Source organism: Natator depressus, chromosome 24 (genome assembly GCF_965152275.1).
Source record: "Natator depressus isolate rNatDep1 chromosome 24, rNatDep2.hap1, whole genome shotgun sequence".
Lineage (NCBI taxonomy): Eukaryota > Metazoa > Chordata > Testudines > Cheloniidae > Natator > Natator depressus.
The window spans coordinates 11,789,291-12,077,648 of NC_134257.1; the positions used below are offsets into that span (position 1 = coordinate 11,789,291).

A 288,358-nucleotide genomic window follows, 5' to 3' on the forward strand; every position below is an offset into this window, starting at 1 on the left:
TGCTCCCTTACATACAGTGCTACTCCCCCACCTTTTCTGCCCTGCCTGTCCTTCCTGAACAGTTTATACCCATCCATAACAGTACTCCAGTCATGTGAGTTATCCCACCAAGTCTCTGTTATTCCAATCACGTCATAATTCCTTGACATCACCAGGACCTCCAGTTCTCCCTGCTTGTTTCCAAGGCTTTGTGCATTTGTATATAGGCACTTGAGATAACCTGCTGATCGCCCCCCATTCTCAGTATGAGGTAGGAGCCCTCCCCTCACAGACGTTCCTGCCTGTGCTTCCTCCCAGTATCCTGCTTTCCCACTTACCTCAGAGATTTGGTCTCCTTCCCCCAGTGAACCTAGTTTAAAGCCCTCCTCACTAGGTTAGCCAGCCTGCTCGCAAAGATGCTCTTCCCTCTCTTTGTTAGGTGGAACCCGTCTCTGCCCAGCACTCCTCTTCATGGAACACCATCCCATGGTCAAAGAATCCAAAGCCTTCTCTCTGACACCACCTGCGTAGCCATTCATTGACTTCCACAATTCGACGGTCCCTACCCCGGCCTTTTCCTTCCACGGGGAGGATGGACGAGAACACCACTTGCGCCTCAAACTCCTTGATCCTTCTTCCCAGAGCCACGTAGTCCGCAGTGATCCGCTCAAGGTCATTCTTGGCAGTATCATCGGTGCCCACGTGGAGAAGCAGGAAGGGGTAGCGATCCGAGGGCTTGATGAGTCTCGGCAGTCTCTCCGTCACATCGCGAATCTTAGCTCCTGGCAAGCAGCAGACTTCTCTGTTTTCCCGGTCAGGGTGACAGATAGATGACTCAGTCCCCCTGAGGAGAGAGTCCCCGACCACCACCACCCGCCTCTCTTGGGAGTAGTGGTCGTGGAACCCCCAACCTCAGGACAGCGCATCTCATGCCTTCCAACCAGCGGAGTCTCCTTCTCTTTCTCCCCCCAGACGTATCATCTGGTCCACTCTCCGCAATGGTACCTGTGGAGAGAACATGAAAACGGTTACTTACCTGTGTCCGCGTTGCTGGTACCCGGACACTCCCCCTTCTTCTTCTGGAGGTCACATGTTGCTAAGCTTCCTCACTGGCCTCTTGGCTCCGCTGTGCAACCTGCTCTAAATCTTTAGAGCTTTCTGCCTGTAGAAGCATATCCTGACTTTTATGCAGAAAATCCTCAGATTCTCGTATGCAACGCAGGGTCGATATCTGTAGCTCCAGACCTTCGATCTTCTCTTCCAGTATGGATACTAGCTTGCACTTTGTACAGACAAAGTCGCTTCTGTCCTGTGGAAGAAAGACAAACGTGGCACATCCAGTGCAGGTCACAATAGCTGAACCCCCCTCTTCCATATCACCTTCCTACTATGAGCTTCCTCAGAGAAGTTGGCAAGATGTAAGCCTCACTGGGCTCACTCCAGGCGAACTCCCAGGCAAACTCCTGCTGTATGCTGCTCTGCTGTTCCCTGCTGCTCTGCTGTTCCCCGCAGAACAGAAATAGTCACAGAACAGAAATAGTCACGGAGCTCTGACTATTTTTAAACAGCCAGGCTTCCCTGAAACAAACAAACAGACAGCCCCAATACCTGCCCCCTGCAGGCTACCACCCAATCAGGCACTCACTCAGGCTTTCAAACTGCCCTCCCAGCAAACACACACTCGGATACTCACCAATCCCAGGCAAACTCCTGCTGTGTGCTGCTCAGCTGGTTCCCCGCTGCTCAGCTGGTTCGCCGCCGCTCAGCTGGTTCACGGAGCGTGAGTCAGCGTGTCTCAGCGTGTGTGTGTGTGTGTGTGTGTCTGGCTGGGATCATACATCTCAGCTAATCCATGCTCTGCCAGGGTAGGTGCCTTGGGCACCGCTGGTGCCTCGGTCCCTCCTGGCGTCTGCCTGTGAAATGCTTTGGCCTAGGTCTGTTTACTGGGCGTGGTGTGTGGGTGCTGTTCAATGAGCAGTTCTGCAGCAGGGCACACTGGGTAATTTGGGGGTCCCTTCTGGCCTTAAGCTCTATGGCTCTATACAACCCACAGTTGGCTCACCACCCAAGATGTGCCTGAAGTGGCCGGAGGTTTCTGCTCCAACGATCAGCAGGAGAAGCTGCAGTTTAAATGGCAATCATTAGGCTTCAGAGTGCACACAGCATTGAGAGAGGCCGTTCCCAGCTGCCTGGCTGCACCAGGATGACACTGAATCTCTATCACCCTCAGGAGCTTTTGTTTGCAAACATAAAGGTTTCAAAGGTATTAACAGGAAAATAGAAGCTCTGCCTGGCCTAGCAGCCCCCAGAGACAAGCAGACAGCCTGGCCAACACCAGCGCTGCCAAGGGACTTGGGAGCGAAGGTGTCCTGAGCAGGGCCGGGGGATTGACAGATGATTTTTAAATTTTTATTCCTATTTATTTCCTTTCCTTTTTCGAACAAGCCCCTCCCACCTCCCTACAGCAGGTGCCTCCAGCACAGCGGGCCAGGGGAACGCCAGCCTGGGCTAGAACCCGCTCTGGCTGCAGCCACAGATCTGCCTTTATGCTAACCCAGGAGCCTGGCTTGCCACATAGGCCTGGGCTCCCAGCAGGGCAACCCAATAACAGCCTTGAAGCTGCCCAAGAGCCCCTGTGATTGATGCTCCCAGAGGAGCCAGCGAGCACCAGAAACCTGCGCTCAGGCTGGAGAGGTAAAAAGTGCTACGGGAATTCACAGGATAAATAGCAGTAATAATGACAGCGGATGCTCAAGAGCCACTGAGGAATGCTCCTTGCTGGGACAGGCTGCAGCTGCCAGCACTGCCAGCAGCAGCAAAGCTGCCTCCAGCAGGCATGCAGAGCTGGTTCCCAAGCTCCTGTTCTCTGGGAAGAACCCTCCACTCAGGGTCAAGTGGGGCTTCGCCCTGACCAGATGGCAAGTGGGATGCCCAGGGTCAGCCGGTGGGGGGCTGCCTGCCTCTGTTTGCAGGATTCCTGAGAGGAATGGGACAGGGTGCCCAGTTAAAACTCTAATCCTGCTAAAAGCCTGGACCCTTCTGGGGCTTTTCTTCATGACCCTGCAGATTAAGAAGTCCCTTCAGTGTGGTGTGACTGCCCATCACTCACTGGCCTCAGAACCCAACCTCCCCTGGCCTGCAGGGGACAAGCCGTCACCCTGCTACTAGACCAGAACCGGGAGTTTAATAACAGAATCAACAGGAGCCGAGCTCTCAGGAAAGATGCAATAACTGTCATTCCAGACAATAACTAGCAGAGGATGGCTGTGGAGACCCCAGAGCAGGCCTGCGGGCACTAGGGCAGTACTCAGTGGGGATGCCACAGGGGTGGAGCCATGGGACATGTCCGTCCCTCCAAATGGTGAGGCAGATGAAATACATGGGTTAAGGTAACAGTGGTGCTAGCTCTGCATTATGACACACGCACACGCACACAGGGGGACACACACCTATTCGCACTCATGCACACAGAGTCACACGCACACATGCATGCACAGGGCACGTGCAGGGAATGACACACATACCCATGCAGAGACACACTTGCACACAATCACAGATGCACCCGTGCACAAGCTGGGACACCAGCACACACACATGCATACGTACATGGAGAGACATGTGAGCAGACATGTAATGAGCCCACCCAGGTTATCAGCCAGGTTTAAGTCTGGGACTTCAGCACCAGCCTCGCCCACTGGGAGTGCAGGTGTGACTAGCCTGTTCTCCATGCAGGCTAATCACTAGAGGAGGAGGACGCACACTTTACAAGTGTGGGACAAGTGGCGTTCAGCCACCCGAGACTGAGCACTTTACAAGTGTGTTTCACAAGAGCATATGTAAGTGCATGCACAGGGAGATGCACACAGAGCCCTTCACATACATGTGCAAACGCACAGCTACATGCAGCTCAGTTCCATAGCAGCTCCCTGGCCGAAGATGCTCCACAGTGTCCCAGCGAACAATGGGGCCGGCCCCTGCAGCCTACAGGGGAGGGGGCGAGATGTCCCGGGGTGGGCTTTGTGGGGCGGGGGCTGCTCTGTGGGGTGAGACCATCTCTGCCCCTCCCCCCAACTCCCCTTGCTGCAGTGCTGAGAGGGGACCTCGCTCTGTCTTGCACTGCCTCGGGTGTCTTGACCCGTCTCCTCTGCCCCCTGCGTCGCAGTGGCTCCTCTCGAGGTTTGGCCTGTGCTCTGTGGCTCCCTTTTCTCAGCTCTCACTGGTGTCCCTGGTGCTAGCTGGAGAGAGTTGGCCTTAGCTGGGCACACGTCCCTGCAGTGCAGGGCTGTGAGTGGCATCGCTGGGCAGGGCGCTGCAGGCCTGGGGCTTGCTGGGATGGGGGTGGGAGTGACTCATCCGCTGGGGAGATGCTGGGCTGGCACCCTGAGCAGTTAGGGGTCACGGCCCTGCCGGCTGGGAGGTGTCAGCGGGTGAGTGGGGAGCTGTGGGAGTGGCAGAGTTTGCTCTGGAGTTTTGATAAACTAGTGTCTATCCCCCTCCGCCCCAGCCTCCCCCCCCCAGCCTACCCCTCTCCGACCCCCAACCCCAGCTGAGCCCTCTCTGACCCCCACAACTTACCCCTCTACAATTCCCCGCCCCAGTCTACACATCTCCAACCCTCCTGTCCCAACCTACCCCTCCCCAACCCCCCAAACTCAACCTACCCCTCTCCAACCCCCCACCCCAGCCTATCCCCCCAGCCTACCCCTCTCTGACCCCCCGCCCCAATCTACCCCTCTCTGACCCCTGCCCCAGCCCACCCCTCTCCAACCCCCCAGCCCGAGCCTACCCCTCTCCAACCCCAGCCTACTCCTCTCCAACCCCCCTACATCAGTCTACCCTTCCATGACCCCCAGCCTGAGCCTATTCCTCTCCGACCTCCTCATAGACTCATAGACTTTAAGGTCAGAAGGGACCATTATGATCATCTAGTCTGACCTCCTGCACAATGCAGGCCACCGAATCTCACCCACCCACTCCTGCAATAAACCTCCCACCTATGTCTGAGCTATTGAAGTCCTCAAATCATGGTTTAAAGACTTCAAGGTGCAAAGAATCTTCCAGCAAGTGACCCATGACCCACGCTGCAGGGGAAGGTGAAAAATCCCCAGGCCTCTGCCAATCTGCCCTGGAGGAAAATTCCTTCCTGACCCCAAATATGGCGATCAGCTAAACCTGAGCATGTGTGCAAGACTCACCAGCCAGATACCCAGGAAAGAATTCTCTGTAGTAACTCAGATCCCACCCCATCTAACATCCCATCACAGGCCATTGGGCCTATTTACCACTAATAGTCAAAGATCAATTAATTGCCAAAATCATGTTATCCCATCATACCATCTCCTCCATAAACTTATCAAGCTTAATCTTGAAGCCAGATAGGACTCCTGCTCCAGTCTACCCCTTTCCAAACCCCCGCCCAGCCTACCCCTCTGTGACTCCCCACCCCAATTTACCCCTCTCCAACCCTCCTGCCCCAACCTACCCCTCTCTGACCCCCCACCCCGGCCTATCCCCCCAGCCTACCCCTCTCCAACCCCCAGCCTACCCCTCCACGACCTCCCACCTGAGCCTACCCCTCTCTGATCCCTGCCAACTCATCTCCAACCCCCAGCTCCAGTCCACCCCTCTACGACCCACCTCCCCAGCCTCCTCTCCACCCCCCCACCCCAACCTACCCCTCCATGACCCCCTTCCCTAGCCTACCCATCTCTGACCCCCTGCTCCTTTCTGATCCCCAGCCTACCTCCCCAACCCCCCCACCTCAGTCTACCCCTCTCTGACCCCCCACCCCAGCCTACCCCTCCACAACCCACTTCCCCAGCCTCTGGCCTCTCCAACACCCCACCTCCAACCCTGCTGGGAACCACCCGAAGGGGTGACACCCAGTGGTTATCGCACTGTCAGGGGCAGGTAAGAGCCAGGCATACATTGCAAAGCCCGGGCAAAGGCTGCTTTCTCCCTGGGAGCTTTAAATAAAGCGGGGTCTGAAAAGGAACCAGCTGTCAGAAGGGGGAGGGTCTAACCCAGCTCTCTCAGGGGGGAGGGAATCACCTAGCGGGGGCGGGGGGAGAAAGATTCTCACCCAGCTGCCAGAGGGGGGAGGAGCTAACCAGGGTACTAGAATCAAGGCGGGGGGGCTGAGCCTGGCCCCTCTCCTTTGCGCTGACGATCCCAGCCCCGCCTCCCTGCCTGGCTGGAGCCAGCGCGTCCCCAGCGCAGGCCGGTGGGCGGGAGGAGCAGCGCCGCTGGAGCATGGCGCTACCCCCGCCCCCCAGAAGCCGCTGCTGAGCCCCGCACGGCGAGCCCCCGCACCCCGTTGCGCATATCGCTGCAAACCTGCCCTGCAGCGCCCCCTGCTGCACTCCCGGGTCCCTTCGGCCCACAGCCCCGCTGCTCCAGGAAATGGGGGGGAGGAGGCCGGCACCCGCCCAAGCCGCACTCTCTACTGCCTGCAAGGTGCTTGGAGATCGGTGGCTGCTAGGTGGGCCCCGCTGGTGCAGGTATGGTTATAAGGCCAGAAGGGACTGGTGTGATCAGCTGATCTGAGCCCCTGTACAGCACAGGCCGCAGGGCTTCCCGGAGTTAATTCCCATTTGAACTGGAGCGTAGTGTTTAGTAAAACGTCCAGTCTTGATGTTCAGTGATGGAGAATCCACCGTGACCCACAGTGGTTCTTAAAAACCATGGTTAAGTCGCCTTAGCCTTCTCTCAGTTACGCTAAAGAGACTCAGTGTCTGGAGTCTGTCACTAGCAGGCAGGTTTTCCAACCCCTTATTCATTCTCCTAGCCAGGGTCGGCTCTACCTATTTTGCTGCCCCAAGTAGCAGCCGCCAAATTGCCACCGCCGCGACAGTGGCCGAGCTGCAGCTGAATTGCCGCTGCGGAACACGGACTGCCGCCCCATTCTCATTGCCGCCCCAAGGAACCTTCTCCAGTTTATCAACATCCCTCTTGTATTGTGGACACCAGAACTGGCCACGGTGTTCCAGCAGCAGTCGCACAGGCGCCAAATGTAGATGTAAAATAACCTCTCTGCTCCCATTCGATATTCCCCTGCTTACACAGCCAAGGGTCGCATTAGCCCTGTGACACTGCACTCTGTATGATTTTATGAAAGTATGCTGATGTGAATATAATATAACTAAAATATGTTTCATGCAAAAGGTCTCTTGTCAGGTATCATTACAAGGTTTATACACCTGTGAGCTGGCAAATGAGTAATGAAGTCTTACAGTGACGTGATCATGTCACCTGAACTGGAATCCATCTTTAACCTGAGAAGGAGGGGTGGGAACCCAGAGTGACAAAGGATTCCCACCTTATGCAAAAGATATATAAGTGGGTGGAACAGAACAAAGGAGGCAGCCATCATGAGAAATCCCCTAGCTACCACCTGAGCTGGAACAAGGGCTGTACCAGGGGGAAGGATTTTGCCCAGACTAGGAAGGTGTCCGGTCTGTGAAAGAAACTTATTGAAACATCTCTAAGGGTGAGATTTTTATCTGTATTCAGTTTTTATTACTGTACTAGACTTAGACTTGCATGTTTTATTTGATTTTGCTTGGTAATTCACTTTGTTCTGGCTGTTACTACTTGGAACCACTTACATCCTACTTCCTGTATTTAATAAAATCACTTCTTACTTATTAATTAACCCAGAGTATGCATTAATACCTGGGGGGGGAGCAGCTGTGCATACCTCTCTATCAGTGTTATAGAGGGTGAACAATTTATAAGCTTTATACAGGGTAAAACAGATTTATTTAGGGTTTGGACCCCACTGGGAGTTGGGTATCTGAGTGTTAAAGACAGGAACACTTCTGTAAGGTGCTTTCAGTTAAGCCTACAGCTGTTAGGGCACGTGGTTCAGACCCTGATTCTGGGTTTGAAGCAGGCTAGAGGGTCTGGCTCAAACCAGGCAGGGCACTGAAGTCCTAAGCTGACAGGGCAGGAAAGCAGGAGCAGAAGTAGTCTTGGCACATCAGATGGCAGCTCCCAGGGGGTTTCTGTGATCCAACCTGTCACAAGCCCTTTTGGCCACAGTATCACACTGGGAGCTCGTGTTCGGCTGATTATTCACTAGCACCTCCAAATCCTTTTCAGAGTCACTGCTTCCCAGGATTGAGCCCCCCTCCCATTGTGTAAGCATGGCTGACATTCTTCAGTCCTAGATGGATGCATTTACATTTTGCCATCTTAAAGCACATATTGTTTACTTGCACCCCAGACAGAAGGGTTGGGCTGGCTGATCTGGCAGAGGGCTGAAAGAGGATGGATGAGAAGCCTAGGTGTGATGGAAGATGTGGGGTACAGTGAGAACAAGGACTACGCACTGGGGTTATATGGACTATGTTTTGGGACTTTTGTTATAGACTATTTGCACAGGGTTTTTGTAATAAACTGCCCCCCAGGTGGGGTATTGTAAGTAAGAGTCTGAAGTGGAGTCCTTTCGGTTGCTAAAGAGGGAAACTGAGGCGAGAGTCCACATGTAGGGCTCCCTATGGCCATGAGGGGGCGCCCAGGAGGATGCCACTCATTTACAATCAGTGACCTGTCCTCTTCATTGCTTACTATGCCCCCAATCTTTCTTTCATCTGCAGACGTTATCAGTGATAACTTTATGTTTTCTTCCAGGTCATTGATGATAAATCATGTATGGGTAAGAACTGATCCCAACAGAAACCCAATAGAAACACAGCTGCTAGATGATGATTCCCTGTTTACAGTTACATTTTTAGAACTGTCATTTAGCCAGGTTTTAATCCATTTAATGTATGCTGTGTTAATTTTGCATCAGTCTAGTTTTTAATCAAAATATTGTGCAGAATGCTTTACGGAAGAGTAAGTGTTTTACATTAATGCTATTATTACTTTTATAATCAAATATAAAATCTCATCAAAAATTGATATCAAGTTAGTTTGACAGAATCAATTTTACATTATCCCATGTTGATGTGCATTAATTATTATTAATTTATTATTTTATTTATTTTATTATTTTATTAATTAAGTACTGTGTAAACCATTCCATTATTTTGTAAACCATTCCATAATTTTATTATTTTATGGAATGTGTTTATGGAATGTGTTTATTATTTTATGGAATGTGTAAACCATTCCATAATTTTATTATTTTATTAAGTCCTGTGTAAACCATTCCATTATTTTGCTTGGGATCGACATCTGGCTGAGAGGCCTATAATTAACTAGGTTAACCCCATTTACCCTTTTAAAATAGTGGCACATTAGCTTTCTTCCAGTCTTCTGGAACTTCCTGACTGTTTTAAGAGTTATTGAAAATCAACATTAATGGTCCTGTGAGCTCCTCAGTCAGCTCTTTTAAAACTCTTGGGTGCAGGTTATCTGGATCTCCTGAGATCCCTTCCAACCCTGATATTCTATGATATTCTATTCTATGATTTTAAAATGTCTAGCTTTAAAAGCTACTGTTTAACATTGTCCTGAGTTACTGTTGGAATGGAATGGGTTTCACTGATCTATGATATATCTGCACCACCTATTTTTTGTTCCCAAATATGGAACAGAAATATTTATTGAACACTTCCATCTTTTCTGCATTATTGATAATTCTACCGTTTCCATTTAGTAATGGACCAATACCATAGTTAGAATTCTTTTTGTTCTTAATATACTTAAAAACCCTTTCTTATTGTCCATAACTTTGCTGACCATAGAGGGCTCCTGCTGTCCTTTTACTCCCCTTATCAATTTTCTACAATTTCTAGCTTCTGATTTATATTCATTACTAATAACTTCCCCTTTTTTCTTTTTGTTATATATTGTTTTATTTCAATTGTAATTAATTAATTTCATTGACTTCCTACTTATCTTCCAAGCCAGTTTTTTTTTTAAATGAGTGTGGGCTTTTTTCTCAGTTCGGGGATTTGAGCATCTAGTAAAATAATCTTCAAAAGTTCCCACTTATCATTCACATTTTTCAGTTAAATTCTTTCTCCCAATTGATTTGGCTCATAATTGTTTTCAGTTTTGTGAAACTGGCCCTTTAAAGCACCAAGAATATATATATATCCCTGGTCTGAACTTATTCTGTTTGCACATAACAGTCAAACCATGATCCCTTAAACCTAAGCTACTACTAATTTTTAGTTCTGTGATCAGTGTAATGTAGTGCCCATCTTTAAAAAAGGGAAGAAGGAGGATCCTGGGAACTACAGGCCAGTCAGCCTCACCTCAGTCCCTGGAAAAATCATGGAGCAGGTCCTCAAGGAATCAATTCTGAAGCACTTAGAGGAGAGGAAAGTGATCAGGAACAGTCAGCATGGATTCACCAAGGGAAGGTCATGTCTGACTAATCTAATTGCCTTCTATGACGAGATAACTGGCTCTGTGGATGAGGGGAAAGTGGTGGACGTGTTGTTCCTTCACTTTAGCAAAGCTTTTGACACTGTCTCCCACAGTATTCTTGCCAGCAAGTTAAAGAAGTATGGGCTGGATGAATGGACTGTAAGGAGGATAGAAAGTTGGCTAGATTGTCAGGCTCAACGGGTTGTGATCAATGGCTCCATGTCTAGTTGGGAGCCGGTATCAAGTGGAGTGCCCCAAGGGTTGGTACTCGGGCCGGTTTTGTTCAATATCTTCATTAATGATCTGGAGGATGGTGTGGATTGCACCCTCAGCAAGTTTGCAGATGACACTAAACTGGGAGGAGAGGTAGATACGCTGGAGGGTAGGGATAGGATACAGAGGGACCTAGACAAATTAGAGGATTGGGCCAAAAGAAATCTGATGAGGTTCAACAAGGACAAGTGCAGAGTCCTGCACTTAGGACGGAAGAATCCCATGCACCGCTACAGACTAGGAACCGAATGGCTAGGCAGCAGTTCTGCAGAAAAGGACCTAGGGGTCACAGTGGACGAGAAGCTTGATATGAGTCAACAGTGTGCCCTTGTTGCCAAGAAGGCCAATGGCATTTTGGGATGTATACGTAGGGGCATAGCCAGCAGATTGAGGGACGTGATCGTTCCCCTCTATTCGACATTGGTGAGGCCTCATTTGGAGCACTGTGTCCAGTTTTGGGCCCCACACTACAAGAAGGATGTGGAAAAATTGGAAAGAGTCCAGCGGAGGGCAACAAAAATGATTAGGGGACTGGAACACATGAGTTATGAGGAGAGGCTGAGGGAACTGGTATTGTTTAGTCTGCGGAAGAGAAGAATGAGGGGGGATTTGATAGCTGCTTTCAACTACCTGAAAGGGGGTTCCAAAGAGGATGGCTCTAGACGGTTCTCAGTGGTAGCAGATGACAGAATGAGGAGTAATGGTCTCAAGTTGCAGTGGGGGAGGTTTAGGTTGGATATTAGGAAAAACTTTTTCACTAGGAGGGTGGTGAAACACTGGAATGTGTTACCTAGGGAGGTGGTAGAATCTCCTTCCTTAGAAGTTTTTAAGGTCAGGCTTGACAAAGCCCTGGCTGGGATGATTTAGTTGGGGATTGGTCCTGCTTTGAGCAGGGGGTTGGACTAGATGACCTCCTGAGGTCCCTTCCAACCTTGATATTCTATGATTCTATGATCAGTTCTTCTTCATCTGTCAAGATGAGGTCTAATAAAGAATTCCCCCAAGTTGGATGCAACACTTTCTGAGTTGGGAAATTGTCATCTATAATATTTAGAAATTCCGAGGATGTTTTAGCAGCAGCAGCATGAGACCTCCAGCTTATGTCACTCAAACTGAAGTCCCGCATGATCACACAGCCTTTTCCCCTATATATTATAGACAGGCACTTAAGGAACCTGCACATCTCCTCCAGCACACTGTGCTCTGAAACTCTCCATTGATGCACAAAGAGGTGCACACTGCCTGGTGCTGCCTGCAGAATTGTCCTAGAGATTCATGGATTCTCAGGATTGAGCCAGATCTGGGATCTTCACTACATGATGCCTTGTGTGACGCCATCAATGCCTGGTTTCAGAGTAGCAGCCGTGTTAGTCTGTATCCGCAAAAAGAACAGAAGTACTTGTGGCACCTTAGCCCTGGTCTACACTAGGACTTTAGGTCGAATTTAGCAGCGTTAAATCAATGTAAACCTGCACCCGTCCACACGATGAAGCCCTTTATTTCGACTTAAAGGGCTCTTAAAATCGATTTCCTTACTCCACCCCTGACAAGTGGATTAGCTCTTAAATCGGCCTTGCCGGGCCGAATTTGGGGTACTGTGGACACAGTTCAACGGTATTGGCCTCCAGGAGCTATCCCAGAGTGCTCCATTGTGACCGCTCTGGACAGCACTCTCAACTCAGATGCACGATTGTTTGCCGATGCTCTGACGCAGGGAGGGGCGACTGACGACACGGCTTACAGGGTTGGCTTACAGGGAGTTAAAATCAACAAAGGGGGTGGCTTTACATCAAGGAGTATTTCAGGCAGGACTTCATGGAGGGTTCCAATAAGAAATGGTGCGCCTAAGTTATTGTTCTTATTGGAACAAGGAGGTTAGTCTGGCCTCTGATTGATACATGGCTAGATTTACCTCGCTGCACCTTCTCTGTGAGTGACTGCAATGTGACCTAGAGGAATGAGTCCCTTAGATGGGGGGCGGGGTGTGTGTGTTTGCAAATGAGTACAAAACAAATCTGGTCTATTTCTTGTTTTGATACACTCCATCTATCTTTTACATCTTTGGCTGGCAGCAGACGGTGCAGAAGGACTGCATGCCATCCACATCTCATGGCTGCTCGGCAGAAGATGGTACAATAGGACTGCTAGCCATCCTCATCTCTTGCCTGCCCAGCAGAAGATGATGCAATAGGACTGCTAGCAATCCATATAACCTGCCTGCTCACCATAAGATGGTTCAATAGGATTGACTGCAGGACTAAAGAGAATGATCTGATCAAGTCACTCCAAATTTTAGTCCCTGCGCCCATGTCTGCCCAGGCGCTCCTGATCGACCTCACACAGGCAACCAGGAGCACCTCGGACATGACGATGACGGCTACCAGTCCTACTGTACCGTCTGCTGCCACAAGGCAATGGGTTGCTGCTGCTGTGTAGCAATGCAGTAGCGCGTCTGCCAGCACCCAGGAGACATACGGTGACAGTGAGCTGAGCGGGCTCCATGCTTGCCGTGGTATGGCGTCTGCACAGGTAACTCAGGAAAAAAGGCGCGAAACGATTGTCTGCCCTTGCTTTCACAGAGGGAGGGAGGGAACGGGGGCCTGACGATATGTACCCAGAACAACCCGCGACAATGTTTTAGCCCCATCAGGCATTGGGATCTCAACCCAGAATTCCAATGGGCAGCGGAGACTGCGGGAACTGTGGGATAGCTACCCACAGTGCAACACTCCAGAAGTCGACTCTAGCCTTGGTACTGTGGAAGCACTCCGCCGAGTTAATGCACTTAGAGCATTTTCTGTGGGGACACACACACTCGAATATATAAAACCGATTTCTAAAAACCGACTTCTATAAATTCGACCTAATTTCGTAGTGTAGACATACCCTTAGAGACTAACAAATTTATCTGAGCATAAGCTTTTGTGAAGTGAGCTGTAGCTCACAAAAGCTTATGCTCAAATATATTTGTTTGTCTCTAAGGTGCCACAAGTACTCCTTTTCTTTTATCAATGGTTGGTCACTCTGGCTGGTGCAATGGTCCTCAGCAGCCTATGCATCCTCTTCCCTAGTGTGATTTGGGGGTCAGTACCCCATCTTGTGCTTTATCCGTTAGGACATTGATCCCTAAGCATTCAACGTCATTTTCTTCTGAATTGCCAGTGGCTTGGAGACAGGCAATGCCATTTTTGACAGAGTGCCACTCCCGCTCCCCTTTTGCCCACATAAGCCTTCCTAAATAGGTTGTAACCAGCGAATTTAATATTCCAATCATGCAAATCAACCCTCTAGGTTTCCGTAATACCAACTAGATCAAATTTATGGGCTTAAAAGAGCAATTTCATTTCCTCTTGTTTGTTACCCAGGCTCCTAGCATTGGTGTCTAGGCAATTCAAGAATTTATTTTGTTTCTTGGTTAATTTTGTTCTCAGCATCTCGATTTTGTGCTAACAAAAGTCTATTTGTTCTCCCCTTTTATTAGTTTAACACCCTCCAGACTAAGGTGAGGTGAATTTTTTGGCAAATAGAAATTTTGCTGAAAAAATGCATTTCTCAGGGCTCCAAAAATATTCATGAATTTGGATCAAATTTATTTAATAGTTTTGCTGAAAAAATCTGAAAATATGTTTAAAAAAAGTCAAAGCATTTCATTTCAACTTTTAATTTTGAAACAGCATTTCAGTTTCATATTTGGCAAAAAAGGGTGCAAAACACCTGAAAATGGCAGAATCAAAATGAAAAACTAAAAAAAAAAGTTTTGCGTTTACCAGAAACATTTCAGTCCATTCAAAACAAACTGCTTTTATATGTTTTTCTGAATATAAAAATGAAATTGGTTTTGGTTCGAATTGAACTGGATTTTTTCAGATTTGGGGGTTTGGCCCTGAATCAAAAATCCATTATTTGGTCAGCTCTATCCCTGACTGCTCCAGCCAGGGCAGACGCCGTGCCGCTGCTGAGCTCCGGGTCTGCTACTGCTGTTGGGAACTCAGCATGGACATACATTGCTCAGGGAAGCCCTGACATCAAAGGTATCTACTTCGCCAACCTAAGTCCGTCCCATTGCAGTCTCCTTTTCCTTGGTGCCCTTGCTCAGAACCACAGGGAAAGGCTGCCCCAAGCCACCTCCCCAGGCCCCTGCCCAAGCAGCACAGGAGAGGAGGAAGGAAAGGTTCTACAGGCATCATCAGCCAGCCTGGTCATAGGGGCTGAGGCCCTGTGCAGGGACATGGCAACATCTGCCCTCAAAGCACAGCATCATCCGAGAGGGAGCCAGCCAGTGCTCAGCACACAGGACACCTCCCCCAATCCATCCACAGCCACCATCTCCTTCGCCCCCTTGGTACCCCAAATGCAGACATCCCATTGCTTGGTACATTTAGACCTGGACTGGATATAGTGTGATGGCAGCCAACTCAGCCAACACCCCAGGGGCTGAATGGGGGACCTCCAGAGTCAAGGCATAAACAGCTACAGCTTGAGCTAAAGAGTCAAGATTCCCTAGACAGGGCCCATAACAACTCATATCCTCTGTGGATTGGGCCCAGAGGGGTCTGTAACACATGCTCACCAGTTCGTTATCATGCTACCTGGCAATGTCCTGTAGGCAGGGCCCCATATCCCCGGCCTCTGCAGCCCTTATTAGCAAAGCTGATGGAGCTACATGGAATTCCCCAGCTCAGGATCTGGCCCAATGCCTATGCTGGGGATTTCAAAGGCAGCGCAAGGATGCTCTGGGAGACAAGTATCCAACACCATCAGGCTCCAAATGAATTCCCAGGTGATGGAGCCTGCTGGATTAGTCATTCCATGTTCAATTGATTAAATTCAACAAATCTGCCAGAGAATATCCAGCCCCTCAGGCTGGTGCCCGCAGAGGCACAGGGCCTGGCCTGCCTGAGCCCACCAAGTCCCAGGGCTTTGCCTGCCTGCCACGCCCGAGCCCGCAGAGTCCCGGGGCTTTGCCCGCCTGCCACGCCCGAGCCTGCGGACTCCCGGGGCTTTGCCCACCTGCCACGCTCGAGCCCGCAGACTCCTGGGGCTTTGCCCGCCTCTCAGAAAACAGGGGTCTTGCTGGCCCATCACACCAGAGCCCACAGGGCTTGCTCCAAGGAGTTCAGCTCAGCTGCCACATACAGGTCCTGGCCATAGGGAACAATCCTGCATCGGCCCCAGATGTGAACTAAAAGGCATATTCTATCTAATTTTCCTAGCTGTGTAGATTTCAAGGCCCGAAGGGCCGTTCTGACCATCCCGTCTGAGCTCCTGCATCGCACAGGCTGGAATCAGATGCTGCCCCAGGGATTCCTGTGTCCAGGATAGTGTCCTGGGTCTGACAGAGACCAGAGACGTCCATCTCTAGGGACAGACCTCAGTTCCGCCGACCCTGGTCCCCGATTGTGACATCCCTCTGCAGCCCCAGCATCTGGTTAACTAGCCCTGCCTGCTCAGACACAGGCCTAGCTGCCGTGTGCAGAGCAGCGTTGTGATGAGGGGACGGACAGAGTGGGAAGGGAGAGCTGTCTGCTCCCCAGCTGGGCAGGGTCCTTCTCTGAGCCGTGTCCATGTGCGCTCCGGGCATAGTGCTGATTGCTAAGCACAGCTAAGGAGGCAGCCCCAAGCCATCTCTTGAGCCAAAGCATCAGGCTTCTGTCACCTTGCCCTGAAGGCTGCTGGGTAAGTTTTGTGGCACAAATGGACACCCAGGAAGTATGGCTGAGCCGACCCTATAATGCTCAGAGTCCTGGCAGTTCAGGGCAGGCTCACAGCCCTGGCGCTGGCGGCTCCTCCTGCTGTTGCCGGACTATGCTAGTCAGCACTGACCAAGCAGTTATTCAGATTCTTACCAAGCAGTGGAGTACATACAGCAATGCCAGGAGAATAACGCCAGCCACTAATGCTCAGCTGCGTAGATTGATGGAGGCTGGAGTTCAGCAGAGTGCTGGCTTCTCCTTTGTGAGCCTGGAATGGCTGGGCAGAAAACTGCCCTGCAAAATCCTGGGGGCTGGGAAATTCCCACCCAAATGTGATGTAATGAAAGAGGTGGCAGCACTGAGGAAGGGAGCAGGTGGCTCCGTGGGCACTGGGAGGGTGTTGGCAGCTGTGTTGGGTATTCGCAGAAGGAGTCTGTATGACAGTCTGGAACCCTATGTTCACCCCAGGACTATGATACATTTTGTACAAAGGATGCCTTGTGAGGTATCATCTGAAAACTCATAATTTGCTGACCATTTTTGTCCTGGTAAAATAAGTGTGGCAATATTGCATGTAAAGTTATAAGATTCTCCTGTATGGTATTACTAAGATATGTTTCAAGTTTGGGGAGAAGTCACAAACCAGTTCTCCAGAGACAAAGGCAAGCTAATGCCTCGGCCAGGTGTCAACAAAATCAAATGGACCTTCACCTGGTTAGTGGCCATCCTTTGGCAGGAAAGAGGGTGTGGGCGAAAAATCTACATCTTGACAAAGAAGCAGCTTGGGGTTCCTGTCCACACAGACTTTCTGTCTCCTGAACCTCAGCTGGAGATGCTTCTCAAAGAAGAGAGAGAACTATAAGCAGGGAGAGCAAATGCCCCAAATGATCTGTCCCTTTCTCTCTATCCATGGAGTCCACAACACCTGACGAACAAAGGAAGCAGCACTGGAGTGGAGGAGGGATCCTGATGGAAAGAAGTTCAGCTGATAAGACTGCTGGAACATGTGGTGAGAAAGACCTTTGCTTTGAATTCACTTACCTTCTTAAGTTAGGCATTAGTTGTGTTTTACCTTTTCTTGTAACCATTTCTGTCTTTAATACCTTATTACTTGTAGTCCCTTCAAATCTATCTTTTATAATTGATACATTTGTTTTATTGTTTTATCTAAACCAGGGCGCTTGCATTGAAGTGTTTGGGAAACTCCATTTGGAATAACAGGATTTGTGCATATCGTTTTCTATTAATAAAACGGTGGACTTTCTATGGGTTTGTATTGTCCAGGAGAGGGTTTAATGTAAGATGCACATTTCTGGGGAAAGTCTGGACCTGGGAGTTTGCCAGTGTCACTCTGCAGTGTAATTCAAGAGTGGCTGGCTGCAGGAGGGTCACCAACACTATATTTAAAAAATAAGGGACATAATAATGATAGTAATACTAAGCAGCACTCACCTACATTTGCTGGGGAATTTCTTGCTGCTGTTTGCAACACTCAGCAGCTCCTGATCTTGAGATGAAAAATAAGGGACATCCCTTGTAATAAGGGACTGTTGGCAAGCCTAGGCTGCAGCACTCATGTACTGTACATGGGAGTAACTTATATGCGGGAGGCTGGGTGTGGGCAGGCCAGGAGTGGTTGCTCTCACAACGAAGCCATGTAAAAGGCTCCCCAGGTTGGAGAACTGAGGGGACACAGCTGTTCACAGTCCAGACTGTACCCTGGGGAATGTCACAGGGTGGTACTGGGGAAACACCACCAGTTGTGTCAAGGTGAGCTGTAGGCTGTGATAAGTGGGGAACACTGGTCGTTACATGGGCCATAGTCAGCCCGGCTCAGTTCCTGGGGGGCAGACAGATCACTCTGAAGCCAGGCTGCCACCTCTGGCAACTGGAGCAGGGCCATGCACTCCATGTTGTAGCCGTGAAATTGACAAGAAAGCCAGGCAACTAAAGCCTGGTTGCCCCTGGCTCCCCACTGCTAGCTGGGCTGCAGTGGCTATAAGTCGACCTAACATAAGTTGACTTAAGTCTGTCGTGCAGACATGCCTGTAGAATGTCCACACGGGGCAGCTCAGTTGGTGTGAAAGCGAAGTCAGGTGCTTTGGTTCCATTTCTTTTTTCAGGCCAGTCCTTAGTGTGAGCTTTCAAATACCCAAAGAGGTGGGCGTCTCAGAGACCCTCCCAGCTGGATCCATCACACCCTTACATTATTGTGGGGAGAGGTAGATCTGCTGGAGGGTAGGGATAGGGTCCAGAGCGACCAAGACAAATTGGAGGATTGGGCCAAAAGAAATCTGATGAGGTTCAGCAAGGACAAGTGCAGAGTCCTGCACTTAGGACAGAAGAATCCCATGCACTGCTACAGGCTGGGGACTGACTGGCTAAGCAGCCGTTCTGCAGAAAAGGACCTGGGGTCTGGGGATTACAGTAGGCAAGAATCTGGATATGAATCAGCAGTGTGCCCTTGTTGCCATATTGGGCTGCATTAGTAGGAGCATTGCCAGCAGATCGAGGGAAGTGATTATTATTATTATCTGGAGTATTACGTCCACTACAGCATGGATGTGGACAAATTGGAGACAGTCCAGCGGAGGGCAACAAAAATGGTTAGGGGGTTGGGGCACATGACTTATGAGGAGAGGCTGGGGGAACTAGGGTTATTTAGTCTGCAGAAGAGAAGAGTGAGGGGGGATTTGATAGCAGCCTTCAGCTACCTGAAGAGGGGTTCCAAAGAGGATGGAGCTCGGCTGTTCTCAGTGATGGCAGATGACGGAACAAGGAGCAATGGTCTCAAGTTGCAGTGGGGGAGGTCTAGGTTGGATATTAGGAAACACTATTTCACTAGGAGGGTGGTGAAACACTGGAATGCATTACCTAGGGAGGTGGTGGGATCTCCATCCTTAGAGGTTTTTTAAGGCCCGGCTTGACAAAGCCCTGGCTGGAATGATTTAGTTGGTGTTGGTCCTGCTTTGAGCAGGGGGCTGGACTAGATGACCTCCTGAGGTCTCTTCCAATCCTAATCTTCTATGATTCTGTGATGGCCTGGTGGAAGACAAAGCAGAGTGGAGAGGTGTGTTTGGGATGATTCCTCAGAAAGGCCAGCCAGAGAGAAGGGGGAGGGGAGCTGGGCAGAGCCCTGAGGGGTGTAGCAGGAGGGGTAGGGGCCACCCAGGGAACTGAGGAAATGTGGAGAGCTGGCAAGAGACGCAGAAGAGGCATGTCCTAGGTGCTAAGGGGAAGGGAGAACCCAGGGATGAACGAGTAAGTGCTGGAAGCAGCTGAGTATCTGGGAGGGGAGCAAAGTGGGGAGGCCCTCAGATGCCAGCAGGGCTTGGTCCCTGGTCACCTTGGCCCTGGCTGCTTTAGTGGAGTGTAAGACTGGCCGGAGATGATCCAGGAGAGAATTAGTGGGGATGAGGGGGGGAGGGATAGCTCGGTGGTTTGAGCATTGGCCTGCTAAACCCAGGATTGTGAGTTCAATCCTTGAGCAGGCCATTTAGGGATCTGGGGCAAAAATTGGGGATTTGTCCTGCTTTGAGCAGGGGGTTGGACTAGATGACCTCCTGAGGTCCCTTCCAACCCTGATATTCTATGATTCTGTGAGCACAGGCTGTGAGGCACAGGCTGGGCATGCTGGGGTGGGGAGCGGTGGGAGAGGCCTGCAGGACTGAGGAAAGCAGGGTGCAGGAGGTCTGAGGGGCAAGATCTTGCTGACATGCAGTGGCTGAGGGTGAGCTCAGAGAGGGCATGACAGTGTAGAGGGTACGGGGGGGGGCAGGGACAAAGACCTGGGTTTACTATGGCGAGAGCAAGTGAGCTGAGAGGCTGATGATGAGGGGGCATGTTCTGGGCAGGGGGAGGTGTTGAAGGAGGGATGAAAGGGTTAAGACATGAAGGAATTGCTGAGGCCTGGGCAAGGAGTCAGTGGGGAAAGGTGACAATGAGCAGCAGGGGCATTTGCAGAGGAGTGGGTCAGGGAGGGCAGAGCTGGCTAGACAGGAGGCGGAGGGCCCTGGAGAGATTGGCTTGGTGGTAGCAGGAGTCTGGGTGGGCCATGGGTTTCCCCCAGGGACACTCTGGAGAGTGGAGTGCGCGTGATCAAGGCTGGGGAAGGGAGTGATGCACAGGGCCATGGGGAAGGGCAGCGACCCAGGCGCGTTCCAAGGAGCCGGGGGAGTTGAAAGGGAAGACCAGGGATCTGAGAGCTGCCCATAAGGCAAGGCCGATAGCTGGAAATGATGGACGGGAGGTGACAGCAGCACTGAATGGGGCCCACGCTCCGTTTACAGAGAAAGGGCTGGCAAGAGGCAGATGGCAGCAGCAGCGTACAGGCAAGGAGAGAGGGGAGGTGTGGTGGGGGAGGAAGCAATCTTCTGCACATGTCATTAGCGTGCTGCCTTGACCCACTGCCAGACCACCAGTGAAGATGTCAGAGAGGGCACCGATCCCAGTGGGACCCAGCAAACGCCTGTCACTGCCACCACACACCACACTTTGCTTACAGTCCATCAACCAGCTTTCATAGCCCAGCCAACGGGAGCTGACCTTGTAGGATCTTGTGAGACACTGTCTCAAAGGCCAGGCTGCACCAAACTCCAACTAACTCATGACCTCTGAATTCTGGCTAAAGGGGGCCAAGTTTGCCTGGTGTAACGAAGAGGGGATTTTCTGTAATATTTTCATAACTTCTGTGTGTGCCTCAGTTTCCCCTATGTGCTGCACTGTTACCAAGTGGGCAGGGGGAAGGGATTAAGTGTGCTCTCAGGGCAGTATAAGAGACATAGGTGTGAATGTGACTTAGCAGTCTGAGCCTGAGCATCATTACAAAAGGACTGGCCAAGCCTGGCCCCATGTCAGTGGAAAACTGGGAGGAGAGGTAGATACGCTGGAGGGTAGGGATAGGATACAGAGGGACCTAGACATATTAGAGGATTGGGCCAAAAGAAATCTGATGAGGTTCAACAAGGACAAGTGCAGAGTCCTGCACTTAGGACGGAAGAATCCCATGCACCGCTACAGACTAGGGACCGAATGGCTCGGCAGCAGTTCTGCAGAAAAGGACCTAGGGGTTACAGTGGACAAGAAGCTGGATATGAGTCAACGGTGTGCCCTTGTTGCCAAGAAGGCCAATGGCATTTTGGGATGTATAAGTAGGGGCATTGCCAGCAGATCGAGGGACGTGATCGTTCCCCTCTATTCGACACTGGTGAGGCCTCATCTGGAGTACTGTGTCCAGTTTTGGGCCCCACACTACAAGAAGGATGTGGAAAAACTGGAAAGAGTCCAGCGGAGGGCAACAAAAAAGATTAGAGGACTGGAACACATGACTTACGAGGAGAGGCTGAGGGAACTGGGATTGTTTAGTCTGCGGAAGAGAAGAGTGAGGGGGGATTTGATAGCTGCTTTCAACTACCTGAAAGGGGGTTCCAAAGAGGATGGATCTAGACTGTTCTCAGTGGTAGCAGATGACAGAATGAGGAGTAGTGGTCTCAAGTTGCAGTGGGGGAGGTTTAGGTTGGATATTAGGAAAAACGTTTTCACAAGGACGGTGGTGAAACACTGGAATGCGTTACCTAGGGAGGTGGTGGAATCTCCTTCCTTAGAAGTTTTTAAGGTCAGGCTTGACAAAGCCCTGGCTGGGATGATTTAGTTGGGGATTGGTCCTGTTTTGAGCAGGGGGTTGGACTAGATGACCTCCTGAGGTCCCTTCCAACCCTGATATTCTATTCTAAAACCTGAGATGACAAAGGAAAAGCCAATTGCCAGGACACTGAAACCTAGCAACCACCAACCCAGAGGGAGATGGCATTCCCCACCTCTCAGCAGGGAAACGTACCAAAGACCCCAGCTAGAGAGCAAACGATGGGGAAGTGCAAGGGCGGCAGGTTTGTATAATTTTTGGCGGTGCCCAGAATGGGTTCAAATCCCGCCTCCCCCCCATACCTGCCTAAGGCTCTGGGAGGAAGTTTGGGTGCGGGAGGGGTGCAGACTCTGGGAGGGAGTTTGGGTGCTGGGTGCAGGCTCTGGGCTGGGGCAGGGGGTTAGGGTGCAGGAGGAGGTGATGGGTGTGGCGTCTACCCGAAAGCGACCCACACACCCCTCTGGCAGTGGCTCCTAGGGAGCTGCGGAGTCGGTGCTCAGGGTGGGGACAATGTGAAGAGACACCCCCAACCCAGGGCTGCAGGGACATGTGGGCCGCTTCCGGGAGTGGTGCAGAGCAAGGGCGGGCAGGAAGCCGCCTTCGCCCCACTGTGCTGCTGGTGGTGGCAGCAGCAGTCGGGGGCCCCCGAGCCCTTTTAAATCGCACTGGGGCGGCAGATGGGGCTGGGAGATGCTCCGGGGGAGGCACACGGGGGTGGCAGGTGAGGCCGGGGGAGAGGCCCGGCCCTGAACGTTAGTCGAGCTGGGCCCCTGGGCCCTGAATATTCCTGGAGCACGGGCCCCACAGCCCACATATCTCGCTGCCCCTGGGAAGGTGTGAGTGGGGGGATAGGAGCTGGCTGCTGGAAAGCGTCTGGGCTCTCATCTGGGAACTGACTGAGATGGGACGGAGAGAGACAGACAGAGCTGGAACCTGGGCTTCACTACAGATCAGCTGGGCTCTGGGCTGACCAGAATGGTCCATGCTTTAACCTTCCTGTCTCTGTGCCACCCTACGGCCTCCCGCTGCTGTGTTCCAACTGACTAATAAACACAACTATTTTGACAACACTGTGTCACTGCAAATACTGGGTGAAGTGCGTTAGTCTCTGCCGGTGGCCATGTCTCTCCCAGGTGTCTGTCTCAGCTGGACTCGCTGCGCAGAGCTCACGGTGTGAAGCAGGAGTGCTGGAGCCCAGAGGTTTGGTCTCGGAGGTGGTCGGTCCAAGAAGCAGGTTCCAGACCCAGCGGGGGTTCCATGATGGTCCAAGAGCAACAGAGGCAGCAGAAGAGGAGGTGCCCCAGAAGTGGGATTCAGGGAAACCCAAAGTGGGGGGAGCAGCCAATCCTGGTAGATCCCTGCTGAGGTATTGCAAGGACTGGAGGTGCAACCTTGGTGGAAAAACAGGGCGTAAGTGGGGAGGATGCCCAAAGCTTGATGAAAGGTTTGCCCAGGACAGAGGATCTAACTCATCCCCCCTGCCAAGAAGGCAGCCTGGAGCTCAGGCCTGGAGAGTGAACTAAGCGACTGACCTTTCAGAGGAAAGCAGTCACAGCCAGCTCCTTGGAGGGCCAGGGGGTGGTGACAGATGGGCTCCCCCTCCAGGTACCAGTACACATGTCCTGCTGTACTCTCCTGGGCTCAGACTCCTCTGACCCGCAGTGGGAGTGGAAGGTGGTGGGTAATGGGAAGACATTCATGGGGTGGAGAGATTCTAGGACAGAGAGACGCCTTGTCAGACCCTGTGTGGTGCAACCCCACCAGATGCTGCAGGGCTGCGTGGCCTGGCTTAAGGTTCTAAATGTGAAGCCATTCAACCTGCAGATGGCTCAGATCCAGGGGCAGACCCATGAGGGATCAGGGTGGCTGGTAGTTGGGGTTCTTCAGGATATCAGCTGTGACATTCTTTTGGGAAATAATTGTATCACTGTAAGAGAAGATTCAATCCCTGTTTCTGTACTAGCCAAGGCTTTGAACCACACTCAGAATGGATGTGTCAGTGCAAATGCAAATAGCTTGGCTGGTAGGGAGAATGAGGGGTGGTCGCCCCCCTTGCTTGCAACACAAAGGAAAGGCTGTTATGCTCAGGACACCTTTTTGTCTACAAGCAGACACCTGGATCTGTGTGGGGCAGAGGAATGGCTCCTACCCATCTCCTCATGGAAGATGTTCCCTCCCCACTCTGAACTCTGGGGTACAGATGTGGGGACCCGCATGAAAGACCCCCTAAGCTTATTTCTACCAGCTTAGGTTAAAAACTTCCCCAAGGAACAAATTTTTTCTTGTCCTTGGATGGGTTCTGCTGCCACCACCAAGTGAGTTAGACAAAGATTCAGGAAAAGGACCACTTGGAGTTCCTGTTTCCCTAAAATATCCCCCCAAGCCCCTTCATCCCCTTTCCTGGGGAGGCTTGAGAATAGTTTACCAACCAAATGGTAAACCGGGTGAGCACAGACCAGCCACTTGTGTTTTTAGGACACTAAAAACCAATCAGATTCTTAAAAAACAGAACTTTATTATAAAGAAAAAAAAGTAAAAGAAACACCTCTGTAAAATCAGGGTGGAAGGTAATTTTTCAGGGTAATAAGATTTAAAACATAGAGGATTCCCCTCTAGGCAAAACTTCAAAGTTACAAAAAACAGGGATAAACCTCCCTCTTAGCACAGGGAAAATTCACAAGCTAAAACAAAAGATACTCTAATGCATTTCCTTGCTATTACTTACTATTTCTGAAAGTTTAGATGTATCATTCAGTAGGAGCTGGATTACTTGCTTAATCTCTCTGTCTCCGGAGAGAACACCCAAGCCCAAAACAAGAACCTTCCCCCACAGATTTCAAAGTATCTTCTCCCCTTATTGGTCCCTTTGGTCAGGTGCCAACCAGGTTATCTGAGCTTCTTAACCCTCTACAGGTAAAGGAGGGATTTTATGCTACCCTTAGCTGTAGGTTTATGACAGGAGATGTGAGTCACACGGGCTCAGGCATAATCTACCCTGGAGATGAGGGCAACTGGCTAACCCCCAAAGGGAAATGGGGTCCTGGCATGTGTCACGGAGTCCCCGGGTGATGCTCTGGAACTGCTCCCTGCGAAGCCAGTCAGGACTCTGGGGAAGTCTCCATTCTGTAAGCAGACTGTCTTCAGGACACACAGCTCACACAACTTCCACCTTCCTGGGTCTGACCTCGGAGCATTCAGCATCCTCTGCTCCTCTGTGCGCTTCCCACAGCGAGTCCGCCCAGGTGGGGTCCTGGAGAAGCCAGAGGGTCCTGCACCCCAACTTTGCAGTCAGACATGACTCTCAGCCAGTCAGTAAAACAGAAGGTTTATTAGACGACAGGAACATGGTCTAAAACAGAGCTTGTAGGTGCAGAGAACAGGACCACTCAGCTGGGTCCATTTTGGGGGGCAGTGAGCCAGACAACCATGTCTGCACTTCACTCCATGTCCCCAGACAGCCCCAAACTGAAACTCTCTCCAGCCCCTCCTCCTCAGGGCTTTGTCCCTTTCCCGGGCCAGGAGGTCACCTGATTCCTTTGTTCTCCAACCCTTTAGCTCTCACCTTGTAGGGGGGAAGGGCCAGGCCATCAGTTGCCAGGAAACAGGGTGCTGGCCATTCTCTATGTCCAGACCCCTGCAAACACCTGCCCTCTAGGGCTCTGCAATGATCATACACCCTTATCCCACCACCTAGATACTTAAGAACTGCATAGGGGAAATTGAGGCACCCCCACAATATTCAGAGGAAACATTAAGAACAGTCCCACTTCGTCACATCTCTCCCCCCTTTGAGACCGAACTGAGCAGGGTCACTTTAGTCTGTGACCTGGGGAAGTTTGAACCCACCAACGTTCCCATGGATGCCCCAGCATCTCTCCCATTTCTTGGTGGGAGTTACACCAGGCCCTTCCAGTTTTACACTCTTCCAGTTTCACGCCCTCCCTTAGGTCGGGCGTGGTCGATAGCACTCACATGCTGCATGTGGGAAGGTTTATGCAGCCCGCGCCCTTTTGCCATCCCAAAACCCCCGGGGGTCAAACTGGGATCGGGTCTTCTCCCAGCACTCCAGTCTGGTTAAAAGCTCACATCTTGACCTGGGCCACATACTGTTCACTTACAGAATTAGCATGGAGACAATCCTTTCTCAACAACCTTGTCTCCCCAACAAGCTGGCCAAACACTGCCACTTGGTTATAGGACTGTTTAACTTTCTTAACAGCTTTCACTCCATCTGAGACCTTCTCAAAGCTATCCACACTGGATCTTTCAACAAGAAAGTCAGTGGCTTCATTCACAAAATTTCTGGCTGTTAGGAACTGAAACTTTCTTGATTAAATCACTTTCACACCCTTCAGTTGCAGTAAACTGCTTGCAAAGACTCCATGAAGATTCCTTTCCCTAGGGGCTTTTCTGTGCAACAATTCACCCCTCACAGAAATTCTGCCCTTACCCTCTTCACCTAGGGCTTGCTCTAGAGGAACACTTTCCTGAGCAACAACAGCCTCTTTCTGGATCTCACTTACATCCAGAATTACCTCTGGCCCATCAGGTGGATTCCTACACAATCCCCTTTCAGGCAAACTTACAGACTTCCTAGATAAAAGGTTAGAAGCATTCTCCTTCCCTTTGCCACACACAAGTTCAGGAATCTTTTCCTTCTTGCTACAGGTTTCCACACCCTCAGTAGGTAACACAATCAAATCATCTTTCTGCTCTCCTTGTGCCCTGACTAGGATCTCACACTGGTTAGACAGAGTTGCTACACCCTTTCCCAACAACACACTAGCAACGGGCAAAAGAAAAGCACCAGAATTGTCTGGTTTCTGGGATTTTGCATAGACACTAACTGGATGCGACCTAGTTACAGGGCCATTCTCCCAAGCAGACACAAACTTAGGACCATTCCCTTCCTGGGCTTTAGTTGAATCCAGAACCAACTCTGAGACAACTGCACTATTCTCAGCCATCACAGGCTGAAAGGCCCCTTCTGTCTGCTCCACAGACAAAAGAGAGCCGGACACACTTTCTCCTTTCCCAGACACACAGCTTGGGATCTCATTCCCCTGGTCCCAGCACACAAGGCTGGCCACAGACAACTGCTTGGAGATCAGGGTAGCTCCCTCCATAGGCAAGTCAATACCCCTGACAGACACCGGCACATTTCCTTCACTGTCACAATTCTCCACCCAGGTAACAGGTAAGGTACAGGGACACTCATCTTCCACTCTCCTCGCCTTCCCACACTGCTGACTAGACACAGCCATCAGCTCACAAGGCTGCCTAGGCTCATCCAAACTTTCCTTACCAAGCACCTTGCCACTCCCAACAGATACCCTGCCCTGCCTGTGTCTCCCCCCCATCAGCTGGGGTCTCAGCTCCCACTGTGCTCAGCACTGCCCTTGCTGTCCCAGTGCAGGTAGGCAGCGAGCTCGCTGCTTTCCTCACTGCATCAGAGCCAGCCTGAGCCCCCTCTCCACTGTGCAAGGGGGCGGGGAGCATCTCTCTGTCCCACCCAGCCCCAGGGGTCTGGTTACAGGCAGGTATGTAGCCTAAGCCTAGCAGTTCCTCCCACCTGCCAGCCAGGTCATCTGCATTTTCACTGACCATTTCCCTCTCCGCCGATTGGTTCTCTGGATTCAAATTCAAACCATTGGCCGTTACAGGAGCGGGGCCTGGATCCTGTCCCAAAGAGACACAGTCGCCCCCCAACAGCGTCTCACAGCCGATATCCTGGAGAACCCCAATGACCAGTCAGCCCCACCCCTCCTGGGTCTGCACAGGGATCTGGGCCATAGGCAGGGCGAGGAGCTTCATCTTTGGGACCCTCACCCAGCTCACACAGCCCCTCAGCATCTGAGGCTGCACCACCAGGGGCCTGACAACAGTTCTCTCTGTCCCAGGATCTCGCCACCCCAGGAATGTCTCCCATTGACCATCACCTTCCGCTCCCACTGGAGGTCCGAGGGGCCTGGCCCCAGGAGACTCCACGCAGACATATAGTTTGGGACCAGGAGTGGGAGCCTGTCCACCTCCCCACCCATCTGGCTGATGGAGTCTATGGCCTTGGGACCCAGCAAGAGAGCTAGACACCGGGGCTTTTCTGCAGGGTCCCCCTGGTTCAAATCGCCAGCCTGCTCAAAGGCAGTGAAGTGGGCATCCACATCCCCCTCTCCTTAACCAGGGGCAGCAATTTAGTATGCCGGTTCCCTGCGGAACTGGCATCCCGGGGTCTATCCCCACTCACCCCTGGGAGGTCCCCTAGGCCTCTCTGCTCCACCACCGCCAGTTCATGCTGCTGCTGCTTCTGCAGCTCTTTCTCAGACTCTCGCTGTCTCTCACAGTCCTCTTGCTCTCTCGGACTCAGCTCCAATCCCGTCCGTCTCTGATCCCCGGATGGGGAACCTGATCGTGAAGACCCTCGTCTGGTCGGGGACAGGAGTCTTGGCGAGGCCTGGCTCCCACTCCAGCTGCTCCCAGATCCTGCTATAGCCCCATTTGGAGTCAGGAATCTGTTCCTTAGAGCGGTCATCCTCCTCCAGCTGCATGATTAACTGTGCTTTGATGAACTTTCCAATGCTCAACGCTTTCTTCTTGCACAGGGTTACAATGTCCTTCTTAAGGAGATGGTGACAGGCCATCACTCTGCTCTTCCCAAGTTGTTGTGGACTCACAGGCCTGTGTGCTCTCAGCTCCCCACGGTTTCCAGGGAGAACTCCTAGTGTGCCAGCCATTCTCAAGGTCATCACCTCTTTGCCAGGGTCGAGCTGCAGACTCCTCCACCCCTGGGACCGCTTGCTGCAATCCCCAGGGGAACCCTGTTACTGCAAAAGTCCTTCTCTCTCCCAGGGCCAAGCCGCAGGCTCCTCCGCCCCTGAGACTGCTCACCGCAGTCCCCGGGGGACCCCATTACTGCACAGTCCTTCTCGCTGGTCACACACTCCCAGGGGTTAACCGCCCCCTGAAATAGTTCCTCTCTGAGCCTTCAGCACGCCTGGTCCTTGTCAATCCCCCTTCATTTTACTGCTCCCCAGTCACTTACTGCAGGAAGCACCACCCACGGGGTGCAGTACATCCCACCTCTGCCACCAGTTGTCACGGAGTCCCCGGGCGATGCTCTGGAACTGCTCCCTACGAAGCCAGTCAGGACTCTGGGGAAGTCTCCTTTCTGTGAGCAGACTGTCTGCAGGACACACAGCTCACACAACTTCCACCTTCCTGGGTCTGACCTCGGAGCATTCAGCATCCTCTGCCCCTCTGTGTGCTTCCCACAGCGTGTCCGCCCAGGCGGGGTCCTGGAGAAGCCAGAGGGTCCTGCACCCCAACTTTGCAGTCAGATGTGACTCTCAGCCAGTCAGTAAAACAGAAGGTTTATTAGATGACAGGAACATGGTCTAAAACAGAGCTTGTAGGTGCAGAGAACAGGACCACTCAGCTGGGTCCATTTTGGGGGGCAGTGAGCCAGACAACCCCATCTGCACTTCACTCCATGTCCCAGCCAGCCTCAAACTGAAACTCTCTCCAGCCCCTCCTCCTCAGGGCTTTGTTCCTTTCCCGGGCCAGGAGGTAACCTGATTCCTTTGTTCTCCAACCCTTTAGCTCTCACCTTGCAGGGGGGAAGGGTCCAGGCCATCAGTTGCCAGGAAACAGGGTGCTGGCCATTCTCTGTGTTCAGACCCCTGCACACATCTGCCCTCTAGGGGTCTGCAATGCTCATACACCCTTATCCCACCACCTAGATACTTAAGAACTGCATAGGGGAAACTGAGGCACTCCCACACTATTCAGAGGAAACATTAAGAACAGTCCCGCTTCGTCACAGCATGTGCAGAGCCCTGGGTGGGGACACCATTGTAGAGGGGGCCTGCCAATGTAGAAGTGCACCTTGCACCCCTACCTCACCAGTCCTTGGGACAGCAGAGCCCCAGAGATACGGCTGGGTTAAGATCAAATTTGCAGGGGGACAAACCTACACTGATCCCCTGCCAACTGCTCAGGGGGTAAACGTCCTACTCCAGCTACGGGGTCAGGACACCCAGGCTGCAGCCGAGAGGTCTGACACATGGCGGAATATGGGTCACTGCCCTCCTCACTCCCTGGCAGACGAGGGAGAGGAAGGAGTGGCAGGACCCCAGCCCAGTTTCAAACCCAAAGGTTTTGGGGGTGACAAAAGGGAGAAGGGCCACTTGAAAATGCCTCACATGCACCCTGTGAGTGCCATCAAACTGCCCACACCAAAGCGGGGATGGGGAACTGCTCTGAGCTGTGCACTGGAAACCCGACGTTTGGTTGGTTAGGAACTGGGCTGGAAGAATTGTTGGAGTGCCTGGGAGTTCAGCTCCCCAGGGGATGGGAAAGACATTGGCCATCTCTGGATAACAGTTGTGGGTTGAATTTCCCCAGGTCACTGGTTGAAGTGACCCTGCTCAGTTTGGTCTCGAAGGGGGCAAAGACGTAATGAAATGGGAATTTTTTGTAATATTTTTATGACCCCTATGTGTGCCTCAGTTTCCCCTGTGTGCCACATGGTTACCAATGTGTGGCGGGGAGGGATTAAGTGTGCTCTCAGGGCAGGCTAAGAGACATAGGGGTGAATGTGACCTAGCTGTCTGAGCCTCAATGGGTCACTAAGAAAAGGACCGGTCAAGGCTGCCCCCATGTCGGTGGGACATGGACACCTAGCGACACATGACCCAGCGGGAGGGGAATTTCCCCACCTCTCAGCAGGGAAGTTGAGCAAAGACCCCAGCCTGTGGACTAAGTAGGCGTAAGGGGTGAGGTGCGGGGGGGATATGAACGGGCTGCTGAAAGGAGTCTGGGCTCTCTGACCAGGGAATCATAGAATCATAGAATATCAGGGTTGGAAGGGACCTCAGGAGGTCATCTAGTCCAACCCCCTGCTCAATGCAGGACCAATCCCCAACTAAATCATCCCAGCCAAGGCTTTGTCAAGCCTGACCTTGAAAACCTCAAAGGAAGGAGATTCTACCACCTCCCTAGGTAACGCATTCCAGTGCTTCACCACCCTCCTTGTGAAAAAGTTTTTCCTAATATCCAACCTAAACCTTCCCCACTGCAACTTGAGACCATTACTCCTCGTTCTGTCATCTGCTACCACTGAGAACAGTCTAGATCCATCCTCTTTGGAACCCCCTTTCAGGTAGTTGAAAGCAGCTATCAAATCCCCCCTCATTCTTCTCTTCTGCAGACTAAACAATCCCAGTTCCCTCAGCCTCTCCTCATAAGTCATGTGCTCCAGCCCCCTAATAATTTTTGCTGGAACTGAGGAAGAAGGTGAGAAGAAGGTGAGAATAAGAGACAGACGGAGCCTGAACCTGGGGTTCACTACAGCGTGGCTGGGCTCTGGTCCAACCAGACTGATCCATACTTAACCTTCCTGTCTCTGTGCTAAGCTAGGGACTCCTGCTGCTGTGTTCCAGCTGTCTAGTAAACCTGGCTGTTTTGACAACCCTGCTTGAGTGTCACTGGGAATGCTGGGTGAGGTGCATCAATCCCTGAAGAGTGGACAAGCCTCTCATGCTGTGAAGCGGGAGTGCTGGAGCCCCAGCAGTTCAATCTAGGAGGCAGTGCGGCCATGTGGCCAACCTTGAAGGGAAGGTAAGACTCCTTGGGGGGTCTGGCCCGGCAAAGGGGTCTCTCCAACCAAGAGACAGGTCTAAGGCTGGGAGTGTAGCAGCGATCCTGTGGACTTGCTTTGCTTCCATCAAGCCCCCTGATGTGTACATTACCTCATGGCTGCAGGGTCCTGTGGAGATTTAGGGATCTTTCACTCCTCAATATTTCCTCCATCCTTTCACTGGTGCTGCACTCAGACTTACCGGATGGTAACTCCAGGATGGCTCTGCCATGTGCTGTGGAGCTGAGCTAGGCTAAAGTCCTCCAGTTCTCTGAACCCTCTACGGATTTCCAGGATTTTCAGAGGGGTCGGTGATGCCTTTAACAAACTAAGAAGCAGATCTTCTGCTGAGCCACTGAGCTGTACACATTCACCCTGTCCACCTAGTCTTTACTTCACCTTCTGCCTCTTCTGTGCAGATGTGGAGTTTTCTTTCCTGCTAGATGGAGAGTGAAAGGATCAGAGGCACTGGGGAGCCTCCATGGTGTTCTCTCGCCTGTCTTTTTTGTTGAAGATCCTTCGGATCCCATTTAGCCCCTCTGCTGCCCTCGGCTCCCCATGCCCTCTGCTGCCCTCTGCTCCCCGGGCCCTCTGCGGCCCTCAGCTCCCCATTCCCTCTGCTTCCCTCAGCTCCCCATTCCCTCTGCTCCCCTCGGCTCCACGTGCCCTCTGCTGCCCTCGGCTCCCCGGGCCCTCTGCTGCCCTTGGCTCCCCATTCCCCCTGCTGCCCTTGGCTCCCCATTCCCTCTGCTCCCCTCGGCTCCGCGGGCCCTCTGCTTCCCTCGGCTCTCTGTGCCCTCTGCTGCCCTCGGCTCCCCATGCCCTCTGCTGCCCTCGGCTCCCTGTGCCCTCTGCTGCTCTCGGCTCCCCGGGCCCTCTGCTGCCCTCGGCACCCCGGGCCCTCTGCGGCCCTCGGCTCCCCATTCCCTCTGCTGCCCTCGGCTCCCTGGGCCCTCTGCTCCTTATTCCCTCTGCTGCCCTCTGCTCCCCGGGCCCTCTGCTCCCCTCGGCTCCTCGGGCCCTCTGCTTCCCTCAGCTCCCCATTCCCTCTGCTTCCCTCAGCTCCCCATTCCCTCTGCTCCCCTCGGCTCCCCATTCCCTCTGCTGCCCTCGGCTCCCCGTGCCCTCTGCTGCCCTCAGGTCCCCAGGCCCTTTGCAGCCCTCTGCTCCCCGTGCCCTCTGCTGCCCTCTGCTCCCCAGGCCCTTTGCAGCCCTCTGCTCCCCATTCCCTTTGCTGCCCTCGGCTCCCTGTGCCCTCTGCTCCCCATTCCCTCTGCTCCCCTCGTCTCCCCAGGCCCCTAACTGTCCCCCGCCCCAACTGCCCCCCGCCACCTCATTCACCCCCTCCTCCTTCCTGACTGCCCCCCCGGGATCCCTGATCCCATTCAACCCCCCTGTTCCCCACTCTCCGACTGCCCCGACCTCTATCCACACCCCTGGCCCCTGACCACCCCCTGAACTCCCCTGCCCTCTATACAACTTCCCCACACCCTGCCCCCTTACCACACTGCCTGGGCTACCGGTGGCTGGCAGCGCAGCTGCACCAGGAGAGGCAGCCGCCCGGCGCAGCACAGAGACCGGATCAGGCCAGGCTTGGCAGCTGTGCTGCCCCAGGACCTCGCAGCCCCACTGCCCAGAGCATGGCGCCGGCGGCAGAGCGAGCTGAGGCTGCAGGGGAGCGGGGACAGCAGGGGAGGGGCTGGGGACTAGCCTCCTGGGCCAGGAGCTCAGGGGCCGGGTGGGACGGTCCTGCAGGCTGGATGTGGCCCGCGGGCCGTAGTTTGCCCACCTCTGCTCTAAGAGCACTGCTGGTGAAGCAGGGATCTGTGAGGCTACCTGGGCAGCTGTGTCCATGTGTTTCGCCAGCAGTCTCTGACCTGGCAGAGTCAGTCTGTGAGAGGGAATTGGCCTGACCCCCCTGGAATCACCATGGGCAGGTCCCAAAGGCCCAAGTTCTGTGCAGCCAGTCTATGTGAAGTCACTTCCAGCAAAGTGCTGCGAGGCCATTTCCAAGCAGGCCACCCAAATCGCAGCACTGGGCTCAGCTAAGCACTGGGCTGAGTGACCAACGGCAGGTCTGAGCAGACACGAATGTGCCCATGTGTGAACACTGGGCCCAGCAACCTGTCTGTGAGCGAGTGTAACACACTGCCCAGAGGAACACATGCTTGCGGGAGAGAGAAACTGTGTGAGAGAGACACAGGGCATGTGGGAGTGAAGGAGAGGAGCCTGGCTCTCAGCATGAGGAGTAGTTATGGCAGTGGGTGCTGCTCCAGGAGGAGACGGAGGAAGAGCAGATGGTGGGGAAACGGTGCTGTGTCACACTGGCATTTGAGGGGCAACCCATGCCCAGGTAGCTCTTGCTCGGCGCTGGGTGCCCCGCAGGGAAGCAGAGAGACGCAGGCAGAGTGACATGTACAATCCAGATATATTGATAGGACTATTTTCTGAGATTAGCACAGGATATTAGAAAGGTTATAAAGTAACACTGACGTTGGTTGTATCCCCTTTATGTACATACAAGAACACAGCACAACACTCAACGGCCACCCTCGACCCTGCCCCACTGCTCACCCAAACCAAGTGTTCTGAGCATGGTACAAATATGGCTTTCCGGTAATTTTGAGAGCTCAGCGCCAGCTGGGACGAACACAGAGCCTGTTCCGAAGGGGGGGCCAGCTGCCAAAGTCAGCAACGCAGGAATCTCCTCCCCCCAGCCACACGGGGCACTGAGCGCAGATACAGCCTGGCATGCGATGTGGAAAAGGGCCATGCTGCTGTCATCCACCCTGTCCTCAAGTCAGAATCTGCATGGTCCAATGCTCCCCCAGCACCGGGCAGATCAGTGGTGACCCCACCAGCGGGCAGACCAATGATGAACCCAGCCATGGGCAGTCATGCCCACCACCCTCCACCCCTCCTGGCTTCCAACCTGCTCCTCACATTGCTGGGTTTGTTGCTTGTTTCTGCAGGAGCTGGGATCAGGCGAGTTCCTGGGGTCAGTATGGAAATGGAGCCACAGGAGTACCTGGTCGGTTTGCACAGGAGAACCCCTTGCTTCACTTAACCCTGGAACAGCTGCTGTTGGGAGAACCCCCACCTCTCACCTGTGGACCCTGCTGATCTCACTGCCTCTTCCCTTCTCTTTAGCCTGTACCTAAGGAAAGCTGGCTGTGCAGATGGCACGAGTACTGGCGCTGGGGCAGCAGAGCTCAGACTTCCAGGCTGCCCAGGGGTACATGCTGGGATACAGGGGGCGGTGACAGGAGGCTATTGAGAAGGACAGGCCCTGGGACATGCAAAAACTGAATCAATGCTTTCCCCGGGAACTGGCCATTATTTTCTATGTATATCATGGTAGCATCCACTTTACACCAGGCTCTTTCCAACCTGGGCACCACCTTTGCAAGTGCCCTTCCCTCCCTCCCGCTTCGATACAATGGGCTTCCCTGAGCCCTCGTCTCCTGCCACCCTCCTGTCCTACACCCTCTCCTCCTTCAGGCCCCCACGCTAAGAACAGACAGCATAGCTCCTGCCATTCAGCCTCCTGCCCCAGCCTGTGTCCCCACCACTCCACCCAAGCCTCTTTGCTGTCCAGCCCACCCAATGCCCAGAGGCAGCAGCAGCTCTCTTTTCAAAGGGTTTACATTGCTGGGTGTATATACGGAGCCAGTGGAGCTGGAGGGCACCTCAGCTAAGGCCACAGGGAACCACCAAGGGGAACCAAGTCCTGCCCCCTGCCACGTTCAGGATGTGCCTTGCTCTGCTCAGAACATCCTCTGCTGGCCCAGCATGCAGGGGGTTGGGTCTGTGGCTTTCCTCAGCCCTGTCCAAACCCCACCAGCCTAAGGCCAGACCAATGGCCAGGCTCCAGTGCTTCCCTTCTTGGCCATGGCAAGGAGGATCTGGCCTCGTCCCCTCAGACCTCTGCCCCAGCTGTCCTGGGCCTGCTATAGAGACCGCTGCTCCCAGGAGCCCCAGTTAACCTGTCCCTCGCCTACATGAGTGTGTGGCCCCCACTGATTGCCCCACTAATGTCTCCCAGGCTGCTGGAGGCCTCTCTTCCCAGCAAGGCCACAGAACAAACCACTGTTAGAGTGTGCAGGCCCCAGACTGCACCCTGGGCTGAGATGGGCTCCGTCAGGCTCAGGGGTGCAGCACCCTGGGGGAAGGCTGGTTGTTCGGAGAGGTGTGGGGGGAAAATCAGGCTCCTAGTGGGAAGCTAGGGGCAGCTGCACCTGGCGAGCTCCCAGCCTGCCTCACCTGAGGGCACAGACCCAGGGGGGCGCTGTAGAACACAGAGCCCCCTTGCCAGTGGCATCTTGGCTTGGGCCAGGAGAGTTGGTTGCTTGGAGCTCATTGTGGGTCACAGCCAGGGGTCCCAGGGACGAAGTAGCTGTGGGACCAGGAGCCGTGGAACAGAGTGGCTTCCTTTGGCTACTGCGTTTCCCCCGCTGTCACTCTCCTGCCCTCACTGCAGGCCTCTCATGGAAGGAAACTTTCTGGCTGGCTGCTCATTTCTGTAGCAGAGCGAATGGCGGGTTGGCTGCAGAGCCAGAAGCCGCTGAGCTCATGTGCCACTGCCACCCCATAGATCGTGCGATGGGTCATGTCTCATTGCTGTGCATGGCTGTTACCAGCCCCGGTGGCTGCACACTAGGCTGAACAGAAAAACTAGCCAGAGAGAGGTGGGGATTGTCCAGACATCCCAATTACATCCTGGCCCAGGAATTCACCCTCCACTGCACTCCACCCGCTGCAGGAGCTAGCACCACAGGGACTGTAGGGAAGCCCTGAGGACCCCACAGGCTCATGGTGATGGGGTCTGTGTTAAGGTGGCTGGGTGGACTACGCCGCAGCAGGTGCAGGAGCTCAGGTCTGACACCTGGGCTGGGAGACGCCCGGAGCCAGAGCAGCTGCAGCAGCAGTCACATTCCTTATGTGCCACAGGGAGCCTCCAGTGGCCGCTCTGGGCCATAGTGGGTCATGGTGAAGGCCTCAAAGACCAAACCTGCCAGTGCAGGGGTGAGGGACTGATGGGACCATTCCCAGGTCTCAGGACAGCAGGAGCTGCTGGGGGTGGTGGAGCAGGGAGTGGTGTGGAGAGCACATCGGTTACTGGGCTGCTGTGGGGACATAGCGGTCCCATTCTCATGAACCGCTGGCCCTTGCGCTCAGTGACAGGCCGGGTCAGGGTGGGATTCACACTTGCTCTCTGGGGGACTCACCAATAGCAGGGCAAGGAATGGACTGCCTCTGGGGCAAGTCTGACCCAGGGGAGGCCCTAGCTGGCTGGGCTGGGGGGCGGGGGGGCCCAGGGGAGGCCCTGGCTGGCTGGCCTGGGGGCGGGCGCAGGGGAAGCCCTGGATGGCCAGACTGGGGCTGGGGGCAGGGGAGGCCCTGCCTTGCTGGTCTGGGAGGGCCCAGGGGAGGCCCTGGCTGGCTGAGCTGGGAGGTGCCTGGGGAGAGACCCTGGCTAGCTGGGGTGGGGGGTGCCAGGGGAGGCCCTGGCTGGCGGGACTAGGGGGACACATGGGAAGCCCTGGCTAGCCAGGCTGGGGGATCCAAGGGAGGCCCTGGCTGGCTGGCTGGGCTGGAAGTCCCAGGGGAGGCCATGGCTGGTGGGGCTGGGAGGTCCCAGAGGAAGCCCTGGCTGGGTGGGCTGGGGGGCCTAGGGAAGGCCCGGGCTGGGGGAGGCCAGGGGAGGTGATCCAGCATTTGACATGGCACATGGCATTTGATGGCATCGCACACAGGGAGATCTCAGGCATCCAGCAAGTGTGGCCTGCAGCTCCTGCTCCTGGCTACAGTGGCCACTGCAGCAGCTTCCTGCCACCCCTCCGCCCGCTGGCAGTGGGAGTCCAGGAGGAGGAGGCGGCAGCTGTTAGGGAGGTGAAGGACAATAGGAGAGGGGCTGGGGGCACAGAATGGGGGATGGGTCCAAAGGGGGGTGGGAGGCTTCCCCTAGCTCCCCCAGTCGGGTCCCACTGCCCATAACAACCTTCAGCACCCCGCCCCCAGGCTACCACCCACGGTGCCTCTTCCCCTAGCACCCCAACTCCCTGCCATACCTGGTCCCCACTGTCTCCCCAGGCCCCTGGCTGTTACTGGATTGCCCCAAACCTTCTTGTGTCCACCAAGCTGCTCCCACTGCCCAGGGCACCTAAAGGGGTAATGGTGACTTGTGCTCCAGGCAGGGCTGCACAGGACTTAGCAGCAAGGAACTGGAGAGGGGCGGTTGAAGGGCTGGATGGGTGGATGTAAAGGACCTTTGACGTTGATTGTTCAGTGCAACAACAAGCTGGCCCCAGGAGCACATGTGAGGTCAGCGTGCCTCTAGGAAGATCCCCACTGTCTCTGTGGGGTCATGACCTGGAGACCCCTCTCTCTTCATTGTGTCATTACAGGAGACTTTAACTTTCCAGGTACAGATTGGAAAATAAATGTTACTAATACTGGTAGGGGCCGGTTATTCCTGGATGTGATATATGAGAGGTTTCTTCATAAAACTGTCACTGAACCACCACGAGGTGATGCAATTTCAGACCTGGTTTTAGTAAGCAGTGAGGATACCGTAGACGAGCTGGTTGTAGGACATAACCTTGGATTGAGTGATCACGTGCTGATTCAGTTTAAATTAAATGGAAGGATCATCAAAACCAGGTCCTCAGCTATGGGATCTGATTTCCAAAAGGCAGATTCTAAGAAATTTAGGGAATCAGAGACTGGACTGACAAGCTCAAGCACTTCAATTCAGAGGTTTGGAATGTCTCCAAATCAACTGTACAAAAATGATCTGCAATTTGCATCCCAAGCAAAGGGAGAAAAGTTGTAGAGAAAGGCTCCAGCCCCAGCTGGATGAATAACCACCTCAAAAAGGTTAGGAGGAGTAAGCAGAGAGCCTCTAGGGAATGGACAAAGAGCTAGATCAGCAAAGAAATCTACCTCGCAGAGGTTAGAAAATGTAGGACTAAAAAGAATTGCTAAAAGTCAAGCTGAAGTAGCTCTTGCCAATGAAATTGAAATAAATAATAAGAGTTTTTTTAGTTTTATAAATAAAAAGACTAAGGAAGGAGGAGATTGGACTGCTGTGCAGTGTGCCTGGGAAAGAGATTACAGATAATCGAGATATGGCCCCAAAACTAAATGAATACTTTGCCTTCGTTTTCAATTAGGATGATAATAGGGAACACGTGCATGAAGTCAGATGGAAATGAGTATCTAGGAATGGACATTACCGCAAATGTGGTGGAATAAAACTTAACAAGCTTAATGTGCTCAAATTAGGGGACCTGGATAATTTCCACCCCAGAATACTGAAAGAACTGGCACATGAGATTGCTAGTCTAGAAGCAAGGATTTTGAATAAATCGAGCTGTTTGGGGGCAGTACCATGTGACTGGAGAACACCTATGTTTAAGAAAGGGAAAAAAAGTGAGCCGATCAATTATAGACCTTTTATTGTGACCTCAGTAGTATGCAAGGCTTTAGAACAAATTGTGAAGGAAAGAATAATTAACTTCATGGAGGTAAAAGATGGAGGGGATGGAATGCAACACGGGTTTCTGAAAGGTGGATCGTGCCAGACTAACTTGATTTTTGCCTTTGAGAAAATAAGTGATTTCCTTAGATAAGGTAAGTGCAGTACATCTGATATCCTTGGCCTTTGGTAAAGCAGTTGACATGGCACCACATAGGAAAGTATTAGTTAAATTAGGGAAGATGGGTATCAGCACAAGCATTACAAGGTGGATAAGAAACTGGCTAAAGGGGAGAAGGCAATGGGTTTTGCCGAAAGGTGAATTATTGGACTGGAAAGAGGTGACTAGTGGAGTGTCTCAAGGATAAGTCTCGGGACCAATCTTATTCAATACTTTTATTATTGAGACTTTGGCTCAAAAAGTAGGAGAGTGCTAATGAAATTTGCTGATAATATAAAATTGGGAGGCAGTGAAAACACCAAGGAGGGTCGGAATATTATACAGGAAGATCTGGATGGCCTTGAAGATGGGAGTGACAGAAATGGGATGAAATTGAATAACACAAAATGCAAGGCCATGCACTTAGGGGTCTAATAATAAGAATTTCTGCTGCAAGTTGGAGGCTCATCAGTTATAAGCAACAGAGGAGGACAGAAACTTGGGAGTGTGAGATGATCATTGGATGATTATGAGACACTAACGGATGCAGTTGTGAAAAAGGCAATTGTGATCCTAGGCTGTATCAGGCGAGGCATTTCCAGTAGAGATCGGGAAGAATTAATCAGCACAAGGCACTGGTAAGCCCTCCTCTGAAACACTCTGTAATTCTGGTCACCCATGGTCAAGAAAGGTGAATTCAACCTGGAACAGGTGCAGAGAAGAGCTCCTAGGATGGTCAGGGGAATGGAGGAGTCTTAGGAGAGGAGACTGGAAGAGCTTGCCTTGTGTAGATTAGCACAAAGAAGCCAAGAAGGGCTATGATTGCTCTCTCTAAATCCACTCAGGGGATAAGTACCAGGAAAGGGGAAGAGCTCTTTAAGCTAAAGGACAGTGTTAGCACAAGGACAAATGGATATAAACTGGCCATGAAGAAATTCAGTCTGGAAATCATCAGAGGGGTGAGGCTCTGGAACCTCCTCCCCATAGGAGTTGTGGGGGCAAACAACTCAATTAGAGTCAAGAGAGAGCTGGATAAAGCAATGAGTGCGATTGTGTGATGGGGTTGCTTGTGGTGGTGGGGGAACAGGGCTTGGCAGCCCCAGGATCTCCCTTCTGGTTTATGTCTTATGGTCCTAAAAGCTCATGCTTCAGGGCTTGAGCCAGCCACCTGGAGAAGTCAGGGAGGGATCCCCCCCATGGAGTTTTTGTTGAATTGACTCTCCTTCCTCTGAAGCATCAGGGTGGCCCGGGATGGAGATGGGGTATTGAGCAGGGAGGGCCAGGGCACTGAGCATTCTCTCTCTTGGGCGCTTAGCTGGCTGGTTCTTGCTCACATGTTTAGAGTCTAGTTGATTGCCATTGGTGGGGTCAGGCAGGAATTTCCCCCCAAGTCAGATTGGCAGTGACCGTGGGGCTTTTCGCCTTCCTTGGCAGTGTGGGTGCCACGATTATCTGGGTATTTCTCACTTAGCACTTCCCTGCCATTGCAGGGGCCTCAGTCCCTCCTTTTCTCTGTCTGTGGTACATAACAGTTTCCTCTCCTGGGGGCTGCAAAACTTTGGTCTCGTTGCGGTTGTTGGTTAGCGTGCGGGGTCTGGGTGGCGTTGATGGCCTGGGACATAAAGGAGGTCAGATCAGATGATCTGGTGGGCCCTTCTGGCCTTAAACTCTGTCACTATGACTTTGTGGGGGTCATTGATCAGCGATGCTGACTCTCTTTCAGGAGAATCCTAGGAACCGGGGGAGTTACTGGTGGAGGATGCCTCTCTCCGTGGGAGTCACTAACTAAGCCTCCATCTCACCAGGTGACAGGTGGGAAGACTACAGCATTGTGAAGATCAGACCCTCAAGCAGAGTCACTGTCAATAGGGTCTATCTGTCCGAGTTGCTCTAACTGCAGACCCCTCAGTCCAGGGAATCATAGAATCATAGAATATCAGGGTTGGAAGGGACCCCAGAAGGTCATCTAGTCCAACCCCCTGCTCGAAGCAGGACCAATTCCCAGTTAAATCATCCCAGCCAGGGCTTTGTCAAGCCTGACCTTAAAAACCTCTAAGGAAGGAGATTCTACCACCTCCCTAGGTAACGCATTCCAGTGTTTCCAGTGAAGCCAGTGTAGGCAGGGATACTCTATCCCCAGCAAGAGTCACCTGCCTGGGAGACTTCCCATGAAATCCATTTACTAGGCATGGTGAATTTAATCATTCCTCCACATTGAAGAGACGGTGTATCCTGTCACTCCTGCACACAAGATATGATGTATCCTATCACTCCTGCACACACGAGACATGGTATATCCTGTCACTGTGTCACACACAAGACCCTGTGCACCCTGTCATTCCTGCACATGAGACATGGTGTATACGATCACTCCTGCACACATGAGACATGGTATATCCTGTCACTCCTGCACATGTGAAACATGGTATATCCTGTCACTCCCTCACACACAAGACACTGTGTATCCTGTCACTCCTGTACACACACGACAGTGTATCCCATCACTCCCACACACTCGAGACATGGTGTATTCTGTCATTCCTGCATACTCAAGATACAGGGTATCCTGTCACTCCTGGACACTCGAGAGATGGTGTACTGTCACTTTCAGAGAAGAAAGGGAACTAAAGTTTAGTTCAACCTGTTCTATAAAGCAATTTATAAATAAGTTGGAGACAAAGACAATGGTCGCTGTGGATTTCTTTAGAGACAAGAACTCACCACATGTTGTCAAAATATATTGGGCAGGCCCCAGAATTGCTCTGGCAACAAACCAAGATGATGTTAGAATGACAGGACATGTTCATAACCGGAATCCCCAGATGTGTGTTCTGACTGGTGAATTCTGATGGGACTGGGCTGCCACTCCTTCCAGGACACTGGTATGTGGGGGATGGGGGAGGCTTCTTGGCAACTTATTTAATAAATAAAATAAAATAATAATAATAATAATAATTATTATTATTATTATTATTATAAAGGACCACTCTGCCCCCTGCAAAAGTGCTGAACAACAATCAGAAAAACAATTTCTCCTTAGCTAATGAGCAGTTACCTTGCCTGCCTGTGCTTCAGACTGGACACCCTGAAGGAGCCAACTGGCTAAAGAGGGAGTGTGTCCCTGCATCACTGCCTCCCGCATCTCTGACCCCAGAATCTAGGTTGCCATTGCATTGATCCTGAAAGATGCTGACCAGGTGAGGAGATATCACCACGTCCATCATGTTTGGCTGAGTTCTGACAACCCCTGGGACCCATCTCACCCCACTCCCTCCTCACTCTCACCCCCTCTCTCCTGCATCATTTTCCCTCCTCACCTTATTCCTCTCTCTGTCCTATCTTTCTTTTTTCACCTTCTGTCTAATAAGAGTCTGGCATAATGGCCAGTCCAGCATTTATCAGCATGTCATTGGAGTGATCAGTAAGGCAGGCTAAAGCAAGGGGCCAGATTCCTTGCTGAGGTCAATTAGCATAGCACCATTAAACTAAATGGAATTATGTCTATTTACACCAGCTGAGGCTCTGACCTAATAACTTAAACATCCGATTTGGATGGAAGTTTGCAAGGTCTTGGAGAGACCAGAGAGACTGTGTGCTGCACCGATGACTTTGCAACAGCTAAGCTGCCAGTGAAAAGTCACAGAAACACAAAAGATGTATTTTCTTTTTCTTTCTTTCTTTCTTTCTTTCTTTCTTTCTTTCTTTCTTTCTTTCTTTCTTTCTTTGTGTGTTTTGTTTCGTTTTGTCTTAAAAAGAATTAGACTTCAATTTTATCATCAGCAACCCATGAGTTATAGTCCGTAACTAATCTATTCCCTTTTCCCTCCAGAAAGACATTGACTACACTCTGAAGCAGCATTCCCCAAATTTTGGAAAGTTGAGCCCTCCCCTGCCACCCCCATGAAAATGAAATCACTTGTGCACCCCCACCCTGCCCTGCCAGCTTTTAGATTTGTAATGAAATGAAATGAAATCGTGTCCTTACATTTTTATTTTAAGGAATGATTTCTATTCAATATTGAATGTTAAAGATCTTCATAACAGTATCAGCTCCCTCCATTCACACATACTTTCATGAGCAGTGAAATAGTGGTCACTGGCATCAGAGTTACAACCACTGAGATGAAAGGGATAGTTCACACCTTAGCACTATGATTTCAGGCTCTCTACAGACTCAGGCAGACATCACTGCACTGATCACATTATTAAACTTTTCCTCTCAAGAATAATACTGACTTTTCCAAAAATGAAAATGAGATGGAGAGCAATTGAGACAGAACTGTCTGGTTGCTCCCCCGGGCTTCATCTTCCCACCCCCGAGGGCAGGGCGACACCCTGCACTGATAGAAAGGGCTCTCAGACAGGGACCTTTCCCTTTATAGAACTTTGTGCACATAAATGGAAAGGGAATAAAGGAACTTTTTAAAATCACTCTCTGTGGCCATACTTTTGGTGTTCCCCCTCGCTGTGTGTTTTATACAAGGTTCAGTGGTTTTATTAATGGTGCTTGTTACATGAAATCACAAGCCACAACTTGATGCAAAACCTCAAACCACAAATGACGGTTTGTCATAACAGCATGCTAGATTTTTAAAAACCTTAACCGGGCTGAACCCAGAACCCCACCACTAATACACAGATCAGGTGTATCCGGTCACTCTCTCATACGCAAGACATGGTGTAGCCTGCCACTCCCACACACTGGACAAGTGGTATATGCTGTCACTATTACACTGTTGAGACATAGTATATCTCATCGCTGGTACACACTCGAGACCTGGTGTATCCCACCACTCCTACACACTCGAGACACAGTGTATCCAGCCATTCCTGCACACTCAAGACACAGTGTATCCAGCCACTCCTGCACACTCGAGACACAGTGTATCCCACCACTCCTACACACTCGAGACACGGTGTATCCCACCACTCCTACACACTTGAGACACGGTGTATCCCATCAGCCCTACACACTCAAGACATGGTGTATGCCATCAGCCCTACACACTCAAGACATGGTGTATCCCGTCACTCCTTTACACTCGAGACACAGTGTATCCCATCACTCCTACACACTCAAGACACAGTGTATTCCATCAGTCCTACACACTTGAGACACGGTGTATCCCATAACTCCTACAAACCCGAGACACAGTGTATCCCATCACTCCCACATGCTAGAGATTGGATGTATCCTGGCACTCCCATACATACAAGACATGCTGAATCCTGTTACTTGCACACCCTTGGGATGTGGTTAATTTCTTAACTTCCACTGCAGTGATGATGTATCCTAGCGCTCCCACATACTCAAGAATTTGTGTGTCTCATCAGTCTCACAGCCACTAGAAGGCTGTATCTCCTGCCTCCCATACACATAGCATGAGGGGAAGTTTAGATTTTCCCACTAGACATGTGGGCCCTCCCATTTCCTTGCCACACCCACAGCTGGGTCTCTACTTGGTCCCATGTCTCAGAGGCTTGGAAAATGCTAGTCCCATGTTTATAAGACATGGAACGTTCTATAACAGCCATGCACTGGAGGGGTGGGACCTATATAAACCCCTGGGCAGGAGAGGGGGATCATGCCTTACATCTGGGGTTGCCTCATTTCACACACACAGCTCCTGGGAAGGACACTGCTTACACAGAGCCATGGCTGCCTGCTGCCCAGTGCCCTTTGTTACTCTCCCGAGGACCATCTTAACCACATGGGAGCCCAGGCCTGTTAGGGCCCCAGTGAAGCCCAGGCCTGTCAGGGCCCCAGGGAAGAACAGGGAACCCCAGGAAAGCACATGGAGACTCAGTCACATTCCAAGGCCTAGGAAGGCATTTAGCAATGACCCTACCTGGCTACTGCGAGAAGGCCTAGAGATTCTTCAAGGCGGCTGGAATGCTCGGCTTGTGCCATGCAGACCAGGTGGATGCATGATGAGGCCTCATGGGCCTGCGCCCCATGCAGAGGACAGATGCTGTTTGGACCCACGGCAGAGGCCCATGGTTTGGGACTGACGGGCCAGGAGCCTAAGCCTAGCTTTGCAGGGTAGGGTGAGTTACACCGTAATTGTGCCTGTTCCCAGCAGTGCATGGAGCTATCACAGCCTGAGGCCTGGTTCTGGGACTCAGCCTGGCTTGCCAGGCTGGTGTCGAATTGTGCCAAGAGGAGTGGCACGTGGGGCACTGGCTCTGTGTGTGTGGGGGGGTGGGGCTGGTTAGTGTCTGTCAAAGAGAAGAGAAGCCTTTCGCTCATTTGTTGAAGCCTGTATGTTGGGTGCTGGGGGTTGGGGTCCAGGTCTTAGTTCCCTGTTCCCCAGGGGTGAGACGGCCTCAGTCAGCCCTTGTGTCCAGTCTCTGCTGCCCACACAACCTTGCCGCTGGCCAGGCCCCTCTGCTAGCACTTGCTGTCGTGCCTCTGTTGGAAGGAGCAGCAGCCACCATCAGTCCCTGCTGGGTCCTTTCCCCCAGCATCTCACCAGTGAAAATTACAGCAGCCCCCCAGGAAGGGGCCAGGTAATGCAAATGGACTGATATCATTTCCCAGGTGGCTCTCTGATGACCTGATCACCATCTCATGCACTCAGTCGGCAGATGCCACACCGCTCCTGCCTATCGCAGGGGCCAAGACCCAGCCTCGCATGCTCAAAAGCAATGAGTCAGGCTCCCCAATATCCTGAGACTGGCTGAAAAATCGTGAGATTTTCAAAAATTCTAAATTTGGCGATGGGGGCGGCGGATTTGCCTTCTCTTATTGCAGCCTTTAGGCCACATTCCTGTCATATTCTCCAGCTTTCCTCTTCAACCAGGAGGGCTAGAAATGTACTTTTAAAAAATGAAGGCTGAGAGGCTCAGCTATTCATAGATTCACAGATACTAAGGTCAGAAGGGACCATTATGATCATCTAGTCCGACAAGACTCCAGGAGCTGGGGCTTTGAGAAAAACACCAAATCTCAGGAGACACTTGATAAAATCATGGGAGTTGATAACAGTGAACACCCCAGAGGGGAATCAGAGGAACCCCCAGCATGGCTGTGACAGCTGAGCCCCTCCTCCCCCGCCCCATAGTCTGGCTTCTCTAGCTTAGTCCCTCGCCCACTTCCCAGGCTGTCTGGTGGAGCCCATCTCAAGGGCTGGGTTGGGGTTCTTCAGTGGGGAATGCTGTGTGCTCTTCGAAGGTGGCAACAGCAGGTGAGGGCCATGCGAGCTCTGGAGGGAACAGGGCTATGACTCTGGAGAGTGGGCGACAGGTAATAGCCCTGTGGCTTGAGACACTGCTCTCAGGCTCTTGCCTGGGGAGGGAGCTCCCTGACTGAATTTACGGTTCCCAAAGCAGAGAGGTCTGATGAGCAAACTTCGCTCTTTCCCCCACCACGTGCACCTCAGCCCCTGTGAGAACACTTCCTGGACCGTTGAGCAGTCTGCCATGAAGCTCATTCCCTCCCCTGGCTTTAGCTGGGGTTGCCAGCGCCCTGTCTAGCGCAGCCGCTCAGGTTCTGAGCTGTAATGATTCAGATTCTGGGTGGCTGGTTTGTGGGAATGAGGCTGCTCAGCTACTTGTGGCCTACAAGAAAGAGGCCCCTTGGCCAAGTCACCTGTGATCATAGCAATGTTTCTATCTCCAAATGCTCCCCGGGCCTTGGCGCTGGGGCAGGTTGACTGGTCAGAGAGCAGGAAAGGCATGACAGCAGCATGGAGGACCAGGACACTCTTACCCCTGTCACCTGGCTCGCCAAGGCCCTGCTCTGCCCATCAGTCCCTGGCACAGGGAAGATACACAAGGATGGTTTCCTTGCACTGAGCATCTCAACGGATGGGTTATTGTCCTGGCTCCAGTCTGAGACTTTACAGCCTTTCTTGGAACCATGCATGAGCACTGCAAGTCACCTTGCAGCATTTGAATCTCTCTCCTTGGGTGTCAGTGGGCACTGGAGCCTATGAGCGGCTTCCCACCTGGCAGCTGGCTCCCCTTTGTACATGTATCACACAGGACAGTTCTCCTCCCAGATGAACATTGTCCTCCAAGGATAAAATCAGTGCAGGGCCCCAGCAGGCTGGGTGTGCAATACTGCCCTCCCTCCCCATCTCGCTGCGGGGAGGGCACATTCCTCTGGAGAGGAGCCGGGCTGGGTGGCTCCCCCATCTCCTCGCTCTCGCTGGACATTCCCCTGGGCTCTCATGGCTTGTTTGCTGCTGTGGGGCAGAGAAAGACCCCATGTCACCGCCTCCCATCCTCAGCCTAGGGTCATTCCCACAGGTCTGGCTCAGAACACCATGCAGGAGCCAAGGATGGGGGAACACAATGGAATCGTGGCCCCAGTTCTCGGGTAGGAAACGTAAGCAACAGAAAGGGCATCCCAGGCTGCCCAGGCCCATGGCAGCAGGCAGCCACCATGAGGGCTGATTTTATCCTTGGATGTAAACGGAACCAAAATGAAGAGCAGCAACAGAAAGAGCGACATTGACCCCACCCCAACATTCCAACCCAAGGAACCAAAGCAAAGAGCATCCACAAAACCAAAGCAAAGGGGCCAAAGGAAAGAAGGAAAGTGTCACTCACTCACTGGCTTGTCTGTGTGTTTAGTGCGAGTGTTGGTCACGGGTATGAAGGTACAAGCAAGCGAACAGGGGTGGGGCTTTCAATGTTTTTAGTAATAACGTTTTATACAAGTTCGAGAAGCATCATGAGTCAAGCCGGTCACTCTCTGGTCTCTGTCCCGCCATCCCTCTGTTCGTCCATCCATCCAGGGCACGAGAGAAAATCTGTTGGGTTGAGTGGGGTTTGTGGTCCGGTTTCCATTTCCGTCTGGGTTTGTTCGCTCCATTTCTCTTCTCTTCTCTCAACCCTGCACCCCTAGATGAAATATTCCTTTTTGTCATCGCCACTGGCCTGGCCTCCCTCTGCATTGATGATGGCAGTGTCAGCATCTGGGGCATCGTCTGATCCTTTGGCCTCGTGAGTCAGGTAGGTACCTGGCAAGGAGAGGGTTCTCATTATCATATGCCTAGTGGTTTAGGTGGCTCTTGGACTCTCTCTGCACCACCCAGGAGAGGGACTGTGTGGCAGGCAGGGGTCAAGGGGGATTCCGGGCTGAAGCTCACAGCTGGAGCTGGCCGGAAAATGGAATTTCCATCCTGCTGAAAATGTTGAGGTTTCAGAAAATATTTCCCCTGGGTGTAAGCTGAGAAGCAGAAACCTTGACATTTTGCATGGGCAGAAATGGAAACAATTGTGTTGTGGGAGAACTGAACCAGAGGTTTGCAGCTGGCTGGGAACTGCCTGGAACTGGCTCTTGTCCATCTCACCTGCAGGTGGGTGGCCAGGTTGCTGGCATTTCAATTTTCCCACCCAAAACTGCAATTTTGCAAAGAGGACATTGGAAAATCATTCCCGGCCAGCTGTATTCACAGTGCCTGTGCGGAGAGTGCTGCGGCCAGGTGCAGCCTGGAGCCCCGGGGTCTAGGTCAAGAGGCAAGTCTGACCCTGTGTAATCTCCGCCTCCTCCCAGCCCCACAGTGGGCACCTTATTCCTGCCAGCACCCTGCAGGCTGAAGCAACCTCACTCATCAGCCACAAGTTGAGCAGGGTGTGGGATCTTCAGGGCAGGGACCATGGCTGCCTCTGGGTCTGTGCAGCACCCAGCCCGTCACCGCCCCAGCTGCTTGGGACTCTGGGAGTTACAGCCACACAAATAATGACAACCAAGGGTGAGGTGACAGCCAGAGGAGCCAGAAGAGCACCTACCCAGAGGGTGTAGGACCAGCGGAAAGCAAAGAAGCCTCCACCCCACATGAACTTTAAACACCTGGCTCCTCAGTATGTAAGTATGTAAGTCATACCAACTCTGACTCCCTTACACTAGCTGGAGGTGCACCTAGCTCCACATGAACTTTAAACACCTGGCTCCTCAGTATGTAAGTATGTAAGTCATACCAACTCTGACTCCCTTACACTAGCTGGAGGTGCACCTAGCTCCAAAGGAGCTGAGGGGGTGGCCGTTTCCAACTTATACATCATCTCTGAAGCTGGCCTGGTGTCATAAGCACATAACAGCCATACCGGGTCAGACCAGTCCAGCTAGCCCAGAATCCTGTCTTCCAACAGTGGCTGATGCCAGAAGCTTCAGAGGGAATGAACAGATCAGGGTAATTGTTGAGTGACCCATCCCTGGTCATCCAGTCCTGGCTTCTGTCAGAGGCTCAGGGACACCCAGAGCAGAGGGTTGCATCCCTGACCATCTTGGCTAATAGCCAGTGATGGACCTATCCTCCATGAACATATCTAGCTTTTTTTTTTAACCCAGTTATACTTTTGGCCTTCACAACATCCCCTGGCAATGAGTTCCACAGGTTGACTGTGTGTTGTGTTAAGAGATACTTCCTTATGTTTGTTTTAAACCTGCTGCCTATTAATTTAATTGGGTGACTCCTAGTTCTTGTGTTATGTGAAGGGGTAAATCATAGAATCATAGAATATCAGGGTTGGAAGGGACCTCAGGAGGTCATCTAGTCCAACCCCCTGCTCAAAGCAGGACCTAATCGCCAATTAAATCATCCCAGCCAGGGCTCTGTCAAGCCTGACCTTAAAAACTTCTAAGGAAGGAGATTACACCACCTCCCTAGGGAACCCATTCCAGTGTTTCACCACCCTCCTAGTGAAAAAGTTTTTCCTAATATCCAACCTAAACCTCCCCCACTGCAACTTGAGACCATTACTCCTTGTCCTGTCATCTGCTATCACTGACAATAGTCTAGAACCATCCTCTTTGGAACCACCTCTCAGGTAGTTGAAAGCAGCTATCAAATTACCCCTCATTCTTCTCTTCCATAGACTAAACAATCCCAGTTCCCTCAGCCTCTCCTCATAACTCATGTGTTCCAGTCCCCTAAGCATTTTTGTTGCCCTTCACTGGACTCTCTCCAATTTTTCCACATTCTTCTTGTAGCGCGGGGCCCAAAACTGGACACAGTACTCCAGATGAGGCCTCACCAATGTCGAATAGAGGGGAACGATCACGTCCCTCGATCTGCTCGCTGTGCCCCTACTTATACATCCCAAAATGCCATTGGCCTTCTTGGCAACAAGGGCACACTGTTGACTAATATCCAGCTTCTCATCCACTGTAACCCCTAGGTCCTTTTCTGCAGAACTGCTGCCTAGCCATTCGGTCCCTAGTCTGTAGCAGTGCATTGGGTTCTTCTGTCCTAAGTGCAGGACCCTGCACTTATCCTTGTTGAACCTCATCAGATTTCTTTTGGCCCAATCCTCCAATTTGTCTAGGTCCCTCTGTATCCTATCCCTGCCCTCCAGCATATCTACCACTCCTCCTAGTTTAGTATCATCCGCAAATTTGTTAAGAGTGCAATCCACACCATCCTCCAGATCATTTATGAAGATATTGAACAAAACCGGCCCCAGGACCGACCCTTGGGGCACTCCACTTGATACCGGCTGCCAACTAGACATGGAGCCATTGATCACTACCAGTTGAGCCCAACAATCTAGCCAACTTTCTACCCACCTTATAGTGCATTCATCCAGCCCATACTTCTTTAACTTGCTGACAAGAATACTGTGGGAGACCGTGTCAAAAGCTTTGTTAAAGTCAAGAAACAATGCATCCACTGCTTTCCCTTCATCCACAGAACCAGTAATCTCATCATAGAAGGCGATTAGATTAGTCAGGCATGACCTTCCCTTGGTGAATCCATGCTGACTGTTCCTGATCACTTTCCTCTCATGTAAGTGCTTCAGGATTGATTCTTTGAGGACCTGCTCCATGATTTTTCCAGGGACTGAGGTGAGGCTGACTGGCCTGTAGTTCCCAGGATCCTCCTTCTTCCCTTTTTTAAAGATTGGCACTACATTAGCCTTTTTCCAGTCATCCGGGACTTCCCCCGTTCGCCACGAGTTTTCAAAGACAATGGCCAATGGCTCTGCAATCACAGCCGCCAACTCCTTTAGCACTATCGGATGCAACGCGTCCGGCCCCATGGACTTGTGCACGTCCAGCTTTTCTAAATAGTCCCTAACCACCTCTTTCTCCACAGAGGGCTGGCCATCTACTCCCCATGCTGTGATGCCCAGCGCAGCAGTCTGGGAGCTGACCTTGTTCGTGAAGACAGAGGCAAAAAAAGCATTGAGTACATTAGCTTTTTCCACATCCTCTGTCACTAGGTTGCCTCCCTCATTCAGTAAGGGGCCCACACTTTCCTTGGCTTTCTTCTTGTTGCCAACATACCTGAAGAAACCCTTCTTGTTACTCTTAACATCTCTTGCTAGCTGCAGCTCCAGGTGCGATTTGGTCCTCCTGATTTCATTCCTACATGCCCGAGCAATATTTTTATACTCTTCCCTGGTCATTTGTCCAATCTTCCACTTCTTGTAAGCTTCTTTTTTATGTTTAATAAAACTTCCCTATTCACTTTCTCCCCACCCGTCATTATTTATAGACCTCTACCATATCTTTCCTAAGATGAACAGTCCCAGTCTTTTTAATCTCTCCTAATACCCCAATCATTTTTGTTGACCTTGGTAATTTTTCCAATTCTAATTTTTGTTGAGATACCCTATGCAGTACTCACGGTGTGGGTTTAACATGGATTTATATAGTGACATGATATTTTATGATGTATTAACTATCCCTTTCCTAATGGTTCCTAACAATATGTGAGCTTTTTTGGCTGCCACTGCACATTGAGTGGATATTTTCACAGAACTATACACAATAACTCCAAGATCTCTTTCTTGAGTGGTAACAGCTAATGTAGACCCCATCATTTTGTATGAATAATTTGAATTATGTTTTCCAGCGTGCATTACTTTGCATTTATCAACACTGAATGTCATCTGCCATTTTGTTGCCCAGTCACTCAGTTTAGTAAGTTTGCTTTGTATTTCTTCAATGTCAGCTTTGCACTTAACTATCTTGAGTAATTTTGTTTCATCTACAAATGTTGCCACCTCACTATTCACCTCCCTTTCCAGATCATTGATGTATATGATGAACATCACAGGTTCCAGCATGTCACATGTATGTGTCTACTGCTGATGGTTAGATCTGATCATCCCTCTGCGTTTTACACACATATCTGCTGGACAGATGAAAAGTCAAGGGAGCGGAGAATACCCTGGTTGGGGCAGTGTGGATGGTGGATGGATGGTGCAGAGGTGGACAGATGGATAGATGGATAATATGTGGCCAATGAAAAATCTCTGCAGATGGTCAGAGATGGGAGGATGAGTGCCTAGGTGACCAGGAATAGATTGAATGTGATGCAGGATATTTAGGTGCATGAGTACTCAAGAAATGAACAGAAAACAATGACATGATGACACTAGACAGACAGGGTGTGAGAGAGAGGTCATGGAGAGTGACGGAGAAGGGAGGGATGCGATTTGGTAGCCTTCCCTATCCTGGGCTCAGGGAGGCGGAAGCTGATTGGTTACAAGAGTCTCGTGGGACTTGCTCCTGCTCTTGGGGGTCAGTGGGAGGCAATGCTCAAGCTGCCAGCCCCAAGGGAGGGAGAATGACCCACCAAGGATCCCCATGTGGTGCTGTGCAGATTTAATTTGATCTGCTTTTAGCTGCTGAGGTCAGGTTGTCACGGAGTCCCTGGGCGATGCTCTGGAACTGCTCCCTACGAAGCCAGTCAGGACTCTGGGGAAGTCTCCTTTCTGTGAGCAGACTGTCTGCAGGACACACAGCTCACACAGCTTTCACCTTCCTGGGTCTGACCTCGGAGCATTCAGCATCCTCTGCCCTTCCCTGCGCTTCCCACAGCGAGTCCACCCAGGCGGGGTCCTGGGGAAGCCAGAGGGTCCTGCACCCCAACTTCGCAGTCAGACGTGACTCTCTGCCAGCCAGTAAAACAGAAGGTTTATTAGACGACAGAAACATGGTCTAACACAGAGCTTGTAGGTACAGAGAACAGGACCCCTCAGCTGGGTCCATTTTGGGGGGCAGTGAGCCAGACAACCACGTCTGCCCTTCACTCCATGTCCCAGCCAGCCCCAAACTGAAACTCTCTCCAGCCCCTCCTCCTCAGGGCTTTGTCCCTTTCCCGGGCCAGGAGGTCACCTGATTCCTTTGTTCTCCAACCCTTTAGCTCTCACCTTGCAGGGGGGAAGCGCCCAGGCCACCAGTTGCCAGGAAAGAGGGTGTCAGCCATTCTCTGTGTCCAGACCCCTACACACACCTGCCCTCCAGGGCTCTGCAATGATCATAACCCTTACCCCACCACCTAGATACTTAAGAACTGCCTACGGGAAACTGAGGCACCCCCACACTATTCAGAGGAAACATTAAGAATAGTCCCACTTCGTCACATCTCTCCCCCCTTCGAGATCAAACTGAGCGGGGTCACTTTAGCCGGTGACCTGGGGAAGTTCAAAGCCACCAACGTTCCCATGGATGCCCCAGCATCTCTCCCATTCCTTGGTAGGAGTTACACCAGGCCCTTCCAGTTTCACGCCCTCCCTTAGGTCAGGGGTGGTTGATAGCACTCGCAGGCCGCATGTGGGAAGGTTTATGCAGCCCGTGCCCTTTGGCCACCCCAAAACCCCTGGGGGTCAAACTGGGATTGGGTCTTCTCCCCAACAAGCTGGCCAAACACTGCCACTTGGTTATAGGACTGTTCAACTTTCTTAACAGCTTTCACTTCATCTGAGACCTTCTCAAACCTATCCACACTGGGTCTTTCAACAGGAAAGTCAGTGGATCCATTCACAACAGAAAATTTCTGGCTGCTAGGAACTGAAACTTTCTTGATTAAATCACTTTCACACCCTTCAGTTGCAGTAAACTGCTTGCAAAGACTCCATGAGGATTCCTTTCCCTAGGGCTTTTCTATGCAACAATTCACCCCTCACAGAAATTCTGCTCTTACCCTCTTCACTTAGGGCTTGCTCTAGAGAAACACTTTCCTGAGCAACAACAGACACTTTCTGGGTCTCACTTACATCCAGAATTACCTCTGGCCCATTCGGCGGATTCCTACACAATGCCCTTTCAGGCCAATATACAGACTTCCTAGATAAAAGGTTAGAAGCATTCTCCTTCCCTTTGCCACACACAAGTTCAGGAATCTTCTCCTTCTTGCCACAGGTTTCCAAACCCTCAGTAGGTAACACAATCACATCACCTTCATGCTCTCCTTGTGTCGGGCTAGGATCTTACCGTGATTAGACAGAGTTGCTACAACCTTTCCCAACAACACACTAGCAACAAGCAAAATACAAGCACCAGAATTGTCTGGTCTCTGGGATTTTACATAGACACTAACTGGATGCGACCTAGTTACAGTGCCATTCTCCCGAGCAGACACAAACTTAGGACCATTCCCTTCCTGGGCTTTAGCTGAATCCAGAACAAACTCTGAGACAACTGCACTACCCTCAACTATCACAGGCTGAAAGGCCCCTTCTGTCTGCACCACAGACAAAAAAGATCCGGACACACTTTCTCCTTTCCCAGACACACAGCTTGGGATCTCATTCCCCTGGTCCCAGCACACAAGGCTGGTCACAGACAACTGCTTGGAGATCAGGGTAGCTCCCTCCATAGGCAAGTCAATACCCCTGATAGACACAGGCACATTTCCTTCACTGTCACAATTCTCCACCCAGGTAACAGGTAAGGTACAGGGACACTCATCTTCCACTCTCCTCGCCTTCCCACACTGCTGACTAGACATAGCCATCAGCTCACAAGGCTGCCTAGGCTCATCCAAACTTTCCTTACCAAGCACCTTGCCACTCCCAACAGATACCCTGCCCTGCCTGTGTCTCCCCCGACTCAGCTGGGGTCTCAGCTCCCACTGTGCTCAGCACTGCCCTTGCTGTCCCAGTGGGGGTAGGCAGCGAGCTCGCTGCTTACCTCACTGCATCAGAGCCAGCCTGAGCCCCCTCTCCACTGTGCAAGGGGGGCGGGGAGCATCTCTCTGTCCCATCCAGCCCCAGGGGTCTGGTTACAGGTAGGCAGGTAGCCTGAGCCTAGCCGCTCCTCCCCCCTGCCAGCCAGATCATCTGCATTTTCACTGACCATTTCCCTCTCCACCAATTGGTTCCCTGGATTCAAATTCAAACCCTTGGCAGTTACAGGAGCAGGGCCTGGATCCTGTCCCAAAGAGACACAGCCACCCCACAACAGGGTCTCGCAGCTGGTATCCTGGAGAACCCCAACGACCAGTCAGCCCCACCCCTCCTGGGTCTGCACAGGGATCTGGGCTATAGGCAGGGTGAGGGGCTTCGTCCCTGGGACCCTCACCCAGCTTACACAGCCCCTCAGCCTCTGAGGCACCACCCAGGGCCTGACAACAGTTCTCTCTGTCCCAGGATCTCGCCACCCCAGGAATGTCTCCCCATTGACCATCACCTTCTGCTCCCACTGGAGGTCCGAGGGGCCTGGCCCCAGGAAACTCCACACAGACATATAGGTTGGAGTCAGGAGTGGGAGCGTGTCCACCTCCCCACCCATCTGGCTGACGGATTCTATGGCCTGGGGACCCAGCAAGGGAGCTAGACACCGGGGCTTTTCCGCAGGGTCCCCCGGTTCAAATCGCCAGCCTGCTCAAAGGCAGTGAGGTGGGCATCCACATCCCCCCATCCTTAACCAGGGGCAGCAATTTAGTCTCGAGGTTCCCTGCGGAACTGGCATCCCGGGGTCTATCTCCACTCACCCCTGGGAGGTCCCCTATGCCTCTCTGCTCTACCATCGCCAGTTCATGCTGCTGCTGCTTCCACAGCTCTTTCTCAGACTCTCGCTGTCTCTCACAGTCCTCTTGCTCTCTCGGACTCAGCTCCAATCCCGTCCGTCTCCGATCTCCCGATGGGGAACCCGATCGTGAAGACCCTTGTCTGGTCGGGGACAGGAGTCTTGGCGAGGCCTGGCTCCCACTCCAGCTGCTCCCAGATCCTGCTATAGCCCCATTTGGGGTCAGGAATCTGTTCCTTAGAGCGGTCATCCTCCTCCAGCTGCACAATTAACTCTGCTTTGGTGAATTTTCTAATGCTCAACCCTTTCTTTCTGCACAGGGTTACAATGTCCTTCTTAAGGAGATGGTGACACGCCATCACTCCGCTCTTCCCAAGTTGTTGTGGACTCACAGGCCTGTGTGCTCTCAGCTCCCCACGGTTTCCAGGGAGAACTCCTAGTGTGCCAGCCATTCTCAAGGTCACCACCTCTTTGCCAGGGTCGAGCTGCAGACTCCTCCGCCCCGGGGTACCCTGTTACTGCAAAAGTCCTTCTCTCTGGTCACACACTCCTAGGGGTTAACCGCCCCCTGAAACTGTCTCTTTCTGAATCTTCAGCACGCCTGGTCCCCGTCAATCCCCCTTCATTTTACTGCTCCCCAGTCACTTACTGCAGGAAGCGCCATCCACGGGGTGCAGTAGATCCCACCGCTGCCACCAGTTGTCACGGAGTCCCTGGGCGATGCTCTGGAACTGCTCCCTACGAAGCCAGTCAGGATTCTGGGGAAGTCTCCTTTCTGTGAGCAGACTGTCTGCAGGTCACACAGCTCACACAGCTTCCACCTTCCTGGGTCTGACCTTGGAGCATTCAGCATCCTCTGCCCCTCCCTGCGCTTCCCACAGTGAGTCCACCCAGGCAGGCTCCTGGGGAAGCCAGAGGGTCCTGCACCCCAACTTCGCAGTCAGATGTGACTCTCCGCCAGCCAGTAAAACAGAAGCTTTATTAGACGACAGGAACATGGTCTAACACAGAGCTTGTAGGTACAGAGAACAGGACCCCTCAGCTGGGTCCATTTTGGGGGGCAGTGAGCCAGACAACCACGTCTGCCCTTCACTCCATGTCCCAGCCAGCCCCAAACTGAAACTCTCTCCAGCCCCTCCTCCTCTGGGCTTTGTCCCTTTCCTGGGCCAGGAGGTCACCTGATTCCTTTGTTCTCCAACCCTTTAGCTCTGATCTTGCAGGGAGGAAGGGCCCAGGCCATCAGTTGCCCGGAAACAGGGTGTCGGCCATTCTCTGTGTCCAGACCCCTGCATACACCTGCCCTCCAGGGCTCTGCAATGATCATACACCCTTATCCCACCACCTAGATACTTAAGAACTGCCTAGGGAAATCTGAGGCACCCCCACACTATTCAGAGGAAACATTAAGAATAGTCCCACTTCGTCACACAGGTCTCTGCTCCCTCTGTGCCAGGTCATGCGCGGCTCCTCTGTGTACGGCAGGCAGGGCGTGCTGTGGGGCAACAGGAGACTCCTTCCCCCAGGGCTGGAACTCTAGCTCCGAATGATCCATGCCCAGCACGTCCCTGCAGCACCCAGGCCGTGAAAGCAAAACACTTGTTCCCCTCATGGCAGTGCCAAGCCCCAGGAGGCTCTGGAAGAGCACGGGATGGACAGCATTAAACAGGAAGCAATCATGAATAGGCCGAAGGCCATAGGCGAGAGAGACTTGGCTGCCTTCTCCTTCCCACTTCTGAGAGGCCAGCCCGTGAGCTGAGCTGTAGGCAGTGGCCAAGCCTTACCTTTGTGCCTGATTAGGTAGTGTGCCAGGACGATGAGCAGGCTGAGTAGCAGAAAGACAATGACTGCGACCACTCCACCGATCACAGCATGGTATGTGCCAGAGGAGGAAGACATTGGGCTGGCGTCTATACATGTGGCAGTGCAGGGGGGAGAGAGAGAGAGAGAGAAAGGTGTTTACAGGCCCTGCTGAAGTCCTGCGTGGTACAGAAACTCTCTCAGCACCAGAGCTGGGGGGTCGCAATGTGTGTGCCTGGCCTGGCTCCATGTGCCCTTACATGGAACCTTGGGGTGCTAAGGGCACATTCCAGTAGAGCACAGCTTTCCCCATGGCTGCATCCTTCCCACCAGCTGCCAGGTCCTAAAAGCTGGGAGTGAAATATTACCAGTGGGAGAGAGAAGTGCAGAGCCAGAGAGAGGAGAGGGGCTGCCAGCAGAGACGAGAAATATGATGGAGGCAGAGAGGGGCTGCTGGGGGAGATGGAAAATGTGATGGAGGCAGAGAAGGGCTGCAGTGGAGATGGGAAATGTGATGGAGGCAGAGAGGGGCTGTCAGCAGAGATGGGAAATGTAATAGAATATCAGGGTTGGCAGGGACCTCAGGAGGTCATCTAGTCCAACCCCCTGCTCAAAGCAGGACCAATCCCCAACTAAATCATCCCAGCCAGGGCTTTGTCAAGCCTGAGCTTAAAAACCTCTAAGGAAAGAGATTCCATGGACGAGGAGAGGGGCCGCCAGCAGTGATGGGAAATGTGATGGACGCAGAGAGGGCTGCAGCGGAGATGGAAAATGTGATGGAGGCAGAGAAGGGCTGCGGTGGAGATGGGAAATGCAACAGATGCAGAGAGGAGCTGCCAGCAGAGACGAGAAATGCGATGGATGCACAGTGGAGCTGCAACGGAGAAAGCTCTTGCCCCAGTGCAGTGGGGCTGGATGCAGGCAGAAGAGGAGGAAACTGGGAGGGAAGTGGAGAGAGAGAGGCCAGAGCGGGTCCAAGGGCCCGGAGAGCTGGGACTGGGCAAGAGGTGAAAGCCCACCCCAGTCCCTGTCCCTTTCATCTCTCCCCACCCCATCCTTGCCCTCTCTCCTCTCCTTCCCTGCCCATCTATCCCCTCCCCTCTCCACTCCGCCCCATCCCTACCCACCCTGTCTCCTCTCCTCTCCTTTCCCCGCCAACCCATCCACTGGTCTGGAGTACAATGAGCACTCCTGAAAGCGAGTAACTAGCACTGGCCACAGAGTGAGCGACCTACCCCCACATGCTCATGCCCCTCCCTCCTGCCCTGCAGAGCCCTGGCTATTCCAGTCTTGGGCTCCTGCCTAGCTCTGTGATGCTGCCTCAATCCCAACCTGCAGCCCTGGCTCTGCCCATGCCTTTCAGTCCTGCCCCATAGCATGGCATGCTCAGGGGCTCTATCTCCATTGCTATGACAGGCCCTGCTCTGCCAGACTCCTCTGTCTCTGAAACAGCACAGCCTGTGCAATTGGCTCCTCTGGCTGTCAGGAGCACTTTGCCTTGGAAGCTGCCACGGCAGGCAGGTGACTATACTCGGAGCAGTTGACGTTGGCCCAGTTCATTCTGGCCCCTCTGTTCAAACCATCCTGTCTCTTGTCAGCAAAGGCGGAACAGGGGGACATGGGGACAGCAGCCTGGAATGCAGGGTGCTCATGACTCAGAGGGAAACCTCAGGCACTGACTGGGTAGCAGCGCCCCTAGAGCATCTCAGACCACCTGCCAGGGCTTGCCTTGGCTACTTGGCACCACAGAGCACCTTCCAGGCCCCTTGTCACAGTGTCCCAACCCCAGACCAAGGTTACGAATCCGCCTCACAAGGGCGGGGGTGGGGGAGGATGGTGTCTCATGTACATGCTGTGGAGATGGTGTCTCGTACTTGTGCTTGGGGGGAGGAAGTTTCTCATGGCAGTGCTGGGGGTGATGGTGTCTTGTGTCCATGCTGGGGGATGGGGACAATGCCTTGTGCCTGTGGATGACAGCGTTTTGTGTGTCTGTGCTTGCAGGGGGGGGAAGGGGTGGAGAACGGGGTCTCATGTCTGTGCTGAGGGTGATGGTGTTTCTCGTGTCTGCATCTGGAAGGGAGGACGATGTCTGGTGTTCACACCTGGGAGCCGGGGCAGTGTCAGGAGTCTGTGCCTGTCAGGGGAACAGTGTCTGCCAGGTGTGCTGGGCGTGCAGGGGCAAATTTTCATTCAGTTTTAGTTGCTTCATCCCAAAAGTGTTGGCTCAGGAATTGGAAGGTCCAGGGAAGGGTCACAGAAATGCTTAGAGAGGAGGGGGGGCATCTGAAGGGGGAGAGTTTGGAATGGAGAAGAATAAAAGAGAGGACAGCAGAGGGATATAAAGAGAGGAACGGGGCAGGGAGCCAGTAGGGCTCTGAGCCACCCAGCCCCTTAACACAAGAACAAGAGGCATTCAAAATGAAAAGGCAACACTTCAGACAGACAAAAGGCACTTTTTGCAATGTGTGATTAACCTATCCTGCCACATGACTGCATTACAGCAAATAGCTTAGTACAGTTAGTACACTGATTAGACATGTCGCTGCCTGAAAGCAATGGCAATCACTAGGATACACACGGTAAGGGCTCATGTGTTAGGGGAGAGACAGGTGGTTCCCCATCTGGGACCCGAAGATGCATATGGCGATTTTCCACAACCTCCGAAGCCTCTGGCAATGGTTCCTGCAGCGACAGCACCCAGAGCGAGAGACCACTGGTGTGTGTTACCATGGGCAGAGCAGTACTGGACCAACAGGGAGGTGGGCTGTCACACTTGATGGGCCACTGGCCTCTTCTGCTACCACAATCCTACTTGCCACAGTCTGGGACCTTTTACTCCTATGGATTCTGGCTTTGCAGGGTGAACTGGCAAGGCGGCTGCAGAACCTGGACATTCCAACGAGGAAGCCAAGTGCTAGGAACAATCCCCTGATTGTACTAGCCAGGGGCTGGCAGTAATTCCTCCGCTGGAGCCACAGCCCTTGTCCCTCTGGGCTTGGCAGCCATTCTCCTCCTATGTCCTGCAGCACTCCCCACTGGGCATGGGAGCAGGGAATCCATAAAGAAATAGAAAAGGAGCTTACGGTACCTTGGACAGCGACTGGAGTGAAGGATGAAGCAGTAGCCATGGTAACATGAGTGGTGGACTGGGAAGGGCCTGACGAAGGGGCTGGAGTGGAGTGAACATGTGGGGTGGGGAGCTGGGAAAAATCTGGGGAGGACAACAAAAAAAAGGGAAACAAATCAACCTGGAGAGATGACAGCAATGGTGTGAGAGACTCCAAGATGGAAATGATGTCTGGAGGTCTCTATCAACTCTCTCCTAATGCCCAGCCCTCTGTACTCAGCTCTGCCAGTGCCCCATAGTCCCGACCTGCAGCTCCCTGCTATCCCAGCCATGGGACCTCACCACACAGCTCTGCCAATGCCCCTCAATTCTGACCTGCAGCCCCGTGCTATCCCAGCCATGGGACCACCCCACACACAGCTCTGTTGGTTCCCCTTAATTGTGACCTGCAGCCCCAGCTATCTCAGCACTGGGCCCTCCCCACACAGCTCTGCTGATGCCTCTCAATCCTGACCTGCAGACCTGTGCTCTCCCAGCCCTGGGCTCCCCCCACTGCTCTGCCAGTGCCCCTCAATCCCAACCCACTGCTGTCACAGGTTCAGGCCCCTACTGTCACAGGTTCAGATGAAGATTGCAAGCTCTTCCCAAAAGAATGTGTGCTTGGTCAGTGCCAGCACAAGGGCCCTGATCCTGGGAGCTATACAATGTATAGCAGCAACCCAATATGGGGGTGTGTCAGTGCCGCTTGACCTTTGCTTAGCTCCACCCCTCCTTCCTTACAGGCTCCTCCCAGCCTCAACCCCTTCTTATTTGACATCTTCTCCCTCTTGCCTTCCTGGGGGAGGGGAGGCAGCCCCTGCCATCTGCTGTTCTGTGGCTGTCATATTCATTGCCAATTCCACATGAAGACTCCTTCCCAGCCCTTGCTCTCCTCTGCCGCCCACATGGACGGGCCTTTTCCTCTTCCCCGGGCCCCTCCACTTCTCCTCGCTGCCCGTGCCCTTCTGCTTCCCCTCACTGCCCGGGGCCCTTCCCCCTTCCCCTCGCTGCCTGGGGCCTTTTCCTCTTCCTCATGCCCCTCTGCTTCCCCTCACCACCCGGGGCCTTTTCCTCTTCCCTGTGCCCCTCCGCTTCCCCTCACTGCCAGAGGCTTTCCCCCTTCCCCGTGCCCCTCCCCTTCCCCTCGCCGCCTGGGGCCTTTTCCTCTTCCCCGTGCCCCTCCCCTTCCCCTCGCCGCCTGGGGCCTTTTCCTCTTCCCCGTGCCCCTCCCCTTCCCCTCGCCGCCTGGGGCCTTTTCCTCTTCCCCGTGCCCCTCCCCTTCCCCTCGCCGCCTGGGGCCTTTTCCTCTTCCCCATGCCTCTCTGCTTCCCCTCACTGCCCGGGGCCTTTTCCTCTTCCCTGTGCCCCTCCGCTTCCCCTCACTGCCAGAGGCTTTCCCCCTTCCCCGTGCCCCTCCCCTTCCCCTCGCCGCCTGGGGCCTTTTCCTCTTCCCCGTGCCCCTCCCCTTCCCCTCGCCGCCTGGGGCCTTTTCCTCTTCCCCATGCCTCTCTGCTTCCCCTCACTGCCCGGGGCCTTTTCCTCTTCCCTGTGCCCCTCCGCTTCCCCTCACTGCCCAGAGGCTTTCCCCCTTCCCCGTGCCCCTCCCCTTCCCCTCGCCGCCTGGGGCCTTTTCCTCTTCCCTGTGTCCCTCCGCTTCCCCTCACTGCCCAGAGGCTTTCCCCCTTCCCCGTGCCCCTCCCCTTCCCCTCGCCGCCCGGGGCCTTTTCCTCTTCCCTGTGCTCCTCCTCTTCCTCTCACTGCCCCAGCTGGCTCTGGCTATAACCATTGTAAAGTCAAACTCCATGGTCTGGATCCATGGAAAAGAGCCCTCACTTGGTGCTCTTCCCCCTTGGTCTGCACCTGCCCCTCTAGTGCCCTTACTCAGCCTCACACAACCTCCACATGCCCCTGCCCATATGCCCCTCCCTGCCTCCCTTCATCCTGGCTCTGTGCCCTTCAGGCAGTATAGCCCCGTTAGCTTCTGCTTAGGAGCCCTGGGTGTTACGAGTTCTGGTAGCTCTCAGCCTGTGTCTGTGATGGGCCTAGCAGCCCAATGAAGCATTTTCCAGGCATCTCTTTGGTATTTCACTGCAGCTTTCCAGGCATGCCCTTGTCCGGCTCTCAGTGTAATGCAGGAGTGTCCCCTCGGGCGGGAGCTAAGGAAGTGCATGAGGGGCTGCCTCTGGATCGCTATGTGGCATGGTGTTGTAACAACTGGGCCTACATATTGACCCAAATTGTGAGCTCAACTGTGAAATGACTGTAGAAGTTCATAAGTTGTTACAATACCCTATAATGATTCGCGCTGATGGGGAAAGGTACAAAGGGAGACAGAACAGGTGAATTAGTTCAGACAAAAAGGCCTAGTTAATATAAGTCAAGGATTGTGTTGAAATTACATGGTTAAAAACAGGAGATGTGGAGCAGGAAATGAATGAGCCAAAACTGACATGTCAGAAATGAGGCCTAACTGGGGGACAAAATAATGAGGGGAGGAGCTATTCCACCCATCACTCCCTTTTGAGTCCTTAAAAGAACGAGATTTTGTGGGAAGGAAAGAACAAAAAGAAGAACAGACGGGAAGGACAGAAGGTCCTGGAGTGAACTTCACCATCATGGCTGCCATGCCCAGGGCTTCCTGGGACTCCAGGGCAGATCCTGATCCCAAGAAGTGACTTGACCACACCGGGCCAGCGCAAGGGACCCAGATGACATGGCCACCCCACCGGCTCCAGCTGAATCCCAAACACCACCTGGGATGACTGTTACCACCATCTTTGATACCACCTATGTCAGTAGTTCTCAACCTTTTTGGGCTCCAGACCCATTTGCAAATGTTTATGGCCTGCTGCAACCCAGTAAATAGTCTGGAGGCAGAGGCCCTGGTAGGGTTACCATATGTCTGGGTTTTCCCAGACATGACCTCTGTTCTGGTCCTCCAACCTCCGTCTGGGTGGATTTTTGAAATACGAACAAATGTCCATGATTTTTCCTTGCTTGTCCTTTCCCCTTGCCTTCTGGAGAGCAGCCGCTGCTGACAGGGCACCCAGCTCTGAAGGCAGCGCTGCCGCTCTGCAGCAGAGCAGAAGTAAGGGTGGGATGGGATGGTTCTGCCATAGAAACTATACCCCCTCTTCAACTCTCCCTCCCCCTGGCAGTGTCCTCTATTTCGGAACTTGAAATATGGTAACCTTGGCCGTGGGGTGCTTTCAGTCGGATCCTGCCTCCCCTCCCAAAAGAGTTGCGTCCTGCCTGGCACTCACCCCACAGTGCAGCTCCTGTGCTGTGGGGCTGGCTGGACTTGGCTCTCCACTCTGGGCATTGCAACCTCTGGGACTGCAGCACTGCTGAGGTTTGGCCCCGCCCCCCTGACTAGACCAAATTTGCGTGAGTGGAGTTGTGATCTGGCTCTTGGGGTTGCAGTGTCACTCACTCAAATTTGGCCTACCCGGACTCCCGTCATCATGATGGCTGGGCCAAACCTGAGTGGTGCTGAGACCCAGAGGTTGCAGTGCCTGGAGCAAGGAGGCGAGCCCAGCCAGCCCCAGGGGACACACAGGAGCTGCCACTCAACCCTTTGAAACATTCTGGTGACCCAATTTTGGGTCCCAACCCACAGGTTGAGAAACCCTGGTCTAAGAGACTGTCAAACAGCATGGGGGTGGGGGTTTCCATTCTAAAAACTGTCCAGCTGAAGGGAAAGAGATCTAGCGATGCTGTTACAATGCCAGCCTGGCTTCATATTTTACATGGCAAAGGTTTCAACTGTTTCCCTTCTTTTCTGTACATTAATAGAAGGCTAAAGGGATGTTTAATGGTGTGTTCGCCCAGGGACAAAGCAGGCTGAGGTCTCGGGATACCAACCCCCTGGACCCTGTTTAGCACTGTTAGTGTCAGACAGTGACTCAGTGAAGTTAACACCTTTGGCTCATTTATTAATACTCCAGTGAGCAGGACTCTCAGCAGTGCAAGGCACCGGCAAATGTGTGTTTGGGATCTGAGTGCAGGGGCCAAACAGGGAGATTGGAACGGGCAAAACCAGAGCCTGTTCTGTGGTGGGGTTGCTGAGGGAGTCTGCATCCCCCCAGGGAGCGCTTCTCCCCACTGACTCCCCCACAAGGCATGTGAGCAGCTGATACACTGGCCATGTTACAGTCTCCTGGTGCAGACTCCACTGCTGCTTTCCCACAAGCTTTGCAAAATATGCCCCAAGATTTGTGTCCAGTTCTCAACTGCCAAGCACCTTGTGTAGTCACTTACCCCAGTGAGTTGTGGGTGCCCAGTGTGAGCGGGACTCACCGTGATGTAAAGGAGGCACAGGGTGCTGGCAGCTGGGTCTGAACCAGGTCTGAAGCCCCTGTGATCTGCACTTGATAACAACGAAGGAAGGGATTGCTCTGCTCAGCTGCAGACAGGATGCGACTCAAACAGAGACAAGCTCCAGCACCCGGGGAACACAAACTATTGGAAGCTCTGCTCATGGGGGGGTTACCTCTCCTGGTCTCTTCTGGGAGACGATTAAGCTAGCTCAGCACCAGTCCACATTCCTAGGACTTCAATGACCTGGATACTGGAAAAAAGAAAAGGAGTATTTGTGGCACCTTAGAGACTAACAAATTTATCTGAGCATAAGCTTTCATGAGCTAGAGCTCACTTCATCACTTATCATGTTGCATCCGGTGAAGTGAGCTGTAGCTCATGAAAGCTTATGCTCAAATAAATTTGTTAGTCTCTAAGGTGCCACAAATACTCCTTTTCTTTTTGCGGATACAGACTAACACGGCTCCTACGCTGAAACCTGGATACCGCAGAATCCATTCAGAGAAGAAGCCATCCTAGGTCTGCTGATATGAAGAAATTGACTGAGACAGAATAAAAGGGAGGCCTGGGACCAGTAACCCTGGTCTGCCAGAACCCAGCAAAAAGGGCTCACCACATGCAGCAAGGCAGGGGCATTCAGTGTGGAAAAGCACATTTGGGGACTCCAGAAATCTAGCAAGCACAGTCCAATGGAAGAGCACATCAGAGTGCACACGGGGCGGTGGCAGTGACTGAGGAGCTCTCCGAGACTCTGATCCCTTGGAGAAGAACAAGACATGGTCAGTTGTCTTCAGAGGTGGGGAAGTCACTTGCTTTGGAAATGGAGGGAGTGGAAAGCAAGCAACCATCAAAAGCCAACAGAATCCAATAAGGCTCCTAGGGAGAAAAGAAAGGAGAGGGAGGAGCTAACTCTGCCAAGGGGGAAGGAGGGGCTTTTGCCACAAATGTCGGGGGGAAGACGAAGAGAGAGGGTGCAGCAGGGACATGAGTCAGTGCGAAAGGGAATGAAATCTGACCGAGACACTGAGCACCTATCAGAAAGCTCTCTGCACCAAGCAACACATGGACGAGGAATGGGGACAAATGAATTGAGGAAGCTTCTGATAGAAAACTAACAAGAGTCCATGAAAAATGTGAAGATAGGCAAATGGGCGATGTATCAATATCAGGACAATGTGAGTCCCAGGGAGGCACAGGGATGAGCTAATGGACTTACATGCCAGAGCAGGAAAGAAAAGTCCTGGAGAGTTAGGAAGGTTCCAGGGGGCGGATGCTAGTTTTTTAGAAAAGATCAACAGCAATCCTGGCATTACAGTCAGCTCACTTTGACCCTCTGCCCCTTACAAAATGATGGACTATTAAAGTGAAAGCTCCCTCAATCTGTGCATGGAGGATACCGAGGCGGTGAGCAATAAGCAGCACTGGGAGCTGACTGAGAATGATGGAGAAGAGACAAACTTGATTTTGTTTTTTTGGCTAGAATTCTACAGTAGGCAGCAAAAGAGGAGATGGTACTGGAGCTGCCGCGTATCTGGAGTTTGGTTTCCTGTCACACGGAACCTCTGCTCACCTCAGTCACTCAGATTGACTCGGGAGTTGCTGAAAACTGGAGGAAGAACTGCCAAAATAACCCAGCCAATTCACAATAATGGACCATGAGATAGAACTGTGCTGGGAACCAGGGATGGATGGATGGGAGGTCACAGAAAGAAGCAGATTTCCAGAAGTAGTCAGCATGCAGAATCGGGGCCACATTTCTAAAGAGCTAAGCTTGCTGCACACATGTTTGGTGGTACTCAGCTCCTGAGAATCCAGACCTGGCTGTCACAGTGGGAGCGGCTCTGTACCAAGCACTTTCAAACATGTGTCCCTGAGAGCGCTTGAAAGCCAGGCCCTGCTGGTCTGGGAGGGGGCTGCACAGCCATGAAATTCACCAACAACCCCCACTAGGAGGAGCTGCAAACACCAGTGGGGACACAGAACAGATCCCAAGGCAGCAGGAGATTAGAGTGATCATAATCAGAACCCTGAACGGTACACAGCTCTGTTCCACTTGCAGAGCACACTGACTCATTAAACATAGGCAGGGAATAGCAGTAGCAATGTCTTGGAAATGCAGCACATGCAACAGGTGAAAAAACCACAGCAGCCTGAATACCCATGGGAAGAGAATCCAGGGCAGCCAGCAATTCTCCATGGGGCTGGGGGCAATCTGCTCCCCTCCTGCTCTGCATGGGGGGCCCGAGGAGCAGGTTAGACATGAGCTGCTAATGCACTGGGGCAGGAACAGAGGGATCATACCCTAGGGGCTCTCTGGGACGGTGGCTGTGCCAGGGAGACTGTTCAGTTCTGGACAGCTCAGAGAAATGATCTGGGGCTGGGAAGACTCAGTTAGGGGACGAGATGAAGGGCTGAAGTTACCAAGGGCTCAGCAGCCCATTATTCTCCATGGGGCTGGGGGCTAAGCCTCCTTTGTTGTCAGTGGGAGCTGGGAGGAGTCAGGCTTTTTTGAACATCTGGCCCTAAATCGGCTTACAAAAAGGAATGAAAAGGCAGTGGAAGACACACCTAAACCCCTCCGTACAAGGGTGACAGGATTAAGGAAACTTCCCTAGCCCCATTTGCATCAAGGATGGGGCAGGGAGGCATCCCCATTAGCATACAGAATGGAGAAGAGAGATTCCAAGGCAAGAACCGCACTGAACTCTGGGGGATCTCTGCTCTGGGGGATCTCTGATCCCAGCTGTTAATGAACCCACACCTGCACACACCCAGCTCAGTAGCTATCAGACCAATTCTAGTAATAAATCCTTTATTGGTATCCAAAATACTGAACCTGCCTAATTGCATTGTGAGCTTCCTTGAAGGAACACGGCCGATAGCCAAGAATGAGCAGTTCCTATTGTCTAGCCTGAACAAAACAACTTCGGTATCCTCCCTTGAGCCATCAGTTTACCCATAAACAAATCTAGTGTTCTCCCTTGAACCACTGTTGTTTCCCTACCAATACTCAAGTAAGTGCTCTGATGCTTGTATCCAACATCTGCATCAGTTCCATTGGGACTTCATTAAGTTAGATTTAATATTATAACTGTTTTGTTTGTTTGGCTCCCCTTGTACGGTTATTACCTGGCAATAAATAACTTTCATGGTTAAGCTGGTTGCTTCCCTCTCTCTCTCTCTCTCTCTCTCTCTCTTTCTCTTTAGCAATGCTCCTTGTACTTAAGCTGAAGATCCCTGCAGCACCCAAAAATCCTGTGGGGTTTGCTCATCAAGTGGGCTACTACCAGAAGAATTATAACGTGAAAGTGGGGATAGGGACGAGCTGAACCTGGGATATATGAGGGTGGCAGCTTCGAAGTGCTACTTGACTCAGCCTGCTGAGTCCAGGGGCATATAAGGGGTCAGCGTGGGAGTGCTGATTAACCCGGTCCTCTCAGATGCGCTCTGTTAATGTGTGTGTTCTTCTGATTCTGGGGCTGGAAGAACCCAGCCCTGGGAAACCTAGGTCCTGCAGGCTCCACTGTGAGGGAACTTGCAGAAGGGAGAAGTAGAGCTCCATCTGAGAACACAAGTGACACAAGCAGTACATGGATAGAATTACAGACACCCCGCCGCCCCGCCGCCTGAAGAGTAACTCTAATAACTGAGTGTACCCCAAGTAATGGGCAAATCTGGTCCATCTGTTCTGGGAGAGGAGGGCGGGACACCAGGGAGTTCAGCCTGTGAACATGTGCAGGGTGTTAATAACCATAAGAGAGAGGGCACACTCAGTTCAGTATCCCACACAGGGTGCAGCTCGGAGCAGTGGGCTGCCATCCCAGAGGGGGAGAGCAATCTGAAACTTCGGGAGATCCTTCTGAGAGCGTGCGGGTGGATCTGGCTAGGGGACAGGTGGGAGCCCCATCCCATGAGACTGGACAAACACCTCCAAACTTCCTACAGGGCTAGTCCTGCACTGCCCCGGGGATACTCTAGAAGGGACCAGCAGGGTGTTTCCAGCTATTGCAGTCCCTGACATTCAGGGCCAGCTTTTCCTCCCCATTGCTGGCTACCCTCTTCCCATATCACTATCCACAGGCGGGTAGCTGAGCAGACCAGCCCCCTCCCTGCCCCAGTTCATCTCTTGTCCTTACAGCAGCAGATAATGACTGAACCCAGCCCAGGCTGCGTGGCTCCCCTCCCAGCTCCCCACAAGCTGCACTCCCTCCTCCTACGCATGGGCTCCCCAGCCAAGCAACACCCATCAGCTCCTGCAGGGCTCTGGAGAGGCAATCTGCTCCCCTCCTGCTCTGCATGGGGGGCCCGAGGAGCCAGCGGGGAGGGAGGGGAGCAAATGAACAGGAGAGAAGGAGGGAAGAGTGAGCATAGAAGTGCAGTGAGGAGTGATCCAGGGGGAGAGTGGGGAGTAGGGAGGGGAGAACAGCAGAGAAATACCAGAGAAGGAAGAAAAGAGGAACAGGTTGGAGGAGGCAGCAGCAGCTTCACGGAGCCTGTGCTAAAGAAGCAGCTGCAGGAGCTCAGAGACAAGCCCCCTGAGGCTCAGCATCTGCAGTTGGCTGGGTCCATGCTGGGTCCATCCGTGGGACACTGCACTGTACTTCCAAAGAGCATCACCCCTGGCAGCGGGCGTACCCAACACACTGCTCCCCAGATAGGGGTGTTCCCAAGACACCTGGAGCTCCCCAGCAAGGGGTGTTCCCAACAAACCCTGGGCTCCCCAGCAAGGGGCGTTCCCAATGCGCCTGGGGCTCCCCAGCAGGGGGTGTTCCCAACATACCCAGAGCTCCCCGCCAGGGGTGTTCCCAACACACTGGGGCTCCCCGCAGGGAGTGTGCAGCACAAACCCAGGGGCACACATCAGATGGCTCCAGCAGTGGGGGACGAGCCCCACAGAGGGACAACTCCACTGTACTTGGCAGCATATCGCAGAGGCTCCGGGGAGCCGAGTGCAAGGAGAGGTTCAGGTGCTAGTCCCCGGAGAGGGAAGGAGGCAGCAAGCAGGCGCTCCACGCCCTCTCTGGTGCCCAGTGCTTACCATTGATGTCCAGGTTGTACCTCACTACAACGCTACCCATGGTGCTGGTGGCCATGCAGATGTAGGTGCCACTGTCGCTCTTGTTGAGGAAGGGGAGGGTGAGGACACGGTTGGTGTTTGGACGCAGGGGAACATCGCTGCCCTCCTTCGTCCACAGGAACTCCTGGGGGCTAAGAGGACAGGGGTTAGTGAAAGGCAAGGGGTGCTTCCCCGAGGGGCATACACCCACGCAGCAGCAGGTGCTGGCTTCAGAGGTCAGCCCAGCTAGGAATTCATTACAGCAGCTTCCATTTCCCAGGGGAGCTTCCCCCATGATCCCCGAGGCCCTTGCAGACTGTGACAAAGGCCTGACTGCATCCCACTGAACTGGCAGGAGCTGCAGTGCCCCCGGGACAGGCCCTAGCAGCAAGGCTGTAGCCCGGTGAAGAGAGCTATGAGGGGTGCTGCAAGCAGCCCTGCAGAAGAGGACGGGAGCCAGAGGGGCTGGGGAGGGCTAGGCGCTTACATCGGATTGCCCTGGACTTCACACTGCAGCCGCAGCTCCTCGCCCTCCCTGGGGTAGGGGGGGTCCGGCTCGATCGTTGCTGTTGGCTTAACTGGAGGGAGGGAAAAAAGAGAAAGGTAAAAATCAAAATCCAGGAGCACGTTCTGTGCTGCCCCTGCTCCTGCCCACGGTGCCCCTCCCACCACAACCATGGCATGTCCCTCACTACACCCTGAGCTTGCCCCTCCCTCGTTTCAGCTGCAGCGTGCCCCTCCCTCCATAAACCCACAGCGTGCCCTTCTCTTCCTACACCTGCAGCGTCCCCGTCCCTCCCTACACCCACAGCATGCCCCTCCTTCCAAACATCGGCAGCATGCCCCTCCCTCTAAACACCAATGCTTGTCCCCCCACCACACACCAATACTGTGTACCTCCCTCCTTCCCTACACCTGCAGCGTGCCCCTCCTGCCACACACCCGCAGTGTGACCCTCTCTCCACATGCTCACAGCGTGCCCTTCCCACCGTTCACCCGCAGCATGCCCCTCCCTCCCTACACCCGCAGTGGGATGTGCGTATGTAGGGGGTGCTTAGCGGTAAGCTGTGTGTGCGTGGCGGGGGTTAGTGTTGGGCTGTGCGTATGGGGTGGTTAGTGGTGGGCTGCGTTTTTGGGGGATTGGTTAGCATTGGGCTCTGTGTGTGTATGGAGGGGTTAGCGGTGGGATGTGAGTGTGTACGGGTGGTTAATGGTGGGCTGGGCTGTGTGTGCGCGTAAGGATGGCTAGCGGTGGTCTGTGTGTGTGTACAGGGTGTTTAGCGATGCAATGTGTGTGTGCATAGGGGTGGTTAGCAGTGGGCTATGTGTGCATATAGTGGGTTGTTAGCGGTGGGCTGAGTATGTGTGTAAGGGATGCTTAGCGGGGGATTAGTATATGCACAAGGGCTGTTAGCAGTGGGCTGTGTGTGCATGGGGTGGTTAGCGGTGGGCTGTGTGTGTGTACAGGGGTGGTTACCAGTTGGCTGTGTGTGCATGGAGTGGTTAGCGGTGGACTGTGTGTGTGCATGGGGTGCTTAGCGGTGGGATGTGTGTGCATGGGGTGGAGAGTGATGAGATATGTATGCGTGGGGGTGGTTAGCGGTGGGCTGTGTGTGTGCATATGGGTGGTTAGCGGTGGGCTGTGTGTGCATGGGGTGGATAGCGGTGGGCTGTGTGTGCATGGGGTGGATAGCGGTGGGCTGTGTGTGTGCATGGGGTGGATAGCAATGAGATATGTATGCGTGGGGGTGGTTAGCGGTGGGCTGTGTGTATAGGAGGGTGGTTAGTGGTGGGCTGTGTCTACATAATGGGGGTTAGCGGTGGGATGCGTTTGTGTAGGCGATGGTTAGTGGCAAGCTGTGTGTGCATGGGTGGGGTTAGCGGTGAGTTGTGTCTATGTAGTGGGGGTTAGTGGTGATCTGTGTGTGCATAGGGGCTGGTTAGCAGTGGGTTGTGTGTGCGTATGGTGGGGGGAGTTAGCAGTGAGCTGTGTGTGCATTGGGGACGGTAACAGTGGGATGTGTGTGCACAGCAGTGATTAGCAGTGAGATGTGTGTGTGTGTCTGTGATGCTCTGTACCTCGGGGGAACACCCGACACCCCCATGTTCGTATTTATAAAATGACTGTGTGGTATCCAATGCAAAGTTTATCATGTTGGGTGTCTTCGGAAGGCTCATGATGCACTGAGCATGGTTGTTATAGTGATGTTATAGTAATTGTTACAGTAATGTTATAGTAAGGTTATAGGTTATAAATTTCATGTATATAGTTATGAGGCTGAAAATGTATCCTCATGGCTTAAAGCAAGCCCATGCAAAAACTCTCCAAGAACAGAGAGGCAGTTCACACGTCATGAGAGGAGGTATGGGACAAACCCAGCCCAGCCTCACAGGAACAATGGACGCTGGCCTCGGCAGCAACAAAAGAATCTGTTAGACCCTCCAGGGAGTCACTGCCCTTCTTTTGGTCAATTTGGAACTGCGATGAGGTAATGCTAACCTGACTCTGAAGGTTGGGGCGGGGGCAAAACCAAGAGGGAAGAAAGAACATGATAAAAGGGAGAGACGTTTGCCATGCTCACTCTCTCTCTTCCACCTACATCTACAGACACCACACCAAGCGACTGAAGTGCTGATCAAAGGGGAGAGCCTGGCTGAAGAACAACCAGCCAGCCTGTGGTGAGAACATCTAAGTTTGTAAGGACATTGAAAGCGTTAAGATCAGCTTAGAATGCGTTTTGCTTTTATTTCATTTGACCAAATCTGACTTGTTATGCTTTGACTTGTAATCACTTAAAATCTGTCTTTATAATTAATAAATTTCATTGTTTATTCTACTTGAGGCAGTGTGTTTGGTTTGAAGTGTGTCAGAGGCTCCCCTTGGGATAACAAGCCTGGTACATATCAATTTCTTTGTTAAACTGACGAACTCATATAAGATTGTAGTGTCCAGCGGGCATAACTGGACACTGCAAGATGGAGGTTCCTAGGGTTGTGTCTGGGACTGGAGATATTGGCTAGTGTCATTTGCTTGTAAGTAGTCTGTGCGTGAACAGCCCAGGAGTGGGGGTTCTCACAGCAGAGCAGGGTAAGGCTGGCTCCCAGAGTCAAGGATTGGAGTGGCCTAGCAGATCACCGGTCCAGATAACACAAGAGGGGAACATCACAGTGTTGGGGTGGTGAGTGGAGAGCTGTGTGTGCGTCAGGGTGGTTAGTGGTAGGATGTGTACATGCATTGAGTGGTTAGCTGTAGGCTGTGTGTGCATGGGGGTGTTATTGATGGGCTTTGTCTAGGTAGGGGGGTTAAGCTGTGGGCTGCGGCTGTGTAGAGGGGTTAAGCTGTGGGCTGTGTGTGCATAGGGATTGGTTAGTGCTGAGTTGTGTGTATGCAGCAGTGGTTAGTGATGGGATGTGTGTGCATGTTGGTGGTTAATGGTGGGCTGTGTGTTTGTGCATGGGAGGATAGTGGTAGCTGTAATTGTGTGTATTAGTGCTCATCAGTGGGCTGTGTGTACGTAGGGATGGTTAGTGGTGGGCTGTTTGCGTATTAGTGATTAGGAGAGGGCTGTGTGTGTTTCGGGGGGGGTTAGCGGTAGGCTGTGTGTGCGTGTAGGGGGTTGTTAGTGGTGGGCTTTGTGTGAGTGGGAGTAATTAGTGTGGGGGTGTGTGTGCATCAAGTTGATTAGTGGTGGGCAGTGTGTGTGTTGAGGGTGGTTAGCATTGGGCTGTGTGTGCTTAGGAAGTGGTTACTGGTGAGCTGTGTGTAGATTGGGGGGGTTAGCAGTGGGCTGTATGTCTGTGTAGGGGTGGTTAGCGGTGGAATGTGTGTGTGTCTGGAGTAGTGGTGGGGGAGTAGCGGTGGGCTGTGTTTGTACATGGGGAACAGTTAGTGGTGCGCATGTACGTGGGGAGGGAGGTTAGCGATGGGCTGTGTGTACATAGTATTGGTTAGCAGTAAGTGCTTTGTGCATGGGGATGGTTAGCAGTGGGCTGTGTGTGCATGTAGAGGGTGGCTAGTGGTGGGCTCAGTGTTTGCCTGGAAGGGTTAGCTGTGGACTGTGTGAGTGTAAGGCATGGCTGGTGGTGGGCTATGTGTGCGCAGGGTGGTTAGTGATGGGATTTGTGTGTGCGCAGGGGGAGGTTAGTAGTGGGCTATGTGTATGGATAGGGTGGTGAGCAGTGGGATGCATGTGTGTGAAGGGGTGTTTAGTGGTGGGCTGTGTGTGTGTGTATTAGTGATTAGCAGTGGGCTCTTTGTGCATGGGGGGTGATTAGCAGTGGGCTGTGTGTGTGTGCAGGGGATGGTTAGTGGTGGGATATGTGGTTAGGGGTGGGATGTGTGCACATAGGGGACAGTGAGTGGTGGACTGTGTGTGTCTAAGAGGGTGGTTAGTGGTGGGCTGTGTGTACGTATGAAGTGGTTAGTGGTGGACTGTGCGGGGGGGTTAGCGGGGTGTCTACATCAGGGGTGGGCAAACTACGGCCCGCGGGCTGGATCCAGCCTGCGAGCCGTTTTAAGCCGGCCTGCGAGCCGCACCACCCGGCTCGGCCCCACTCTGGCTGGGGCACTGGGTCAGGAGGCCGCACTATGGGGCTCAGCCCCACTCCGGCCGGGGTGCAGGGTTGGAAAGCTCTGGGAAGCTGTGGCATGGCCCTGTTCCGGCTCCTACATGCTCCAATGGCCCCCTCCGGCGCTCCAATGGGAGCTGCAGGGGCAGTGCTTGCGGATGGCGCAGCGTGCAGAGCCACCTGGCCATGTCTCCGCATAGGAGATGGAGAAGGGCCATGACACTAGTTCCGGGAGCCGCTTGAGGTAAGCGCCGCTCGGAGCCTGCACCCCTGAATATCTCCCCACGCCCCAACCCCCTGCCCCAGCCCTGATCCCCCTCCCGCTCTCCAAACCCCTCGATCCCAGCCTGGAGCACCCTCCTGCACCGCAAACCTCTCATCCTCAGCCCCACTCCAGAGCCCACACCCCCACTGGGAACCTGGACCCCTTCCCACACCCCTGCCCCAGCCCTGATCTCCCTCCTGCTCTCCAAACCCCTTGATCCCAGCCAGGAGCACCCTCCTGCACCCCAAACCTCTCATCCCCAACCCCACCCCAGAGCCCGCACCTCTAGCCAGACCCTGCACCCCTTCCTGCATCCCTGCACTAGCCCTGGATCCCCCTCCCGCCCTCTGAACCCCTTGATCCCAGCCCAGAGCACCCTCCTACACCCCAAATTCCTCATCCTCAGCCCCACCCCAGAGCCCACATCCCAACCCCAATTTTGTGAGCATTCATGGCCCGCCATACAATTTCTATTCCCTGATGTGGCCCTCGGGCCAAAAAGTTTGCCCACCCCTGGTCTACATAGTGGGGTTATCAGTGGGCTGTGTGTGCGTAGGCGATGGTTAGCAGCAGGCTGTGTGTGCATGGGTGGGGTTAGCGGTGAGCTGTGCCTACGTAGTGGGGGTTAGCAGTGGTCTGTGTATGCATAGGGGACGGATAGCGGTGGGCTGTGTGTGCATAGCGGACGGATAGCGGTGGGCTGTGTGTGCGTAGGGGACGGACAGGCTGTGTGTGCATGGGTGGGGTTAGCGGTGAGCTGTGCCTACGTAGTGGGGGTTAGCAGTGGTCTGTGTATGCATAGGGGATGGATAGCGGTGGGCTGTGTGTGCGTAGGGGACGGACAGCGGTGGGCTGTGTGTGCGTAGGGGACGGACAGGCTGTGTGTGCATGGTAGGGGGGTTAGCAGTGAGCTGTGTGTGCGTCAGGGTGGTAGCAGTGGGATGTGTGTGTATGGCGTGGCTAGCACTGGGCTGTGTGTGTGGGGGTAGCTCTGGGCTGTGTGCGCGACAGTGTGGTTAGCAATGGGTTGTATGTGTATGGAGTGGTTAGCAGTGGGCTGTGTGTGCATCGCGGTTGGTAGTGGTGTGCTGTGTGTGCATCAGGGTGGTTAGCAGTGGGCTGTGTGTATCGGGGGAGTGGTTAGCGGTGAGCTCTGTGTGAGTACGGGGGGTGAAGCTCTGGGCTGTGTGTGCACAAAAAATGGTTAGTGGTGGCCTGTGTGTGTGTGAGAGTGGTTAGCAGTGATCTGTGTATGCGTCGGGGTCAGTAGTAGAGGAATGTGTGCACGTAGGGTTGGTTAGCGGTGGGCTGTGTGTGCATGGGGTGGTTAACGGTGAGATGTGTGTGTATTGGGTTTGTTAATAGTGGGATATGTGCGTCAGGTTGGTTATCAGTGGGCTGTGTGTGTATGGGGTGGTTAGTAGTGGGCTCTGCGTTTGTCAGGGTGGTTAGCAGTGGACTGTGTGCGCATCGCGGTCGGTAGTGATTGGCGGTGTGTGCGTCAGGGTGGTTAGCAGTGGGTTGTGCATGCATCACGGTGGTTAGCAGTGGGCTGTGTGTGCACTGCGGTTGGTAATGGTGGGCTGTGTGTATGTGGCAGTGGTTAGCAGTGGGCTGTGTATGTGTCAGGGTTGGTAGCGGTGGGATGTGTTTGCGCATAGGATAAGGGCATCAGAATCATTGTAGAAGTGGGGGGACCACCACTGCCAGACCCCACTTTTTAACATGGGTGTTGTTCGGTGGTGAGGGGGCGGCATTGCCCCCCAAACTGCAAGCCTCGGGCAGGTGTGGAGCGGCACCAGTAAAGGCTGTAGTTTGAGGCAGGGGAACTGATAACGGTGATCATCTCCCTTGCTGCGAAGCACAGCACCTGTGCAAGCCTTGCATTTGGGGGAGGTAACACTGCTCCCTGCCCAGCCAAACTACACCCATGGGGGGGCCACAGTGCGGGGGCCATGCCCCACTGACCCCTGGTTCTGGCGCTGTTGACATAGGGGTGATTAGTGGTGGGCTGTGTATGGAGGGTGGTAGGCCATGGGCTGTGTGTGTGGGGAGGTAGTAGGCAGAGGGCTGTGTTGGAGGTGGTAAGCCGTGGGCCATGTGTCGGGGGTGTCAGGCTGTGTTTGAGGTGGTAAGCAGTGGGCTATGCGGGATGTAGTAGGCCGTGGGCTGTGTGTCTGTTGTGTGTGGGGTTTGTGGGCTGTGGGGGGTTGGGGTGGGCTGTGAGCGGGTGCAGGTGACATGTAGCTATAGGCGGGGTGTTCGTGTGAGGCACGGGGTGCCTGCGGAGGGCTGGTCACTGGCTCATGCCTCCTTTCAGTCTCATCTGCACCTCGTCATGCTCCCACGACACTCCAAGCACACTCCCCGGATGCCTCCCCCTCCCCCGCCGTGGCTGTCCTGTACGTACAGTAGACCTGCAGTTTCTGGCTTGCGGATCTCTCCGAGTTCTGCAGGGACTCATGATCCACTGTGCAGGTCACATCCATGTCGTTGTCTTCTTTGGTGACGGTGAACTCAACGCGGCTGGTGACAGTGAAGGTTTTCCCGTTGGAATCTTCCATCACCTCGAGGGCCCCACCTTTGGGGGGCAAAGGAACAGGTGCTATCAGCGTGGGGCCTGCACAGGGCACGGGAGTGACTCCATCTTACCCACGGGGCCCATCTGCACCTCTCCCGCCTGCCATGCTAGCCAGCACCCGTTGCTTCAGAGCAAGGGACAGGAGCTGCTAGTGATGGGAGAACCTGGCTCCCCAGCTCCCCTCAGCTAGTGGTCGGCTGGTGCCCTGCAGGAGGGTGCACAGCCCTTCCACCAGCTATCCTGGCTTGTCTGCCTGGTCTGGAATCCTGGCTCTGGGCCCCCAGGGCCTCTTTGGGGCAAAGAGTGCCACAGGCAAAGTGTGCTGGGCACAGCGTTTACCAGTATTCCTTTGCAGTACTACTGAGCATCCCCTTGGTCATGGTATGAGAAGGCATGTCTGGAGCCTGACCTGGCGTCTCAGGGCAGCTCGTTGTGTTGCCTCCCACCCTTGTGTCCTCAGATTCAAACAGCCCCACTGTACCGGCCCTGCTCTCCCTGGAGGGCCCCAATAGTCCCCCCATGTGGGGTCTGAGCAATGGCCAGGGCACCAGAGAGCTGCTCCCACATCTCCAATGTACTGAGTGCTGTCCCCTGGCTTACGGCCCAGGTCAGGTCATTCCCCCCAGGGCACAACACATTGCCTTGGGCAACGAGTCCTCGCTGGCTCATGGGGGCAGGTCCCTCTAGGGTTCCTCACTCTTCCCCAGCCCTCATTATTACCTAACTAGGCTCTGTGCCACCTCCCTGCTCCCCCTTCTTAGCAGACTCACGATGCAGCCCAGTGCTGCAGGACACTCTCCCGCCCGCTGCTGCCCGTGGCCATGCTGCAAAGGGACCGTGAATTTTACTTTGTTTTCTGTCTGTCTCAGAGCTGGGTGGTGCTTTACCCCTTTGCCCACCCCAGGCCCGCGGGGCCAGCTCTCTCTCTGCAGGCTCAGCACCAGTGAAAGATCTTCACTAAGGTGCCATCCGCCTGCAGTGGCCGACTAGGCCCCAGGGACAGCAGTGCCCAGCCTGAGGCTCTGGGCTAGGGCAGCCTCAGCTTTTTACTGAGCAAGGGCACGTTCTCCCCTTCTGTTGCGGGCCAAGCTGCAAGGTTCAGGCCTTACACTGCTTCACCAGAGCTGGGCTCCCAATATGCCCTGGTGCCCTGCAGCCAGCACCTACCTTGCAGCTCCTTGTTGCCTTTCTTCCAGTGGAGCTGGGCAGCTGGCTTGCTGCCAGAGGATCGGCACGTCAGCTGGGCCATCTCCGTCTCTCGGATGGGCAGCTCATAGCCAAAGATTTGAGGGTTCTGGGGGATTCCTGGGGGAGAGGGCAAGGAACAGAGAATGTCTTGTCTCTCCGCACCCCTGAACTCCCCTCCTGATTCCTCCCGAGCACGGGCAGGACAAGGGCGGGCGCAGAGAACAGGGCAGGCGCAAACACTCAGGAAGACACACAGATACAGAGACACACGCATACACAGACACTGGGGCACACACAGACACACGCACAAATGGGAAGGGGCAGACACACTAGCACACGCAGACACACGGACACAGACAGACACACGGACACACGCAGACACATGGGCACATGCAGACACACGGGCACACGCAGACACACATACACGTGGGCACATGCAGACACAGGGATATGCCCAGACACGGAGCCCTGGCTGGAGGCTCTGCCACTGGCTGCAGAGTGGGAGTGGCTGGCTGTGCTCAGGTTGGGGCTGTGAGGAGAATCCAGGCCCTGCAGCTTGGAGGGGAACCCAGGAGAGTCCCCAGGGGCTGTGGCCAGGCCTCTGAGGGCTGGGGCACCCACCCCTCAGCAACAGCAGGGGCCCAGCACCAGGAGCTGGCAGGTTGGGGGAGGGGATCGTGCAGGCTGCTGCCAGGCCAGGGTCACACTCACTGGGCCCTGTGCACAAGCAGGCTCCATTGCCCAGGGTGCTGAGCGGGTTCCTCAGGGGAAGGGAGTCGCAAGCCCTCACCCAGCACGGTGACAAGGGCCTTGGCTGTCCGCACAGGCATGGTGAAGATGGAGCAGGTGTACTCGCCCTCATCCGCCAGCACCACGTTGCTGATGCTGATGGCCAGCTCGTTGGGTGTGGACTTCACCAGCTGGATCCTGTTATCCCGGAGCGCTGGGGCCAGAGCAAGAGGGATTAGCTATGCTGGCCAGGACCGAGAGCCAGCAGGAGCCGCCAGGTCACGCTTCAACCCAGCAGCACATCCTCCTGCACTGAGCACTGGTTCCCCTCCCTCCATGGTGCAGTGCTTCCCCTCTCCCCGTCCCCATGGGGCACTGCTTCCCTTCGCCCCGTTCCCACAGGGCACTGCTTTCCCTCCCCCTGTGAGGCATTTCTTCCCCTTCGCCCTGTGGGGCATTGCTTCCACTCCCACTGTGGGGCACTGTTTCCCTTCATCCCATCCCCGCAGGGCACTGCTTCCCCTCATCCACGCAGGGTACTGCTGCACCTCGGCCCCCCCCCCCCCCCCCGGGTCACTGTTTCCCCTCTGCCCCGTCCTGTTCCCTGGAGTACTGCTTCCCCTTTCCGCTGCCCTGGGACGCTGCTCCCCACCTCCCTTGGGGCACCATTCCCTCTCACCCCACCCCTCATGCAGGGGGAAAGGCTGAGGAGTGCTCTCTGGAGCCTGTTCCCCTCACAGCCAGTCTAACCTGAGGCCCAGGGAGAGGCGAGCAGGGCCCTTCCAGGCCCAGCCGGGGCTGCTGGCAATACCTCGTTTCTCCCCAAAGTAGAGCGTCTGCTGGGCTGGGTTGGACCACTGCAGTGAGGAGTCGTCGGGATCCTCCACCTTGCACTTCAGCACCACGGTGCCACCTGCCACCACTGTCTCATCAGATGTCGTAGGCTGGCTCTCTGGGGGCAAACAGGCAGACATCAGCTTGGGCTGACCCCCGTGCTCCTGGGCCCACCCTGTGCTGGGCACCACCCGTCTCCCAGCAGCCCAGGCTCCTCCCTGTGTGCACTGGGATGAAGGTGAAAGACCGTCTTTGGCCAGATGGGAGTGTAACCCCTGCCGCTGGCTGATCCCTGCTGCATGTCCGTGCCTGGGCCTTGAGAGGCACATTCCAGCCACCCCACTCCCTGGGGTCATGGCCCCAAGTTCTCGTCGCGCCTCTGCTCCTTTGCCAGGCCAGTAGCCCCAGCACACAGCCTTGGCTGTAGGTGGCTCCACTCCCACTGGCTGTACAAAGAGGCCTTTCTCCTGTTGTGCCCAACTCACCCCTCCCCATCCCTAGAGATAGCAGCTGCTGGGTGCTCTGCCAGGGCCCATGCCCACAGCAGGACAGCACACAGGCCATGTGGGCTGGGTGCAGAGTCAGCACTAGGCCGGTCATTCACCCTGGGCCTGAGGTCCCCTCCATCCTGGACTCTCTGGCATCACTCACATGATCCTGATTCCAGGCAGCACCTGGTACTGCCCTTTCCATAGTGACAGGTTTGGCCTTCTGCCTATGCTGCACCCTGACTAGGATCTGCGCCTGAGCGCCCTGCACCCACCATGTATGTGAGAACCGGCGAGGGCAGTTGGGACTGCAACCCACAAGCCCACCAGGGACAGCCTGGTGCAGTGTGAATCCCCTGTCCATCAGGGACAGCCTGGTGCAGTGAAAATACCTTGCCCACTGGGGACAGCCTGGTACAGTGTGAATCCCCCGCCCACCGGAGACAGCCTGGAGCAGTGTGAATCCCCCGCTCACTGGGGACACGCTGGAGCAGTGCAAATCCCCCATGCACCAGGGACAGTCTGGTGCAATGGGAATCACCCACCCATCAGGGACAGCCTGATGCACTGCGAATCCCCTGACCATCAGGGACAGCCTGGCGCAGTGTGAATCCCCCGCGCATCAGGAACAGGCTGGTGCAGTGGGAATCCCCCACCCACTGGGGACAGCCTGGAGCAGTGCGAATCCCCTGCCCATCAGGAACAGGCTGGCGCAGTGCGAATCCCCTGCCCATCGGGCAGAGGCTGGACCAGCAGGACTTGTTCCCCACTCCAAGAGGGACAGGTGGATGCAATGAAGAGAACAATGATAAATAATAATCAGTTTGAGAGGTGGACATGGCTCAGGGAGGAAGAAGGGGAGGGGCGGCTCACAGAGTGGGGGAGGGCTGGCTCAGCCCATGAGGGTTGGGGAGGCTGAGTCCTTGGGGAGTTCTGGCTACTCTGGAGCATCAGGGTGGATGGCCCCTTCTGTGGGGTGAGGAAGGGCATATCAGCCCAAAGCAAAGGGAAAGGAAGGGAATGTGGGATCCCAGAGGCTCCCCCTCCCATGTTCTCTCTCCCCTTCAGTCCCAGGTGGGAGGCACGACACAGGTGTTGGGCTGAATATCTAGGGAGGAATTTCCTGCTCCAGGCCTCTGGATCCCCTGCCCTCTCAGGGTGCCTGGGTCTCCTGGCTCCCCTGCCCGCCCCGGACCAGAGCCCAGCTGGCTCCAGCATGCCCAGTGATTCTGGAGGCTGCTGCAGGGAGCGGAGCCAGCAGCCAGCTCAGCAACAGGCTGGGGCAGACTCCAGGCTAGTGATAGTGCTGACTGCGCAGTGGGTCCCCAAGCAGCACGTGCAGCAGGAGAGGCTGGACCAGTCCCTCAGATGTAATCCATGCTGGGCAGGGGGCCGGGCACGCCCCCTGCCACTGTCACAAAGTGCCCTGCTGCCCTGAGTGCGGGCTGCGAGACTCACAGGGAGTGCTAGCTGTCCCCTCCTTTCACATGGGGCTGTTGGGGGGCGGGGGGGTCTATGTCAGGAGTAGGCAAACTTTTTGGTCTGAGGGCCACATCTGAGTATGGAAATTATATGGCGGGCCATGAATGCTCACATAATTGGGAGTTGGGATGCAGGAGGGGATGAGGACTCTGGCTGGATGTGCAGGTTCTGGGGTGGGGCCAGGGATGAGGGGTTTGGGATGCAGGGGGAGTCTGAGGGCTTGGGGTTGAGCAGAGGGGTTCAGAGTATTGGAGGGGGCTCCAGGCTGAGGCAGGGGGTTGGGGTGTGGGAGGGGGTACGGGCTCTGGGCTGGGGGTGTGGGTTCCAGGGTGGGGCCAGAAACGAGGGATTCAGGGTGTGGGAGAGGGATGCAGGCTGGGACAGGGGGTTGGGGTGCAGGGGGGTGAGTGCTCTGGCCAATGGGAGCTACAGAACTGGCACTTGGGGTGGGGTCAGTGTGTAGAGCCCCCTGGCTGCCTGTGGTGGGGCGGTGCCCCACCCCCAGGCCAGATTGGGCTACAGCAGGCCAGAGCGGCTGCGCAGACAGGCAGCCAATCAGAGAGGGCCTGCGGGGAGCCAATCAGGGCTGAGCAAGAGGCAGCCAATCAGGGCCAGGCTAGGCCCTATATAAAGGCTGCCCAGGCAAGAAGCAGGCAGTTTCTCCTAGGCCTTCAGAGGGTGAAGGTCTGTCTCCTGTGTGAGGAGACTAGCACCAGGGGAGTAGAAGGAAACTCTAGCCTGGTACCTGCCAGGCTGCAGGCCCTGAGGAAAGGGCCTAGCTGATGCAAAGGGGCTGAAGGGGAAATGGCCCAAAAGGAGAGATGGAGGGCACGCAGGAAGGCTGCCACCAAAGGGTCCCTGAGTTGGGACCCAGAGTAGAGGGTGGGCCTGGGTCCCCTCCTTGCACTTACACTTGGCTATTAGAAGTGGCCATAGCAGACTGCACCTGACCCCTGACAAAGGGGCTTAGACTCTGGGGGTGTGGTCGGCCACTGTGGTTGGGACAAAGCAGAAAGACTGCTGTTAACTGCCCCCTGGAAGGGGTGAGTGTGGACTAGGGGGCACTGCTGGAGGGCAGTGTTCTGAAGAGGATGCTGCGAGAAGGGAGCAACGTGGGTCCAGATGCCAACAGAGGGCAAAAGACAGATGGGACACCACCAGCGGAGGGTGCGCCTCATGGACTGAGCTAATTCCCACAGTGACCAACAGGAGGTGCTGTGGTGGTGAGTCCCAACCCTGTCACACTGCCCCTACGTGTAAGAGTCAGGGGGGGACATGCTGCTGCTTCTAAGAGCCACGGCATGCGTGGAGTGAGGCAAGCCCCTGACCCTGCTCCCCAACTGGAGCTTGAGGGCTGGATTAAAAGGTCTAATGGGCTGGACGCAGCCCGGGGGCTGTAGTTTGCCCACCCCTAGTCTATGTGGAAACATTTAACATGTGTGAGTATAAGGGGGGGGTGTATGCATGTGTGGACATGTAATGTGTGTATGTATGTAAGTATGTGTTTATGCATGTATCAGTGTTTTGCAGTTTGTGGTGTGGATGTGTGTAACAGCAGAACCCACAGAAACTGAGAATAGACAGATACAGGACAGAGAGGCAGAGGCATAAAGCAAGAAAGCCAAGCAGTAGCCAGTGAACACAGTGGGTATCTCTACACTGCAATTAAAACCTGTGGCTGGCCTGTGCCAGCTGACTGGGGCTCACGGTGCTTGGGCTAAGGGGCTGTTTAACTGCGGTGTAGATTTCCAGGCTCTGGCTGGAGCCTGGGTGTTAAGACCCTGCAAGGTGGGAGGGGCCCAAAGCTCAGGCTGCAGCCCAAGTCAGCTTCCCCAGGCCACAGTTAAACAAGCCCTTAGCCTGAGCCTCACAAGCCCCAGTCAGCTGGCAGGGGCCAGCCGAGGGTGTCTCACTGTGGTGTAAACATACCCAGTGTGACCCTGGAAGAAGCTGGAGGGAGAACTTTGGGGTCTGTTGGCTAAAGAGGCTTTAAGCTCCTCCCTGCTTTTAAATTCTTTGTGTTCAGACTACAGGATTTTTTACATTCTTTGAAATAAACAAAATGGCATCACAGAAATGGCTATTACCAATTTCTACTCCCACCATCCCCACAGCCCCAAACTTTGACTAGCTGCTCAGGTCAAAGAGGGGAAGAGCTGGTGTCAGTGCATGGGTGTGTATCAGTGCATGTGCAAGCTGGGGAGTGTCTCGAAATGGCTTGACCCAGCTGGCCTCTGGGATGACCCTGGTGAGGGTATGGGGCTGATTGGGCAGGGCAGGCTGGGGGTGATGTGTGGCCAGGCGACAAGAAGAGCCATGTGGAAAGCCCAGGCTAGGGGTGTGTTGTGCAGCCCCAAGGTCTCTGTTTTACAGCTGGTGAAGAGGAAGAGTTTGAGGACATCTTCCAGGGAATAAGGAAGCTCTCAGAGTACAGGATAGAGGGGAAGGAGCCCAACCAACCCACAATTCACACCATGAGGAAAGTCCCCCTCACCTAATGGCAGAAGCTAAAAAAGGAGCTAGGTAGACTCACCGCTCTGGGAATCAGAGCGCACAGAAGAACCGATGGCGTAAATGCATCTGTTGATCATTATAGACAAAAAGACTGAGTCCTTTGCTTATGAATAGACCCAAAAGATGTTTGACACCTAAGATGCTGCACCAGAAAATACAACACAGTTTTGATTTTCTAGAGGGTACTAAGGTCACACATCTGGGAAAAACAGTATAAGGGCAGGTCTTCACTACTTAGATTGATCACTACCCACTGATCCACCATCTGGGATTGATTATTGATCCCCAAATGCGCTCTGCGTTGACTCCAGCTCGTGAGAGGCGGAAGTGGAGTCGACGGGGGAGCGGCAGCAGTTGACTTGCTGCCATCCTCATGGCCAGGTAAGTTGACCTAAGATATGCCAAATTCAGCTACGTATTTGCGTAGCTGAAGTTGCATATCTTAGGTTGACCCCCCACCCCCAGTGTAGACCAGGGCTAAGAGAATGACCAGAGGATCCAGGTAGCTTTGGGAAGACCCAGAGCTGCTGGACTAAAGCTACACAAACCAAAATGTAACTTCATTATAATGGCAATAACACACCAGGAAAAGAATTTCACACAGCAAAGGGTACAGGTAGATCACAGCAAGGTGGAGCCCATCACTAATATATGTGCCCCAGAAGACAAGGAAGGGGTCAGATCTTCCTTGGAAGAGTAAACTATATAAGGAAATGTGTGCCAAACCTAGCTGCCCGAGCCAGCAACCCGAGAGCCTGTGCAGAGATGTTCAGTGGACATGGGATGCTAATCTTAATAACATGTTTGAGAAATTAGTTAATTAAAGAGATCCCAGCCCTGAGGTACTATGACAGTACGCACAAAACTAAGTTGTCCACGGACACTGTGATGGGGTGAACTCGGCCCAGAGACCCCCTACTGGAGGCCTCAGGGTCCTGCCACACTCATCCCAGGAAAGGAGCAATGGAGAGGTTCTCCAAGTGGGCTAGAGTGACTGCAGGGGAAGCAGCAAATCAGGGCCCTATAAAAAGGGAGCTGTGGAGTCAGAGACCGGCAGTTCCTTGCTGGAGCTAGAGGAGTTCAGATGATGCTCCTGACTGACCAAGGGCACTGCAACACACTGGACAGCTCAGTGCTAGTAGGGACCAGGGGAGTGAGGAAGAGCTGTTGGCGGGCTGCTGGGCCTGAGTTTAGTAGAGCCCTGAGCCAAGGGTAAGGTATCAGTGAAGGCTGAGGCCACAGGGAAGTGGCCCAGGGAACTGAAGGCAGTTTTGCTAAAGGGACATGCTAGCGTGTGGCTGCTATTCTTAGGGTCCCTGGGCTGAGACCTGGAGTAGTGGGCAGGCCTGGATCCCGCCCCCAATAGGCCACTGGAGAAGGGCCTACAACTGGACAGCAGTAAATCCACAGAAGGGGACTGAGCTGTCAGGAAGGCCAGCTGGAGTGCTGGGGCCAAAACAGACTAAAAGGGTGAAACCATTGCCTCCAGGGAGGAAGCCCTGAGAGTACGGCCCGATACGAGGGCCAGGACTGGTTTAAAGACTGCAGACACAGCCAACCAGAAGAGGGTGCTTGCAAGAGGTGGGTGCCATGCTGTTACGGGCACCTCCAAGCATATCCTCCATCATCATCATGACAACAAATCCCAAAGGGATAAGAAATGCTCAGGAGAGAGAGGCTACAAAAACAGAAAACTCCATAATAGTCGGGGATTTCAACTCTTCCCATATTGATTGGGTCCATGTCACCTCAGGATGGGATGCAAAGATAAAATTTCTAGACGCTATTAATGACTGCTTCTTGGAGCAGCTAGTCCTGGAACCTACAAGGGGTGAGGCAATTCTTGATTTAGTCCTAAGTGGAACACAAGATGTTGTCCAAGGGGTGAATATAGCTGAACCGCTTGGTAAAAACAACGATAATGCAATTAAACTTACCAACATTGGGGGTGGGGGGGAAATACCAAAAAAAACCCCATCACAGTAGCATTTAACTTCAAAAAGCGGAAATATGCAATCATGAAGAAGCTAGTTAAGCAAAAATTAAAAGGAACAGTCACAAGACAAGAAGCTGGATATGAGTCAACAGTGTGCCCTTGTTGCCAAGAAGGCTAATGACATTTTGAACTGTATCAATAGGAGCACTGCCAGCAGATCAAGGGACGTGAGCATTCCCCTCTATTCGACATTGGTGAGGCCTCATCTGGAGTACTGTGTCCAGTTTTGGGCCCCACACTACAAGAAGGATGTGGAAAAATTGGAAAGAGTCCAGCAGAGGACAACAAAAATGATTAGGGGGCTGGAACGCATGACTTATGCAGAGAGACTGAGAGAACTGAGATTGTTTAGTCTGCAGAAGAGAAGAATGAGGGGGGATTTAAGAGCTGCTTTCAACTGCCTGAAACGGGGTTCCAAAGAGGATGGATGTCACAGAGTGTGGGGGAGTCCGGGGCCTCTTCCTCAGATTCACTGTGACTCTCAGCCAGCCAGTAAAATGGAAGGCTTATTGGACAATAGAAACACAGTCTAAAACAGAGCTTGTGGGTACCACCAGGACCCCTCAGTCAAGGCCTTCGGGGGGGCAGGGAGCTTAGACCCCAGCCCTGGGGTTCCCTGCGTTCCACCACCCAGCACCAAACTGAAACCAAATCTCCCCCAGCAGGCTCTCTCCTGCAGCCTTTGTCCAGGTTCCCGGGCAGAGGTGTTATCTCCCCCTCCTGGCTCAGGTTACAGGCTCTCAGGTCTCCCATCCCCAGTGAAACTCCCCTGCCACATTCCCAGGTCAACACTCGCCGCTCCCTGCTGCGTCACAATGGATCTAGACTGTTCTCAGTGGTAGCAGATGACAGAACGAGGAGTAATGGTCTCAAGTTGCAGTGGGGGAGGTTTAGGTTGGATATTAGGAAAATCTTTTTTACTAGGGGGGTGGTGAAGCACTGGAATGCGTTACCTAGGGAGGTGGTGGAATCTCCTTCCTTTGAGGTTTTTAAGGTCAGGCTTGACAAAGCCCTGGCTGGGATGATTTAATGGGGGATTGGCCCTGCTTTGAGCAGGGGGTTGGACTAGATGACCTCCTGAGGTCCCTTCCAACCCTGATAGTCTATGATTCTAAGAGTGAAATGCCTGGGAGCTTCATGGAAACTTGTTAAAAATATCATCGTAGAGGCTCTAACCAAATAAGATTTAAAAATAAAGGGGACACAAAAAATTCCACCGTGGCTAAACGGAGGAGTAAAAGAGGCAGTTAGAGGCAAAAAGGCATCATTTAAAAACTGGAAGTCAAATCCTAGAGAGGAAAATAGAAATGAAAATAAACTCTGGCAAGTCAAGTGGAAAAGCATAAGTAGGCAGGTCAAGAAAAAAATTGAAGCACAACTAGTAAAAGACACAAAAACTAACAGCAAAAAATGTTTTCAGTCCATCAGAAGCAGGAAGCCTGCAAAACAGCCATTGGGGCCACTGGATGATCGAGATGCTAAAGGAGCACTCAAGGAAGACCACGCTGTTGCACAGAAGCTAAATGAATCCTTGGCATCAGTCTTCAGTGCAGAGGATGTGGGGGAGATCACCACCCCCAAGTCATTCTTTTTAGGTGTCAATAAAGAAAGTTTGGGAACAAATTGATACATTAAACAGTAATCAGTCACCAGGCCCAGATTATATCACCCAAGAGTTCTGAAGGAACTCAAATATGACATTGCAGAATTACTAACTGTGGTATGTAACCTATAATTTAAATCTGCTTCTGTACCAGATGACTGGAGGATAGCTAATGTGGCACCAATTTTTAAAAAAGGCTCCAGGTGTGATCCTGGCAATTACCAGCCGCTAAGCCTAACTTCAGTACCATACAAAATCATTGAAACTATAGTAAAGAACTGAATTATCTGACACGTAGATGAATATGATGTGTTGGGGAAGAGTCAATGTGGCTTTTTTCAGAGTGGCAGCCGTGTTAGGCTGTATCCATTTTGTAATAGGAAATCATGCTTCACCAATCTATTAGAATTCTTTGAGGGGATCAACAAGCATGTGGCTAAGGGTGATCCAGTTGATATATTCAGTGTTTTTCAATCTTTTTGATACCAAGAACTGACTTGCTGCCTTCCTAAACTGCGTCAGGGAGATCTCAGGAACCAGCACTGGGCCACGGACTGGTCATTGAGAAATACTGATATAATGTACTTGGACTTCCAGAAAGCATCTGAGAAGGTCCCACAACGAAGTAAGCCATCAAGGGATAAGAGGGAAGGTCCTTTCATGGATCAGTAACTTATTAAAAGACGGGAAAAAAAGGGTAGGAATAAATGGTCAGTTTTCATGGGGGGGGGGGAAGGTAATAGTGATGTCCCACAATGATCAGTATTGCAGTCTGTGCTATTCACAAATTATATGGAAAAGGGGTAAACAGTGAGGTGGCAAAATTTGCAGATGGTACAAAATTACTGAAGCTAGTTAAGTCCAAAGCTGACTGTGAGGAGTTACAAAGGGGTCTCACAAAACTGGGTGACTGGGCAACAAAATGGCAGATGAAATTCAGTGTTGATAAGTGTAAAGTAATGCCCATTGGCAAAAATAATCCCAGCTATACATACAAAATATGGGATCTAAATTAGCTGTTGCCACTCAAGAAAGAGATCTTCGAGTCCTTGTGGATAGTTCTCTGAAACCAGCCACTCCATGTACAGTGTCAGCCAAAAAAACTAATAAAATGTTAGGAACCATTAGGAAAGGGATAGATGATAAGGCACTGTCCTAAGATTGGGGGTTCCACGACCACCACTCCCAAGAGAAGGAGGCGGGTGGTGGTGGTCGGGGACTCTCTCCTCAGGGGGACTGAGTCATCTATCTGCCGCCCTGACTGGGAAAACAGAGAAGTCTGCTGCTTGCCAGGAGCTAAGATTCGTGATGTGACGGAGAGCCTGCCGAGACTCATCAAGCCCTCGGACCGCTACCCCTTCCTGCTTTTCCACGTGGGCACCAATGATACTGCCAAGAATGACGCTGAGCGGATCACTGCAGACTATGTGTCTCTGGGAAGGAGGATAAAGGAGTATGAGGCGCAAGTGGTGTTCTCGTCCATCCTCCCCGTGGAAGGAAAAGGCCGGGGTAGGGATCGTCGAATCGTGGAAGTCAATGAATGGCTACGCAGGTGGTGTCGGAGAGAAGGCTTTGGATTCTTCGACCATGGGATGGTGTTCCAAGAAAGAGGAGTGCTAGGCAGAGATGGGCTCCACTTAACGAAGAGAGGGAAAAACATCTTTGCGAGCAGGCTGGCTAATCTAGTGAGGAGGGCTTTAAACTAGGTTCACCGGGGGAAGGAGACCAAAGCCCTGAGGTAAGTGGGGAAGCGGGATACCGGGAGGAAGCACGAGCAGGAGCATGTGAGAGGGGAGGGCTCCTGCCTCATACTGAGAACAAGGGGCGATCAGCGAGTTATCTCAAGTGCCTATATACAAATGCACAAAGCCTAGGAAACAAGCAGGGAGAACTGGAGGTCCTGGAAAGTCAGGGAATTATGATGTGATTGGAATAACGGAGACTTGGTGGGATAACTCGCATGACTGGAGTACTGTCATGGATGGGTATAAACTGTTCAGGAAGGACAGGGAGGCCAGAAAACGTGGGGGAGTTGCACTGTATGTAAGGGAGCAGTATGACTGCTCAGAGCTCAAGTATGAAACTGCAGAAAAACCTGAGAGTCTCTGGATTAAGTTTAGAACCCTGAGCAACAAGGGTGATGTCGTGGTGGGAGTCCGCTATAGACCACCGGACCAGGGGGATGAGGAGGACGAGGCTTTCTTCCGGCAACTCGCAGAAGCTACTAGATCGCACGCCCTGGTTCTCATGGGCAACTTCAATCATCCTGATATCTGCTGGGAGAGCAATACAGTGGTGCACAGACAATCCAGGAAGTTTTTGGAAAATGTAGGGGACAATTTCCTGGTGCAAGTGCTGGAGGAACCAACTAGGGGCAGAGCTCTTCTTGACCTGCTGCTCACAAACCGGGAAGAATTAGTAGGGGAAGCAAAAGTGTATGGGAACCTGGGAGGCAGTGACCATGAGATGGTCGAGTTCAGGATCCTGACACAAGGAAGAAAGGAAAGCAGCAGAATACAGACCCTGGACTTCAGAAAAGCAGACTTTGACTCCCTCAGGGAACTGATGGGCAAGATCACCTGGGAGAATAACATGAGGGGGAAAGGAGTCCAGGAGAGCTGACTGTATTTTGAAGAATCCTTATTGAGGTTACAGGGACAAACCATCCCGATGTGTAGAAAGAATAGTAAATATGGCAGGCGACCAGCTTGGCTTAACGGTGAAATCCTTGCTGATCTTAAACACAAAAAAGAGGCTTACAAGAAGTGGAAGATTGGACAAATGACCAAGGATGAGTATATAAATATTGCTCGGGCATGTAGGAATGGAATCGGGAAGGCTAAATCACACCTGGAGTTGCAGCTAGCGAGGGATGTTAAGAGTAACAAGAAGGGTTTCTTCAGGTATGTTGGCAATAAGAAGAAAGCCAAGGAAAGTGTGGGCCCCTTATTAAATGAGGGAGGCAACCTAGTGACAGAGGATGTGGAAAAAGCTAATATACTCAATGCTTTTTTTGCCTCTGTCTTCACGAACAAGGTCAGCTCCCAGACTACTGCACTGGGCAGCACAGCATGGGGAGGAGGTGGCCAGCCCTCTGTGAAGGAAGAAGTGGTTCGGGACTATTTAGAAAAACTGGACATGCACAAGTCCATGGGGCCGGATGCGTTGCATCCGAGAGTGCAAAAGGAATTGGCGGATGTGATTGCAGAGCCATTGGCCATTATCTTTGAAAACTCATGGCGATCGGGGGAAGTCCCGGAAGATTGGAAAAAGGCTAATGTAGTGCCTATCTTTAAAAAAGGGAAGAAGGAGGATCCTGGGAACTACAGGCCAGTCAGCCTCCCATCAGTCCCTGGAAAAATCATGGAGCATGTCCTCAAGGAATCAATTCTGGCAGCCGGTATCTAGCGGAGTGCCCCAAGGGTCGGTCCTGGGGCCGGTTTTGTTCAATATCTTCATTAATGATCTGGAGGATGGTGTGGATTGCACCATCAGCAAGTTTGCGGATGACACTAAACTGGGAGGAGTGGTAGATATGCTCGAGGGTAGGGATAGGATACAGAGGGACCTAGACAAATTGGAGGATTGGGCCAAAAGAAATCTGAGGCGGTTCAACAAGGATAAGTGCAGGGTCCTGCACTTAGGACGGAAGAATCCAATGCACCGCTACAGACTAGGGACCAAATGGCTAGGCAGCAGTTCTGCAGAGAAGGATCTAGGGGTGACAGTGGACGAGAAGCTGGATATGAGTCAACAGTGTGCCCTTGTTGCCAAGAAGGCCAATGGCATTTTGGGCTGTATAAGTAGGGGCATTGCCAGCAGATCGAGGGACATGATCTTTCCCCTCTATTCGACATTGGTGAGGCCTCATCTGGAGTACTGTGTCCAGTTTTGGGCCCCACACTACAAGAAGGATGTGGATAAATTGGAGAGAGTCCAGCGAAGGGCAACAAAAATGATTAGGGGACTGGAACACATGAGTTATGAGGAGAGGCTGAGGGAACTGGGATTGTTTAGTCTATGGAAGAGAAGAATGAGGGGGAATTTGATAGCTGCTTTCAACTACCTGAGAGGTGGTTCCAAAGAGGATGGTTCTAGACTATTCTCAGTGATAGCAGATGACAGGACAAGGAGTAATGGTCTCAAGTTGCAGTGGGGGAGGTTTAGGTTGGATATTAGGAAAAACTTTTTCACTAGGAGGGTGGTGAAACACTGGAATGCATTACCTAGGGAGGTGGTGGAATCCCCTTTCTTAGAAGTTTTTAAGGTCAGGCTTGACAAAGCCCTGGCTGGGATGATTTAGTTGGGATTGGTCCTGCTCTGGGCAGGGGGTTGGACTAGATGGTCTCCAGAGGTCCCTTCCAACTCTGTTATTCTATGATTCTATGATAAGGCAGTAAAAATCATAATGTCACTATTTAAATCCATGGTAGGCCTACACCTGGAATACTGCGTGCAGTTCTGGTCGCCCCATCTCAAAAAAGGTAGTAGAAATGGAAAAAGTACAGAGAAGGGCAACAAAAATGATTCGGGGGTTGGAACAGCTTCCATATGAGGAGAGATTAAAAAGATTGGGATTGTTCATCTTAGAAAAGTGATGACTAAAGGGGGATATGACAGAGGTCTATAAAATCATGACTGGTGTGGAGGAAATGCATAAGGAAGTGGTGTTTACCCCTTCACATAACACAAGAACCGGAGGTCACCCAATGAAAATTAATAAGCAGCAGAAAACAAACAAAAGGAAGTATTTCTTCACACAACATGCAGTCAACCTTTGGAACTTGTTACCTGTGGTTACTGTGAAGGCCAAAAGCATAACTGGTCTATCTATGGCTATTGGTCAAGGTGGTCAGGGATGTTACCCCTTGTTCCAGATATCCCTAAACCTCGCATTGACAGAAACTGGGACTGGATGACAGGGGATGGAACACTTAATAATTAGCCTGTTCTGTTCATTCCCGCTAAAGCATCTGGCACCAGCCACTGTCAGATGACAGGATGATACTGGCCTAGATGGACCATTGGCCTGACCCAGTATGGTCATTCTTACGTTCTTATGACATGGTCTCCTTGCAAATCAAGCACCACTCAGAGTGATCTCTGGTGATGTACTTTAGGTGGTGTGGTTGTATAGTCAGTTTATGTCCATCACTGGCCATCTTGTCATGTTACCAAAGCTTTTGATGCCCTGTGATCACGGGCCACACAGCGGCATTCCTTGGTACGCACACTTTGTAATTCGTTGGTCTTCCATTCTAATAATATAACCTCACAATAGCATAGGCCACTCCAGTTTTGCCTATGTGTCATGGGCGCTAACCAAACCCAAGTGTCAAATCCACTCAAATAGAGGAGGCAGCTTTGCCCTTAGTTCGTGGGTGTAAAAGGTTTCATGACTTTATTTAGGAGAGGCCAGTGTTAGCTGAAACTGACCATAAACTACTCATTGCCATTTCCAAAAGGGGCCTGGTCACTCCAAGAATACAGAGGTGAATTTGTAAGTTACAAATGTATCATTTGCAAATTGGATAAAAACCTAGGAGAGACTGGGTGGCTGCAGACACACTCTCTAGAACAGTTGACAAAAGAGCAGTGGAGCAAAGTCCAGAAGTAGATTTTGTGTGTCATTTTGATAAACAAAACCCGGACGAAATGTGGCCTGTAACTGCCGGAGCAACTGCTCAGTAATCAAGTAATCAAGGCTACTAGCACCAGGTGGCTGGGACAGCATATTCCAGCCCCTATTAGCAATTCCAGGGGAGTTCTCAATACTCGAAGGGATTTTTCTTAAACGCATCATGATAGTGATTCCTATGGTGTTACAGAAAAAATATACTACAAGGGGTACATCAAGGTCATTTAGAGCAGTGGTTCTCAACCTGTCCAGACAACTATACCCCTTTCAGGAGTCTGATTTCTCTTGCGTGCCCCAAGTTTCACCTCACTTAACAACTACTTGCTTACAAAATCAGATATAAAAATATGAAAGTGTCACAGCCCACTGTTACTGAACAATTGCTGACTTTCTCATTTTTACCATAGAATTATAAAATACATTAATTGGAATATGAATCTTGTATTTACATTTAGTTTGATACTTGAGCCTGTTTTTCACATGAGAGCCTTCTCTGAAGCCCAAACTCAGGCAGTGCAGCCGAAGCACGTAACTTAGTTTCGCGGTGCCCCCTGTGGCGGACAACCCAGACAATTGCCCTGCTTGCCACCACCTAATGCCAGCCCTGCACTTCCAACACCCACAACACATCCCTTGACCCCTGTCACGGAGTCCCCGGGCGATGCTCTGGAACTGCTCCCTACGAAGCCAGTCAGGACTCTGGGGGAGTCTCCTTTCTGCGAACAGACTGTCTTCAAGACACACAGCTCACACAACTTCCACCTTCCTGGGTCTGACCTTGGAGCATTCAGCATCCTCTGCCCCTCCCTGCGCGTCCCACAGTGAGTCCACCCAGACAGGCTCCTGGGGAAGCCAGAGGGTCCTGCACCCCAACTTCGCAGTCAGACGTGACTCTCCGCCAGCCAGTAAAACAGAAGGTTTATTAGACGACAGGAACATGGTCTAACACAGAGCTTGCAGGTACAGAGAACAGGACCCCTCAGCCGGGTCCATTTTGGGGGGCAGCGAGCCAGACAACCATGTCTGCACTTCACTCCATGTCCCCAGACAGCCCCAAACTGAAACTCTCTCCAGCCCCTCCTCCTCTGGGCTTTGTCCCTTTCCCGGGCCAGGAGGTCACCTGATTCCTTTGTTCTCCAACCCTTTAGCTCTCACCTTGCAGGGGGGAAGGGCCAGGCCATCAGTTGCCAGGAAACAGGGTGTTGGCCATTGTCTGTGTCCAGACCCCTGCACACACCTGCCCTCTAGGGCTCTGCAATGATCATACACCCTTATCCCACCACCTAGATACTTAAGAACTGCATAGGGGAAACTGAGGCACCCCCCACAATATTCAGAGGAAACATTAAGAACAGTCCCATTTCGTCACATCTCTCCCCACTTCGAGACCGAACTGAGCGGGGTCACGTTAGCCAGTGACCTGGGGAAGTTCGAAGCCACCAACATTCCAATGGATGCCCCAGAATCTCTCCCGTTCCTTGGTGGGAGTTACACCAGGTTCTTCCAGTTTCACGCCCTCCCTTAGGTCGGGGGTGGTCGATAGCACTCGCATGCCGCATGTGGGAAGGTTTATGCGGCCCGCGCCCTTTTGCCACCCCAAAACTCCCCAAACTGGGATCGGGTCTTCTCCCAGCGCTCCAGTCTGGAGGGCTGAAATTCGGGCTCTCTTGGTTAAGAGCCCCCATCTTGACCTGGGCCACACACTGTTCACTTACAGAACTAGCATGGAGACATTCCTTTCTCAACAACCCACTAGCAACAGGCAAAATACAAGCACCAGAATTGTCTGAGCTCTGGGATTTTGCATAGACACTAACTGGATGCGACCTAGTTACAGTGCCGTTGTCCCTAGCAGACACAAACTTAGGACCATTCCCTTCCTGGGCTTTAGTTGAATCCAGAACCAACTCTGAGACAACTGCACTATTCTCAGCCATCACAGGCTGAAAGGCCCCTTCTGTCTGCTCCACAGACAAAGACGAGCCGGACACACTTTCTCCTTTACCAGACACACAGCTTGGGATCTCATTCCCCTTTTCCCAGCACACAGGGCTGTTCACAGACAACTGCTTGGAGACCGGGGCAGCTCCCTCCATAGGCAAGTCAATACCCTGACAGACACCGGCACATTTCCTTCACTGTCACAATTCTCCACCCAGGTAACAGGTAAGGTACAGGGACACTCATCTTCCACTATGCTCGCCTTCCCAAACTGCTGACTAGACAAAGCCATCAGCTCACAAGGCTGCCTAGGCTCATCCAAACTTTTCTTACCAAGCACCTTGCCACAGTCAACAGATACCCTGCCCTGCCTGTGTCTCCCCCCGTCAGCTGCGGTCTCAGTTCCCACTGTGCTCAGCGCTGCCCTTGCTGTCCCTAGCTCGCGGCTTTCCTCACTGCATCAGAGCCAGCGTGAGCCCCCTCTCCAGTGTGCAAGGGGGCGGGGAGCATCTCTCTGTCCCACCCAGCCCCAGGGCTCTGGTTACAGGCAGGCAGGTAGCCTAAGCCTAGCAGCTCCTCCCCGCTGCCAGCCAGGTCATCTGCATTTTCACTGACCATTTCCCTCTCCGCCGATTGGTTCCCTGGATTCAAATTCAAACTGTTGGCCGTTACAGGAGCAGGGCCTGGATCCTGTCCCAAAGAGACACAGTCACTGGAGGATGGTGTGGATTGCACCCTCAGCAAGTTTGCAGATGACACTAAACTGGGAGGAGAGGTAGATACGCTGGAGGGTAGGGATAGGATACAGAGGGCCCTAGACAAATTAGAGGATTGAGCCAAAAGAAATCTGATGAGGTTCAACAAGGACAAGTGCAGAGTCCTGCACTTAGGATGGAAGAATCCCATGCACCGCTACATACTAGGGACCGAATGGCTCGGCAGCAGTTCTGCAGAAAAGGACCTAGGGGTTACAGTGGACGAGAAGCTGGATATGAGTCAACAGCGTGCCCTTGTTGCCAAGAAGGCCAATGGCATTTTGGGATATATATGTAGGGGCATTGCCAGCAGATCGAGGGACATGATCGTTCCCCTCTATTCGACATTGGTGAGGCCTCATCTGGAGTACTGTGTCCAGTTTTGGGCCCCACACTACAAGAAGGTTGTGGAAAAATTGGAAAGAGTCCAATGGAGGGAAACAAAAATGATTCGGGGACTGGAACACATGAGTTATGAGGAGAGGCTGAGGGAACTGGGATTGTTTAGTCTGCGGAAGAGAAGAATGAGGGGGGATTTGATAGCTGCTTTCAACTACCTGAAAGGGGGTTCCAAAGAGGATGGTTCTAGACTGTTCTCAGTGGTAGCAGATGACAGAACAAGGAGTAATGGTCTCAAGTTGCAGTAAGGGAGGTTTAAGTTGGATATTAGGAAAAACTTTTTCACTAGGAGGGTGGTGAAACACTGGAATGCGTTACCTAGGGAGGTGGTGGAATCTCCTTCCTTTGAGGTTTTTAAGGTCAGGCTTGACAAAGCCCTGGCTGGGATGATTTAGTTGGGGATTGGTCCTGCTTTGAGCAGGGGGTTGGACTAGATGACCTCCTGAGGTCCCTTCCAACCCTGATATTCTATGATTCTATGATATCCTGGAGAACCCCAATGACCAGCCAGCCCCACCCCTCCTGGGTCTGCACAGGGATTTGGGCCATAGGCAGGGCGAGGGGCTTCATCCCTGGGACCCTCACCCAGCTCACCCAGCCCCTCAGCATCTGAGGCTGCACCACCAGGGGCCTGACAACAGTTCTCTCTGTCCCAGGACCTCACCACCCCAGGAATGTCTCCCCATTGACCATCACCTTCCGCTCCTACTGGAGGTCCGAGGGGCCTGAGCTCAGGAGACTCCACACAGACATATAGTTTGGGACCAGGAGTGGGAGCCTGTCCACCTCCCCACCCATCTGGCTGACGGAATCTATGGCCTTGGAACCGAGCAAGGGAGCTAGACACCGGGGCTTTTCCGCAGGGTCCCCCTGGTTCAAATCGCCAGCCTGCTCAAAGGCAGTGAGGTGCGCATCCACATCCCCCCCATCCTTAACCAGGGGCAGCAATTTAGTCTCGAGGTTCCCTGCGGAACTGGCACACCGGGGTCTATCCCCACTCACCCCTGGGAGGTCCCCTATGCCTCTCTGCTCCACCATCGCCAGTTCATGCTGCTGCTGCTTCCACAGCTCTTTCTCAGATTCTCGCTGTCTCTCACAGTCCTCTTGCTCTCTCGGACTCAGCTCCAATCCCGTCCATCTCCGATCCCCGGATGGGGCACCTGATCATGAAGACCCCTGTCTGGTCGGGGACAGGAGTCTTGGGGATGCCTGGCTACTACTCCAGCTGCTCCCAGATCCTGCTATAGCCCCATTTGGGGTGAGGAATCTGTTCCTTAGAGCGGTCATCCTCCTCCAGCTGCATGATTAACTGTGCTTTGGTGAACTTTCCAATGCTCAACCCTCTCTTCTTGCATAGGGTTACAATGTCCTTCTTAAGGAGATGGTGATAGGCCATCACTCCGCTCTTCCCAAGTTGTTGTGGACTCACAGGCCTGTGTGCTCTCAGCTCCCCATGGTTTCCAGGGAGAACCCCTGTTGTGCCAGCCTTCTCAAGGTCACCACCTCTTTGCCAGGGTCGAGCTGCAGACTCCTCCGCCCCTTGGACTGCTCGCTGCAATCCCCACGGGAACCCTGTTACTGCAAAAGTCCTTCTCTCTCCCAGGGCCAAGCCGCAGGCTCCACCCCTGAGACTGGTCACTGCAGTCCCTGGGGGACCCCATTTCTGCACAGTCCTTCTTGCTGGTCACACACTCCCAGGGGTTAACCGCCCCCCGAAACAGCTCCTCTCTGAGCCTTCAGCACGCCTGGTCCTCATCTATCCCTCTTCGTTTTACTGCTCCCCAGTCACTTACTGCAGGAAGCGCCATCCACAGGGTGCAGTACATCCCACCTCTGCCACCAGTTGTCACGGAGTCCTCGGGCGATGCTCTGGAACTGCTCCCTACGAAGCCAGTCAGGACTCTGGGGAAGTCTCCATTCTGTAAGCAGACTGTCTTCAGGACACACAGCTCACACAACTTCCACCTTCCTGAGTCTGACCTCGGAGCATTCAGCATCCTCTGCCCCTCTGTGCACTTCCCACAGCGAGTCCGCCCAGGCAGGGTCCGGGGGAAGCCAGAGGGTCCTGCACCCCAACTTCGCAGTCAGATGTGACTCTCAGCCAGCCAGTAAAACAGAAGGTTTATTAGATGACAGGAACATGGTCTAACACAGAGCTTGTAGGTGCAGAGAACAGGATCCCTCAGCCGGGTCCATTTTGGGGGGCAGTGAGCCAGACAACCCCGTCTGCACTTCACTCCATGTCCCCAGCCAGTCCCAAACCGACTCCCCCTCCAGCCCCTCCTCCTCTGGGCTTTGTCCCTTTCCCAGGCCAGGAGGTCACCTGATTCCTTTGTTCTCCAACCCTTTACCTCTCACCTTGCAGGGGGAAGGGCCAGGCCATCAGTTGCCAGAAAACAGGGTGTTGGCCATTCTCTGTGTCCAGACCCCTGCACACACCTGCCCTCTAGGGCTCTGTAACGATCATACACCCTTTTCCCACCACCTAGATACTTAAGGACTGCATAGGGGAAACTGAGGCACCCCCACAATATTCAGAGGAAACATTAAGAACAGTCCCGCTTCATCACAACCCCCCCACATCGGGGGTGGGGGGGTGACAATCACCAGGTTGAGATCCACTATCTAGATGAGTTGAGTACCCCCTGGAAGACCTTTGAGTACCGCCAGGGGTACATGTACCGCTGGCTCAGAACCACTGATTTAGAGATTAAAAAATCTAAGAGAAAGGCCTGAGACATTTTAAACTGGCCTCAAATGAACAGTGACATCAAGAACAGTGTTAAGGTTTGTTGTATACATCAAAAATAAAGGACAAGGCAGGAGAAAGAGCCCATGCTGGTGGGCTCCCCTGGAACAATGTAGGCAGGGGTTTGTTGACAGGAAACATTATTTACTTTTCCTAGATATTATTCCCAATTCCCTGAAACAGCTATATTAGAAGATGCTACCGTTAAACAGGTGGCTGAGCACATCACATCTGGTTTTACTCATTACGGCATACCTGACACGGTAATGTATGACAATGGGCTGCAGTTTAGTGGGCATGAGTTTAAGCAGTCTGCAGTGAAGTTTGGGTTTGGACATGTAACAGCGAAGTCCCCATGATCCCCAATCCAATGAGCTGGTGGAAAATGGTGTCAAAATAATAAAGCACCTACTGAAAGAAGCGACAGACTCAGACTTTGATCCACATTTAGCATGGTTAAATTACAGAATGGCATCAATGAAGCCTGGAGTTATCACCTGCTGACATTCTGTTCCACAGCAAATTGAAACCAGAATGCCTGCACTGTTAGAAACTGAGGTCAGAGTCGCTGGGGACTTGCAGACATATATAGAGACAGAGAAGGCCAAACAAAACCTCAGTATGATTTGGGGTCCCAGGAGCTGCCCCCCACTTCATGGAAATGGGGCTGTGTCTCTGTGATGAGGAACAGTGGCCGCTAACAGCAGTGGGATCACAAAAGGGCATGCTGCGATCTTATGAGGCTGTCACCCCAGATGGACACGTACTGCACAGGTGCAGGTAACACCTTCTCCAAATCCCAGGAGGGAGGGAGGCAAAGGGTGCAAGGTCGGCCATGTGCCTAAGAGGGTCTCAGACAGGAACAATCACAGCAGGGTCAGAGAATGGAGACCCAGTATGTGGCACAGCCAGAGCAAGGGGCCCTGCCGTCTCCTGACAGCAGCGGTGCGGATGTTCCAGGGGAGTCCCCAGGTCTAGGCAGCAGCACAGGGCACCTCACCAACTCACTGAACATTGTTAGTTAGTTTAGTTGTCAAGCGGGTTACTGGCATTTGTAATTGTGTGTTGTACCTGTGACACTGGCAGACCAGGTGCCAGCTTATGCCAAGAACTCCGAGGAATGCAGAGCTGGAACCCTTCAGTCTCCACAAATGGACACTGAAGCTGGAGCCACAGCCCACCCAGGCAGGTGCTGAGCTGTGATCAATGCAGCAGATAGGCTAATAACTGCACGCTCTGGCATGCTTGCAGCTTAGATGGTAAACTCCATGTGGTGACACTGTCTTGTGCTCTGTTTGTGCAGCGCCCAACACAAAGGTGCCCCAGCCTGTCTAAGGCCTCTAGGGGCTACTGCAATGTAATGTTATAATTGCACACAACAAATCTGTTACAAGAATGTCACTTCAGCTGCAAGTCAAACATGCAAGAGTTAAGAAATGCCAGATCTACAGCTGCCGCTGTGCTGATCCTGTGCACCGAGGAGGCAGGGGCCTGTGGGAAAGAGTGCATAATCATGTAATGACAGGCTGGGTCATGATGCCTACATACAAGCGGCAGCAATAATGGGCACACGCAACCCTACATTGGGTAGTTTTCTAATGTCTGAGTGCTTGGATTGGTGACCTACGTTACCCCTGTTAATGGCCTTTATTGCAAAATGGAATTTCCCAAGTTTATTTAAAAGGAAAAAAGGGAGAACAATTCTATCATGTGAAACTGCAACAGCTCCCCAAGTCCTGCAACAACCTCCCCCATCATGCTACACCCCTCCCACAACAACCTTTCTGCAACAACCCCACCACTGTGTATCAGCGGCAGGGGACAAACCGCTGCCATGTGGGGTATGCCTACACAGCATTTGGGAGTGAGCTTCAAGAGACTTGTGTGGGGTCAATAGACTTGGAGTAGTGGGGCGCATGCTAGTGCTCTAAAAATGCTGCGTAGACAGCACTTTGAAGTTGTAGCTCAGGCTGGAGCTCAGACTCTGAAGCCCACCCCCCTTCCTTAGGCCACGTGCAGGTCTAGAGAGAGATTGGAGCAGGCCCAGCCTGGTTCTCCTCCATTCTACAGTCACTCCAGCAGCAAACAGGCATTCCCAGCATAGTGTGTGTTGCAGCTGCTGCTTTAACAGCGCAGCCAGCCTGGCCTTAAAATGCTTGTGTTCCATACTTAGTTTGGCAATTGCCAGCATGTCCTTGAGGGATGCAAGAACCAGAAGGTAAATGGTATTTTTAAACAGTAAAACCGGAATAGAATTGCATCTCGGAAAGAAAAGGCACTTCCCTAGCCTGAGGACTCTGACTGTCAAATTTTATGGAACAATGGGTCCATAATGGGTTTATGGAAAACAGATAACTTGATAACTATTTTTGATGAGATTACAAGTTTGGTTGATAAAGGTAATAGTGTTGATGTAATAGACTTAGACTATCAGGGTTGGAAGGGACCTCAGGAGGTCATCTAGTCCAACTCCCTGCTCAAAGCAGGACCAATCCCCAGATGGCCCCCTTAAGGATTGAACTCACAACCCTGGGTTTAGCAGGCCAATGCTCAAACCACTGAGCTATCCCTCCCCCTGACTTCTTAGACTTCTTTAAAGTGTTTGCCTTGGTACCACACAACACTTTGATTAAAAAAATGAGAACAACAGAAAGTTAACATTGCCCACATGAAATAGATTAAAAGCTGGCTCAGTGATAAGTATCCAAATGTAATTTCAAACAGTGACCCACCACTGAGTGGGTGAGCTTCTAGCGGGGTTCCACATGGATCAGTTCTTGGCCCGATGCTATTTTAACATTTCTTCCAGGTCATTGATAGCAAACATAAAATCATCACTGATAAAGTTTGAAGATGACAAAAAAATTGAGGAGTGGTAAATAATGAAGAGGACAGGTCACCGACCCAGCAATCCAGATCTCTTGTTAAGATGTGCACAAGCAAACAATGTGCACTTTAATGCAGCCAAATATAGAAGTATACATCTAGGAACAAAGAATGAAGGCCATACTTACATGGTGGGGCTCTATCCTAGGAAGCAGTGACTCTAAAAAAGATTTGGGGGTCACAGTGGATAATCAGCTGAACATGAGCTCCCACTGTGATGCTATGGCCAAATGAAATTAATGAGATCCTGGGATGCATAAACAGGTAGACTCTCAAATGAGAAGAGAGGTTATTTTACCTCTGTATTTGGCGCTTGTGTGACTGCTGCTGGAATCCTGTGTCCAGTTCTAGTGCCCGCAATTCAATTAGGATGTTGATAAATTGGACAGGGTTCAGAAAAGAGCCACAAGAACAATTCAAGGATAAGAAGACATACCTTATAGTGACAGACTCCAGGAGCTCAGTCTATTTAGCTTAACAAAGAGAAGGTTAAGGGGTGACTTGATCACAGTCTGTAAGTACCTACATGAGGAACAAACATTTGATAATGAGCTCTTCTGTCTACCAGAGAAAGGTAAAACACAATCCAATGGCTGGATGTTGAAACTAGACAAATTCAAACTCGAAATAAGGTGTAAATTTTCTAGAGTGAGAGTAATTAACAGCTCAGTTGGAACAACATAGAAGGATTGTGGTGGATTCTCTCTCCTGGGCAAGTTTTAAATCAAGAAGGGATGTTTCTCTAACAGATTTGCTTCAGGAATTATTTGGGGGCAGATCTCTGGCCTGTGTTATGCAGGGGTCAGACTAGATGATCACAATGGTCCTTTCTGACCTGGAAATCTAGGAATTTCAAAAGCCCACTGCAGACACTGGAGGTTAGAAGCTAATCAAAGAAGAGGTCGCAAGAAAGTGTTAGGCCACCTACATCTATGCAGGGGTCATGACCAGCTCCCTCACCCAGCTGAAGCAAGGCAGAGACGGAGCTGCTCAGCCAACAGCCAAGCAATGACCACATGTCAAACACAGGATCCCACACGAGTCCTCCTAGAATACCATGGAGTCTGCAATCCAGGGACAGGACCTGGGTTGTTCCCAAGTCTCCCAGGATGGGCATTAAGCCTGGCTGTGGACAGCCCAAGGTCTGACAAGAGCATCAATACGACTGGGACGGTGCTACCTCCAGCCCTCCCAGGCACCCCCGTGGCTGGGCCTCATGCACAAGGGGAGCGCGCACCACGGAGGCAGAGGGGCAGCTCATGCATCGGAAGCTGGAGGCAGAGGCAGACTCTCAGCCGTGTCTGGAATACTGATCTAGCCACGGCCCAGCCAGGGAGGCAGAGCTGGGCGTTGGCCAGGATCCAACCACAGATGGGGGAATTTATCAGCCACGGGTCTAGCATGAGAGAACAAGAACGGTGGGCTGGGTCGACGCGCCTCAGACTGGGGGGCAATCACAATGTTGCCTTCTGGGCCAGAGCCCTGGGGGCACATCCTCAGGGCTCCCCCAGAGACCTGTCAAAGGACAGCCCCCACCCCCACAAGCTTCCCACTGGTGCTAGGCAGGGGAGACCTCGCTGAGCTGTATCATTGGCAGTGACAGCCCCCCAGCCACTCCTGCTGCAGCTAAAGCCTGGCCTGCCCCCTCATTCACACCCTGCAGTCCTGGGTGAGTGAGGGGAGCAGGGCCAGAGGGCTGGAAAACTCAGCCCCCAAGCTCAGCCCCAGGTCCCAGGGCACCATCTGCACACAGCACTGTGACCTGGCTCTGTGTGAGCCCCTGTTGACTGCACTTAACCAGAGCTCTCGTGGGCATCTGGCTGAGCAGGCAGCAAGTGCTCTGTGTTGAGCGTGTCTGGGGCAATGTCTCCCTTGCCGTCCACTCCTGACAGCTTTCAATAATTCTCCTAATAAAGACAGGAAACAGCTGGGCCCAGGCAGCCTCACACTGGAGACTTGGGCATTGGTTGGAAAAAATGCTGCTCAGGAAAGCAAGTGGTGGATCATGGCAGGTACTGTGAGCAGATAGCACGCCGCCCCCCGCCAGCTCAACCGATAGTCAACAAGGCCCAACACACAGCCCCCTGCTATCCCAGCCCTGGGCTCCCCCGCCCCCAACTTTCCCAATACCCCTCAGGCCCAACACACAGCTCCCTGCTATCCCAGCCCTGGGCTCCCCCACCCCCCCAGCTTTCCCAATGCCCCTCAGGCCCAACACACAGCCCCCTGCTAGCTCAGCCCTGGGTTCCTCCCACCCCCCAGCTCTGCTGGTGCCCCTCACTCCCGACCCCACAGCCCCCTGCTATCCCAGCGCTAAACCCTCCCCACAGCTCTGCCAGTGCCCCTCACTCTCAGAATGCATCTCCTCTTGTTATCCCAGCCCCAGGCTCCTCCCTCCACTGCTTTGCTCTTGCCCCTTAACCCTGACCGGCCATGCCCCCTTGCTATACACTCACTTCCAGCCCACACCAGACTCCCGGCAGCACTTCCTTTTCTTTCCCTTTCACTTTTCTTTCATGCCTAAGAAACCCTCTGAAAGGATTCCTCCCCCTCTTCCTCCTGGCCCAACCCACTCCTCATTTTGAATCTATCACCAGGCTCCTGCCCTGATGCAGACCCTGACTGCCTGCTTGGAACCGCTCAGCCCCCCTCCCCTGTGGGCACCCAGTGTGCTTGAGCTCACACGTGGGCTCTAGCTCAGCAGGTATGGGACAGAGAGAAAGGAGATGGTTCCCACTGGGGTGTCTAAGCCCCAAAAAACAGGCTCCACGCCCAGTCCAGCCCCCAAGTGGAGCTGACAGCCTTGCCCAGCACCAAGCGTTCTCTGTGCCCTGCAAGGGGAATCACAGAGATGCTGGGAGTTATGGATTTATTGACAGCACCCAAACTGCATCCCACTCTGCACACACTCAGGCTGAGAGCACCCACTGAGCTGCACATCCCCATGCATGCCCAGGCTGAGAGCACCCCTCCACAGGCACGCTGAGAGCACTCACTCAACTGCAGGCCCAAGCATGCCCATGCTGAGAGCACCCACTGGGCTACACCCCAGGGCAGACCCAGGCTGAGAGTACCCACTGGGCTGCACCCCTGCCCCCCAGGGCAGACCCATGCCGAGAGCACCCACTGGGCTGCACTCCCTGCACCCCCGGGCGCACTGAGAGCACCCACTGGGCTGCACCCCCTCAGGAACACCCAGACTAAGAGCACCCACTGGGCTGCCTCCCCACCCCTTCAGGCACATCCAAACCATGGGTTCCATGCTGGCCTGCATCTGTGCAGGGCTGGCTTCTAATGCCTGCCTGTACCACTCTGTCTGACGCCACTCAGGTAGCCAGAGCATCTAGTGCCTTCCTCATCACTGCGTGTCATGGAGGTCATAGGGGTCTGTGTGAGCCTGGCTCCTGCAGCATGTCACCCCCTGGAGAAGCAGATGGAGTCAGACTCTGCCCTGGCCTTGAACTCACCACCCATATGGAGCCCCTCCCCCTGCCATGCCATCACCCCTGGAGAGGAGTCACGGCTTGGGAATGGAGGCTGACCCCTGCAAGGGCCAGGCAGCAGGCAGGGCCCATCCCAACTCACATGCTGCTCCCGCAGCTCTTGGGCCTGGACTGGAGGGCAGGGGAGGTCGGGCTGACCCTTTCGTGCCCTGCCATGAGTGGTCAATGCCCTGACTCTGGGCCCACACTGCCCCCCACCCAGACCTCACATAGGCAGGGGTGACTCACTCCCTGCGGCCTGCTGTGCCCTTTCTCCAGGAGCAAGTGCAAGCCTTCTCCCTCCCCCACCTTCCCCCAGTTGTGTGGTGAGGGAGCCATTTGTGATCCCATACCCAGGTTTTAAGGAAGGCATCTCTGCGTCAGGACCTCAGCCCGGACTGGGCAAAGCCTTGCCCAGGCTCCCCAGTACCAGGCCCTCAGGGATGTCTCCCTTCCACCATCTGGGAAACCTGCCCCCACCACAGCCCTTTCCTGACCTTCTCCAGCCACTGCCCAGCCCTTCCCCAAGGATCCTGCCTTCTGGCTCCTAAACGCACATTTCCCCAGCTCCCCACCCCAGCCACCATCTGCATGTAATGGCTGCACGCTACTCCTGCACCAGCTGCTCTTCAGGGGTGGGGGAGGGGAGGGAGAGGTTGGAGTGTGGAGGCCAAGCCGGGGTTAAGAGTATGCCGAGGTGGCCACAGGGGCTGAGGAGTGGGTGGACACTCTCGCGGGATGAGAGCATGAGGGATGGCGGGGGAGCATTGTGAAGATCAAAAGTCTGGTCTATCTGGGGGTGCAGAGAGACACCCTGGCATCCCATCAGCCTGTGCAGACAGGCTGTGAGCAGCTTGATCTTACGAAAGAGTGACCTCAGCCATCTGGCTGGGGCCAGGCCTTGGGATAAGCTAGCCTGCAGCAGAGAGGGGAATGCCTTATGAGGTAAACTAAGGCTCTAGAAAATGTGTCGTGAGTTTGGTTTGTCTGTAACCGTCTGTTTCCAATATCTCCCTCTTATCTGGATCTCTATTCCTTGTTCTCTTTGTGTTCACTACGAACATACGTCAGAGCTGTGTGCTACGTGGAGCGGTGATCCTGCCCTGAGCCTGGGGAGCTGGTATGTGCTGGGTCTTTGGAAGTGGAGGAGCTGAGAGCTCTGTGAGTGCCCAGTGGAACCGTGGCTGGGCACTCCAGAGGGAGGCTCCGAGGACTTGGGGGCTGGTATGTGCCTATCACTACCTGCACAGAGGTCTATTGCCCATTGCCAGCCCCCCCACACTCATGAGGCAGCACCGGGCCCCATGCGGAGAGGGAATTGAGATGCACACAGCACATGGAGCAGTGGCTCAGCTCAGACAGGGAGGAGAGATTCCGAGACTGGTGCTGGAGGGAAGGGTGGGCAAAAGGGGGCAACAACCGAGGCAGCAAAGGAGTGGAGTTTGGTGGGGAATCCATTACCGAAAGGTGCAGCAAGGCTGACGGGGAAGAGCGAGTAAACCAACGGCCCAGAGTCTGGGATTTCACATCACACCTCTGCTGCAAAACTCCAGCAAGTGGGACACTGGCAGCTCCTCACAGGGCTCATCTGGGGGGTTGGGTCCCTTTTTTGACAGAAAATGGCTTTGTTCATCATTCTCCGCCCAGGTCCAGCTGGCAGCAGGGGCTGTTGTGTGGGCCATGCATGCAGTTGTTCCAAAGGGTTCCTCCCCTTCGGAGACACCCCACTCTGCACACTTTCTGCTCTGAAACCGCCCTAGGTGGCACTTGGTTGCTCACACTCAGTGCTCTGAACATGCTCACGCCACTACGCTGGACCACGCATGGTGATTTAAACAGCTGTGGGTCTCAGAAAAGTCCAGCCCTTGGTGAGGAGGAGTTTCCCCAGCTGTGGGCAGAATAGGGTTGCCGCCTTTCTATTTGCTGGTAACCGGATCCCCCAGGCCCTGTATCCTGCCTGCCTCTTCCCAAAGGCCTCACCCCTGCTCTTCCTCTTCACCCAAGGCCACACCCCTGCCCCACCTCTGCTCTAAGGCCCTGCCCCTTCTCTGCCTCTCCCCTAGGCCCTGCCCCCTTCTCCACTGCTTTCCCCCAAGGCCATGCCCCCGTCGCTCACTCCTCTCTCCCCAACCCCTGCTGGATCTCTCAGGGAGCCTGCCTGCAGGTAGGAGGCGGCCCCGGCTGAACAGGGACTGGCATGGGTTAATGACCTGGCGCCTCCCCTCAACCTGCGGTAACCAGACTTTTGGTTTGGATGACATTTAGAGTTGCCAGGTCCCCTTTTCAACTGGACTTTCCAGTTGAAAACCAGGCACCTGGCAAGCCTAAATGGCACCCGGACAAGGAAGCCAGAAACTGGACTGTTCAGGTAAAACCCAGATGGGTGGCAACACTAGGGCAGGATGCCACACACTTTACCAGGTGGATCAGTCATCCTAAGCACCTGCTGCTTGTTTGTGAGGGTAGCACACAGAGCTGGGCAGCAGCCAGAGGAATCTTGGACACATTAGTGCCCACGGTAGAGGCACAGTTTCAGCTCAGGAGGCTCTGGGGTCCCCCTCACTGATGTCCAAAGTATTGTTAGAGCCCCAGACCCAGGGTAAAGGGATGGTGTCAGCCTCTCCCGTGCTTGTCAGATCACCCAAGATTTCTTTTGTTGTGTGTCTGTAACCCACACTCCTCCTGGGTGTGGTGTTCTGTCCCATCTAGTGGCACCTGTTAGGATATAGATATTCAGGCCTGTCTGTAAAGGCCTATACTCTAAGAATTTAGGTGTATTCTTATCACTTGGCTAGTTATAGAGGTATAAAAAAGAGAATCAAAATCACTGTCTGCCGGTGTAAGGGCCTTTTCTTACTGTGACAGTCTGAGGCCCTGTTCTTAGGCTAACGCCTTTGGCTAAGCAGCAGAGGCAGCCATAAGCTGGGAAGCGAACGGTCACATCCTCACATTCCAAACTAGTCACATTGAAATAAGGTGCTATTGGGCTGTTAGGAATACAATCCTGTCCTGATAATGCCTATCACCTCCAGAGAAAGGGAAGTGCCTAGAAAATGTAAAAGGAAACAGCATCCTGTCTGGCAAGAACTCACTTATCAATAGCTGGGATGTGAAATCCTTACTTCTGTATTGTTTTGTCATTATAGTTCCCACTTTGCTATTGTTTGTCTGTATAATCTCTGTCTGGTTCTGTGATTGTTCCTGTCTGCTGTATAATTAATTTTGCTGGGTGTAAACTAATTAAGGTGGTGGGATATAATTGGTTACATAATCATGTTACACTATGTTAGGATTGGTTAGTTAAATTTCAGGAAAATGATTGGTTAAGGTATAGCTAAGCAGAACTCAAGTTTTACTATATAATCTGTAGTCAATGAGGAAGTGAGTGGGCGTGGGTGGGGGAGATGGGAACAGGGAATGGGGGTGCGGAAATTGGAACCATGTTTTGCTGAAGGGAGAGATGGGAACAGGGAATAGGGGTAAGGAAATTGGAATAATGTTTTGCTAAGGGCAGGAATGGGAACAGGGACACAGGTGTAAGGCTCTGTAGTGTCAGAGCTGGGAAGGACGACACTAAGGAAGGAAACTGGAATCATGCTTGCTGGAACTTCACCCCAATAAACATCGAATTGTTTGCACCTTCGGACTTCGGGTATTGTTGCTCTCTGTTCATGCGAGAAGGACCAGGGAAGTGGGAGAGTGAAGGAATAAGCTCTCTAACAGCACCGAGACCACTTAGAGCAGTGGTTCTCAAACTTTTGTACTGGTGACCCCTTTCAGACAGCAAGCCTCTAAGAGCGACCCCCCTTATAAATCAAAAACATTTTTTTATATATTTAACACCATTATAAATGTGGAGGCAAAGTGGGATTGGGGTTGGAGGCTGACAGCTCACGACCCGCCATGTAATAACCTCATGACCCCCTGTAGGGGCTTGACCCCCAGTTTGAGAACCCCTGACTTAGAGAGAGGGAAAGAGATTAATGAGTTTGCTCTACAGCCTTAGCCAGTTGGCTTTGAGCTCATGCAGTAGAGGCTCATGCTTTAAGCTCCAGAGGTCCCCGGTTCAATCCTGCGCGCCGACGACCCAGGTCTGTTGGTGTTACACGTCCTCCCACAGATGCTGGTGCCCAGCGCAGCATGGGGGCAGGTGTGCATGTGGCTCCTGTTGCTGATTCAGTGTGCAGCCATGGACATACATAGGCCATACTCTGGCCACTGTCCCACAAGTCCATGACCAGGGGAAGCCTCCTACCCTTGCCCTAAGCTGGCTTAACAGCCACCAGCTTTGGACAGGCCCCAGCCTTCAGGTTGCGCAGCCCGGCCCCCCACAGTAGTAATCCAGGTGCACAGCAGGAGAGATGCTGGTCCACGCAGAGCAGACAGGGCTGGGTCTGAAAACACTGAAATCTCTGCTGGGGTGTGTCACACGGATCCCCAGGATAGGTGCTACACCCCCAGCTTTGGAACAGTCTCTTGGAGGAATTCTTTCAGGGTGCCAGGCCCCCAAGGGGTCTCACTCTCTCTTCAGGGTCGGCCACTCCTGAGACTGAACCTCTTGGCTCCAGCACTCCTGCTTCACACCATGAGCTCTGCTCAGCAAGTCCAACTGAGCTGCGTTCCTAGAAGAGACTTGTCCACTCTGCAAGGACTGGTGCACCCCAGCAAGTATTTGCAGTGATCCTCACACAGATTTCCAAAACAGCTGGGTTTATCGGTCAGCTGGAACACAGCAGTGGGAGTCCGTAGGTTAGCACAGAGACAGGAAGACATTCTGGTGAGCCCAGAGCCCAGCCACACTGTAGTGAAGTCCATATTCAGGCTCGGTCTGTCTCTTCCTGACCTCCTCAGTCAGTTCCCAGGTCCCAGGTGACAGCTAGGACTCCTTCCAGCCCTAGCCAATTCTTACCCCTCACACCTTCCTCACCCTTCCTTCTCCAGCTGGGGTCTTTGCTCTGCCTCCCTGCTGAGAGGTGGGGAAATACTCCTGCCTGTGGATCCTTGGTTGCTAGATGTCAATATCCTGGTGACTGAGTTTGCCATTGCCATTGTCTTCTCAGATTCTCCACTGACATGGGATCAGCCTCAGCCAGCCCTTTTTAATGGGCCATTCAGGCTCAGACAGGCAGATGATGTTGATACCTATGTCTCCCAGCCTGCCCTGAGAGCAAACAGTGCTTTCCCTCCACATTCGGTAGCTTTGAAAAACATAATCGAAACTGAGGGGGTCAGGACATGAAAATACTACAGAAAAGTCCACTTGATCACAGGCCCCTTCCACAGAACAGCGCACCTCATGCACCCTCTTCCTCCCTCCCCATTCTCTGAGCTCCTCCAGCCAGGGAAACCCACCTGGAAAGGACATGAGACAACTCTGTGAGGTGCCTGGGGATTTTCTTGTTACTGACCCAGGAAGGGGCTGAGCCTGAAACTCACAGATGAGCAGATTTTCAAAAGAGCTCAGCAGCCCTGAGCAGCCCCCATTGATCTCGGTGGAAGAGGGGAGGGGGCATTCTCCATTGTTCTCTGTGGAGGGGGAGGCAGGGGAGAGGGGAACTCTCCTTTGTTCTCTGTAGTGGGGAGAGAAGAAAGGGGGACTCTCCCTTGTTCTCTGTGGGGGGAGGGGAAAGGGACTCTCCCTCATTCTTTGTGTGTGTGGGGAGGGGGAATCTCTATTGCTCTCTATAAGGGGAGCGGAGGGAAATTCTCCGTTGTTTTGTGGGTGAGCGGAAGAGAGGGAGACTCTCCATTGTTCTTGGTGCGGATGTGGGGGGAAGGAGAGGGGGACTCTCCCTTGTTCTCTGTGCGGGGAGGGAGGTTCTCCATTGTTCTCTGTGTGAGGGGAGGGGACAGAGACTCTCCATTGTTCTCTGTGGGGAGGAGGCAGTATGATGGCATGTACCAGGCCCCTTGAGGCCCCCTGCTGGAAGCCTCAAACTCCTACCACACCTTGACCCAAAAAAGGAGCCATAAAGGTGGGTCCTCCAGGCCTGCCTAGAGAGGCTTCAGCAAAGTAGCCAATCAGAACGCAGCCGGCCCAGTTAAAAGGCACTGCAGGGTGGGCATAAGCAGTTCAGCTGCTGGCTGGGACCAGTGGAGCCAGGGTGCTGCTCCTTGCTAGAGCTCCCGTGAGCGCTTCAGCCCTGAGGGAAGGGTGATGCAGAAAGGGCTGTGTGGGAAGTGGCACAGGGAAGAGCAGCAGCAACTGTTACAGGAAGCAGCACGTGGCTGATATTTATAGGGTCCCTGGGTTTGATCTGGAGTAGTGGGAGGGCCTGGGCTCCCGTGGCAGAGTAGCCAGAGCCCCAAGAAGGGGATAAGAGCTGTTCAAAGGCCCAAGGGATGCATAGGATGCAGAGTCTCCAGCAAGAAGGCCCTTGGGGCACTGCTCTATACCAGGGCAGGGACAGATTGAAACTGTCCTATAAAGGGTTGAGAACTGAGCCTGGAGACAGGGCTCAAGACATTACCCAAGGCACTGTGACATGCCCTGTTGGACCTTTTACCCCTCAAGTGGTTTGTTTGTTTGTGGGCTCAGGCATATAGACTATGCATGGCTTAGCTGAAGGCTGAGCACCTGAAGACCCAACATGGGGCACTGCAAGCAGAGAGAAGGCAGGTCCACACACGCGCCGGAGGTGCTCACGAGCGGCCCTGGCACAGGGATTCTCTATTGTCCTGTGGAGGGGGAGGGGGCGGAGTGGGGTTCTCCATGACAGTGGGAGCTGCTGGGTGCTGAGCTCATTTGAAAATCTTGCCCATAAGAAGCAGAGTGTTTGTAGACCAGGTTGAGAAAGGTGCCTGCTCACAATACTGCTCTGCGCACACACACATTCCCCTTCCCCCTCCCCCTCCAAACACAGACACAGAGGCCCCTCACAATAAACTGCCCATCTCTCCTGGGACAGCCACAGCCACCCAGTTCCCAATTGCTCCTGCCTCCACACAGGTGCAAGGCAGGCTGAGCAGTGGGTCGCCCGAGCCAGCACTGCCCTTGCTCGGGGCATGGAGCTGGCACTACATACCCACAGCAGCCGTGCAACAAGAGCAACAGGCAGAAGCAGCCTCCCAGGCCCTGAGCAAAATCATGCTCCAGGGGATGGCTAGGACCTGAGTTCACTGCACAGCAGCTGCCTCTGAAAGGAATCTCAGTGCGAACGCAACACACCATGCGTGGGGAGAGGGCCTGGAGCCATGCCAAACACAGCCCCTGAGGCTGCTCAGGAACCTGGTGCCTGCAGGCGACTGGAGAGAGAGCAGATGCAAGCATGAGTTGACCGAGGGGCATCCAGCTAGACAGCTGAGAATGATGAGGGCAGCTGCAGGGCACCTGGGAAAAAGTAGCCTGCTCCATTCTGTAGCACCCCCAGGCAGTGCCACCTGGAGAGGTGGTGGCAGGTTTAAATCGTGCTGAGCAAAGAGACAGGCTCATTGACAATCTCAATGCTGCCCCATGTGCAGTGCCATCTGAGCACTGGCAGAACCAGCTCCGTGGGTTACAGATCCTGTGCTGACGGGACAGAGTCTCACTGACACCACAGGGCCCCTCTACCTGGGGCCCCACTTGGGGCTGGTTCCTGCCTCCTGTCTGCATTGTGGGGGGCCAGGACCACACAAGTGGGCTCTTTATTTCCCACAACAACTCCAAGACCCTGGGAAGCGCAGCACAGGGGAGCCCCAGCCCGGGGCATTGCCTTCGCCTGGCTGTTTTACTCAGCACAGGAGGGGGAAGAGCTAGAGAGAGACCTGGGGCACAGATAGAGACTCTGGACAAGGGCTAGGGGGGCACGGTGGAAGAGTGGCGACAGCAGGAGAGACCTGGCCAGGGAGGCCCTAAGAGCAGGCCTGGGCGCGTATCTCCCCAGTGCTGATGCCATTTGACATTGGCCTCGTCTTCCACTCCTGCATCTCACAGACCAAGCCCCTGGCTACAGTACATGCTGTAAGCCCTGCTCACTGCACAGCAACCCCAAACTCCCAGGGCCCCATCACTAGCACCTGCCTTCAGCTCCCTCCGCAGGCTGGAGCCCAGTGCCTCAGTTTCCCCTATATTCTTCCTGGCTGCCCTGAGTGGGGGGCAGTGGGAGGACTAAGCCCTGGTCTATAATAGAAAATTAGGTCGACTTAACTATGGGCAAGTCTACACTACAAAATTAAATCTACCTAAGTTACGTCAATCGGTTTTACGTGTCCACACTATGCTCCTTGTGTCAGTGGTGCGCATCCTCACCAGAAGTGCTTGCACTGATGTAACTGCCAGCGTGGGACATTGTGGGATGGCTTCTGAAAGGCAGCAACAGTCAAAGTAAGTAATGCAGTGTCTACACTGACACTGCGTCACCCTAACTACTTCGACATAAACAATACGCCTCTCGCAGAGGTGCAGTTATTAAGTCAGTGTAGTGTGCAATTACATCGATGGGAGCAACATTTTAGTGCAGACGCTTACAGAGTGAGGTCGACATAAGCTGCCTATGTGAAAAACCCACAACTCTGAGTGGCACAGTTAAGCCAACCTAACCGGCCATGTAGACAGCACTAGGTTGATGGAAGAATTCTTCAGTCAACTTAGCCACAGCCTCTGGGTTTGCTCTCCAAGCAGACTAAGACACATGGGGGAGGGTATAGTGGGAGGGTGTTGTGGCATCACCTAGCTGTCTGAGTATTATTAAATGCTCATTAAAAACGACTGGCTGAGGCCAACCCCCTATTAAAGGAGACTCCCAGAAGACAGTGGAGAATTCAGTCACCAGGATGTTGACATTTAGCAACCACACCCCAGAGGGAGAGGGATTTCTCCACCTCCGATCAGGGAAGCTGAGCAAAGAGCCCAGCTGGAGAACAAAGGACGGGAAGGTGGGGGAGAAGTGCTGGCTCCTGGAGGAAGCTGGGAGCTCTCTCACCTGGGAACTAAGGAGGTCAGACAGAGGGGGATGGAGCCTGGACCTGGGCTCACTATAGCATGGCTGGGTTCTGGGCTGACCAGAATGGTCTATGCTTTAACTTTCCTGTCTCTGTGCTAACCTATGGGCTGTCAATGCGGTGTTCCAGCTGTCTGACAAATCAAACTGTTTTGGAAACGCTCTGTGAGTGTCCCTGTAAACACTGGCTGGGTGCATCAAACCCTGCAGAGTGGACAAGCCTCTCCCAGGAGTCTGGCTTAATTGGACTCACTGAGCAGAGCTCACGGTGTGAGGCAGGAGTGCTCAGTCCCAGGAGACGGCAAGGCCGCGTGGCCAACCTGAAGGAAGAGGTTCCTGCAAGAGACTGTTCCAAAGCTGGGAGCGCAGCACGGATCCGTGACAACAGTACACCTCCAGCAGCAGTGCCAGCGCGAAGGGGAGGGGAGCAGTCAATGGTGCACACCCAGCTGCAGTACCAGACCACAGGGAACAGAAAGCAATAGACAGTACTCAGACAGCAGCAGTACCAGGATGCTGTGGATGATGAGCAGTAGATGGTACTCACCCAGCAGCAGTACCAGGGCCAGGGTGCTGGGGATGAGGAGCAGTGGATGGTGCACACCCAGCAGCAGTACCAGGGCCAGGGTGCTGGGGATGAGGAGCAGTGGATGGTGCACACCCAGCAGCAGTACCACGCTGCTGGGGATGGCGAGCAGTAAACAGTACTCACCCAGCAGCAGTACCAGGGCCAAGGCACAGGTTTGGGGAGCTGTGGATGGTAAACACCCAGCAGCAATATCAGGACTCATGCTGTGCCCCCTCCCTCTTCCTTCAGAGTCAGCCACGTGGCCTCGCCACCTCCTGAACCTCTGGGCTCCAGCACTCCTGCTCCACACCGTGAGCTCTGCTCCGCAAGTCCAAGTGAGACAGACTCCTGTAGAGACTTGTCCACTCCGCAGGGATTAACGATCACTCTAAATACTGGCAAGGGAACCTCAGAGCACTGTTGGTTTTATTAGTCAGCCGCAAGACAGCATTGGCAGTCCATAGATTAGAACTGAGACAGAAAGCTTAAAGCATGGACCGTTCTGGTCAGCCCAGAGCCCAGCCATGCTGCAGTGAATCCCATATTCAGTCTCTGTCTGACTTCCTTAGTCAGTTCCCCGGTGAGAGTCCCTGATTCCTTCCAGCAGTCAATCATAGAATAATAGAATATCAGGGTTGGAAGGGACCTCTGGAGGCCATCTAGTCCAACCCCCTGCCCAGAGCAGGACCAATCCCCAACTAAATCATCCCAGCCAGGGCTTTGTCAAGCCTGACCTTAAAAACTTCTAAGGAAGGAGATTCCACCACCTCCCTAGGTAACGCATTCCAGTGCTTTACCACCCTCCTAGTGAAAAAGTTTTTCCTAATATCCAACCTAAACCTCCCCCACTGCAACTTGAGACCATTACTCCTCGTTCTGTCATCTGCTACCACTGAGAACAATCTAGAGCCATCCTCTTTGGAACCCCCTTTCAGGTAGTTGAAAGCAGCTATCAAATCCCCCCTCATTCTTCTCTTCCGCAGACTAAACGATCCCAGTTCCCTCAGCCTCTCCTCATAAGTCATGTGTTCCAGTCCCCTAATCATTTTTGTTGCCCTCCACTGCACTCTTTCCAATTTTTCCACATCCTTCTTCTAGTGTGGGGCCCGAAACTGGACACAGTACTCCAGATGAGGCCTCACCAATGTCGAACAGAGGGGAACGATCACGTCCCTCGATCTGCTCGCTATGCCCCTACTTATACATCCCAAAATGCCATTGGCCTTCTTGGCAACAAGGGCACACTGCTGACTCATATCCAGCTTCTCGTCCACTGTAACCCCTAGGTCCTTTTCCGCAGAACCGCTGCCTAGCCATTCGGTCTCTAATCTGTAGAGGTGCATGGGATTCTTCCATCCTAAGTGCAGGACTCTGCACTTGTCCTTGTTGAACCTCATCAGATTTCTTTTCGCCCAATCCTCTAATTTGTCTAGGGCCCTCTGTATCCTAACCCTACCCTGCAGCATATCTACCTCTCCTCCCAGTTTAGTGTCATCTGCAAACTTGCTGAGGGTGCAATCCACACCATCCTCCAGATCATTTATGAAGATATTGAACAAAACCAGCCGTAGGACCAACCCTTGGGGCACTCCACTTGATACCGGCTGCCAACTAGACATGGAGCCACTGATCACTACCCATTGAGCCCGACAATCTAGCCAGCTTTCTATCCACCTTATAGTGCATTCATCCAGCCCATACTTCTTTAACTTACTGCCAAGAATACTGTGGGAGACCTTGTCAAAATTTTTGCTAAAGTTAAGGAACAACACGTCCACTGCTTTCCCCTCATCCACAGAGCCAGTTATCTTGTCAAAGAAGGCAGTTAGATTAGTCAGGCATGACTTGCCCTTGGTGAATCCATGCTGACTGTTCCTGATCACTTTCCTCTCCTCTAAGTGCTTCAGAATTGATTCCTGGAGGACCTGCTCCATGATTTTCCCAGGGACTGAGGTGAGGCTGACTGGCCTGTAGTTCCCAGGATCCTCCTTCTTCCCTTTTTTAAAGATGGGCACTACATTAGCCTTTTTCCACTTGTCTGGGACCTCCCCGGATCGCCATGAGTTTTCAAAGATAATGGCCAATGGCTCTGCAATCACATCCACCAACTCCTTTAGCACTCTCGGATGCAGCACATCTGGCCCCATGGATTTGTGCTCGTCCAGCTTTTCTAAATAGTCCCAAACCACTTCTTTCTCCACAGAGGGCTGGTCACCTCCTCCCCATGCTGTGCTGCCCAGTGCAGCATTCTGGGAGCTGACCTTGTTCGTGAAGACAGAGGCAAAAAAAGCATTGAGTACATAAGCTTTTTCCACATCCTCTGTCACTAGGTTGCCTCCCTCATTCAGTAAGGGGCCCACACTTTCCTTGACTTTCTTCTTGTTGCTAACGTACCCGAAGAAACCCTTACCCCCCACCTTCCCCGTCCTTCATTGTCAAGCTGGGCTCTTTGCTCAGCTTCCCTGCTGAGAGGTGGGGAAATCCCTCTCCCTGTATGTCCTTAGTTACTAGGTGTCCATGTCCTCATGACTGGCTTTCCCACTGTCTTCTCAGATTCTCCTTTAATTTGAGGCTGGCCTCAGCCAGTCCTTTTTAATGGCCCATCCCAGCTCAGACAGCTAGGCAACATTCAAACTGATGTTTCTTAGCCTGAGAACATTGCCGCACCAGCATCAACTTTCTGGATACCACAATCAGCTTCAACAATGGAACCCTACAGAAAACCAGAGAAGAAACCCACAGATCCAGTAATCACCATAAACACACCAAGAAATCCGTTATTTACAGCTAGGGTGACCAGACAAGAAGTGTGAAAAATTGGGACGGGGGTGGAGGGTAGTAGGCACTTATATAAGACAAAGCCCCAAATATCAGATCTGTCCCTATAAAATCGGGACATCTGGTTACCCTATCTACAGCCAGGCCCTTGGATACTGAGGAATATGCTTGAAGGAGGAAGCCTAGGACACACCCCTTGTGACGATGTGACGCAGCAGGGAGGGGGGAGTGTTGACCTGGGAATGTGCCCTGGGGACGGGAGACCTGAGAGCCTGTCACCTGAGCCAGGAGGGGGAGGGGGAGGTGACACCTCTGCCCAGGAATGTGGATGGAGGCTGCAGCAGGGAACCTGCTCGGTGGGTTTAGTTTCAGTTTGGGGCTGGGTGGAGGAACACAGGGAACCCCAGGGCTGGGGTCTAAGCTCCTTGCTCCCCCAGAAGGACTTCACTGAGGGGTCCTGGGTGTACCCACAAGCTCTGTTTTGGACTGTGTTCCTGTTGTCCAATAAACCTTCTGTTTTACTGGCTGGCTGAGAGTCTCAGTGAATCCCAGGAAGAGGGGTGCAGGGCCTGGACTCCCCCACACTCCGTGACAACTGGTGGCAGCGGTGGGATCTACTGCACCCCGTGAACGGCGCTTCCTGCAGTAAGTGACTGGGGAACAGTAAAACGAAGGGGGATTGACGGGGACCAGGCGTGCTGAAGATTCAGAGAGAGACGGTTTCAGGGGGCGGTTAACCCCTGGGAGTGTGTGACCAGAGAGAAGGACTTTTGCAGTAACAGGGTCCCCCGGGGGATTGCAGCGAGCGGTCCCAGGGGCGGAGGAGTCTGCAGCTCGACCCTGGCAAAGAGGTGGTGACCTCAAGAAGGACTGGCACACTAGGGGCTTTTCCTGGAAACCGTGGACAGCTGCCCGGCCTGCGAGTGGCCAGCCGGGAGATGTACGCTAAACGCCTTAAGAGCGACCTGGTGGAGCTGTGCAGGCAGAGGGGGCTGCGCGTCGGGAGGTCCACCAAGGAACAGCTGATTGCCCAGCTGGAGGAGAGGGATCGCTTGGATGACCCGATCCCTGTCCCTGAGGGAAGCCGCCCGGCGGACGCAGCATGGGCCCTGGGGCCTGACCAGGCTGGGAGGGGTCAGACTGCTGCCCAGGACACCCCGAGACCCTTCCTACCTATGCCTGGGGGAGGGGTTGTGGGAAGCCCAGCGAATACCGAGGGCCCCCTGACCCCAGCAGCCAGCAGGGGATCCTCCCAGCGGAGCTCCCCATCCCTGGAGCGGATGCGGCTGGAATGGGAGAGGGAGAGGAAAATGAGGGAGCTGGAGGATCATGAAAAACAACGTCAACATGAGGAGAAACAACGTCAACATGAGCAGGAGGAGAAGGAGAGGGAGCGTCAGGAGAAGGAGAGGGAACGTCAACATGAGCAGCAGGAGAAGGAGAAACAAAGACAGCATGAACTGGAGCTGGCCAGGCTGAGGAGCAGTGGGGCCCCGGCTGCGGTGAGTGAGGGGGGACCCAAGACTGCAAGGAGCTTTGATAAGTGCTTCCTGGCCCAGCGGAAGGAGGGGGAGGACATAGATAGCTTCCTGACGGCCTTTGAGAATGCCTGCGAGCTGCACAGGGTTGACCCTGCAGACAGGCTCCAGTTCCTCACCCCCTTACTGGACCCCAAAGCCGTGGAGGTCTACAGCCGGATGACGGGGCAGAGGCAGGGGACTATGAACTGTTCAAACAGGCCCTGCTCCGTGAGTTTGGGCTGACCCCCGAGATGTACCGGAGAAGGTTCCGGAGTCAGCGTAAAACGCCTGAGGTCACCTACCTACAACTGGTCAACAGGATGCAGGGATATGCCCGCAAGTGGACAGCGGGGGCCCAAACTAAAGAGGACCTGCTTGACCTGTTTGTACTGGAGCACCTGTATGAACAGTGCCCTTCCGACCTGAGGCTGTGGCTGGTGGACAAAAAGCTCGCGAACCCCCAGCATGCAGGGCAGCTGGCCGACGAGTTTGTGAACAGTCGGTCAGGGGGTAGCCGGGAGGAGTCCCAAAAGAACAGGCCCCCCCCGATGCAGAGAGAGAGTCACCATGGGGCCTCCCAGCGGGGAAATAGGGAGAACCCCCTCCAAAGGGGAACGCCTGGTGTCGGGCCCCTCCGACCCGTTCGAGGGGACCAACGTGACCTGAGCTGCTATCACTGTGGCCAGAGAGGCCACGTACGGGCCCAGTGCCCCGGGCTCAGGGACAAACTGAGCAGACCCAACCTACCCAGGGTTAACTGGGTAGGGACTCAGCTGGACGAGGGGCAGGCGACCCAGGAAAGGGGGGCTACCAGTTTGCCACCTGCTCAGGAGGGAAGAGTACTCCCAGCCAGCCCCGCCAGAGGGCTGGAGGCTCTGGACTCAGGGTGCTCGGTTTACAGGGTGGGTGCGGGGCTGTCCCTCCGGAGAGAGTGCCTTGTTCCCCTGGAGGTGGATGGGAGGAAGGTCAATGGATACTGGGATACGGGCGCGGAGGTGACGCTGGCCCGGCCCGAGGTGGTGGCCCCAGATCGGGTGGTGCCCAACACCTACCTGACCCTGACGGGGGTGGGCGGGACCCCATTTAAGGTGCCCGTGGCAAGGGTACACCTGAAATGGGGGACCAAGGAGGGCCCCAAGGATGTGGGGGTACACCACCATTTGCCCACTGAAGTTTTGATGGGGGGAGACCTAGAGGACTGGCCAAGCGACCCCCAGACCGCCCTGGTTGTGACCCGTAGCCAGAGCCGGCGAGGGGCACTGCGACCTGACCCTGGGGAGGGTACCACACTGGAGGCGCGAGACCCTACTCGGGTGGGGAGGGAGCGCCGAGGGGCACAGCTCAGAGAGGCTGCGGCCTCAGACCTGGCCACGGAGGGGGAACCGGGCCCCATCCCTTCCCCAGCCGCTGAGTTCCAGGCCGAGTTGAGGAAAGATCCCTCCTTGCAGAAGCTCAGGGACCTGGCCAACCTCAGTGAGGGACGGACCATGAGGAGAGGCTGCCAGGAGAGGTTCCTGTGGGAGAAGGGGTTCCTGTACCGAGAATGGGCTCCCCCAGGGGAAGGGGAGTCCTGTGGGATCAGGAGGCAGCTGGTGGTCCCCCAGAAGTACCGCCGCAAGCTCCTGTCCTTGGCCCATGACATCCCCCTCGCAGGGCACCAGGGAATCCGGCGCACCCGGCAGAGGTTGCTACAGAACTTTTACTGGCCCGGGGTCTTTACCACCGTCCGGCAGTATTGCCGATCCTGTGACCCCTGTCAGAGGGTGGGGAAGGCCCGGGACAAGGGGAAAGCGGCGTTGAGACCTTTGCCCATCATAGAGGAGCCTTTCCAGAAGGTGGCCATGGACATCGTGGGGCCTCTCAGCAAGACGACCCGGTCGGGGAAGAAATACATTCTGGTGGTGGTAGATTTCGCCACCCGCTACCCCGAGGCAGTGCCCTTAGCTTCCATTGAAGCAGACACCGTGGCAGATGTGCTCCTGACCATTTTCAGCCGAGTGGGGTTCCCCAGGGAAGTCTTGACAGACCAAGGCTCCAACTTCATGTCGGCCCTGCTCCGGTGCTTGTGGGAGAAATGTGGGGTCCGGCATGACTGGGCCTCAGCGTATCACCCCCAGTCCAATGGGCTGGTGGAGAGGTTTAACGGGACGCTAAAGATGATGCTGAAAACCTTTATGAACCAGCACCCGCAGGATTGGGACAAGTACTTACCTCACCTGCTGTTCGCGTACAGGGAGGTGCCCCAGGAGTCTACCAGATTTTCGCCTTTCGAACTGTTATATGGAAGGAGGGTGAGGGGCCCCCTGGACCTGATGAGAGACGAGTGGGAGGGGAAGGCCACTCCCGATGGAGAGTCAGTGGTGGAGTATGTCCTGACCTTCCGAGAGAGACTGGCTGAACTCATGGGCCTGGCCAGGGAGAATCTGGCCAGAGCCCAGAGGAAGCAGAAGGTCTGGTATGACCGCACGGCGCGGGCCCGTGCCTACGCCACCGGGGATCAGGTGATGGTTCTCATCCCCGTGAGAAAGAACAAACTACAGGCCGCCTGGGAGGGCCCGTTCAAGGTCGTCAAGCAGCTCAATGAGGTAAACTATGTGGTGGAGCTGTCGAACCGGGCCCACCACCGCCGGGTGTACCATGTGAATATGATGAAGCCATATTATGCCAGGGGGAATGTGGTGTTAGCTGTGTGTGGTCAGTGGGAGGAGCAGGGAGATGACCCTTTAGTAGATCTATTCCCTGGGACCAGAGCTGGTTCCCCCCTGGAAACAATCCCCCTCTCGGATCAGCTCACCCCTGCCCAGCAAGCTGAGGTCAGGGGGGTGCTGCATCCGTACCGACAGCTGTTTTCCAACCAGCCTGGACGCACTAATCTGACTGTCCACCGGGTGCAGACAGGGTCGCACCCGCCGATAAGATGCTCCCCCTTCCGAGTCACAGGGAAAACTGCTCAGGACCTGGAAAGAGAGGTCCGGGACATGCTGGCTTTGGGGGTGATCCAGCCATCGGCCAGCCCTTGGGCTTCGCCGGTGGTGCTGGTCCCCAAAAAGGATGGGTCAGTCCGGTTCTGTGTGGACTATCGGAAGCTCAATGCCATCACTGTATCGGATGCCTACCCCATGCCCAGGCCGGACGAGCTCCTAGACAAGCTGGGAGGAGCTCGGTACCTTACCACCATGGACCTTACAAAGGGCTACTGGCAAGTGCCGCTGGATGCAGATGCCCGGCTGAAATCAGCCTTTATCACCCCTCTGGGGCTCTATGAGTTTCTGACCCTGCCTTTCGGCCTCAAGGGAGCGCCGGCCACCTTCCAGCGCCTGGTGGACCAGCTCCTGAGGGGGATGGAGAGTTTTGCCGTGGCGTATATTGACGACATCTGTGTCTTTAGCCAGACCTGGGAGGACCACGTGTCCCAGGTTAGACAAGTGCTGGACCGACTCCAGGGGGCTGGGCTGACTGTCAAAGCGGAGAAGTGCAAGGTGGGGATGGCTGAAGTATCTTACCTGGGCCATCGGGTGGGGAGCGGCCGCCTAAAGCCGGAACCGGCCAAGGTGGAGGTGATCAGAGACTGGCCCGCTCCCCACACCAAAAAGCAGGTCCAAGCCTTTATTGGGATGGCAGGATACTACCGAAGATTTGTGCCCCACTTTAGCGCCATAGCCACCCCCATCACTGAGCTATGCAAGAAGGGGAAGCCAGACAAGGTGGTCTGGACCGAGCAGTGCCAGGAGGCTTTCCGGGCGCTGAAGGAGGCTCTGGTCAGTGGCCCAGTTCTAGCAAACCCAGACTTTGACAAGCCCTTTGTGGTGTTCACCGACGCCTCCGACACAGGACTGGGGGCGGTGTTAATGCAGGAGGATGAAAAGGGGGAGAGACACCCCATCGTGTACCTGAGCAAGAAGTTGCTACCCCGGGATCAACACTACGCGGCCATCGAGAAGGAGTGCCTGGCCATGGTGTGGGCCCTCAAGAAACTAGAGCCCTATCTCTTCGGGCGACACTTCACCGTGTACACCGACCACTCTCCCCTGACCTGGCTGCACCAGATGAAAGGAGCCAACGCCAAGCTCCTGAGGTGGAGCCTGCTCCTGCAGGATTACGACATGGACGTGGTCCATGTGAAGGGAAGTGCCAACCTGATAGCGGATGCGCTGTCCCGGAGAGGGGGCCCCGAACTTCCCCAGGTCACTGGTCACAGTGACCCCGCTCAGTTCAGTCTCGAAGGGGGGAGAGATGTGACGATGTGACGCAGCAGGGAGGGGGGAGTGTTGACCTGGGAATGTGCCCTGGGGACGGGAGACCTGAGAGCCTGTCACCTGAGCCAGGAGGGGGAGGGGGAGGTGACACCTCTGCCCAGGAATGTGGATGGAGGCTGCAGCAGGGAACCTGCTCGGTGGGTTTAGTTTCAGTTTGGGGCTGGGTGGAGGAACACAGGGAACCCCAGGGCTGGGGTCTAAGCTCCCTGCTCCCCCAGAAGGACTTCACTGAGGGGTCCTGGGTGTACCCACAAGCTCTGTTTTGGACTGTGTTCCTGTTGTCCAATAAACCTTCTGTTTTACTGGCTGGCTGAGAGTCTCAGTGAATCCCAGGAAGAGGGGTGCAGGGCCTGGACTCCCCCACACTCCGTGACACTCCTTAACACATGTAAAACTGCCTTCACCAAACAAGGACACTCCACCAGAGAAGTAGATCACAGCCTGGAATGGGCCACCAAAATACCACAAGAGAACCTGCTTCAATATAGGGAACAAAATCTTCAGAGCGCACATCCCTAGTCGTCACCTATCACCACACACTGGAAGCCAGACGGGGTTATCATTAAACAATTACAACCCATACTCAATGGCAAAGTTCCCTCTACGTTTTTTACATCCATGTGCAGAATGAATTTTGTTATGTGCACCAATATGGATGTGATGTGTGGTGGGGGTGGGGGCTGAGGGGTTCGGAGTATGGGAGGGGGCACAGGGCTGGGATGCGAGGGAGGGCTCTGGGGTGGGGCTGGGGATGAGGGGTTTGGGATGCGGCTAAGGCTAGAGCAGAGGGTTGGGGTGTGGGGGGGTGAGGGCTCTGGCTGGAGATGCGGGCTCTGGGGTGGGGCCAGGGATGAGGGGTTTGGGGTACTGGAGGGCACACAGGGCTGGGGTGCAGGGGGGTGAGGGGTTTGGGGTGCAGGCTGCCCGGGGCTGCAGTGGGGAGAGAGAGGACTCCCCCGCACCCCTCTCTCGCCGCAGCAGCCTGTGACTGGGGGAGAGTGCCGTGCAGCTTAGAGGGAACTTAGCTCAATGGGGATGTTACAGGTCATGGCTCCTCTCCTACCTTCTTCCCCACAGAAACTGCACAGTCTCTAGTTCTTGTTCCTTCACCGGACCCTTTTATTTTATGTTCCCTCCAACATTTCTACAGCAATCCCTGTGCAACAGTCTATTTACAGCACCAACAGCCCTTTTAGCCCTCTCCCCAGGACCTGTGGGAAATGGATGTCTCCCTCCCGAGACCTCGGTGTAACTGGTTTCGACAAGCCTTGGTCCCCTCTCTCTTCCCCGCCCCCATGGGACTTCCTTCCTGCCTCCTTGTCAGCCCAGCCAGATGGTCTAATTACCTCCCTCAGTTTTCTCAAGGGGAACTAATAAACATCAGTATGATCAAAGGACAGGCTCACCTGTGTGCATGCACCCTGCACACTGTCACGCACCTCTACCCTTGCCTACCGCTGACGTTCCTTCTGCCTCTGGCCCGCCCTTCCCTAGAGGAGGTGCCAGGTACCTCTTTCCTGTGCTCACCCCCAGGGTGATTATCCTGCCTCCAGCCACCGAAGTCACATTTTGTGGGTGGGGGGACACCCCCATGATTCTGTTTTGGCCCACTGATCTTCACACCAAGGGCAACTTGAGGGTTTCACTCCTCCCTATCGCAATATTTGCTTTGCAGTGGGGTCTGTCCTGTCCCCTCTCCATGTTGTTCCTCTGTGCACTCTTGCTCTCCTAGTCCTACCCACTTATCTCGGGGCTCCTCTTCTCAAGGCCCTGGTAGTGAACCTTCCGAGGACAGCCCATCCCACTCTGGTATGTCCTGCCTTCCCTTTTCTCCTAATGCCTGCTTTGCTAATTCCTCCTCTTTTCCGCTTGGGAACGTTTATTTCCCTTTGTCACCCTCGACTTGTATCACATTGTCTAGGGTTCTCCTGCTCCTCTACTTCAAGCCCTTTCTCCATCTCTGACCAGTTCCTTTCTGCCATGGACCCCAACTAAGCTGCTTTCCACTTAAAGGGGAAGGGGCTCCAGTCCATCCTTACCACCACCGGTTGTGGCAACCTATCCACAACCCCAACCCATTTCCACCTAAACTCTCTCCGGACCTTCAGGGGAATCTCGGCCATTGGGCAGAGCTTTCTCTCCCCTTGAATGCACTCCAAACTCAGCCTTTCTCTGGGAAGGATCCAGTGTAGCTTTACCACATCTTTCCTAGCCAGCAAACATCCTGATGCAGTGTCCACTAGGCCTTTCTCCCATCCACTCCCAACCTTCATCGAGACGGTTGGCATTTTCCTCTGTAGCAGATCCCAGTCCAACCACAACATTGTGCCAGTCCACAGTCCATGGATCAGCAGTCTCTTTTTATAGGCCCTGTCTATAAAAATCTGCTTCCTCAAACTCTTCCATGAGTTTGACTGCTGCCTCCAGGATTGTGGGTTGGTACCTCCTCACCGAGACATGGGTGTTCTCTGGGAGGCCTTGTAGAAATTGCTCCAGGATTACGGAGTCCATGATTTTGCCCATAGTCTGCTTGCCTGGCTTCAACCACAGGGTAGCCCAATCAGTTAACCTTTGGGCACATGTCCTGGCCTGTACATCTTCAGCTTATCTAACAGCCCGAAACATCTGCCAATATTTCTCTGTAGACAATCCCACTCGGAGGAGCATGGCTGCCTTAACGACATCAAAGTCCTTTGTCTGTTTGTCACCCAAGGCCATGCAGGCCACTTGAGCTCCCCCGCCAAATAGGTTGCTGGCGGGGAGGGGGGGGGCACATTCCTCTGTCCCAGCCAGCTCCCATTGCTACCCTCTCAAATGTCATTTACACAGGCCAACCCCCAGGCTCCGGTTACCGTTCCCCGTACCGGAACTCACCAGTGTCTGAAGCAACTGCCGCTGCACTCGTGCTTGCTCCCTGATAAATTTCTGCAATCTCCTCTGTTGCTTTGCTTGCCAGGCCAGCAGGGATTGTCTCTCCAGCTGGTGTGCCTGTTGAAAAGATTGCATGCTCTGTTGCAGCTTCTTCTGCTGGTCCACCAACCACTGCAGAGTCTGCTCCATTGTACGAGTGCCAAATATTTGCAGCAGCCTCCCCCGTGTCTCTCAATCACCACAACTGGGAAAGTCAAGATCCTGGACAAGCCCCCACATGTCACGGGGTATGGCTCCTCTCCCACCTTCTTCCCCACAGAAACTGCATGGACTCCAGTGGTTGTGCCTTCACCAAACCCTTTTATTTTAAGTTCCCTCCACCATTTCTACAGCAATCCCTGTGCAACGGTCTATTCACAGCACCAGCAGCACTTCTGGTCCTGGAAAGGAACAGAGGTCTCCCTTCCCTGTGGTCTCAGTGTAACTGGGCTCAACTAGCTCTGGTCTGGTCTGGTCCCGTCCCATCCTGTCTCCCTCCCCGCCCCCCCATGGGACTTCCTTCTTGGCTTCCCATCCCAGCCAGCCAGCCAGCCACTCTGATTCTCTAACTACCTCCCTCAGCTTTCTCAAGGGGAATTAAAATTACATCGGGTGATCAGAGTACAGGCTCAACTGTTCGCACCCTGCACTCTGTCACAGGGGACCGCAGCCTGGAAGAAATATTTCCTAAATCCCCTCTTCTAGCCTTCAAACAACCCATCAGCCTCACCAACTCATCATCAGAAGCAAGCTCCCCACAAACCAGGACCCAAGAGTGGCACCAGACCCAGCCAGAACAACAGATACAAAATCTGCAGACGTATCACCACTGCTACGATGATCAATAGCTCCCACAAAATACCTTTCAAGATCCATAGAATCATAAACTATCAGGATTGGAAGGGACCTCAGGATGTCATCTAGTCCAACCCCCTGCTCAAAGCAGGACCGATCCCCAATTTTTGCCCCAGTCCCTCAAAGATTGAACTCACAACCCTGGGTTTAGCAGGCCAATGCTCAAACCACTGAGCTATCCCTCCCCCCCGCCTAAAAAAATAAAAAAATATAGACTATCAGGGGTGGAAGGGACCTCAGGAGGTCATCTAGTCCAGTGGTCCCCAACCTTTTTTGTGGAAATAGCATATTGCTATTCCCAGAAGACTGTGGTGGGCGCCAGACACCCCGCTGCCAAAATGCCACCACAGAGAAGCAACACCGGGAAGAAGTGCTGCCGCCAAAATGCCGCCGAGAAACGGTGACGCTTCTCGGCAGCGAGGTGTCCTGTGGGCGCACAAAAATGCCCCAGCAGGCACCATGGCGCCCGTGGGCACCGTGTTGGGGCCCCTGATCTAGTCCAACCACTGAGCTATCCCTCCCCCTGATCCTGCAAGAGCTATCCCAGTGCACTAAATGCTCCAATAACAACTCTGAGGGTGAAATGAGACAGATAATCACTGTGTTCTCAAATGAACTCACACTGAAAAACGCTAAAAGACAAAAACACCATAACACCTGTGGGCAAATGCTTCAAAAAGTGATCACTCTAACCTGGCCTCTCAGTTCTCATCGTCAGAGGAAACCTGCACAACACCTTCAAAAGATGAGCCTAGGAGCTTAAATTCGTAAGTTTGCTACACACTAAAAATCATGGACTTAATAAAGACACTGGATTTATGGCTTATTACAACAATCTGTAACCCCCAAATACCCCTTTTTGTCCTATGACTGCAGTGATATTAATGAGCCACTTTACCTTGAATGGTCGCTTAGAATATGTGTTAACTCCTTATGCTAAATAATCGGTTCCAATTTGTACTTAGCTGTGCCACTCTGAGAACTTTCCCCAGACCTGAAAAAGAGCTCTGTGTTAGCTCAAAAGCTTGTCTCTCTCACCAACTGAAGTTGGTCCAATAAAAGACGTCCTTTTTCCCTGCACTCGGTAACCATGTGAAAGACAGGGAAAATTGATGCACACATAGGGGTTATAAAAATATTACAGAAAATTCCAGCTTTGTCATGCATAGCCAAGGCACTGGGGACAGGGAGCAGTAGACAGACAGTACACATCCAGCAGCAGTATCTGGGCCAGGGAGCAGTGGACAGTACACATCCAGCAGCTGTACCAGGTGAAGGGGCAAGGAATCATAGAATATCAGGGTCAGAAGAGACCTCAGGAAGTCATGTAGTCCAACCCCCTGCTCAAAGCAGGACCAAGCCCCAATTTTTGCCTCAGATCCCTAAATGGCTCCCTCAAGGATTGAACTTACAACCCTGGGTTTAGCAGGCCAATGCTCAAACCACTGAGCTGTCCCTCCCCCCAAGGAGCTGCTGATGGTTTCTTCCCCCTCTCAATAGCCCAGAGACATGGGAATCACCAGACTGGATGAGACCCCACCCATCCAACCCTGGCTCCCAATGCGAGATGGCTGCTTTGGAGGAATGTGCATGTCATAGGTGCTGACTCTGTGGGTATTCCGAGGCGGGAGCACCCACGGGGAAAAAATGGTGGGTGCTTAGCACCCACTGGCAGCCCCCCATCAATGCCTCTCCCTCCCCCAGCACCTCCTGCCCGCCAGCGGGCTCCGCCAATCAGCACCTTCCCCTCCCTCCCTGCACCTACTGCCTGCCATGGATCAGCTGCCGGAAAGGGGGTGGAGCAAAGGCGCAGCGCGCTCAGGGAAGGGGGCAGAACTGAGCAGGGAAAAGGCAGGGCAGGAAGAGGCGGGGCAGAGATGAGGGGGAGCACCCCCCCAGCAGACTAGAAACTCAGCACCTATGGTGCAAGTTCCACACAGTGGGCAGCGCTTGGCTTGCATGCCCCAGGTGGTATGGTCATGGCAGACCCACAGAGTAGTTAACTACATACATTAAATACTCCTGCTGGAAAGTTGCAATGTAACACCACTTTAGTACTTACAACTCAAAATAACCCAAAGAACTCCAAAACAGAAAGAGAGAAAGCAGGCTGCTCCCTAAGTGAAACACAACTCCCCCTCCCCCACTAATATAGGCTGCCCAGCTGCAGACTGTCTGCTACTAGGCTGCAATTGCATGTTTCCCTACAGAGCCCCCAAGCAGGACCAGGAACCCCTGAAATTTGAAGTGACTGCCTACAATTTTAACAGTCCTCAATATACCATCTCAGGGAAGCCTCCTGGTCACTAACAGAGGCTGGCTTCTGCCCTGATGAGGGAGGTTTCATATCCTCTCTGCCTTGCCCTCTCTCATGGCTCCTCCTTATTGTTTGGGCTCCCTCCTTGTGAGGTCTGCCAGAGCCCTTGCACACACCCCTTGCTGGCAGAAGATACTAGGGTGACCAGGTGTCCGGTTTTTGACCTGCCTTAGCCCCACAGTGTGCCGCTGACTGGGAACCGCCCCCACTGCGCCGCTAACCAGGATCCACCTGAGGTAAGCCCATTCTCCAACCCTGAGCCCCAACCCCCTGTCCCAGCCCTGACCACCCCCCCACAAACCCAGAGCACCCTCCTGCATCTCAAACCCCTCATCCCTGGCCCATCCCAGAGCTAGCACCCCCAGCCCAACACCCTCACCCCCACCTGCACCCCAACCCTCTGCCCCAGCCCTGAGCCCCCACAAACCTGGAGCACCCTCCTGCATCCCAAACCCCTTATCCCCAGCGCAACTCCCTCACCCCCTCCTGCACCCCAACTCCCTGCCTCAACCCGTAGCCCCCTCCCGCACTCCGAATCCCTTGGCCCCACCCCCCAGTCTGGAGCCCCTTCCTGCAAGCCAAACCTCTCATCCCCGGCCCCACCCCAGAGCCAGCAACCCAGCCCAGAGCCCTCACCCCAACTCCCTGCCCCAACCTGGAGCCCCCTCCCACACCCTGAATCCCTCATTTCTGGTCCCATCCAGGAGCCCACACGCCCCGTTAGAGCCCTCACCCCCTCCTACACCCCAATCCCCTGCCCCAGCCCAGGAAAAGTGAGTGAGGGTGGGGGAGAACGAGCCAGTGAGGGAGGGGAAATGTAGTGAGCAGGGGCAGGGCCTCAAGAAAGGGGCGGGGCCTCAGGGCAGGGGCGTTTGGTTTTGTGCGACTAGAAAGTTGGCAACCCTAGAAGATACCTCTGACTGGGAGGGGTTGGGTCCAGCCTACCCTGCCTGTGCTTCCTCTCTGAGCTGATGGACTTTGCTGTCCAGCTGCTGGTATGAATCCCCAGAGGGTGCTGCTAGGGACAGTGAGTTACACACAAAGTGAAAGGGGCTGAGCTAACTGGGAGGAGCTGTGTGATGCCCTTCGCCTTATCCATGAAGGCCAGCCACCCTTCGCTCACTTTGACCCAAAGGAAACCCTCACATCTCTAGAAAGCAAGCCCCTTCTCTGACATCCCCTTGCACTGAAGACTAACAGCCTCCCACTGCTGTGTCCAGAGGTCCCCACCTTGTGCCTCCTGATGCCAGCCAACACCCTGCACACCCATTTTTCAAAGCAGTTTTCTGAAGATAACCCCCACTCAGCAGGAACTGGTCATCAGCCACAGGCCCCAACCCTGTGGGGGAGGGGGAGGAGGTGGCTAAGCCATCTTTCTAATGTTTAACTGCCAACCACCATATAGACTTTTACAGATCAGTTGATGTCCAGCCCATCCAGGCCTCATTTTAAATCTCTTCTTATCCATTTACCCTCGCCATGATATACAAATGTTAAGCTTCAGACCCAATCCCATAACTCTCCAAATCCTTTTATTTAGTATTAACTATTCTAGCTCTGTGTATTCTCATTCTCAAAAGAAAGGTGCAATCCTTCTTTCAGTTTTCCTATGTTCTTGGCCTCAGTGAGTTCCTGTGGCAGCGAGTTCCAGAGTCTAATTATCTGGTGAGGAAAAACGTATTTTCTCTTATCAGTTCTGAGTTTGCTACCTTTCAATGTCAGTGAACATCCCTCACACTTCTGTTATGAGGCAGGGAAACCAGAATCCCTCAATCTCCCTTCTCTAGACCAGTCACTATTTTATAAACTTTTCCCATGTCCCCTCTCTAAAGTAACAATCCCCATCTATTCAGTGTCTCCTCATAGCAGAGGTTTCCCAGACCCCTACTCACTCTTGTCACACTTCTCTGACCCCGTCAAATCCCTTGCTGGGATGGAGTGACCATCGCAGTATCCAGGTGAGGCTGCCCCACTGATTTATAGAATGGCAATAAAGTATTCCCTGTATCATTCTCCATCTCATCCCTTATGCAGTCTACATGTCCTTTGCCTTTTTGGACTTTAGAAAGAGGGTCTCACTTGGCCTGTCAATAATGATGCCCAGGTCTTTTCCATGAATTGTTACAGTTAATTTAGATCCCAGGGAGGTATATGAGCAATTCATACATTTCCCTCCAATTTCCATTACTTTGCATTTATCAATATTTAACTTCCCCTGCCACCAGGTGGCCCATTCACCTGGCTTGGTGAGGTCCTTGTGAAGTTCCTCACACTCTTCTCTGGACAATGAATGGGCAGCACAATGGCAGATGGGAGCAATAAGGGAATCTGGTAACCAGCTTACTGCATCAATGGCAGTTATTTTGGGAAAGTCACAGAGAACAGAGCAAATATCGTGGACAACTGGAGGGAAGCAAATGCATTGCAGTACTGGTCTTCGCAGAAGGAAACAAGAATCTATCCTGGAAATTGACACCTGAAAGTCTCACTCTTCCATCACCCCATATAAAACAATGGACGGAACACTGACAAGCATCACTAAACATCTGGAGGGGAACGGAACCATAAGCAGTAAGTTGCTTTGGGGAATAAATCCTGACACACACAACTGATTGTTTTTGTTGACATGCATTTTACAAAGGGAAAGGATGAAGACAAAGCAGAAGACATCAGCTCTGGATTTTAGCAAAGAATTTGACATGGTGTCTCCTAAACCCTGTGCTTATAATTAATTCAAATTAGCTGGTGAATGAAAACTGCAGCCAAGACAGAAAACTGGCTGCAGGGCCATAAACAAAGAGCAGTGCTAACCTCCCCAGTATTGCTGGGCACTGGCACGACCATTGCTAGACCTGGTCTCTTCCTAGGGTTGCCAATTTGGTTTGGGTGTATTCCTGGAGGTTTCATCATGTGACATGATCTTTAATTAAAGATTCATCTTTAATTCCTGGAGACTCCAAGTCAATCCTGGAGGGTTGGCAACCCTATCTCTTCCTGGATCTTCATCAAGGCTCTGGGTGGATAATATGCAACGCAGATGATACTAAACTGGGAGGAACTGCCAGCACCTGGAGGACAGAGACATAATCCTAGAGAGCTGCAGAAGCTGGACATGTGGGAAGGACAAACTGGGATTCTGCTTGGAAAATAGCAGATCTGACGTCTGGGAAATATCCCAGACCCAGATAGTCAGTGGGAGGAAGACAACTGGGCAGCAGGAAAGAGCAAAAGAGCCTGAGTAGGGAGGGTGAATAGCAGCTCCCAGCATCACAGGGCTGCAAAGAGGGTAGTGTAAGTTTGCCCCCAGAGCAGGAAGGGGATGGGCCTTCTCTAGAGTGCTCCAGGATATTGTTTCCATCCTGGAGGCCTCATTGCAAAGATATTGACCAGCTGGATAGAGTTCAGAGAAGAGTAGCAAAGATGCTAGAAGGATTCCTTTATGAGAAAATACTAAAGGAGCTAAACCTGATTATTTGGTGAAATGGTAATTAAGGATGTATTTGTGCATGCACACTAGTATATATTTGTGTGCTAGTCTGTATGTGTGCTAGTATGTAGCATGTATGGGCATGTATGCTACAGTGTGCATGAGTGCTCATGTGTGTGAGATTACAGCTGACAGCCCATAGTGCACAATAGTGGGCATGATTTAGGGGGGATAAGTATGAGCAATGGGATGAAATGAACAGAAGGACTGATGAGCTGCATCTCCAGGAAAGCTCTGTGGCAGAGAGATGGATTAGGGCTGGGGAATGGTCTCCCAGGGAAGAGGGGAGTGAACAAAGCCCTGGAAACGTCCTGCATGGAAGGCTGCTGCCCTGGTCCCTGAGCTAATCTCTGGCTCTGATTCACTGGGGCTCTATAACTTGCAGATGGGAGGGTAGAGAGCCCAAGCCCAAAAGGAAATATCCCTCATCCATCAGAATCATGCCCCCAGGGAATACCAGAGCTTTATGTTCTGTTCTCCATGCAGAGGAGAGAGAGTCCCACCCCCAGGAAGCTGTCGCTGGAGGATGGAATCTGATTGCTGGTTGGTATGCCCATAGCTCGAGGCACTCTAGGGACAAGGGGTTGGCATGCAGGATGGAGGGGCAGGCAGGCACTTAACTCCTTTGCAGCAGTGGGCAGCAATTCAGGAGAATGACTGCATGCTCAAACCCTAAGGGATAAAATCCTTGATCACATGGCTAGTGCAAACGAGAAGTGTGGAACCAGAAATCAGTGAACCAGAATTGGTTTGTCAGAAATTAAGCCTGAATGGTGAACAAAATAACGAGGAGCTGGGCGACTCCACAAGTAAGGTCTGAGGTCTTCTTCTGCAGCCACATTAGGGCAGCAGTAGCCATGAGTTAAAAAGCAGGAAGTCACATCCTCACATTCCATCTAAATTACATTAAACCAGTGAAATATCGGGCTGTTAAAGAGGTGCTCCTGTATTAACAGCACCCACCATCACCAGATAAAGACAGATCTGAAGATGGTTAAAGAAAACTTCGTTTGACAGCATCCTGCCTGGCAAGGAATCACTTATCAACAGTTGTAATTGTGAAATCTGTACTTCTTTATTGTTTTTGCCTTTATGGTCCCTACTTCTCTACTGTTTATCTGTATGATCTCTGTCTTGTTCGTTGATTGTTTCTGTCTGTTGCATAACTAATTTTGCAAGATTTAAATCAATTAACGTGGTGGGATATGATTGGGTAAAGAACTGTTTTGCAATATGTTAGGATTGGTCAAAGAAATTATTTTGTAGCACTTTAGTTTAAAAAGATTGGTGAAGGTACAGCTAAGTAGGACTCAAGTTTAACTATATAAACTGGGGTCCAAAAGGGAGTTCTTTGGAAGCTAACTCCAGGACACAGGCCAAGATCAGAGCTGCTAGAGCTCACCACTCTGCAGAAGCTGGAGGAGCTGCGGACAACCTGATCCTGACTGGCCAGCAGGAAAAGTTTGTCTGCCTTATTGGGAGTGATGAGCATTGTATGCTTAGCATGTGTACTCTGTTTTGGTAACTGTTAATAAATAGAGGTTAAAATATTACTATATTACTGTGCAAGGTTCTTTCACTGGTAAGAGGCCCCACAAACCTGCAGAAGATTACACCCTGAGCCTTAGGAACTGTTTACAACCTGAGCTCTAGGAAATGGATCTGGGTGGCCCTGAGCTCGGTAAGGGTGGGGGTGCCTAGATTAACCAGGTTATGCCTTGAGCCCATGGAAGGATAAAGGTGGGGTGCCCTAGAATGTGCAGGTAACATCACCCATCACTCCCTTTTGGGGTCCTCAAAAGAAAAAACTCTTTGGGGAAAAGTTGGCTACTCCGACACAACTGACTGAAATACAAGGCTGGAGCACGCTTCACCATCATGGCTGCCACCTCCACCATCTCCTGGGACCCCAAACCGTCATCCTCCTAATCCTGAGAGGTGTCCTGACCAGACCAGGCAGGAGCGAGGGACCCAGATAATATCAGCACCTCTACCAGCTCTGGCTAAATCCCAAACTCCACCTGGAATATGAGATTTTGTCTCCCCTTTTCTTCCCTCCTCCCCCACCCCCATGTGTCCTTCTCCTTCTCTACCTTATTTCTTCCCTTTCCTAGCTCTCTCCTTTTACCTTCTGGCTAATGAGAGTGGCTTAGCTTCCCAAGACTGTATATTTTGCAACAATGCTGTAAGTCTTTGACCAGAAAAGCAGTTAAAAGCAATGACCTGAGAAACCTGATGCTGGTACAAGTTTGCCAGGTCTTGGAGCAGCTGATGAGACCTGTGCTGGACCTGTGTTTCTGCAGCAGTGAGATTGCAAGTGAGAGTCAGCACCAGAGACAGAAGCTGCATTTTCTCTTTGCTGATCTTCTCTCTCCCCTCTTGTGTCTATTTGTCTTGTTCTAAGAAATCAGACTGGACTTTAACAACAGCAACAATAAGAGCTCCAGCCCAGCTCAGCTAACTTCCACTCTTTTCCCCAAAAGAACAGTTATTATCATCTTTAGCGCCATCTAAGAGACTGTCAGACAAGAGGCTTTTCCTTACAGAGACTTCCCCCACTGAACAGAAAGAGAACAAGGGATAGTGATACAATGAAAGCCTGACTTCATACCTTACAATGCAAAGGCTTTCACTGTTTTGCCTTCTTTTCTGTATTTTTAATAAAAGGTAAAAAGGATGTTTAATGGTTTGCTTGCCCTAGGACTTGTTTAACACTGTTTAATGCAGACCTACTCAGGGAGAACAGGAGGTTTAAATGCCAGCTCCTAAGCGACCAGAAGAGCTAACAAAGAGCATGAGATACAGAAAAGAAGGCAAAACAGTGAAAGCCTTTGCATTTTAAAGTATGGACCCAGTTATTACCGTCTTTAGCACCATCTAACAGACTGTCAGGCAAGGGGCTTTTCCTTTCAGAGAATTCCCCCAGCTGAAGAGAAAGGGAACAAGGGATGCTGATACAATGAAAGCCTGACTTCATTGACTTTCAACACCCATTTGTCTGTTTGTTATCGCACTCCAAGCATGGGAAAAAGAGTGCTAAACGACCCCCAAAGGGGACAGGGTGGGTCATGAAGTGGTAAGTATAGTGTTTGGCAGCTCTCAGGGTCACCTCAGAAATACCTCGTGTCTGGAGGTTTTAGCTGCAACATCAAAACCTGTGAAGAGGGCCCTGGGCAGCAAGATCTGAATCTTTTGGCATTTCCTCAGAGGCTCATAAGGTCTCTGAGGGTAGAATTCGGGGGACCTAGAGCGTTGGGTGGGTGGTAGAATTTGAGCTTTGGGGAGGAGCGTATATGCCAAGAGTGGCTCTGGAATCCTTGAGGATATGCAGCGATTCAGCCGTCTTTTGGTTTTAAGGATGGGATTCATTGAAAGGAAGATCTTCAATAGTGCTCTGTACCTCCCTGAGGAAACCAGAGGAATGGAGCCAAGACTCCCCAAGCATAACTATGGCTGTAGCCATGGACCTGGGGGAGATATCTGCTGCATCTACCGCCGACTGGAAGGCTGTTCTGCCTAGCAGCTTCCCTTCCTCAATAAGCATCTGAAAACAAGCCTGATTGTGTTGTTGCAGGCTATCAGTAAATTCCTTGAATTTACTGTAATTCAGGAAGTCCTACGTGGCTAGTAACGTGATAAGTCATGATCCTGACTTGAAGGCTAAATGAGGAAAATACCTTAAATCCACACTTGCCTTCCTTATCAGCTGGGTGTAGATCGAGGGTGCTATTGTTTGGCTCATTCAGTTGCCACCTGGGCAACTAGGGAGTTTGGAGGAGGGTGAGAACAAAGGAACTCTCATACCCCTTGGCAGGAACATAGTAACATTTTTCGGGCCCTTTGGAGCTAGCCATACATGTGGCAGGGGTGTGACACGCTGTTTTGGCAGGCTCCAGAATAGTGTCATTAATTGGCAATGCAACTCTGCCTAGTCCCGAAGTGTGGAGGATATCAAGCAATTTATGCTGAGTGTCCTGGATTTCTTCCAGGGGAATTTGGAGTTTCCCTGCGATTCTCCACAACAGTTCCTGAAATTGCCCAAAGTCATCCAGAGGAGAAGGGGATGCTGCAGTCACTGCTTCATCCAGAGACGAAGAGGGAAATCTCGCCAGTTCTAGTGGCACCACCAGGACCAGACTATCATAGAATCATAGAATATCAGGGTTGGAAGGGACCCCAGAAGGCCATCCAGTCCAACCCCCTGCTCGAAGCAGGACCAATTCCCAGTTAAATCATCCCAGCCAGGGCTTTGTCAAGCCTGACCTTAAAAACCTCTAAGGAAGGAGATTCTACCACCTCCCGAGGTAACGCATTCCAGTGTTTCACCACCCTCTTAGTGAAAAAGTTTTTCCTAATATCCAATCTAAACCTCCCCCATTGCAACTTGAGACCATTACTCCTCGTTCTGTCATCTGCTACCATTGAGAACAGTCTAGAGCCATCCTCTTTGGAACCCCCTTTCAGGTAGTTGAAAGCAGCTATCAAATCCCCCCTCATTCTTCTCTTCCGCAGACTAAACAATCCCAGCTCCCTCAGCCTCTCTTCATAAGTCATGTGCTCTAGACCCCTAATCATTTTTGTTGCCCTTCGCTGGACTCTCTCCAATTTATCCACATCCTTCTTGTAGTGTGGGGCCCAAAACTGGACACAGTACTCCAGATGAGGCCTCACCAGTGTCGAATAGAGGGGAACGATCACATCCCTCGATCTGCTCGCTATGCCCCTACTTATACATCCCAAAATGCCATTGGCCTTCTTGGGAACTAAGGGGTTCCTCCTCTACCAGCGGGTCCGAGCACCTGCTAGAAGGATCCCATGGGAGGAGGCAGGTGAAGGTTCCTCTCTCACTTCTGATTCATTGGAGGAGGAGAAGGCGGACTCCAGTTCAAATAACAGAACCATTAGAACCGGTGGAAGTGTGTAGATTATTGGAGTGGATGGCAAGGGGTCCCATATCGGGGCATATCCCATGGCGGAGGAATAATCTCTCTAGAGGGGGAGAGGCCTGACGGATGGGGTGACTCCGGTCTGGCAAGGCAAATACATGCTGGGGATCTGCTAGGGTTCTGGATCTTTCCAGTGTCAGAGGCACCCTCTCTTTGCCTGCTATTGGTGCCAGCACCATGGACTTTCCCGGAATGGGAGGATCCCACATCTTGTGGGGTGCCTCTGATGATGGTATCTGTAGACCAGTGCTCAAAACTGCTGGCTCCATTGTTTGTGGGATTTCTTCTTGTGCCTATGGGACTTAGCAGAAGCTCCGTCCCCATGGCTTGGACTTGTGGAAGGAGCTTCCACTGTCTTAGATTTTGAGTAAGACTTAGTCCTAAGCTTATGGGTATGCTTCCTTACCTCCCAATTAGGCCCCGCCATGGAGTCCGTGGGGGTGGTTCCATCAACACAGGATTCAGACATGGTACTCCTTGTTGATTCAGGCCGATGTATGGGGGTGGGAGGGTTCCCCAGTTTGGGTCCGAATGAGGCCTCATGGCAAGCTCCGTGAGGTGCTTCTGGAGACAGAGAGCCCAGCCTTCTCAGGTGCGGCTGGGGAAAGATTGGCAAATACTGCACCTGCACGTGATGTGAGCTTCCTCCAAGCAGTAGAGGCAGCGCTGGTGTTTGTCATTGACCGAAAAGGAGCATGGGCAGGAGATGCAGAGTTTGAAGCCCGTAGTCCTGGGCATACTCCTGGGTGTGTGTGGGGGAAGGGGGAGGGAAGAGAGGTTCTGGTGAAAAAAACAAGCCCCTCCACCTACCACTAAAACTACAATAAAACTACTAAAAATTTTAAAACTATATACAATTATCTTATTTAAAAGTGTGTCAGAGATGAGGACACTGAAAGTTCCAACCCAGACCACGTGACGGTGATAAGGAACTGGAGACATGGTCAGCCAGCCCTTTATCACCTTGGACGGAAGCAGAGGCGAGCCAGGAAACATGAGTAGACCAATGGACGCTACTTTCAAATTCCCTGAGTCCAGGCACATGGTGCACATGCGTAACCCTCAGTGGAATACGATAGGGATTATCATTCTAAGAAGAATGTAAGTAAATTCAATTCAAATTCAAGTAAATTCCTTGTGCGTGGAGTGCAAATACAAAAGAAGCCCACTACAGTAGCATTTAACTTCAAAAAGGGGAGCTACACAAATATGAGAAAGCTAGTTAAATGGAAATTAAAAGGAACAGCCACAAGAGTGAAATGCCTGCAAGCTGCATGGAAACTTTCTAAAAAAAAAAAAAAAAAAAAAAACCCATAACGGGGACTCAAATTAAATGTATACCCCAAATAAAAAATAAAAAAATAAATGCCACAATGGCTAAACAACAGAGTAAAAGACTCTGTTAGAGGCAAAACAGCATTCTTTAAAAATTGTAAGTCAAATTCTATTGAGGAAAATGGAAAGGAGCATAAACTCTGGCAAGTCAAGTGGAAAACTATCATTAGGCAGGCCAAGAAAGAATTTGAAGAGCAAATAGCAAAAGACACAAACACTAACAGCAATTTTTTTTTGAAGTACATCAGAAGCAGGAAGCCCATTGAACCATCAGTGGGGTCACTGAACAATCGAGGTGCCAAAGGAGCACTCAAGGAACACAAGCCCAGTGCGGAGAAGCTAAATGAATTCTTTGCATCAGTCTTCACTGCAGAGGATGTGAAGGAGATTCCCACACCGGAGGCATTCTTTTTAGGTGACAAATCATAGAATCTGAGGAACTGTCCCAGATTGAGGTGTTGATAGAGGAGGTTTTGGAACAAATTGATAAATTAAACAGTAATAAGTCACCAGGACGAGATGATGGTATCACCCAAGAGTTCTTAAGGAACTGAAATATGAAATTGCAGAACTACTAACTGTTGTATGAAACCTATCCCTTAAATCAGCCTCTGTATCAGATGACTGGAGGATAGCTGTTGCAATGCTGATGTTTAAACAAGGCGCCAGAGGTGAACCTGGCAATTATAAGCCGGGAAGCCTAACTTCAGTACCAGGAAAATTGGTTGAAACTACAGTAAAGAACAGAATTATCAGACACACAGATGAACACGATTTGTTGGGGAAGAGTCAACACAGTTTTTGTAAAGGAATATCATGCCTCAGCAATCTATTAGAATTCTTTGAGGGTGTCAACAAACATGTGGGCCTGGGTAATCCAGTGGATCTAGTGTACTTGGACTCTCAGAAAGCCTTTGACAAATTCCCTCACCAAAGGCTCTTAAGCAAAATAAGCAGTCATGCGTTAAGAGGAAAGGTCCTCTCATGGTTCAGTCATTGATTAAAAGACAGGAAACAAAGGGCAGAAATAACAGTCAGCATTCACAGAGAGAGGTAAATAGTGAGGTCCCAAGGATCTGTACAGGGACCAGTGCTGGTCAGCATATTCATAAATGATCTGGAAAATGGGGTAAACAATGAAGTAGCAAAGTTTACAGATGATACTAAAGGCAGGTCTACATTTAAAATTCTGCATCGGTGCAGCTGCACTGCTGTAGCGCTTAAGTAAAGATGTTCCTATTCCTATGAGAGATCTTCTCCCATCGGTGTAGTTATTCCACATCTCCAAGAGGCAGCAGCAATGTTGACGGGAGAAGCCCTCCCATCGACATAGTGCTGTCTGCACGGGGCATTAGGTCGACATAACTGCATTGCAATGGGGTGTGGATTTTTCATACTCCTGAGCAATGTAGTTATACCAATATAGGTCTGTAGTGTAGACCTGGCAGAGACAATGCAGGTGAGGTAACGTATTTTATTGGATCAACTTCTGTTGGTGAGAGAGACAAGCTTTTGAACTACACAGAGCTCTTCTTCTGTAAGGTCTCCCATGTAGCCGTTCTATGCCGATGGTGGGGGGTAGGCAAATCTCCCATCGGCATAATTAAACCACCCCCAACGAGCAGCAGTAGTTATGTCAGCAGGAGAAGCTCTCCCTCCGACATAGTGCTGACCACACCAGCAATGTGTGCCAGGTTAATTTTATATTGTTCTATTTTTGTAATCAAAATGTTGTGCAGTACCAAGTCAAACGCCTTACAGAAGTGTCAGTATGTTATGTCAACACTGTTACCTTTAATCAACCAAACTTGTATTCTCAAGTTAGTTGTGTGTGATTCCCCGGGTTGGGTGTGTGTGTAAGAGAGAGAAAGTGTGTGTGTAATTCCCTGATTTGGGTTGTAGGCCTGCGTGAGCATGTTTGTATGAATTCTGAGCATATGGTCCTTGGTTGGAGGTGTGTTGTGTGTGTGCGTTTGTGTTGGGGATCCTGCTGCACTGGGTCACCAGCAGGCCATTGGGGGTGGGTGCTGTGCATTCTTCTGAGGCAGCACTTCCCCTCCACTGGTCCCAGTGGGTTGGCCTGGCTGAGAACGCGCCTGCGGCCAATAACGGGCCCAAGCCATAGTGAGGGGCTCCAGTGGTCACTTGTGCTACAGAGATTAACTCAGGCTCTAAGGAGAGAAAGGCAGGCAGACACCATCCTGCTGGGGAGGAGCTCCTGACACCCCCACAGGCCACACGGGGCAGTCAGAGGGACTGCCCCCAAAGCCTGGAACACCCTCTCACACCCATGCATGCTCACAGTTCTCAGCCCCACATGCTCACAACCTCCACCCAATTCCTTACACTGTCACTGGGCAAATCTCTTCCCCTCTGGTCCTCGGTTTTCCCATCTGTACAGCCACCTGAACAAAGCTTCCTTAAAGCATGGGGCGGTCAGGAGGGGTCATCACTGGCTCTCTGTGAGGTGCACTGTGAGCCTCCTGTAGCAGGGGAGAAGGGCTCTGCATCAGAGCCCCTCCTCTTGGAACCAGGCAGAGAGAGAGGCTCTGTGTTGCCTCCCCATGCGAGTGCCTTTGTAACCACCCTTCTGGCAAAGCGCAGCCTCCTTGATTCCCAGCCTTGGGCTGCCTGGGGGCTTTGCTTTCCCCTGCCCTTAAGCCCCCTGAGTTCCCCAGCCCGGCTCAGCATTGGGCAGGCTTTGTCCCTGCTCTGCTCTCAGCATGGATTTTGGGCATTGTCTGTGGCTGCAGTGGCTCTGGGAGGAGTCACTCCCAATTAGAAGCTCAAAGGTAGTTGCACTAAGATCTCGACTGCCTGTATGGGTCCCCCCGCCCCTCCTGTCTTAACCTGCCATTCGCTGACTCACAGACTCCCCCACAGGCCCCAAAATAAGCTGCTCTCAGAAGCTCTCATTTAGAGATCAATCAAACAGGACCCTGATGAGCCATTCAGTCAGTGAATGCTCAGTGCCGGGGACATCTCAGCCAAACCACAGAGCACAAGAGCATCAGAAACCAACTCCACAGCAAGCCCCCCATCCACTCCCACAAGTCCCCACTCAGCAGCTGGCCTCTCCAGGCCAGCAGGACTGTGACCCCCAACTGCTCAGGATGCCAGCCCAGAATCTCCCCAGCGCATGAGTCACTCCCTCCTCATCTCAGCCAGCCCCAGGCCTGCAGCGCCCTGCCCAGCAATGCCACTCACAGCACTGCACTGCAGGGATGTGTGCCCAGCTAGAGGCCAACTCTCGCCAGCTAGCACCAGGGACACCAGTGAGAGCTGGGAACAGGGAACCACAGAGCACAGGCCAAACCTCGAGAGGAGTCACTGCAACGCAGGGAGCAGAGGAGACGGGGTGAGACACCTGAGCCAGCGCAATGCCCTCTCAGCACCGTGACAATCAGCAAAACGCGCCAAGGAGAGTCGGGGGGGGGGGGGGGAAGAGGCAGAGATGGCCTCACCCCACAGAGCAGCCCCCGGCCCATGAAGCCCCACCCAGGGCAGCTGGCCCCCTCACACATGGGCCGTAGGGACTGGCCCTGTTGTTCGCGGGGACACGTGTGGAGCGTGTTGGGCCAGGGAGCTGCTACGGAACATTGAACCCTGGGCAGCTCCATCCCCAGTGCACCTTGCAGCCTCTGCCTGCCCCCATGTCTCCCTGCAGGCCCCGCGGTTCAGTGAGCTGGATTCCAGGGCAGGGCCAGATCCTGGCCTCAATTCCTCCCCCCAAGCCATACCCCACACTCCTCCCACATGGCCTTCCCACTAGCCAATAGGAAATGAGACTAACTATGACATCACAGACAATTATCCTATCAAACACAGCCAATACTACCAGCCCCAGCCAAGGGGAGGCCCCTTCTCGAGATGCTGATCCAGGCTCCTGCCCTGCTAAGCAACGATGGGCACTCCATCCTACTCCAGCTCTGAGATGGGCAGGGAGCAGTGACAGCTGGTTCTGAGATATCCCTCATGTGAGGAGAGGATCTCAGAGCCTGAGCTCCAGCCTGAGCCCACACGTCTACATGGCAGTTTTACAGCCCCACAGCCTGAGCCCCTGAGCCCTGCAAGCCGAGTCAGCTGACCCAGGCCAGCCCCAGTGTGGGTGCTTAATTGCAGTGCAGACATACCCAAAGGGGCCAAGTTCCAGTTTGGTTTCAAGGCTGAGCTCTCAGCCCATGTGCAGGCCCCTGCAAGCCCTTCACAGCCCTGTACTGTGGGGAGATAGCCAGGATCTCTCGGGCAGGAGGAGCAGGGGGGGATTCAACCCAGGGCAGAGGCATTGAAATGGGGGAACTAGGCAAAGGCAGTGGCTGTGCCAGCCTAGGCAGATCAGGTCTTGAGCGTGATCCTAGCGTCCCTACAGGAGATGAGGGCCAGAGTCCCCCGCACTCTGCCAGGAGAGGAGAGCCTGAGCGCACATCCGGGAAAGATGCTGAGCATGTGAGCCTGCCCAGCACTGCTGGGGGACGTCCTCCCACTCAACTGCTTGCTGCTCCCTCCCACCCGGCCCCTCCAGACTGCCTCTTTGCATTGAACCCTCCTTGCTATGAGCTTGCGGGTCTGGCTGCTCTGAGGCAGGAGCCTTCACCCCAACACTGCCCCTACCAGACACACACCCCGTTTCCATCACAATCCACCTCCCCCTGCACCTGTCCCAGCCCCAGCATCTTTCTGGTTGCCAGCCTTGCGTAAAGGGCCACCAGCAGCAACTCCCAATATGTGCTAACAGCAAGGCTTAGAGGGAGCCCTGCACCAATCCCCCCAGCTCCCCAACCTGCCAGCTGGACAGGTGGGGCCCTCAAGGCAGGAGATAGGGCCCCTTGGCCACAGAAACCCTGTTCTAGGAAATGTGACCCCGCCCATCCCTTCTGTCTGCTGCTCCCTCCCCACCAGGGAGCACGAGCTTTCCAATGTGCCCTCCTGCTGGGTGCTAGGCCTCATCCCCAAGGGAGCTTCCCATGCTGGCTGCACTGATCAGTATCCTGCTGAGTTCCCATCCCTCTTCTCAAGGCAACATACAATAAAGTGCTCCCCACAGCCTTTGAACCTCCCCATACCAAGTACTTAGCCCCCCTAGCACCTCTCCCACCTGCTGCTGCCTGCTCCCCCCTCCTGCTTTCCTCCTGCCCCTCGAGGGAGGGCCCTGGCTCAGGTGCTCCCAGGGAGAGCATGACACCCAGCTGCTGCGCTCACTCTGCAGCTCTCATTGCTGCATGTAGCAGGGGCTCGGCTGCAGCCTGTCTTGCCCAGAGAGCATGGGGCCTGGGCAGACTGTGCTAAGAGAACGGCTGCCTCCGTCATCTCAAGGGTGGCCAGAACCCACTGACTGCAGCAAGGAGTGCAGTGGGGGAGCTGGCAGTGTGCAATGGGCTACAGTAGCCACAAAGGCTAATGCTGGACTGGTCTGCAATCACAGAGATGTGACCTAGAGCCGGTTCTCTGGACAGCAGGGTGGTGGACACCAACTTCCAGGGGGCAGCACTCAGCCCAACCGTGAACAGTGAGTGGGTGGGGAGAAGGGACAGTGGGCAGGGGGAAGAGGAAGCGTCAGCAGCTGGGGCAGAGGGAGAGGCAGAGTGGGATGGGAGGGAAAGGCAGGGGAAAGAGCAGCAGAAGCAGGAGGGGAAGTCAGTGAGAGTCTCCAGTCCTTGCAAGCCAGCAGTGAGGATCTGGCTGCTAATGCACAGATGGGAGGAGGGGAAGGGACTGGTCCTGCTTTGATTAGCAGCAGTCTTTAATACTGGATCCCAACTGAATCCCAAGGGCAATTTCTGGCCTGGCTATGCCCTGGTGTGAGTCTCCCAGGGTGCAGCTCTGTGGCTGAGGGGGCTCTCCCCAGCCTTTCCCCCCACCCACTGGGGAGGCCTGGGCCATACAGACACGTCCTATGGAGATTGGTGTGATAAAGTGAGGTTTTTTTGTATTTTTGAATCCTGTGTGTGCCTCATTTTCCCCTATATTGTGCATTGCTCCCCAGTGCGGGGAAAAGGACAGTTTGCTCTGGAGGCAGGCTAAGGCACACAGGGGGAGGGGTGGCTAGCTGTCTGACCCTGGATGAATCATTACAAAAGGACTGGAAGAGGCTGACCCCATGTCAGTGAGAAGACAATGGAAAAGCCAAGCACCAGCATACTGACACCAGGCAGAGGCCAGAGGATTTCCCCTTTCAGCAGGGAAGCAGAGCAGAGACCCCAGCTGGAGAACAAAAGACTGAAAGGTGGGGGAGAAGTGCTGACTTCTGGAGGAAGCTGGGAGCTCTCTCACCTGGCACCTGACTTAGGCCAGGTCTACACTACAGACTTGTATCGGTATGTGTGAAATCCACACTCCTGAGCGACACAGTTATACCGACCTAACCCACCGTGTAGACAGTGCTACGACAGCAGGAGAGATTCTCCCGTTGCCCTAGCTACCACCCCTCCCAGAGGTGGATTAACTATGCCCATGGGAGAAGCTCTCCCGGCAGCGTAGGAGTGTCTTCACTGAAGCACTACAGTGGTGCAGCTGTGCCAATACAGCGTTTTAAGAGTAGACCTGTTCTAAGGAGCCAGCCTGAACACGGGCTTCACTCCACATGGCTGGGCTCTGGGCTGACCAGAATGTCTTCCTGTCTCTGTGCTGACCTATGGCCTCCTGCTGCTGTGTTCCAGCTGGCTGATAAACCCGGCTGTTTTGGAGATGCTGTGTGAGCGTCACTGGGAATGCTACATGAGGTGCATTAATCCCTGCAGAGTGGACAAGTCTCTCCCAGGAGCACGGCTCAGTCGGACTCGTGGAGCAGAGCTCACAGCGTGAAGCAGGAGTGCTGGAGCCCAGAGGTTCAGTCTCAGGAGACAGCAAGGCCACACGGGTGACCCTGAAGGACGAGTGAGAGTCCGTGGGGGTCTGGCCCATCAAAGGGGCACCTCCAAGAGACTGTTCCAAAGCAGGGAAGCGTAGCACCGATCCCATGGATCCATGACAACAGGTCTCTCAGACACGGCAGGAGCCCAGAATACCAGATCCAGGCTAGGTGGGCAGGGCTTGGAAAGAGGCAGGAACCAGGTCTGCGTCTGGGGGAAGGATCTGGGAGCACACAGCCAAGGCTGATAGCCGTTGATGTGGGACAAGCTCCCCACTCCCCAGTCAGTGACTGCCCCCCATGGCTGAAGGCTCCCCCAGAATCCCTTCCCTATTGCCTGCATGCACTGGGCGACTTGTTTCCAGCCAGAACTCTCCCAGCCAACACCCCCACAGCTGGCCCTCGCCCCTCCAGAGGGGCTCCCCAGGGGCAGTGCACTGCACAAAGGGGCCTGGCCGGACAGATCATTGCAGGTGGCGTCTGGCGTCCCCCTGTGGCTGAGGGGCTGCGCATGGACACTGGTGGTGCTGGGAACGCTCTCCCTGGCAGGGAGTCCCAGCCCCAGCCCAGCCTCCCGAGGAGCTGCTGTGCCACTGGCAGGGGGGTGGGGTGCACAGCCTGTGCTGCCGGAGAAGGACATGGCCCAATAGCTGGCCCAGCTCCCGTCCTCTCTGACTGCAGTCAGCTCTAATCGCAGTGATTGCGCTGCCGCCCTCCAGCCTGACCTACATACGCTGCTAAAAGCCATGACTTGCACGGCCGACAGCTTTAAACAACAGACGGGCAGGGCTAGGATGCTGTGCCTGTGCCAGATTGATTTAATTAAAAACGGCCAGGGCTGGACCCTGCTGGCCCTTGCCTGACTCGGCCCAGCAGGCACTAGGGACATGGAGCAGCATTGTCCTGGAGAGCCAGCTGCTGCCAGCTGAGCTCCCTGGGGAAGGGGTAGTGATTGTTAACAGCTTGAGAAGACCTCCTGGAGCAGCCAGCCCCAGCGCTCCCTGTGGCCTGTGCCTAGAGCTGCATTGCTCACTCTGAAGGCCCATGTGATGGATGGCCTTTCCTGGAGCAGGCTCCCAGCCACAGCCACTTCCCTGGCCAGAGGCTTTTCCTGATATTCAGCCCGATTCTTCCTTTCACCCACTCCTCCCAGCCAGGCTCCACCCCTCTGGGCCTGGCTCTGTTTTCGGTAGCAGTTACTTGGTCAAGCTCGGCCACTTCAGCTCTCATCTCTTCCATCACAGCCTGACCGTTGGGGTTGCTTGTCTCCCATCTCCTGCCAGTGTCAGTCGTGCACTTGTGAAGTGGGAAACCAAGGCACTGACTGCTGGGACACACTCAGCTTAGAGCTCTGGACCTTTGCTGAGCAGGGGTGGGACCTTTGAGCTAAAGGTCACATTTGCCAAGAGACATTGTCCCGAAGCAGGAACCCATCCTTCCTCTGAGTACTGAGTGCTGCAGCACCAGCAGCCAGGGAAATCAGGAGCTGACAATCCTAGCCAATGCTGACAGGCACTGGGCAGCCCAGGGTGGGGGATACCCAGGGTCTCCAGAAATTAGGGAGTGAGAACAGCCTCCCCTCCACCCCTTCCCACCAAAGCTGGGTTTGGCTCCTGCCATGCTACCTGCTGACAGCACCCAGCACTCTGGGGCACTTCACGGGAAGGTGTCTGGGTTCAGGATCTGGACTTCCTTCTTTAGAGACCAGCTGGGGTTGAGAGGCGGCAGAGACACTGGAATAGGGCCCGAGAGCCCTGCAGAGCTGGATGGAACCTTTCTATAAACAAGAGGGGGGTTATTCTGTCACAAAATGAAGCTGATCCACTTGTTTGCTAGGAAGCAGGCCAGGGGCCAAGAAGCACAAGGGAGGGTTGGGGCAGCCACGTGCTGGCTCAGTGGAGAGCTGGTTGCAGAAATGACTGAGCCTAAGCTCCCGCACAGCGAGCAGAAGGGCAAGAACTGGTACCCGCGCTATGAGGGGCTGAGTTCCCAGCCAGCTGCTGGAGTGGCTCATGGCCAGTCCATGGTCTGGAGGATGCTGGACTCTGGGAAGGAGTTGGGGTGGAGGTGGGGGGGAAGGAGCAGGAAGATGAAGACTCTACAGCTGGATTCTACCCATACTGTCAATAAGTCACTGCCCTGCTCTTGTCACCTGGTTCTTCCCACTTCTCTGCAGCAAATACCAACCCCCTGCAAACTTGCAACTGATCTTGGACTCCTGTGTGAATGAAAGAGCCACCCTCTCTCTCCCTTAGCCCAGACCAACTTGCGCCTTCCCCTGCCTCCTTTCAGTGTCCACTGCTTCCTTTGTACTATGTGTCACACCATCCCCAGGCTTGAAACAGACTCACAGTGAACATTCCCCAACCTCCTCACTCATCTTCAAATCCTTTCTCCTGCACAAGGCCTCCCAGAGAGAACACCCAGACCAGGCTCTGTCTGTTAGCCAGCTCCTAAGGGGCACTGGGCTCCATGCAGCATGCTCTGCATGCAGGAAAGGACCATAGACAGATGCTCCGACATGATGCTAATGGGGCTACATACATGTTGAGACAGAGAGTGAGAGTGCTAAATACAGAACACTAGCCCAGCACAGTACCAGAGGCACTCTGCCCGACTTGGGTAATTAACACCGTACCATTAAATGGCTGCCATATTCCACCCCAGAGATGGCTGCATTTCAAGGATAATTGCTCCTTTCCCCATAAAATATTTATTACATACAAGCTACAGCTGAAGAATATTAAGGTTGCAAAGTCAAGTACTTTAAAGATAGGAAAAGTCAAAATTGAGGTTGTCCATGCAACCTTAACTCTGCCCCCTTGTACATGTGCATTAGGGAACAGTCTCTATTTCTCTATTTACATGATCACCCGCCATTTCCCGCACACTGGACCCTGCCTCAATCAGTCTACAAATTCTGTTACATGGAAGTGTAGCTCCACTGCATCCTCAGCCGGTTTGGGATCCTGGACCTTCAGCTCCAGCCTTTAACTAAACGGCTAACTACAGTAGCTGGCAGCAGCAGCAGGCAGCTGTTTTTTCCTGTGGACCAGCCCCCAGAGGAAGATGTGAAACATGCTGAAATAGTAATTCCACCTGCATGAGCAGCTCCATTTTAAAGCCTCACAGCCAAGCACAAAAGCTGGGTGGATTCCTTCCAAGAGGCACTGGGCTACATGGCTGAGGCTGGGTCTGCCATATTAGAGATGCAGGTTCTATTTCTGGCTTCTGTAGCCTCTCAGAAGAGCATTAGGGCTAGCTGCTTAATAAGGGATGTGAATGTCATAGAATTATTAACCCCCTTCAGTAGAAGAGGAGAGTCTAAAACTCATGATCCCCTGCTCCCAGGCTAGTGCATGTCTGCTAACCCAACACTCATTTTGATAGTGAAAAGCAGCAGCAGACGGAAGGGAAGGATCCTTTTTGTCTGTGCCCCATCCCGAGGGTCCGTTCTGAATGACATCGCCAAGCAAGATCCTAAGAAGCATGCTCAGTGCAGAAGGAAGGTTGCGTGATTTTTGCAAGCCCATGCAGGCTGCAAATGGTGATTTTTGATATCTTGTGACTCCAAAAAACACCAAATAGATTTACGTAGGGGAAACACAGGGCACCCTCATGAGCCCAGGGCTACCCCCTTCCCCAACCACAGAGTCCTGCTGCAAACCAGCGAGCTGCTTTGAAAATAAAAATACATTAAAAAAAAATCAGACAATGTTTTTAGTGAAAAACATTAGGCATGACTGCTCCCCCATGCATCTGTAACATGCTTTGGGATGAACTACTAACTACTGTTTAGGTGGAAGGAGAAAGGTTCTTAGAATCATAGAATCATAGAATATCAGGGTTGGAAGGGACCTCAGGAGGTCATCTAGTCCAACCCCCTGCTCAAAGCAGGACCAATCCCCAATTAAGTCATCCCAGCCAGGGCTTTGTCAAGCCTGACCTTAAAAACTTCTAAGGAAGGAGATTCTACCACCTCCCTAGGTAACGCATTCCAGTGTTTCACCACCCTCCGAGTGAAAAAGTTTTTCCTAATATCCAACCTAAACCTCCCCCACTGCAACTTGAGACCATTACTCCTTGTCCTGTCATCTTCTACCACTGAGAATAGTCTAGAACCATCCTCTTTGGAACCATCTCTCAGGTAGTTGAAAGCAGCTATCAAATCCCCCCTCATTCTTCTCTTCTGCAGACTAAACAATCCCAGCTCCCTCAGCCTCTCCTCATAAGTCATGTGTTCCAGACCCCTAAGCATTTTTGTTGCCCTTTGCTGGACTCTCTCCAATTTATCCACATCCTTCTTGTAGTGTGGGGCCCAAAACTGGACACAGTACTCCAGATGAGGCCTCACCAATGTCGAATAGAGGGGAACAATCACGTCCCTCGATCTGCTCGCTATGCCCCTACTTATACATCCCAAAATGCCATTGGCCTTCTTGGCAACAAGGGCACACTGCTGACTCATATCCAGCTTCTCGTCCACTGTAACCCCTAGGTCCTTTTCCGCAGAACTGCTGCCTAGCCATTCGGTCCCTAGTCTGTAGCTGTGCATTGGGTTCTTCCGTCCTAAGTGCAGGACCCTGCATTTATCCTTATTGAACCTCATCAGGTTTCTTTTGGCCCAATCCTCCAATTTGTCTAGGTCCCTCTGTATCCTATCTCTGCCCTCCAGCGTATCTACCACTCCTCCCAGTTTAGTATCATCCGCAAATTTGCTAAGAGTACAATCCACACCATCCTCCAGATCATTTATGAAGATATTGAACAAAACCGGCCCCAGGACCGACCCCTGGGGCACTCCACTTGACACCGGCTGCCAACTAGACATGGAGCCATTGATCACTAACAGTCTAGAACCATCCTCTTATCCGTTTGCTGAGGGACACAGCAGAGGCAGAGAGTTCTTGACAACCCAGCACCCCTGGGAGCACACTGCTTGGGAAAGCAGATTGTAATGCACCCTTTCAGGGCTCCTTGGCATTCCCCTCAGAACAGCCCCTTGGGAGCTCCAAGCACATGTGTCATTCTGTGTCAGCTCTGAGGGACCCCTTTCCTTCACCCTGGATAGAGCAGGGTGCACAGCTGTCACCCATAGCCAGAGGCTGCTATTGCCAACCACAGCAGAAACAATTACATGTAACCCCCCCTTCCATGTTAGGAAAGAAACTTGTGCAGCCCATGGCCAAGTGGGGCAGGGAAAGACGGAGCAGAGAGGAAAACAGCCTGATTAGCTCCTCAGGCAGCCACCTAGGGCCAGCTCCGGGAGGTGACAAGCACTCCCCAGTGACATGGAGATGGAAGGAAGGAAGGAGAGAGGCAGGGAGCTGGGCCCTTCCTTTCCAGGCAGATGGCCGGCTGCTGCTCAGCACCAGGGACAGCTCTTTCCACAGGGCTGGCTCCAGCAAATGCTCCTGCCTGCTTCATGGCCCAAATTTATCACTTTGAGATTACTATAAATACAGTTAAAATTATCTATTTTAAATTTAAGAAAATATTAGAGATATTTTCATGGGTTCAATGACCTTTCATGGTACAGAGTGGCTGTTATGTAAGGTACTTGAAGATTCTTAGTTTAATTCTATTTTCATGGCCCCTGACTTGCAGGTGAGTGCTGAGCTGCCTCTCCCTCCCATCTGGCGTGGGGGGGGGGGCGCGTCTCTGCTCCACCGACCCTGGAGCCAGCTGCTGGGAGCTGAGGAGAGCAGCGAGGCAGAGCTCCTTGCCAGGGCTGGGTGGTGCTGGAGAGGCAGCTGCTGGCAGCAGGAGCACGCAGCAGGGACATTCACATCATGATGTCAGTCTGGTGCTCACTGTTCCCTCTGTAAGGACACCAACCTGCACATGAGGGGCTGCAGCACAACCGGCCCCGGGCACTGGGAGATGGAGCTACAAGCCAAGCATGAGAAATGGGCAGCCAGTGAGCCTGCAAAGCTCTTGGGGTACATAGCCACAAAAGCAAATAGCCGGCTGCTGGCCGCACAGCCCCGGCTCTCAGTGCTGGAATCCTGCTGCGTGTAAACTGCTTACAGCCAGTAAGCGTTAGGCCCAGAGTCCGCTGCATTCCCAGAGCTGTCAGCGACAGAGAGCTTCTCCCACTTGCTCACGCCTGCTCTAGAGCCTCCCGTTCCAGCACACACCCAGTTTTTGGCCTCTCTGCAGAGACACAGCGAAGAGGGGCCCTCTGCCTCCATCTGCTCTTATAGGGTCAGCGAGCTGGGAGCTTTTCTTCTGCTAGAGCTGCAGCCATTCCTCTCTATCGCTGTGCTCCCAACGGTCACCTGAAGGCTCGGCTCCTGCCAGGGGCTCTGCCTCACTTTCCCCTGTTGCCCCCCAGAAGCTCCAATGGGGACCGACTGCAGCAGCCACCCCCACAGCTGGCCTCATACACAGCACCTGCCTCCTACTGAGCGCAACGCGAAGTCCAGCAGTCTGGCCAAGCTGGTGTGAGACTCAGCTACTTGAGAGACACCCCTCACCCAGCCCTGACCGTGACCACCCCCAGGAGCTCCTGCCTGAAGAGAAACACCGTGCACTGGGGGCAGGGCTGCCGGCTGCAGGTTCGCTCCCCCTGGTGCTACCAGTGCCTCAGCTCCCAGGCCCAGGGGAAAAGGCAGGATCTGGTTTTGCTTTGCCTGATTTGGGCAGTTTCTTTCCCATTTCATTTCATTCGTGCCTGCGGGACACTGGGTTTCAATTGCAGCCTGAGGGGGTGGATCTAAATATAATGGATTGTTTTGCAACCTATGCCACAAATAAGCACTGAGACACTCTGCCAGCAGGAGTTCTACCCATGGGGGAACAACACTAGCAGAGCCAGGCAACCCCACTGGTGCAGGACAGCCTGTCCCAGCAGGAGCTGGGCTCAGCCCCACCAACTCCTTCACACATGGTACAGCAAATGGACCCAGGCCAGTGAGTAGAGGGGAAAGGCCCTCCCTCCCCCGAGGCAGCCACTGCCTGAGAGCTGCAATCCCCAGCTTCCAAGAGGGGTTCCTTCTCATTCACTGCATTCTGGCTGTGCCTGCTGGTATGTCTCTGACCTGACCCAGCCCCTTGCTGCCTGCAGCACTGTCGGGGCCTGGCCTGCCTCTTTGCTATGTCGCTAACACTGGGAATCTGCTCTGCCCGTCATCAGCTCATCCCCTGAGATGCTGCTGCTATGGCAAGGTTTTAGCCAGTCCTCCTGCAGTTGGGTTATTGCTGCAGACAGGGTCAGAGCCCCATTGCCACAGACAAACTAGAGCAGAACAATGCTCAACAGAACTCAATATTTTCTGAATTAAACCTTGGCTCTTTTTCAGGGGCCTGCATGAATATTTATGAAAAGGAAACAGTTGACATGGTGAGGCGTGGCTGCCCCGTGACTGCAAATACCACAAGCAGGTGCTCAAACAGAACTGTAGCTTCTACGCTGTGCCACAGCTCCTAGCACCACCAGCTCTGAGGCATCCCTGTGTCCCCACCACTACAGGCCAGCTGCACCATGGGCCCCTCCAGCCCCATCAGGGGGCTGTCACCCTCACTGTGTCCTAGCACCTTGGGCCTCTGGCTCCTGGACTGACACATGACTGCATCCCCTCTGCTAGGTTCCAGCCCGGGGACTTCTGCATGGAGAAACAGCTGCATCTTCTCTCCAGCCTCGGTGCTCTCAGGAACGTCCCACACTGAGACCTTTGGCATCTCTTCTGTCTTCTTTGAGCACTTTCCTGCAGGGAGTCCTTTAGGGAAGCTGAGTCTTGGAACACGCTTGTACTGCCTCCTGCAAAGAGTTTGATAGCCAAGCATCTTCGAAGCCACATTTGCAGAACTAACTTGTGTCAGCTCCACTTTAGCACAGCAGAGCATCCTTTAACCCAGGGCAGTCTGACACAGCTGGGTTATATAACAGCAGCCAGGAACCTGCACAGCCCGGTCACACGCGCATTATCCACAGGATTACAAACAGCCTCCTGGCGTTTACTATTTTCCAACATGACTCACTGGCATCATCCCAGTCCTAGCATCTAGGGAGCTGCAGCTCCCATCTGTTCAGAGTATTGGCCCTAGCCAGCAGGGCATGCAGCAGCTGGATAAGGACCCAGATTAAACACAGGACTGTGCTGGGGTTTCAGGGTTTGTGTGCAGCCCTAGCAATGCCCCCAGAAGACACACTGACCACAGTCCCACCAAAAAGCAGAGCCAGCTGATGAGTTCCCTTCCCTGGATCCAGACAGAATCCTCTCCTCTGAACCTCACTCAGCTCAGCTGCATTGGATTCTTCCTCCCCACCGGCTGACTTGGTGGGATCTTCTCCTAGGGCCAACAGTGTGGTGTGAACCCTTGCCAAGAAGCAACCTATGGCCTGAACATACAGTGTGGAGAATGATTGTACAGGTTCAGACATCAGAGCAGGCCCCTGAGCCTGAGCCTCCTGCAGCCGGGGAAGAGTGCATGTGCAGCATCCTGATTGCCACTGTAGCGGGACACTGCAAAAGCCACATGACACCACTAAATCCTCTATCGCTATTGCAGACAGCGCTCTAAGCTTGGTGTAATTGCAGCAGAGGCAGGGAGCTCTTGCAGAAATGCCCAATGTCAGCTGTGGTGCAGTTCTTTTTGCATGCTGTGTGCGCCAGCAGAGTTCTCTGACCAAATCATTTAACTCATAGGGGGCAGGGATTTTCAGCAGCCAAGCCTGAGGAGACAGACTAGGTACCCCTTCTGCCACCACCCCCCCCCACACACCTCTCACTCACACACACACACCTGGGAATTCTGGTGTTTCCCTCCCCCCATTGCCCCTCATCCCCATACACCATTCTCACTATTTCCCCTGCCCCCCATGGCTTCAGGGAAAGGACCTGATCCTTTAGCTAAGACCTCCGCTTCACCCTCAGTGCCAACCCCATGGTGCCAGCCACACTCATTCCATAGGCTGCTGGCTGTAACCTAAGGGAGGCTCCTCAGTCTCCCAGCTGTTCCTGAAACCAGTGGGGTGTGAGGGGATTCTCCTCTGCAGACATAATCAGGGGGTGGAAAGGGATCAGGAGCCCCTAGGCTCTGAAAGGGGATGGCGATCACTGTTATTCCAGCAGCCTGTACACACCCCAGCTGGTGCTATACCCAGGGACTGAGCCAGCTCCTGCCCCACAGAGCTCACTCTAAAAGCCAGCATAGTTTCATGGATTATGGAGAAACAAATTCCAGCTTTTATGTCCAAAGTGCTGAATGAGAGAGAGTTGGGTGGGGTGGGGTTAGGACACAGAGGCAGGGAACTGGGGAAAGACATTCACAAAGGTTGGGTGAGGTGGGGGCAGCAGTGTCTCCAAGGACAGCTGTTGAGTTACAGCGTTCACACACAGCTCCTAGGTCTGCCAGGGAATTTGCTGCATTGAGCTGCCATAGCTGGTGAAAGGGGAAGACAGCGGCAAGAAAGCAGTTCCTAGCAGAGGTTGTTTGTGCCCCATGGAGCTCCCCCAACAGTGGCCTACTGCCCTTGTGGAAGTCTTGTGGGGGCTCTGTCCCCAGCTGGCTACAGCAGGAAGCCTCGATGATCATGGGTAAGGACAGAGTTACTTCCCAGTAACTTGTGGAATCCTTGGGCTCATGTTCCCCTCACCCAGCACCCCAGATCTCCTTGGAGTGCCAACACTTTGCGCTGGCCAGGCCAAGAACAGGCCAGTGCTACAGTCACATGCAGGCAGCAGGCTCCATCCCAGCAAGCCATGAGTGGAGAAGTATCACGCCGCCTGTGAGATACAGTCAACAGCAACGGCAGAGTGAACCCATCTCCCACCAGAGAACAGGGATGAGATTCTAGGTCCCCTGCTCGGAGCTTTGCCAGGTGAAACTAAAAAGACTGATCCGTTTCTGCCCTGGTTCAGAACCTCTGAGCCACAGAGAAACTGACAATAGACCTGGGAGTTTCACTCTGCTGCTGCTAAGGAAGCTAGAAGCAGGGCAGGGGCATTTCCAACCCAACAGTAGAGCTGAGGGCAGGCTGGCGCAGAGGAGACCTCCCTCCTCCCAGAAGCCATGAGACTGAGGGGATCTTTCCCAGGGAACCCAAGGATGGAAAAGATAGCAAGCAGTCCCCACTCCTGACAGAAGCAGAGCTAAGACAATGGCCTCCCTGCCAGACAGTCTGCTGTGGCAAGCACAGCATCCAGAGACCACAGTGACAGGCTCTTAGAAGAGCCTCCTCAGGCACCAGGCAGGAGGTCCCTGAGGGAAGGAGAGGGAGAGCCCCTTTTGGATGATGGGGCAGACACACGCCCAGCAGGGACTAACTGGAAGAAAACTCAGCCTCTTTCCAGCCCCGGGGCCACACTTAGCATCAGGGCGTTGCCCCCCAGCTGCACTCTCCACCATACTTCCCTGCCTCGTAGGCTTAGACCACTGGGCGAGTGGGTGTCAGGTAAATGGTTCATCCCCAGGAGAAGAGACAAAGGCCACGGAACCATAAAATGGCAGCACCTGCACGGGAGCAGCACAGCCTTAGCAAAGGGCCAGGGGAAATGTTTAGCAGCCTGAAGGGGAGTCATGGAGACAAGCTAGAGGGGCCCTGGCTGAGGGGATCACAGCTAGGAACCCCTTCAAGCCAGAACAAGGGTCACAGGCGAGGATTACAGGGTAGTAAGATCAGCCCAATGAGAAGAAATGTTCCTGCATGTGATGGAGATTCAGGGACTGAAACACAGTGACTGAGTCCCACACAGCAGCTGCAGCTTGCTGGATCATTCTGGGGCCATTCTGCAGCTATGCCAGCAAACATAACCCGGTTAATCAGACCCCAGGCTCCAGTGCATAAGACAGGCTTCAGCAGGGTCAGGAAGAAACCCCTCACTCCATGGGTCAGTTCGTAATGTTTATTATATTCAACTACCAGGGGCAGGAGATCACAGTGGCATTCTACACAGCTGCAGACAGGAAGGCTGCAGCCTCCAGAGAGAAAAGCAGACCACAAGGAATTCCTTTTTCAAAGTGATACCAGATCCTCAACATGGAAACTATGAAAGACACCACTCAAGATCCAGTAAATTCAAGGGAATGGCAGATGTACAGGACACACATGTGGATGGCAGCTTGGCCCAACCCGAAAGAAAATCAAGTTTACCTGCAAAGAGTTTTCCAACTGTCCAAGGAAGACGGACGATCCTTGTGGGAGAGTGAATACTCAGAAGATTCACAAGAACATTCTGCAAAGGAGAAGTGGACAACAGGACAGCATGAGGCCTTCCTGTCCCACAAGCAAAGGAAAGCAGAAGACAGAAGATTCTGGAAGTGAAGTATTGGCTAGGTAAGGGGTGTAGGATGGAGAATTTTGGTTTTGTGGAACATTGGTCCACCTCTGTGGGGAAAGGGGGCTATACAGTTTGCATAGCTTCTACCTCAGTAGAAGAGGAACCAATCTCCATGGGGACAGGCTGGCTAGAGTGGTCCAGAGATGGTTAAACTAATAGTCAAAAGAGGGGGGTATCAAAGAGGGAAGATATGAGCACTTGGCACAAAATCAGGATGTTGAGCACAAAATTAATAAAGGACCAAAGAACAGGAAAAGAAGAAACTCTTGAATGGCCTATACACCAGTTCTTGAATTGTCTATAGCCTAGGTAACAAACAAGAGGAATTGGAATCGCTCCTTTATGAGCATAAATTTGATCTAGTTGGTATTACTGAAACCTGGCAGGATAATTTGCACAATTGAAATGTTAAAATCAACGGTTATAAGCTATTTAGGAAGGATTGAGTGGGCAAAAGGGGAGGGGGAGTGGCACTCTATTTTAAATTGGCATTACCTTTTTGAGTCACTGACAATTCAGAAGAAAATGATCCTGAACACTTATGGATTAATGTCCTGACAGATAAAGCACAAAAAGTTGGTGTCTGTACAGACCACCACATCACAATAGGGATGACTCCCTCCTTAGGTGCCTATCCCTAATGTGCAGGGGGAAAGATTGTGTGATCATGGGGAACTTCCATTTGAGCGATGTATGCCAGAGGTCTTATGCTGCCAGTACTAAAACATTCTTAGACGATAATTTCCTAACTCAAAAAGTGTTGCAGCCATCATGGGGGAATTCTTCATTACACATTGTCCTAACAGATAAAGAGCATGGGCAGCATGTGACTCTTGCCCAAAGCTCCCTGGAAGTGGAGGCAGGGGCCCGCTGGTGCCCAGACTGTGGCCCCACCCCCGATTCCACCCCAAGGCCCTGCCCCCACTCAGCATTCTCCCCTGAAGCGCCCCCTGCCTGCTCCTCTCAGCCCCATCCCCCAAGGCAGAGAGGAGAGAGTGGCAGGTGGGGGGGACAACACCTTGGGGGAAGAGGTGGAAGGGGGGCAGGAAGAGAACCAGCATGGGCAAGACCACAGGGGGAAGAAGCCGAGCAGGGGCAGGGGGTGTCTTGGGAGAGCGGGAAGGCCATGGCCTGGTCACTGATGCCCACCCCCTTCTTGGGAGCTCCCAGCGGCAGGCCGGTGCGCCTCCAAAGGGAGGGTACACCACATTTGGCATTTCTTGTCCCGTTTGGGGAGGCACAGCCTCCCTGAGCCTCTTATACCTGCCACCCATGATAAAGAGGAAGTGGTCACAGAATTAAAAATTAATGGTAGCTTAGGTCCTTGTGATCATGACTTGATCACACTTATAATGTGCAAGTAAAATAAAATCCAGAGAAGTAATATCTATATATTTGGTGTTTTAATAGGGCCAATTTCTCAAAGCTGAAAACAATTATGAGCAAAATCAGCTAGGAGGAAGAATTGAGCAAGAAAAATTGGGAATCCCTTGAGAACACCTTACTAGATGCCCCAAAAGAAGGTGTTTTTAAAATATACTGGAAACAAAAAGAATCCTGACAATGGTAATGGTCTACTGCTAGATGGAAATAGTAGATCAATAATTATGCAGAAAAGGCAGATGTGTTCAATAAATATTTCTGTTCTGTATTTTTGGGGAAACCAGATAATATAGTCTCATCATATGGTGACAACCCTCTTCCCATCCCACTAATATCTCTGGAGGATATAAAACAGAAGCTACTAAAATTAGACATTTTTAAATCAGCAGGTCCAGATAACTTGCATCCAAGAGTTTTGAAGAGCTGGCTAAGGAGCTCGCTAGACAGTTAATGTTGATTTTCATTAAGTTTTTGAGTATTGAGGAAGTTCCAGAAGAAGAAAGCTAATGTTTTGCCAATTTTTAAAACAGCATAAACTAGATGACTCAGGTAATTATAGGCCTGTTAGTCTGACGTTGATCCCAAGATAATGGAGCAGTTGATATGAATCGGGTTAACAAAGAATTAAAAGGAGGGTAATTAATTAACGCAAATGGAAAATAGATTGTGTCTAACTTGTGGTTTTTTGGTGAGATTACAAGTTTGGTTGATAAAAGTAATATTGTTGACAAAGTATACTTAGACTTCTGTAAGATGTTTGACTTGGTACCGCAAGATACTTTGATTACAAAATTAGAACAATATAAAATTAACATGGCACACACTAAATGGATTAAAAACTGGCTTAGTGACAGATCTCAAAATGGAATTGTGAGTATCAAGCAGGTATGTTTCCAGTGGGGTCCCACAGGGATAGGTTCTTGGCCCTACACTAATTAACATCTATATCAGTGGTCTGAAAAAAACTCAAAAATCACTGATAAAGTTTGCAGGTGACACAAATTGAGGGAGTGGTGAATAATGAAAAGTCACAGACAGAGCATGCTGGATTGCTTGGTAACAGGGTGCAAGCAAACAATGTGCATTTTAATACAGCTAAATGTAAGTGTATACATCTAGGAAGGCCGTACTTACATGAAGGGGACAACTCTACCCTGGGAAGCAGTGACTCTGGAAAAGATCTGGAGTCGTGGTGGATAATAAGCTGAACATGAGCTCCCCATGTGATGCTGTGGCCAAAAGGGCTAATGTGATTCTGGAATGCGTAAACGGGGGAATCTCAAGTAGAGATTTTACCTCTCCATTTGGTACTGGTGTGTCCAGTTGTGGAGCCCACAATTCAAGGAGGATGTTGATAAATTGGAGAGGGTTCAGAGAAGAGAGTCAGGAGAAGGATTAAAGGATGGGAAAACCTGCCTGACTGAGACTCCAGCAGCTCAGCCTATTTAGCTAAACAAAGAAAAGGTTAAGGAGTGACTTGATCACAGGCTATGAATACCTACAGCAGGAACAAATATTTAATAGTGGACTTTTCAATCTAGCAGGGAAGGTTATAACCAGTGATGAGCTGCCAAAATCTTAACAACCAGTTCCCTCCTCACCCCACGAGGGGGTCGTGGCCCACCCCCACCCCCGGGACTCCTGCCCCATCCAACCCCCTGCGTTCCTTGATACCCCCCCCGGGACCCCTGCCCCATCTTTCCCCTGACTGTCCCCAGAACCAGGCAGGAGGGTCTCGTGGGCCACCGTAGTGGGTGGCCACCCTGCCCCTAAGAGCCAGAGGGACCTACCGGGGGCGAAGTGGGGAGTCCTGGCAGTGCTTACCTGGGGCAGCTCCCAGGAAGCATCGGGCAGGTCCCTCTGGCTCTTAGGGGCAGGGGAGCAGTTGCTCCCCCCACTGAGCACATCTAAAAGTGGTGCCTTAGCCACAGACTCCGTGGGTGCTCCACCCACGGGGAAAGGCAGCTCCCCGCCCCACACCCGGCCCCAGCTTACGTCCGCTCCGCCTCCTCCCCTGAACGCGCCGCCCCGCTCTGCTTCTCCGCACCCCACACTCCTGGCTTCCCGCGAATCAGCTGTTCACGCGGAAAGCCTGGAAGGGCTGAGAAGCAGGCAGCAGCTTCGCGATCAGGCCCAGGGAGGCGGAGGCAAGCTGGGGAGTGGAGTAGTTCCCCTGCATGCCTCCCGGGTTACCTGCTGCGGCACAGACGGCCCTCCTCGCGCCCCCCCCACCCCAGCTCACCTCCGCTTCCCCTCCCTGGGCCTGAGCACAAAGCTGCCACTTGTTTCTCAGCCCTCCCAGGCTTCCCACGTGAACAGCTAATTCATGGGAAGCCGGGGGGATGGAGAAGCAGAGCAGGGCGGCGCGTTCAGGGGAGGAGGCAGAGCGGAGGTGAGCTGGGGCCGGGCGGGGAACTGCTGGTGGGTGCTCTGCACCCACCAAGTTTTCCCCATGGGTGCTCCAGCCCCGGAGCATCCACGGAGTCAGTGCCTAAGGCGCCACTTTCAGCTGGTTGTTAAATTTAGAAGCCTTTTTAGAACCAGTTGTTCCTCGCAGGACAACCGGTTCTAAAAGGGCTTCTAAATTTAACAACCGGCTCCAGCTCACCACTGGTTATAACAATCCAATGGTTGGGAGTCGAAGCTAGACATATTCAGACTGGAAATATAGCATACTTTTTAAACCGCGAGAGTAATTAACCATTGGAACAATTCACCCAAGTTCATGGTGGATTGACTCTAGTTGGGGCAGGATTGGGCGCTAGCCACTGAATCATAGAATATCAGGGTTGGAAGGGACCTCAGGAGGTCATCTAGTCCAACTCCCTGCTCAAAGCAGGACCAAGCCCCAACTAAATCATCCCAGCCAGGGCTTTGTCAAGCCTGACCTTAAAAACTTCTAAGGAAGGAGATTCCACCACCTCCCTAGGTAACGCATTCCAGTGTTTCACCACCCTCCTAGTGAAAAAGTTTTTCCTAATATCCAACCTAAACCTCCCCCACTGCAACTTGAGACCATTACTCCTCATTCTGTCATCTGCTACCACTGAGAACAGTCTAGATCCATCCTCTTTGGAACCCCTTTAGGCAGTTGAAAGCAGCTATCAAATCCCCCCTCACTCTTCTCTTCCGCAGACTAAACAATCCCAGTTCCCTCAGCCTCTCCTCAGAAGTCATGTGTTCCAATCCCCTAATCATTTTTGTTGCCCTCTGCTGGACATTTTCCAATTTTTCCACATCCTTCTTGTAGTGTAGGGCCCAAAACTGGACACAGTACTCCAGATGAGGCCCCACCAATGTCGAATAGAGGGGAACGATCACGTCCCTCGATCTGCTGGCAATGCCCCTACTAATACATCCCAAAATGCCACTGGCCTTCTTGGCAACAACGGCACACTGTTGTTGCAGGCTGTGTGTCAACATGAATCAGGTAATGGTTCTGAGTACATAGCACATGATATGTAACATAATATGGCTGCCACACAGATAACTTCTCTCCCCAGACCTTGCTATCATAATCAGTCTGTAGATCATGGGAGCATCTTGAGGGCCCAACTGAGATCAGGTCTCTGTTGTGCTAGGTGCTGTACAAACACATGGTAAGAGGCAGTTCTTGTCCTGTAGAGCTTGCAGTCTAAAGAGACAAAAGGAAGCAATGGTTCAGTAACTCACCCAAATTCACAGGGGAGTGACAGAACCTAGATCTCCTGCCTTCTTGCATAGGGGCCTATTCTACCGACAAGCTGCTCTGGGTATTTGGTCACTCTAGGTGTGTGAGCACACACTCCCAGACCAGGTTAGGACTGGATTATTTACTGTAACATGTTTCCATTAATTCCATAGAAGGCCACTGTGCTGAGACCATGAAGGCTGCAGAGTTGGCACGGAAGTGTCAGGAACTGCCCAAGGTAAGGTTGCACATGACCCCTTAACTCTGTCCCCCCCACAAATGATCATACAGCCTCTGACTACACCATTGCACAGTATCGCTCAGGTCATACAACAGAACAGCAGATCATTATATTCTCCTTAAACACACAAATGGAGCTGCTTGTCACATCCTTCATCAGCAGAAGGATCCAGTTTATCTTTATTGACACAGGTTTTTTTTCTATGGCAAGTTCTCTTCTCTCTACAGACTGTATGTTAATAATTCAGGCAGCAACCTGGACTATAAAGATACTGTTCAACCCACAGCACAGCTTTCATGAGTTGCAAGTCTGGAGTGAGGCAGTTAACTTAGCTGGAGCTGGGAGTCTTGGAATTCAATTAGCTTTGGATCAGGCCCTTCTGAGGAGCTAGGCAAACAAACATACATGCTGTGCAAGCTTGGTTGACCTGTGGTTTCCCAACACTCAGTGCCATGGGCGCAGGGGTACAAAGCCCCCTTCTCTTCATCAGGCCTTGTTTTCTGGTTCCACCCCAGGCAGTTTGTTCCAGAGCCCAGAAGTCTCGCAAGGCTGTAGCACCATTCGCTCTCCTGCTCAGATGCCCTGTTCTTGCTCACTCCCACCCACAGAAACTTCCCACTTCGGCATAGCCTCAAATTGAAGCCGTTCAGCCACAAAGGCAAAGTTTTCTGGAGGCGGCAGGTTTGGGTGAAGACCATTCTGCAGCTCCAGGGGCCCTGGTTGTGCTAGGCCTCTCAGCCCAGCCCCTCCTCATCTTTTACCTCAGGTAAAAATCTTTCCCTCCCTCCATCCTGTTGCTTCTCCCTTTACTCTCCTTGCTCCTTACCTCCCAGGACAGACTAGGACCAGTGGTGTTGGCAGCAAGGGATCTGGAACAATTTGTATAGTGGGGGTGCTGAGAACCATTGAACCAAACTGTAAACCCTGTCTATGATGGAAACCACTTCAAGCACCCCAGTTCCAGCACCTATGGTTGGCAGCTGTAGGAGCCTCCTACAGAGCCAGGCCCAGGCCTCTCCCCTAGCTCCCATGCAGATCCAGAGACCGCCTCTTCTCTGCCTCACAGACCAGGGAAGAGGAACTGCTGTGGGACCAGCGATCCTTCTCCCTCACCCCACCTCATGGAGAGCAGCTGGGGGATAGGTAGAGAAGTGCCCCAAGAGGGAGGGCAGCTGGGAGTGGTGGAGCACGCAGCACGTGGGGCAGAAGGGAAAGCACAGGCAGATGGAAGGTCAGCTTGGGCAGTGGAGGATTATCCAATAGCCCATGGCCCCAGAAAGATGGGTGCCCCGGCAGAAATCCACTGTGGGGCAGCGGAAGCCTGGAGCCCTGGCAGAAGCCGTGGGGCAGCCAGGGGAAGCCCCAGCACCCCAACCCTGGTCCCTGACAGAAGTGCCAGGTGGGAGAAGCCCCAGCACCCAGAAGCCACAGCGCCCCAACCCCGACTGCACCCTGGGACTGGAGGAGCTCTCACTCCCTGCTGTGACCCTGTTGCCGCGGTGGGAGGACAGAAGCTTTTCCAGTCTTGGGGCCATGGGGGCGGGGCGGGCACACCAGAAAGGAGCAAACGAGGAGTGGGGCCGCAGTGGCAGGGGTGGAATGGTAGGACCGTGGGCGAAATGGGGGCAGGGCCGCAGGGGAAAGAGGCAAAACCAGGTAGGGCCATAGGTGCAACAGGGCAGAATGGGGCGGAGCCATGAGCAGGGCCACAGGTGGAAGGGGTGGGACAGGGCCATGGGTCCAGTGCAGGGGGCGCCCACAGTTGCTCTGGCCCAGGGCCCCAGGAGACCTTAATCTAGAGGTGGGCAAACTACGGCCCGCGGGCCACATCTGGGTGGAATCCCTGTTGGTCTCACTGTGCAGGGAAGGATTCCACAGGGGCTGCTGGATTCTGAGCATTTCTGAAAGTCTGCTCTGGTGATTTTGAAGATAACCTGGAAAATATGAATTGACTAACCAATCCAGTGGTGTCTGCCTGAGTCTGCGGGCAGCTGGACACAATATTTCTGCAATATATAAGAACTGTCCCATTCATCTCAAAGGGGTATTCACTCTCATATTTAAATTGCCATCTTTGGCTGTTCTACTGTTATAGTGTTACACCCATCAGCTACGAGTACATTGCTCAATCTTTCACAGCTAATCATTTTAGCAGAAGCAGCCAGCTACTGTGTATATCTCACAATCTCAAACTGCCTCTCCAGTTGCCAAAAGCCCCAATCACCCTTTCTATGTTGCCAACTCCTCCCCACAGCTTCTTCCATGCCTGTGTGGACAAAACAGTTATGGCTCCTTCAGTACAAACATCTTAGGTAGCTCGAAAGCAGAAGAAAAGGGAACAGCACAAAGTAATGACATTAATCTCAAGGCCAATAATACAGAGACCCATGCTGAGCAGATCTCTCATTTCAAATGCAGGAAAGCAAAACGAATACACTAGAGCCACCTAGAACCTGGTTGCCAAGAAGGCTAATGGCATATGGGGCTACATTAGTAGGAGCATTGCCAGCAGATTGAGGGAAGTGATTATTCCCCTCTATTTGGCACTGGTGAGGCCACATCTGGAGTATTGCGTCCAGATTTGGTCCCCCCACTGCAGAAGGGATGTGGACAAATTGGAGAGAGTCCAGCGGAGGGCAACGAAAATGATCAGGGGGCTGCGGCACATGACTTACAAGGAGAGGCTGAGGGACCTGGGCTTGTTTAGTCTGCAGAAGAGAAGAATGAGGCAGGATTTGATAGCAGCCTTCAACTACCTGAAGGGGGGTTCCAAAGAGGATGGAGCTCGGCTGTTCTCAGTGGTGGCAGATGACAGAACAAGAAGCAATGGTCTCAAGTTGCAGTGGGGGAGGTCTAGGTTGGATATTAGGAAACACTATTTCACTAGGAGGGTGGTGAAGCACTGGAATGCGTTATCTAGGGAGGTGGTGGAATCTCCATCCTTAGAGGTTTTTAAGGCCCATCTTGACAAAGCCCTGGCTGGGATGATTTAGTTGGGGTTGGTCCTGCTTTAAGCAGGGGGTTGGACTAGATGACCTCCTGAGGTCCCTTCCAACCCTAATCTTCCATGATTCCATGATTTGATTCCATGAACCCAGGGCCTTGCCGCACTAGAGCTCTAGAGCGCAGAGCCTAGCTATGGATTTTCCAGCCTGCCACACTACAGTGCTCTAGAACCCAGGGCCTTGCCACATGATTTGGGCCCAGCTTTCACAATCACTTGGACCTTGGATATAACTGACGCTGGCACAAGAGTGATTGCAGGGTGCTGGGATGTGATGACATCCTCTCCCCAAATGGAGCCCACCTCCCCCCGCCCCCATACTTGCACACTCATGTGCTGGGCCCTTGCCAGAGGATGCTGCATTCCAGGGTTTGATCAAGTTATCAGCTGCCTGTTGCACTTAAGCAGAGCTGAAGGACTGGAACATGGCTGGTCATTAGCAATCAATAGGCAATTAATAGGAGCCCTGAGGCAGGGTGTGCTGGAAAGGAGCGAGCCCAGGAGAATCTGCTGAGGAGGACGGGCCATGGGGCAGTCTTTAACCTGCCTTGGCAGGTTGTTTCTAGACAAGGGCGCAATTAGAGCCCCCCTCCCGCATGGACAGGTGTCACAGAGTGTGGGGGAGTCCGGGCCCTGCACCTCTGTTCCTGAGATTCACCGTGACTCTCAGTCAGCCAGTAAAATGGAAGGTTTATTGGACAATAGGAACACAGTCTAAAACAGAGCTTGTGGGTACCACCAGGACCCCTCAGTCAAGTCCTTCTGGGGGGCAGGGAGCTTAGACCCCAACCTTGGGGTTCCCTGCTTTCCACCACCCAGCACAAAACTGAAACCAAAAACCCTCCAGCAGGCTCTCTCCTCCAGCCTTTGTCCAGTTTCCCGGGCAGAGGTGTTACCTCCCCCATCCCCCTCCTGGCTCAGGTTACAGGTTCTCAGGTATCCCATCGCCAGTGAAACTCCCCTTCCACATTCCCAGGTCAACACCGCTCTCTACTTCGTCACAACAGGTCCCAGCCCCAGGGCCCTATGATCATCACAGACACACACTGTACAAGGGGCTGGAAAGCAGCCCCCTCCCCAGCCCATAACAGGACTTGGGGAAAGGAGTAGAGCCTTGGGCAATGGACTGTACTCCCCCCGCCCCATTTCCTCCCTTGCCCCCACCCCGGTGCTGCCCCAAACACTCCGGGGGCCGGCTGTGCCCACACATTCCTGAGGTGCAATATGGGCGAGCTCAATGGCAGCAAGCAGGGAGGAGCAGCCACTCTGATGGCAGCAGCAGCTCCTGCCTGTGGCTCTGGCAGCCAGCCGCACAGACACAGGCTGCTGCTGGCTGTGCTTCCCAGTGGTGTTTACACTTTCACACAGGGGTGGTGGCCAATTAGCTCAGCAAAATGCAGCAACATTGTAAGGGAATCTCAGTGCAGGGCATGGCCACTGCCTGTGCATCCAGCACTGTGTCCTCTCCCTGCACAACCCCTAGCAGGCGTGGAGGAAGCATGTCCCTCCTGGCACAGCCCTGGGCAAGTTTCTGTCCCTCTCCCTGCACAACCCCCAAGGGAGGGGAAAGGAGGCTGGTCCCAACTCTCTCTGTCTCAGGAATCTCATCCTCACCCCAGATCTCAACAGCCACAGAACCTTTCCAAGTCCCTCCAGGGCATGTATTTACAGACAGCAGAGTCCAGCCAGGAAGGGGCTGCACATCCCTGAAATGAGAGAGATCTGCAGGGAATGCTGGTAGCAAGAGTGTGCGATGCAGAGTCCTGCTCATCACCACCCTGTGGCACATGGAGCCGAGGGATGGACAGTAGCAGCTTGGGAGCCAGTGCTATTCCAAGCGCATGTCACCAGGGCAGAGTCTAAAGCAGAGGCATTCACAGTGAGCCCTGGACCAGCTGGACAGTGTGAGGAGAGCCCCCTGCTAGACTCAGGCAGGAGCATTCCAGATTGAGCTACATAGATACAAACCAAAGCATCCAGAGCCATTGAGGCAGAGACAGGGGCAGCGCTGGGGAGGATCCAGCCAAGCTTGGGTCTGTAAGGAAAAGGTGCATGGTCCAGCCACTCCCATGGCTCTGCTCTCCCACTGCAATTACTGAGCATCACCTGTATCCAGGAGGAAGGACAGGGCTGCAAGTATCTATGGGGAAGGATCGCAAGCAGCAGAGCGGGGTGCAGCTGTCCCTAGTATCTGTGCAGAAGGGGGAATCCCAGGACAGGCAGTGGGGCACACAGGGCTCTCCTGCCCCTTCCATGTCTTGCTCTCTGCATTTGATGGGCCACGTGTTACCAGCTAGCTTTGGGACCTGCTGGAGAGACTCTGCTGCAGTCTCTGTGGGGACAAGTCCATGCAGGAATCACTACAGCCAGGCCCCCATGGGCCAGCAGCATGAGTGTATAGTAGACCATGAGCAATGAGACACCTACCAAACACGGCACCATGGACCAGACTTTCAGATGCTCTGCACAGACAGACATCTAAACTAGCAGTGTCATTTTTGTGTGGGGTGCAGAGCTCTTCTGAGAGACTGGCCGCACACGCCCCGGAGCATAGCTCAGGAACATGGAACAGTTATTCTCATTTATCAGCAGATCAGAAGATTGGACTGAGAAGCCCTTGTCCCACACTGATTTACACCAGTAGAACCCTATTGAAATCCACAGTTCCTTCTGATTTACCCCAGCATATGTACAAAGAGAATCATGCCCACCCCTCTGCGTTACTTGCATAGTAACAGTCGTACAAACACTGTGCACAACAAAAGGAGCTTTTACACAGTAAGACACTAGGGTGCCCCTGCTGCTGCAGCATTTCTGATTTCTTGCTTGGGCTGTTAAAAGTCTCTGTTAACATGCAGCCAACTGGTGAGGTGGCACTGCTCCGACAACCCGCAGGTCTCCTCTCCTGAGGTTGTGGCTTTTACGCACTTGCCTTTTCCATGGATGTTTCTCGGCTTGGTGGTCTGACATGTCTCTGGGGCGTGAGGGCCAGAATAGCCTCTGGGCAGCAGGACAGGGTCTGAGCCCCTTTGAAGGCTGTGGGATCTCTGCACGGTGATGCCAGAGTTTCTACTTCAGGGCCAATCTCTGATGTGCTTGTTGCCAATGAAGCAGGTGATTTGGTTGGACAGTCTCTGGTGTCTCGGGCCATCCTGCCCCTCAGAGTGGGGTACTAGGGCTGCTCTTTGCTTTACAGGGATCTGTGTGTGTTCAGTGAAATTGTCATGTAGAACCCTATCAGCCAATGCCGTTCAAAGAAAAATGGAAAATAAGAATTATTTTTCCCCTGAGAGCTACAAGAACATATAAATGAGAAACCCTAGAAATAAGGGCTGGAAACCCCTCGGAGCCCGCACCCTCTCCTCTGCTCAGGGCATGTTTCCTAGTGATTTGTCACAGCTAAATCCTTTAGAAGTCCCATGAAAAGGGGCAGGAGCCCCATTACCTGGAGACTGTCTCCTGCAGGCTCATCCAACAGGGCACAAATCTTAGAAAGTTTGTAGACCTGGCACCAAACAGCCAAATCTCCTACTGGCTCCCAGGCTAATGGGAGAAGGAGAAACAATTTCAGAACAAAAAATAACCCTGGCCATGGAGAGTCATTCACAGTGAATCCTGGCCACTGGAGAGCAGCGGGTTCCAATAATGAGAGTCGCCATCTAGCAGGTGTGGCAAAATCAGGTTAACCTGAAGGACAGTTCTCTCCAGCAGCTCTGAGTGGTGCCTTGGACCATTCAATCCTGTGCCTGGAGCAGTCCCTGTCAGAGGAGATGGTCAGAGCCCAGCATGGAGCACTACAGTGTGACTGGGAGGACTGCAAACAGTATGCAAAGCTGCCAAGTCTAGGAGAGGTGAAGAGCAGAGCCCACCAGGGACAGCTCTATGCAAATAGTCATTACTGCGCTTAGAGAGACAACATGTAGGAGGAAATATCTGGACCAACTTCTGCTGGGGAGAGAGACAAGCTGTCGAACACCACAGAGCTCTTCTTCAGACGGTCGTCTTTACTGTGCTTGTTGTTCAGCTACTTTGCTGAAATACCAGAGAATGGAGAAGTTCCTAAGGCCAGGCTAATGCCAAAAGATGGGTGACACAGATTACCACAGTTTGGGTGCCATGAGCACAGCTCCATTAGCAGCTGAATGGGCAAATACCCTTTTATATGAATAGATAGGGGCCTAACATCTCAGCTGCTGGCAGTTTCCACCCATCTGTCTGAGGACTTGGCAGGGCAGCAGTATATGGATTTATAGACTCTGCTACCAGAAGGGCTACCAATGCCATTTCTTTAACAAGAAACTTCAGCTTAGAAAGCGATGGCTATAATAAGAGAGTTGGGAAGAACTTAGAGCTGTCAGGAGCGGCCCTACACTGAAGTCAGAAAGAGTGCTCTTTCCTGTGAAAGGAGGTCTCTCCAGGGGTATGATGGGCCTACGGGAGACGGCACTGAGTCCATGGTGCATGGGAATCCCACAGCATTATTGTTTCTGGAGATGATCAGGTTTTTAGTTTGCACCCAGCTTTTACCCTCAAAAACCAGAGTAAGGGACAATACGGACTTGACATGCAGACATGAAAACACACGGAGAGCAGAAGCAATAGCAAATTCCATTTCAAGAGTTAAGGCCCAAGCCAGTCAACAAGAGTTTTGTCACTGACAACAAAGGGGACAGGTCCATCCCATGAATGTTCAGCAAGCTAACAGCTGGCACAAGAGACCAAAGCATTCATGGTGTGACAAGTCCTGACCCCTGGGTATATACTCAGACAGCTAGCCCAAGCCACTACCCATGCTGTCATGACCACATCACTATTTTTTGGCACTAGGTTCAAGGAGAGCTAGCAAGTATACATCTACCTGAGCAAGGAATCACACCTCCCAGCTGCTGTGTAGATGTATGCAGAATGGCACCACTGTCATTTCAAACCAATTCTATTAAGCTGGTGTCCAGCCTTATCAGCAAGGGCACTCTCAATTTAGTTTAAACCTGGCTTCTAGTGGTTCCTTAGCAAGTTAAGCTAAACGGATAAGCCAGGTTTAAATGGAATTAATAATGTCCACACAGGGCTTGGCATCAGTTTAATTAACTGGTTTGGAAAGCAATCTCATAAGCAGAATGAAAGGGTGTTGGCTGGAGAAGGATCGATCACGCTGAAAGGGAACACTGCCCAAAGAGAGGAGCAAGGGGAGAATGGGGAGGCATTGACACCTGGGTGGGCAGCAGCCAGAGTTCACTCCTCTCCCTAGTGAGTATAACTGTCCAGCCTCTCACTTTGGCCTCTGCTTCTGCTACGCACCAAGGCCCCGTGCAGTTGGGTTGCGCTCATCAGCTGGTCACACTGGAGAAGCGAGGAGGATTTCAGGGAACAAGCTCAGGAGTTCACAGGGTGGCTGAGGATTGCTGAACAGTCATAACTGCGATGCCTCTCATTCAACTGGACAGATGCTGACTTTCTGCTCCAGGACACAGCTATTGCCCCCTCTCCTCAAGCAAGTCTTTGGCCATTTGTAATACTTTGCAAATCCCTGCAAAGAGGACTCCGAGGGCCCAGAAGTGATGCTCTGCAGCGAACAGTTCACAGAGTGATGGACTTACCACAAGCAACTTTGCCTTCATGTTTTACAATCACAGCACAAGACACGGCAGTAACAGAATAATGCACCCACCGAGAACGTCACCATGCCACAGCGAATGCCATTGTGCTGCTGCCACAGAGGCCAGCGCCGCACTGCTGCAGAAGCAAGATGCCTGGGGTCCCACTGAGCTTCCGGAGTTCAGGCCACTGAACTCAGAATAGTCTCCCTTGTGTATTCAGTCACCGTCCTGTCATAAAAAGCAGTTGCTCAGTGCACACTAGCCGACCTGATCTCAGACAAGGAGTGAGCTGGCGTGGCTGGTTTTATACACGGGTCCCAGTGCCTCTCACCCTGGGAGGCCATGTTGCTGACAGAGCTACATTTTGTGCCTCAGCGTCCCCATCCCTTGTTACTCTATTATTACTATTTGTGTTACCATAGTACACAGGAACCCAGGTGCAAGGCACTGTACGAACACAGAACAGAAAGGTCTCTGTCTGGTTCCTCTCCCTTGTTACCTGTGGTCTCAAACTCCACTGCATGCCCTTCAGGACAAGCAGTGCCTGTATCTCCTTACACGTTTGTGCAGCACCAAGCATCCATGGGGCCCCAATCCTAACCAGGGCTTCTTGGAACTCCTAAAATATTAATAAATCATTGATAGAGGCAGGAGCTGGAGCGAGTGCCCAGAGCTCTTTGAAACATGGGATGGGGAGAAGCAGCAGCCATCTCTCCTGCTCCCCCTCCCAGCAGGAGACACAGGACAGAGGGGAGCAGAGAGATGGTTCTGCATTCCAAACACAGGGATGGTCATGTTGGAACAGAGCCCATCCAGGTGAGGGTGGGTCACGTCCACCTTTAGCCTCTTGCCAGTTTGGGTCTTCCTGGGGAGCAACTGAGATGTGCAGAGGATCACCAGAAAGCGAGCCCTACATCCCAGTGTCATTGTGTGACTCCCTCTCCACCTCACTAGGACTCTTGGTTTGTGGACTCCTAACTCAGGGCACAGAAATTAGCAATGGACCAACTGGTTCTAGTTTTGCTGACCAAAATGAGTCAGAAAAGGAACCAATCATCATCTCAAGAGAACCCTGCTGAGATTTTCTCAGATGGATCAGTTCTTCCATCAAGAGCATTGCCACGGTAGTGAGAACTGGTTCCTTTCTCAAGCCCTTGTGCCAGAGGAGCTCTCTCCACTCCTGTGTATATGTAGAAGGAGGGGGGCCAGAGACAGTAATCCTTGCAATGGGTGCAATTCTTTAAGCAGGAGGTGTGAGTGAGATCCACTGAGCTAAGACTGCCCTGGACAGAGAGGTGGGTTCTGTGGGGAAGGGAGAAGCAGCACTGCTTTGGAGAAGGAAGCCATCTGAAGGAGAGAGGAGACTGTAGCTGGTGACCAGGAATTGCTCAGAGATGCAGAAAGAGCCCTGGCCAGCGGTGGAGCTAAGGGCTGTTTGCCTTCATCTCGGTGGAGAGTGATAAAACGAGGGCAGACACACATTCCACGTGGGCCGGCGTGAGAGGAGTAACTTTCCCACTCAGGCTGCACAGACATGGGCACCAAGGCTGAGGGACAGGGAGGGAGTTGCCTTTCCCATGCATTCTGTGTCTAGATAGCAGCCAGGCATTCTCTCTCCTCACACCTTCTGACTGGAAGGAGACTGGAAAGGCACAAGGGCCAGGCAAGGACTCATTAGTCATTGCTGGCAATTGCAGCTCCCCAGCTTGTCTCGTTTCTTCCTCCAGCTCGTTGCAGACGTGCCCTCCACGTTCCCCAGCACAGCCTCTGAGTCAGTAACGCAGGTAATTCCCAAACCTGAGGATAGTCAGAGTGGAAGCAAAGTTTCAGCCCTGCCTTTGCAGCGCCAGCACTTCCCCTCACTGTCTGAGTACATGGCTGGGAGACTCTGTGTACCCTGATCTCTGTTATTGTTTTCAATCCAGTGTGTCTCATTGATCCTAATGCCTTTTGCCAGATAGCTGAGTTGTCGGTTTCAGCAATCCTGGTTCGCTGCTTGCTCTGCCTGACATTTAATAGACAGCTTCCCTGTTCTGTTGCACTTGTTATTCTCCGAGTCTAATAATGCAAAAAAGCAACCACAGCTGCACTGCCTCTTGGCTAGGCTTCCTGCAACAGAAAGGCCCATTCCCCCTCAGTGAGCCAATCTGAAGCTATCTGAGTGGTTTTAATTTTGTTTCAAGAGATTCACAAAGATTGCACTTTACTTTCCTCCTCCTTTCTCATGCCTATGGTGGAATCAGTTCACCAGGGTTGCCACAACTTCCCCAGCCAACTTCCCCAGTGTGACATGGGCACACGCTGGCAGTGAAACAAGGTTTGTAGCATATGCTAAACCTTAATGATAACCCTGAAGTCAGGAGTTGCTTTAGCACAAGTATGTGGATGTGCCTCTATCCAAGCCTAAGTAGTATTTGCAAAGGGCACAATGTACATCCTAACGCGACTGCAATGGTTTCTCCAGCTCAAGGACAAGGAGCTCGCAGTCTGGCAAGGAGGGGCTAAGAAATGACTATAGGGCTGAGGGACTACACTAAGTACCCCCACTCCTGTGAGAACTGCCGCACAGCCTCACTATGGTACAAATGTGTCCTACTGAAGAAAAATAGCTATTGCAAGGATCTCGCGGTCATTTCCGTAGGACAGTTACAGTGCATCAGGTCCACTCAGTACCTGCCTGCCAAAAGCACACAGATAGACCATGGACTGAGGCAGCAGATGGTGGCAAACCCATCTGATCAGAGTATTACTGAGCATGCCGCTACAGATTTGCTTAGGTGGGGCTCAAGGGCTTATATTAACATTAATGAACGCAACCTCCCAGTGAGACAGGTCATTATTATCATCTTCATTTCAGAGGTGGAGAAATTAAAAGGCAGAGAGGCTGCTGACTAGACCAAGGTCACTCAATACACCTGTGGCACAGCCAATAGAGCCCAGAGCTCCCGACTCCCACGGCTGCACTCTAATCATTAGACACTGCTCCCTCCCAGAAGCACGAATATCCATTTCAGCATCCTGTGAGGGGATGGTCTCATTCCCTGGGTGTTCACTGGAAACACATGGCACTCACCTAGGACAGGGAAATCTCCTCCCAGCACAGTGCTTCTGCTCAGCATGAAGTGCTCCTAGGGGAAGCCTGGGAATTCGCATGAGGGTCAGGTACTTGGTGAATCTACCTGTCTCTAAAACAATGGACTTTAGGGCACACAGCTAGGAGAGTGTAGGAGGAAGGGCATGGGGGAGAACATTTTCTACTGTGCTGAGAAAGGAAGGATGGCCCAGTGGTTGGAGAACTAGCCTGGGACTTGGCAGATCTCATTTCAAGTCCCTGCTTGGTCACAGACTGCCTGTGACACCTTGGCCCCTTTTACTGTCAGTCCGCCATCTGGGATAACAGCACCCAGAGCTACTTAAGATTGTAAGGTGCTACAGTAACAGGTGATATACAGGTACCTTCGGTAGATGAGGTCCCCAGCAGACCAGAGTCCAAAGCTTTGGAGCTTTAGTGTTCAGGGGGTTCCCCATGTAGCTAGTGTACACTATTTTCAGATAAATAAAAGGTTTTGCTCCTGAACTCACTCACTTTCTCTTTTTTACTGGTGGGGTTCTTGTAGGCACAGAATCATCCTCTCCCCCACCTCGCATGCTCCCAGCCCAAAGACACCAAAATCTGCACAGCACATCAGCTGTGCAAGTGCACACACACAAAGCTACTACGGTGAAGTACCAAGACTTTTCCCAGAGTCCAACAGTTCTGCTCCCTGGGCAACAGAACCCTTTGTGGAACCCCACCCTCCTGTCTCTCGTTACAATGTTTGAGGTGCTGTGGGATACAATGTAGCCACTTCCCAAGGGGAGGAGACAGGTGGGGAATTTTATACTTGCAGCACCTTAACTCTCCCCTCTGAGGAGGTACCACGTTCCTCAGTCACACCGCCAGAAGGGTTCTATTGGCGAGAGCTGTGCCAGGGACATATTCAGAGGTTGAGGGGTGCATGGGAGGGGGGTTTTAGGACAATCGGTGGCAAAGGACATTTTCCTGGGCCCACATGTCATTGACTGGTGAACAGCACAACATTACAGAATGTCTTCCTGAGGGGGCAGTATTTCTCAGCCAATGCTTTCCTGCATTCATAGTGGGAGTAGACAGTGCTCCAGGTTGGCGCTCACAGATTTTTTGGTTTTGTGTTTTTCAGCCAGCATCACCCTTGCTGATATCTCAGCAAAGGGCCAGAGAACAAAGGAAACACTGACACTTCTTCCTGGGGGAAGCTTGCCAGATCTTTTTCTATGCTGTACTCTGCCTGGGGGCTACACAGAGAACTTCAACCCACCACTCTCAACCAATACCACATGCATTTTTGTGAGTACTTGGGATTCACTCAAAAGTGTCTCCATGCACATTGACACCCAGTCAATTCACTGAACATAATCAGGCTTACAAAACACTGAGGGTGATTAGCCATTGGGACACTTTACCAAGGGTTGAGGGTTTTTTTGTTTTGTTTTTAAAGACCTGCTCTAGGAATTATTTTGGGAATGTTCTGTGGCCTGTGCTATACAGGAGGTCAGACTAGATGATCACAATAGTCTCTCCTGGCCTTGGAATCTATGGTATTCAGTGGTATTTAGCATGGCCTTTTTAACAGTCAAGAATGACACGGTGCCAGCCATACCCAGGTGACTCCTCTTTGGGACTTCATGACAGCCCCATGCTCATAATCACTAAGACCATCACCACCTAGAATGCATGGAGACTGCCTGCCTTTGGGGCTTTTGAATGGGTGTGGTCACATGACACCCTGCATCCAGTAACAGTCTTATCCTCTAGTGTGGGGTGGGGAAGAGGATAGAAACTCTCCTGCTGTGAAGGGCTAGCAGAGCTTCTCCTGTAGCTCAATGGGCAGAGCAGCTCCTACTTTGGGATCCAAGCACCTCCAGTTCATGCCCTAACCAGGACATTTCCTGGTTCCAGTTTCTCATCTTCCCCACACGCTGCAATACTTCATTCATTGTACCAGCCTTTGGTTCCAGGCTATTTTACCCCAGTAAGCATGCACCACGAAACCAGGCAATGAGGAAGTGTAAGGAGAGCAGTCCCACACCCCTCCATCATTAGCACCTGCAATACACACTGAGGAAAAGCTCATTCAAGACCTAACTGGGTAAAATACATGGCCACAGTTGCAGAGATGGTCTGAGAAGCCTGCCTGTACTGAACATGGCATTTCTAGACGCGTGGGGGGAGGGGGATGGATGAATGGTCCTCTAATTAGCATGTGAGTACACACAATGCTCTTCTACCTCACACCTCTAATTCTCCTCATGCTCTAATTCCACCACAAGTTGCTGGGTTAGACGCAGGAATTACTGGGAGAAATCTCCAGCCTCTGTTACGTAGGAGGTTAGAGTAGCTAGTAAGAGTCCTTTCTGGTTTTCAAATCTGTGAAACCCTTGTCTTAGCACTGCTGGTCCCTCACCGCCCACCTCAGAATTACTTCCTGCTTCTGATGAGTCTCAGTACGTGTACAGCACCACATAGGTGCATATATAATACTTTAAAGACAAATATAAAGAGAGGGTGCAACTGACATGATATCAGTGCATGGTCATTTCAGACCCCAAGCCCCAAGCCTGGCTACTGAGGTTCAGCCAGCATTTCATTTTGCAGCAAAATAGTTACAAAAAGCAATGCATTGCCTTTCAAAATCCTTATCAAAATTATGTTTGCTTTGTGGTACTTCATTAAAGGTTGTTTTGGCATGCATCGCTCTGCCTATTGTTGTTATACATAATGGGTAAACACCCTTTGTCTCAAGGGTTATGGGGCTACAGAGCCACTCCATGCTTTCTGCATAATAAACAATCTGTATACAGAGTATCAGGGGGATTTGAGAGATACTTGAATAATAGGACACATACAAATATGAACAGGTTTCTCTGGGAGGAACTGGTGGAATTGGTCTGTCTTCTCCAAACCCTGCTGCAGCCTTCTGCTATCTTCCAAGCACTTTAAACCCATCTAATTGCAGCACTGTATGTTCTAGCTTAATGGGAGAGGCAGATGGACTAACAGAGACACAAACGGAAAGCTGGCTAGGAAGATAAATAGGCAGAGAAGGGAAGACAGGCAGCAAGCCTGATAATGTTAAATAAACCTCTCCAAAGTGCTCCTGGAACTAAAAGCCAATCTCAGCCTCAACTCTAGCACTGAAGCCCTGCCTCAAAATGCAGCATGCCACAGCCCTGGCAGGACTGTGGTCACCTTTGGCACCTGGCTATCCTTGGCTGCAAGAGCACAGGCCTGCTGAGATGGTGACACGGCCAATTTGGGTGCAGTGACTGAGGCCCCCGGCTCCCTATTCTGCACCCAACCCCCCTCCCCCAGCATGGTCACCCAGTGGGAGCCATAGAGAGACACATCATGGGGAGACTCCTGATCCTTGTGGCAGGAGGGGCAGGGGTGCCAGCCTCTCTCGAACATTCCAGGGATGGGGGGGGGGGTGTGGAGCCAGCCATCCCTGTTCGCTGAAAAGGTGGCAAATGGACAGCCTGGGGGGGAGGGGGTGACCTTGATACCAGTTGCCCCAGGCTGGAGGGCCCCAGGGGAGACCCGGGGTGGCCCCTCCAGCTCCCCAGCCCAGAGCCGCGCGGCCAGCCCCGCTTGTTCCATTCCCCCCCTCCCCCCGCCCTGGCAGGGGCCCTGCCCCTCCCTTTCTCACCGCGCCCAGCTGCGCCGCAGGCCGCAGAGCCGCTGGCTGGACGCACCGAGCCGCCGCTACACGGCTGTGCCCGGGGGACCCTCCCCAGGGGCGATGGCCCGGCCAGTCCGGCCCCCCCTTTCGTGACAGCGACTGCAGCCAGCGCCGAGCAGGGCTAGGAGCCGAGCCAGTCTCCAGGACGAGGACGGGACTCCGGAGCCGAACCCGGCACCGAGCCCGAAGAGGGGTGGGCAGGCGGCGGGCTGCGGCTGGGACACCTGCCGCCCTGGGAGCCTGGCTGACCGACATAGCGGCACCGCCCGTCAGCGGCAAGCAGCGCCCAGCGACCCCCTCCCGCCGTGCCCTGGCTCCCAGCCCCCGCGCTGAGCGCCGCAGAACGGGGGACCCTCGCCTGCACCTGGATGCACCCTAGGGGCGCGGCGCCCCCAGCCCCAGCGGGCTGGAGGCTGAGCTCGGCAGAACCGAGGTAGCGCTGGGGGGCGGGCGGGCGAGACGCGCCACCCCAGCTGCCAGGTGCCCGACAGGAAAAGGCGGCCCCCGGCCCCTCTCCCAGCGGCTCGGGCTGCGGCGCTGTCCGCGGTCCGCTCCCTGGGCTGCAGATGCTGCGCCCGGCTTCCGCGAAACAGCGTTTGCGGACAGAGAGCGTCTGGACCCCCCGCCCCGACCCCAGGCGGGCACCCCGCGGCGCCTCACTCACCGTCGTGCGAGAGGGTCCCGCTGCCCGCCTCCAGGCAGCCGAGGAGCAGCAGCAGGGTCAGCGCCGGCGGCAGCATGGTGGCTCTAGGGCTGCGGGGATCCTCCACGGCTCAGCCCCGCGGGAAGCGAGCGTCCGGCCCACGGCCACGCGCGACAGCGACGATACCTGCTATTGACTGAAGCCAGGGCGGCTGCTGCAGCAGGGGATTAAATAGAGCACGCGGAACGGACCATTAGGGCTGCGAGCGTAGGGGGACGGGAGAATCTTTCCGAACGTTTCCCCCCTCCGCCTGCTTGAAACACGCTCGCTCGGCTCCCCCCCGCACGCATTGCCCCCCCCCTTGCAGGAGACTTGGTGCGGTCCGTATGCTTCGGTCCCCGCGGAGCGCGCTGCTGCTGCTCGCAGGGCGGGGGCTGCAGCGGCCGCAGGGGGCCCGTGAGCTGGGCCGGGGCTGCGAACCAGCCGCGCCGGGCTCGGACGGTGCAATGCAGCCTTTGGGCGCGGGCGGGTCACTGGCACCTGCCGCCACTGCCTCTGGCGGCTGCTCGGAGGCAGCGGGACCAGCCCTCCCGCGGCGGGCGCACACGCACAGCCCACGTCCCTACAGACCGTGGGAGGCTGCGTCTCCCCGACGCTTTGTATCACGGCTGGGAAAACACGGCAGACGGCAGCCGCCAGCGCCAAGCCAAAACAAGCTACACCCGCTTCCAGAACACACCCAGCCGCGCCTCCGAGATCCGAGCCACCGCGGCGTGATTGTCCCTGCCCCAGGCTCGGGCTAGCCCGGGGTGGCCGGATGGTTTAAGTCATGGTGGGAAAGGGACGTGATTAAACCCATTTCCCCACTCGGGCTGTCACTGATGTCTGGGGAGCTGGGGTCTGTGTGAGGCAGACTGTATCAGTGGTTTATTGGTGAGGAGGGGTCTCGGTAGAGCAGACTGTATCATCCGTGTATTGGTGAGGAGGGGGTCTGTGTGGGGCAGGCAGTATCAGAGGCCTATTGATGAGCGGGGGTTTCTGTGGGGCAGGCTGTATCATTGGTGTACCGGTGAGGAAGGGTCTCGGTGGGGCACGCTGTGTCAGTGGTTTATTGATGAGGAGGGGACTCTGTGGAGCAGGCTGTATCATACGTGTATTGGTGAGGAGGGATCTATGTGGGGCAGGCTGTACCAGCAGTGAATTAGTGAGGAGGGGTCTCTGTGGGGCAGGCTGTATCAGCACTGGTATTGGTGAGGACACTCCTTGTGGGTCAGGTTTTATCTGTGGTGTATTGGAGAGAAGGTGTCTCGTTGGGGCAGTCTGTATCACTGACAGTATCTCTGCAGACAGGGTCCATAGCAACTGTCCTGTAATCAGGATCCTTTCTTAAGAAGCTAGTTCTTTGTAAAAAGGGGGTGCTGCTGTGTAAATACAGCTTCAGTGGAGTAGTTATTGTGGGAGAAGTGGGTGTCCCATAGCCCTGAGGGGGGCCAGTGGAACCATCTTTCATCCTCCCTTCCACTTTTTTTATCCCTGGAAATGCCCCTGGCTTGCACAGGTGTCCCTGTCCTTTCTGTACTACACTAATTGGGACTGGCTAATGATTGCTGGCTGGTCCTGGTTGAGAAGCAGCTGAAGATGTGCAGAGTAATAGCATTAGGGGAGGCTGGGGCATTTCCCACATGGATACTGTGGGAGACATGGGCAATGTGTAGAAAGGAGATGGAGAGTGCTGGTAGCTCTGCTCCTGAAGCCCCATTGTTGACAGCCCAGTTCTCTCCATTTTTTCAGGCAGCTCCAACCACTTTGGCACAGGAGTGAGTGAGGCTGGAATAAGAGTCAGTCCTTCTTGGGCCCAAAACAACCAGTCTGTTTGGGATGTCAACACCATGGAGAACCGAATGAAACACTCGTGTGTGTAGCTGCCAAGTGCATTTCCATCAGCTGTAGGGGAACAAATGTAACTGAGCATGATCAACTGATGTAGCATAGCCCTGAAGGCCTGGGACAAGGGGTCTCAGACTCTCAGTAGATCAAGGTATCATTCTAGAGTGGGGATTGTTGTGAATTGGGACATCTCTGTGAGGCAAGGTCTGTCTGAGCCAGGGGGTCTCTGTGAGGCAAGGTGTTTCTGGGGTTGGGGTATCTCTGTAAGGCTGGTTTCAGAGTAGCAGCCGTGTTAGTCTGTATCCGCAAAAAGAAAAAGAGGACTTGTGGCACCTTAGAGACTAACAAATTTATTTGAGCATAAGCTTTCGTGAGCTACAGCTCACTTCATCGGATGCATGTTAGTCTCTAAGGTTCCACAAGTCCTCCTTTTCTTTCTATAAGGCTGGTTCTCTGGGGATCAGGCTGTTTCTGTGAGCATGGTCTCTGGGGGTTGGGGCCTTTGTGGGATAGGGCACTTCCAGGAGTCAGGATCATTCTGTGGGTCAGGGTTTCTATTTGATGGGGTGTCTCTGTGAGGTGGGGGTCTGTGAGTCGGGGCATCTCCAGGTGGTGGGCTATCTCTGAAGATCTGGGTCTATGAGGCAGGTGTCTGAGAGGCAGCTGTCTCTGTGGATCAGGGTCTCAATTAGTTGTGGAGTCTCCAGGAGGTGGGATGTCTTGTTGATCAGGGTCACAGTGGGATGGGGGCATGTCTGGGTGTCATTGAGTTGGGGTGTCCATGAAGCAGGATTCTGTGTGCATCTCTGGTGAGTAGGGGTGTCTCCAGTAGATAGGATGTCTCTATTGGTCAGGTTGTCCATGGGATGGGTGTCTGTGAGGCAGGTGTCCCTGTGGCTTGAAATGTCTCTGTGATTTGGAGGTTGTCTCCAGTGGGAGAGACTTCTCTGTTGGTGGGATGAGGCACCCGTGAGATGGACATCTGTGTGTTGGGGTGGGTCTGTGGGAGATGGGGATCTCAGAATGGGAGGGGGGGGGTCTCTTGGAGGGGGGAGTCTCATACCAAGGGTATAGGGCGTGGGGTGATTGAGGGAGGTGTTTCTCATAGAGGGGGATGGAAGGTGAGGTCTTCTGTAATAGTTGGGCCTACAAATTTGCCTTAATTGTGAGCTCAACTATAAAAAGTGGATAAACGTTCCTAAAGTGTCCCAATAACCTGGAAAAGTAGAAGCTGATGGAAAAGGTGCAAACATGAGACAGAAGGACTGAATTAGTTCAAACAAAAAGTTCTACAGACACCACTCCAGGACTGTATTAAGATCGCACTTGATAAACAAGAGGAGTAGAGGACTGGAAATCAGTGGACCAAAACTGGTGTATTGGAAATGAGGCCTGTTGGTGGACAAAATAACCATAGGATGGACTGTTCCTCCAAACACTCCCTTTAGGGATTTTTAAAAAGAAAAGACTTTCGGGAAACAGCCACTGCCGTGAGTTTTATTATCATGGCTGCCACCCCCGCCATCTTCTCTGTCCCCGGTCCTTCATTATCCTGCTCCCGAGAGGTGTCTTGACCAGACAGGCCAGATAATATTGCCACCTCTACCGGCTCTGGCTGAATCCCAAATACCACCTGGAATGTGAGACTTTGTGTCCTCTCCCCCTGCTCTCCTGCAGTATGTCATTTTCCTTCCCCACTTTATTTATTTTCTTTCCTATCTCTCTCCTTTTTCCTTCTGTCTAATGAGAGTCTGGCTTAGCTGGTCAGGGCTGTATATGTCACAGCACTGCAGTAAGCCTGCAACCTGAAAGAAGCAGCTAAAAGCAATGCCCTAAATGAGCTGATGATGGTACAAGTTTTCCGGGTCTTCGAGTGGCTGAGGAGACCATGTGCTGGGCCAGTGTTTCTCCAGCCTTGAGGTTGCAAGTGAGAGTCAGCACCAGAGACAGAAGCTGCATTTTCTATTTGTTGTTCTGTTCTCTCCCCTTTTTGTGTGTTTGTGTTGTTTTGTTTTCTAGGAAACGGGATCGGACTTTAATAACTACGACACATCTCTCTAGGGCATCTCAACTAATTTCACTTTGCCACATCTTTAATACCATCTAAGCAACTGTCAAAGGGTGTTTTCCTTATAAAACCTCTCTCCAGCTGAAGAGAAGGGGAACAAGGGATGTTGCAATGTTAAAGTATTAAGTCAGGATTTTATTGTAAAGACTTTAACTGTTTTCCCCTCTTTTCTGAATCTTTAATAAAGGGTTAAAAGGATGGTTAATGGTGCGGTTGCCCTGGGGCTAAGCAGGATGAGGTCTCTGGATATGAAACTGCAAACTTTGTTTAACACTGTTTAATGTTGGACAGTGACTGGATCATGTTAACACCTTTGGTCCCTATATTCCATCTAAATTAATACAGCATGTCAGCGTGAGGGGGTTTCTCTCTCCCAGGGGCAATGCCAGCCTCTTCCCAGTGGGGGGACTGAGGTGGGCTAGACAGAAAATAAGGAGGCTGTGCTATACCTCTTGTGGGCACACATATGGGAGCACTGAGGCTCTACTGCCCACACACCAGGTGCATCATGAGGGCTCTGGCCCCTCGCTGCTTCTTCATGGGAAGGGCCCTGGAGCCACCCTGGGCTCTGGACCTGTGGCTCAAGGTCAACCCCTCACACTGCCCACCACCGCGTGGCACAGCTCAACTCAGTGCCTGGCAAGCCTGCTGCTAGCAGTCCTTGGACAGCCATAGCAGCAGGACCAGATCTCTCATGGTGTGCGCTGGCCCCTGCCCACCCCACTCATAGCAGCATCCCCTGTGCTACCAACTTGGCTGTGGCCCCCCATCCCTGTGGCACCCCCGCAGCGTGCAGTGCCCCACACTGGGCTGCACATTACTGCTCTGCCATGTGCCAGTCCCTCCTGGCATGGTGCCTGCCCATCTGGGACTTCTACCACACCCACACTCTCTCTGTTTGGGGTTCTCTGCCCCTTGTCCATGCCCCCCATTCTCCTAACCATGCCCCTTTTCCTTGTCAGTGATCCCCCCTCTCCTATGCATGTTCCCCCTCCCCTCTGTGATTCCCCCTCCCTATGCATGCTCCCCCTATTTGTGACCCTCTGCGCCTATGCATGCTCCCCCTCTCCCATTGGTGATCTCCCTCCCCTAATGATGCTCCCCTTCCCAGTCTGTGATTCCCCCTCCCCTATGCACACTCCTTTCCATCTCTCTCCCTGCGTGTTCCCTCCGCTCTGTTATTTCCGTGCTCCCACCCCTTCCCCATGCTCAGTATGTTCCCCTTACTTCTCCGCTGCTGCGGGTGGCAGTGCTGCCTTGAGAGCTGGGTGGCCCGAGAGAGGCAGCTGCGGGCTGGGCACCCAGCTCTGAAGGAGGCGCCCCACCAGCAGCAGTGCTGAAGTAAGGGTGTCAATGCCATACCCTACCACCCTTAATTCTGTGTAACAGCTGACCTTTGCACTGGGAGGTGTTACCTGCACAAAATTCTCTGTTACTCGCACACTCTAGGGGCACCCACCCTTACTTACCCTGTTCCTAGGGCTCAGACGTAACCCTTTAAATTTATTTACCCCTCCGTGGGCTCTGGGCTCTACTCCTCCGGGCTCCAGGCAAACACCCATTCCCTCCGGGCTTAATCTTTTGTGGGTTTATGGGGTCTTTTACCACAGAAACAGCCTTGTGCAGTAATATACTACATAACCTCTATTTATTAATAATCACTAAAACAGAATGCACATGCTACACATACAATGCTCACCACTCCCAATAAGACACATGAACTTTTCCCTGCTGGCCAGTCAGGATCAGGTCCATATGGGGGACTCCAGTTTCTGCACGGTGTCATTGGCAGAGTGTTGAGGTCTGGCAGCTCTGTTCTTGGGGCTGTGTCCTGGAGTTGGTTCCCAAAGAACTTCCTTTTGGACCCCAGTTTATGTAGTGAAACTTGAGTCCTGCTTAGCTATACCTTAACCAATCATTTTACTAAAATTTTACAAACCAATCCTAAAATATTGTAACAAAATTCTCTAACCAATCATACCCCCCACCTTAATTAATTTACACATAGCAAAATTAATTATGCAACAGACAGAAACAATCAAAGAACCAGACAGAGATCATACAGACAGGCAATAGGGAAGTGGAGACAATAAAGAAATGAAGATTTCACAACCACAACTCTTGATAAGTGGTTTCTTGCCAGACAGGATGCTGTCAGGCTAAGTTTTCTTTAACCATCTTAAGATCTGTTTCTTTATCTGGTCATAGTGGGTGCTATTAGGACAAGATCTCCTTCTTAACAGCCCGATATTTTGTTTTAATGTAATTTAGACGGAATGTGAGGATGTGACTTCCTGCATCTTAGCTCATGGCCATGCTGCTCTCTTAATATGACTGCAGACAAAGGCCTTATCCTTACAGAGGGGTGGCTACAGGGGTGAGGGGAAAGGCTAAGGCAAATTTTGGGGTGGCTGTAGCCTGCAGAAGCCCCCCCGCCCAACACTTCCCCTGCTCTGTCCTAGGGGTATATGGGAGGTGGGGTCTCTGCGAAGAGGTATTTCTCTCATAGTGGGGTCTCTCTATGGTGGGCTGTGTCTCTGATAGATGGAGACAGAAGACATGGTTTTATGTGGGGGACTCCACGCGAAAGATTCTCTCTTTGGGTTATTTGCTATATTTTGGAACATTTAGCCCCAGCTCAGCCCAACTGCGTCTCTCAGCCCACCTTCAGCCAGGCCAGATTCTCTGCCATCCCTGCAGACTCCTGAGGAGGCTACTTAGCTCCACTTCCTTGCCCACTGTGAGTGCTTCCCCTCCGCCTTGCAGGGACGCTTTTGAGCCACCAAAAGGCTCTCCCACATGCCACTTCCTGTGGCAATGCCGTGTGCATATCTGTGGGAGCAGCACCCCCTGTCAGTCACTTGGGAGCAGTGGCTTTCAGGCACTGACTCAGCCTGCAAGGGAAGAGCTTGCCTCTGGAGGCAGCAGATAGGGAGAGATCTTTCGAACCCTGCAGTGCTGAGGCAGAGCTCACCACAACAAAGCCCTGTGATTCAGCCTGAACGCATCTGCCATTGCTGGGGGCAGAACATAACAAACAACAATGAATAGCTCAGGCGCCTCCAGCACACAGCCTCCCCAGCACAGAAACCATGCTGTCCCTACCCAGGCGAACCACTGGCACTGATGCAGCAACACACTCTTACACCAGTGCCTGAGAAAAGATGGAACTTCTGGGCTTCCCTGAGCTCAGCAAAGCCAGAGAAGGGGGAGCAAAGTCACCATAGGAAGCTGCTTCATTCTGCTCTCTCCAAGCCTTGCCCCCCCACAAGCTACAAAGGGTCAGATTGTTGTGCCATGAGGGTCAGTGGCCTCTGCCCTGCACTCTAGGGCCAGCACTCTCCATGGATCTGCACCTTGTGTCATCATTTACAAAAGGGATTCTGACTGGACTGTGTTTTATACCCCTTTTTCCACTCGTTTGAATGAGTGCACAGGGTGCTGTGCAGTGGAGAATCAGGGCCTCTCATCTCAGCTACATGATTTTGGCTGCGGCAGCCCCAAAACAAAGACTGTGAGTCTGATTCTTCTGCTTACACTAGCTTTGCATGTGTGTATCTTCATCACTTTATGAACATAGGTTTTGCCGGACCGGGTCAGACTTGAGGGCCATCTCGCCGATGTCCCATCTCTGACAGTGGTCGGTACCAGATGCTACAGGGGAAAGTGTAAGGCCCCTACAGTAGGCAGCTGTGGGGTAATCTGTCCCCACATTAGGTCTCATCCTGGGCTGTAAGGGTATATATACACTGCAAAAGAAGAACTGCGACAATGAGTCTCAGAGTCCGGCTCTGTTGCCTCAGGCTCATGGGACTTGAGTGAGGGCTTTAAAAATAGCAGTGTAGATGTTCCCGCTCAGGCACTGAAACTTGGCGAGGGGGTGGGTCTCAGATAGGGTTGTCCACTTTCTGAAAACTGGACCCCCTGCCCTGCCTCATCCCCCCAAGGCCCTGCCCCTGCTCTACCTCTTTCCCCAGGCCCTGCCCCATCTCTTTCCCCCATGGTCCTGGCCCTGCTTTGCCTCTTCCCTCAAGGCCCCACATCCTCTTCCCCATCCCCCTGTCGCTCGCTGCTCGCCCTCTCCCCCTTCCTCCTCTCTAGATCCTCTCCTGCTCCCTCTCCACCTCACCCCCAGCTGGGCTCCTTCTGCTCTGGGAACTGCAGCCTCTGCCGTGAAGCCTGCCTGCCCACAAGATGCAGGTAGGAGGCAGCCCTGGCTGAGCAGGGGCTGGTGTGAGTTCATGACCCGCCCTCCCACTCCAGCCTTTGGTAACCGGACTTTTGGTTTTCGGTCAGTACATCTGACCGCACAATGCCAGGTCCCCTTTTCAACCAGACTTTCCAGTCAAAACGGACACCTGGCAACCCTAGCCTCAGAGCCCAAGCTCCAGCCTCAAGCAGGGGCCTCAAGGGTGAAGTTCTAGAAGATCCTCCCAAGGGGCTCAGTGAGGGCAAAAAAACCTAACTGGCTTCAAGACTGAGCTTGATACATTTATGGAGGGGATTCCCCTCCCCAGCTATAGAAACTAAAATGGCTAAATGAGGGTATTGTTAATCACCTGGGCAAGAATCACTCATAATTTGCATATGTATAGCCCTCTTTCTCCCACCCAACCTAGCTAAAAAGAACTCCAAGAAATCCAAGCCACATGTGTTCACCCCAAATTATAAAATATACATTGTTTCCTTGTAAAACATATATACTGTGAATTATCTGTCTGTCACCCCAAATTAGAATCTGCACGTTTGTTTGCCTTGTAAGTATGATCTACATCCTGTTATATGTGGAAAATGTCTCCCATTCTGTTCTAAGTCCTAAATAATGTGAAATGCTTATGTATAATCAAAGAATATGGAGTATGTCTTCCAAATTTAGAAGATAAGGATTGTTAGTTTTCATTGCAAATAATTGTTGCACTCTACATGCAATAGGAATTGTCTTGTACAAGGAAGGAGAAATGTTAAAGGATATAAACCAGGGTATAACGTTGGGATTTTAAGAGAAATTGCTTTAAAAGGTGGGGAGATCCCAACACGTAATAGGCCTAATCATGAAATACAATCCTTGAAATGAATCAGGCTTAAAAAGCCTCCAATAAGAAAAAGATTAAAAAATTCATTATACTCCTGAGCCATCCACGGGATACCAAGCAGCAGCAGAGAAACTAAGGGTATGTCTATACTATGAAATTAGGTCGAATTTATAGAAGTCGGTTTTGTAGAAAGTGTTTTTATACCGTCGATTGTGTGTGTCCCCACACAAATGCTCTAAGTGCATGTAGTCGGTGGAGTGTGTCCAAAGTACTGAGGCAACCGTCGACTGGAGCGTTGCACTGTGGGTGGCTATCCCACAGTTCCCGCAGTCTCCGCTGCCCCTTTGAATTCTGGGTAGAAATCCCAGTGCCTGATGGGGCTAAAACATTGTCGGGGGTGGTTCTGGGTACATATCGTCAGGCTCCCGTTCCCTCTCTCCCTCCGTGAAAGCAAGGGCAGACAATCGTTTTGCGCCTTTTTTCTTCAGTTACCTGTGCAGACGCCATACCACGGCAAGCATGGAGCCCGCTCAGCTAACCGACACCGTATGTCTCCTGGGTGCTGGCAGACGCGGTACTGCATTGCTACACAGCAGCAGTTTATTGCCATTTGGCAGCAGACAGTGCAGTATGACTGGTAGCCGTCGTCGACGTAGTCCTGGGTGCTCTTTTAACCGGGCGCCTGGGCAAACATGGGAGTGACTCACCCAGGTCATTTCCCTTGTTTCGTCTCGTGGCGATTCAGTCCTACAGCAGTGCACTGTCTTTTAACCTCCAGCCAGCAGAAGACGATGGCCAGTAGTCATACTGCACCGTCTTCTGCCGAGCACCCAGGAGATGACGATGGCTAGCAGTTGTACTGCACAGTCTGCTGCCAGCAAGATGTATAAAATAGTCCAGATTTGCTTTGTATTCATTTTCTCCTCCCTCCCTCCCTCCCTCTGTGAAATCAACGGCCTGCTAAACCCAGTTTTGAGTTCTATCCTTGAAGATTTGAGTTCTATCCTTAAAGAGGCCATTCAGTTTCTCGCAAAGCCACCCCCTTTGTTGATTTTAATTCCCTGGAAGCCAACCCTGTAAGCCATGTCGTCAGTCGCCCTTCCCTCCATCAGGGCAACGGCAGACAATCGTTCCGCGCCTTTTTTCTGTGCAGAGGCCATACCACGGCAAGCATGGAGCCCGCTCAGATCACTCTGGCAATTAGGAGCACATTAAACACCACATGCATTGTCCAGCAGTATATGCAGCACCAGAACCTGGCAAAGCGATACCGGGTGAGTAGGTGATATCAGCACGGTGACATAGAATCATAGAATATCAGGGTTGGAAGGGACCTCAGGAGGTCATCTAGTCCAACCCCCTGCTCAAATCAGGACCAATCCCCAATTAAATCATCCCAGCCAGAGATTTGTCAAGCCTGACCTTAAAAACTTCTAAGGAAGGAGATTCCACCACCTCCCTAGGTAACGCATTCCAGTGTTTCACCACCCTCCGAGTGAAAAAGTTTTTCCTAATATCCAACCTAAACCTCCCCCACTGCAACTTGAGACCATTACTCCTTGTCCTGTCATATTCTACCACTGAGAATAGTCTAGAACCATCCTCTTTGGAACCACCTCTCAGGTAGTTGAAAGCAGCTATCAAATCCCCCCTCGTTCTTCTCTTCTGCAGACTAAACAATCCCAGTTCCCTCAGCCTCTCCTCAGAAGTCATGTGTTCCAGACCTCTAAGCATTTTTGTTGCCCTTCGCTGGACTCTCTCCAATTTATCCACATCCTTCTTGTAGTGTGGGGCCCCAAACTGGACACAGTACTCCAGATGAGGCCTCACCAATGTCGAATAGAGGGGAACGATCACGTCCCTCAATCTGCTGGCTATGCCCCTACTTATACATCCCAAAATGCCATTGGCCTTCTTGGCAACAAGGGCACACTGCTGACTCATATCCAGCTTCTCGTCCACTGTCACCCCTAGGTCCTTTTCCGCAGAACTGCTGCCTAGCCATTCGGTCCCTAGTCTGTAGCAGTGCATTGGATTCTTCCATCCTTAGTGCAGGACCCTGCACTTATCCTTGTTGAACCTCCGATTTCTTTTGGCCCAATCCTCCAATTTGTCTAGGTCCCTCTGTATCCTATCCCTACCTGCCACTATATCTACCACTCCTCCTAGTTTAGTATCATCCGCAAATTTGCTGAGAGTGCAATCCACACCATCCTCCAGATCATTTATGAAGATATTGAACAAAACCGGCCCCAGGACCGACCCCTGGGGCACTCCACTTGATACCGGCTGCCAACTAGACATGGAGCCATTGATCACTACCAGTTGAGCCCGACAATCTAGTCAACTTTCTACCCACCTTATAGTGCATTCATCCAGCCCATACTTCTTTAACTTGCTGGCAAGAATACTGTGGGAGACCATGTCAAAAGTTTTGCCAAAGTCAAGAAACAATACATCCACTGCTTTCCCTTCATCCACAGAATCAGTAATCTCATCATAGAAGGCGATTAGATTAGTCAGGCATGACCTTCCCTTGGTGAATCCATGCTGACTGTTCCTGATCACTTTCCTCTCGTGTAAGTGCTTCAGGATAGATTCCTTGAGGACCTGCTCCATGATTTTTCTGGGGACTGAGGTGAGGCTGACTGGCCTGTAGTTCCCAGGATCCTCCTTCTTCCCTTTTTTAAAGATTGGCACTACATTAGCCTTTTTCCAGTCATCCGGGACTTCCCCTGTTCACCATGAGTTTTCAAAGATAATGGCCAATGGCTCTGCAATCACAGCCGCCAACTCCTTTAGCACTATCGGATGCAACGCATCCGGCCCCATGGACTTGTGCACGTCCAGCTTTTCTAAATAGTCCCAAACCACCTCTTTCTCCACAGAGGTCTGGCCACCTACTCCCCATGCTGTGTTGCCTAGCGCAGCAGTCTGGGAGCTAACTTTGTTCGTGAAGACAGAGGCAAAAAAAGCATTGCATACATTAGCTTTTTCCACATCCTCTGTCACTAGGTTGCCTCCCTCATTCAGTAAGGGGCCCACACTTTCCTTGGCTTTCTTCTTGTTGCTAACATACCTGAAGAAACCCTTCTTGTTACTCTTAACATCTCTTGCTAGCTGCAGCTCCAGGTGTGAGTTGGCCCTCCTGATATCTTTCCTACATGCCCGAGCAATATTTTTATACTCTTCCCTGGTCATCTGTCCAATCTTCCACATCTTGTAAGCTTCTTTTTTATGTTTAAGATCCGCAATGATTTCTCTGTTAAGCCAAGCTGGTCTCCTGCCATATTTACTATTCTTTCGACACATCAGGATGGTTTGTCCCTGTAACCTCAATAGGGATTCCTTGAAATACAGCCAGCTCTCCTGGACTCCTTTCCCCCCTCATGTTATTCCCCCAGGGGATCCTACCCATCAGTTCCCTGAGGGAGTCTGCTTTCCTGAAGTCCAGGGTCCGTATTCTGCTACTTACCTTCTTCCCTGTGTCAGGATCCTGAACTCGACCAACTCATGGTCACTGCCTCCCAGATTCCCATCCACTTTTGCTTCCCCTACTAATTCTTCCCGGTTTGTGAGCAGCAGGTCAAGAGAAGCTCCCCCCCAGTTGGCTCCTCCAGCACTTGCACCAGGAAATCGTCCCCTACATTTTCCAAAAACTTCCTGGATTGTCTATACACTGCTGTAGTGCTCTCTCAGCAGATATCAGGATGATTAAAATCGCCCATGAGAACCAGGGCATGCGATCTAGTAGCTTTTGCGAGTTGCCGGAAGAAAGCCTCATCCACCTCATCCCCCTGGTCCGGTGATCTATAGCAGACTCCCACCACTACATCACTCTTGTTGCTCACACTTCTAAACTTAATCCAGAGACTCAGGTTTTTCTGCAGTTTCATACCGGAGCTCTGAGCAGTCATACTGCTCCCTTACATACAGTGCTACTCCCCCACCTTTTCTGCCCTGCCTGTCCTTCCTGAACAGTTTAGAACCATCCATGACAGTACTCCAGTCATGTGAGTTATCCCACCAAGTCTCTGTTATTCCAATCACGTCATAATTCCTTGACATCACTAGGACCTCCAGTTCACCCTGCTTCTTTCCAAGGCTTTGTGCATTTGTATATAGGCACTTGAGATAACCTGCTGATCACCCCTCATTGTCCGTATGAGGTAGGAGCCCTCCCCTCACAGACATTCCTGCCTGTGCTTCCTCCCGGTATCCCGCTTCCCCACTTACCTCAGGGCTTTGGTCTCCTTCCCCCGGTGAACCTAGTTTAAAGCCCTCCTCACTAGGTTAGCCAGCCTGCTCGCAAAGATGCTCTTCCCTCTCTTTGTTAGGTGGAGCTCGTCTCTGCCCAGCACTCCTCCTTCATGGAACACCATCCCATGGTCAAAGAATCCAAAGCCTTCTCTCTGACACCACCTGCGTAGCCATTCATTGACTTCCACGATTCGACAGTCCCTACCCCGGCCTTTTCCTTCCACGGGGAGGATGGACGAGACCACCACTTGCGCCTCAAACTCCTTGATCCTTCTTCCCAGAGCCACGTAGTCTGCAGTGATCCGCTCAGGGTCATTCTTGGCAGTATCATTGGTGCCCACGTGGAGAAGCAGGAAGGGGTAGCGATCCGAGGGCTTGATGAGTCTTGGCAGTCTCTCCGTCACATCGTGAATTCTAGCTCCTGGCAAGCAGACTTCTCGGTTTTCCCAGTCAGGGCAGCAGATAGATGACTCAGTCCCCCTGAGGAGAGAGTCCCCGACCACCACCACCCGCCTCCTTCTCTTGGGAGTGGTGGTCGTGGAACCCCCAACCTCAGGACAGCGCATCTCATGCCTTCCAACCAGCGGAGTCTCCTTCTGCTTTCTCCCCCCAGACGTATCATCTGGTCCACTCTCCGCAATGGTACCTGTGGAGAGAACATGAAAACGGTTACTTACCTGTGTCTGTGTTGCTGGTACCTGGACATTCCCCCTTCTTCTTCTGGAGGTCACATGTTGCAAAGCTTCTTCACTGGCCTCTTGGCTCTGCTGTGCAACCTGCTCTAAATCTTTAGAGCTTTGTGCCCATAGAAGCATATCCTGACTTTTGTCCAGAAAATCCTCAGATTCTCGTATGCAACGCAGGGTCGATATCTGCTGCTCCAGACCTTCGATCTTCTCTTCCAATATGGATACTAGCTTGCACTTTGTACAGACAACGTCGCTTGTGTCCTGTGGAAGAAAGACAAACATGGCACATCCAGTGCAGGTCACAATAGCTGAACCCCCCCCCCATATCACCTTCCTACTATGAGCTTCCTCAAAGAAGCTGGCAAGATGTAAGCCTCACTGGGCTCACCCCAGGCAAACTCCTGCTGTGTGCTGCTCTGCTGGTTTGCCGCTACTCAGCTGGTTTGCGGAGCTCTGGCTATTTTTAAACAGCCAGGCTTCCCTGAAACAAACAAACAGACACCACCAATCCCCGCCCCCTGCAGGCTACCACCCAATCAGGCACTCGCTCAGGCTATCAAACTGCCCTACCAGCAAACACACACTCGGATACTCACCAATCCCAGGCAAACTCCTGCTGTGTGCTGCTCTGCTGTTCCCTGCTGCTCAGCTGGTTCGCGGAGCTCTGGCTATTTTTAAACAGCATGAGTGATGAGTACATGGACACAGATTTCTCTCAAAGCACGGGCCCTGGCAATGTGGGCATCATGGTGCTAATGGGGCAGGTTCATGCGGTGGAATGCCGATTCTGGGCTTGGGAAACAAGCACAGACTGGTGGGACCACATAGTGTTGCAGGTCTGGGACGATTCCCAGTGGTTGCGAAACTTTCGCATGCGTAAGGGCACTTTCATGGAACTTTGTGACTTGCTTTCCCCTGCCCTGAGGTGCAAGAATAGCAAGATGAGAGCAGCCCTCACAGTTGAGAAGCGAGTGGCAATAGCCCTGTGGAAGCTTGCAACACCAGACAGCTAGCGGTCACTCGGAAATCAATTTGGAGTGGGCAAATCTACTGTGGGGGCTGCTGTGATGCAAGTAGCCAATGCAATCAAAGATCTGCTGATATCAAGGGCAGTGACCTGGGAAATGTGCAGGTCATAGTGGATGGCTTTGCTGCAATAGGATTCCCTAACTGTGGTGGGGCCATAGACGGAACCCATATCCCTATCTTGGCATCAGAGCACCAAGCCGGCGAGTACATAAACCACAAGGGGTACTTTTCAATAGTGCTGCAAGCACTGGTGGATCACAAGGGACGTTTCACCAACATCAATGTGGGATGGCCAGGAAAGGTACATGACGCTCGCATCTTCAGGAACTCTGGTCTGTTTCAAAAGCTGCAAGAAGGGACTTTATTCCCAGACCAGAAAATAACTGTTGGGGATGTTGAAATGCCTATATGTATCCTTGGGGACCCAGCCTACCCCTTAATGCCATGGCTCATGAAGCCGTACACAGGCAGCCTGGACAGTAGTCAGGAGCTGTTCAACTACAGGCTGAGCAAGTGCAGAATGGTGGTAGAATGTGCATTTGGAAGTTTAAAAGTGCGCTGGCGCAGTTTACTGACTTGCTTAGACCTCAGCAAAACCAATATTCCCACTGTAATTACTGCTTGCTGTACGCTCCACAATATCTGTGAGAGTAAGGAGGAAGAAGTTTATGGTGGGGTGGGAGGTTGAGGCAAATTGCCTGGCTGCTGATTATGCACAGCTATACACCAGGGTGGTTAGAAGAGCAGAGGAGAAGCTTTGAAAACCAGTTTCATGACTGGCCAGGCTACGGTGTGAAAGTTCTCTTTGTTTCTCCTTGATGAAACCCCCCGCCCCTTGGTTCACTCTACTTCCCTGTAAGCTAACCACCCTCCCCTCCTCCCTTCGATCACCACTTGCAGAGGCAATAAAGTCATTGTTGCTTCACATTCATGCATTCATCACACAAATAGGGGGATAACTACCAAGGTAGCCCAGGAGGGGTGGTGGAGGAGGGAAGGACAAGGCCACACAGCACTTTAAAAGTTTACAACTTTAAAACTTATTGAATGCCAGCCTTCTGTTGCTTGGGCAATCCTCTGGGGTGGAGTGGCTAGGTGGCCGGAGGCCCCCCACCGCGTTCTTGGGCATCTGGGCAAGGAGGCTATGGAACTTGGGGAGGAGGGCGGTTGGTTACACAGGGGCTGTAGAGGTGGTCTGTGCTCCTGCTGCATTTTCTGCAGCTCAACCATACGCTGGGGCATATTAGTTTGATCCTCCAGCAGCCTCAGTATTGAATCCTGCCTCCTCTCATCACGCTGCTGCCACATTTGAGCTTCAGCCCGCCACCTCTCCTCCCGGTCATTTTGTGCTTTCCTGCACTCACATTGTCTGCCTCCACGCATTCATCTGTGCTCTGTCAGTGTGGGAGGACAGCATGAGCTCAGAGAACATTTCATCGCAAGTGCATTTTTTTTGCCTTCTAATCTTCACTAGCTTCTGGGAAGCAGAAGATCCTGTGATCCTTGAAACACATGCAGCTGGTGGAGAAAAAAAAAAGGGACAGTGGTATTTAAAGAGACATTTTATAGAACAATGGGTACACTCTTTCAGGGTAAACCTTGCTGTTAACATTCCATACATAGCACATGTGCTTTTGTTCCAAGGTCGCATTTTGCCTCCCCCCAGTACATGGCTAGCCCCTCCACCTTCCCCGTGGCTAACAGCAGGGAACATTTCTGTTCAGCCATGGGCAAACAGCCCAGCAGGAATGGGCACCTCTGAATGTCCCCTTAAGAAAAGCACCCTATTTCAACCAGGTGACCATGAATGATATCACTCTCCTGAGGAGAGCACAGAGATAAAGAACGGATGTTGTTTGAACACCAGCAAACATACACTGCAATGCTTTGTTCTACAACGATTCCCGAGTACGTGCTACTGGCCTGGAGTGGTAAAGTGTCCTACCATGGTGGATGGAATAAGGCTGCCCTCCCCAGAAACCTTCTGCAAAGGCTTTGGGATTATATCCAGGAGAGCCATGAATGCCAGGGCAAATTAGTCATTAAACATGCTTGCTTTTAAACCATGTATAGTATTTTAAAAGGTACACTCACCAGAGGTCTCTTCTCCGCTTGGCGGGTCCAGGAGGCAGCCTTGGGTGGGTTCGGGGGGGGACTGCCTCCAGGTCCAGGGTGAGAAACAGTTCCTGGCTGTCGGGAAAACTGGTATCTTCCTCGTGCCCAAAACCTGCTTCCGTGTTGCCTCCATCTCCATTGAAGGAGTCAAACAACACGGCTGGGGTAGTGGTGGCTGAACCCCCTAAAATGGCATGCAGCTCATCATAGAAGCAGAATGTTTTGGGCTCTGACCCGGAGCAGCCGTTCGCCTCTCTGGTTTTCTGGTAGGCTTGCCTCAGCTCCTTAAGTTTCACGTGGCACTGCTTCAGGTCCCTGTTATGGCCTCTGTCCTTCATGCCCTGGGAAATTTTGACAAATGTTTTGGCATTTCGAAAACTGGAACGGAGTTCTGATAGTACGGATTCCTCTCCCCATTCAGCAATCAGATCCCATACCTCCTGTTTGGTCCATGCTGGAGCTCTTTTGCAGTTCTGGGACTCCATTATGGTCACCTCTGCTGATGAGGTCTGCATGGTCACCTGCAGCTTGCCACGCTGGCCAAACAGGTAATTGAAATTCAAAAGTTTGCGGGTCTTTTCCTGTCTACCTGGCCAGTGCATCTGAGTTGAGAGTGCTGTCCAGAGCGGTCACAATGGAGCACTCTGGGATAGCTCCCGGAGGCCAATACCGTCGAATTGTATCCACAGTACCCCAAATTCGACCCAGCAAGGCCAATTTCAGCGCTAATCCCCTTGTCGGGGGTGGAGTAAGGAAATTGATTTTAAGAGCCCTTTAAGTCGAAAAAAAGGGCTTCGTCTTGTGGATGGGTGCAGGGTTAAATCAATTTAACGCTGCTAAATGTGACCTCAACTCCTAGTGTAGACGAGGGCTCAGAGCGGAAATCTGAGCACTCACTTGACATTTGTCCAATAGGACTCAGAGGATGGCTTCCTCCAAGGAGCACTGAAACTAGCGTATATACAACTGAGGTCACCAGGTGCTCATGAGAGTTGAGTGAACTCAACACAAGAAGCTGCAGAATGCTAAGTGTGACCGAAGCCTGGACCAGCCATGTGGAAAGGACTCTCCCACATCGCAGGGCTAAGTGGATAAGAAGTGAGATTTAATTTCAAAGATTAAATTCCCCTTCTATTCTTTAATATCAATAACTGTAGGTTATCTTGCTGAGTCTACACTCCCTAATGAGACCTCAAGTAACTATATTTTAGATTTTAACTCCTTTATAAGTCCAAGCAAATTGGCTTCAGAGAGACTGAAAAGAATTGTTTTAAGCAATTACTTTTAAGATTCTAAATGTGTCCCTTTTGGACCAATCTAGTCAAAGAGAAGTAACGACACCCTTCAGAGTGCACACTTGGAAGTGTGATAAATGTATTAGGTACTAAAGAATTGAGAATTGTTGATCATAAGTAAATGTAATAATAAATCTTGATAATTTGCATTGTTCCTTGCTATAACTGCTGACCCCCTCCTCAAGTTTATGATAATTGCTTGCAGGACTGTCTAGTGTGTGTAGTACACACACTTGGTATTGGAGTGGTGAATTGCTTATTATATATTAATGTGGTTCTGGATGAATTAATAAATTGTTGGTTGGTTAATAATAAGCAAGTGTCCTGATTTGAGAAATACTGTTCAAGTTAAAAGTTGTCCTGAAAAAAAACCAACAGCACTAACTAGAAAGTTAGCGCTCCCTTGACTCAATAAAAGGGGTTATCCTTTTGGATTTTCGTATATATGGCAAAGCTAGCTTGTTAGACTTCAGCTTTAAAATCTAACTGGCACCCGGGCAAATTCATAATTTGACCCCCTTTCATGCTTACTTGCAGACTTGTGGCAGCAGGGCTCATGCTAGCAGGCTAAAAATAGCTATGTAGACATTGTGACTTGGGCTAAAGTTCAGGCTTTCAAGACTCCTCCAGTGCCCTGTCCCCCCAGCTTTGAGAGCTGGTGCTCCAACCCGAGCCACAACATCTACATGGCTATTTTTAGCATGTGAGCACAAGCCCCACTAACACAAGTCTGTCAACCTGGGCTGGGAGGCTCACTCCAGATGCAGTGTAGTGTGACAAAGCTCCGAGCCTGTATTGGTGGGTCCCGCATGTCCAGGCAGATTCAGTGGCCTCAGAAGCTCGCTAAAGCCCTCAATGTGACCTCCCTTTCTTAGTATAGCAGCAAAGGTCACAGCTTATTGAGCTACTTTCATCAGAGGCCAGTATGGGAGGTGGGAAAGTGGAATACCCACAGTCTCTGTGGCTCCTTAGAGCTCAGTAGGTGCAGTTCGGCCTCCTTCCTGGCCCCAGGTCTGCTTCCCATCTCAAGGGGATCTCTGTAGAGCATGGGAGGGAAGGTGGGAACCTGGGCCCACCCTCTACTCCAGGTTCCAGACCAGGGACCCTAATGGTAGCAGCTGTTGGCAGTAAGGTGACCAGATGACAAGAATAAAATATCGGGACACATGGGGGGAGCGGGGGGGCCAGCCACAGGCTCACAGTCCCCACCTCACTGGAGCCTTGGGGGAAGGGGGATACACAGCCTGAGCAAGCCGCAGGTCAGGGGTGCACAGCCCTGGCTCCAGCAGCAACCCCCCCGCAGGTTGGGGGCTCACAGCCCCCACTCCAGCCCTCCTGCAAGCCGCGGGTTGGGGGCACATGGCCCCCGTCACAAGCACACGGCCCTGGCTCCTGCCCACGGCCTTGCCGCAAACCGCGGGCGCAGGGCCCCAGCCACAGACCCGTCGCTTACCTGGGGGACGGTTCCCACCCACCGGGAAGCACCTGGCAGGTTTCTCTAGCTCCTAGGGTCAGCGGTGGCCAGTGGGGTCTCCACTCCACGTGCTGCGTCTGCCACAAGCACTGGCTCCAGCTGCCATTGGCTGGAAGCTGTGGGGGTGGGACTTACTTGGGGGCGTGAGTAGCACAGAGCGCCCCAGGGTCAGGGGCAGCCGGGGGGGGTCTGCGCCCTGTCCGTGCCCACAGTTCCCATTGGCTGGCCCACAATGGAGCCAGCTCTTGTGGTAGGTGCAGAACACAGAGAACTCCCCTGCCCCCCATCCACCGCAGCTGTGCCTAGGATTCCTGGGAGCCGCCCCAAATATGCACCACTGGGACCCCAGGTGAGTGCTTACCAGTATACTCCTCCAGCCCCAAGCCAAAATATCAGGACAAATGGCTTCCCGACCATACGTCAGTCAGGACGTGGGACAAACAACTAAATATCGGGACGTCTGGTCACCCTAGTTGGCAGCTTCCTCTTCACCACTGACACTGCTTTGATTCCCTGGGCCACTTCCCCATGATCCCCTTTTCCCAGCTTCACCCTTACCTTAGGCTTCAGCAACACTTCCTCTCCTCCAGTTCCTTTTACCTGGGCTTCCTTGGGGGAACTAGAAGGAGAGCTTTTAAGCAGTATGAGTAGGACCTTGATTAGTTCCAGCTGTATCCACTAGCCTAAAAGCCTTAACTGACCCTTTGCCAGTTAATTGGCATCAGGTGCCTGCATTAGCCCTGTCAAGGTTCCTTCCCCACTCTGAACTCTAGGGTACAGATGTGGGGACCTGCATGAAAACCCTCTAAGCTTACTTTTACCAGCTTAGGTTAAAACTTCCCCAAGGTACAAACTATTTTACCCTTGGACTTCCACTGCCACCACCAAACTTTATCTGGGTTCCTGAAAAAACATAGTTTGGACACATCTTTCCCCCCAAAATCCTCCCAACCCTTGCACCCCACTTCCTGGGGAAGGTTTGGTAAAAATCCTCACCAATTTGCATAGGTGACCGCAGACCCAAACCCTTGGATCTTAGAACAATGAAAAAGCATTCAGTTTCATTACAAGAAGACTTTTAATAGAAGTAAAAAAGAATCACCTCTGTAAAATCAAGATGGTAAATACCTTACAGGGTAATTAGATTCAAAACATAGAGAATCCCTCTAGGCAAAACCTTAAGTTACAAAAAAGACACACAGACAGGAATATTCATTCTATTCAGCACAGCTATTTTCTCAGCCATTTAAAGGAATCATAATCTAACACATACCTAGCTAGATTACTTACTAAGTTCTAAGACTCCATTCCTGTTCTGTCCCCGGCAAAAGCATCATACAGACGGACACAGACCCTTTGTTTTTCTCTCCTCCTCATTGGTCATTTTGGTCAGGTGCCAGCGAGGTTACCTTTAGCTTCTTAACCGTTTACAGGTGAGAGGATTTTTTCCTCCGGCCAGGAGGGATTTCAAAGGGGTTTACCGTTCCCTTTATATTTATGACAAGCCCAATGCAGAAAAGTAGACTTTTACTCCCTCAGAGCACGGATCCTATTGGGATCCCCTGGGTGAATAACATGAGGGGGAAAGGAGTCCAGGAGAACTGGCTGTATTTTAAAGAATCCTTATTGAGGTTACAGGGACAAACCATCCCGATGTGTAGAAAGAATAGTAAATATGGCAGGCGACCAGTTTGGCTTAACAGTGAAATCCTTGCTGATCTTAAACACAAAAGAGAAGCTTACAAGAAGTGGAAGATTGGACAAATGACCACGGAAGAGTATAAAAATATTGCTCGGGCATGCAGGAGTGAAATCAGGAAAGCCAAATCACACCTGGAGGTGCAGCTAGCAAGAGATGTTAAGAATAACAAGAAGGGTTTCTTCAGGTATGTTAGCAACAAGAAGAAAGTCAAGGAAAGTGTGGGCCCCTTACTGAATGAGGGAGGCAACCTAGTGACAGAGGATGTGGAAAAAGCTAATGTACTCAATGCTTTTTTTGCCTCTGTCTTCAAGAACAAGGTCAGCTCCCAGACTACTGCACTGGGCAGCACAGCATGGGGAGGAGGTGACTCATGGCGATGGGGGGAAGTCCCGGACGACTGGAAAAAGGCTAATGTAGTGCCCATCTTTAATAAAGGGAAGAAGGAGGATCCTGGGAACTACAGGCCAGTCAGCCTCACCTCAGTCCCTGGGAAAATCATGGAGCAGGTCCTCAAGGAGTCAATTCTGAAGCACTTAGAGGAGAGGAAAGTGATCAGGAACAGTCAGCATGGATTCACCAAGGGCAAGTCATGCCTGACTAATCTAATTGCCTTCTATGACAAGATAACTGGCTCTGTGGATGAGGGGAAAGCAGTGGACGTGTTGTTCTTTGACTTTAGCAAAGCTTTTGACATGGTCTCCCACAGTATTCTTGCCAGCAAGTTAAAGAAGTAAGGATGAATGGACTATAAGGTGGATAGAAAGCTGGCTAGATTGTCGGGCTCAACGGGTAGTGATCAATGGCTCCATGTCTAGTTGGCAGCCGGTATCAAGTGGAGTGCCCCAGGGGTCGGTCCTGGGGCCGGTTTTGTTCAATATCTTCATAAATGATCTGGAGGATGGTGTGGATTGCACCCTCAGCAAGTTTGCAGATGACGCTAAACTGGGAGGAGAGGTAGATATGCTGGAGGGTAGGGATAGGATACAGAGGCCCCTAGACAAATTGGAGGATTGGGCCAAAAGGAATCTGATGAGGTTCAACAAGGACAAGTGCAGAGTCCTGCACTTAGGACAGAAGAATCCCATGCACCTCTACAGACTAGGGACCGAATGGCTAGGCAGCAGTTCTGCGGAAAAGGACCTAGGGGTGACGGTGGACGAGAAGCTGGATATGAGTCAACAGTGTGCCCTTGTTGCCAAGAAGGCCAATGGCATTTTGGGATGTATAAGTAGGGGCATAGCGAGCAGATCGAGGGACGTGGTCGTTCCCCTCTATTCGACATTGGTGAGGCCTCATCTGGAGTACTGTGTCCAGTTTGGGGCTCCACACTACAAGAAGGATGTGGAAAAATTGGAAAGAGTCCAGCGGAGGGCAACAAAAATGATTAGGGGACTGGAACACATGACTTATGAGGAGAGGCTGAGGGAACTGGGATTGTTTAGTCTGCGGAAGAGAAGAATGAGGGGGGATTTGATAGCTGCTTTCAACAACCTGAAAGGGGGTTCCAAAGAGGATGGATCTAGACTGTTCTCAGTGGTAGCAGATGACAGAACAAGGAGTAATGGTCTCAAGTTGCAGTGGGGGAGGTTTAGGTTGGATATTAGGAAAAACTTTTTCACTAGGAGGGTGGTGAAGCACTGGAATGCATTACTTAGGGAGGTGGTGGAATCTCCTTCCTTAGAAGTTTTTAAGGTCAGGCTTGACAAAGCCCTGGCTGGGATGATTTAATTGGGGATTGGTCCTGCTTTGAGCAGGGGGTTGGACTTGATGACCTCCTGAGGTCCCTTCAAACCCTGATATTCTATGATTCTATGATTATATGCAATAAACCTTTCACCTATGTCTGAGCTCAAATCATGGTTTAAAGACTTCAAGGTGCAGAGAATCCTCCAGCAAGTGCCCTGTGCCCCTTGCTGCAGAGGAAGGCGAAAAACCTCCAGGGCCTCTTCCAATCTGCCCTGGTGGAAAATACCTTACCAACCCCAAATATGGCCATCAGCTGAACCCTGAGCATGTGGGCAAGTTTCACCAGCCAGATACCCAGGAAAGAATTCTCTGTAGTAACTCAGTTCCCATCCCATCTAACATCCCATCACAGGCCATTGGACCTATTTACTATGAATATTTAAAGATCAATTAATTGCTAAAATCATGTTATCCCATCATACCATCTCCTTCATAAACTTATCGAGTTTAATCTTGAAGCCAGATAGGTCTTTTGCCCCCACTGCTTCCCTTGGAAGACTGTTCCAGAATTTCACTCCTCTGATGGTTAGAAACCTTCGTCTAATTTCTAATCTAAATTTCCTAGTGGCCAGTTTATATCCATTTGTTCTTGTGTCCACATTGGTACTGAGCTTAAATAATTCTTCTCCCTCTCTGGTATTTATCCCTCTGATATATTTATAGAGAGCAATCATATCTCCCCTCAACCTTCTTTTGATTAGGCTAAACAAGCCAAGCTCCTTTAGTATCCTTTCATAAGACAGGTTTTCCATTCCTCAGATCATCCTAGTAGCCCTTCTCTGTACCTGTTCTAGTTTGCATTCATCCTTCTTAACCATGGGAGACCAGAACTGCACACAGTATTCCAGATGAGGTCTCACCAGTGCCTTGTATAACAGTACTAACACCTCCTTATCTCTCCTGGAAATATCTCGCCTGATGCATCCCAAGACTGCATTAGCTTTTTTCAAGGCCATATCACATTGGCGGCTCATAGTCATCCTGTGGTCAACCAATATGCCAAGGTCCTTCTCCTCCTTCGTTACTTCTAATTGATGAGTCCCCAGCTTATAACTAAAATTCTTGTTATTAATCCCTAAATGCATGACCTTACACTTCTCACTACTAAATTTCATCCTATTACTATTACTCCAGTTTACAAGGTCATCCAGATCCTCCTGTATGATATCCCGGTCCTTCTCTAAATTGGCAATACCTCCCGGCTTTGTATCATCCGCAATCTTTATTAGCACACTCCCACTTTTTGTGCCAAGGTCAGTAATAAAAAGATTAAATAAGATTGGTCCCAAAACCGATCTCTGAGGAACTCCACTGGTAACCTCCCTCCAGCCTGACAGTTCACCTGTCAGTATGACCTGCTGCAGTCTCCCTGTTAACCAATTCCTTATCCACCTTTCAATTTTCATATTGATCCCCATCTTTTCCAATTTAACTAATAATTCCCCATGTGGCGCCATATCAAACGCCTTACTGAAATCTAGGAAAATTAGATCCACTGCGTTTCCTTTGTCTAAAAAATCTGTTACTTTCTCAAAGAAGGAGATCAGGTTGGTTTGGCACCATCTACCTTTTGTAAAACCATGTTGTATTTTGTCCCGTTTACCATTGACCTCAATGTCCTTAACTACTTTCTCCTTCAAATTTTTTCCCAAGACCTTGCATACTACAGATGTCAAACTAACAGACCTGTAGTTACCCGGATCACTTTTTTTTCCTTTCTTAAAAATAGGAACTATGTTAGCAATTCTCCAGCCATACGATACAACCCCTGAGTTTACAGATTCATTAAAAATTCTTGCTAATGGGCTTGCAATTTCATGTGCCAATTCCTTTAATATTATTGGATGGAGATTATCTGGACCCCCCGATTTAGACCCATTAAGCTGTTCAAGTTTTGTTTCTACTTCAGATATGGTAATATCTACCTCCATATCCTCATTCCCATTTGTCATGCTACCATTATCCCTAAGATCCTCATTAGCCTCATTAAAGACTGAGGCAAAGTATTTGTTTAGATTTTGGGCCATGCCTAGATTATCCTTAACCTCCACTCCATCCTCAGTGTTTAGCGTTCCCTTCTTCTTTCTTTGTTTTCTTCTTATTTATATGGCTATAGAACCTTTTACTATTGGTTTTAATTCCCTTTGCAAGGTCCAACTCTGCATGGCTTTTAGCCTTTCTCACTTTATTTCTACATGTTCTGACCTCAATAAGGTAGCTTTCCTTGTTGATCCCTCCCATCTTCCAGTCCCTGTATGCTTTCTGCTTTTTCTTAATCACCTCTCTCTGAGATGCTTGCTCATCCAGCTTGGTCTACAACTCCTGCCTATGAATTTTTTCCCCTTTTTTGGGATGCAGGCTTCTGATAGCTTCTGCAGCTTTGACTTGAAGTAATCCCAGGCCTCCTCTGCCTTTAGATCCATAAGTTCTTCAGTCCAATCCACTTCCCTAACTAAGTTCCTTAATTTTTGAAAATCAGCCCTTTTGAAATCAAAAACCCTAGTCACAGATTTATTTTTGGTTATCCTTCTGTTCAGTTTGAACTGAATTAGCCCATGATCACTTGAACCAAGGTTTTCCCCTACAACCATTTCTTCTGTGAGGTCCTCACTACTCACCAAAACCAAATCTAAAATGGCATCCTCTCTTGTTGGTTCAGCAACTACTTGATGAAGGAATCCATCAGCTAATGCATCTAGGAAAATCTGAGCCCTATTATTATTACTAGCACTTGTGCTCCAGTCTATATCTGGGAAGTTAAAGTCTCCCATGATCCGGCTTCATTCCTTTAACGAACTCATTCCTACTCTCCTCCTTTACCACCTGTTCTGTTGAGCTGCTCCAACTGTCACAGACTAAGACATGCGCAGTCAGGCCATTTCAGTGCTTCCAGCTGAGGAGTTCTTCTATGACAAGGTGTCATCCTTTGCCAGATCAAGTTCCCAGGGAGGGCAGATAAGATTTATTGGCTCAAAGTTGTTGATTTCAATGGAAGTTAGGAAGCTGAGTACCTTTGAGGCTCTGGGCTATCGCCCTGGTTTGCTATGCAGAGCCAGGCTGCCAGGATTCCATGAGCAGATCGGGGTTGCAGTTGGAGATTTAGGTTGGAGACTGTTACAGAGAAAATGTTGAATGTGGTGACTGTAGCCAAGGGTTTTGTGCTCCTAAGGGCTCTGCATGCCACACACTCCACCTATATCCTCCTTAGTGTCTAATATGCTAGTGAAGAAAATGGGCAGTCTGTAGGAAATCAGCATCTATGCACTGAAAACCATGTAGGTCTGGAGACATGTAATGGCTCTTCCAGAAACTCAGCAGCTAAAGGGCTCATGCTGCTCACCTACAGGTGTGTTTCAGCATCTAACTCAGGAGCTACTCTACCCCCTGGATGTTCAGGCTTATCTTGGACATGCCTGCAGCAATATCTAGAGTGACTCTAGGGCACCCATATTAGCTACTGGAAATCCAGTTCCCATTATCATGTTTCCACTGGGTGAAGCTGATGTCGCAAACCAAGCTCCTATTGATTAGGCCAATGTAGCACAAGCTGTGCTGCCAGGGCTGTGCTCCCACCGGCACTTTCACCCACATGGTGGGGGAGGCCTGGCCAGGAATGCCTGTATTTTGTGGCTTGGAAGAAGCCAGACCGCCCCCTCCATCTGAACACACCTGCAGACCACCCTCCAGCTGGGAAGGGGGGACACCTTCCAGGGACAGCAAAAGTCACCAGCTTCAAGCAACAGAAATAGCTCGACAGCATTTGGGTCTGCCAGCTCCTGAACAAACCCAGGGCTATAACAGAGAGACTGGGGTCAGAGTGCATGCATGCTGGCTGCAACAAAATTCAACTGAGGCTTAGGGTGCAGGCTGGAGGAGGCAACTGGATGAACTGGCAGAGATGATTTCGGGTTCCTTGACTGAAGGAATTTCCTGCTGTTTGTTTTACAAAATCATAGAGTTAGAAGGGACTGCAAGGGTCATCTAGTCCAGGAGTTCTCATCTTTTTCTTTCTGACCCCCCCAACATGCTATAAAAACTCTTCAGCCCACTTATGCCACAACAACTGTTGTTCTGCACATAAAAGCCAGGACCAGCATCAGTGGGTACCAAGCAGGGCCCCATGGCACAGAGGGCCCTGTGAAGCTAAGCTGCTCAGGCTTCAACTTCAGTCCCGGGTGGCAGTGCTCAGAGCCCCAGGCTACATCCCCATTCAGCTTTCTGTCATGGGCCCCAGAAAGTCTAATGCCATCCCTGCTTGGCAGACCCCCTGAAACCTTTTCACAGCCTCCCTGCGGGCCCCAGACCCTGGGCTGAGAACCACTGATCTAGTGTAACCCTCTGGCAAGATTCAGGGTTTGTTGTGTCTAAACCATCCAAGAGAGAAGGTTCCAGCCTCTTTTTGAAGGTTTTTTGTTTGTTTTTTAATCCTTGGCTATTTCTGGGGCCCTGACTATCCAGTCTTCACATACTAATTCACTTCAGTGGAGCTCGACTTGGTGCAGAAGAGTGGAGACGCGTCCTGTTAGCAGCAGTGGCCAGGAGCACTTTGGATTGTTTACTTACTGGATGTGGCATTGCTACAAAGATCCAGCCCTTTGTCCCCTCCAGATTGGAGCCCTGCTACACACTCTGCATGGAAGCACGCACAAGCAGGAGCTTGTGCAGAATGCTGCAGCCCACTTGCTCAGTGGTGTTTCCTGCATGGAGCCTGATGCTTCTGCTTGGTGATTTGCGCTGGCTTCCACCCTGTTTTCAGGTGCTACTCTAGATAATAGTTACTGTCAGGTTTGGAATAGGCTTCGTTAAGGTAAAATTAATGTACAGCTGTTGCAGGGACAGAGCAGAACAATGACGAGACAAAATGAGTGGAGACTCAGGCTTGAGCCCAAAGGGCATTGTCTGCATGGGCTGCACTGCAGGGGCTCTTTTTGGTTCTTCCCAAACTGACACCAACTTGGCAAAGCTCTCCAGCTGCATATTCCTTCCTGCAGTAAGATCAGAAAGCGCAAACCTTAGGAGGTAGCTCTATGTTTCCCCAGAACTCTGGCTTCTGGTCAGTCTGGATTCTGGGCTCCTAGCCCCTCTGAAAGTAACACCTTTCTTTTAAGGTTCTGCGTCTAAGGCTGTTCTAGACTGACAACTTAATACAGGTGTAACCCTTATGCCAGGTGGTCAGCAGTGACCAGGGCCCTGTTCAATAGCTAGGGGTTCCTTTTCAACAATACAACACAGAACCGGTTCAAATCCCCACCCCATATCCTGGGACAATTACACACCACCCCCTGGGTGCTGCTATGAGGCAATACTTCCCCTCTTGCAAGCACGGAATCTGAGGCTGGGTCTACACTACAAACTTAGGTCAACAGAAGCCGCCTTAAGTCAACCTAGTAATGTGTGTGTCTACACTACCAGGACCCTTCCACTGACCTAACTTGCCTGTAACATTGACTTAATTACTCCACCTCCGCGAGAGGCGCAGTGCTTAATTCACTGTTGATGAGTTGACAGAGGCAGTGTAGATGCATCATTGTGTAAGTCGACCAAATTGGCCTCCAGGAGGTGTCCCACAATGCTCTGTTGTGACTGCTCTGGACATCATTTTCAATTCCACTGCACAGCAGCCAGGTATACAGGAAACAGCCCCATCCCTGTTAAAGCCCTGGGAACTTCTGAATTCCCATATCCTGTTTGATCAGCAAGGAGAGCTCGCCAGCCCAGCTGATCATGGTGACTCAACACCCCTACCACGTTCCAGCCTGGAGTACACAGGAGATTGTGGTTCTTATTGGTCTGTGGGGAAAAGAATCTGTACAGACACAGCTCCTATCAAACTGTAGAAACGTAGATATCTACAAAAAGATTGCATGGGGCATGGGGAAGAAGGGCTACATCAGGGACACACAGCAGTGCTGTGTGAAAATCAAAGAACTTGGGCAGGCAGGCATACCAGAAGACAAGGGAAGTGAACAGTTGTTCTAGTTCTGCATTACAGACATGCTGCTTCTACAATGAACTGCATGCGATTCTCCGCGGCAACTCCACCACTACCCCCAAATGCAGCATGGGTACCTCCCAGGAGTCTGAGTCCTGAGCCACCTCAGCAACAATGAGGAGGACATTCTGGACAAGGAAAGGGAGGAGGAGAATGGAAGACAGATGAGTGGTGGATCCATTCTCCTCAAGAGCCAGGAGCTATTTTCAACCCCGGAGCCCAGCCGGTTGCAGGACGAGTGTGATGCTGGGGAAGGCCCCTCAGGTGAGTATGCAATTCCAATCAAACTGTAGGGGTTACGTGCTCTTTTACTTTATGTTTAATCTGAAGACAAAGTGAGGTGCTGTGGGTATCTGCTTCCCAGTGGATGCTCCAGCTATGCAGAGGGTTACCCTGGAAAAGACTGTTTATGTCCACCGGGATGGCCTGGAAATCTTCCATGGAGATCTCTAGGAAACTTTCCTGGAGGTTCTCTGCAATCCTTTGTAGCAGGTTTCTGGGGAAGGCTGCCTTATTTCTTCCACCACGGTAGCACACTTTCCCACACCACTCCAGTATTAACTCTGCTGGCATCTGCTGGTACACAACATAGTAGCATAAGTACCAGGTCTGTACCCAGACGCTTGCAGCATCTGCTCCATTGCCATGTCTGTTACCATCAGGAGATTGATATCACATAGGGTAACCTGGGGGAGATGGTGAAAGTTTTCATTACAAGGGCTCATACCTCAAACAAGAGAGCATGTGATCCCCCACCCATGGTGATTTCTGGGTCCCTCAACCACAGTTTCCTAACCTGCTGGTGGTTTGGGTGGCAGGGATTGGTGTTGACCCCAGAATCTTCAAGCCCAGGGTAACTGCTACTAGCAGCGTTAAGGGAAGGGTGGGGGGCTTCCTCTGTTCCATTGTGGCCACAAACCCCCATCTCCCAGAGCTACCTCAAACAAAGACTGCAACTTGGAAGGCTTAACACTGCTCCCTGGTCTCAAAGCACCATCCATGTTGCTAAGGGATGGTGGTATTGTTTACCTGCCCACCTGTCCTCCCAACACAGGTTTCCACAAGTTGCAGCACAATGCCCATGTCACGGAGTCCCCGGGCGATGCTCTGGAACTGCTCCCTATGAAGCCTGTCAGGACTCTGGAGAAGTCTCCTCTCTGTGAGCAGACTGTCTTCAGGGCAAAAAGCTCACATGGCTTCCACCTTCCTGGGTCTGACCTTGGAGCATTCAGCATCCTCTGCCCCTCTGTGGGCTTCCCACAGCGAGTCCGCCCAGGCGGGGTCCTGGGGAAGCCAGAGGGTCCTGCACCCTAACTTCACAGTCAGACATGACTCTTAGCCAGCCAGTAAAACAATGGTTTATTAGATGACAGGAACACGGTCTAAAACAGAGCTTGTAGGTACAGCAAACAGGACCCCTCAGCCAGGTCCATTTTGGGGGGCAGTGAGCCAGACAGCCACGTCTGCACTTCACTCCATGTCCCCAGCCAGCTCCAAATTGACTCCCTCTCCAACCCCTCCTCCTCTGGGCTTTGTCCTATTGTCCCTCTGGGCTTTGTCCCGGGCCAGGAGGTCACCTGATTCCTTTGTTCTCTGACACCTTTAGCTATCACCTTGCAGGGGGCAAGGGCCCAGGCCATCAGTTGCCAGGAGACAGAGTGTCAGCCATTTATGTACACTGGCCCTTTGCTCTGCAACAATTACACCCTCTTATCCCACCACCTAGAGACTTAAGAAATGCAAAAGGGAAACTGAAGCACCCCTACAGTATTCAGAGGAAACATTAAGAACAGTCCCACTTCATCACAGCCCATCACCAGGCCGCTGGGCCATACTCACCAAGGCTGGAACAGCAGACCAGTTCTTTGAATAGCTAGGGATTCTGATTATGTTCTGACTTACACTTGAGTGTAATAAGGGGAGTGATTTTTAAATAGCAACCTTGTACCAGACCCACGCTATGCACTGACAATGGTTTCCTTGTGCTTTGCATTCCTCACAGTGGAAAGCTTGGGCTTCCGTGCATCCTCCACACTGGCAGAGAGCCTACAGCAGATTAGAAGACAGAAAAGGAGAATGCATGATGACATGTTCAGTGAGCTAATGAACACCTCCTGGACTGCTGACATCGACCTCAGAGCCTGGAAGATTTCATTGTCTGAAAAACTGGACATGGACATGGAGAGCAGGAGACCATCCCAGGAGCATGAGCGGGCCATGCAGGATGAGATGCTGCAGATTATGAGGGACCAATCAGACATGTTGAGGCATCTGGTTGAGCTTCAAGAAAAACAGCTTCAGGCTAGACTCCCTCTGCAGCCTGCAAACATCACCATATTCCCAATCCTCCTCCCCCAAACATTCCAGGAGGTGTGGGGGGGGGAGGGAGGAGGTGCAGTGTCCCTTCAACTCAACATTGGGGAAGGGTACTAAGAATAAAAAGTGGCCATTTGAAGACCTTTGATGGGCAAGACTTCTGTGCTTTCACAGACAGGCTGACTTTGTTTCTCCCCTTCCAATTTTATCCCACTGTTTGCCCAAGGTTAAATTATTTTCCTCATCTTTCAGTTGCTTTATGTTTGTGCAATAAAAGTCAATGTTTCGAGAATGAAATGCTCTTTATTTATTCCATACATGGGGGGCTGGAGGGTGAAGGGGAGGTACAGGGAAACTGATGCAATGGAGGAGATGGTATGGGAAGGCACAATGCAGATAAGTGGCACATATTACTGTGGCTCATTACTGAAACAGGTTTTCAAAGCCTCCTGGAGATGCAGAGCTCCTTGCTAGGCTCTTCTTATTGCTCTGATATCTGGCTGCTCAAAATTATCTGCCAGCGTATCCACCTTCATGCCCCCACCCCTGCAGAAACTTCTTTCCCTTTGCCTCACAGATATTGTGGAACACACAGCAGGGAGCAATAACAATGGGGATATTGGTTTCACTGAGGTCTAACCTAATAAGCAAAATGCGCCAGCGACCCTTTAAATGTCCAAAGGCACATTCTACCACTATTCCGCACTTGTTCAGCCTATGGTTGAACTGCTCCTTACAGCTGTCCAGGTGGCTGGTGTACGGCTTCATGAGCCATGGGAGCAAGGGGCAGGCTGGGTCTCCCAAGATCACTATTGGCATTTCAACACCATCAATGGTTATTTTGGAATCTGGAAAGAAAGTCCCTGATTGCAACTTTCTGAACAGACCTGTGTTCCTAAAGATGTACAAGTCATGCACCTTTTCTGACCATCCCACACTGATGTCAGTGAAATGCCTCCTGTGATCCACCAGTGCTTGCAACACCACTGAAAAGTATTGCTTAAAATTTATGTACTCTTTGGCAAGGTGGTCTGGTAACAAGATAGGGATGAGTATGCCATCTATTGCCCCACCAGATTTAGGGAACCCCATTGTGGCAAAACCATCCACAATGTTCTGCACATTGCCCAGAGTCACTATCCTTCTTAGCAGAAGTAGATTAATGGCCCTGGACACTTGGATCACAACAGCTCCCATGGTGGATTTACCAATCCTGAATCGATTCCTCACTGACCAGTAGCAGTCTGGCTTTGCAAGCTTCCACAGAGCTATCACCACTCACTTCTCCACTGCTTGAGCAAGTCTCATTTTAGTGTTGCTGTGCTTCAGGGTTGGGGAAAGCTCTGCACAAAGTTTCTTCTGCATTTGAAAGTTCTGAAGCCACTGCTCACCATCCCATAGCTGCATAACAATGTGATCCCACCAGTCAGAGCTTGTTTCCTGGGACCAGAAACAGTGCTCCACCATTTTCAGCTGCTGCGCGACTGCCAGCAGTAACTGGGAAATGCTTTGTTCTATGGCTTGCAACAGGGCTGCTTGAAGGACATCGCAATGTTCCATGAGGTGGCTCCTGTCATAACCATATAGCTAAGGGTAGCCTAGAATTCTTCCTTACCTGTAAGGGGTTCAGAAGCTCAAATAACCTGGTTGGCACCTGACCAAAAGGACCAATGGGGAAAGAAGTTACTTTCAAATCTGGGGAGGGGGAGGCTTTGTTTGTGCTTTTTGTTGGGTGTTCTCTCTCCTGGGACTGAGAGAGGCCAGGCCGAAATCCATCTCCTCCAACCAATCCTGAACCAGTCTCTAATATTACAAAAATAGTAAGTAAAGCCAACTTGTAAATTTTCCCTTTGCTAGAGGGAGGTTTATTCCTGTTTTTTGTAACTTTGAACTAAGCCTAGAGAGAGTTCCTTTGTCTTTGTGAATCTTTTGCTACCCTGTAAAGTTATCTTCCATCCTGATTTTACAGAGGTGATTCTTTTACCTTTTCTTTAAATAAAATTCTTCTTTTAAGAACCTGATTGATTTTCAGTGTCCTAAAACCCAGGGGGGGTTAATCTGTGCTCACTTTGTAACCAATTGGTTAGGATATTATTCTCAAGCCTCCCCAGGAAAGGGGATGTAAGGGCTTGGGGGGATATTTTGGGGGAGATATGGCTCCAAGTGGCCCTCCCTGAATGTTTGTTTAAATCACTTGGTGGTGGCAGAATACTGTCCAAGGACAAAAGGGATTTGTGCCGTGGGGAATTTTTAACCTAAGCTGGTAGAAATAAGCTTAGGGGGTCATTCATGTGGGTCCCCACATCTGTACCCCAGAGTTCAGAGTGGGGAGGAAACCCTGACAGTTCCTGTCACAGCTCTGGAAATACTGCAGGATAGGCAAGAGGTGTTTGGAGTGCTCACAGCAAAAGTGCACTGCTAAGCGAGGTCTGTGCTTTTCGGGCTATGGCGAACGTATAGAGAAGCAGGCTTTCAAAAAAAGGGCAAGAAAAAATATGGGTTGTTTGCATTTGATATCAGGGGAGGGAGTGAGGGAGGAAAGTGCATTATGGGAGGTCAAAGCCATGTTCCCCCTTGTGACAATGTTTTGGTCTCATGAGGCATTGCAAGCCCATCCCCAAATCCCTGTGGCTAGTTGCATTGTGGGATATCTGCCCATGGTGCACTGCTCTGTGCATCGATGCAAGAGCTGCTAGTGAGGACACACTCCACTGACACAACAAGCATTGTGTACATGCACCCAACCGACTTCATTTCTGTGGCTGCTGGATGTTGACTTAAATTAAGTCGACTTAACTTTGTTGTGTAGACATGACCTGAGTGCAGAAAAGAAACTTTTAATGAAATGAGGAAAGTAACCCAGCATTAATTAGGGAAAACACCACAAGCAGGATTCATAAATATAAAACCGTGATCAAAACACCCACCCCAGAGTATGTTGGGCAGTGTCTTTTGCCTCAGGTTCTTGAGTCCAACAACTGAAATTTCTTTTAACGTGCCCCTCCCTTCTCCCTCTTCCACACCCCCCTCACAGTGGTTGTTCTTGGTCAGCGAAGACCCAGAGTTCAGAGGTGCATCTGTGTGAGTTCACCTTCCACTCTGAAAGTGTGGGAAGGGAGAAGGCACCTTGCTTGCTCCACCATCTGAGCTCCTGCTCTGGCATTGCCTCCCTGCCAGCCAGCCACTGCTCCACCCTGCTGACTACTCACTGCTCCACCCTGATGGTCACTCACCGCTCTGCTGGCCGCCCCACCAGCTGCTCAGTGCTCCATTCTGTCAGCTGCCCCACTGGCCACCTGCCCCGCTGCCCCAGTGCTCCATTCTGTCAGCTGCCCCACCAGCTGTCACTGTAGCACACCGTTACTTTCTGCTGCCACTTGCTTCTCTACTGTAACCTCTGCAGTTCAGTCTCTTGAGTTTCCACCCAGCTCTCATGATTTTCAGCACTCAATAATTTTAGTGGGGGAAGTTCACTGCTGCAGCAGGCTGGGCAAAAACTCTGTCCCACAACAGGTGATTTCAGCTCTAGGGATTACTTAACAAAACAAAAAGACTCCTAATGGAGCCTGTGACATTGCACCCCATAAGGCTTTATGGAAATATGCTTATGAATGTATATATGACATAACTGGAACATGTTTATGCTACATATGCCATGTAACATATCTCTGTAAAGATTATGATCTACTGAATCTATTCATCCTATTTGTATTCATGTATCATTTTTGTATTCAAAGTTATGAATATTGGCTGTGTACTGGTTTGATTTTAAGTAGCCTTAGTAAGGCATTCAGGTAGCCTCTTTAGAAAGGAATTTGCAAGTTAAGTGCCCAACCAAGAAACACTTAATGGACAATGGATCTTGGAAAGCTCCAATCCACATAAGAAGTCTACCTGAGGACGTTCGAGGTAGCATGTGAACCATGGCTGCCACTTGTAAGTTCTGAGTCATGCATGGACATGTGACTTGCCCATGTGACTCCAAAACTCCATCTTGTAGCTGGGATTCTATACAGGGGGAGGGAGGGGTGCCAACCCCCAAGAGAAAGTCTATTTAAACCCCTGGGAGACCCCTCCATTTTGTCTTCAGCTGTCTCAAGAGATAGCCTCTCCACCCCAAAGGATACCTGAAAGAAACTGGAACAAAGGACAGTAACCATGGGGGTGTGGTTACTGCTGGACCCAGACTAGAAAGAGACTAGTCTGTAAAAGGAAGCTTACTGGAACACCTCTGAGGGTGAGGTTTTATCTGTATTCAGTTTTCTTACTGTATTAGGCATAGACTTGTGTGATCTATTTTATTTTGCTTGGTAATTCACTTTGTTCTGTCTGTTACTATTTGGAACCACTTAAATCCTACTTTCTGTATTTAATAAAATCACTTTTTTACTTATTATTTAACCCAGAGTATGTATTAATACCTGGGGGAGGGGGGGCAAACAGCTGTGCATATCTCTCTATCAGTGTTATAGAGGGTGAACAATTTGTGAGTTTACCCTGTATAAGCTTTACCGGGTAAAACAGATTTATTTGGGGTTTGGACCCCACTGGGAGTTGGGCATCTGAGTGTTAAAGACAGGCACACTTCTTAAGCTACTTTCAGTTAAGCTTGAAGTTTGTGGGACATGGTTTAGACCTGGATCTGTGTTTGTGACCGGCAGGCATGTCTGGCACAACCAGGCAGGGTTCTGGAATCCCAAACTGGCAGGGAAGGCAGAGACAGAATTCGTCTTGGCACACCAGTTGGCAGTCCCAAGGGGGTTTCTGTGATCCAACCCGTCACAAGAGCTTTAATTAGCTTTGTCTTTAAACAGTGGGGTGGGGCAGACCGGGGACCCTTAGGCATAGCCCACACCTCCCAGCAGGGATACCTGTCCCCAACCCCTCTTACCTTTCACAGGGGTCTGGCATCCAAGTCCCCTGCTTGGTGAGTTCAGTTCAGTTGAGGGTGCATGACCCTCTCAATCATGACAAGCTAAGTACAGTTCTGTTTCCCTTTACTCAAACAATAAGGATAACAACATTTCATTATCCCTGTATTCAATATTAAAATGATTTGTAACCCAACGCCAGCCGAAGTTGATCACTTTGATAACACAGCTCTGTCTGCTCATACCTAGGCAGAGTGGGTGGGTTCATGTAAATACAGTTTGGTCCCAAAGCCTTTTCCCTGCTCCAGCTCATCACTAGCAGTCAGGGGAGAGCTCATTCAGACCCTGCTTACACAGGAACAGCTAGTGAGAGGTATGAAAAAAACAGGCATGACTGACAACTCCCCCAGTGTAGCCGCAGCTGTGCTGACAAAAGAGTGCTTCTGTCAGCGTCGCTAAAATTGTCTACAGTTAAAAATTTAGATACACCTAGTTACATTACTCAGGGCTGTGAAAAATTCACCCCACATTGCCGCACTGTAGCTATGCTGACCTAACCCTGCTGTAGATGTGGCTAGCTCAAAGGAAGAATTCTTCCATCAACCGAGCTACCATCATTCAGGGAGGTGAATTACCTACATTGATGGAAAACCCCCTCTGTTGCTATAGGAAGCGTCTACACTACAGCGTTACAGCTAGGCCATGGTAGCACCATTGCGTAGACATGGCCTGGCAGAAAAACTTTGAGCTTTGCTGGCAGAGGGTCCGTAGCATAGGCCTAATCTAAGGGTATGTCTACATGGCAGGTAAAAACCCACTGATTCGGGCTCACAGGGCTCGAGCTAAGGGACTTTTTAATTGTAGTGTAGATGTTCCGGCTTGGGCTGGAGCCCAGGCTGTAGGACCCTGCCAGGTGTGAGGGCCCCAGAACATGGGTGCCAAATGTCCACACAACAATTAAACAGCCCCTTAGCCTGAGCCCTGCGAGCCTAAATCAGTGGGCACAGGTCAGCTGTAGGTGTCTAATTGCAGTGGAGATATACCCTAAGACAGTGTTTCTGAAATGCGGCCACCAGGGACTTTTCGTGTGGCCACAGCCTCCTGGGTGGTGATAAGGGTGGGGGGGGGGCAAAGCAGTGGCCCCTCCTCCAGGGCTGCCAGTAGGGGTTGGGTCCTGTCCCACTCTGGAGCCACAAATGCTGGAGAAGCAGTCAGGAGGTGGGGCTCAGGCTTCAGACCAGGGATGGTGGGCAGCAAGCTCCAGCCATGTGGTGGTGGGCTCCATCCCCTGCCAGGCCATGGTCTTTGAGCCCTGGCCCCAGGCTTACCCCCCGCCCCCACCCGCTGCCTTCTCTGGTTCCAGCCGTGCGGCAGTGGGCTCTGACCCCTAGCTACAGGGTTTCAGACTCCACCCATGGGGCCATGAGATCCAGCCCCCAGCCGTGCGTCAGTGACTGTCAACCCCAAGCTCATCACACCCCCCATATCACCCCCAGCCCCCACTGTGTCCTCTGGCCCCAGTCTCCAGGTGTGTAGTTGCAGGGCTCCGGTCCCCGGACTCACTCCCTGTCCCATCAACCCTGGCCCCGAGCTGCCTCCCTACCCACCTCCCCATCCAAGGCTTGATTTGTCCCCCAACTTGCCAAGGCTGAGTAAGTCTGTTGTGAAAAGTGATATTTGTATGTTTGTTAATATCGCTTTTCACTGCCTCCCTGCTAGCTAGCAAGTCTGCTGCTGTGACAAGTGATATTAACAAAATACAAAATATCACTTTTCCCAGAAACAGACTTACTAGCTAGCAAGTCTTTTAATAAAAGCAACCAAAAAAGCAAAAGAAACAACAACAAAAAGGAACAAGAACATGCAAAGCACATAATTTGTTTCTATTCTGTTTATGTACAGTAAAGAACAGAGAAAACTGTACATTATTTTTATTATTGAGACTGCGAAGAAACCCTACATAAATAAATGACAATGATTTGCACGTGGATATGTGCATATTTATTTGTTTTTCCTAAAGTTAATTGAGCACTCTGAGGCCACCAAACATTTCTTGTGAGAACCCCGGCTAAGAGGCTCAACTACCCCTGATTATCTCCTCGCAGGCCATGTTTCTCTGAGCTGACTTGGTCTATGTCTCCTCTAGAGAGCTTACACCAGTGCAGCTGCGCTGCTGTGAACTCTCTCGTGTGGCTGGTCTAAGCTGACAGGAGAGAGCTCTTCCATCAACACTAGGGTTACCATACGTCCATATTTTCCCAGACATGTCCGGCTTTTTGGTTCTTAAATCACCATCTGGGAGGAATTTTTAAATATCTAAAAACATCCAGGATTTTGCCATTATTATTTTTCCCCAAAGAAGAGTTGATCATTCAAGAAAGAAAGTGAATGTTGATCACTCGAGAGAGTGCCCACTTTCCCCCCCTAGCTCCCAGCTGGTTCACACAGCTGGGAGGGAGGGGGGAGGAGGGGGAATGCGGCATGCTCAGGGGAGGAGGCGGGGCCGGGGCTGGGATTTGGGGAAGGGGTCCAATGGGGCAGGGAGGGGGCGGAATTGGGGCGGGGACTTTGGGGAAGGGGTTGGAATGGGGGCGGAGAAGGGGTGGAAAAGGGGTGGAGTTGGGGCGGGGCCGGGGGCGGGGGGGGGGCGTGAGCACCCACCAGCCCTGGGGAAAGTTGGCTCCTAGCCCTAGGGTTCCAGACAGGTCTGATCATTTTTCCATAGTGGCGATAGTGCAACATCAACAATTTCAGTGTCTTTTCTGCGTTCATACCGTGCACAGTAGTGTTTCCTCAAGAGCCCTTTTTTTTATATTTTATTTTACTACCCCGAGACACAATGCCAAAGCGAAAGTATAAATTCACTGCAGAACTAAAGACGAAATTCCCGTGTTTTCGAAGTGGTGGAGAAGAGTGGGAAGCTGAGTGCTTGGTAGGTAGACCCGGTACTTACGTCTCTGTGAAAAATAAAGGTGCTAATGATTTACAAACTCAGGTGGACTCCAACAAGCACAAAAAGGCAGTTCCGGGAGAGAGCTCGTCAACAAACTGGACAGATTAGTTTGTAAAACCAGGCAGCGAACCAGAGGACGCTGTTACTGCAGCAGAGGCTGCTTTTGCATTTCACACCATTAAGCATCATAATAGCTTTAAGTCAATGGATTGCTCATCTGCCTTGTTGAAGAAGACATTCCCTGATTCTGAAGTAGCAAGGAAATTTTCAAGTGCTAGAACCAAGACAGAAGCAATTGTTATCTCTGTGCTTGCACTGCATTCTGCTGGTGTTGTTCTGAAAACGTTTGAAGAAAATGACATAGTTTACTGTGGAGTTGCTACAGATGGAAGCAATCACAGTTCAGTGAAAATATTTCCAGTAATTATTCAGTATTTCGACTGGAAGAATGTGGGTTTGCAGTCAAAATTGATTAAGGTCCAGAACACACCTAATGAGACTGCTGACACAATTGCTCATTACATAAAAGAAACGTTTGAAAAAAATGGTTTGTTCGAGAAGTGTATTGCATTTACAGGTGACAACTGCAATACAACGTTTGGAGGACTCCGGCGTGATGAAGATGGAAAGAATGTGTGTTTGCAAACTTAATGAAGTTGTTGCAGAAGAGAACATTAATTGGTGTAGGTTGCCCAGCACATATTTTGAACAACTGTGTTCACCACGTAGCAGAAAGAATGAACGTTGACATTGAGAACATTATTTTTTAAATTTACCAGTACTTTCATATCTACACTGTCTGAACTGAGCAGCTGAAGGAGTACTGTGAGTTTGTTGATGTTGAATACAGAAAGCTGCTTTCTCATAGCAAGACATGATGGCTGTCATTATTTCCAGGCATTACAAGGCTGATACAGATGTTTCCAGCCTTGAAGTCATTCTCTCTGTCACAGGACAAATCACCGACAGTGCTTAAGACATTTTTTGAGTATGAATTAAGTGAGATTTACCTCTGGCACATGCATTCACTCATGAGTGTAATCCAAACTTACATCCAAGAAATCGAAAGGGAAAGAAATTCTGTTGTGGAAGTGCTGAAAAGTTTGAACTCGGGTCACACTATCCTTCTTGAACGCAAGACTCACAACTTTATGTCCCTGAAAGTTAAGGGACTACAGGCACAAAAACTCATGGAAGGAATTGATGAAGAATGTGACAAATTCTGTGCTGAAGTAGATAATATGTAGAGCAGATGCTTAGAATATTTGGAGAAGTGGTTTACACCCCTGGAAGACTTCTCTTGTTTCAGGTGGATAACCCTGAGTGAGACACTGAATTACAGTGATGTGGAACCTTGTATCAAATACCTGATCAATAAGGGGGTGCAAATTGATGACGTGAAGTGCTTTGATCAGGTCAGCAACCTGAAGAAGTTTACAGAAAGTTGCAACAGTGATGACGAGTTCAGTAATTATTTGCTAGCACACCAGAAGTGGGCCAAATATTTTGAGAAATCCAAAAACATTGAATGTCATTCAGAACTGTTAAACATTGCACAGTTCTTCTTTGCTATTCCTTCTCATAATGCAAATGTAGAGTGAATTTTTTCACTGATGCAAAACTAGTGGACAAAGGAAAGGAACAACTTGAATGTTGAGATGCTGAAAGGAATTCTACTTGTACAGTACAACTTCAGACAAACTTCTTGTAAAGACTTTCATGGCTTCTTGAAGAGCGATCAACCACTGCTGAGAAAAATGCGATCAACAGAGAAGTATGTGTGAGCACATGAGGAGAAAGAAAACTGAAGAACTGGTGAAAGGAAAGGACTCACTACATATAAAGAAGTACAGTAAACTTTAAATAATTAAACTTCACTTTTGAGGCCATATCACTTTTTCTTATATATACTTAATATAGACGACATGTAGCGCACAGCATATATAACAGTATAATAACACATTAATACAACGCGAGTTGGTAGATACTGGTGCAAATCCCCCTGCCCCTGGGTGGAGTGTCCTCTTTTTTGAATGTTCAGATATGGTAACCCTAATCAACACCATTAATTCAACCCCAAAGAGCCGTGGCAGCTCTGCCAGCGGGAGAAGCTCTCCTGCCAACATAGCGGTGTCCTTACCAGCACTTATGTCTGTGTAACTTATGTCGCTCAGTGGGGGGGTGGTTTATTCACATCCCTGAGTGACATACAGGGCCAATCAGAGGGGGGGCCAGGAGGGCCATTTGGCCTGGGCCTCAAGCTCAAAGGGGGCCTCAAATTTAGACACTTGTTAATTTTTTGGCATTTGATAAGTTTCGCAACTTGTTTTTATGCGCATCCCTATTAGACCAAAATATGACACACTTTCTCAGCTTAGAGCTGCAGATTTAAGCAAATAAGAGATGTGATTTGGTAAAAAACATAATTTTTTTGTTAACTGATATAGATTTTGTCATATTAAAAAGTTAAAAATGTTCATAAATATTAATAAAAACATATTGGTTCTGATGGCACAAGATTAGACCATGTGTCGTCATTTTTTATTTTTATTATGGCTAGGAGCCTGAAAAGCTGGAAGTGGCCCAGGCCTCTCTGGACCTCTGAGGGCCTGGCGACATAAGTTATACTGACATAAGTGGTAGTGTAAACAGAGCTTAAGAAGCTGGGGCCTCCTTCTGGGGACACTACTAGGACAGAAAGTAAAGGAGTACCTGTGGCACCTTAGAGACTAACAAATTTATTTGAGCATAAGCTTTCATGAGCTACAGCTCACTTCATCGGATGCCTGCAGTGGAAAATACAGTGGGGAGATTTATATACATAGAGAACATGAAACAATGGGTGTTACCATACACACTGTAAGGAGAGTGATCAGGTAAGCAGAGCTATTACCAGCGGGAGAGCGGGGAGGGGGGACATTTTGTAGTGATAATCAAGGTGGGCCATTTCCAGCAGTTGACAAGAATGTCTGAGAAACAGTGTGGGGGCAGGGAGGGAAATAAACATGGGGAAATAGTTTTACTTTGTCTAATGACACATCCACTCCCAGTCTTTATTCAAGCCTAAATTAATTGTATCCAGTTTGCAAATTAATTCCAATTCAGCAGTCTCTCGTTGGAGTCTGGTTTTGAAGTTTTTTGGTCTGTAATCAAGTGACCAAAGAGATTGAAGTGTTCTCCGATTGGTTTTTGAATGTTATAATTCTTGACATCTGATTTGTGTCCATTTATTCTTTTACATAGAGACTGTCCAGTTTGGCCAATGTACATGGCAGAGGGGCATTGCTGGCACATGATGGCATATATCACATTGGTAGATGTGCAAGTGAATGAGCCTCTGATAGTATGGCTGATGTGCTGATGTGCTGCATGGCACTGGGGTCCTCGCCAGGGCACCAGAACCCTGTGTACCCACTCAGAACAACTGTAATGACAGCTTATTGGTGAATTTCCTTTGTTTTTGTTTCTAAAAAGCTTTAGAAAATCAAAGTAAAAGAAATTACTGGGGATGGTTTTATTTCTGTAAAAGACCGTAATTTTCCACAATGAATTATGTATTAAATAGAAAAAGAAGTGGGATATCAAAACAGTACATTTAAGTAGCTACAAATAAGACAATATATTATGCCAATCAAACTGAAAACCTTCCCTGAAGAGTTGGCATGAAAATTAACAAAAAATTACAAATGTAAAAGAGCAAACTCCTGAGGATGCTTAAAAAATCGAAGCAGATTGCAAAATCCTGTAGTCACGGGGAGGGAAACATCAGCTTTGGAAAACTCAGCTGTTTCCTCTAGGAACTGGAGCATCACCCAGAAGTTTTAGAGAGTGGAATCAGCTGTTGGTTAAATGATTTGGTCTATGTAAAGGTGACAATTTAGATTTGCAGCTCTGGATAGTAAACTGTTGGATATGAGATTTTTCTGTGCCTCTGAAGAAATTCTGGCTGTACCGAGAGTGGTGGTGGAAATACAAAGGTCCTCATCTGTGGAGCCCAATCCGATTCAGTAGTGTTGTGGGGTTGCCATACTCATGGGTGTTTGGACACCACTAGGTCTATGCAATCATGTTTCATAATCTCAACCTTGTAACAAATGATGATTTGGGTGAAAATTGGTGCCGGAAAGTGCATTACTCCCATTCAGTATTCTCCAGTTTAAAAGGTTTTAGTCATCCAGCCAGAAAGCTTGAACAAAACCCATGTGACTTAGGTGGCCAATCGCACAAAACAAAAACTGGATATGGAATAGTCAGCATGAACTGTTTTTGAGGAGCCCATTGTCAGAAAATGATTTGTCCAAACTCTGCAGCAAGTCCAAGTAAGGAGCATGTTGGAAGGAATCAGGGCAATTGCAGATGTTTCACAAACAGAGAAAACTGAAATCAGGGGTGAAGCTAATGCCAACATTTGAGGGGCTGGGAGAATCCTTCTGTGTCAATGATTTTACAAGTGAAAGGAGACTGTTGATCACCTAGACCACCAGTGTTTTTTCAAAGACCCTCATCACAGAGCAAGGAAATCAGAAGGAAACATACCAATATTTCCTTGCCCCCAGTATAAAACTCCATTGGACACCACCATACAGGCTGCAAAACAATCATTAAGTTTTTGTATTTTTATCTAAACTTAAACTATCCTCTAATATAAATTTTACTGAATGTAAAAGGACAGTGGGATCCAGTGCTGGATCTGGGTGAGACCCCCAGCTGCACGAGAGCAGAAGCAGAGTCAATGGAGGAAGGAATAAGCCAGGGCTCAGGGTTGGTTGGGTCAACCTTCCAATGGGATAGAGGGTCAAAGGAGTCAAGGGTGTGGAAGGTCTGGAATGGAGAGAGTCTGGAGGAGAGGGAGGGAAGTCAGGAAGGAAGAGTTTAGTGCAGAGGAGGAGTCATGGATGTGGATTGAGTGGAAGCCATGGTAGGACTGGGCAATAGGTGAGGAAGAAGGGACAGGTGAGCAAAGCTGAGGGGGACAAGGTGATAGCCAGGCAGGGAATTCAGCAGTGGAGAACAGGTGGGAAAGCTGATCCAGGGTGGCTCGTTAAATGAGGACAAGAGGATGAGGAATCTATTAGTCTGTACAAAGTTCTGAATGATCCACCCACCATTATAAAAACCTGGATAGTGCTGGATCCCTTTGCCTGTGCTCCCTTGCCTACAATGTTTGTGTGTCAGTGCAGAGGAGCAGGGCAGACACACCTCACTCTTCTTACCTGGTCAGTGATTCTACAAATGACAACAAATGTTGGTCTACACAACACCTGAAATGGGCAATTCTATTCATTTTTGTTTGGTTTGCCTCTGTGATTGGAAGATTTCTCTGTGTGTCAGCGCAGTCACAGACATGCCAACAAATGTGAGTGGGGGTGTGACCTCCTCTCACACTTACATAGCTATGCCTCTGACCAAATCCCTAACTAATGCTATTCCCAGTCAATAAGCCAACCAGAGAGTAACGTGGGAGTAAATTAACCTGGAGTTCTCCATCTGTGTAACATAAACCCACAAACAACACAGTGACATGCAAAGTCCCTGCCTTGGTTGAGTGAGTCCACCTGAGCATGGAAGGGCGAGAGGGTTCAAAAGGGTCTTGAGAAGAAATGGCACTTGTGTCAATCCTGGCTGTAACTGCACCTGCTGCACTGGGTGGATTGAGACCTTTGTTGCTGGACAGGGAGGTTAACCTTTTAATCTTTGTCTGACACATATCAGGTGACTGGGCACAGGAAACAAAGTGGATGATAGCAAATAAAAGGCAGGAAGCATAATTAATCTCAGCCAACAACGTTTTATGCAAAAAAAGGTCTCGTCACACAAATTCGATAGCATAGAATCATAGAATATCAGGGTTGGAAGGGACCTCAGGAGGTCATCTAGTCCAACCTCCTGCTCAAAGCAGGACCAATCCCCAATTAAATCATCCTAGCCGGGGCTTTGTCAAGCCTGACCTTAAAAACTTCTAAGGAAGGAGATTCTACCACCTCCCTGGGTAACGCATTCCAGTGCTTCACCACCCTCCTAGTGAAAAAGTTTTTCCTAATATCCAACCTAAACCTCCCCCACTGCAACTTGAGACCATTACTCCTTGTCCTGTCATCTTCTACCACTGAGAATAGTCTAGAACCATCCTCTCTGGAACCACCTCTCAGGTAGTTGAAAGCAGCTATCAAATCCCCCCTCATTCTTCTCTTCCGCAGACTAAACAATCCCAGTTCCCTCAGCCTCTCCTCATAAGTCATGTGTTCCAGTCCCCTAATCATTTTTGTTGCCCTTCGCTGGACTCTCTCCAATTTATCCACATCCTTCTTGTAGTGTGGGGCCCAAAACTGGACACAGTACTCCAGATGAGGCCTCACCAAAGTCAAATAGAGGGGAACGATCACGTCCCTCGATCTGCTCGCTATGCCCCTACTTATACATCCCAAAATGCCATTGGCCTTCTTGGCAACAAGGGCACACTGCTGACTCATATCCAGCTTCTCGTCCACTGTCACCCCTAGGTCCTTTTCCGCAGAACTGCTGCCTAGCCATTCGGTCCCTAGTCTGTAGCGGTGCATTGGGTTCTTCCGTCCTAAGTGCAGGACCCTGCACTTATCCTTATTAAACCTCATCAGATTTCTTTGGCATCTTTTAATCAGATTACAAGTTTAGTTATTAATATAATGGTTCTGATATAATGTACCTAAAACTTCTCTAGGAAATTTGACTTTTTGCTGCATGATATCCTGGTTAGAAAATTAGCACCATACAGAATGAATGCAGCCCACATTAAATGGATTAAAAAGTGGCTAATTGATAAATCTCAGAAAATAATTGTAAACAGGGAATCATCATCCAATGGGGATGTTTATGGGGATCCATAGGGATCTGCTAGTTGTCCATTGCTATTCAATATCTTTATCACTGATCCACAAAAAAATATAAAATCATGCTGGTGAAGACAGCAGGTGAGACAAGAATTGGTGGAGTGGTAAATAAAGGTGGGGACAGGTCAGTTATATGGGTAAACAGAACTTATTTGAGCAAGATGCATTTTAATACAACCACATGCAAGATCATGCATATAGAAACAAAAAATGTAGGTCATATTTACAAACTGGGGGAGTGTGTCAAGGAAAGCCTGGACTTGAAAATGAGTTAAAGGTTGTCATAAATATAAAGGGAGGGGTAAACACCTTTAAAATCTCTCCTGGCCAGAGGAAAAACCCTTTCACCTGTAAAGGATTAAGAAGCTAGGATAACCTCGCTGGCACCTGACCAAAATGACCAATGAGGAGACAAGATACTTTCAAAAGCTGGGGGGAGGGAGAAACAAAGGGTCTCGGTCTGTCTGGGTGATGCTTTTGCCGGGGACAGAACAGGAGTGGAGTCTTAGAATTTAGTAAGTAATCTAGCTAGATATGTGTTAGATTATGATTTCTTTAAATGGCTGAGGAAATAAACTGTGCTGAAAGGAATGGATATTCCTGTCTTTGTGTCTTTTTGTAACTTAAGGTTTTGCCTAGAGGGATTCTCTATGTTTTGAGTCTAATTACCCTGTAAGGTATTTACCATCCTGATTTTACAGAGGTGATTCTTTTTACTTCTATTAAAATTCTTCTTTTCAGAAACTAAATGCTTTTTCATTGTTCTTAAGATCCAAGGGTTTGGGTCTGTGGTCACCTATGCAAATTGGTGAGGATTTTTACCAAACCTTCCCCAGGAAGTGGGGTGCAAGGTTTGGGAGGATTTTGAGGGGAAAGACGTTTCCAAACAACTCTTTCCCAGTAACCGGTTAAACGTTTGGTGGTGGCAGCGAAAGTCCAAGGGCAAAGGGTAAAATAGTTTGTACCCTGGGGAAGTTTTAACCTAAGCTGGTAAAAGTAAGCTTAGGAGGTTGTCATGCAGGTCCCCACATCTGTACCCTAGAGTTCAGAATGGGGAAGGAACCTTGACAAAGGTCATGACGGATAACCAGCTGAATACAAGCTTGCTGTAAAATGCAATGATTAGAGGGCTAATATAAGAGAGATGTACTTATAAGCAAAGAAATACTGAGTGTGAGTAGAGACAGGAGGTGGTATTATCTCTGTGTATATCCCTAGAGAGACCCTTACTGGGTACTATGTCCAGTTCTGGTATCGACGCTGACACATTGGAAAGAGGTCAGAAAAGAGCCATGAGAAGAATTCAAGGTCTGAGGCCTTACTTTGAAAAACTCAAGAGCTCTATCTCCATAGCTTATAGAAGAGAAGGTTAAGAGGTGACTTGATCACAAGTCTGGGGCTCTTGAACAGTCCCTGGGAGGACCTCTTCAGTGTGTCATCCCCATTAGGGTCACACTCTCACTAGGGGAAGCAACTTGGCTTCACTGCCTCCTGGGACTGAACCTTGGAGCCTTCAGAACCCCTGCTTCACAACTTGAGCTCCCTCCAGCGAGTCGACCTGAGTTGGACACCTGAGAGAGACTTGTACACCCAAAGGGAGCAATGCACCCATGCCTTCCTTAAACTGGAGTGACTCTCAGCCAGCACTCTAAAAGCAAAACGTTTATTAGACATCTGCAACACAATGCAGAAAGTCCTTAGTTAATATAGAGAACAGAAAGTTACAGCATGGTCCATCTGGGTCACTCCCAGAGCCCTCTGACCCCTCTTTAGTCTCAGTCCAGGAGCATCTCCCCTCCACTTCCAGCAGCCCATACTTCACAACCCCACCTGGCCCATCCTTTGTCCAAGTTCCTGGCAACCACTGCCACCTGGTTCTCCTCCTTAGCCCTTTGTTCTCCAGCTGATCACACCTGACTGGCTTCCTAAGGAGAGTGGGCCATCCAGGGTTGTCAATTGCTAGGTGCCAAATGTCCAGGCAATTGGAGTGGCCATTGTCTTCTTGAACTCTCCATGGGCAGGGGAGCCCAGGCCCCATGATCACCTGGATCTCTGTATCTCTGCACCAAGTAAACAAACTTTTTTCACCATCTAGTTAACCATGCACCATACAGTGGAACTGAGACACACACAATATTGATACAAAATATTAGGGAAAATTTCCCCACCATCGCAGTAACTACCTGGGGAGAAGATTTCTCTTTAATCTAGTAGACAAAGACAGAACAAAATCCAAGGCTGGAACTAAAGTTAGTCAAATTCCGAGTAGAAATAAGTGCAATTTAAACAGTAAGGGCTTATTAACCAATGGAACAACTTACCCAGGGATGTGGTGTATTCTCCATCACCTGGGATCTTTACATCCTGATGTAAATCTGTAGCTCTAGCTCATCCATAAGTGATAGACTTGATGCAGGAAGCACTTGGTAAGATTCTCTGGTTTATGTTATGCAGAAGCTGATGATCATAATGGTCCCTTCTGGTCTTCAAATCTATGAAGGTGAATTGACTAATCTTGCCAGCTGTGCTGAGAATCACACCTTCATCACAGGCATGAACTCTGCTGACTTCGGTAGCACACCTTTAACAGGTAAATAGGCACTGAACAGCCACTGAATTTCAGCAGGATTTGGGAACGTACCTCCCTCCCTGGGATTTAGGAGATCCCAGCCCCAGCCTCCAGGGGGAGCTCTCTGACATCCAGCAGGGCCTGGCAGAACATTCAAGCATTCTGGAATCAGCAATGAACCAACAAGAGCTAAAGACTGAACTGCTTCTCAGCAGAGACGTTTCTAAGATGTAGCTTTAGTCGACCATTCCCCTCTTCTCTTCTCAGTCCCATATCTCGGCTCACCCCGTCATCTCAAGTTCTGCCAGAATTCTGCTCTGGCCACAGTTAACGTGTGAAATTAAAGTTCAAAGACTTATTTTGAGGAATGTAGGGTGTGAAATCAGGTTTATAATGGAAAACTATAATGGAAAACACCCTTTACTCTGGAGTTTGTAGCATGGTTTAGGAAGCTGCTAATCCCCAATCTACCAGAGAGATAAAGGGCTTGAGGAGTTTGGGTCTGCTTCCCTTAGCCATGGTCTACACTAGGAGTTTAGGTCGAATTTAGCAGCGTTAAATCGATGTAAACCTGCACCCGTCCACATGATGAAGCCCTTTTTTTCGACTTAAAGGGCTCTTAAAATCGATTTCCTTAATCCACCTCTGACAAGTGGATTAGCGCTTAAATTGGCCTTGCTGGGTCGAATTTGGGGTACTGTGGACACAATTAGACGTTATTGGCCTCCGGGAGCTATCCCAGAGTGCTCTATTGTGACCGCTCTGGACAGCACTCTCAACTCAGATGCACTGGCCAGGTAGACAGGAAAAGACCCGCAAACTTTTGAATTTCAATTTCCTGTTTGCACGGTCACCTGCAGCTTGCCACTCTGGCCAGAGCTCATCAGCAGAGGTGACCATGATGGAGTCCCAGAATCACAAAAGAGCTCCAGCATGGACCGAATGGGAGGTACGGGATCTGATCGCTGTATGGGGAGAGGAATCCATGCTATCAGAACTCCGTTCCAGTTTTCGAAATGCCAAAACATTTGTCAAAATCTCCCAGGGCATGAAGGACAGAGGCCATAACAGGGATCCAAACCAATGCTGTGTGAAACTTAAGGAGCTGAGGCAAGCCTACCAGAAAACCAGAGAGGCAAACAGCCGCTCCGGGTCAGAGCCCCAAACATGCCGCTTCTATGATGAGCTGCATGCCATTTTAGGGGGTTCAGCCACCACTACCCCAGCCGTGTTGTTTGACTCCTTCAATGGAGATGGAGGCAACACGGAAGCAGGTTTTGGGCACGAGGACGATGATGATGATGAGGTTGTAGATAGCTCACAGCAAGCAAGCGGAGATACCAGTTTTCCTGACAGCCAGGAACTGTTTCTCACCCTGGACCTGGAGGCAGTCCCCCCCAGAACCCACCCAAGGCTGCCTCCCGGACCCGCCAAGCGGAGAAGAGACCTCTGGTGAGTGTACCTTTTAAAATACTATACATGGTTTAAAAGCAAGGGGGACATTCAGAGGTGCCCATTCCTGCTGGGCTGTTTGCCTGTGGATGAACAGAAATATTCCTTGCTGTTAGCCATGGGGAGGGGAGGGGAGGGGCTAGCCACGTGGTGGGGGGAGGCAAAATGCGACCTTGTAACAAAAGCAAATGTGCTGTGTATGTAATGTTAACAGCAAGGTTTACCCTGAAAGAGTGTAGCCATTGTTCTAGAAAATGTGTCTTTTTAAATACCTCTGCCTCTTTTTTTTTCTCCACCAGCTGCATGTGTTTCAATGATCACAGGATCTTCTCCTTCCCAGAGGCTAGCGAAGATTAGAAGGCGAAAAAAACGCACTCGTGATGAAATGTTCTCTGACCTCATGCTGCCCTCCCACACTGACAGAGCACAGATGAATGCATGGAGGCAGACAATGTGAGAGTGCAGAAAAGCACAAAATGACCAGGAGGAGAGGTGGCGGGCTGAAGAGAGTAAGTGGAGGGCTGAAGAGAGGGCTGAAGCTGAAAGGTGGTGGCAGCGTGATGCGAGGAGGCAGGATTCAATGCTGAGGCTGCTGGAGGATCAAACCAATATGCCCCAGCGTATGGTTGAGCTGCAGGAAAGGCAGCAGGAGCACAGACTGCCGCTACAGCTCCTGTGTAACCAACCGCCCTCCTCCCCAAGTTCCATAGCCTCCTCACCCAGACGCCCAAGAACGTGGTGGGGGGGCCTCCCGCCACCCGGCCACTCCACCCCAGAGGATTGCCCAAGCAACAGAAGGCTGGCATTCAATAAGTTTTAAAGTTTTAAACTTTTAAAGTGCTGTGTGGCCTTGTCCTTCCCTCCTCCACCACCCCTCCTGGTGCTTCTCTCCTCCACCACCCCTCCTGGGCTACCTTGGTAGTTATCCCCCTATTTGTGTGATGAATTAATAAAGAATGCATGAATGTGAAGCAACAATGACTTTATTGCCTCTGCAAGCGGTGATCGAAGGGAGGAGGGGAGGGTGGTTAGCTTACAGGGAAGTAGAGTGAACCAAGGGGCGGGGGGTTTCATCATGGAGAAACAAACAGAACTTTCACACCGTAGCCTGTCCAGTCATGAAACTGGTTTTCAAAGCTTCTCTGATGTGCACCGCGCCCTCCTATGCTCTTCTAACCTCCCTGGTGTCTGGCTGCGCGTAACCAGCAGCCAGGCAATTTGCCTCAACCTCCCACCCCGCCATAAACGTCTCCCCCTTACTGTCACAGATATTGTGGAGTGCACAGCAAGCAGTAATAACAGTGGGAATATTGGTTTCGCTGAGATCTAACCAAGTCAATAAGTTGCACCAGCGTGCTTTTAAACATCCAAATGCACATTCTACCACCATTCTGCACTTGCTCAGCCTGTAGTTGAACAGCTCCTGACTACTGTCCAGGCTGCCTGTGTATGGCTTCATGAGCCATGACGTTAAGGGGTAGGCTGGGTCCCCAAGGATACATATAGGCATTTCAACATCCCCAATGGTTATTTTCTGGTCTGGGAATAAAGTCCCTTCTTGCAGCTTTTGAAACAGACCAGAGTTCCTGAAGATGTGAGCGTCATGTACCTTTCCCAGCCATCCCACGTTGATGTTGGTGAAACGTCCCTTGTGATCCACCAGTGCTTGCAGCACCATTGAAAAGTACCCCTTGCAGTTTATGTACTCGCCGGCTTGGTGCCCCGGTGCCAAGAGAGGGATATGGGTTCCATCTATGGCCCCACCACAGTTAGGGAATCCCATTGCAGCAAAACCATCCACTATGACCTGCACATTTCCCAGGGTCACTACCCTTGATATCAGCAGATCTTTGATTGCATTGGTTACTTGCATCACAGCAGCCCCAACAATAGATTTGTCCACTCCAAATTGATTTCCGACTGACCGTTAGCTGTCAGTTAGCTGGCTTTGCAAGCTTCCACAGGGCTATTGCCAGTCGCTTCTCAACTGTGAGAGCTGCTCTCATCTTGGTATTCTTGTGCCTCAGGGCAGGGGAAAGCAAATCACAAAGTTCCATGAAAGTGCCCTTACGCATGCGAAAGTTTCGCAACCACTGGGAATCGTTCCAGACCTGCAACACTATGCGGTCCCACCAGTCTGTGCTTGTTTCCCAAGCCCAGAATCGGCGTTCCACAGCATGAACCTGCCCCATTAGCACCATGATGCCCACATTGCCAGGGCCCATGTTTTGAGAGAAGTCTGTGTCCATGTCCTCATCACTCATGTCACCACGCTGACGTCGCCTACTCACCCGGTATCACTTTGCCAGGTTCTGGTGCTGCATATACTGCTGGATAATGCGCGCGGTGTTTAATATGCTCCTAATTGCCAAAGTAATCTGAGTGGGCTCCATGTTTGCTGTGGTATGGCGTCTGCACAGAAAAAAGGCGCAGAACGATTGTCTGCCGTTGCCCTGATGGAGGGAGGGGCAACTGACAAGATGGCTTACAGGGTTGGCTTCCAGGGAATTAAAATCAACAAAGGGGGTGGCTTTGCGAGAAACTGAATGGCCCCCTCAAAGATAGAACTCAAAACCTCAAGGATAGAACTCAAAACTGGGTTTAGGAGGCTGTTGATTTCACAGAGGGAAGGAGGGAGGGAGGAGAAAATGAATACAAAACAAATCTGGTCTATTTCTTGTTTTGAGCCACTTCATCTATCTTTATACATTTTGCTGGCAGCAGACTGTGCAGTACGACCGCTAGCCATCATCATCTCCTGGGTGCTCGGCAGAAGACAGTGCAGTATGACGACTAGCCATCATCTTCTGCTGGCTGGAGGTTAAAAGACAGTGCACTGCCGGTAGGACTGAATCGCCACGAGACGAAACAAGGGAAATGACCTGCGTGAGTCACTCCCATGTTTGCCCAGGCGCCCGGTTAAAAGAGCACCCAGGACTACGTCGATGACGACTACCAGTCATACTGCACGGTCTGCGGACAAAAGGCAATTTGCTGCTGTGTAGCAATGCAGTATCACGTCTCCCAGCACCCAGGAGACATACGGTGATGGTTAGCTGAGCGGGCTCCATGCTTGCCGTGGTATGGCGTCTGCACAGGTAACTGAAGAAAAAAGGTGCCTAATGATTGTCTGCCCTTGCTTTCACGGAGGGAGGGAACTGGGGCCTGACGATATGTACCCAGAACCACCCGCGACAATGTTTTAGCCCCATCAGGCACTGGGATTTCATCCAGAATTCAAAGGGGCAGCGGAGACTGCGGGAACTGTGGGATAGCTACCCACAGTGCAACGTTCCGGAAGTCGACGGTTGCCTCGGTACTGTGGACACACTCTGCCAACTACATGCACTTAGAGCACTTGTGTGGGGACACACACAATCAACTGTATAAAACTGCTTTCTACAAAACTGACTTCTATAAATTCGACCTGATTTCTATAAATTCAACCTGACCTATGTAGTGTAGACATACCCTTAGAGATGGGTTTATCAGACATATGCTCTCATTTGTGGTGTTACCGGAATAATTTGCTTGTCCTGTAATTAGTGACTGGTTCTTGTGCTTACCCTACATATCGTGTATTAGAAACACACACACCCTTCCTCCTACACTCCCCTGAGTCCCTATGCCAGTAGCCAGGGCCACTGGGAGTTGTCTTTGAAAGTATGCCATGTGCCAATGCTGGCAGCGGGGAGCATTCCTACAGACTGCCATGTGGGAGAGCTGGGGAGCAGCAGGGACCATCCCTACCAGGCCTCCATCTACTGGAGCTGTGGAACGGTAGCTGCTTTTGGGACACAATCCCACAGCTTATCCAGTGATCTCTCTCTATTACCCCTCCCCTCCCCCATCTGGGATGTCACTGTTCTGGCTGTATTTATGACACAAGAGAGAGCAGCAGTTAACATCGCAAAACCCTCCACTATCCCCAGGTAGTTGCCTCCTGCTCCACAGAACGCTAAGATCCCTACCTCAGAGCTCCAGGAAAAGCAGGGGCCGCTGCAGGATCCTCTCATGTCTTGGTATCACATGATGTTTTGTTTGTTTTCATGGGTCTGATGAGCTAAAGGCAAGAGCTTGACTCTTGAGAAAGCAACAGTGAAAGAGAGCGAGAGTCAGGGCAAACAGACTTCCCTGGGGACATGCTCAGTATCCAGAAAGAACTGCATCACAGCTGACAATGGGCATTGCCTTTGAAAGCTCTCTGCCTCCACATTCACTCAGACAGAATGTGCAAGCCCTGCTGTAATTGTGTCGTGTGGTTATATACTGACTATTGGTTGGTTGGTTAATTGTTTAGCAAAGCTAATTGAACAATTCCACAGTCCATCAGAGGAGGTGAAAGAGTCCGCTTGGGTTCCAGCTGGAGATTTCTGCAAGGAAGAGGAGGGAAGATGTGCTTGCAGTGCTGTTGAGTCAGCAGGCTGCACAGAGTTGATGAACAAAAACTCTAGCTGTGACTTAGGTGAATTCAACTTGAGTTTTTGGAACTCAGATTTACTTTTCTCTGTGTTTCTGTGGGACTGACCTGTTTAGACTTAATTTGTTTCTTTGATTTATGTATATGGATTATGAAGTAGCCCAGTATGTGTAGTAGGAAGAGAGCCTGAGACATAACCGCTTGTATCAGAGGCCTGGTATGACACAGGACCTGCTCACAGAATCTGGCAAGAATAGGAATATACATTCCTAAGAAGTGTTAAGTACAGAGTACTCATGCAAAGACATTTTGATATTAAGTGATACCAGAATAACCTGATATCAAGGACGGTACAAAAACATTCCCCAAGAATAACAAGAACACACTGACCCCACCTAAAAAATAAGGTCAGGATGACAGTACATAATAGAGATGTTTTGATTTAACCAACATGTACAAGGTGATAATTAGCCATGTCGGGGGCAGTGACTAACTATATCTGAGGCAGTACGTGACTTGTTGGTATCAGGGTATAAAGATGTATCTCAGAGGGAGTATCTTTGTCCAGCTGAAGGGGGAATGGAAAGTCCCGCCATTCACTCAGCTGCATCCATTGTTACAGGCATACATGTCTTAGTATCCTCGTAGAGTCTGCCAGGCGCTATTGCCATGCTTTATCGACTATAAACCTGGCCTGGTGCCTTTGTACCTTAACGGATCTTGTGGTCTTTGGGCAGTTTGCTTGAGATCTGCTGTGCCGGCTGTCTACGCAGAGCTGGGGAAGCACACAGGGAGAACACACACACACAGCGAAACGTCTAACCACAGTATGTAGTAGAAATTAACCTATTATTATTGTTTTGTTATCATTATATGATTTTTAGGAAGTCGGTACTTCACAATTAAATTAATTCCTTTTGTTTTTTATGGATTTGACTGGGGAGGCAGATGCTGTGCAATCCTTGGTGAAAATCTTCAGTGACTGAATTCTGGATCTCCTTGTGGATTTGTATAGAAGGAGTGTTTAAGCACTAGGAGAGGGGTGGTGAAGTAAACTTTAGCCCACCCACTGGTTACATTTGCACCTCCTCCCAATCTGCTGGTGTGATTAGCACACCCTTTACATCCCTGCTTCAGATTGTTAAGGAAGGAGTTACCTGAACCTGGCAAATAATGCCAGTCTCTGCAGTTCTCACTAGACACCTGCTCAATAGCAGGCCATTGTGGCTACAAGCAAGATTCCCTGTCAGAGCAGACGACTGCTCAAAGTGAGTCCCCATTACTGGAGCCTGGAGTGCTGCCAGCTAGCAGGATTCCTCAACCAGACAGTGAAGGGAAGCAGGGTTTGGAGAGGGGTGAGAGATTATTGCCAAGGACACGGCCACACAGTTTGGTCTGCAGGGGTGTGAATTGCAGCACACATTAGCATGCTGGGCTGTAACTGCCCTGTGCAAATCAAAGGTACCTAGTTTGCATTCACATTGTTCTCTTGGAAGAGGGACTACACTAACGAGAACAAGGTGTATTTCAAGTTCATGCCAGCAGCATTTACATGGGGGAGCTAGAGCACAAGTTTGGTATGCTCTGCAATTCATGCTCATGCAGTCCACACTGCAGTGCACATTGGGACAGGGACTGTCCTTTTGTCCTGTGTCTGTACAGCACCTAGCACCATGGGGTCCTGGTCCAGGCTGGGCCTCCTAGGTTCTACTCTAGTAATAATCATTTGGGAGTTTTCAGTTCAGTTCTGAAGAATTCTAGTGACACCCACCACATCTGAGGCTGGATTATAGACTAAGCAATTGTCTCCGAAAAAGATCAGAGGGGAAAGAGCATGTACTTGTGTTTGTGCTAAAGCCAAGGGGTATAAGTGTGAGGCTGAACCCCCCCAGTCTGTTACATATGTTCTGTGTAGGCAGCATGAAGAAGTGAATCTCGGTGGTACTCTGTAGAGGAAGGCTGCCCAGGGAGCTTTCGGGTGTGTAAGATTTAAAGGGCTGCTTAAAGTGCTTGGTTGGCAGATGTATTAACTAAAAATCTGTACATAGTCCAGTTGTGTGGGGATCTCTCTGAGAAGGTGAGTGGGGGCTGTTAACAAAGCCTAAATTCAGGGTTTAAATACAGTCTCCCTGAGTTTGACTGTGAGGCCATGTCTAAAGTACAAACTTTGGTTGACACAAATTACATCTGTGTACATCCGCCAATGTTTGTGTATCACTCAGGTGTCAGTGCTGTGTCAGTGCTGCACATACTCACACGGGGTGCTTGTGTCAGTGCACCACAGGATGGAATCCTGGTGTGTCACATGCTGTCATCCAGCACAATGGCTTTTGGTAAATTTTTTGCAGTGTGTTGTAGGATAGAAATGACTTCGCAGGAGTCTCTGGAGACTATGGGTCACTTTCCCAGCATGTAACTTTCTCCATCCGATAATGACATCCAGAGGCACTGACTTCCCAAGTTCCCAGGGGGGTGCTCGACCCCTACTCCACCCCAGGGCCACCCCTAATCCACCCTTTACCCCAAGCTCCCACGCCTGCCCCGCCTCTTCCCACACAATCCGCTCCCACACCATCTCTTCCTGCCCCACTCTGCTCCCACCGCGCCTCTTCCCGCTCCGCCCCTTTCCGCCCTGTTCCACCCCTCCCCCGCTTCTTCCTGCCCCCGCTCCTCCTCCTCCTCCCAGCACCTCCTGCCCACCATTGAACAACTGATCGCGGCGGACAGGAGGCATTGGGAAGGATGGGGAGGAGCTGATTGGTAGGGCCCACAGGCAGGTGGGAGGCGCTGGGGAAGAGTATATCCATGGGGCTGCTGGTGTGTGCTGAGCACCTGCTAATTTCTTTCCATGTGTGCTCCAGCACTGGAGCATCCAGTGTGTCGGCGCCTATGAATATCCCATAATTATTGTGCCTTTTAAAAACATCCCACAAATCCACATGCTTCTCAGCCTGAGAAATGAGTACTGACTTGTGGCATCTCATTCTAATGCAAGTTTAGGATGATAAGCAATGGTTGCAGAACTTTGGGATGCAAAAGGCCACATTCCTGGAGCTTTGGGCTGAACTCATCTCAGCCCTCCAGCAAGACACCAGAATGAGAGCTGCATTGACACGGGATTGCTGCTGGTCAGTGGGAAATCAATTTGGAGTTGGAACATCCACAGTAGGGGCAGTTGTCATACAAATGTGGAGGGCCATTAATCATCTGCTGTGCAGGACTGTGACTCTCAGCAATGTGCAGAACATGGTGGATGGATTTGCAGCAATGGGGTTTCCAAATTGGTGGGGCAATAGACAGCACATGTTTCCTATTTTGGCTCTAGCCCATTTTGCCACTGAGTACCTCAACAGAAAGGGCTATATTTCTATGGTTATGCAAGCACCGATGGACCACCAGGGATGCTTCACTGACATCAATGTGTGATAGTCAGGGAAGGTACATGATACTTGCATCTTTAAGAACACAGGACCCTTCAGAAAACTATGAGTAGGGATAGTCTTTCCCAAGCAGCTGATTACCATTGGTGATACTGAAATGCCAATAGTGATTTTGGGGGGATCTAGCCTACCCCTTGCTCCTATGGCTCATGAAGCCATACACTGGTCACCTCGACAGCACCAAGGAAAGATTCAGCTACTTGGTCTGCACTTGCAGAATGACAGGTGAAGGTGCTTTTGGTAGACTGAAATTTGCTGGTGGTGTTTACTCACTCAATTGGATCTCAGTGAGAAAAATATCCCAATGATTATTGCTGCCTGTTGTGTCCTGCATAACTTCTGTGAGGCAAAGGGGGAAGAGCTGCCACTGGGGGGAGGGCTGAGGTGGAGTGGCTGCTGGCTGACTTTGAACAGCCAGACAGAAGGGCCTTTACAAGAACCAACATGGAGTTATGCTGCTGAGGGAGACTTGGAAAGAGCATTTTAACAGCCAGACACAGTAGTTCTGAGTTGGACTGTTCTCTGGGCCTGGAGCTAGAGCAGTGGTTTTCAACCTGTGGTCTGCAGACCCCTGGAGGTCTGCAAACTATGTCTGAGGGGGTCTGTGAAAGGTTGTCATTACCATAGAACAGTGGTTTTCAAACTGTAAGCAATTGTCTGTCAAAATGATCAGAGGGGAAATAGAGTGTATCTGCGTTTGACCCTGAGGGTCCGCAGACTATGTCTAAGATTTCCAAAGGGGTCCGCATCTCCATTTGAAATTTTTTTAGGGGTCTGCAAATGAAAAAAGGTTGAAAACCACCGGTGGTGTGCTTGCTGTACATGTATAAATATGGCTGTGTTTTCCTGAAGCTATGAGTTAGTAATGCTTGCTATACATTTACAAGTACTCTTTTCTTTGAGTACCACTATGCATTTTGCAATATGTGTTGTGAACTAATACAGACAATTTTATTCTCCAAAAATAGAAGTTTACTGAGTGCCAAAAACAGTGCAGAAAAACAATTTGCAAAACAATGCAGGCATTGTAATACAAATTCTTAACATAAATTAACAAAGTGGAATTTTAAAATTGGAAAGGCTGCAAACATTTCTGTCCACTTCAGTACACAAATGTCCTGTGTTGTGGCTACACATACACTGACCTGGAAGCACCGCAGTTGGTGTATATGAAGCTATGGTTTTCCTTGCTGTCCCCTAGTGTGGAGAAATAAGGGTAAAGATGTGGCCTGTGATGCCATGTGGTATGTTGTGCGGGTGCAGGGAGCAGTGACCACGGCATTCCCCAGGAACTGCAAAGGGTGAAGAATCTGGGATTTGGGGGCCTAGTGTAGTTTGCCTGGGATCTGTCTGAGAGGAGGTACACTAAGGGGTGCTTTAGGGAGGCTGTGTTGGTGAGTATCTGAGTGTCTGTTGTGGGGACAGTTTGACAGTTTGACCGTGTGCTTGACTGGTTGTTTGAAAAGTGTGAATTGGGAGTGCTTTGTTCCAGGTGAGCCTTGAGTGGGCCTGACTGTTATAAAAAGCCAGTCAGCTGTGAACCAGCTGAGCAGCAAACAGCAGAGAGGCTAACAGAGGGAGCCACTGAGGCTTACATCTTGCCGGCTTCTCTGAGTAGTCACTACAACTCCTGAGGAAGCTCATAGAAGGAAGGTGATATGGATGGGGAGTGTTCAACTGTTGTGACCTGCACTGGATGTGCCATGTTTGTCTTTCTTCCACAGGGCAGAAGCAACTTTGTCTGTACAAAGTGCAAGCTGGTCTCCATATTGGAAGAGAAGGTTCAAGGTCTGGAGAAACAAGTATCAACCCTGTGTTGCATAAGAGAAACTGAAGATTTCCTGGACAGACATCAGGATATGCTTCTACGGACACAATGTTCTGAAGATTCAGAGCAGGCTGCGCAGCGGGGACAGGAGGACGGTGAAGAAATTTGGTAGCATGTGACCTCCAGAAGAAGAAAGGGGAGCATCCATGTACCAGCAACGCAGATACAGGTAAGCAACCGTTTTCATGTTCTCTCCATAGGTACTAGTGCGGAGAGTGGACTAGATGATACATCTGAGGGAAGGGAACAGAAGGAGACTCCGCCAATTGGAAGGCATGAGATGCACTGTCCTAGGGATGGGGGTTCCATGACCACCGCTCCCAAGAGAAGGAGGTGGGTGGTGGTGGTCAGGGACTCTCTCCTCAGGGGGACTGAGTCATCTGTCTGCCGCCCCGACCGGGAAAACCGAGATGTCTGCTGCTTGCCAGGAGCTAGGATCCACGATGTGACGGAGAGACTGCCGAGATTCATCAAGCCCTCGGATCGCTACCCCTTCCTGCTCCTCCACGTGGGCACCAATAATACTGCCAAGAGTGACCTTGAGTGCATCGTTGCAGACTACGTGGCTCTGGGAAGAAGGATAAAGGAGTTCGAGGTGCAAGTGGTGTTCTTGTCCATCCTCCCCATGGAAGAAAAAGGCCTGGGTAGAGACCGTTGAATCATGGAAGTCAACGAATGGCTACACAGGTGATGTCGGAGAGAAGGCTTTGGATTCTTTGACCATGGGATGGTGTTCCAAGAAGGAGGAGTGCTAGGCAGAGATGGGCTCCACCTAACGAAGAGAGGGAAGAGCATCTTCGCAAGCAGGCGGGCTAACTTAGTGAGGAGGGCTTTAAACTAGGTTCACCGGGGGAAGGAGACGAAAGCCCTGAGGTAAGTGGGGAAGTGGGATACCGGGAGGAAGCACGAGCAGGAGCGCGCGAGAGGGCAGGGCTCCTGCCTCATACTGAGAAAGAGGGACGATCAGCGAGTTATCTCAAGTGCCTTTATACAAATGCAAGAAGCCTGGGAAACAAGCAGGGAGAACTGGAAGTCCTGGCATAGTCAAGGAATTATGATGTGATTGGAATAACAGAGACTTGGTGGGATAACTCACATGACTGGAGTACTGTCATGGATGGATATAAACAGTTCAGGAAGGACAGGCAGGGCAGAAAAGGTGGGGGAGTTGCATTGTATGTAAGAGAGCAGTATGACTGCTCAGAGTTCAAGTATGAAACTGCAGAAAAACCTGAGAGTCTCTGGATTAAGTTTAGAAGTGTGAGCAACAAGGGTGATGTCGTGGTGGGAATCTTCTATACACCACCAGACGAGGGGGATGAGGTGGACGAGGCTTTCTTCCGGCAACTAACGGAAATTACTAGATCGCAGGCCCTGGTTCTCATGGGAGACTTGAATCACCCTGATATCTGTTGGGAGAGCAATACAGCAGTGCACAGACAATCCAGGAAGTTTTTGGAAAGCATAGGGGACAATTTCCTGGTGCAAGTGCTGGAGGAACCAACTAGGGGCAGAGCTCTTCTTGACCTGCTGCTCACAAACCGGGAAGAATTAGTAGGGGAAGCAAAAGTGGATGGGAAGCTGGGAGGCAGTGACCATGAAATGGTCGAGTTCAGGATCCTGACACAAGGAAGAAAGGAGAGAAGCAGAATACGGACCCTGGACTTCAGAAAGCAGACTTTGACAACCTCAGGGAACTGATGGACAGGATTCGCTGGGAGAATAACATGAGGGGGAAAGGAGTCCAGGAGAGCTGGCTGTGTTTTAAAGAATCCTTATTGAGGTTAAAGGGACAAACCATCCCGATGTGTAGAAAGAATAGAAAATATGGCAGGCAACCAGCTTGGCTTAACAGTGAAATCCTTGCTGATCTTAAACCCAAAAAAGAAGCTTACAAGAAGTGGAAGATTGGACAAATGACCAGGGAAGAGTATAAAAATATTGCTCGGGCATGCAGGAATGAAATCATAGAATCATAGAATCATAGAATATCAGGGTTGGAAGGGACCCCAGAAGGTCATCTAGTCCAACCCCCTGCTCGAAGCAGGACCAATTCCCAGTTAAATCATCCCAGCCAGGGCTTTGTCAAGCCTGACCTTAAAAACCTCTAAGGAAGGAGATTCTACCACCTCCCTAGGTAACGCATTCCAGTGTTTCACCACCCTCTTAGTGAAAAAGTTTTTCCTAATATCCAATCTAAACCTCCCCCATTGCAACTTGAGACCATTACTCCTCGTTCTGTCATCTGCTACCATTGAGAACAGTCTAGAGCCATCCTCTTTGGAACCCCCTTTCAGGTAGTTGAAAGCAGCTATCAAATCCCCCCTCATTCTTCTCTTCTGCAGACTAAACAATCCCAGCTCCCTCAGCCTCTCCTCATAAGTCATGTGCTCTAGACCCCTAATCATTTTTGTTGCCCTTCGCTGGACTCTCTCCAATTTATCCACATCCTTCTTGTAGTGTGGGGCCCAAAACTGGACACAGTACTCCAGATGAGGCCTCACCAGTGTCGAATAGAGGGGAACGATCACGTCCCTCGATCTGCTCGCTATGCCCCTACTTATACATCCCAAAATGCCATTGGCCTTCTTGGCAACAAGGGCACACTGCTGACTCATATCCAGCTTCTCGTCCACTGTCACCGCTAGGTCCTTTTCCGCAGAACTGCTGCCTAGCCATTCGGTCCCTAGTCTGTAGCGGTGCATTGGATTCTTCCATCCTAAGTGTAGGACCCTGCACTTATCCTTATTGAACCTCATCAGATTTCTTTTGGCCCAATCCTCCAATTTGTCTAGGTCCTTCTGTATCCTATCCCTCCCCTCCAGCGTATCTACCACTCCTCCCAGTTTAGTATCATCCGCAAATTTGCTGAGAGTGCAATCCACACCATCCTCCAGATCATTTATGAAGATATTGAACAAAATCGGCCCCAGGACTGACCCCTGGGGCACTCCACTTGACACCGGCTGCCATCTAGACACGGAGCCATTGATCACTACCCATTGAGCCCGACAATCTAGCCAACTTTCTATCCACCTTATAGTGCATTCATCCAGCCCATACTTCCTTAACTTGCTGACAAGAATACTGTGGGAGACCGTGTCAAAAGCTTTGCTAAATCAGGAAGGCCAAATCACACCTGGAGGTGCAGCTAGCAAGAGATGTTAAGAGTAACAAGAAGGGTTTCTTCAGGTATGTTAGAAACAAGAAGAAAGTGAAGGAAAGTGAAGGAAAGTGTGGGCCCCTTACTGAATGAGGGAGGCAACCTAGTGACAGAGGATGTGGAAAAAGCTAATGTACTTAATGCTTTTTTTGCCTCTGTCTTCATGAACAAGGTCAGCTCCCAGACTGCTGCGCTGGGCAACACAGCATGGGGAGTAGGTGGCCAGCCCTCTGTGGAGAAAGAAGTGGTTAGGGACTATTTAGAAAAGCTGGACGTGCACAAGTCCATGGGGCCAGATGCGTTGCATCCGAGAGTGCTTAAGGAGTTGGCGGCTGTGATTGCAGAGCCATTGGCCATTATCTTTGAAAACTCATGCGATCGGGGAAAGTCCCGGACGACTGGAAAAAGGCTAATGTAGTGCCCATCTTTAAAAAAGGGAAGAAGGAGGATCCTGGGAACTACAGGCCAGTCAGCCTCACCTCAGTCCCCAGAAAAATCATGGAGCAGGTCCTCAAGGAAACAATCCTGAAGCACTTACATGAGAGGAAAGTGATCAGGAACAGTCAGCATGGATTCACCAAGGGAAGGTCATGCCTGACTAATCTAATCGTCTTCTATGATGAGATTACTGGTTCTGTGGATGAAGGGAAAGCAGTGGATGTATTGTTTCTTGACTTTAGCAAAGCTTTTGACACGGTCTCCCACAGTATTCTTGTCAGCAAGTTAAAGAAGTATGGGCTGGATGAATGCACTATAAGGTGGATAGAAAGTTGGCTAGATTGTCGGGCTCAATGGGTAGTGATCAATGGCTCCGTGTCTAGATGGCAGCCGGTATCAAGTGGAGTGCCCCAAGGGTCGGTCCTGGGGCCGGTTTTGTTCAATATCTTCATAAATGATCTGGAGGATGGTGTGGATTGCACTCTCAGCAAATTTGCGGATGATACTAAACTAGGAGGAGTGGTAGATACGGTTGCAGGTAGGGATAGGATACAGAGGGACCTAGACAAATTGGAGGATTGGGCCAAAAGAAATCTGATGAGGTTCAATAAGGATAAGTGCAGGGTCCTGCACTTAGGACGGAAGAATCCAATGCACAGCTACAGACTAGGGACCGAATGGCTAGGCAGCAGTTCTGCGGAAAAGGACCTAGGGGTGACAGAGGACAAGAAGCTGGATATGAGTCAACAGTGTGCCCTTGTTGCCAAGAACGCCAATGGCATTTTGGGCTGTATAAGTAGGGGCATAGCGAGCAGATCGAGGGACGTGATCGTTCCCCTCTATTCGACATTGGTGAGGCCTCATCTGGAGTACTGTGTCCAGTTTTGGGCCCCACACTACAAGAAGGATGTGGAAAAATTGGAGAGAGTCCAGCAAAGGGCAACAAAAATGATTAGGGGTCTGGAACACATGAGTTATGAGGAGAGGCTGAGGGAACTGGGATTGTTTAGTCTGCAGAAGAGAAGAATGAGGGGGGATTTGATAGCTGCTTTCAACTACCTGAGAGGTGGTTCCAAAGAGGATGGTTCTAGACTATTCTCAGTGGTAGAAGATGACAGGACAAGGAGTAATGGTCTCAAGTTGCAGTGGGGGAGGTTTAGGTTGGATATTAGGAAAAACTTTTTCACTAGGAGGGTGGTGAAACACTGGAATGCGTTACCTAGGGAGGTGATAGAATCTCCTTCCTTAGAAGTTTTTAAGGTCAGGCTTGACAAAGCCCTGGCTGGGATGATTTAATTGGGGATTGGTCCTGCTTTGAGCAGAGGGTTGGACTTGATGACCTCCTGAGGTCCCTTCCAACCCTGATATTCTATGATTCTATGATTCTATGACAAGTTGAGTGCATATGAGTCTCTTAAAGGAATAATAGACTTAATATAATTTGTACTGTCCAGGAGAGAGCTGGGCAACATAGAACATACATTTCTGGGGGGAAATCTAAGAGTGGGCATGTGCTGGGGTCACCCTGCAGTAAAAACAAGGCTGGTGACAGCAAGGGTGTAGCTGGCAGGTTGTTTGTGAGAGGCCCAGGTAGGAGCTATTTCAGCAAGGCATTGTAAGGCACCCAAGGTTGCAGGACTGGGGTGACACAGCTGCCCATTAGTCTGGATTTACCCTGGTATATCACAATCTCTCAAAACTGGGTGACTGGGATGGCAGATGAAATTCAATGCTGATAAATGCAAAGTAATGTTCATTGGAAACATAATCCCAACTATACACACAAAATGATGGGGTCTAAAGTAGCTGTTACCACTCAAGAAAGAGATCTTGAAATCATTGTGGATAGTTCTCTGAAAACATCCACTCAGTGTGCAGTGGCATTCAAAAAGGCTAATAGAATGTTAAGAGCCATTAGGAAAGGGAGAGATAATAAGACAGAAAATATCATAGTGCAACTATATAAATCCATGATATGCCCACACCTTGAATACTGTGTGCAGTTCTGGTCGCCCCATCTCAAAAAGATACATCAGAATTGGAAAAGATGCAGAGAAGGGCAACAAAAATCATTCGGGGTATTGAACAGCTTCCATAGGAGGAGAGATTAAAAAGACTGGGATTTTTCAGCTTGCAAAAGAGACGACTAAGGGGGAATATGATACGGGTCTATAAAATCCTGAACGGTGTGAAGAAAATGAATAAGGAAGTGTTATTTACCTCTTCTCATAACACAAGCACTAGGGGTCACCCTATGAAACTAATAGGCATCAGGTTGAAAACAAACAAAAGGAAAGGAAATACTTTTTCACATAAGGGAGAGTCAATCTGTGGTACTCATTGCCAGGGGATGTTGTGGAGGCCAAAACTGTAACGGGGTTAAAAAAAGAATGAGATACATTCATGGAAGATAGGTCCATCAATTGCTATTAGCCAAGATGATCAGGGATGCAACCACATGCTCTGTCCTAAGCCTCTGACTGCCAGATGCTGAGACTGAATGACAGAGAATGGATCACTTGATGATTGCCCTGTTCCGTTAATTCCCTCTGAAGAATCTAGCACTGGCCACTGTAGGAAGGCAGGATACTGGGCTAGATGGACCACTGGTCTGACCCAGTATGGCTATTATGTTCTTTTGACCTGAAATAAAACATAAAATCATCATTGATAAAGTTTGCAGATGACACAAAAATTGGAGGAGTGGTAAATAATGAAGAGGACAGGTCACTGTTTAAGAGTGATGTGGATTACGTGGTAAACTGGGAGCAAGCAAACAATATGCACTTTAATACAGCCAAATGTAAACACATATATCTAGAAACAAAGAATGCAGGCCATACTTACAGAATGGGGGACTCTGTCCTGGAAAGCAGTGACTCTGAAAAAGTTTTGGGGGTCCTGGTGGATAATCAACTGAACATGAGCTGCCAATGTGAAGCTGTGGCCAAAAGATCTAATGCAATCATGGGATTCTGTGATGCTCTGTACCTCGGTGGAACACCCTAAACCCCTTTATAAAATGACTGTGTGGTATCCAATGTAAAGTTTATCATGTTGGGTGTCTTTGGAAGGCTCATGATGCACTGAGCATGGTTGTTATAGTGATGTTATAGTAATTGTTACAGTAATGTTATAGTATGGTTATAGGTTATAATTTCATGTATGTAGTTATGAGGCTGAAAATGCACCCTCATGGCTTAAAGCAAGCCCATGCAAAAACTCTCCAAGAACAGAGAGGCAGTTCACACGTCATCAGGGCATGTATGGGACAAACCCAGCCCAGCCTCACAGGAACAAAGGACACTGGCCTAGGCAACAACAAAAGAATCTGTTGGACTCTCCAGTGAGTCACCACGCTTCCTTTGGCCAGTTTGGAACTGCGATGAGGTAATGTTCACCTTAGTCTGAAGGGGAGGGGGGAAGCCAAGAGGGAAGAAAGGACATGATAAAAGGGAGAGACATTTGCCATGCTCTCTCTCTCTCTCTTCCACCTACATCTACAGATACCACAGTAAGCGACTGAAGTGCTGATCAAAGGGGAGAGCTTAGCTGAAGAGCAACCAGCCAGCCTGTGGTGAGATGCATCTAAGTTTGTAAGGACAGTGAAAGTGTTAAGATCAGCTTAGAATGCGTTTTGCTTTTATTTCCTTTGACCAAATCTGACTTGTTATGCTTTGACTTATAATCACTTAAAATCTATCTTTATACTTAAAGACAACCTCCTTTGGTGAAATATTGAGAAGATGGCTGGACACAGGGATAATATGCCTGCCTGGGCATGTCTGTGTCACAGCGGGTCCTGCCACAGCCCCCCCACATCCCAGCAGTGGGGTGAGAACAGATTCTGTCCTAGCACCCAGTAGCCCCACCATTGTGGACTCTGACATGGACATCATACTTACAAAAAATGAGCCTTTGTGGACGAGCTGGGGGACAAGGGCTCACTGAGGTTCAGGGATCACTCAGTGCTCCTGCGGCTTGGGAGAGCTCTGCTTTATTCTGGGTCTACTTCCAACTGGCTTTCCAGTGCTCTGCCCTGTCTGGGAAGCTCAGCCCTTAAAGGCACAGACCCCAATTCATATCTTCCCTACCCAGCCAAAACTTTATAATAATAACTCTTAAAAACAAAACCAACTTAAACAACAAGCACTCGCTAATACCAAAAACCCACTTGACAACTAAACTGACTAACGACGTTCAGTGAGTCTGTGAGGTGCCCTGCACTGCTGCCTGGACCTGGGGCCTCGCTGGAACATCTGCACCGCTGCTGTCAGGAGATGGCAGGGCCCCTTTCTCTGGTTGTGCCACATCTTGGCTCTCTGTTGTCCCACCCTGCTGTGGTTGTTTCCGTCTCAGACCCTGTAAGGCAAAGCAGCCAGTTCCACACTCCTTGTCTCCCTCCCACCTGGGATTTGAATAAGGTGTCACCTGGTCCTCTGCGGTATGTATCCATCTGGGGTGACAGCTTCACAGGACTTCAGAATGACCTCTTGTGACCCCACTGCTGTTTGTGGCCATTGTTCCCCACCAGAGAGAGCAGCCTGGCAGCTCCTCGGACCCCAAATCATACTGAGTTTTTGTCCGGCTTTCTCTGTCTCTTTATATGTCTGCAAGTCCCCAGTGACTCTGACCTCTGTTCCTAATGTGCAGGCATTCTGGTTTTCTCTCAAACAAAATGCAGCCATGTTTCATTGGTGCCATTCTCTAATTAAATACAGTATTTAAAACAGTGTTAAATACAGAGCAGAGTCTGACTCTGCAGCCTCTTTCAGTAGGTGCTTTATTCCTTTTGACACCATTTTCCACCAACCCATTGGGTTGGGGATAATGGGGACTCCTGAGCATGGGCTCTGTGCTTAGGGTTTGGCATGGTGGCTGCTGTAGTAGGTAATGGCAGGATATATCATCACCACATCTGTGAGCACCGTCTCTGTACCATGTGCAGCCACTGGTTTGTGACCCAAGGATATCTGCTGTTTCTATAGGTGGGGTCCCCTCAGAGCGATGTGGGTGCTAGTTACAATGCCCAGTGCAGGCAGAAAGGTCCCACTGGTATAGACCTCCTAGCATCAGGACTGCCTCTCTGTGCTCAGGTTTCAGAGTAGCAGCCGTGTTAGTCTGTATTCGCAAAAAGAAAAGGAGTACTTGTGGCACCTTAGAGACTAACCAATTTATTTGAGCATAAGCATTACACAAAGTAAAACTATTTCCCCATGTTTATTCCCCCTCCACCCCCCACTGTTCCTCAGATGTTCTAGTCAACTGCTGGAAATGGCCCACCTTGATTATCACTACAAAAGGTTCCCCCCCCCACCTGCTCTCCTGCTGATAATAGCTCACCTTAAGTGATCACTCTGGTTACAGTGTGTATGGTAACACCCATTTTTTCATATTCTGTGTGTATATAAATCTCCTCACTGTATTTTCCACTGAATGCATCCGATGAAGTGAGCTGTAGCTCACAAAAGCTTATGCTCAAATAAATTTGTTAGTCTCTAAGGTGCCACAAGTCCTCCTTTTCTCTCTGTGCTCAATCGCACGTGGGCTCTGACCCCTGCACAGTGCAGCATTCGGGAGCCCTCTAAGCACACAGGGCTCCTGAGGATTGAAAGACATTTCCAGTGCCCCGTTTAGCAGGAAACACTGCCACGGGGTCTGTTGCTGCTCCTGTGAAGGCAGAGGAACCCCCAGGATAATGGGGAGCATTTCTTACTTCCCTTCTCCTGTATTTATCTACTCTTATACTGTAACTTCCAGCCTTGTAATAATTACCCAGTATCACTATTTATATCAAAGCCACATGCACAGAGATAGCAGCAAACATCCCTATTCAGGGAGGGCCAGGCTGCTATAAATAGCCCTGTCTGTAATTATCTCCAGAACTATTTGTTAAAATAGGAAAGTACATAAACAAGGACTGGAAATGCCAATGCTTAGTTAATGCAAACCATGACCAAGCTGCCCCAGGGCCTGTGGGGAGTTAACCAGTACACAGACCAGGGGCTGAAAGGAAGAAGAGGCCAGCTAGTCCCCTGGCTGTGCAAATGGGGTTAGTGCAAGAGCCTTTTGCCTCCTTTGCACTCACTCTGCTGGGCAGGGAGAAGGGACTGCTCTCTTTGCATCCTTGGGAGCACCTCGGAAGGAGCAAGGAACAGGCAGGGCCATGCTTACTCCTCTCCCATACTGGCCCCTGGACAGGAGACCACTGGTCTGGACCACCTGCACTGAAGGGAACTCTGAGCCTCTGTGGAAGGGAGTGGGATGGGGCCGTCTCCTTACCTCAGTACAGTGAGGAGTTAAGTGCCATGTTCTGGCTCCCTGGATCTGTCCCATTCAGCCTTTGTTTCTACCTGGAAGCAAAACCCAGACTGCAACCCCAAAACCAGTCCTGATGGCTGACACTTCCAGGCAGCTCTGGGGTAGGGAGCATCAGAAATCCTAGGCTCTCCCTGAAGGCCTGGCTTGTGGCATTTCTGCATGGCAGGTAAGGACTGAACCTGCATTGCCTGGGGCAGAGGGCCATGTATGGGCATGAAAGGTTTTTCAGATGTCTCACATGTGCGAGTCACTGAGACCCACAGCTATTAGCAGTTCTGCAGCAGCTATGTAAGCCTTGGCAGCCCTACACAGCTGACTGTATGCAATGGCCATGCTGCAATAAGGCTCCACAGAGAAGCAGTGTCTCCTTTGCAATACACCAGAGACAGCCAAGCAAGACAGCAGCGCTTCAACTCCTGAGTAACACAAAAAGCCCAAGCCCACACCTTCCTCCGCCTCCTCCACACAGCCAGCTCCAAGGGGCCAGCTACCAAGCGATGGCAAAGCACCTCAACAGGGGGACCACTTTCCTTGTCTATTTTTACTCAGACTAATCTTTTCCATTTGCAGAGAAGAGTAAGTCACCTGCCGTGATCCTGTGCCTCTGTGCCTGCTATACAGGAGGCTTGTTATGATAATTAGGGCCAGTGGTGAAGGACAAAACCTGCCTCCCTCCCTTTCTCTCACTGTGAGTGATCCCTGCAGGAGCTGGCTGCCTGGCAGCTGCCACGTCACAGCCCAGGGTAGTAGCGAGGCTCAGGTCATAGAATCATAGAATCATAGAATATCAGGGTTGGAAGGGACCCCAGAAGGTCATCTAGTCCAACCCCCTGCTCGAAGCAGGACCAATTCCCAGTTAAATCATCCCAGCCAGGGCTTTGTCAAGCCTGACCTTAAAAACCTCTAAGGAAGGAGATTCTACCACCTCCCTAGGTAACGCATTCCAGTGTTTCACCACCCTCTTAGTGAAAAAGTTTTTCCTAATATCCAATCTAAACCTCCCCCATTGCAACTTGAGACCATTACTCCTCGTTCTGTCATCTGCTACCATTGAGAACAGTCTAGAGCCATCCTCTTTGGAACCCCCTTTGAGGTAGTTGAAAGCAGCTATCAAATCCCCCCTCATTCTTCTCTTCTGCAGACTAAACAATCCCAGCTCCCTCAGCCTCTCCTCATAAGTCATGTGCTCTAGACCCCTAATCATTTTTGTTGCCCTTCGCTGGACTCTCTCCAATTTATCCACATCCTTCTTGTAGTGTGGGGCCCAAAACTGGACACAGTACTCCAGATGAGGCCTCACCAGTGTCGAATAGAGGGGAACGATCACGTCCCTCGATCTGCTCGCTATGCCCCTACTTATACATCCCAAAATGCCATTGGCCTTCTTGGCAACAAGGGCACACTGTTGACTCATATCCAGCTTCTCGTCCACTGTCACCCCTAGGTCCTTTTCTGCAGAACTGCTGCCTAGCCATTCGGTCCCTAGTCTGTAGCGGTGCATTGGATTCTTCCATCCTAAGTGCAGGACCCTGCACTTATCCTTATTGAACCTCATCAGATTTCTTTTGGCCCAATCCTCCAATTTGTCTAGGTCCTTCTGTATCCTATCCCTCCCCTCCAGCGTATCTACCACTCCTCCCAGTTTAGTATCATCTGCAAATTTGCTGAGAGTGCAATCCACACCATCCTCCAGATCATTTATGAAGATATTGAACAAAACCGGCCCCAGGACCGACCCCTGGGGCACTCCACTTGACACCGGCTGCCAACTAGACATGGAGCCATTGATCACTACCCGTTGAGCCCGACAATCTAGCCAGCTTTCTACCCACCTTATAGTGCATTCATCTAGCCCATACTTCCTTAACTTGCTGACAAGAATACTGTGGGAGACAGTGTCAAAAGCTTGGCTAAAGTCAAGAAACAATACATCCACTGCTTTCCCTTCATCCACAGAACCAGTAATCTCATCATAAAAGGCGATTAGATTAGTCAGGCATGACCTTCCCTTGGTGAATCCATGCTGACTGTTCCTGATCACTTTCCTCTCATGTAAGTGCTTCAGGATTGATTCTTTGAGGACCTGCTCCATGATTTTTCCAGGGACTGAGGTGAGGCTGACTGGCCTGTAGTTCCCAGGATCCTCCTTCTTCCCTTTTTTAAAGATTGGCACTACATTAGCCTTTTTCCAGTCATCCGGGACTTCCCCTGTTCGCCACGAGTTTTCAAAGATAATGGCCAAGGGCTCTGCAATCACAGCCGCCAATTCCTTCAGCACTCTCGGATGTAACTCGTCCGGCCCCATGGACTTGTGCACGTCCAGCTTTTCTAAATAGTCCCTAACCACCTCTATCTCCACAGAGGGCTGGCCATCTCTTCCCCATTCTGTGATGCCCAGCGCAGCAGTCTGGGAGCTGACCTTGTTAGTGAAAACAGAGGCAAAAAAAGCATTGAGTACATTAGCTTTTTCCACATCCTCTGTCACTAGGTTGCCTCCCTCATTCAGTAAGGGGCCCACACTTTCCTTGGCTTTCTTCTTGTTGCCAACATACCTGAAGAAACCCTTCTTGTTACTCTTGACATCTCTTGCTAGCTGCAGCTCCAGGTGCGATTTGGCCCTCCTGATATCTTTCCTACATGCCCGAGCAATATTTTTATACTCTTCCCTGGTCATATGTCCAACCTTCCACTTCTTGTAAGCTTCTTTTTTATGTTTAAGATCCGCTAGGATTTCACCATTAAGCCAAGCTGGTCGCTTGCCATGTTTACTATTCTTTCGACTCATCGGGATGGTTTGTCCCTGTAACCTCAACAGGGATTCCTTGAAATACAGCCAGCTCTCCTGGACTCCCTTCCCCTTCATGATAGTCCCCCAGGGGATCCTACCCATCCGTTCCCTGAGGGAGTCGAAGTCTGCTTTCCTGAAGTCCAGGGTCCGTATCCTGCTGCTTACCTTTCTTCCCTGCGTCAGGATCCTGAACTCAACCAACTCATGGTCACTGCCTCCCAGATTCCCATCCACTTTTGCTTCCCCCACTAATTCTTCCCTGTTTGTGAGCAGCAGGTCAAGAAAAGCGCCCCCCCTAGTTGGCTCCCCTAGCACTTGCGCCAGAAAATTGTCCCCTACACTTTCCAAAAACTTCCTGGATTGTCTATGCACCGCTGTATTGCTCTCCCAGCAGATATCAGGAAAATTAAAGTCACCCATGAGAATCAGGTCAGCGGGCACCCGGAGCTGGAGTCTCGCACATCTACAGCCTTGCCTACACCAGGGACATTTCACAAAACCTCCCTCCCCCCACCCCATTTCAGCTGCCCAGGCGCTATTGACACAGACAGCCAACACCAGTTTAATAGCAGTGTCACTGCACCCTGCTGGAATGGGTGTAATTGGCTGGCGTCTATGGGAATGGATCAAACCAGGGTAATTCATCTCTAAGTGTGGCCAACACTATTCTGACATTTATTCAAGCATCTGCCCGGGGGGCGGTTTCTTACTGCCCCTTCCCACCACCACCTTGGAGAGAAGCTGGCTCATGGCCTGGAGCAGGAGGGTTTAAATCCCTAGGCCCTGATTCACCACTGTCCTGCACCTTGTGGAGTCCTGTCCAGCAGGGCAACACTCTCATCGACACTGAGGCCCAGATTCACAAAGGGACATAGGTATTGCAAGGCTCACTGTCATGGCACCTAACTTACAGGCACCTCTAACATCACAGGAACACCCTGCAATCCAGGGTTAGGCCCTAGGCTCCTATCAGGGGATCCAGAACATGGGGGGGCCATGGCCCTCGCACTTTTTACTGGCCACAAGAGCGAGCAATGGTGGGGGGGAGCGGAGAGGAATGATTGAGAGGCAGGGTCTGGGGGGGAAGAGGTGGTGCAAGGGCAGGAGTTCGGGGAGAAGAGGTGATGTGGGGGCACAGCCTCAGGGAGACGAGGCGATGCAGGAGCAGGGCCTCAGGGAGAAGAGGCGATGTGGGGGTGTGGCCTCAGGGAGATGATGCGATGCGGGGGCAGGGCCACAGGGAGAAGAGGTGGTGTGGGGGCAAAGCCTTGGGGTAGGGTTGCCAGGTGTCCGGTTTTCAACTGGAACACCTGGTCAAAAAGGGACCCTGGTGGCTCCAGCCAGCACCGCTGACCAGGCCATTAAAAGTGCGATTGGCGGTGCAGCAGGGATGGCAGGCTCTCTTCCCAGCTCTGCCCGGCTCCCAGAAGTGGCAACATGCCCTTCCGATGGCTAGGTGAAGGGGCAGCCAAGGAAGCTCCATGCACTGTTCCCACCCGCAGGCGCCACCCCAAGCACCAGGTCTGCATCTCCTCGCCTGGCCACCCTTCCGCCTAGGAGCTGGAGAGACATGTTGCCACTTCCCAGGAGCTACCTGAGGTCAGCGCTGTGATGGTGCCCCCCATAAGGCTTTATGGAAATATACTTATGAATGTATATATGACATAACTAGAATGTGTTTTAGGCTACATATGACATGTAACATATCTCTGTAAAAGTTATGATCTACTGAACCTATTAATCCTATTTGTATGCATGTATCATTTTTGTATTCAAAGTTATGAACATTGGCCTCATACTTGTTTGATTCTGAGTAGGTTTTAGTGAAGCAGTTGGTCAGCTTCCTGAGAAAAGACTATTCTCAGTAAGTGCCCAATAAAGAAGCCTTTAAGCCAACAATGAACTTGGAGATGCCAGTCCACATCTGAGCTTTCCCAGGAATGTGGCTTGGCTGGTAAGGAACTCAGTCATGCTTGGACATGTGACTTGCCCAGGTGACTCCAAAACTCCATTTTGTAGCTGGACTTTGCATAGGAGAGAGGAGGGGGTCTCCACCCACAGAGAAAGTCTATTTAAACCTCTGGGAGACCCCTCCATTTTGTCTTCAGCTGGCTCCACCCCCAAAGATACATGAAAGAAACTGGAACAAAGGAAAGTAACTACAGGGGGTGTGAGCAATTGCTGGACCCGGACTAGAATCATAGAATCATAGAATCATAGAATCATAGAATATCAGGGTTGGAAGGGACCTCAGGAGGTCATCTAGTCCAACCCCCTGCTCAAAGAAGGACCAATCCCCAATCAAATCATCCCAGCCAAGGCTTTATCAAGCCTGACCTTAAAAAATTCCAAGGAAGGAGATTCTACCACCTCCCTAGGTAACGCATTCCAGTGTTTCACCACCCTCCTAGTGAAAAAGTTTTTCCTAATATCCAACCTAAACCTCCCCCACTGCAACTTGAGACCATTACTCCTTGTCCTGTCCTCTTCTACCACTGAGAATAGTCTAGAACCATCCTCTCTGGAACCACCTCACAGGTAGTTGAAAGCAGCTATCAAATCCCCCCTCATTCTTCTCTTCCGCAGACTAAACAATCCCAGTTCCCTCAGCCTCTCCTCATAAGTTATGTGTTCCAGACCCCTAATCATTTTTGTTGCCCTTCGCTGGACTCTCTCCAATTTATCCACATCCTTCTTGTAGTGTGGGGCCCAAAACTGGACACAGTACTCCAGATGAGGCCTCACCAATGTCGAATAGAGGGGAACGATCACGTCCCTCGATCTGCTCGCTATGCCCCTACTTATACATCCCAAAATGCCATTGGCCTTCTTGGCAACAAGGGCACACTGCTGACTCATATCCAGCTTCTCGTCCACTGTAACCCCTAGGTCCTTTTCCGCAGAACTGCTGCCTAGCCATTCGGTCCCTAGTCTGTAGCTGTGCAATGGGTTCTTCCGTCCTAAGTGCAGGACCCTGCACTTATCCTTATTGAACCTCATCAGGTTTCTTTTGGCCCAATCCTCCAATTTGTCTAGGTCCCTCTGTATCCTATCTCTGCCCTCCAGCGTATCTACCACTCCTCCCAGTTTAGTATCATCTGCAAATTTGCTGAGAGTGCAATCCACACCATCCTCCAGATCATTTATGAAGATATTGAACAAAACCGGCCGCAGGACCGACCCCTGGGGCACTCCACTTGACACCGGCTGCCAACTAGACATGGAGCCATTGATCACTACCCGTTGAGCCCGACAATCTAGCCAACTTTCTACCCACCTTATAGTACATTCATCCAGCCCATACTTCTTTAACTTGCTGACAAGAATACTGTGGGAGACCATGTCAAAAGCTTTGCTAAAGTCAAGAAACAATACATCCACTGCTTTCCCTTCATCCACAGAACCAGTAATCTCATCATAGAAGACGATTAGATTAGTCAGGCATGACCTTCCCTTGGTGAATCCATGCTGACTGTTCCTGATCACTTTCCTCTCGTGTAAGTGCTTCAGGATTGATTCCTTGAGGACCTGCTCCATGATTTTTCCGGGGACTGAGGTAAGGCTGACTGGCCTGTAGTTCCCAGGATCCTCCTTCTTCCCTTTTTTAAAGATGGGCACTACATTAGCCTTTTTCCAGTCATCTGGGACTTCCCCCGTTCGCCACGAGTTTTCAAAGAAAATGGCCAATGGCTCTGCAATCGCATTTGCCAATTCCTTTAGCACTCTCGGATGCAACTCGTCCGGCCCCATGGACTTGTGCACATCCAGCTTTTCTAAATAGTCCCTAACCACCTCTTTCTCCACAGAGGGCTGGCCATCTACTCCCCATGTTGCGATGCCCAGCGAAAGGAAGGAGACTAGTCTGTAAAAGAAAGCTTACTGGAACTGGTGAGGTTTTTATCTGTATTCAGTTTTATTACCGTACTACACATAGACTTGCGTGTTTTATTTTATTTTGCTTGGTTCACTTTGTTCTGTCAGTTATTACTTGGAACCACTTAAATCCTACCCTCTGTATTTAATAAAATCACTTTTTACTTATTAATTAACCCAGAGTATGTATTAATACTGGGGGGGGGGGAACAGCTGTGCATATCACTCTATCAGTGTTATAGAGGGTGAACAATTTATGAGTTTACCCTGTATAAGCTTTATACAGGGTAAAATGGATTTATTTAGGGTTTGGACCCCATTGGGAGTTGGGCATCTGAGTGTTAAAGACAGGAACACTTCTGTAAGCTGCTTTCAGTTAAGCCTACAGCTGTTAGGGGACATGGTTTGGGCCTGGGTCTGGGTTTGCAGCAGGCTAGCAGGTCTGGCTCAAACCAGGCAGAGTGCTGGAGTCCTAAGCTGACAGGGCAGGAAAGCAGGTGCAGAAGTAGTCTTGGCACATCAGGTGGCAGTCCCAAGGGGGTTTCTGTGATCCAACCCATCACAAGTGCCACCTGGAGTCCACACCTCAAATCTCCTCCCACACCGTGACCCCCTGCCCCAGCCTGGAGCCCCCTCCCACACTCTGAACCCCTCATCCCCAGCCTGGAGCCCCCTCCTGCACCCTAATCCCCTCATCCCCAGCCCCATCCAAAGCCTGCACCCCCAGCCGGAGCCCTCACCCACTCCCACACCCTAATCCCCTGCCCCAGTGAACATAAGAAAGTGAGCAAGTTTGGGGGAGAGCGAGCAACAGAGGGAGGGGGAATGGAGTGAGTGGGGCAGGGAAGAGTCAGGCCTCGGAGTAGGGGCAGGGTTAGGGTGTTCGGTTTTCTGCAATTAGAAAGTTGGCAACCCTATCTCAGGGAGAAGGGGTGGCGTGAAGCCAGGGCCTTGGAGAGAAGGGACGGTGCAGGGGCAGGGCCTTGGGGTGAAGGAGTGGCATGTGGCAAGGGCCTTGGGGAGAAGGGGTGGTGTGGGGGCAGGACCTTGGGGGAAGGGGCAGTGCAGGGGTTGGGGCCACAGTTCAGGCACCCATGGGCCCTCCACTTTTAGAGAGCTTCTGCCACTCCTGGCTCCTATACAATGAACAGGGAGAGAGGCCCCTTAGACTGTGATCCACACAGACAGCACACCAGATGGGGAGCTGCCTAAGCCAGCCAATGAGAGTGCGTCCTCATACAGAGACAGACACCTAAGTCCCCGCTGCAGGGAGGTACCTATTTCTGCTGGTGAGTCACAGCTGGGAGCCCCACGCCTGGATCTGCTCAGATGCCTAAGCTATCTCTGGTAGGAACGAAGTAGGAACTGCCTTACTCCCCACAAAAAAGGCCAGAGAAGGAGGTGGTGGCCACATTGTAATGCTCAGCCTGCTGGTCAGGGCACTCCCCTGGGACCTGGGAGTTCCCCCTTCTCTGCCAGCAGGGAAGAAAGGATTTGAACAGGGCTCTCCTACTTCCCAGTGGGTACCCGAACCACTGAGCTCTTTGGTGTGGGACTCCCTCAGGCTCTTCTGCTGAAGTTGTTCCCCTTGGCTAAATAATGAAAGAGTCATTGGAGCAGGGAGACTGGACCGTAGGTCTCCCACATCCTGGAGGAAGGGGTCATTCTCATTCTTACTCTGTCTCTGGCTCCGTGACTGTTCCACTGTGAGGCTTCAGTTGTCATTGGGCAAAGATAGCTAGAGAGAGCCATCAAGCAATGACTCTGTATATGGTTCAGAGTTGAAGGTGAGTGTGCACCTGGTGTGCAGGCCCCTGCATGCTTCTGGCACCGCTAGCCCAGCCATGGCCTCAGTAATGCCATAGTTATGGTGAGTGTTGGGAAAAACCTCATTGAAGTTGGTGGGAGTATTTAGGGCAAATGTAAAAAGCAAACCACCTTTATGGAACAGACAGCTGAAATAATAGGGGTTGCTGCCCCAAAAAAAGGCCCCCTGCAAGGCTGTGGTAGGAGTTGAGCCATGTTGGCCAAAGGATTTCCTGAAGAAATCTGATAACAAAATGCAGAGGTGGGGGATTGATTGGATTGCTGCTGGGTGTCTGTGTGTGAGACAGATGCCCACATCAGCAGAAAGCCAGAGAAGGACTTGTAGCATGGCCTTGAGAAATAGCTAAGAAAGCCAGCTTTGGGGCAAAGTGCTGGCTGGAAAGAGGCTTGGAGCTGTGAGCAAAGAACTGTCTCTTGCTGTTTGATTTCTCCAGCATTCAGCTAAAGAGGACTCTGACGGGTTCGGTCAGAAAGACCCCCTCAGGACTGTCACCTGATGTGCTGAAGTTACCTCTGAGCCTGTTTTCTCTGCCAGTTTGCAACTTCAGAACGTTGTCTTGTTGAGCCAGACATGCTAGTCTGCTGCAACACAGACCCAGGTCTGGTCCATGTCCCCAGAGCTGCAGACTTTAACCAAAAACTGCTCAAAATGTCACCTATCTCCAGCACCCAGACACCCAGCTCCCAATGGGATCCAAACCCCAAATAAATCTGTTTTACTCTGTATAAAGCTTATACAGGGTAAACTCATAAATTGTCTGCCCTCTATATCACTGATAGAGAGATATGCACAGCTGTTTGCTCCCCCAGGTATTAATCACTTACTCTGGGTTCAATAATAAACAAAAGTGATTTTATTAAGCATAAAAAGTAGGATTTAAGTGGTTCCAAGTAATAACAGACAGAACAAAGTAAGTGACCAAGCAAAATAAAGCAAGTCTAAGCCTAATACATTAAGAAACTGATTATAGGTAAAACCTCACCTTCAGAGATATTCCAATAAACTTCTTTCACAGACTAGACTCCTTCCTAGTCTGGGCCCAATCCTTTCCTCTGGTACAGTTCTTGTTATTTCCAGCTCAGGTGGTAACGAGGGGATTTCTCATGACTCCAGCCCCCTTTGTTCTGTTCCACCCCCTTTTATAGCTTTGGCACAAGGCGGGAATCCTTTGTCTCTCTCTGGGTTCCCACCCCTCCTTCTAAATGGAAAAGCACCAGGTTAAAGATGGATTCCAGTATCATATGACGTGTTCACATGTCCTATGAGACTTCATTACTCACTAGCTGGCACACAGGTATACAGGAAGGCTTACAAATAAACAGAGCCATTTACAACCAATTGCCCTGGTTAATGGGAGCCATCAAGATTCCAAACCACCATTAATGGCCCACACTTTGATAGTTACAATAGGACTTCAGAGTAATACTCCATATTTCTAGCTTCAGATACAAGAATGATACATTCATACAAATAGGATGACCACACTCAGTAGACTATAAGATTTGTAATGATACCTTACAAGAGACCTTTTGATAAAGCATATTCCAGTTACATTATATTTACACTCATAAGCATATTTCTATAAACATATGGAGTGCAACATCACAAGGACTTCACACATTCTTTGAAAATAAACAGGAATGTGTCAAACCCCTGATTGCATCACTAAATTCTCTTCCTAAGGAAACAACCTGCAAGAGCCTAACTTTCAGAAACCATTCAGGTCAAAGGGTAACAGCAGTGCAGTCGCCTCCCCACATGCCCCACCACTGTATCCAAGTGCTATGTTAGCACTTTTTGCCACAGCATGACACTGGGAGCTTATGTACATTTCTTTCCACCATAATCCCCAACCCTGCTCTTATCCAGCCTCCCCCTCCTCTTCCTGCTCCTGCTCACATCCAGGTTGGGAGGAGGAGAAGATCAGAGGGGGGATTTGTATGCTCTGGGGGTTTGTGTCTGAGTCAGCAGTGCAGCACAGCCCTCAAGGCTGAGGCTGGCAGAATCCCATTCAGTTTGTTACAGGGTGCAGAGTCTGGCCATGAAGTGGCTGGAGATTCTCCATGTCCCTAGACCTGCTGCCCCCTGCAGTGCTTCCCTCCTTCCCACGCTCCTTTCCAGCCACTCAGGAGATGGGGCAAACCCAGACACTGGTGACATGGGAATATGTGAGTTGGTTCCCTTTCCTAATGCATGGCATATATGCAGCCTGCGTGTGCCAGTGTGTCCATGTGCATGACCATGTATGTCCGCCAGTCTGTGTGTATGGTTTATATGTGTGTGTATGTGTGAATGTGAACAAGTCTGTGTGTGTCCCTGTTTGTGTGTGTGTCTGTGGTTGTGTGTATGTTTGTGGCTCTGTGCCCACCTGGCTGGGAGCAGGGCTTGGTGCTTGTGTGAATTTGCCTCCTCCCCGAAGGCTATGCCTTATGCTCACATGAGCCATAGGCCAGTCAGATCCCAGTCCTCCCCTGTATCACAGTCCCACGCCTCACCCAGAAAGCCCTGCCCTATCCTCCGTCAGGTTGGCGCACTGCCCACTTTATACAGAAGGGGCCCAGGGCCATGCTGTTCAGGGAGCCCACTTGGGCATAAATCAGAAGGGTGAGGGAGGAGAGGCTGAGGGAACTGGGATTGTTTAGTCTGCAGAAGAGAAGAATGAGGGGGGATCTGAAAGCTGCTTTCAACTACCTGAAAGGGGGTTCCAAAGAGGATGGATCTAGACTGTTCTCAGTGGTAGCTGATGACAGAACAAGGAGTAATGGTCTCGAGTTGCAGTGGAGGAGGTTTAGGTTGGATATTAGGAAAAACTTTTTTACTAGGAGGGTGGTGAAACACTGGAATGCGTTACCTAAAGAGGTGGTGGAATCTCCTTCCTTAGATATTTTTAAGGTCAGGCTTGACAAAGCCCTGGCTGGGATGATTTAGTTGGGGATTGGTCTTGCTTTGAGCAGGGGGTTGGACTAGATGACCTCCTGAGGTCCCTTCCAACCCTGATATTCTATGATTCTATGGTGCAGGTGTTTGAGACTCACTCTTTATGGCCATTTTATTAGTGCTATTATGCTTCTTAATAAAACTCTGTATATACACAATCAGGAGCAGCCAGGCAGGTGTGATTTACTCCCTGGAGATGCTGGGAGCCGGCATGAAGCCACAGTGTGGACATTCCCTTAGCCCTGGGTATAATCCAGACTCGCCCACTGGTCGGTGCTGACTCTGGCTCCATTCATCCATTTCCAGCCAGCCCATGCTTCCTAGGCCCTAGGCCTCCTCTCTACAGCTCACCCTGGTGCAATGGGCTGTCCTGGCCCCTGCCCCACTGTGACGTTATTGACATAAGCTGGGACCATATAGATCATTGTTGCAACCAAAGTCCTGTAGTGGCACCAAATCTTGTATACAGGGTGTCAAATGAGGTGTCTAAGACAAGGTTATGGTTTGCAGGTTATGATTATGCTGTCTATATGTGTGTATCATTTTTGTAGTTAAAGTTATGAATATTGGCTCTATACTGTCTGTATTTCAAACTTGTGCTATGCTTCTGGGGAACACTCCAGACAAGTTGGTGTCAGCTCTGCCTAGCCTGCTTGATGGCCCATTGAGAGAAGGCAGACACGCAATGGCCCAATGCAATTGACCCATTGAGAGAAGGCAGACACACCTTGCGACTCCGCAAGGTATGCAGGGACATGCCTGTGGACAGAACTCTGTGCTTTTTCCATACCATGTGATGGACAGCTTGTCTTTGGAACAAAGAAAGAAAGACCACATGGCAAGAGAATATAAAAAGCTGCTGCAGCTCCTCCATCTTGTCTTCAATCCTGTTTCTTACCTCTGGAGGAACTTTGCTGCACTGAAGCATTGAACAAAGAATCATAGAATCATAGAATCATAGAATATCAGGGTTGGAAGGGACCTCAGGAGGTCATCTAGTCCAACCCCCTGCTCAAAGCAGGACCAATCCCCAATTAAATCATCCCAGCCAGGGCTTTGTCAAGCCTGACCTTAAAAACTTCTAAGGAAGGAGATTCTACCACCTCCCTAGGTAATGCATTCCAGTGTTTCACCACCCTCCTAGTGAAAAAGTTTTTCTTAATATCCAACCGAAATCTCCCCAACTGCAACTTGAGACCATTACTCCTTGTCCTGTCATCTTCTACCACTGAGAATAGTCTAGAACCATCCTCTTTGGAACCACCTCTCAGGTAGTTGAAAGCAGCTATCAAATCCCCCCTCATTCTTCTCTTCCGCAGACTAAACAATCCCAGTTCCCTCAGCCTCTCCTCATAACTCATGTGTTCCAGACCCTTAATCATTTTTGTTGCCCTTCGCTGGACTCTCTCCAATTTATCCACATCCTTCTTGTAGTGTGGGGCCCAAAACTGGACACAGTACTCCAGATGAGGCCTCACCAATGTCGAATAGAGGGGAACGATCACGTCCCTCGATCTGCTCGCTATGCCCCTACTTATACATCCCAAAATGCCATTGGCCTTCTTGGCAACAAGGGCACGCTGCTGACTCATATCCAGCTTCTCGTCCACTGTAACCCCTAGGTCCTTTTCCGCAGAACTGCTGCCTAGCCATTCGGTCCCTAGTCTGTAGCTGTGCATTGGGTTCTTCCGTCCTAAGTGCAGGACCCTGCATTTATCCTTATTGAACCTCATCAGGTTTCTTTTGGCCCAATCCTCCAATTTGTCCAGGTCCCTCTGTATCCTATCTCTGCCCTCCAACGTATCTACCACTCCTCCCAGTTTAGTATCATCCGCAAATTTGCTAAGAGTGCAATCCACACCATCCTCCAGATCATTCATGAAGATATTGAACAAAACCGGCCCCAGGACCAACCCCTGGGGCACTCCACTTGACACCGGCTGCCAACTAGACATGGAGCCATTGATCACTACCCGTTGAGCCTGACAATCTAGCCAACTTTCTACCCACCTTATAGTGCATTCATCCAGCCCATACTTCTTTAACTTGCTGACAAGAATACTGTGGGAGACAGTGTCAAAAGCTTTGCTAAAGTCAAGAAACAATACATCCACTGCTTTCCCTTCATCCACAGAATCAGTAATCTCATCATAGAAGGCGATTAGATTAGTCAGGCATGACCTTCCCTTGGTGAATCCATGCTGCCTGTTCCTGATCACTTTACTCTCGTCTAAGTGCTTCAGGATTGATTCCTTGAGGACCTGCTCCATGATTTTTCCGGGGACTGAGGTGAGGCTGACCGGCCTGTAGTTCCCAGGATCCTCCTTCTTCCCTTTTTTAAAGATTGGCACTACATTAGCCTTTTTCCAGTCATCTGGGACTTCCCCCGTTCGCCACGAGTTTTCAAAGATAATGGCCAATGGCTCTGCAATCACAGCCGCCAATTCCTTTAGCACTCTCGGATGCAACTCGTCCGGCCCCATGGACTTGTGCACGTCCAGCTTTTCTAAATAGTCCCTAACCACCTCTTTCTCCACAGAGGGCTGGCCATCTACTCCCCATGTTGCGATGCCCAGCGCAGCAGTCTGGGAGCTGTCCTTGTTAGTGAAGACAGAGGCAAAAAAAGCATTGAGCACATTAGCTTTTTCCACATCCTCTGTCACTAGGTTGCCTCCCTCATTCAGTAAGGGGCCCACACTTTCCTTGGCTTTCTTCTTGTTGCCAACATACCTGAAGAAACCCTTCTTGTTACTCTTGACATCTCTTGCTAGCTGCAGCTCCAGGTGCGATTTGGCCCCCCTGATTTCATTCCTACATGCCCGAGCAATATTTTTATACTCTTCCCTGGTCATATGTCCAACCTTCCACTTCTTGTAAGCTTCTTTTTTATGTTTAAGATCCGCTAGGATTTCACCGTTAAGCCAAGCTGGTCGCCTGCCATATTTACTATTCTTTCGACTCATCGGGATGGTTTGTCCCTGTAACCTCAACAGGGATTCCTTGAAATACAGCCAGCTCTCCTGGACTCCTTTCCCCTTCATGTTAGTCCCCCAGGGGATCTTACTGAAAACCCATCCCAGCTGTGGATGTTCTCCAGAGACTTTGTTTATTCTATCACTGCTGCAAGCCTGAACCAAGAACTTTGCCATTACTGTATGTAATTGATTCCATTTAACCGATTCTAGCACTCATCTGTATCTTTTTCTTTTTACGAATAAACCTTTAGATTTTAGATTCTAAAGGATTGGCAACAGCATGATTTGTGGGTAAGATCTGATTTGTATATTGACCTGGGTCTGGGGCTTGGTCCTTTGGGATCGAGAGAACCTTTTTTCTTTTACTGGGGTATGGGTTTTCATAACCATTCGTCCCCATAATGAGTGGCACTGGTGGAGATACTGGGAAACTGGAGTGTCTAAGGGAATTGCTTGTGTGACTTGTGGTCAGCCAGTGGGGTGAGACCAAAGTCCTCTCCGTCTGGCTGGTTTGGTTTGCCTTAGAGGTGGAAAACCCCCAGCTTTGGGCTGTAGCTGCCCTGCTTTAAGCACTTTGTCCTGAATTGGCACCCTCAGTTGGGGCCTGCCAGAACCAGCATCATTACACCCACCAACTCACATGTGCCTGCCTTGTTGCTCGAGATGCTTTTCGCAGCTCAGGACTAGAGCAAGCCAGATGCAAAGCAGTGACCCAATCAGGGGAGAGCTGCTGGGTGTGGGTGTTCAACATTGCTGTATGTGGCAGATCTGGATGCTCTGGTGAGTGGAAGGGACGGGGAAGAGGGTATCTCTGCACAGGAATCATGGCCTCCTAGCACCAGGGCACAAGGAGCTAGAATCATCTCCCTCCCCCACCATAAATGGAATTTATCTGAGTCAAGAATCTACCTGGGGGGAAAGGAAATGGCAGTGGCATGTTTGTACTGGGGCCAGGAGCTCCCTCCAGAGCCCCTTGTTCAAACGGCTGTTTTATTTCCCAGAGCCGCTGCAGACACTAGTCAGCAGAGCAGTGGAAGGAACATAAGCCTCAGCAAAGCAATTTGTTCTGGCTGGCTGGCTGAGTTAGAGCTGTGCTAATTTGGGCTGCATGTCTGCAGGACACTGAACCAAACTACCTCCTCCCCTCATCAACAGAGAGTGAGAAAGAGAGGAAGGGGTGATGGGAAGGGGCAATGATAGGTCACATGTGCAATGAGTTGAATTGGCCTTGACTATGCCTCTACATGCCTCTTGCTAGCCCAGAACTGGTGAATCAATTGTTGCTTGAGAAGGCAGGTCCTGAGCCCAGATCTGAAATGCTAGCCCTGGGGCGTAAGCTGCTGAGACTCCTTCATGGTTTGGGAGAGATTGAAAGGCTCAGGAGAGAGTAGATGAGAGTGGGTCAAGTGCTGCAGAAAAGGATTTGGGAGTAAGACACATTCACTGCTTGGGATCCTGGTGGTGAACATTCTGCAGGGTAAAGTTTCATTCACAAAAATGTTCCATGAGTCCTGAGCCAGGGAACAATTTGTGGATCCCCAGAAGAGCCTCCCCCACCTCCCAACAAACAAAGAGCCACCAAATCACAACTGGTTCTTGGACCGAAATAGGGGGCTAGATCAGCCAATCAGGAACAGAACATGTGTCACATAATTAAGGCTATGTTTTAGTCAGGGGTATTTTTAGTAAAAGTCATGGACAGGTCACAGGCAGTAAACAAAAATTCATGGCCTGTGATCTGTCCATGACTTGTATTATATACCCCTAAGTAAAACTTGGGCTTGGGGTGCTCTGGGGGAGTGGCCCGGGGGGTGGGGGGCGTTGTGGGTGCTGGGGAGGCAGCCCAGGGCCCCTACTGGTGCTGGGGAGGAGGGTTGTTGGGGCTGGCAGGCTCCCTACCCAGCTCTGCGCGGCTCCCTGGAAGCAGACAGTAAGTTCCTGCTGCTCCTAGGGGGAGGGAAGGCCGGGGAGCTCCACATGCTGCCCTCGTCATGAGCGTTGGCTCCTCAGCTCCCATTGGCCGGAACCTGCAGCCAAAGGGAGCTGCGGGGGTGGTGCCTGCAGGCAGAGGCAGCACGCAGAGCCTCCTGGCCCCTCCACCTAGGAACTGTAGGGACATGCCAGCCACTTCCAGGGAGCCCCACCGAGGTAAGCGCCGCCCCGATCCCCAACCCCCTGCCCCAGACCTGAGACCCCTCCCATATCCAAACTACTGCTGCTGCTGCAGGTGGGGGGCACAGTAGCCCGAGACTGCCCCAGCAGCAGCCGGTGCGGCTGGCCCGAGCTGTGTGGGCAACCCTGGAGCCAGCCACACTGGCTGCTGCAGAAGTCATTGAGGTCACGGAAAGTCACGGAATCCGTGATTTCCGTGACCTCCATGACAGACACGCAGCCTTACACACGATGCACACCATGACTAGTAGGCCAGAAGTGGTGACCAGCAGGACAAACTGTTTGCCAAATACTGGCTGACTCCATTGATGCATTACCTCTTCAGCAGGTGGTGCCAGGGAGGGACAGTCACACCTTGCCTCAGTTCACATTACAAAAGAGTTTCCATGCTAAGCCCATTTTAATAGCATTTGTGCATCCTGTATTTTTAGCAGCTGAACATTTCTGGGAATTACTCCTTCTTGCAGAGTGGGGTACAGCCCTGTTCTAGAGAACACTGGATTGGATTTGGCTGGTTTATGAACATTTCTGCAGATCCTGAGCAAGTAGAGTGGATTATTTTTGCAAATTTCCATAGCTGCAGACCTAAGTCAAACTCGTTCATGACTATTAGCTCTCCTATTACTTTTTGCCATCCAGAAAGGAACATAAGACATAGGGCTAGAAGAGACATCCTGGGTCATCAGTCCAGTCCCCTCCCATTGCAGGTTCCACTGTCATACAATGTTATTCATAAAATTATCAAGGTCCATCTGAAAACTAGTGAAGTTGTTTGCCCCCATGCCTCTTATGGAGAGGCTGTTCAAGAACTTCATTCCTCTGATGGTTAGAAACCTTCTCATTTCCAGCCCAAATGTGTTCATAGCCAGTTTATCCCTTTGTTCTTGTGCCAGCACTGTCCTTCGGCTTCAATAGCTCTTCTCCCTCCCTGGTGTTTACCCTCAAGAAGCGCAATCAAATCCCCCCACAGGTTGCATTTTGCTGGTCTGAACAAGCCAGACACTTTTGTCTCTTCTTATAAGACAGGCCATCCATTTCCCTTATTGCTCTAGTAGCCCTTCTCCACACCTGTTCCAGTCTGAATTCACCATTCTTGGACATGGGTGACCAGAACTGCACACAATATTCCAGATGAGGTCTCACCAGTGCCTTGTACAATGGTATTAATACTTCCTGACTTCTGTTAGAAATACCTCTCCTGATACATCCTAGGATCACTTTTACCTTTTTCAGATAATCCTTTGATTTTTCAGAGATTCATATACCAGAAGGGACCATTTTGATCATCTACTCTGGCCTCCTGTAAAGCACAATAATAATTCCTAGAGCAGATCGCTTAGAAAAACATCCAATCTTGATTTAAAAATTGTCAGTGATGGAGAATCCATCCCGACCCTTGGTAAATTGTTCCAGTGGTTAATTACTCTCACTGTCAAAAATGTATGTCTGGTTTCCAGTCTGAATTTATCTCTCTTCAACTTCCAACCAGAGTCCATTGCAGATTGCAGAGTCCATTATTAAATATTTGTTCCCCATGTAGGTACTTACAAACTGTACGTAAGTCATCCCTTAATCTTCTCCTTGTTAAGCTACATAGTTTGAGATCTTTATGTCTACCACTATAAGGCATGTATTCTCACCCTTTAATCATTCTTGTGGCTCTTCTCTAAAACTTCTCCAATTTCTCAACATTCTTCTTGAATTGTGGGCATCAGAAGTGGACACAGGATTCCAGTAGCAGTTGCATCAGTGCTAAATACAGAGATAAAATAACCTCTCTACTGATTCCTACCCAAGATTTCCCTGTTTATGCACCCCAGGATTGCATTAGCTCTTTTAGACAGTGTCACACTGGGAGCTCATATTCAGTGACTATCCATCACAACCCCCAAATGTTTTTCAAAGTCACTGCTGTATTAAAATGCATGTTGTTTGCTTGTGCCCAGTTTACCAAGTGTAATGAAGTGGACATTTAAACAATATTTTTATGAATCGAATGTGTACCTCCATTTCCCCCATACCTTGCATGGCTTCTCAGTGGGGCAAAAAGGATTAAGTTTGCTCTCAGGGCAGACTAAAAGACATGTTCGGGGGAGGGGTTCACCTAGCTGTCTGAGTGGTCTGAATGGGTCATTCAAAAAAACTGGTTGAAACTGACCCAGACCAGCAAAAAATCCAGCAAGAAAAGGAGACAGAAACATACCCTGCCAACGACTGAACAATCAACATCACACAGCAGGAAATTCCAGCAGGTGGGATACATGAACTAAACTGGAGAACAAAGGGCAAACTGTGTCAAGTGACTGAAATAAGAGCTGCCCTTTCCAGGGACTCAGCATCTCTCTCCTGGGATTAACGACAAAGAGACCAGGGGACAGAGGGCATGCAAAGAAGTCCATTACAGTTTGGCTGGCCCATGGCATTGGCTTGGCCAGGATAGACTATGGCTTAACCCCTGTCTCTCTTTGCTAACCTAAGGACTTTCAGAGTCTGTACGCCAAGTGACTACTAAAGTGCTACCTTGTTTTGGAAAGGCTGTTTGTGTCACTGCAAACACTCCCTGGGAGCATCGCACCCTGAGGAAAATAGGGCAAGCCTCCTTCAGGAGTCTGGCTCAGCTGGATTCATTGCAGGGAGCAATGGAAAGAGATAGGGATTGCTGCTGCCTAAGGCCAGTCTAAGAGTCTTGGAGGCTGTGCCTGCACTGGTGGAACTGTGTGGGTCCTGGGGGCCTGGCACATGACAGGGGTCACTCCCAAGAGACTGGTTACAGGCTGGAGCATAGACCAGACCCTGTGGATCCATGACACCAAGCGATCCACATCTTTCTGAATCAGTGACCTCTCCTCTTCGTTATTTACTGCTCCCCCAATTGTTGTGTCAACTGCAAACTTTGTCAGTGACGATTTTCTGTTTTCTTCCAGGTTATTGATAGAGACATTAAATAGTGTAGGGCCAAGAACTGATCCCTGCGGGATCCCGCTGGCAACACACCTCCTCCGTGACAATTCCCCATTTACAATTATGTTTTGAGATCTATCATTCAGTCAGTCAGTTGTTAATCCATTTAACTTGTCCTATGTTAATTTTATATTGTTCTAGTTTTTTAATCAAAATGTTGTACGATAGCAAGCCAAATGCCTCAGAAGAATGTGACACACCTTCATACAAACTCTATAGACTGGAGAGATACACAATGAGATTAAATCATTCCTCAGTGTGTAGATCTCCATAGCTGGCTACCACACTAAATGTGAGTCCTGATATTGGCTCTATTTCATTCCTGGGCAATGGTGTGCCCTCTCAGCACATCCTCATCCCAGGTACAGGAATCTTAACAGTGGTCAGGCTGCTGATATGCTGAGACCACTGCCCTTGCTGAGAACAATGTGGTTAGGTGTTCGCCTGTGTGTGCTCTCTCTGAGTGCTGCACTGGCTCTGGCCAGATAGCCCGTACAGCGGCTCCGATCGAACTGCCCAATAAATCCAATGACTTGGTTTTCAGTGCAGGAACTTGGTCAGGTTTATTGCTGACGAAGCTCGGTGTTGGTGCCTTATACTTGCTACAAGTACACTCAATGCATGTATGCCTGTGACAATGGACCAGCTCACTGAATGGTGGGACTTTCTATTCTCCCCTCAGCCAGATGGTGACACCCCTCTTAGATACCTCTTTATACACCAATACAAACAAGTTACATATTGCCCCTGTGATATGTCTGGGTCCCCTCCTCTGACATAGCTAACCACCAGCCATTACCTTGTACCTGTTGGTTAGATCAAAACATCTCTATCCATCACCCTGTCATCCTGACCTTATCTTTAGGATGGGTCAGCGTGTTCCTGTTATCTTTGAGGAATGTGCTGGTATAGGGATGTTCTGGTACTACCCTTCTGGAATGTGTTTACACGTATATTCTTGTACCTAGCACTACTTAGGAATATGTGTTTCTGCAATATCTGCCCTGTTCTTGCCAGATTCTGTGAGCAGGACCTGCCTCTTGCTTACAACTTAACTTTGCTTTATGGCAGCAAAGTTTTGACCACTACTTTAGTTCAGGCCTCAGGCCTCATACCAGACCTCTGAGACAAGGTCTTCTGTTTCAGGCTCTCTTCCTACTATAACCAGTACTATCTCATTGTTTCCTTGTGCTCCCCTGTCTGTCTGTATCAATCTGTTGCCGCTTGTCTTATACTTATATTGTAAGTTCTTTGGGCCAGGGACTGACTTTTTGTTCAGTTTGTACAACGCTTAGAACAATGGGCTCCAGGTCCATGGCTGGGGGTCCCAGGCACTGTCATCATCATCTTACTACCTCTTTTCAGAGGCTTCTTTTTTAAAAAAATTAGCTTTGTAAAGTTACCTCACGTAAAATGTAATGAACCTGGTAATCAAACAACCCCCTCAGTTGTTTCTCTGACTCCCTCTGAATTGCTAATAACATTGCTCCAAGTCCAGGTGAACAGTTGGCATCGCTGGATTGGAGCAGCTGCATTTACCCTCCTTTTGATGTGGGGAATGCAGCAAGATCTCAGTGTAACCATTTCACACACTCTCCACTCCCACCAAGATGGACACAAACTCATCTTCCTCTGAGTACTCTCAACTGGGATTAGGAACATGGGGATCATCAGACTGGATCACACCAAAGTTTTGTTGGGGTACCATTAAGCGCAACTAAATATTAACGTCACAAAATTGAGACATTTGTCAAAATGAACACAAGAAAATTGCTAATGAAGTCATTTTTGGAATGATTCACAAACAAAACTGGAATTTGAAGGAAAAATCCATACTGAAACAAGATAAGAAATGTTGACGTGAAAGAATCACAGACTATCAGGGTTGGAAGGGACCTCAGGAGGTCATCTAGTCCACCCCCCTGCTCAAAGCAGGACCAACACCAACTAAATCATCCCAGCCAGGGCTTTGTCAAGCCTGACCTTAAAAATATCTAAGGAAGGAGATTCCACCACCTCTTTAGGTAACGCATTCCAGTGTTTCACCACCCTCCTAGTGAAAAAGTTTTTCCTAATATCCAACCTAAACCTCCCCCACTGCAACTTGAGACCATTACTCCTTGTTCTGTCATCTGCTACCACTGAGAACAGTCTAGATCCATCCTCTTTGGAACCCCTTTTCAGGTAGTTGAAAGCAGCTATCAAATCCTTCCTCATTCTTCTCTTCTGCAGGCTAAATAACCCCAGTTCCCTCAGCCTCTCCTCATAAGTCATGTGCTCTAGCCCGCTAATTATTTTTGTTGCCCTCCGCTGGACTCTTTCCAATTTTTCCACATCCTTCTTGTAGTGTGAGGCCCAAAACTGGACACAGTACTCCAGATGAGGCCTCACCAATGTCAAATAGAGGGGAACGATCACATCCCTCGATGTGCTGGCAATGCCCCTACTTATACATCCCAAAATGCCGTTAGCCTTCTTGGAAACAAAAGCACACTGTTGACTCATATTCAGCTTCTTGTCCACCGTAACCCCTAAGTCCTTTTCTGCAGAACTGCTGCCTAGCCACTCGGTCCCTAGTGTACAGCAGTGCATGGGATTCTTCCTTCCTAAGTGAAGGACTCTGCACTTGTCCTTGTTGAACTTCATCAGACTTCTTTTGGCCCAATCCTCTAATTTGTCTAGGGCCCTCTGTATCCTATCCCTATCTTCCAGCGTATCAACCACTCTTCCCAGTTTAGTGTCATCTGCAAACTTGCTGAGGGTGCAAACCACACCATCCTCCAGGTCATTAATGAAGATATTGAACAAAACCGGCCCCAGGACTGATCCTTGGGGCACTCTGTTTGATACTGGCTGCCAACTAGACATGGAGCCATTGATCATTATCCGTTGAGCCCAACGATCTAGACAGCTTTCTATCCACCTCTTCTCGTGTCTTGCTTACAACACACCTGCTAATACATCCCAGAATGATGTTCACTTTTTTTTTGGCAATAGTGTTACACTGTTGACTCATATTTAGCTTGTGGTCCACTATGACCTCCAGATCCCTTTTCACAGTACTCCTTTCTAGGCAGTCATTTCCCATTTTGTACGTGTGCAACTGATTGTGCCTTCCCAAGTGGAGTACTTTGCCTTTGTCCTTATTGAATTTTATCCTATTTACTTCAGACCATTTCTCCAGTTTATCCAGATCATTTTGAATTTTAATCCTATCCTCCAAAGCACTTGCAACCATTCCCAGCCTGGTATTGTCCGTAAACTTTATAAGTGTACTCTCCATGTTATTGTCTAAATCATTGATGAAGATATTGAACAGAACCAGATCCAAAACTGATCCTTGTGGGACCCCACTCGATATGCCCTTCCAGCTTGACTGTGAACCACTGATAACTACTCTCTGGGAATGGTTTTCCAACAGTTATGCACCCACCTTATAATAGTGCCATCTAGGTTGTATTTCCCTAGTTTATTTATAAGAAGGTCATGCGAGTCAGTATCAAAAGCCTTACTAAAGTCAAGATATACCACATCTACTGCTTCCCCCCATCCACAAGGCTTTTTACCCTGTCAAAGAAAGTTACTATATTGGTTTGATATGACTTATTCTTGACAAATCCATGCTGATTGTAACTTATCACCTTATTATCTTCTAGGTGTTTGCAAATTGGTTGCTAAATTATTTGCTCCATTATCTTTCTGAGTACAGAAGTTAAGATGACTGGTCTGTAATTCCTCGGGTTTTCCTTATGTCACTTTTTATAGATGGGCATTATATTTGCCCTTTTCCAGTCCTCTGGAATCTCTCCTGTCTTCTATGACTTTTCGAAGATAATCACTAATGGCTCTGATAGCTCCTCAGTCAGCTCCTTGAGCTGTAATTGAGTAACTGAATAACTGTAATTGAGTTTCCCAGTTTAACCCCTAACAGTCCAAGACAGGCAGGTACCAGCTGCTTCAAGGGAAGGAGCATGTTATCCCCTAGCTCTGGAATAATCTGCCCCCAGGAAAATTTCTCCTGACCCCTTTTGTTAGAGGCTCGGGCTGATGTCTTGAAAGAAGAGGGTTTAGATTCCTTCCAAATTTGTGTTTATTATTTTAATAATCATTATTCTAACTCTGGACATTCCTGTTACCTAGATGAATGTCCAGTTATTTTCTGAATCCTGCTATGCTCTTGATCTCAATGATATCTTGTGGATGTGAGTTCCACAGGCTAATTGCAGGAGTGGGAGATTTCCTTTTATCAGTTCTGAATTTTCTGCCTTTCAGTTCACTTAATGTCCTTTGTTCTTCTCTTGTGAGACATAGAGGATAGAAGCTCCCAGTCTCCATTCTGTAGACCAGTGTGACAGGCTATACCCCTGTATTCACACCCTACACACTATTGTAATAATCTCCTACAAAGTATGCCTTGTAACTTATCATTTGAAAACTCATAATTTGCTGGTCGTTCTTGTCCTGATAAAATGGGTGTGGCAACATAATGTGAAGTTATAAGATTTCCCTGTAAGATGCCATTAACACATGTTCCAAAACCCACAGCCATGTCTAAACTGAGGCTGGCAAACAGGTCTGTCCTAAACAAAGGAATGTGTGCTCTGCTTAAATTGCCTTTAAGTAATAAATGAATCATCAAGCAGGAAAGGAAATAAAGGAAGCTCAAACAGGTGAGGAAAAGCAGCAGGGAACATCCTTCCACATAGATTTTTTGTCTCCTGGTGATAAAGTGGAAATGTTTTTCAAGAGGGGGACTGAAACTATGAAAAGGAGGGACAAACACCCCCAAAGGATTCTCCCACCCATCTCTGCCCATCACAATCACTGCATCTGAAACAACAAAGGAGGCATTAGTTGGACTCTAGAGAAGGAGTCCTGACCTAAGTAGTTTGGTCAGTAGGTCAGCTGAAAGCATGTGGTGAGAAAACTTTGCTTTGAGCTTAATCTAGTTTGTGAAGTTAGGCACCAGTAGCATTTTATCTCTATTTTTCTTGTAACCATTTCTTACTTTTATGCCTCATTATGTGTACTCATAATCTCTCTCTTGTAGTTAATAAACTTGTTTTACTGTTTTATCTAATCTAGTGTGTTTAAATTGAAGTGTATGGTAAACTCCATTTGGGCTGACAAGATGTGTGCATATTATTTCTATTAAAGAAATAACGGACTTAATACAACTTGTACAGTCCAGGAGAGGGCTGGGCAATACAGGACATACATTTCTGGGGGAAATCTGAGACTGAGGGTGTGTTGGGGTCACCCTGCAGTATAACCAAGGGTGGCGAGAGCCAGAGTGTAACCCAAGTGTGGCTGGCAGGCTGCAATTACACACAGACACTCAGGGCGTGGCTTGCATGCTGGAAAGCTGTTTGTGAGAGGCCCAGGTGGGCGCTATTTCACCAAGACATTGTAAGGCCCTCAAGGTTGCAGGGCAGGGGTGACACAGCTGCTCATTAGTCTGGACTTGTACCCCTGGTACGACACAGTAGGACAGAAGCTCCTTGTCTCCATTCTCTAGACCAGTATCCCTTTATGTGATCATGTCCTTTCTTATTTACCTTCTCTATGCATTAACAATCCCAGTCTGTTCAAACTCTCTGCATAGAATGCTAGAATCATAGAAGATTAGGGTTGGAAGAGACCTCAGGAGGTCATCTAGTCCAATCCCCTGCTCAAAGCAGGACCAACACCAACTAAATCATCCCATCCAAGGCTTTGTCAAGCTGGGCCTTAAAAATCTCTAAGCATGGAGATCCCACCACCTCTCTAGGTAATGCATTCCAGTGCTTCACCACCCTCTGAGTGAAATAGTGTTTCCTAATATACAACCTAGACCTCCCCCACTGCAACTTGAGACCATTGCTCCTTGTTTTGTCATCTGCCACCACTGAGAACAGTCTAGATCCATCTTCTTTGGAACCCCCTTCAGGTAGTTGAAAGCAGCTATCAAATCCCCCCTCACTCTTCTCTTCTGCAGACTAAATAAGCCCAGGTCCCTCAGCTTCTCCTTGTAAGTCATATAACAGTTTTTCCAGACCTTTTCTCTGAGCTCCTCTAATTCTGCCCTATCCACTTGGAGATGGGTGACAAGCACTGCCCACAGTACCCCAGGTGAGGGTGAACCATTGATTGGTGGGGAAGGTGAGCACCCTGGGGGTGTTGTGGGCCTGGGAGCCATTTGGCCCTGACCCATTGGCCCACAGCAGATCTGGAAGTTTCATGGGCTATAGGGATGGAGGAGACTTCAAACAGCATCTTCTGGGGCAGGGCAGGATTGTTCCCAGGGTTGTGCCCAGTCTCCTCTGTTTTGTCCAGGCTAGCTTTAAATGCCCCGAGTGATGGGACTCTGGAGAGACAGTGCGCACCTTTATACACACACTCCCGTTGAGATATTTTCCCCACACTGTCAGTTTAAATGCTTCCTTTCTCAGTTTCATCCCCTCACTCTGAACTATCCCCACTTGCAGCGCCCTGAAGAACTCCTCTCCCTTTGTGTGAAAGGTTTCTAGGCTCTGTGAGGGGCTCATCCATCATCTGGAGATTTGGCAGCTTTCCTGGGACTGTCAGTTCCTGAGAACAAACAGCTGCAGAGCCACCTTCCTCTTCCCGGAATAAGGGAAGCGAGCGCATGGCCCCAGCCCATTGCAGAGAAACAGCCAAGCCCCAGAAACGTAGCTCAGGAGCCAGCAAAGCCAAGCTTAACAGAGCACTTCCCTGGATTTCCTTCACAATAGGGTTCATGCCAAGAGCTGGGAGACCAGCACAGCAGCCTCATCTTACAGCTCTGCTGGCCTTTCCCCTCACTATAGGGGGCAGACCTGTTTCCCTTTCCTCCATCTCATCTCCTTGTTCTTTCTTCTTCCAACAAGCAGCAGTGTGGCTGGAGAGGGAGCAGCTTTGTGGAAAGGAAAAGCCACCAAACAACATGGCTAGACAATAACCAGGTAACTGATCTGGCAAATAGCACCCAGCCAGTTCCAAGAGGGCACCACATGGCACCCCAGCTTTAGGAGTCATTGGCTGAGAACTGAGGCCACCTCTGGATGGAGCTGAGCCCTGGGTAACACCTTATTGCCAGGCACTGTGCAAATACAACAACACAGGAGTTTCACTGGGACAGGAAGCAGGCAAGTAAAGCTGGTCCTCAAAGCAAACAGATGCTCAGACTATCCACCCACGCACCACCCCCCACAGCCTCAACACAACCCAAAGGGTGCTCGACCCTGCACTTGCACACACCCACTCTCCCCACCACAAAGTAGAGAGCCACACACAAAGCTTCACCACAAATCTAGCCACAGCTGCCTGAGAAGCTGCACGCACACAAGGTACACCTAAAGACACACACTCACCCCCACACCGCCGCAGCTGTGCACAGCCATAGCCACACTACCTGTGCCCACCCCCCACATCCAATAGCACACAACAGCCAGAGCCACTCACACAGATTCCCAGACCCCCATCCGTGCTCTGAGCCCTGTTCCCTGGCCTGAGGTGTCACCCAGTTGCTGCTACTAATCCTGGGCCAGTTTGCTACTGATCCTTGGTCTCCCACCCTGTCAAGTTTCCTTCCCCACTCTGAACTCTCGGGTACAGATGTGGGGACCTGCATGGAAGACCCCCTAAAATTATTCTTACCAGCTTAGGTTAAAAACTTCCACAAGGTACAAACTTTGCCTTGTCCTTGAACCCTATGGTGCCACCACCAAGCGTTTTAAACAAAGAACAGGGAAAGAGCCCACTTGGAGACATCTTCCCCCAAAATATCCCCCCAAGCTCTACACCCCCTTTCCTGGGGAAGGCTTGATAAGAATCCTCACCAATTTTTACAGGTGAACACAGACCCAAACCCTTGGATCTTAAGAACAATGAAAAACAACCAGGTTCTTAAAAGAAGAATTTTAATTAAAGAAAAGGTAAAAGAATCACCTCTGTAAAATCAGGATGGTAAATACCTTACAAGGTAATCAGATTCAAAACATAGAGAATCCCTCTAGGCAAAACCTTAAGTTACAAAAAGACACAAAAACAGGAATATACATTCCATTCAGCACAGTTTATTTTACCAGCCATTAAACAAAAGAAAATCTAACGCATTTCTAGCTAGATTACTTACTAACTTAAGAGGAGTTGTAAGGCTCCATTCCTGAGCTGTTCCCAGCAAAAACATCACACAGACAGACAGACCCTTTGTCCCCCCCTTCCAGATTTGAAAGTATCTTGTCTCCTCATCGGTCATTTTGGTCAGGTGCCAGTGAGGTTATCTTAGCTTCTTAACCCTTTACAGGTGAAAGGGTTTTGCCTCTGGCCAGGAGGGATTTTATAGCACTGTATACAGAAAGGTGGTTACCCTTCCCTTTATATTTATGACACACCCAAAGTGGGATTGAGCAAGACTTCTCCTGAGCATTAACAATCACACATGCAGAGACCAGCAGCATAAATGAGGTATTGGCAGGGCCCTAACCAATCCGAAGGGGATCCTGGCCCAGGCCCTGACAACAGCTGATGTGAGTGGGACTGGTAGGCAGGGAGAGGACGCAGCTGGCTGCAGCATTGCTGCGGTGATACAGTCAGCCCCTCCCAGCTCTCTGCCTGGCAGGGCTAGTTCTGCCTGGAACACCAGCCAGACCGCTCCCTCCCCACAGGTGCCAGATGCCCAGGATCTCCCCCACCCTTGGAGGGGGACTCACATGGCTCTCAATGAGCTCCAAGTACTGGGTCTCTGAGGCAGGGACAATAAAGGCTACAGACCCCAGAAGTAACGCTCCTGCCACAAAGATCCCAGAATTGACCTCCCCCAAAATAAGCAAGGCCCTTCCTCCCTCCTTCTGTACTTACCCATGGAGCTACCGTGCTGGGCTCTCACTGCCTCCTGTCATACACACACGCCCCCAGGCTTGTTGGAGAATGTTACCCCGATCCATTGACTCAATGTCACAGCCCTGAGTCCCCCGAGGGGAGCAAAGCCTGCCAAGTGGGGAGCGTAGGCCAAATGTCTCCTATCAGAGCAGGAGCCACTATAAGCCCTGGGTCCCTTCCTCCACTGCATGGGTTGTCCTAAAGCAGGCCAGATGCTTCAGTTTACATGTTTTTCAAAAAAGTGTAGGGGGAGGGTCTGTGCAGTGCCTCCTAGGGGAGGGACTGTGCAGTGTCTCTCAGGGGAGGGAATGTGCAGTGTTAGCTCATGGAAAGGTTGTGCAGTGTATCCCCACGGAGGGGTAATGTAATCCAGATAAATACTGAAAGTCAATCAGAGTTAGCCACCTAACGGACATAGGCACTTTTGAGACTAAGTTCATATCTACTTCATTAGCCGCCTAAATACCTTTGTGATTCTGGCCCCAAGCAATTCAGGAGCACAGGTTCCTTAGTGCTTGTTTGTCTGTCCCTGGAACCCAGGGTAATCCAGGAGATGCACTCAGCTCCCTCCCCCTGCCCCGCCCAGCATTCAGGAAAGGTCTGATACCCAGGGTCATCTTTGCAATAACAAAGTGGTGAGAGGGGCTGGAGGCCCCCAAAGTGTAGCTGGGCACTTTGCAGGGAAGGGGCAGTTTTAAATTGGCATCCTTCCAGTTCCCCTCCCTTACTGGGGCCCAGGCTCCCCAGATATGGCCAGAGTGCTGCCACTTCTGGTCACTGATGGAAGGACAGACCTTTATCCCTTAGAGCTCACCAACTCACTCAGCGTCTGCCAGGCTCACTGCCATAATGTTCTGCAGGATGATCACTACTTTGCTCTTTTCCCCTGCAGCCCAGCAGTCCTCCTCCCAGAAATGGAGCATGACTGTCAGTCTCTGCAGTGACTCCCATATCCATACACAATCATGACAATTGCTCCGTGCATCCTTCCATTTGTATGACTCTGGCTCTGGATGCAAATGCTACAGGTCTCTGGTCACTGTCTTTCCTTTGCAGTAGTACTGCACCTACTCCATGTTTTGAGGCATCTGTAGCCACTTTTAGAGCATGAAACATCAAAATATTGCAATGTGGGCAGAGATGTGAGTAGTCTTTTCAATTCTTTATTCTGCTTCCTGTGCTTCGGCCCATTTCCACTGCACACCCTGAAGCAGCAATCTTCTCCTACACTTTCTTTTATCCAATTATTGAAGAAATGTCCCTACATAGTCACCACACCCAAAGCCCTCTGTAGTCCGTGTTTTGTTTTTGACTTGGCAGAATAGTTGGTCTCTTTTCCAGATCAGGCCTGATGCCATTTTTGGACAGAATTTCCTGCAAATACAAGAGTTCTTTTTTCTGGAATTGGCATTTTGTTTTATTCAATTTTTGACCATGTTCCCTAGCAATCTGCAGGACTTGTTCCAGCCTGTCCTTCTGTTCTTGTTCTGTGGGACCCCAAATAAGAATATCATCTGTACACATCCTGAGGTTGTGAATGGCATCCAGAAGCTGATGCATCATTCTATGGAATAATTCAGATGCAGAGGAAATTCCAGAGGGGAACCATTTGGAGCAGTGCCTGACAAAAGGTCTGTTAAAATGGGCAAAGGTGTGAATTCTCTTGAATGGGGAAAATTTTGTCAAAATCCATTTGATGCAACCATGTCACCTGCCATCCCCCCCCACCCCCCCAGATTCTATGGTTAGCGTGTGTCATAAACATAAAGATAAGGGTAGCATAAAATCCCTCCTTGCAGCTGTACTGAATCACTTTACCTGTAAGGGGTTAAGAAGCTCAAATAACCTGGTTGGCACCTGACCAAAAGGACCAATAAGGAAAGAAGATACTTTCAAATCTAGGAGGGAGGTTTTGTTTGTGCTGTCTTTGCTTGTTCCCTCTCTGGATGGAGAGAGAAGCCAAGCAGGGACAACATCTCCTGAAAACATACCTGGAATAATCCATCTAAGAATTACAGAAATTGTAAGTGAGGCAAGGGAATGTGTTAGGTTATCTTTTGTTTTAGCTTGTGAATTTTCCCTATGCTAAGAGGTAGTTTTATTCCTGTTTTGTAACTGTGAACTGAGTCCAGGGGGGAGTCCTCTGTGTTTTAAATCTTTTTATTACCCTGTAAAGTTACCTTCCATCCTGATTTTGCAGATGTGATTCTTTTACTTTTTCTTTATAATAAAATTCTTCTTTTAAGAACCTGATTAATTTTCAGTGTCCTAAAAACCAAAGGGTTTGGTCTGTGCTCACATTGCAACCAATTGGTTAGGATATTATTCTCAAGCCTCCCCAGGAAAGGGGGTGAAGGAGCTTGGGGGGATATTTTGGGGGAATAGGGACTCCAAGTGACCCTTTCCTGAATGTTTGTATCAATCACTTGGTGGTGGCAGCAATACCGTCCAAGGACAAGGAAAGGAATTTGTGCCTTGGGGAAGTTTTTAACCTAAGCTGGTAGAATATAAGCTTAGGGGGTCTTTCATGCGGGTCCCCATATCTGTACCCCAGAGTTCAGAGTAGGGAGGGAACCTTGACAGCATGTGATAATGCTTTCTCCTTCAGTTGCTTGGGGCTGTCTAAACAGAAGCCCAGTGCTCCATAGAGTGCACCCATCTGGAAGGTTCCTCCAGTTCCTTGTCACATGCGTCAAGATGAGACACTGATATTCCGTCTCTAGTCTGCCCCTCAGGGCCACAGGGACATTCCTGACTGCATTTTCCTTTGAGGTGATTTTATAACTTACTGGTAACTCTCCTGATCTGTTGAGCATATCTGTATATTTCATCACTGACGCTGTGATATTCGGAGTCAAGTCTTGTTGTATGGTAATAACCCATGTATTGATCCAATTGCTGGCTTGATTCCAGGCCCAGGATTGGTGTTGTGTCCCCTGACAAAAATGTGCTTGCTTCTCTGTTGTTATATGTCAGAGTGAGGCAGCATCTCCCCACCACAGAGATGGAAAATCCATTGTATACTTTCACAGTTGTATAGGCAGCACATTGAGTTCAGCACTTATGTCCACCTTGTCTGTACTGGTTTCAGAGTAGCAGCCATGTTAGTCTGTATTCGCAAAAAGAAAAGGAGTAATTGTGGCACCTTAGAGACTAACAAATGTATTTGAGCATAAGCTTTCATGAGCTACAGCTCACTTCACGAAAGCTTATGCTCAAATAAATTTGTTAGTCTCTAAGGTGCCACAAGTACTCCTTTTCTTTTTGCGAATACAGACTAACACAGCTGCTACTCTGAAACCTGTCATTATGCAAGGCACTGAATTTAGCTGTATGGAGTGGAAATCTATCATGCATCCGATGAAGTGAGCCGTAGCTCACGAAAGCTTATGCTCAAATAAATTTGTTGCCACAAGTACTCCTTTTCTTCTTGTCTGTACTGTGTGTGTTGTCGGTTTTAAGTGTAATGGACCAGTTTTTGTTGACTGCTGACAGTTGCTGTATTTAATCAAATCACAAAGCTTCATTAGTGGTTTCCTTCATTGCTTTTACAGTTACCTTTGCTTGCATTGTCTAGTAACTTGGCTGTATTTATGGCAGACTCCACACTTTTACCCAAATTCTAGACATGTGCACTTCCACATTTCACACATTGTCACTGGCTGTCATTTGCTGCAAGATGCAAGAAGAAAAACGACAGGGCAGTCTGAAAAATATATTTGATGCCTGTACACCAATGCAAGGAATATGGGGAACAAGCAGGATGAACTTTAAGTCATGGTATATGAAGAAAATTATGACTTAATTGTCATTACAGAGACTTGGTGGGACAACGCCCATGATTGGAGTACCAGCGTTGAGAGAGATAGCTTGTTCCAGAAGGTTAGGAAGGGGGGGAAAGGAAGAAATGTTGTGCGGTACATCAAGCATGTGTATACTTGCTCCAAGGTCCAAGAGAAAATGAGTGGCAGACCTACTGAGCGTATCTGGGTGAGGATTAAAAGGAAAAAAATAGTTGTGATGTTGTGATAGGGGTCTATTATAGACCCGCCAAATCAAGAAGAGGAAGTGGATGAATCATTCTACAAGCAGGTGACAAGTTTAGCTAACACACATGAGTTAGTATTAATGAGGGATTTTAACTTTCCTGATATCTCTTGATATGTCCTGAAAGTTCTTAGTGTGTGTAGGGGACAACTTTCTGAATCAGAAAGTTAAGGAAACAACAAAGGGGTCATCCATTTTGGATCTGGTTTTGACCAACAGTGATGAATTAGTTGTGACTGTGAAGGTGGTCAGGAACTTGGAAGGAACTTAAGTGATCATAATCTGATAAAATTCAAGATTCTATGGATAGGAGGACATGAGAACAGCAAAACAAGGACACTGGGCCTCAAAATGGCAGATTTCAAGCAATTCAAAGAAGTAGTAAAAAGGTCCCATAGAGAAACCAATTAGGAAGAAAAGGAGTCGAAGGGGGCTGGCAGTTCCTAAAAGATGTAATACTAGAGGGTCAACACCAAACTATTACAGTGCAGAGGAAAGATAAGAAGAGCCACAGGAGACCAATGTGACTGCACCATGAGCTTTTTAGCTATCTAAAAACCAAAAGGGATACGTTCAGGAAATGGAAGGAGGGGCATGTCACTGAGATGTATACTGGGAATAGCACAAGCATGTCGGAACAAAGTCAGGAAAGCCAAGGCAAGGAATGAGTTACAACTGGAAGGAAACAAGAAGAGGTTCTACAAATGTCAGACAAAAAGAAAGATTAGCAATGCTGTGGGCCTGCTGCTTAATGGACAAGATGAGCTGGCAATCGGCAATGATAAGAAGGCAGAGCTGCTCAGTGAATACTTTGCCTCAGTCTTCACACATAAAATAATGTGACCAGATGACTAGCGAAGTTACCATAGACAATAAAGGGAAAGAGGTGCAGATCAGGATAAGTAAAGAACATGTCAGAGATCTTCTGACTAATTTCAATGAATTCAAATCAGCAGGGCCTGGTGCTATTCACTCAAGGGTGCTGAAGGAATTAGCGGAAGAAATCTCAGAGCACTGGTGATAATATTTGCAAATTCATGAATGCCAGGAGAGGTCCCAGAAGACTGGAGAAGGGCTAGCATAGTGCTCATCTTTAAAAAGGGGGAAAGGAGGAGCTGGGGAACTGAAGACCAGTCAGCCTGGCCTCAGTATCTGGGAAGCTACTAGAGCAATGTCTAAAACATTAATTTGCAAATACCTGGAGGACAATGAGGTGATCACTAGCAGCCCACATGGATTTCTCAAGAACAAATCATGCCAAACCAGCTTGATTTCCTTCTTTGACAGAGTAACTGGTTTGGTGGATAGGATCAATGCAGTGGACATAATATACCTGGACTTTAGCAAGGCTTTTGACACAGTCCCACGTGACATTCTCATAACTAAGCTGGAACAATGCAGGCTCAGCAGAACTACCAATGAGTGGATACATAATTGGTTAAATGACCACAAACAAAGAGTAACTATTAATGGAATGATTTTGGATGGGAAGGGAGGTCTTAAGTCCACAGGGATCTGTTCTGAGTCTGGTGTTATTTAACATCTTTACTAATGACTTGCATGTAGGTATAGACAGCATACTGTGTTTGCAGATAACAAAAAGCGTGCCCGGGGGGGTGGGGGGTTGCAAACATTTTGGAGGATAGAGCTAAAATTCAGACAGATCTTGATAAATTGGAAAACTGGACTACAGACAACAAAATGAAATTCATCAAAGACAAATGTAAGGTGCTACTCTTCTGGAAGAAAAACCAAATGCACACATACAGAATGGGGGATACCTGGCTTGGCAGCAGCACTGCTGAGAAGAATCTGGCAGTTGTGTTGGATCACAAACTCAATATGAGTCAGCAATGCGATGCTGTTGCAAAAAAAGCAAATGCTATTTTAGGTTGCATTAACAGAAGCAAAGCATGCAAGTCATGGGAGGTGATAATACTGCTTTACTCAGCACTGGTTAGGCCACAGCTGGAGTACTGTTTCCAATTTTAGTCACCAATGTATAGAAAGGATGTAGAGACAAAGATGATCAAAAGGATGGAATGCAAACTATATGAGCAAAGGCTGAAGGAACCAGTTATGTTTAGTTTGGAAAAGAGGAGATTAAGGGGGGACATGATAGCAGTTTTCAAATAATTGAAAGGCCGCCATAGGAAAGATAGAGAAAAAATGTTCTGTTTTGCCACAGAGGGCAGGACAAAAGGCAACGGGTTCAAACTACAGCAGAGCCGATTTGGATTAAATCTCAGTAAAAACTTCCTAACTGTAAGAACAGAAGGACAATGGAGCAAACTGCCCAGGGAACTCATGGAATCTCCTTCACTGGAGGTTTTCAAAAAGAGACTAGAGCCATCTGTCTTCTATGGTTTAAACACAACAAATCCTGCATCTCGACAGGTGGCTAGATTAGATGACTCTTGTGGACTCTTCTAACCTCATGGTTCTATGATTCTAAGATTTTGGCAGTTCATATTCTGCTGCACAATAACAACACGTACTGGTTCTTGACTCTCCATCTTACATAAGGCCTGTGCCTCCAGTTTTGTCTGTTCTGCGGCTTTGCATAGCTTTTTCTAGAGCTAGCTCACTGTCTCTGGACAAGCACTCATGTCCCTTCCCATTACTATAACCACCACCAACTTGTTTCTAATCAGGGGATTTCTTACAGGACTAAAATTGCAAGAGTAGCTCTTCAGTTTTAAATGGGAAACAAATTTCTCAAGACTTTCTAGTGCCTTTTGTACTCTCATGTGGAAGAAGAATCTTTCATGGCTTTCATCTTTTTCGACAAACAGTAAGCTTCAACATGTGCTGTCATAAACATACAGCTAAGGGTAGCCTAGAATTCCTCCTTACCTGTAAGGGGTTAAGAAGCTCAAATAACCTGGTTGGCACCTGACCAAAAGGACCAATGGGGGAAGAAGATACTTTCAAATGGGGGGGGGGGGAAGGCTTTGTTTGGGCTCTGTGTTGTGTGTTCTCTTGGGAAGCATTGGGTCAGAAAACTCCTTCTCCTATAAACCATCCTAAAAGTCTCTCATATTACAAAAATTGTAAGTAAAAGCCAGGCAAGGCCTGTTAGATTATCTTTTGTTCTGCTTCTGAATTTTTCCTTTGCTAGAGGAAGGTTTTTTCCTGTTTTTTGTAACTTTGAAACTTAGCCTACAGGAAGTTCTGCTGTGCTTTTGAATCTTTTGTTACCCTGTAAAGTTATTTTCCATCCTGATTTTACAGAGGTGATTTTTACCTTTTTTTAAAATAAAATCCTTCTTTTAAGAACCTGACTGATTTCTCTATTGTCCTAAGACCCAGGGGTTTGGGTCTGTGATCACTTTGTAACCAATTGGTTAGGATATTATTCTCAAGCCTCCCCAAGAAAGGGGATGTAAGGCCTTGGGGGGGATATTTTGGGGGAACAGGAACTCCAAGTGGTCCTTTCCCTGATTCTCTGTTAAATCACTTGGTGGTGGCAGCGTACCCTCCAAGGGCAAAGAATTTGTGTCTTGGAGAAGTTTTAACCTAAGCTGGTAGAAATAAGCTTAGGGGGTCTTTCATGCGGGTCCCCACATCTGTACCCTAGAGTTCAGAGTGGGGAGGGAACCCTACCTGGAGTAGGATTGCTAGGGTTGCCTGGTATATTCTGCTTAGCCCTTTGCATCTCTAAGTGTTTTGTCTCTAACTCCAGTTCATGCTTCCTCTCTCTTTCCCTCTCCTCCTGAGCATGATTCTGGGCCTCCATAGCTCTCTCTTGGGCAGCTTTTTATCTGGCCACTTGTGCATCAATCTCCATCTGTCTGAGTTCCAGCTGTCTTTCATGTTCCTTCTGTTTTTCCTCAGCTTCAAATCTGGCTAATTCCAGTTTTTTCTGGATGTCACTGTCAGCCATCCTAGTTTTTCTGTGTTTAATCTAGCATAACCTGAGAGCTAGAAAGAAAAAAAATGTGAATTCCCCTGCAGAAGGTTAACTACTCTGCCCTCAGGCAGAGAAAAAAAACCTCCAGCTGCTCACAACTAAAAAAAAAATCCTTAAAAAAAAAAACCCTGCCTGCTTTCCAAGCAGCCAAAAGGGGAAAAAAGTGTCCTTTTTATATCCTGAGATTTGTGCTTCTGGTTCAAAATGATCCCACCGCTCTGTTACCATGTCAGGGTTCCCTCCTCACTCTGAATTCTAGGGTACAGATATGGGGACGTGCATGAAAGACCCCCTAACCTTATTTCTACCAGCTTAGGTTAAAATTTCCCCAAGGCACAAATTCTTTGCCCTTGGAGGGTACGCTGCCACCACCAAGTGATTTAACAAAGAATCAGGGAAAGGACCACTTGAAGTTCCTATTTCCCCCAAAATATCCCCCCAAGCCCTTACACCCCCTTTCCCGGGGAGGCTTAAGAATAATATCCTAACCAATTGGTTACAAAGTGATCACAGACCCAAACCCCTGGGTCTTAGGAAAATAGAGAAATCAGTCAGGTTCTTAAAAGAAGGATTTTATTTTAAAAAAAGGTAAAAATCACCTCTGTAAAATCAGGATGGAAAATAACTTTACAGGGTAACAAAAGATTCAAAAGCACAGCAGAACTTCCTGTAGGCTAAGTTTCAAAGTTACAAAAAACAGGAAAAAACCTCCCTCCAGCAAAGGAAAAATGCAGAAGCAGAACAAAATATAATCTAACACACCTTGCCTGGCTTTTACTTACAATTTTTGTAATATGAGAGACTTTTTGGATGGTTTATAGAAGGAGTTTTCTTACCCAATGCTTCCCTGCTTCCCAAGAGAACACACAGCACAGAGCACAAACAAAGCCTTCCCCACCCCCGATTTGAAAGTATCTTCTTTCCCCATTGGTCCTTTTGGTCAGGTGCCAACCAGGTTATTTGAGCTTCTTAACCCCTTACAGGTAAGGAGGAATTCTAGGCTACCCTTAGCTGTATGTTTATGATATGTGCTAAGGCCCTAGCAGAATCTGTGCTGTCTGCAGATAGATTCCAAGGCCAGAAGAGACTATTGTGATCATCCAGTGTGAACTCCTGTACAACACAGGCCACACAACTTCCCCAAAAGGATTCCTAAAGCAGATCATTTAGAAAAACATCCAAATTTAATTTTAAAATTGTCACCGTAAAACCAGCAAAGGAAACCATGATCCTCTGGAAATTGATCCAATGGTTAATTACCCTCACCATTAAAAAATTTATACCTTATATCCAGTCTGAATTTGTCTAGCTTCAACATCCAGCCATTGGATCATGTTAGACATTTCTCTGTTAGGTTGAAGAGCCCATTATTAAATTTTTGTTCCTCTTGTAGGTATTTATAGGCTGTAATTAAGTAACCCCTTAGCCTTCTCTTTGTTAAGATAAATAGATTCATCTCCTCCTATCACTGTAAGGCAGGTTTTCTAATTCTTCAGTAGTTCTCATGGCTCTTCCCTGAAACCTCTCCTATTTATTGACATCTTTCTTGAATTGTGGGCACCAGAACTGGACACAGTAGTCCAGCATAAAACATGCCTTACAGTGGTAGACTTAAGGAGCTCAATCTATTTATTTTAACAAAGAGAAAGTTAAGGGGTGACTTGATCACAATCTATAAGTACCTACATGGGGAACAAATATTTACTAATGGGCTCTTCAGTCTAGCAGGGGAAGGTACCACATTGCCTCAATGGCTGCAAGTTGAAGCGAGACACATTCAGATTAGAAATAAGGCGTGCATTTTTAACAGTGAGGGTAATTAACCATTGAAACAATTTACCAAGGGTCATGGTGGATTCTTCATCACTGACAGTTTTTAAATCAAGATTACATCTTGAATACTGTGTGGAGATGTGGTCACCCCATCTAAAAAAAGATATATTGGAATTGGAAAAGGTTCAGAAAAGGCAACAAAAAATATTAGGGTTATGGAACAGCTTCCGTATGAGGAGCGATTAATCTGACTGGGACTTTTCAGCTTGGAAAAGAGACGACTAAGGGGGAATATGATAGAGATCTATAAAATCATGACTGGTGTGGAGAAAGAAAAGAAGGAAGTGTTATTTACTCCTTCTCATAACACAAGAACTAGGGGTCACCAAAGGAAATTAATAGGCAACAGGTTGAAAACAAACAAAAGAAAGTATTTTTTTCACACAACACACAGTAAACCTGTGTAACTCTTTGCCAGAGGATGTTGTGAAGGCCAAGACTATAACAGGGTTAAAAAAAGAACTAGAGAAGTTCATGGAGGATAGGTCCATCAATGGCTATTAGCCACGATGGGCAGGGATAGTGTCCCTAGCCTCTGTTTGCCAGAAGCTGGGAATGGGCAACAGGGGATGGATCATTTGATGATTACCTTCTCTGTTCATTCCCTCTGGGGCCCCTGGCATTGGCCACTGTCAGAAGACAGGAT

General features: G+C 50.9%; 1 protein-coding gene across 4 annotated transcripts; it reads right to left on the reverse strand.

Moving 5' to 3' along the window:
• Positions 1-42,845: 42,845 nt before the first annotated feature.
• CADM3 (cell adhesion molecule 3) lies at positions 42,846-179,822 on the reverse strand. 4 transcript variants are annotated; one of them, XM_074938434.1, is made up of 10 exons: positions 179,618-179,821; positions 127,193-127,306; positions 80,320-80,460; positions 79,570-79,722; positions 78,759-78,896; positions 77,421-77,591; positions 70,664-70,754; positions 70,159-70,328; positions 57,679-57,804; positions 42,846-48,155 (listed from the first exon to the last, which is right to left on the reverse strand). In XM_074938434.1, exons 1-10 carry the CDS (start codon positions 179,691-179,693, stop codon positions 48,037-48,039), a joined length of 1,299 nt encoding a protein of 432 aa, XP_074794535.1. In that variant the 5' UTR covers positions 179,694-179,821; the 3' UTR covers positions 42,846-48,036. The 4 variants fall into 4 exon arrangements, with proteins under 4 accessions (XP_074794535.1, XP_074794536.1, XP_074794533.1 ...); XM_074938435.1 differs by lacking the exon at positions 57,679-57,804 and having other exon boundaries at positions 179,618-179,822; XM_074938432.1 differs by lacking the exons at positions 42,846-48,155; positions 57,679-57,804 and adding an exon at positions 60,403-60,905 and having other exon boundaries at positions 179,618-179,822.
• Between the last annotated feature and the right edge of the window lie 108,536 nt (positions 179,823-288,358).

Excerpts from the sequence above, each read along its gene's own strand:
- CADM3 (XM_074938432.1), bottom strand. The coding sequence starts at position 179,693 with ATGCTGCCGCCGGCGCTGACCCTGCTGCTGCTCCTCGGCTGCCTGGAG. Across the intron at positions 127,307-179,617 it reads CGGGACCCTCTCGCACGACG|GCACACCAGCTGGAGAGACA; the intron begins GTGAGTGAGGCG and ends TCTTTTCAACAG. Across the intron at positions 60,906-70,158 it reads GTACAACCTGGACATCAATG|ATTTTTCCCAGCTCCCCACC; the intron begins GTAAGCACTGGG and ends TGTCCTCCCCAG.